This window comes from Anopheles funestus, chromosome 2RL (assembly GCF_943734845.2).
Source record: "Anopheles funestus chromosome 2RL, idAnoFuneDA-416_04, whole genome shotgun sequence".
Lineage (NCBI taxonomy): Eukaryota > Metazoa > Arthropoda > Insecta > Diptera > Culicidae > Anopheles > Anopheles funestus.
In genome coordinates, this window is record NC_064598.1 from 18682838 (window position 1) to 18961360 (window position 278523).

Consider the following 278523-nt stretch of genomic DNA (forward strand, 5'->3'; position numbering starts at 1 on the left):
CCACACTTATACCATCAAAAGCCTGGGCACATACTTTCGCGTGTGGAGCCACCACTCGACTCGGCGGGCCCTGTGGGGCAGGCTTCGGGGCACGAGCCTCCGAGGTGAAGGCAAGCCCAATCGGGATCGGCTCCGGATCGGGTTTGTTCTCACCGCTTTCCGTGGGGGTCGGAGTTTTAGAGGGGGTGGTTGGGGTGCACGAGTTGGCAGCAAGCACGACGGCATCCAGCCTAGACCGACGGACGCTGACGGTGTTGTCGGGAACCATCACTACGTCTACGGCTGCGAGGGTGACCATATCGTGCGCACAGATCATCATCATCATCGTGCTGAATCGACACGCTGGCCTACCCCCTATTAGCTGGCCTGTTCCGCATCCGCATCTAAATCGGAATTCGGTTTTGCTTTTTCCATTTTTTTTTTCTGAGAAATTCTTACAAATTCCACTGTTTTGCAGTGGCCAACGTTTCCGGTACTCCGGGGTTTTCAAGCGGGGTTTGTTACGCGTCTTGTTGGCCAAAAACGGTGGCTCGCGGTATTTCGCGGTGTTTCGCGTCAAAGTTCAACGGTCGGTTTGGTTCGCTCGTTTGGTCAGTAACGTCCGGTCCACAGACATCGCCGTACACACATCGTATGGAGGAAGTCCATCCATCGTCTGTGAAACGGTGTTCCAAGTGTACCGAGTGTCCAAATGTGGTAAAATAAACACCGAAAGTTAAGTAAGAGAAAAAAATAAGCGTGAGAATTGAAAAGCTCGACCTCCTAACTTAAGGCTCAAAGCACCATCGAGCAGAAATAGGTCATTCGGGGGGATTTTTTGTTTCGCAAGTGGCCATCCTCTCGTATGCCTAGGGAAGTTAAATGATCTTCAAAATCCATGGATTAGCATGTTTGAAAGTTTATACAGCTCGTTTGGAGATAAATAGGTAGCAAAAAAAAAAGGTTGCGTGTACTTTAGTGTTCCCGTGCTTGGTGTGAGGGGAAGTTTATATTGCGTGCAGTGAGGCTAGAATGCCCCGAACCAGCAGAACTTGACAGAATTGGGAGTGTAGCAGCAATAAGTGAACGTGTTAGGATATCAACTCGACTGGAAAAAGGGAAGACCCATCTCCCTCTGAATCTGAATCCGTGCAAAACAAGGATTGCAGTTCCAATTACCTTCGCCGTGTGAACCTTTGGGGCGTAGAAAAGAATTTAAATATTGGTGTGTTTTTCAGTTACTCAACTCATCGTGCTTTTGTATGTGTTGTATAGTGTCGGCTCTACGGTGGGTTAAAGATGAACGTCAATAGATCGGTTTCGGTGCGAAGTCCGTGGCTCGATCGTAGCGAGCCTCAGTGTTGCCGTGTAAAACCATTACCAGCTGGTCAGCTTGTTGTACCCCAGTAGCTAGCCAACAGGGTTAAGCGTTCTACACCCCCCCCAAGGGGGTTGTTACCCTCACCGATCTTCCGTTGATTCGGGTGCATTTTGGGATCGGTTTTTGCAGAAAGAGAAGCAAAAAAAAACGAACTCTCATTTTTGGTCCTCATCAGATGTAACCGTGCGTACTTTGTTGGTCGGTGGTCGGTGCATGAGAGATAAAGTGCCCTTGCTAATCGCCCCGATGGAGCTCGGTGGCGAAGTGTTTACGATGGGGCTGGCCCTCAAGCTGCAGAAGGTGCCGCCGGGATCGATGGTCGATTTCACCGAGTTCCGCCGGGAAAATTCCAACACTGCCACCTTCGCCAGCGACTGGGACAGTTTTCAGGTGAGTTGCACGATTTATTGGCACATCCTTAACTGTGTCGGGTGATAAAATAGAACAAAAAAAAACAAACAAACGTTGCCACAGCAAGAAATGTTTCTCTTTTGGGGCGAAGTGGTTCTGTGCACCTTTGCATCCGGTGCATTGTATGCACTTGTGGTTCATGCATTATTATCAGTTTATTGATTGAAAATCATTATCGACATCCGACATGTGCATACCAATGCACATACACGTACCTTGTCCCCGGGCACAGTACAATGCCGAGCGTTTGTGTTCGAAAGCCTCACCCTACCGTTGCGCATGTTTGTGTTTGGTGTCCGTGTTTGTGGCTGTGTATGTATGCGTCTGTGTATGTGTGTGTGTGTGTGTTTATGTGTACCGTTGCAAAAGGCTTGTTTGTTTGGTGGGTCCTTTTTGAAAATAACGCTGCTAGAAAATACCCATTCCCGACGGACGGCGTTTATCGTGCGGTGCTCATTAATGGTTGGTGCCTTGCCTTCGTGACTGCTTTCATCATTTCCTTCGGTAGATTTTTGGTGCTACATCAAATGCATTCGATTGGTACGTTGCATGGTATGGTGTACCAACCAGTGGAAATGTGAAAAAATATGAATATGAAGATGAAGATTGAAATCCTTGCTTAGTATCGATTATAAAAATTGTTGGCGGAGTGATTTAGTGGTGTATTGCTGGTTTGTAAAATTCCAAATTTATTCTCACTTAAAGAGAAACAAGGAAAATGGATAAAAAAGAAAATGAAAGCGTGTTGAAAAAATACCCAGATTCATTAGTTAAACTATCCTTTGATTAGTACGCTAATAAATTCATCAGCAAAGTGTACCATGTCGATGATCGCTTAGTTGTATATGCACCTCATATATGCATTTCGTGTTGCATTATTTTTTGTAATATGATTTTAAATACCTTCTTCCTGTTTGAATAGCTCTAAGGCAGTATTTTCCTATATTTTAACAATACAATTTCTATTGCTTAAAAATCTATTAAATACACATCTGCCGAATGAGTTGTTTTAGTGCACCGATAGTTCACCCTGCAAGCAAGACAGACATTGCAACCAAGTAGTAAATATGCAGCAAACCACAAAACAGGGTCACCAGTGATGGAAACATCAGAACGGTGGCCAAAGTTCGCGCTTAATCAAGTGAACACGAAACCGCAAGTATCTGTAAAACGGCGTAACAAACTTCCGTTTACCGTTTTTCCCATCCTGCGACCGAGGTAAAGTTGTTGCGAAAAGCGGGAAGAACCATCTTTACCCACCCCACCTCCACAAAAGGGATCGCCAACCATTCAGTGCCCACCTGAGTTCTTCGTACCATATCGTACCGCAACTGCCGCAAAAACCTTTGTCACCGGCCGAAAGGGGGGGGGAATTTATTCGAAATGTCTATTTGGAATTGGAGACAGAGCAGCAGGCAGCAGAATGGTGAAAAGGGACTCACCGTAGCCGTTACCGTTTTCCACCACGGCTCAGCAACCGGGGAGGGGAGGGGGGAAGGGGGACCACAACCGAAATTAGGTCACCGCTAATTGGAATGTAGTTTTCCGTCTTGAAGGACATTCGGCTGTGATTGCCGGTTCGGGGTTCTTCATCCCCGCCCTTTGGCCCCTTCCCGTTCGCCCATTTTGGGTTTGGTCGTTTCCTCTCGTGAAAAGTGAGCGCGCACTGTTATGTACCACGCGTGATTGTGAAGAAGGTAATGGGTGTGTGCTGTGTGTAGAATGGAAGTAAAAGGAACGAACAGAGAGAGAGAGAGAGAGAGAGAGAGAAAAAAACAACAACATAATAAAACAGGATACTAAGCCATACCATCACGAAAGGAATGACGGATAAAAACTACCCAGTTTGTAGGTTGTGTCAAGGCGAACAGGCAGGGTGAAAGGCAAGAATTGATGTTGTTTTTGTTGGGAAGCGATTATTATTTCCGCTCCGCTGGGAAGAGTCGTACGAGATTGCCCGGCCACGATAATACGGATGCGATGCACCAATCGACATCGGGGTGTTGAGTTTTGGGTGGTTGCTTGGTCGCTTAGAAGCTTTTGTGGCCAATTGGTTTATGGTTGCCGTGGCGGGTTTATCCCTTTTTGGGGGTGGTGGAGGGAACCCTTTTTTCTAATGGTTCATCGTGGTTCAACGGGGTGCACCCGATGCTTTGACTGTTTGAGATCGCGAGAAGCAATTAACGATTGAAGAAGGTGATGGATGTTTTGTTTCATTTGTGTGTTCATGGAGCTGTAGTGGCAATCAATTATCTTACCGCTGTTGTGAGGCAAACCCTTAATTTGTCCATCGTTTCAATTTCGAAGACCTTAAGAGCTTTAAGAGCTGTGTAAATTGGCTAGATGCCCATGACGATGATTAAAACTGCATGGGATTTTTTTTTTGAAAAATGAAGAAGCTGCTGCATAAAACTGGTTCAGTTTAACAAAATAAACATTCGTGCAGAAATGAAAATAAATCTACGATCGCTTATTATAGCAATCGATCGAATGCAAGGGCGATGTCTTCAACATGCAAAAAGCTCCATAACTACCACCGAATGCAAAGTGCAACAAGAACACTAAATTATGGTTCAAATAATTATCAAACTATCCATCGTTTTCCATTGCCATAGCGGCGGAGGGAAAACTTTGCTTTGCCATAGTGACACTCACACATGATGGAGCGCACGCACACATATCACTGGCGCGCGTCAAAAGGACCGACCATTACCATGCCATAAAATGGTGGGAAATGGTAACATTGTTGGCAGGTTACATAACGATCAACCGGGACGCGAACAAACCGATCCATTTTCCCGTGTCCCGTTTCCCATGTTACGTGTGCCCGTGTATAGGTGAGTGGCAAACGCCAAAGCGCGTTAACTAACCACCCGCCACCATTTATCCGTCATTTTGCTAGTGCCGTTCGATGGGGAGAACACTACGGGGGGACTACGGGGAGATGGCAACGCCCGCCAGGTGCAAAACCCGTGCCCGTGCATACATCAGTAACACGTACAGACACACGGCACAACCGGCATCGCTCTGTCAATTACCGGAAATGCAGACCGACGAGGCGAAACTAACGATTAAATAATGATTCTTTATGCAACTGCACTGTTCGCGTCGTTTACGGACAAGGCAGAAAAGGAGCTTTCGTCGTTTCGTGGAAATCACTGGCAGGTTCGTAGTTTTCGATAGAAATCTGGTCTGAGCCATGCCATAAGAGGGGGTGAAGAGTGGCAGGGGGTTCGTGGGGGCAACCCCTATCGCTTGGGAAAGTGAATGTTTGCCCTTTTGCTACGTATTCGCCGTATTAAGCGCTTTTGGGGCTAGATGGAGGAAAGATGTAGGGTGGTATGTATGTTATCTTTTCTCGCACTCGCTGAACTACGACGGACGACTGGACGCGTCCCTCCTGTACCAAGTTGGTATAAATATTAGGACGTGTCTATTTTTTTCTCACAATTTTCGTTTTTGGGTTGTAGATTGTAAATAATTGGAAAGCGTAATAGATGGACGTATGGAATTATTACCAGCTAGATGGTTTTGCGTGATGGCAACATCAAGCAAGAAGTGTAAATTGTTTTAAATTGTTTGCTCTGTTTGTAATGGTTTTTTTTGTTATTACTTGTTTAGTAAACAGCTTTAGTAAATGGATGAGATTAAGCTCATAAAGTAGGAAATAATTCCTTTTTTTCATATTTACTTTAACAAGCGGTCAGTTTCATCATTCGAACTAACAAGAGAGCATCGTACTAAGAATTAATATTAATTTCCGTTCGCCAGCTTACTACCCGGCTGGCAAAGTGAGTGCTTTTTACAGGCGAGGGCATGTAGAAGCGTGAAAAACGGGGGGAAACGCAGGGGAAACCTTTGTATAAATGAGAAACCTTTGATTGTATGTTCGAGTCACAAATTTGAAACCACCCTCCCGTCTGTGTAACAAATTGTAACGCTGGCAGTAACCACCCTTGCCTCCTTCCAGTGTTACGTAATAGTTGAATGATCCCTTATAATATAGATCAAACTCTCCTGGTTGAATTTAGTTTCAAATTGACAGTTACAGGATACACTTGCTTTGGAAAAATACTTTGCACTAATTTAGAGATGTGCAAAGTGAGTAAGTGTGTGAGAGTGAGTTGAAACGTTGTATTGAACGAGTTTCGTTCACTCACCACGAGGAGTTTTAGCGACTCTTTTTTCACTTACTCACTCATGAGTGTAAGCATGTATCCGTGGTGAGTCAAGTCGCAAAAAGGGTAAATACATGAGTTAAAACGAAAATGTGCGAGTGAGTTGAAACAAAAATGAGTTGAAACGAAACGTTTGAAACACATGAGTTGAAACGGAATACATGTGTACAATACCCAAACTAGACAAATGAATATACTGCTCGCTCTGTATAGAAAAAAATTCTATGAATTTGAAAATTTCCTAAGGCTATAGCCTTACTTTTTTTTGAGTAACTAAGCAAAAGTTTTAAAAATTGATTTATTTTAATGCGAATAGTTTGAAACAAGTTTATTTTCACTCAAATAATGCTTTAAAAGAAGAAAAGAATATAAAATAACAAAAAAATAAAAAAAAATATTTTCATCTCGAAAATTTCATAAGGCTTACCCCTAGCCATTTTTTTCAGCAATTTAACAAAATTTAAAAATTTGTTTTATTTTAATGCGAATAGTTTGAAACAAGTTTCTTTTCACTCAAACAATGCTTTAAATACAAAAAAGAATAAAAAATTAAAAAAAAAATCTAAAAATTTGAAAATTTTATAAGGCTATAGCATTACTTTTTTTGAGTAATTTTGCATAATTTTATAAATTGATTTATTTTAATGCCAATTGGTTGAAATAAGTTTCTTCTCACTCAACTCGCCCGCTTATCTTATGCGCTTTGGCCGGGGGTTTTTTAAGATTCCGAAATGAGTCGTTAAACGAGCTGACTCCTAATAACGACTCATTCACTCTGAATTGACTCACTAAAAGAGTTGTTATTCTCATCTCTACACTAATTTCGAAATTTTATTCTAGTCCCTCTTCCTCACCTAAAGCTCAACCTAAATAAACAATTTAAAACAACAAATAGCGTTTGCAGTCCAGTGCAAAGATCAGCTTAAAATTGTTTTGTTTGCGGAAGGCTACTTTACCTAAACAACAAAATCCAAACTTAAACAAAACAAAAGCAAATGCTGGTTCTCTTTTTATATCCATTTCTGAACCTCCTCGCATATAGAAGCAGAGCAGCAAAGCAGCAAAGCGTAATCTGGTGGTAAAGCTTTATTCACTCCAAGATCGATGTTTGTTATTGAATTTTAAAATTCAACACTCATCAGCAGATCTCGCTGCAGTCACACTGTTGATCGATTCGGGCTTCTCACATGCAGGCCCTTTTTCTTTCTGACCGAAAATTGCATATTGCTGAAGGACGAACCCCGTCCTCATATTCGGTGTGCGGAAACTATTCGTACCGGAATCGTATCGAGAATACCGGACACTCGAAAACGATTTCGATCCCTTTCCGCATGCTTTTCTTTTTTCATTTTCGAGGAAAAACTCGCAATGATGGAAAGGGGATGATGGAATTGATGGGAGAATTATGCAAAATTTATGCGGTATCATTCGCACTGCGGAGCGGAGCTATTACGGGATGTTCAGCTAACCCGCACGCGGCGTACTGGTGGATAGATCGGAATTTCCCGTACAAGTAGCAGTCCCGGAAGGTGTGTAGGAATCGGTCGAAGAAATCCTTTTGCGAAAATAGTGTACATGGACTAGAGTGTGTGTGTGTGTGCGGGGTTCTGCAATCACTATATAATGCGGATCGAACATGGCTCAAAGTAGTACTTTGCAACGTTTATCGATCCTCATTTTGAATGCGTAAAAGCGTGTAGGAAAATGCAACTCGTGAGGTCATTTGTTTGCTCCCACGAGAAAGGATGTTTGAAGTTTTGTTGCCTTCCTGTTTTGCGAAGTAAGTATCTCGAATCGATCTGTAATCGAGCCCGAAGTTGACGCCATTGCAATAGTAGACTGTGGGACTGCGGGGCTAGAGATAATTTGTACGCGATAAGTGCTACCCGTCGATGGCATAATGGACATACTTCCCGACCGGGGGGAATTGTGATTCATGAAGCGATAGAGCAAATGCAATGGATAGGAATTGGAACAGAGATGCTAGTGGCATAATTTTCCCCCTTTTTTTCCTTGTGTCCTATGTTCATGCTCGAGAGTTTGCACACACATCCACAATTACATCTTTGTCTCATTGGTAGGAGTGTTGCCTTGTGTTAAGTAATGTGACGGCTGGTAGATAGTATCTAATTGTTGTTCAGGTATAATTTATTGTAGTAAATGAAAAATGGTCGTTTTTCGATGTGGATCTGGTCCAAGACTGTAGGTGTCTTTATAGGCAACATATTCTTCCCAGCGTACGTAAACTTCTGCGAATTAGCTACGGCGATTTGTACTGAGCTTTAGGCAGTTTGTGTATTCTTAAAAGATGGGAAAAGATGAGAATAAGATGTGTTTATTCATCGTTTAAGATTATTAATCTTGAATAGTGAAAATTTTTTGGGAAAAATGCCCTAGAGTGTAGCAATCGATACGAAAGGAGGATTTAGACTTAAATGAGTCCTTTAAAAATCTTCCATCTTTACGTTCTCGATCGTTCGATCGATCGGTGAAAGACTCTCCGATCCTTGTGATGGTGATTATTGATGAAATAACGGCATTTTATCGTGTACAGTGCTCTTGTATTGATTGATGGTTATTGTATGTTGGTAAAAGGAGATCGTCCTGGGCCATCGCTTCACGCATTACTAGGAAGACGATCGTTGTTCTCTAGAAACGCCACTCACTACTTCGGGTCCAGGGGTTAGACAATCCCAACAATGAACTACTACCTTCAAATTATGTTAAAAGTTCAAGCCCGTGACATAAAGAAAGATGTACAGTCGAGAAGTTGTTCAAGAAAATAGGAGCCATTATGTTCTATTATTACTTCTATTTCCACTCCTTTTTTTGTACGCGTTTTGACGTTTACGAGCGACTTATCCGCCGCTAGCTTTCGTTATAAAACAGACAGGCCAAGTTAGTCTTTGTGTTTTAGAATAGATTTCTTTCCTAATATAAGAAGTTAAACAGAAATTACTCCGATATGATCGTTTAACATAACAGCAGAGCAACAGCATCGAGCTGATCTTTTTGCATGACATAACTTGCTATCAATTCTTTACTGCAATTTGCTCGATGGGTCGGATTAATACCTTGCTAAAATTTGAGGTTTCTTACTTAAAGTGCCATATACCTCAGTTCTGGTTTCTGTGCAAATAGTCGTAGAATGTGTGAATTTAGATACACATAATGCTTTGCAAATTCTAAATCTTGCCCGAAAGAGAGTCAACTATGTCCTCGGCACACTCTAGTACAACTAGATCGGATTCCAGAATTTGTTTCGACTGTCTCTTGAACTTGAAAACCCTGAAAAACCAAACATCTCTAACACGGTATTGCTTGGTGCTTTAATTAATATACAAATGTTCCAGAATTGAAACTTCGGACACTAATTTAAAGACAGTTCCAGACATAACAAATGAAACTAGCAAACCCAGTACCAGGTACCGCTGGTCTGACAATCTTTAAAAGTCATATTAATATTTAATTTCGTTTCTCAAAAGTAACCACTAAATGAGCGCATGGCAGTTTACGGAATCGAAACCCCCTCATGCCCAAAATGATTTGGAGAGAATGTATTACATTTCGTATGCATTTTCCAGAATTGATGCTCAAATTCCAACCAACAATCTGACCAGAGTCGTTCATTTAGCACGAAACCGATGGCTGGAAACGATGTAACGAGCGTTTGAGATGGAGCGAAAGTTTTCGATCCAATCTGTGGATGAGTTTTTTCCCGCTTCACTCGTTCCCGGGATCTGTTCTTCGCTGTCGTCTGCGCTTTCCATTTTTTTTCGGGGCAGCGGTGTGGCAAAAGATCTGTGTTTGGGACGAGCAAAACTGTAAACTTTTCATCCCGTTTTATGCACCGAGGCCGAGTGAATCAAAGAGTATTTTTTATTGCTTCAGGCACTTCTGGTTTTTTGCTTCTGGCCGCGTACTACTGCTCCCTCGCTGCCCACCGGAGAATCAGTTCGGTGTAAGCGAGTCTTGCATTTTAGTGTTGTTGTTGTTGTTGTTGGGAGCATCCATTTTGTACGTAGCAGAACTGTAACGAACTAAGAAGCTTCTCATCGTTTATTCCTAGTTCGGAACGACTTTTCCTCCATTCCGTCGTAAAGCTTCGCTTCCGGGTGCTTTTGCCCCTGCCTGCCCCTGCCTGCCTGCCTGCCTGATACGTTCGGGAGATCCAAATGGACTTTTATAATCTCTGAATTTGCCATCCAGTCGTTGGTTTGTGACCTTGGCTGTGAAATTGTAACTTGCACTTCCGCTGATTCTGTCTCTCTCTCTCGGTCGGTCTCTCACCCATAACAAAAACCCTTTCGGCCATCGTCCGTCATGTTGTCCGTCTGGTGCACACGATCGTCACACGATCATGGTACTGCACGGGTTTTTAATCCATCACCGTGCCGTCGTACGAAACGAACGAAACGTCTCTGTGCCCGTTCCGTTTCCGGAGTTTGTCCCATTTTTTTTCTGTGTGTGTGTGTGTGTCGATGCAATCGCGTACATTGCATCCTGTTGTCCTTTCCTTTTTTTGGAGGGTAGTAGCAATGGACTACCGTTTGGCTTAGAATGTGGCACAAAGTTTACTTTTCGTTGCCGATAGTGAAGGGCAGAAATGGTACGGCGATGGAGACGCCCAGCTTCCCGTAGTGTGGGCGGAAGGATTTCTTCTACTTGGCCACTGTACAAGTCGGTAAAGTGGAAAACTGTAAAACTGGAATCTGAGCACGTGTGTGAGCGTTAAAAACCAGATAACTTGCTCAAAGATGATGAAAAATACACTCGAAAAAACAAGCGCAAAGTGCTTACCAAGAAAAAAAAAACCCCTTCGAAGAACAGTAAATGATTTATGGGATTGTTCTAAAATCAGCCTTTCCGGCTCAGCTTCATTTCCCCCGTTTCCCGGATGGTTGGTTCGTGTGTGTGTGTGTTATTTGTCGAAGGATTCGCTCTGACACCGGCCTCTTCTGCCGGTGGAGTATTTTTGGGAAATCTAATTTTAGCAACGTTTGTCCACCTATCAGTTTTGGCCCGGTACGTGACGGATTTGTCGGCTAATCTCTGAAACCATGATTTTTTTTTACTTCCAGGGTCCGGATGTTGCGGGCAACAATACGGCCGGTCCGTTCGAGGAGTACGAACTGTTCTACCGGCACTCCTACACGATGACCGCGGTCTACTGTGTCGCGTACTTTATCGTTTTCATCGTTGGGCTGGTCGGCAATAGTTTCGTGATCGCGGTCGTGTTTCGGGCACCGCGTATGCGAACGGTAACAAACTTCTTCATCGTGAATCTGGCACTGGCGGACGTGCTGGTGATAGTGTTCTGTCTCCCCGCCACACTGATGAGCAACATTTTTGTGCGTGAGTATTACCTGACGTTTTAAAATAATAACTTTTACACCGGGTTAAAAATTAAAACTTTAACTTTTCAATAACTTTTCGGTTCCAGTTGGCAAAGAATCAATTGTACCCTGCCTAAATCCATCGTGGCAAAAGCTTCATAAAATAGCTTTGAAATCAATCTAGAAAACTGTTTATTTATTACTACTTTCTTCAGCAGTACGTGCTGTACTTGTGGATTTCACATTGTGATTTATTTAATTATCGATCATGTATCGACTGCAAAACGAGAACACTATTACGTGTTTTTTTCACTCGCCTATCGACAAGTACGGAACGTTCCCTTACATAGATGATTGTTTTCATTAAGTTTTTTTGTCCACCATTTTTTTTGTTTCTTATTATACTTTTAACCGGTGTATCTGTGAGGAAAAAAAACATGATACCAGCGGCACACTGTTTTATCATTAATCGTACCACTTTTCTAATTGGTTTTTACAAAGTATCTACCACCCTGTTATGGCTCTTGCGATGCCAGAAGTCAATATTGATGGGTATAATATTGATCGATCAATAAAATGCACCAGCTATTGTCCGTTGACCAGTTAGTGCATCGACACCCTTTGCTATTGTTACTTGTTTCGGGCAGCGTTGATTCTTTGACCAGCGATAGGACTTACGGACGGATATTGTAATGGTACAAAATGGGGCAAGACGGCCTAGGTGTGCTACCTGTTATTGTTTTATACTGATTAGCCAATATTTGGTTTTATGAAGGCTAGTTTAAACGCTTGTTGTATTACGAATTAGTTTATTTTTTGTGAACAGAATAATTTTTTTTTTATTAAAAACCTTAATAAAAAAAACAGAATGAAAAATTTTAGTTAAAAGAAAATAATTTCTTTAAAATTTTTAAAATATAATAAAATTATAAACATAATATAAGAGCGTTGAACAAATTGTAATTCATTCCAAAAAATCAAAACATTTTGTGTTTGTTTATAATAAATTACAAATATTCCCTCAAAAACAATGGAGACGCCCAGTGATTTACTGTTTTTGAAATTAAATATTCCTACTGGATTTGTTTTATTATTCCATGAAGCTTTTGATATTGATTTTCGTTCTCTTAATTACAATTTGGTTTTAAAAAATTAGAAGTCAGATTTATTTTTTATTGCTATTAAATAGAAGTTATACGCAACCTTCAAAAAATTATCATCTCTCATAAAAAAATATATCTCTATAGAAAAAAAATCACTCACACTCAATCGTTTTTCGTATGCACAAAATAGAAATTATACGCGACCACGAATCGTGACAATGGCAGACAGTTCGTCGAATTCAATCGAACGCAAGTAATTGTTTGACCTTTTATACGTATACGATGTGTAACGGATGCAGCGCAGCGTTACAAAAAAAACAACACTGAACACTGCACAAAATCCATTACAATTGTCCAGCTGAATATTCGGAAAATCGCAGCTATTTGATGGGTTGTGGCACAGAGAGAGAGATCCTCCCACCCTCTTATCCCACTTTGTGTTTCGGATCGTAGTTTTTATGTGTGAGCAATCTTCTTTTGGTACAGTGAGCTAAACTACTCGCCAGTCTGATTTACGTTTCCCGATGGTGCAAAAGTTTTAGAAGGTTGTTGTGAAACTTTTTCCCACATTCAAATGTTTTTTTTGCTGGGCACCAGTAGTGGTAGCAGTAACACACATAAAAGCATCAGACAGTTTCGTTTCGTTGTGTGGTTTTTGTCTATCGGTCCGTGTCGGGTGCTTTGTTGATGATTTTTGTGGACAACACATTGGCGTTGCAAAACAATTTCAATGCTGACATAGCAACCAATTAAAAAGACATTAAATTCACTGTGCAAGAGTGAATGAGAAACAAAGCATACGGGATAGAGAGAGAAAGAGAGAGGAAGGGGGTTTTATTTTTGAAAAAAAAGTTGACTCTCTAAAACCCTCTTTTTCTCAGCTCAGCGTGCAATGGGGCTAAACAAAAACTAATTAAATTCTATAAATCAGTGTCCTGTCTGGTGTTTGCCCTTCAGATGCAAGCAAATTCGTTGCCGGCCTTGATGTAGCCAAGGCTTTGTTTTCTCTCTCTCTCTCTATCACTATCTCAATGTTAGTTCTGTTTCGCTTGAGATTTTCGAGAGTTTAGTGGTTGTGGTTGTCTGTATCGGCACGACATTAGTGTCTGCCAGCCTGGAACCGAATCGAACCATACTGATGAGTTTTTCTGCACAGCCAATGCCATGCCATGGATAGGTGACCCGTACCCGGTGTAATGGTGGTAATGTGGTTTGTAACTATTAATTTCAAAATGTACCAATAAATAACCACCTTCATGTACAACGATCACGATGTACACGGTGTTGGCTATTGGGAATCTCTTTCCCTCTCATCCTCTCTTTTTCTCCATACGGTAATGATCATCCGTGTGTAGTATAATTTCGTGTTTCTTGAATGTTTCATGTCCAGTTGCTCAACATTGTCGGTTCAAATATAATATTCACTGTTGCAGATGAATTGTGCATCTTGGTAGAAACCCTCCCTCTTCTGCCCGATTTTGACGGATTCGCATCCTTGGCCGGTGCTACCATTCACATCAACGAGCAGAAAAGACAAGATGGGTAGTGAGATTGCAATTGGATCACTTTTGAAACCATCGTAGTGTAAATATTGAAACATCATGTTACACAGTGTAGCATGCTGCAACAAAAAAAGGAGAAACTACGCAAAGGTGAATGCAAAAACCAGGCGCTCGAATGACTTGATTGCACACCGGTGCGCGTCCGGTGCATCGATGTGCGATCCGTTTGTAATCTTTTGTTCCACCCCTGTACGATTTCAGGGCCAATCGTTTCGTTTTTTTTGTCGGTCGTATGTGTCATCCTATCGAAAGCATCCGATGAAAGTGATCGGTCGATCGTTGCCCAGGATATCGCTTTGTGAACGTATGTCAAATATTCATCTTTGCGCTCAAACGTATGACTAAAATCGCATATTTCCATCTCCAGTTGCACCGGTGACGGTTGGAATTGGGAGTCAGTTTGGGGTTTTCCCCCCTTTATCCACTGCCTTCCGGACACGAGCCGGTGCAAGTCGCCAGCAAATGCAGGAAGTGCATTGTAAGATACACTTGCTTGCACTGCCGTTTCCAGGTGTAAGGTGTCGGATGTGTCTGATTTTCTTTTCTATCGCTTTCCACCGCCCAAAAAAAAAAAACCATTTGCCAACATGTAAACGAACTTCCTGTAACTTTCGCTGCAACTTCTTGCTTTCCATGCGAATGGTGAAATGTGACCGAAAAAGAAAGAAAGAAAGTTTTGCATGCACATTGTACCCCGTGTGAGCGCATGGGTGATGAATAGTAAAATTCAATTATTTCACCTTTTTGCGTGGTGAGTGAGTTTAGTGCGAGCAGGATATGATTCGCGTGCGAGTGTAAATCCAGCCATGGCGGTAACGATGGAGGATTAACTTTTGTACAGTGTGCGACGATAACGACGGAATGCTGTACCGGAGATGCTGTGGTGTGAGATGAAAGATAAGCATAAAGGTACATAGAATGTAGGGGATATTGTATCACCTACCGGGATTGTATTGTTGGATGGTTTTATTGTATTGATTTTATCGGCAGGAAGCAAGTGCAGCTTACTTTACTGAGTTGCTATTTGTCATCGGGATTTGTTAGAAGAAATGTTTACACCATAAGAGTGTAGTTTGATAAACATTCAGTACCAATTAAAGAAGATTAAAAGAAGTGAAATAAAACAGAATATTAGTATGACTGTATCAGTGAAGGACGATTTCTCGCTAGCGCGAGGAGAGAATGATTCACAAGTCGAATGTTTCAAAAAAAAAGTTGCCTTTTTTATATAAGCTTGCACAATTTTAAGCTGTTTAAATAGTCGGAAAATTTGTGAAAAGGCAGTTTGTAAATAGAGCAAACAATTACTTCTACTAATATAGTAAATAATTACCGATGGAGACGCCTAGTACTTTTGGAAAATTTGGGGTACTTTTAGGGACACGGTTCAGATGGGATTTGATATCTGGTACGGTCGTGTAGAACTGGCGTCGTTTAACACAAACACCAGTGGGTCGCCCCGGTGCAAACAACTACTTATACTAAAATACAAAATAATTACCGATGGAGACGCCTAGTACTTTTGGAAAATGACTTGGGTTTAAAACAGAACTTGCGTTAACATAACGACAAATCAAAAGTTTCGAGCATAAGCATGGCAAAACCTGTTAAAAGTGTTTGTTTTTATTTTTGTGATACGACTAACGAAAGTAATAGAACGAGAGAGAATGCTTTAAGCGTTACGTTTTAATACCATAGGGTGGAAGGAAGGGGTCAAAAATTCACCATATTTGCGTTACGTAGTAGTTGAATCATCCCTTTGCCTTTCTTTTGCTTTGATGTATCCTTCTGTTTGCATGCTCCCGAATGGGGAATCAGCTTTCGTTGCAGCAGGCGAACGTAATTAGTTTGCTGCAATACGAGCTTTTAAAGCTGGTTCGTATTTCATCACCCAGCAACTAGCACCACCACTATCATCATCATCATCATCATCATCATCATGATCACGCTAGGGTGCTGTGTGTGTTTGTGTGTGTGGCAGACTGGGAATATTGGGGTTTTTGTTTTGTGTTTGTTCCGTAAATTCGATCAACGGAACCGGGGATTGCATTGAGGTCCGTTTCAATACAGCTCGCACCATTTCCGTACCATTCTCGACCGGGTGGAAAGACCATTTAACTATCAAATTAATTTGAAAACTTTCCACCACGAAGTGAGTGATTTTTCATCGCATTTCGTATCATTAATCTCAATAGCTGCACCTTGGGATATGTTTCCACGAGGTGGTGTGTTTGGATGTGTGAGATTTTCTTATTTCATTCACCATTTTTGGTGATTTTATTTTTAAACTAAAACGTGTGAAAAGTAGCTTTTTCCTTTTCGTTCCATTCGTAAACCTATACCGATCGGCAGAAAAAGGTTTTTGATGCACATTTTCCCATTACATCGGCTTGCTGGTATGGATAAGACCGGTCACAGGATCGTCAACAAAAAAACACAATGCTTTCATGTAGTTGGCCAACGGTAATTTGCTGCAGCTGTGAGTGAGGGCTCTCTTACACTCTGCCCTCGCTCGGTGTGTGTATGGATTTCCACAGCCCAAGCGAGCGACAAGACTGGCCGCGACCACATATGTTGAACCGGGACCGGCGAGTAAACTGCTATGCGGGATGCAATTAATGAACTCGTGAAGCACACTGATTGATATTGCCAGCGTCAGGGTTTGCTGATGCCGGTTGATGAGGTTTCTGCTGGAAAATTTGCACCAGATGTTCCGTGTTGCGCGACGCCCATAGACGAAGGGTACTTCGAAAGCAAAACCCAACCTCGGACGAGACATTCCACTCAGCGGCATTGGCCGAAGCTGGATCGGTGCACCGGGTTGCCAGTCAAGCGATTCCGGTATCGCAAAACGATGATCAGCCGGGAACCGCAAAACGTAAACATGGTATCGAAATATGCACTAATCATGTAAGCCGATTGGTTTGGTGAACCAGTGTCCTGTTTGGCCAAAGCATTTCCTTGCATCCGGGGGTTTTGTTTGTTAGACCGGGGAAGTGTGGTCCAACCGTTGCAGCAAAATTCGAAACGAGAACGGTGCGGTTTTAGCAAATAGAAGACCGAAACGGGACGTGCTGGCGTGAATAAGTTTGACGAGACAGGAAATAAATATGGAAATCATTTTTCGGTCAGCGCATCGTTGGCGCTGGCTGTTTGAAAACACAAACAAAAAACACACACAAAAAACCGTGACGGCGAGATGGATGGGAGCGACGAGGTAAAGGTCACGTTGCAAAATTTGTAATTTATTTTGATCGGATAATGCCCGAATAGGCTCCGTGGGATACGGTTTGCTGTTGCATAGCAAAACGATACCATCAGCAATAGATGGGCAGATGTGCTGGTTGTGTGTGTGTGTGCGCGTTGGATGGAATCAACATATGAATATTTATACCGGAGAAATGGATTGATGAGCGAACGATTGACAATGTCAGCTTGTGTGGTGAACTCGACTCGCATCGAGGCTTGTTTTTGCCACACTATTGTCCAGCTGTAATGGAATTAATTACAATGTCCGTTAATTGCGTGTAAGTGCTGAGTTATCAGATTTGATTTTTGTCATTCAACTGATCAGGATTAAATCAACTGTTGTTGCGTAGACAAATGAATAATATACAATATTTAATAGTCGAAATTGAAACATATCTTGCTGTGGTTTGTATCATTTAGGACAAAGGAATAATTACTTGAAACTTTATTGATTATTGCCCTACTTTTACCACACTTTTTGAGGCTTTTCTTGCGTTTGTTTTTATACACGAAATTTATTTTAGCTCACATTCTTCTTCTTCTTGGCGTAACGACCTCTGAGCTCATGCGGGTCATTTCTGGCTTAGTGGACTTTTTGTTTTAATAGGCAAAATAAATAAAGCAAATAATTACTTATACTGAAATACTAAATAATTACCGATGGAGACGCCTAGTACTTTTGAATTTTCTTTTATTGCTTGGTGAGAACGGCCAGGCGTAGCCGAATAGTCAGTCTTTGCTATGGAAGACGGTCCGGGTGGGATTTAATCCCCGGTTCTGTCGTGTGGAACTGGTGCCGTTCATCACATACACCACCGGGCCATCCCGGTGCAAACAATTACTTATACTAAAATACTAAATAATTACCGATGGAGACGCCCAGTACTTTTGAAAAATGGATTTTTTTGCTTGGTTAGAACGGCCACACTGTATTAAGACTTATTTTGCACGTAGCCGGATAATCAGTCCTCACTACGGGGGGACGGTCCGGATAGGATTTGATCTCCGGTTCTGCCGTGTGGAACCGGCGCCGTTTATCACATGTACAACCAACGGGGCAACCCTTTAGTTCATATGAAAGCTTTCAAATCACAATCAAATGTACTTTCCCGAAGGAAAAGTTAGAGCAAATATGGTTCTATTTATAATTCAATAGCCAAACCTTACTTCTGCTAATAATGTAACGAAGATTTCCATTACCGAATTTCTACCCTTGTCAGAAGAAAAAGATGGCCAAAAAAATAAAGATAAAAGCTACTTATCTTACACGAAGAATCAGACGGCAAATAAACAATACAATTCTATCCACAGCACTTCGTTTCGAACCTATCGTACAGTTCTTAGGTTGTTGGGTATAGATTCGGCTATAAAGCATCGTACAAGCAACATAAAGTAAGCATTAATGAAGTGCCGTCTGACAGTGAATGGTTCGATGGTGTGTGTCTCTCTCTCTCTCTATGTGTGTGTGTGTGTCTATAGCCTCTGTACGGCGGAAATGATTCCCGAAACAACGTTTTCATCCGGTTTGTGTTAGCTGTGCACTTCGCTGTTCGAGCATGGAGTGACATTTTTTCTCCCTTTTATTTCCGGACACACAGGCACGCACACACACACAGATTGCGTACAGTGTTCGATCGTTTGACAACTTTTCGGCAAGGAAATAGCCAAAAAGTCGTAGCACCGGAGCAAGTGTGCTACCACGGCACGGAACCCGTAGTGTTCGGAGCTAAAGACGGCTGTCAAAATGTCGCCGAATTGGGATGTCAAGTGCAGTTAAAGTGCACTTCCGTTTCGAGACCGTAAACTCGTGACGAATTAATCTGCTGCTGCTAGAACAGCAATGAGTTAGATAGCGTAGGTACGGGTTTTTAGTTATTACACTGGAACGTTTTTAATTTGTAACAATGATGTATGAAAAATTTAAGTAAGTATGAAAACGAGAATAGCATCGGGACGCGTGGAAATGAATAAATAATAAAATATTCATATATTTTTTGTACTAAAAAAAAAGAAACTGCGAAGTACTGAAGTTGTGTGCTATATAAGAAATTGGCACAAGCACATGAAAATAATTCCTAAACTAGACCCGAAACAGTGTCGTTTATCGTTTTTTCTGCATGAAGAAAAATGTGTCTCGAACGATAGTGAAAAATAGAAGTGAAGGAAAAAAAAACTCCCAACCCACCGAGGGTCATAAAGCGAATCACATGCTGCGAATATATGTGCCTACACTTTTCGATAAGAGAGATGCTCTAATGTAAGAGGACATTTTGTGAATTTGTTTTTTTTTTCGTATGGCCATTATATACGTGTGGCTGCATGTTGTTTTTTTTGCTTGTTTGTCGTCACATGCCCGTATTGGGCAGCAGGTCTAAGCTTTCTGCCAGGTTTAGCTTAGCGATGTCACTGGCAGGCTTATGGCTGCAAACTGCATCGTGGACGTATTACCGGTCTTTATCGGTTTACCGTACAAAAGCGAGTGGGCATGGAAACGGGAAAAGGTCCGCTCCATCGAACGGCGTACATGGGACACGTTACCAAGCCGGAACAATTCGTTCCATTGGCACTGAATTTAAGATTGTTGTTCATATTGTTCCTTGTGTGACCACACATTACACCCTACTTCGCACCAAACGGCGGAATGATTCTGGGAGGCCACTTTATGGCTGACCATCGTTTGGTCGCGATTCGATGTGGACAACAACAAAAAACATTTGCATCCATTTGACGATATCACGCGGGTGAGATGTTTTTTTAGGTTGTTTTTCGGAATTTTTTTGCCATAAACAACGTCACTACAGTGCGCTTTTTTATCATCGTCTTTTTCGGTTGCACTCGGATTTATAGGGTTTTATCCGGCCGAATTTGATCGGTCCGTGCTGGGATGTATTAGATTAAGCTAGAACAAAGTGTGATTTACGGATTGCATCAACGTGCAAGTAGAATCACATCTACCGGGTGCTAAACAATGTGTCACGAAAGGAAAGCGTAAGGCGTGTTGTCAAGGATACGAGCGGTTTTTTTTTGTAGTTGCGCTAAACACTAAACAGCTCCACTGCGAGGGTATTGCATATCAGCAGGCGTTTTGTTCGTATGCGATTGTTGTATGAATCAGAAAAGAAGAGATTTTAGAACAATGGAGTTGGTATGATATGTTTGGAATGAAGTGGTTCTACTTGTAGAAAAATAAACGTTTTAATTAGAGATAATTTCAAATAATGTAAACTCGTGGAAACATTACCTTTTTCATGTGTTTTTTTTAAATTATTTCAAGAGTAGCCTTAAAAGAGAATGAATAAAACATGCGATAGACTAAGTATTTCTACACTTATTTTATTATGAACTACTAGATGCAGGACGGCCATTTTGTATGTTTTTGTCCGTAACCATGGGGAACTCCACAATACTCTGAGCAGTCGATTACTAATTTGAAACATGTATTGCATACATCTAGGCTGAAGCTTGCCATTATTAATTATTATCACCGTCACTAAACGCTTAACAATTGTCGCGTTTGCGAACGCGATTCAGAACAATTTTGCGGAACTCCATTTAAAAATATTGCGAATAGTCGCTATACGTGTATTTTCAGCGAAAAATCGCTATTCGAAGCGCGACTTGACGCCATGACAGTTTTCTGATTTCTTGAATTTTTTGAAATAAGTTTCGTTTCATTCAAATAATGCTTTAAATAGAAAAAGAATAAAAAATAAAAAAATCTAAAAATTTGAAAATATCCTAAGGCTTTAGCCTTAGCTTTTTTTGAGTAAATTTACAAAATTTTATAAATTGAATTATTTTAATGCGAATGGGTTGAAATAAGTTTCTTTTCACTCAAATAATGCTTTAAATGAAAAAAAGAATGAAAAATCATACAAAAATAAAAAAAAATCTAAAAATTTGAAAATTTCCTAGGGCTATAGCCTTTGCTTTTTTGGGAATTTTAGTATAATTTATAAATTGATGTATTTTAATGCGAATTTATTGCAATTATTTTTCTTTTCACTCAAACAATGCTTTAAACGAAAAAAAATGAAAAATAAAAAAAAATTTGAAAAAGTTCAAAAAATTTGAAAATTTTTCAAGGCTATAGCCTTAGCTTTTTTTTGGGAAATTTTGCAAAATTTTATAAATGGATTTATTTTAATGCGAATTTGTCGAAATAAGTTTCTTTTCACTCAAAAAATGTTTAAGATGAAAAAGGAATAAAAAATAAAAAAAAAAATTCTAAAAATTTGAAAATTTCTTAACCTTAGCTTTTTTTTTGAGTAATTTAGCAAAAATTTATAAATTGATTTATTTTAATGCGAATTGGTTGCAATAAGTTTCTTTCCACTCAAACAATGCTATTAATAAAAAAATAGAAAATAATAAAAAAATAAAAAAAATCTATTAATTTGCCAATTTTCTAAGGCTTTATATCGCGTTCGTAAGCGTGATAATTGCTCAGCATGTAGTGACGGGGTATACCAATTGAAACATTACGATTGTTTTGAAAAACTATAAACGGTTCGGGACAAAACATAACACTAGACGAGATGTAAACACTTATTGCACAAAGTTTGTCAACAAACTGTCCCGATGGATACTGATCCTTATGCTGTTTTCTCCACAACCCTACGGCGATCCTTTTCACCCTTACACAGCTGTGAGGCTGAACCGTACTGCAGTTTAATTCTTCTGCTTTCGTAAATAATCAGTATACAAAGGATTCGGCCGCGCACCGACGCGTGTACGATGCAAATTAGAAACGGCACCGATGGCCACACGTTGCAGCGAACATGATGTTACACAATGTTGCCAACAACGTTATCCACCCTCACGTCCACTTCACCAGCGTCATCGAGAGGCCAGTGTAGGAACGTGCCGTTTGCTACATGATGGTGATGGTGCCTGTTCTGCCGGTGCCGCTTGTCATCACTATCGAACCGGACGCCGGCCGGGAAAACGGTTTACTACATGAAGCATTAAATCGCGCTGGACAAAGCTTGATGGTCAGCAGCGAATGGCTGCAACCCGTTAGAGGATGAATGCTTGAGTTTAGCTCTTCGGCGCCGAAGTACACTTGTGCCGCGAGTGAGTGCACCGACTGTGAGGCGGAACAGGTGAAGTACGAACCAAACGGTCAACGTGACCGACGTGATAAGGATGCAGGAATAGTTGTGGGAACCGACGGGGGAGAAAAAAAATAATCACAATATCATTCAAGGTAAGCGCCGACCACATTCACGGGGCGAGAGTTGAACTTCTTGATCGTTGAAGGGTGTCGGAACATCTGTGCGCTCGGAACAACGATCCTTTGCTTTGATTTGTGACACTCTGTAAATGACCACGTTCGTGATTCGAACGGATAGCGTCAGTGAGCTGTGTGTCCTGCACTGCCTGTACCCAACACGACTTATTGCACTTTGGGCGGTACGATGATTTCTGATCCAAATGAACAATCTCACAATCGGACCATCCACAGCACAGTCGTTTGGAGTGTGGAAGAATTTTTACATCAAGTACATCCACTCACTCTGATTGCACTCAACATGCAGATATATTTGCGAGTGAGCATTATCGTGCTGGTTGGAGTGGAAAATGGTTCAGCCGCTACGATATGGCCGCATCGGCAAGAAACCACTTGAGACTGATACGGTACGGACGGATGGGAATCGAACGGGGACAGGGTTTTCATCCTACTTGTCCACATGTTTGTTGTTTCGTGTTAAATGCCATGTTACACTGACTGGCCTTCGGTAAGGGGTTTTCAAATTGAAATAGAAACAAATGATTGTCAACATCAATCCGACAGCTACAACAGAACATGGAGCCGGGAGTTTTGTATTAATTGTACTAATGTGCCACGGACAATGTGCTTTTTTCACACGTGCTGTGTTGTGTTGTGTATTGTCGGGGTTTGTTGTTGATTGATGATGGAGTAATGATTGCACTCAGTTTTAGAACAATTTTGGGCATATCAAAACTAATCGTTCGGTATTGAGCAAATTATTTTCTCAAAATAAAACAACATTTTTTCACCACCACCCTTAGGAATTAACAGTTAGAGTAACAGAGTAATCAAAATAAGAAATGTTTCGGTGTTTACTAAATTACATAAAACTGTTTGAATTGAAAAGCTAATTCTAGATAAAATGAAAACACTCTTCACAAGAAAGTGTTAACATACAAATTGATTCAAATCTAAATATATCTTTGTAAGCAGGATATTAGGAATAAATTCTTCCTGTGTATATTTCCAGTGTCTTATAGTGATGGGTAGATCGACTCGAACCTACCACGATGGAACAATCCATAAGCGATTCGAACCGGTTCGGAACGACGGTAGCCGAAAGTTACCATAAGCGACTCCAACCCGTAGGTTCAACGAGTACGGGTTGAACTTGAGTCGAAATGGGTTCAGTAGGTCCAGCAGGTGCAACGATCCATATAGAATCAAACTACCATCAGCGACTTCATCTCGTGGGTGCAGGTTGGAACTACTGAACCTACTTATATTTACGGGTCGATCCAAACCCGCTGCATTCACGAGTCGGAGCCGATTCCAATCCTTTTGCACTCGACTCCGGATCGAGCCATGAAATAAATCGTATGACCCATCACATGTCTATCATTTCGTTACGATGTTAACGGGGAAATGCATTGTTGTTAAACATAATTGAACAATTATTTACCAATTTACTATAGTAACGTTAAGAAATCAATAGATCGAACGATGCGAGAGTGTAATTTCTAGTAATAAATTTAAAATGTTCTATTAGTATGGTTTTTTCGCGATAATTTTCTACCTATCAATCATAAATGCTTGCATATTTTATTGCATTTTTAATTTCCTTATCAATCTATATTAACAAGGGCTTCCCTCTAAATAATCAGAGGGAAAAAAACAACGGATTATCTCTCTCCAAATCAATTCGGTTGACTATCGTGTGCAACCGTCGAACGATCCTAAAACAATTCCACCTGGTTTCCACCTAAAACCCCGCAAAGCTAAAATTCGTCCTAAAACCAAAAACGGAATTACATAACTTCGCATCGCTTGTTGCAGTTGCAGTCGCGACGGTATACCAGTTCCCATGCATTGGTTGGGCCATCGGTACTGGCAGCTTTAGCCGTACCAAAGCCGAAGAAAATCCATTCCAATTAGGCGATCGATTGACGCTTTAATCGAATCGTTCCATTCGCACATTCGGGGGTTGTTCGGGTGAATGTTGGGTAAAACGAGCAGGAATATTTCGCGTTGCGATAGTGATATGGAATTTTTCTGTTTGTTTTTAGTTGATGCGTGGTCCTCCTCCTCACAGACACAGACACATTCCGATCAGTGATAGATGCCTCGGCCACTTTTCGGTCTAGCTACTAGATGGTAATGAAGAATCGCGAAAATTCTCCCTTCCCTAGTTCCACCCATCCGCGGGAATGGGCATTCGGAAGGGTTTTGCATGATTCCGATGGGGTGCAGCGTGTGTGCATCGTTTTCCAGTTGGAAGTTTTAACGTACCAGCTGTGTGCATCGTACCCGTATCGCTAACGGACTGGCCGAGAGACATGGCAGTGTGATCGTAAAGGTGCAAAACCCGGGCACTGGACTCACTTCTGTGCTGCGCTAGAGCAAGAGCAAACGGTCACGATGCGAGCTGCGACTGCACTGAGAGTTGGCAATAGTGTTGAGAACATGGCAGAAGAGTTTTTGCAAGAGCATACCCAACTGAGCTTTCCCTGTTGTGGGGCGGGAAAGCTTGCCAGTGAACAGAGCGCACACCAAACTTCCAAACTGGTGTGGTTGTAGCTGCAGTGCTACAGGAGCGCCAGCATTGTACGATGCTTTTGGAGAAAGTGTGAGAGAAAGGATGGAGAGCGAGCAGATAACTCGGTACCGAATCGTGTGTCCGAATGTGTTGGCGAACCGGAAGTAGTGAACGTATCCTTGCAGGAAGGTTCTTGCACCGAGCGACGACTTTAAACTAGGTCGAACGGTCAATAAACCATGTACCTACTACTACTACTACTACTACTACTACGACGACGACGACGACGACCACTGCTGCTGCTTCACCTGGTCATGGCCGTCGCTCGGGTGCAAAGCGCGTAGTGAACCGTCACAATCGTTGGGTTTTGGGAACCCCCGGAAGGCGATGCTCCTACGACCACGATGGTTAGCCGTTACGTTATGGCGTGGGTCGTTCCAGCATGGCAGGCACGATTCTGGCATACCACCGCACGCAGTATGTGTGTGTGTGTGTGTGTGTGGGTGGAAAGGTGTGTATATTTTTCACTTCCTTCCAGCCCCGATGCCATTTGGAGGTGAGGATCAATATTTTTATAGTATTTTGCACACCTATTCTGCCGTTTTACCTAAACGAACGTCGCTTGTCGCGATTCTGATGTCCGTCCGTGGTTTTGAGTTTTTTTGTTGTACGTGAGGCACCACCACCCTCATGGTGTGGTGTGAAGAAAACAAAAGCTCACTTTCGCACTGAAGGACGCTTAAAGAAACAGGACAGTGGTTGACGGCAAGAGAGCCGAGCATGATGGATCGCATGCCAATCGAAACGCTCATCGGCAAATGTGGGCGCAGACGAGCCAACGACCTGCAACGCGGTGCAATTCGCACACTCCCTTGACGTGGCAAACGGTGGAATGGTATTGGGTGCTGCTTTCCTGCGATCCAATCACGTACACGATGGATGATACAGTTCCACAACGACACTTACTTTAGTGATATAAAAGGGGTGGAAAAGGTGTTTGAAGCTGTTAAAGCATCACTTCAAACTTTACCGATACACTGTCACGTATCTGTACGGTGGAAAGATTTTCTATACGTGAAGGAGGTGAAGGATATTGCCCAAGATTTTTTTTTGTAGTTGTTATTAATCTTTCACTTGCAATTGAACACAAAACTAATTGCGATAATTGTGAAAACGATTAGAGAAAAGTGTATAGAAATAAATGTTGTCAATCAATTGAAGATCTTTCATCCTCATGGTACAACCTTTTGGATCATGATATTTGGCAAGTTGATAGAAGCTTTGGAAAGATTTTCTATAGAAGGCGATAGAAGGAGATATTTACTCTTGTGTAGATCATAAAAAGCAGCTTGAAAAAGTATACAAATTTTCCGGTGCAATGTAATTTTATATGTTTATGATCTCTGTTCACTATTGTTTAAAATATGATGATGAAATTAAGACAAATAACATATAAATACAAAGATACAAATGAATTGCCCAATAGAAACAGGCCCAACAAGTTCTTCAAGAAATGAAATCAAATTAATCTTTTTTTTCTCTTTTTTTTAATATGTTTTAAGATTAGAACTGCATCTTTGAAATGAAGATATGATTTCTTCATAGATATGATTTCTTCAATCATACCTCAGACTTAGCTGATTGAGAGCTGAGCTCTCAAGCTGAAAGTTTCATTTTATATCTTCTAGTTAATGCCACAGGGAAAACTCTATGTAGAACTGTGCAGAAGTCGAGAACCAAACTTCAACAGCACTGACGGACTGAAAAAGGGAGGAAACCTGAACCCAGGACCGCAGACTCAGCTCATCTTCTTTACAATAATTATTCTAAACATATGTTTTTAAGTCGTTCAAGAAATATTTTACAAGCAGATGGAAAATCCTAAAAAAAAGCAATCTCTACGTTTAGCCATCATCGAACATAACGTTCGTAAATTAATGTGTTAAAATTCTTTAAATCTTCTATAACAATGGCAAAACTTGTGTTCATGGTTTCTGCGAAGTGAAGTAAGTAAACCGTTTCACACTCAACACTGTTTATTAGGTGTATTAAAATTTGATTCACTGCAAAGTTAGGAACTTTTGCCTCATTCCTTGAATGACCCGTGCACCGCACCAGGTTTCCATTTCTGAGGAGAATGCTTTGATGAAAGAAAAGCCGGGTTGGTAGAGGAGCAAAAAAAACACACACACACACACATGAACACGGCGTACAAGGCTCAGAGGTCTATGGACATGGGGAGGAAGTAATAAGAATTTACCGCCACTGCCCGGAACAAAACTGGGTTTCCGTTTGGTAGCAGTCATTGGAGCATTAAACGGCTTGATTTTATTGCTCCAGCATTGCCCCATACGGTAACATGCGCTGCACTATTTGCAACCCACCCCCACCCCCACCCCACCTCACCTCCCACGAGTTCAAGTGCCAGCGCCTGCACTGTGGCGTGGGAAATGCTGTCCTGCAAACCCGAGCAGCAGAGCTTTGAAGTGCCATTTTTTATGCGCCCTCAAACTGCGTCCGCCTCGATGCCTTGGTCGGTCTTCCAGTCGGTTGCCCCTTTTTGTCAACCTTGACATAGTTGTGCTCGACTGTTAGCAATGGCGGCAGGTGAACATAGATACCTCAACTGTTCCCCAACTGCCGTTCCAGGCTCGGTACGGTTCTTCCATTTGGAGTACGGTACGGTACAGATAGGAACTGGGCCAATCGACACATCATCATCATCATTGCAAATGGGAAGTACATGAAAGGGTGAAGCCCTGTTCGGGAAGAAGTGGGACCCGATCGAGGCAAAACGGTCCAGCCACAGCACTCCGAGTCGGAAGCCCTTTTTGCGTTCCTCGACCGAGCAATGTGAAGCTTGAAATATTTGTCTATTTATCAAAATATTCACACCACCGGCATTTCGTGCTGAATAGCGTGGGGTGCGACCAGAAGTGACAGGAGTTGCAGGAGCGACAGGACGGCAAGGGTGCAATAAATTTTGCGAGTACCTTACGCAAACCTCAAACCACAAAAACCGGTGCGCCAAGTCTGGGGCATGCATTCGGCAGAACTTAACATGCGCTCGGGGATACTTTCTACGGTCGCATCCATCATCATCCTCCGTAGCCGTAAGGACGCGTGCTGGAGAGCTACCGGACGGAACTGGACTCGGTATTATTTCCGTGTTCCGTGCACTGGTGCCTGAGTCTTTGGCGCCTGTTTTGTGCTGGCAAAATGGAAGGTGATCTGCCTGACCTGACTGTATGAGGAAAAATCTTAACCAGATGTTAAGATGGAGCACCAAATCGTTGAGACATCATTAACACTAGGGTGAAAATTTGTGTACCTGTCTTAAAGGGGTTTAATAAAGAAATAAATCAGAGTAACTTAATGTAATTAGATAGGTTAAATTATAAAGAAAAAAATGGTTTCTTCCGAAGATAAGAGGAGCAGAATTTAGACAAAATTTTAGCTCCACTTTAACAAAACATTTGGAACGATAACATTAAGCCTGTTAACCGGCTAGTATCAGAGAACTCTCTTCATATGAAAATGTTGGTAACACTAGTGTTAAACAATCACACAACTGTTTCTTTGGTTGTTATGTTTTCGCTTTTGCTCAGTTAAAATGAGTGTCTGCCATCTTCACCATTCCTGAGACAAATGGAAGTTAAAGCTAGAAAAGCCGCAACATGAACGTATCGTGTACGATTCTGGTCTTTACCTTTTGCATTCCCAAATGGTCGAAGGTAAAGTTGTAGCGTTTGTTTTGGTCTTTTATCCTACTGGATGATTTCTCAGTATGGAGATTATTTTACTTGAAACTATATTATTCTTGATGTGAAATATTAAAAGTTTTAAAACTATAGTTGATCATGAAGTAGAAGAATAATTTTAAATCTGGAAAATGTTTGCGATAAAATGAATAAATTTATTTCTTTGAATTTGATTCCCTGTTTAAATAAAATGTATATTTAATAAACCTCACAACTGCCAGGCGTGCAGGATAACTGTGCCTTCAACAAATACATTGAAGCTACATACAATCGATACATATGTTTCAATCCTTGTCGATGCATTCTTATCACCAAAAAAGGACGTGTGCAACTTTTTTTTTGTATCGGATGCTTATGCTCGAAATTCATCGCATCGTACTACCCCGTGTTACGCCACCTGTCAGGACGCAAGTTGATTGCCAATAATCGATTTGACACGACAAATGCTGGTAGGTGAGTGCTTCCTTGTGCATATAGGATGAAGACAAACTGTGCCAAAAAAATAAGAAAAAGCAAAATGCAAGAGCAAAAGTGCCGTAGAAACAGTGGTAGGAAATATGTACATATATATGGAACAACGCTTATGGTGCTTGCACCTGCCGTCGTTATGGTAACGGTCGGACTCGTGGCGATAAATGCTCAACTCAATTCCGCTCCACTTGATTATGTTGATTTATGCTTCGGGTCGTATTGATTTTTTTTATCATGGGTGTTCCGTTTTTTTTTATTTGTTGTTACGATTGTGTGTTAACGAACAGTCAAATGCATTGCAAAACAAATTAAAGTAAAATAAAAAAATCCTTTTTTTATTCTTTTATCGCTGCAAAAAATGATAAAATCGTAATAATTGTTGCACGGTATCTGATGTAAGGCGATTCGGGGAAAGCCGAATTTAGACTAGAGGCAGTTCGTGTAAACTAATTGGATTAATTAATTAACGTAAATGGGTTAATAACGAAAAAATAACACCGAATAATAATTAGTTTCAATTTTTTACACTTGTTTTGCATACCTTTAGGCGATAGATGGTAAAAGTGAACAGGTAAAATTTATGTTTCGCCATGCAATTTTTTTTACAAAATAACTTTACTGCTATACTAACTACCCTCGTACGAATAAAAAATAGCAGAAAACACACTAATGAAGACATTGTAGCGTTCCTTTACCTCATAAAAAAACCTTTTCAACAGCCATCTTTCGAACCATCGATAAAGAGTTGACAATGGCAGCAAAAAAAAAAAGAAACACGAAAAATATAAAGCAAAAACTTCACTTCGCCACCATGAATCATGCCCGTCATCAAAGCGATGGCTCATCGTTGAGCGAACGCTTAGCGCAAGCAAAATAACATCACAAGAAACGCGCACAAAATAGTTCGCAAAGCGCAAAGCGTTCGGGTGCGTTGTGAGCGAGGGAGCAAAAACCTGAACAAAACAAAAGCAAAAAAAAGGGAAACTTTCATCCCATCACTAGCCTGGTTGGGATCGATCCTGCCACCAACGTTTCTGCTATTTTCTTTCGATAGGTCTATTAGTCAATCAAATGTGTCTAGCAACTTACGCGAACGCTCATACGCTAAGCGACCGGTTCGACCGTATTAGGTGTTTCCCTGCCGTGTGACACGTGCTGGGATGCTCTGGCATCGTGCTCGTACCAGATGGAACGTGATGTTTGGCGGTGGTCTGTAGAGGATTTCCCATCCCCTTCCTGTTGTTGTTATTTCTTTTATCGTATCGCTTGTGAGAAGATGATATGGTATGATATGGTCGTGTCTGCGTGCGATTTATTCAATCATCGGTTTCACGAAGGTTCCATCCATCGTACGCTTCGATACGTAGGGCTTTTGCAAATTCAGCATTTCGTACGCCACATGCTAAATAAGCTAACAAACAATGCATGCCGTTTATATGTTTGTACCGGTTTCCGAACAACATATGTTGATAGATATTGAGAAGAAACTTACACCGAAGTATTAAGTAACGGTTAATAGCAAGAAAAAGATCTTATTTCATGCTTTCCTTTCCGATTTCAGAGCGCCTGAAAGTATGCAATTCCCATGTCAAATATGGATGATTTAAGTGAAGGTTGATTCTTATACTGTAATGTATGTTTTACCATTAGTTCTATTGTACATTTATGCTATTATACAACATGTTTTAAATATCTTAAAATGCTGTTGTGCTTGATTGAAAGCTAGTTCGATAGAAATGTATCATCAAACATAAAACCACCCATTTGATCTTTTTTGCTCAATTAATTAAACCGCTTCACAACAGTCCCGCTTCGTTTCGGATTTGGTGAGAAAATCAAACTACTGTTTGCTTTTAGCTATTGTACACATTGTAACAGCTTCGGTGTAAGCCATAGCCACTGTTTATTTGTGATCTTGTACACCAACAGCTTCCGGATGCTCGTGCTTTCATGCCCCTTGGCGTAGCTTCCGATTGCAACAATCATCGCCGACTCGTGCCACCTACTCGGCACGTCCAGGATCATTTCACGTCGGAATGAAACGAAACGAAACGAAACGAACGAAGGATGCAATCGCTTGACAGTCAGAATAGGAAAAACGTGTTACGTGCAGTAAACACTGATTATCCTTGTTACGTTCGCGTTTCGCATGCCAGATTACGGCATTTCGCAAGAAGCTTCCAACCCATGTTTCTCTTGCCCCCCACCCCCTCGTCCCAGCCACAGACTCGTTGGCAATATTTGTAACATTTCATTTTGCAACGTTTTTTCTTCCTCATATTTTCCGCAAGTACACGCCAGCAGCAGCAGCAGCAGGTTCGTCTGTTGCCGCAACCTGTTAGAGATCAAAATTCTGTATCGAGCCAGCAGCTCGAACGGATAAACGAAAATGAAGAAATACACGAATGAAAGAGTTTACTTCCTTCCGGAACAAAACTCCGGAGGGGTTTCGATTTGCGTGTACGCTGTCCCATCGAGCATCTTCATCATCCTCATCAATGGATTCGATGGTTATTATCATCCGCTTATTGGGGGGCGTGTGTTCTTGTTGCGTTCATTGTTGCTCCATTGCCTCCATCGTATGGAATAGGAATATCATCCTCGACACTCAACAATCGCATTAGGAAACAATCTCAAAGAAACAGCGGTAGCGCTGCGGGAAACAAACTAGACGTACGAGCCCCATGCTGAGACAGCAAAAAAGTGGATTCCAGCTTTTTTCCTCCCTTCCGTTTGTAATGGTCCAACTGGTAGCATAAATAGATTGGCGTATGGGAGGATGAAACGGTACGGAAGCTCGATTCTTGAAATGACAAGTTCATTTTTTCCAGAGCTAGAGAAAAAAACGCTGGTGGACGCGTTTTATTTGATGTTTATAAATGAGGAAGACAAAAGCATTTTAGGCTATTGTGTCTTTGATTGGAATGAAATAAATTTCTCTTTATTGTAAAGAAATTAATTTCCAATAACGCCTAAATGCATGCAATTTGTGCACTAAATTATAATAATAAGAGAGATAAAAGCCTTCTATTATGTTCATAGAAGGATTTTTTTCGGATACGAGATTACAAATTTATTTTAAATAAATGTTCTATTATATTGCTGCTAATAGTGGACGAAGATTCGGATGATGGGGATGATGTGGGTCAATTTATTCCCATCTTTTTCAGATTCACATTCACTATTGATGGATCTTTTCCCTATTGCCATATCCTTATCCACATCTTCCAATCGCAGTTCCATCCAACTTATTTTGTCATACCGATTGTCGAAGGTTGATCGATGACCCTATTTTTTTTTTTAGTGAAAATATTCCTAACCCTAGCATTATCTTGTGTGCTAACTTTAGATATCTTTCAAAGATATATCTAAAGATATCTTTTCATCACTAGAACAAGGAGACAACTAGTTTAAGCCTGCTTGAAAGTTGACGTTCGTTTTAGTAAAGTTAATAATGTTTCTGTAGTAGTGTATATAATTTTAACCTTCATATAACTTTCTTACATGGATTGTAAAGCTATTATGTATCCTTTTTACTTTCACAACAGCATTTTAGGCTCAATTACTGTTAAGATATTCAAATTGGTAGTGAACGTCTTATTTTACTTAAAATTCATGGATTTACTACGCTCAAAGATATACAATTACAATTTTTTGTACATTTCAAGATTGTTTGAAGTGACAACTAGACGTTTTGACTACTTTGGAAAATACTAAGAGGTCCATGTTGTGTAATTGCATAACTTTAGGCGTCCAATACTCAAATCAAGAATCGGCGTAGACAAGAATGCAATTATCGTAAGAATTAGCATGTTCGGAAATAAATCGTAAACCAATCGGTACACATTCACATCACACTCAAACATTTTAACAAACAAAAATCCAATACGCTTGATATCATCAAATTCCCGCCATTCCTATCAAATATACCAATAGAAAAATCCGTATGACACCCAAAACTACCGTCAGAATATCAACTGAACGGTCAACCCAATCCGCCCGTTTGATGTTTCACCTGTCAGCTAGCTGGGCCCCTTTTTTTAGGCCATCCCCAAGGCGAAGGGCGTAAGGGCGTAGAGGAATTGGAAACGGGCTGCGGAAAGCAATCCACAAAGTAGACGCGGAATCTCTCGGCGAATCTTGTTGACTACTCAAGCGTATTAAGCAGCGTGGATTATATATCCCACCAGACCGACATTCGGCCTGTGTGGTGTACGAGGTCAATCGTAGTAACATAGCAAAGAAAAACAAACTCCCGCCCAACGGTGGAAGCTGTTCGCTTCTGTTTTCCCTTATTTTCCACACCGTTCCGTTTCGGTTCACCAAACTCACTAATCCGGAACATTCTTTTCGCCCAATTGTACTCATCGTTTGGTAGAGTGTATCGTTGTGAGTGGCTCTGTGTGTGTCTGTGTGAATGGATGGGCTTCTTCTGTATCTTACTCACTTCCCGGAATTGCGTATCATCCGCGAGCAGAAGATGTGAAAGTCATGCGTAGCGAGATGTTTGTACCAGCATTGTTTTGCCCTTTTCGTTCCCTCCTTCCCTTTATAGTCTCTTCCCTCCATTTCCGTCCAAACAAAAAATTCATTCCTGTTTCATATCTCTATATGGTGGCCAATTTTTCGGCACGGATGCGCATTCCTACCATACTGCCATGGCCTCTTTAAATGTCATTTTTGGGTTGGCCCTTTTTTTACTGATGCAGCTTTTTATTTCACGGTAGATCGTACAAGGGAACGAACTCGTCGATGGGGAATGGAGAATTTGAAGGGATAAAGTGGTAAAAAAAATACGCGAATACTAAACGCGGCTAGGGCCATGTTGGAACGTTTATCGCGAATCCTTCCCCCGACCGGTGGAAGGACCGGAAAGAAGGAAAATCAATTCGGATATGAGTGGGAATAAAATAAATAGGTCATCGCAAAGCCTCAGACGCGCTGTACATAAGCGAGCGAGTTTTTGGGACGTTTGGGAAAGGGGCCGAAGCGCCTGTCCGTGCCTGCTGCTACACACAGGCGCAAAAAAAAACCGGGACGCACACACCAACACTTGTGAAAAAACGTCCGCACTTTGAGCACACTGTGGTGGAAGAATGAACTTTCAGCATGTTTTGCAGCATTATGCTGGTGTTTTTCGCCGGGGTCACAGGATTCTATTAGATCAGTTGAATTAAGGTTGGAAGAAAACGGGTCGAATGGGAAACCATTAGCCAACGAGATAGCATGAGATGGCCACATTCGGTATGATGATTTGATGATCAAGTTTTATGTGTGTGTATCGTCTGCGTGCGTTTTCGTTCTCCCTCACAGTTCCGCACAAATCGTGTCGATAGGAATGGGCCAGCGTTCGGTTTTGTTACAATCCCCGACCGACCGTGCGCTGTTAACAGGTTGGTTGTAAAATGCAACCTAATGGTCTGTTTTCGTTTATCTATCGTTCGAGCAGGGAGCCATATGCTAGAGGAAGCAGAGCAAGCTAAACCTTTGGAAAATGGTGCAGAAAAGATGCTGGTATGCATCAATCAGGAAACTCATCTTCCATTACAAGGCAGGAAAAAGGGAGGGGATGGGGCGTTCCGTGCTTGCCGGGGCCAAGTTCATTGGAATTGCAATAATTACAGCGCTCGTGTGGTTTTGGGTGTCTGCTTTAGTGTCTACGGTGGTACAGTACTTGATGGAAAGATGGATGGATGGAGTACAGATGGAAAGGTTCAAGTTCAACTTCTGCATACCGCACCAGAGCTCGAGCGCAGCACTGAGGTATGATTTGGAGGGTTGAAAAGTCATTTGCAAACTGTAAACTAATAGCCTGGCGACTGTTACCATACGAAACCATTAAAAGTAGCATGTACAGTTTTAAAACCGGTTTAATTATCGCTTAGTTGTGCGCCCGTTAAAGGTGAACTGTTAAGTACTGTTACCGCTGTCCTGCTCGCCATTAAGTAACGTGCATTAATTCAAGAAATCTTTTATAAAGTTTACTGTTTAACAATGACCATTGAAAGACCCTCTAGGTAACATAAAAAAGGTTCAACTAGTTTAGTAGATTTAGATATAGTCGACACAACAGAAAATTCATGTTGCTATAATATCTACTGTTGCTATAATAAAAAAATATCTAAATTACCGTGAAGAAAAAAATAAACACGTACCATTAAATAAAACATTAAATTATTCGAAAAGAGCAACGTACTGATCCACTCTGATCCACTTCCCACAATATATAAGCAATGCTGGAAGTAGTAAAAAAGCATAAACCGAAAAGCCCGCTCTAAAGCCAAAGCTTTCGCTAGTTTAATTCTATTTCTTATCCACTATCCATCTAGTTGTCGTACCGCTGCTCCTGTTGACACATTCGTTCGTGGCTAGATAGAAGACTAGTGAAAGCTATTGTCATACTGGCCGGACAATGGGTGTGTGGTTTTTTTTTGTTTTCCTCCCGGATTTACGTGCGATGCGCGACCGTGTCTGGTGTTTTCCGCGACTGCACCATCCATAAACGGCTCACGTACGCCGTAGTCGATTTCTGTTCTGGTCTTTTGAGTTGGGGGTCTTCCGTTGAGGGTTTCCGCCAAACGTGACCAAACTTCAAACCTAGCAAAAGGGAAATGCTCCACTTCCTTGTAATGGCTGCACCAAGCCAACACGTACCAACACTACCATCGGCCAACTAGCAATTGAACGAAAAGGCTCCGACTGTCTGTTGGGTCATTATTTGGCACTGTTTCGGTATTGCTGCAAACCGAGGCACATCCTCCAAAAACCCCTTTCATGGAAAGATTCTCACCCTTGCAGAGTTTGGATTAGCAGTCTAAACACAAACATTTTACAGCAACGTGCCTCAGCAGGCAAACGGGTCTGCCAGGATGTACAGCAACACTCTTGCCCACTAGAGTGAGAGTAACCGTGTGGCACCTGACACTAGGGGCGAGCGTGTGAGCGTGAAAGATATAGAGCTTTCGTAGCGAAGTGAAAATGCATCCATTTCTACCACCCATCTACCAGCGGAACTTTCGCCGGAAAATCGGGCACTGGGTTCGTCTGCAACAGCTACACGTCGAGCAGTTGAACCCATAAATTTTCCTGCCCAGACAGCCGAGACGGGCACGAGCCAGAAACCAGGCCAAACGCACACCATCACACTGCGGCGTGTGTGTAGGTCAGTCGTACAAGTAGTGTGCAGCAAAACATCGGAACCCGACCGCCAACTGGTGAGTGCACTCGCGAAATGCACTTCCGAAATTTCTCCGAAAAAAGAAGAGAAAGACTCCGAAAGAGAGAGAGAGAGAGAGAGAGAAAGCTTTAATAGGGGAGGTAAAGCGAGAGGGAGAGAGAGAGAGAATACGGATGCATCCCAACCCGATTGCATTATTGCTATTTCAGCCTAATGTACTAACGGGAGAGAATTTCTGAACTTTCTCCAACTCGACTTGGGGAGGGAAAAGCACTGGCACCGAAATCATTCGAAACCCGACAAGGATCTTACCGTTCGGTTGTTCGAAAAGCCGAAGCTTACCGTCGCAGATGTGGAACCGTTTTCGAAACCGACCGGGTGAATTATTCCGATGTTGTCATGATGAGCGAATGGTTGTTCTTCCCTCTGTCTCTGGGCTATCACATACGGTTGCCCTGTTACTGATGCACATGGTCGTTGTTTCCGGGTCGTCTGGGACAGTGCATGCATCTTTCGTTGAAACCAATGCACTCAAATGCACCCACACGCAAAACAGAGAGAGAGAGGCAATGCCTAGTAGAACTAAAGAAAAAAAAACAACAAAAATATAAGGGTGTTTGACCTGGTTTTTTGTACATCCGAACAATTTCCTTGGCGCATTATGAGCTTTACATTAATTTTTTCCCGCAAAGTTCCTTTTCGGGGAAATATATTCTAAAACTATCTTTTCTTCTGTTGAATGTATATGTTCGTTATATAGTCATATTTTTCTACGTTTCTCATAATCATTCAGTTTCCCCCAAAAAACGCTTAACCTTGCTGAATGCTTAAAGCTTTGGTCGTTTTTTTTCTTTTGTGCACTCGCTTCTTACGTTTCGAGGGCTTACTCACCGAATTTTATTGCCTTCGCTTAGCCTCGCTTGGTTTCACCGTGACCTTCAGCACACTTTACTGCTCATGAAAGGACTTCCGCCTATAGCGAGCATTGCGCGTTGCTTTGATGGTATAGTTACACTTATATAATGCCACTTAAAACAAACAAAAAAACTGGTACACTTAAAAATTGTGAAGATTTTTGCCTGTTTGGCGCTGGATGGAGGAGAATCACGCACATTGTTTTACTTTTTTTTTGTTTCGAAAAAATGTAAACAAAACGATATCATTTGCTACTATGGCAGGTAATATACAATTATGTGGCTCCAGAGACTGGTGGCCATGTTTTGAAAGTTTCAATGTACTACTGTTTAGGTCCAGTCTACTATTGGGAGCTGGCGTGTCGTTTTGCGCCTGCATATATGTAATTTATATACTGCTTCTGCTTTATAACCTGCAAAAGTCTTGTCGAGGTGCTTATAAATCCCTCAACAAAAGTTTAGCAGATTAGTTTACTGAAACGAACCAAAAAGTGTCCCAACGCTTAGTAGACATTCATAAAAGGTTCGAAACACTAAATGCACGAGTATACTACATATTTTTTTTTAGTTTTTTCAGCGTTCTAATACCACTAATTCTAAATTAACTAATTGTGAAATTTCTACTGTTTGAATCATATTATAGGTGTCTTAACAGTATAATGATATTGAAGAGACCCGATTGATTCCCTCCATCAAAAGACAATTTTGTCAAAACATTGCATACTTTTTGGCGTTACATACGTTACATTGCATACTCGGTTGAGCATTATCTAAAGATTACAAAAAAGGAGTCAAATAATTAAAATTATCAACTAGATAGTTGGGATAAGCAGGGACTAAAGCAGCAATCGATTCATTACACAATATCGAAAGAATGTTTTAATGTACGAACATAATTTCTCTTCCCCAACTCATATGTAGCATTTGCTTCTCCTCGATCAATACTCAATTACAGCGAAAAGATATTAATATCCCAGTTTTCAGCACACTTCGTACACGTCGAACGTGACATTTTCATTCGGGTTCGACATCTTCCACATTCAATCGACCGCATACATCCATAGTTGTGTGGGAGTGTGCCGTTTTACTCATCCAAAACTTCAATATTAATGGTTCAATTCGTCGGAAGCATCCATAAACGATCGTTATCTCGATGTAATCTCTCGCAAATGAGTTTGCCCTCGGCCGGGGGTGAGGGAGGGAAGGTTAGCAGTGGCAGGAGCAGCTGCCGATTGAAACAAAAACCAAGGCAGAAAAAAAAAATGGCGACGGATGTATGAGGTTCACAAAAGATGTGAGTGCGAAAAACGACGAAACCATCCTTATTGTCCATCCGGCGGCTGATAGTAAAGTATGTCAAGATGCATAGCGTGCCGGTACCGTGTGTGTGGGCGATGCACTTGAACCTCAAGCGAAGGATGTATTCGTCCTTTTTTTGTGGGTAATTTAATTTCTACCATCTTTTCCTTCTTACCACCATTGTCAGTGCCAATGCTATCGCTCTTAAGGCGTCGAACCGTGATCATCTACTATGCCTTCTCGAAAGCCCTCTTGAGCGAGCGCGTGTGTGTGTGTGTGTGTAAGGGTAAGGGTAAAACCACAGAATGCTTCATATGACTGCAGTTGTACGCCCACCAAACATACGTTGATGAGGCGAAGGCGTTCATTTCAATGCTTGCCGCCGTTATTGTGATGATGCGAGAAAATTGAAAGAAAGATCGTCCCCATTCCGATGTTTCCCTTCCCCCTCGGTATCGCCTTAAGGTCTAGTCGATTTATGACTTTCAGGCGATATTCCATCGAACATTCTACATTGGATGTCGAATCGCGTGGGGTTTTGTCCGCTTCCGGTAGATTGAACCGGTTTGGTTCCCACGAACGATGAAGGATCGACCTAGCAAAGCACTTCGACGGTCGCCTCGGCACTATTTGGGAGCTGGAAGCTTATCGTCCTGTCCACCTTCCACCTCTGGTGTTCCTGGGATTGGAGTAGCAAAAAAAAAATTATCACCCTCCCCGACATTCGACAAATGTGTAGCTTGGGGCCATCCTTAATAGAGTGTCATCATTGGGAAAATGCACCAGAAAATCGGTATGAGACAAATAACATGGTGACGCAACGACGCAAAACCACTAGAGAGCAGAGCCGATCCCTTGGCCTTGAAATTGTTCCACGAGGACCAAGTGCTAACGAATTTGGTGGGGGGATGGATGGGATACCTCCACATTGCATAAGACGAGTCAAATATTTACACTTCAATGCAATCCATAAGCGGGACGGTAACTGTTGATGACACTAGTGGTTCGGTGGAGAGAATGCGATGTGATGCTGGATGCAAAACCGGGAAAGCATTAAACCTTAATCCCAACTAGGAAGCCCGGTTTTCCTCCGGCTAAACATCTTCCGTAACGGCTCACCGGCTAGTAGTCCGGTGGGGATTAGCAAACATGCATTAATAGTTGCAGCTTCAATCCAATGAAAAGCATAAACCAAGCGTAGCAACAGAGGGAAGAAAGGAAAAAATCGCTTCTAGCCCCCTTGGGGACATTTAGCGTGTTGGTTAATGATGTTAGATCTACGGATATGGTGTGCCAAATCCACTCAACGTCTGTTAGAGAATGGTCTTTAATAGCTGATGGTTTAAATAATTCAATCAGTACCAATAGCGCCCAAGACTCGGGAGACTAAACAAAAAACTCTTCCAATCGAACGAGATGTGTTTCGGAACCTCTCACTTCCCAATTCCTAATTGCTAATGCATTCCCAAGAAAATGATCCCGAATGTCGATTGTAGATACATGGCCAGAAAAAAGGCACGAACATTCACGAATCGCCTTTCCATGCCGTGTGCGCCAGTGGAACAATCTATTACGCAAAGAGAAGTGACCAGGAATTGTTCTAATTGGAATTGATTATCCTTGAGTGGGGTTCCCGCATCTCAGCCTTTTGTCAGGTGTATTTTTTTTTTCGTTTGTTCGCAGTGACTTTTCAAGTGCAAAAGGGCATTGCGGAATACGGAGTGAAAGTGGCATGTAAAACCGAAGGCATCATGTAATGAATATTCATGACCTACCCCAAAGATTCCCATCCCATTGCCGGAGATGATTTCAGTCAAGGTCTTTCTGGTGTTGGTATTTGTGGAGCAGTGTTCCAGGAATTTGCCACTAATGGTGAAGGCTTACTGTAGGTAATAAATGAATTCCTCTTCTATGGTTGTTGCACCTGGCATTGGTGCTTTTATTTCTTTCTGTTTTTTGTTGTTGTTGTTGTCCTGTGATTAAGCACTGTGAGTGTGTTAACTTCCAGGGATTATTTTGTGACCTTTTCCGTTCCAAAAAAACATCCCGAAATAGAATGGCCTTGGGGTACGCTTTCGGGAAGAATTTCTTTTTATATGCAGTATAAAATGAAATTACTATTGCATGTATACTAAAAGTGACCAGCTACTAATGGTCAGTGGATTTCATTGGACAGATTTCATTGAAATAAGTTTTTATGGTCTTCAATTTCAATTTTACAATATTTGACAATTCTTTTTGGCTTTAACTTAGATTTTTAGTAACAAAGTAGCATTGGATTTTAACTTCTTTAAGTACCATTGCATATTTTAAAAAGGATCTAACACATCTGTAAAATAAATATCCAATAACTTAATATTAACATCAACGTTTCCACTAGTTAAATGTCTCTTAGTAAGAAAACTCCAAACCAGTACTTTTATGTGATAAACTTTGAAACAAATGTTACTCCGTCACTACATGCTTAGCAATTGTCGCGTTTGCAAACTTACAGATTTTTTTAATTTTTTTATTATTTTTTACTCTTCTTTTCTTTAAAGCATTATTTGAGTGAAAAGAAACTTATTTCTACAAGTTCGCGTTGAAATAAATTATAAATATAAATTATAAATTATAAATTTATAAAATTTTGCTAAATTTCCCAAAAAAAGCTAAGGCTATAGCCTTAGGAAATTTTCAAATTTTAAGATTTTTTTAATTTTTTTATTGTTTTTTATTCTTTTTTTTATTTAAAGCATTATTTGAGTGAAGAGAAATTTATTTCAAACAATTCGCATGAAAATAAATCAAATTATAAAACTTTGCAAAATTTCCCAAAAAAAAAACCAAGGCTATAGCATTAGGAAATTTTCAAATTTATAAATCTTTTTTTTGGGAAATTGCTAGCATAATCGAGCTATCCTGGGCTCCATTACAGAAAACTGTCATGGCGTCAAGTCACACTTCGAATAGCGATTTTGCGCTGAAAATACATGTATAGCGACTTTTTGCAATTTTTTTTATATGGAGTTTTGCAAAAAAAAATCTGAATTGCGTTCGCAAACGCGACAATTGCTAAGCATTCAGTGACGGGGTTAGGTTCTTATGCGAAATGTCGCACATTTTATGCTACACGTAATGCATGCAAAATATAATTTCTTTGCAAAGAAGCACAGAATGGTCCAGAAAAGGCTAAATGTGTGTGTGTTTAAAGATCATATGCTGGGCTGGGATACGGGAACACGAACTTCATAATCAGCACTGCCGCGGAAATCTTTATGGTGATGACGGAAATAATTTTCTCTGTGCGTTCTTCTTTTTTCCCCCGGACTAGGCCCGTACGTACAGTTACACGTGGACGAGTTATGAATTGATAAGTCCAACTTGCACAATAATATTTACATAAAAAGAAAAAAACAAACACAAGGAGGAGACAGTAGTGAAGCGCATTTACGCATAGTAAAGTTGTTAACATGTTTGGTGATTGATATATTAACAGAAAAAACAACAATTTTCTCTCCATTACTGCTAACTTATCATTCGCTTGCATGCTGGTTGTTACAAGCGCCTAGAAGCGAATGAGCATTTGTACAGCAAGCATCCAACATCACCGGGCGGGTAGTTTGTGAAATCATCATCAACTCATCTCATAAACGTGAGCAGAACAATAGACTCGTGCCGGCAGTCCAAACATACATGGTTGTAGGATTTTACACAAACCCGCCAGAAACTGACCTGCCGCTATCAAACAACAGCCAACAGCGTGGTGCAACGGCGAGCAAACAATGCTCTGTTGTGAAAGAAAGACGACAACACCAGCAAAAAAAATACAAACGATCTTGACAAGAAGCCTCGCAACTACCAAGCGAAGATGGCATTGAAGTAAAACCGTGTCCATGGAGAATTAGAACCCATTGTGCATGTGCACCGAACCTATAAACGCCATTAATTTAATGCCTACATGTGTATGTGCGCCGTAGCAATGGCTGCATGGAGCGAACGTTTCTCGAGCAGGAAGCGAACCATTATGAGATGTTTGTGTGATCGGGCGTCGAGTTTGCTCGGTGTGTAGGAAGGATGGTGAGAATGCGGTGATGGCAGGGAAAAGAAAAGCTCAGGACAAGACATATCACACAAACACACCCATACCAGCATTTGCATGGGAAGCAGTTATGGACGGGAAGTGTTTGACGTGTGGTTAAATGGTGATAATTGTAATTGCTGCACTTTTGCACTTTGCAAATTTGATTTATCGCTCTCCGGCGGTGAGATTGATTAACCACTTCGTATCACTTTTGTCTCTTGGCTGGCTACGATGGGTGGGTAGTGGACAATTGTGATGAGAGCCAAGCCTACTTTTAGGAGCTGTTAGTATTAACTCAACGCGAGTTGTGAATTTCTTTAGCTTAAATTTTCCCTCTCCACAGAAGTATGTTAAGCAACATATGTATTTGCGATTAATAAAAAGAAGTTTTAACGTATACATTGTTTAGTTTTTAATTTTCCCCATATGTGTTTTTGGTGTTGACTAAACACAAGGTTTTATGCACGTGGAACAATAGACAGTAGATAAACAAAGCTCGTTGCAAAATATATACACGTGCAGCCTTTATTGTGGACCAGCAGCACACGTTTCATTATTGTGACTGGTTGAGTGTGGATTAATTTACCTAAAAGCACCATTATGTCCAGAATATAACTGGTAAGAATATACACGATTGGATAAACAGAAGGACTCTACTTTCTTGGTAGTGATATTGTTTATTGTAGTGATCAGGTGATCAGGACTAGTGTTGGGTCAAGAGCGAAAGAGGTACCTCAATCGCTCCGCTCATCTTATTGTGCGCGCTCCCACACAGCCCACGCGAAAAAGAGGAGCTACACACAGGAGCGATTGTGCGATGCGCTCCCATTTGAAAATTTCCTAAGGCATAGCCTTACGGTTTTTTGGGAAATTCTGCAAAAAAAAAATTAAATTAATTTCTTTTAAGGCGAATCGGTTTAAATAAGTTTCTCTTCACTCAAATAACGCTTTAAAAGCAGAAAAGAATAAAAAATTTAAAAAAAATTCAACTCGAAAATTTCATAAGGCTTACTTACATAAGCATATTTCATAAGGCATAAGGCCCTTGCTATTTTGTTTTGTTTTAATGCGAAATTGTTGGAATAAGTTTCTTTTCACTCAAATAATGCTTGCAATTAAAAAGGAGTGAAAAATATTCAAAAAATCAAAAAAATCAAAAAAATGAAAATTTACTAAGGCTCATTTTTGCACCAAGTTTTGCCTATAACTCGGTCGGTATCCAACGGATCGCCAATCTTTAACCTGTGGTCGATAGATGGCACCAATGGCTACATTTTCTTCTTGGACAGCCATGCCCTCAGATGTCTGTGCCAGAAGTTATTCGAGGAACCAAGTTCCATACCCTGTTTGAGAAAATGTAAAATTTTCCTCATTTTTGCACCAAGTTTTGCCTATAACTCGGTCGGTATCCAACGGATCGCCAATCTTTAACCTGTGGTCGATAGATGACACCAATGGCTACATTTTCTTCTTGTACAGCCATGCTCTCAGATGTCTGTGCCAGAAGTTATTCGGGGAACCAAGTTCCATACCCTGTTTGAGAAAATGTAAAATTTTCTTCATTTTTGAGCAATTTAGCAAAATTTATAAATGTGATATATTTTCATGCAAATTTGTTGCAATGTGTTTCTTTTCACTCAAATAATGCTTTAAGTTAAAAAAATAATAAAAAATCAGAAAAAAATTTTAAAAAAATTTTCAACTCGAAAATTTCATAAGGCTTACTACCCCTTACGTTTTTTTTGGGAAATTTTGCAAAAAAAATTAAATTGATTTATTTTAATGCCAATTGGTTGCAAAGTGTTTCTTTTCACTCAAGTAATGCTTTAAATAAAAAAAAAGAGTGAAAAATAATAAAAACATCAAAATATTAAAACAAAAGAAAATTTACTAAGGCTCATTTTTGCACCAAGTTTTGCCTATAACTCGGTCGGTATCCAACGGATCGCCAATCTTTAACCTGTGGTCGATAGATGGCACCAATGGCTACATTTTCTTCTTGGACGGTCATGCCCTCAGATGTCTGTGCCAGAAGTTATTCGAGGAACCAAGTTCCTTACCCTGTTTGAGAAAATGTAAAATTTTCCTCATTTTTGCACCAAGTTTTGCCTATAACTCGGTCGGTATCCAACGGATCGCCAATCTTTAACCTGTGGTCGATAGATGGCACCAATGGCTACATTTTCTTCTTGGACGGCCATGCTCTCAGGTGTCCGTGCCGGAAGTTATTCGAGGAACCAAGTTCCTTACCCTGTTTGAGAAAATGTAAAATTTTCCTCATTTTTGAGCAATTTAGCAAAATTTATAAATGTGATATATTTTCATGCAAATTTGTTGCAATGTGTTTCTTTTCACTCAAATAATGCTTTAAGTTAAAAAAATAATAAAAAATCAGAAAAAAATTTTAAAAAAATTTTCAACTCGAAAATTTCATAAGGCTTACCCCTTACGTTTTTTTTTGGGAAATTTTGCAAAAAAAATTAAATTGATTTATTTTAATGCCAATTGGTTGCAAAGTGTTTCTTTTCACTCAAGTAATGCTTTAAATAAAAAAAAGAGTGAAAAATAATAAAAAAATCAAAATATTAAAAAAATGAAAATTTACTAAGGCTCATTTTTGCACCAAGTTTTGCCTATAACTCGGTCGGTATCCAACGGATCGCCAATCTTTAACCTGTGGTCGATAGATGGCACCAATGGCTACATTTTCTTCTTGGACGGCCATGCCCTCAGATGTCTGTGCCAGAAGTTATTCGAGGAACCAAGTTCCTTACCCTGTTTGAGAAAATGTAAAATTTTCCTCATTTTTGCACTAAGTTTTGCCTATAACTCGGTCGGTATCTAACGGATTGCCAATCTTTAACCTGTGGTCAATAGATGGCACTAATGGCTACATTTTCTTCTTGGACGGCCATGCCCTCAGATGTCTGTGCCAGAAGTTATTCGAGGAACCAAGTTCCTTACCCTGTTTGAGAAAATGTAAAATTTTCCTAATTTTTGCACCAAGTTTTACGTATAACTCGGTCGGTATCTAACGGATCTCCAATCTTTGCCTATGGTCGATAGATGGCATCAATGGCTACATTTTCTTCTTGGACGGCCATGCCCTCAGATGTCTGTGCCAGAAGTTATGCGAGGAACCAAGTTCCTTACCCTGTTTGAGAAAATGTAAAATTTTCTTAATTTTTGCACCAAGTTTTGCCTATAACTCGGTTGGTATCCAACGGATCGCCAATCTTTAACCTGTGGTCGATAGGTGGCAAAAATGGCTACATTTTCTTCTTGGACAGTCATGCCCTCAGATGTCTGTGCCAGAAGTTATTCGAGGAACCAAGTTCCTTACCCTGTTTGAGAAAATGTAAAATTTTCCTCATTTTTGCACCAAGTTTTTCCTATAACTCGGTCGGTATCCAACGGATTGCCAATCTTTAACCTGTGGTCGATAGATGGCACCAATGGCTACATTTTCTTCTTGGACGGCCATGCTCTCAGGTGTCCGTGCCGGAAGTTATTTGAGGAACCAAGTTCCTTACCCTGTTTGAGAAAATGTAAAATTTTCCTCATTTTTGAGCAATTTAGCAAAATTTATAAATGTGATATATTTTCATGCAAATTTGTTGCAATGTGTTTCTTTTCACTCAAATAATGCTTTAAGTTAAAAAAATAATAAAAAATCAGAAAAAAATTTTAAAAAAAATTTCAACTCGAAAATTTCATAAGGCTTACCCCTTACGTTTTTTTTGGGAAATTTTGCAAAAAAAATTAAATTGATTTATTTTAATGCCAATTGGTTGCAAAGTGTTTCTTTTCACTCAAGTAATGCTTTAAATAAAAAAAAAGAGTGAAAAATAATAAAAACATCAAAATATTAAAACAAAAGAAAATTTACTAAGGCTCATTTTTGCACCAAGTTTTGCCTATAACTCGGTCGGTATCCAACGGATCGCCAATCTTTAACCTGTGGTCGATAGATGGCACCAATGGCTACATTTTCTTCTTGGACGGTCATGCCCTCAGATGTCTGTGCCAGAAGTTATTCGAGGAACCAAGTTCCTTACCCTGTTTGAGAAAATGTAAAATTTTCCTCATTTTTGCACCAAGTTTTGCCTATAACTCGGTCGGTATCCAACGGATCGCCAATCTTTAACCTGTGGTCGATAGATGGCACCAATGGCTATATTTTCTTCTTGGACGGCCATGCTCTCAGGTGTCCGTGCCGGAAGTTATTTGAGGAACCAAGTTCCTTACCCTGTTTGAGAAAATGTAAAATTTTCCTCATTTTTGAGCAATTTAGCAAAATTTATAAATGTGATATATTTTCATGCAAATTTGTTGCAATGTGTTTCTTTTCACTCAAATAATGCTTTAAGTTAAAAAAATAATAAAAAATCAGAAAAAAATTTTAAAAAAATTTTCAACTCGAAAATTTCATAAGGCTTACCCCTTACGTTTTTTTTGGGAAAGTTTGCAAAAAAAATTAAATTGATTTATTTTAATGCCAATTGGTTGCAAAGTGTTTCTTTTCACTCAAGTAATGCTTTAAATAAAAAAAAGAGTGAACAATAATAAAAAAATCAAAATATTAAAAAAATGAAAATTTACTAAGGCTCATTTTTGCACCAAGTTTTACCTATAACTCGGTCGGTATCCAACGGATCGCCAATGTTTAACCTGTGGTCGATAGATGGCACCAATGGCTACATTTTCTTCTTGGACGGCCATGCCCTCAGATGTCTGTGCCAGAAGTTATTCGAGGAACCAAGTTCCTTACCCTGTTTGAGAAAATGTAAAATTTTCCTCATTTTTGCACCAAGTTTTGCCTATAACTCGGTCGGTATCCAACGGATCGCCAATCTTTAACCTGTGGTCGATAGATGGCACCAATGGCTTCATTTTCTTCTTGGATGGCCATGCTCTCAGACGTCTGTGCCAGAAGTTATTCGGGGAACCAAGTTCCATACCCTGTTTGAGAAAATGTAAAATTTTCCTCATTTTTGAGCAATTTAGCAAAATTTATAAATGTGATATATTTTCATGCAAATTTGTTGCAATGTGTTTCTTTTCACTCAAATAATGCTTTAAGTTAAAAAAATAATAAAAAATCAGAAAAAAATTTTAAAAAAATTTTCAACTCGAAAATTTCATAAGGCCCCTTACGATTACCCCTTACGATTTTTTTGGGAAATTTTGCAAAAAAAATTAAATTGATTTATTTTAATGCCAATTGGTTGCAAAGTGTTTCTTTTCACTCAAGTAATGCTTTAAATAAAAAAAAAGAGTGAAAAATAATAAAAACATCAAAATATTAAAAAAATGAAAATTTACTAAGGCTCATTTTTGCACCAAGTTTTGCCTATAACTCGGTCGGTATCCAACGGATCGCCAATCTTTAACCTGTGGTCGATAGATGGCACCAATGGCTACATTTTCTTCTTGGACGGCCATGCCCTCAGATGTCTGTGCCAGAAGTTATTCGAGGAACCAAGTTCCTTACCCTGTTTGAGAAAATGTAAAATTTTCCTCATTTTTGCACCAAGTTTTGCCTATAACTCGGTCGGTATCTAACGGATTGCCAATCTTTGCCTATGGTCGATAGATGGCATCAATGGCTACATTTTCTTCTTGGACGGCCATGCCCTCAGATGTCTGTGCCAGAAGTTATGCGAGGAACCAAGTTCCTTACCCTGTTTGAGAAAATGTAAAATTTTCCTAATTTTTGCACCAAGTTTTGCCTATAACTCGGTTGGTATCCAACGGATTGCCAATCTTTAACCTGTGGTCGATAGGTGGCAAAAATGGCTACATTTTCTTCTTGGACAGTCATGCCCTCAGATGTCTGTGCCAGAAGTTATGCGAGGAACCAAGTTCCTTACCCTGTTTGAGAAAATGTAAAATTTTCCTCATTTTTGCACCAAGTTTTGCCTATAACTCGGTCGGTATCCAACGGATCGCCAATCTTTAACCTGTGGTCGATAGATGGCACCAATGGCTACATTTTCTTCTTGGACGGCCATGCCCTCAGATGTCTGTGCCAGAAGTTATTCGAGGAACCAAGTTCCTTACCCTGTTTGAGAAAATGTAAAATTTTCCTCATTTTTGCACCAAGTTTTGCCTATAACTCGGTCGGTATCTAACGGATTGCCAATCTTTGCCTATGGTCGATAGATGGCATCAATGGCTACATTTTCTTCTTGGACGGCCATGCCCTCAGATGTCTGTGCCAGAAGTTATGCGAGGAACCAAGTTCCTTACCCTGTTTGAGAAAATGTAAAATTTTCCTCATTTTTGCACCAAGTTTTGCCTATAACTCGGTTGGTATCCAACGGATCGCCAATCTTTAACCTGTGGTCGATAGGTGGCAAAAATGGCTACATTTTCTTCTTGGACAGTCATGCCCTCAGATGTCTGTGCCAGAAGTTATTCGAGGAACCAAGTTCCTTACCCTGTTTGAGAAAATGTAAAATTTTCCTCATTTTTGCACCAAGTTTTGCCTATAACTCGGTCGGTATCCAACGGATCGCCAATCTTTAACCTGTGGTCGATAGATGGCACCAATGGCTACATTTTCTTCTTGGACGGCCATGCTCTCAGGTGTCCGTGCCGGAAGTTATTTGAGGAACCAAGTTCCTTACCCTGTTTGAGAAAATGTAAAATTTTCCTCATTTTTGAGCAATTTAGCAAAATTTATAAATGTGATATATTTTCATGCAAATTTGTTGCAATGTGTTTCTTTTCACTCAAATAATGCTTTAAGTTAAAAAAATAATAAAAAATCAGAAAAAAATTTTAAAAAAATTTTCAACTCGAAAATTTCATAAGGCTTACCCCTTACGATTTTTTTGGGAAATTTTGCAAAAAAAATTAAATTGATTTATTTTAATGCCAATTGGTTGCAAAGTGTTTCTTTTCACTCAAATAATGCTTTAAATAAAAAAAAAGAGTGAAAAATAATTAAAACATCAAAATATTAAAAAAAATGAAAATTTACTAAGGCTCATTTTTGCACCAAGTTTTGCCTATAACTCGATCGGTATCCAACGGATCGCCAATCTTTAACCTGTGGTCGATAGATGGCACCAATGGCTACATTTTCTTCTTGGACGGCCATGCCCTCAGATGTCTGTGCCAGAAGTTATTCGAGGAACCAAGTTCCTTACCCTGTTTGAGAAAATGTAAAATTTTCCTCATTTTTGCACCAAGTTTTGCCTATAACTCGGTCGGTATCCAACGGATCGCCAATCTTTAACCTGTGGTCGATAGATGGCACCAATGGCTACATTTTCTTCTTGGACGGCCATGCTCTCAGGTGTCCGTGCCGGAAGTTATTTGAGGAACCAAGTTCCTTACCCTGTTTGAGAAAATGTAAAATTTTCCTCATTTTTGAGCAATTTAGCAAAATTTATAAATGTGATATATTTTCATGCAAATTTGTTGCAATGTGTTTCTTTTCACTCAAATAATGCTTTAAGTTAAAAAAATAATAAAAATTCAGAAAAAAATTTTAAAAAAATTTTCAACTCGAAAATTTCATAAGGCTTACCCCTTACGATTTTTTTGGGAAATTTTGCAAAAAAAATTAAATTGATTTATTTTAATGCCAATTGGTTGCAAAGTGTTTCTTTTCACTCAAGTAATGCTTTAAATAAAAAAAAAGAGTGAAAAATAATAAAAACATCAAAATATTAAAAAAATGAAAATTTACTAAGGCTCATTTTTGCACCAAGTTTTGCCTATAACTCGGTCGGTATCCAACGGATCGCCAATCTTTAACCTGTGGTCGATAGATGGCACCAATGGCTACATTTTCTTCTTGGACGGCCATGCTCTCAGGTGTCCATGCCGGAAGTTATTCGAGGAACCAAGTTCCTTACCCTGTTTGAGAAAAAGTAAAATTTTCCTCATTTTTGCACCAAGTTTTACGTATAACTCGGTCGGTATTTAACGGATTGCCAATCTTTGCCTATGGTCGATAGATGGCATCAATGGCTACATTTTCTTCTTGGACGGCCATGCCCTCAGATGTCTGTGCCAGAAGTTATTCGAGGAACCAAGTTCCTTACCCTGTTTGAGAAAATGTAAAATTTTCCTAATTTTTGCACCAAGTTTTGCCTATAACTCGGTTGGTATCCAACGGATCGCCAATCTTTAACCTGCGGTCGATAGGTGGCAAAAATTGCTACATTTTCTTCTTGGACAGTCATGCCCTCAGATGTCTGTGCCAGAAGTTATTCGAGGAACCAAGTTCCTTACCCTGTTTGAGAAAATGTAAAATTTTCCTCATTTTTGCACCAAGTTTTGCCTATAACTCGGTCGGTATCCAACGGATTGCCAATCTTTAACCTGTGGTCGATAGGTGGCAAAAATGGCTACATTTTCTTCTTGGACAGTCATGCCCTCAGATGTCTGTGCCAGAAGTTATTCGAGGAACCAAGTTCCTTACCCTGTTTGAGAAAATGTAAAATTTTCCTCATTTTTGCACCAAGTTTTGCCTATAACTCGGTCGGTATCCAACGGATCGCCAATCTTTAACCTGTGGTCGATAGATGGCACCAATGGCTACATTTTCTTCTTGGACGGCCATGCTCTCAGGTGTCCGTGCCGGAAGTTATTTGAGGAACCAAGTTCCTTACCCTGTTTGAGAAAATGTAAAATTTTCCTCATTTTTGAGCAATTTAGCAAAATTTATAAATGTGATATATTTTCATGCAAATTTGTTGCAATGTGTTTCTTTTCACTCAAATAATGCTTTAAGTTAAAAAAATAATAAAAAATCAGAAAAAAATTTTAAAAAAATTTTCAACTCGAAAATTTCATAAGGCTTACCCCTTACGATTTTTTTGGGAAATTTTGCAAAAAAAATTAAATTGATTTATTTTAATGCCAATTGGTTGCAAAGTGTTTCTTTTCACTCAAGTAATGCTTTAAATAAAAAAAAAGAGTGAAAAATAATAAAAACATCAAAATATTAAAAAAATGAAAATTTACTAAGGCTCATTTTTGCACCAAGTTTTGCCTATAACTCGATCGGTATCCAACGGATCGCCAATCTTTAACCTGTGGTCGATAGATGGCACCAATGGCTACATTTTCTTCTTGGACGGCCATGCCCTCAGATGTCTGTGCCAGAAGTTATTCGAGGAACCAAGTTCCTTACCCTGTTTGAGAAAATGTAAAATTTTCCTCATTTTTGCACCAAGTTTTGCCTATAACTCGGTCGGTATCCAACGGATCGCCAATCTTTAACCTGTGGTCGATAGATGGCACCAATGGCTACATTTTCTTCTTGGACGGCCATGCTCTCAGGTGTCCGTGCCGGAAGTTATTTGAGGAACCAAGTTCCTTACCCTGTTTGAGAAAATGTAAAATTTTCCTCATTTTTGAGCAATTTAGCAAAATTTATAAATGTGATATATTTTCATGCAAATTTGTTGCAATGTGTTTCTTTTCACTCAAATAATGCTTTAAGTTAAAAAAATAATAAAAAATCAGAAAAAAATTTTAAAAAAATTTTCAACTCGAAAATTTCATAAGGCTTACCCCTTACGTTTTTTTTTTGGGAAATTTTGCAAAAAAAATTAAATTTATTTATTTTAATGCCAATTGGTTGCAAAGTGTTTCTTTTCACTCAAGTAATGCTTTAAATAAAAAAAAAGAGTGAAAAATAATAAAAACATCAAAATATTAAAAAAAATAAAAATTTACTAAGGCTCATTTTCGCACCAAGTTTTGCCTATAGCTCGGTCGGTATCCAACGGATCGCCAATCTTTAACCTGTGGTCGATAGATGGCACCAATGGCTACACTTTCTTCTTGGACGGCCATGCCCTCAGATGTCTGTGCCAGAAGTTATTCGAGGAACCAAGTTCCTTACCCTGTTTGAGAAAATGTAAAATTTTCCTCATTTTTGCACCAAGTTTTGCCTATAACTCGGTCGGTATCCAACGGATCGCCAATCTTTAACCTGTGGTCGATAGATGGCACCAATGGCTACATTTTCTTCTTGGACGGCCATGCTCTCAGGTGTCCGTGCCGGAAGTTATTTGAGGAACCAAGTTCCTTACCCTGTTTGAGAAAATGTAAAATTTTCCTCATTTTTGAGCAATTTAGCAAAATTTATAAATGTGATATATTTTCATGCAAATTTGTTGCAATGTGTTTCTTTTCACTCAAATAATGCTTTAAGTTAAAAAAATAATAAAAAATCAGAAAAAAATTTTAAAAAAATTTTCAACTCGAAAATTTCATAAGGCTTACCCCTTACGATTTTTTTGGGAAATTTGGAAAAAAAATTAAATTGATTTATTTTAATGCCAATTGGTTGCAAAGTGTTTCTTTTCACTCAAATAATGCTTTAAATAAAAAAAAAGAGTGAAAAATAATAAAAACATCAAAATATTAAAAAAATGAAAATTTACTAAGGCTCATTTTTGCACCAAGTTTTGCCTATAACTCGATCGGTATCCAACGGATCGCCAATCTTTAACCTGTGGTCGATAGATGGCACCAATGGCTACACTTTCTTCTTGGACGGCCATGCCCTCAGATGTCTGTGCCAGAAGTTATTCGAGGAACCAAGTTCCTTACCCTGTTTGAGAAAATGTAAAATTTTCCTCATTTTTGCACCAAGTTTTGCCTATAACTCGGTCGGTATCCAACGGATCGCCAATCTTTAACCTGTGGTCGATAGATGGCACCAATGGCTACATTTTCTTCTTGGACGGCCATGCTCTCAGGTGTCCGTGCCGGAAGTTATTTGAGGAACCAAGTTCCTTACCCTGTTTGAGAAAATGTAAAATTTTCCTCATTTTTGAGCAATTTAGCAAAATTTATAAATGTGATATATTTTCATGCAAATTTGTTGCAATGTGTTTCTTTTCACTCAAATAATGCTTTAAGTTAAAAAAATAATAAAAAATCAGAAAAAAATTTTAAAAAAATTTTCAACTCGAAAATTTCATAAGGCTTACCCCTTACGATTTTTTTGGGAAATTTTGCAAAAAAAATTAAATTGATTTATTTTAATGCCAATTGGTTGCAAAGTGTTTCTTTTCACTCAAGTAATGCTTTAAATAAAAAAAAAGAGTGAAAAATAATAAAAACATCAAAATATTAAAAAAATGAAAATTTACTAAGGCTCATTTTTGCACCAAGTTTTGCCTATAACTCGATCGGTATCCAACGGATCGCCAATCTTTAACCTGTGGTCGATAGATGGCACCAATGGCTACATTTTCTTCTTGGACGGCCATGCTCTCAGGTGTCCGTGCCGGAAGTTATTTGAGGAACCAAGTTCCTTACCCTGTTTGAGAAAATGTAAAATTTTCCTCATTTTTGAGCAATTTAGCAACATTTATAAATGTGATATATTTTCTTGCAAATTTGTTGCAATGTGTTTCTTTTCACTCAAATAATGCTTTAAGTTAAAAAAATAATAAAAAATCAGAAAAAAATTTTAAAAAAATTTTCAACTCGAAAATTTCATAAGGCTTACCCCTTACGTTTTTTTTGGGAAATTTTGCAAAAAACATTAAATTGATTTATTTTAATGCCAATTGGTTGCAAAGTGTTTCTTTTCACTCAAGTAATGCTTTAAATAAAAAAAAAGAGTGAAAAATAATAAAAACATCAAAATATTAAAAAAAATGAAAATTTATTAAGGCTCATTTTTGCACCAAGTATTGCCTATAACTCGGTCGGTATCCAACGGATCGCCAATTTTTAACCTGTGGTCGATAGATGGCACCAATGGCTACATTTTCTTCTTGGACGGCCATGCCCTCAGATGTCTGTGCCAGAAGTTATTCGAGGAACCAAGTTCCTTACCCTGTTTGAGAAAATTTAAAATTTTCCTCATTTTTGAGCAATTTAGCAAAATTTATAAATGTGATATATTTTCATGCAAATTTGTTGCAATGTGTTTCTTTTCACTCAAATAATGCTTTAAGTTAAAAAAATAATAAAAAATCAGAAAAAAATTTTAAAAAAATTTTCAACTCGAAAATTTCATAAGGCTTACCCCTTACGTTTTTTTTTTGGGAAATTTTGCAAAAAAAATTAAATTTATTTATTTTAATGCCAATTGGTTGCAAAGTGTTTCTTTTCACTCAAGTAATGCTTTAAATAAAAAAAAAGAGTGAAAAATAATAAAAACATCAAAATATTAAAAAAAATAAAAATTTACTAAGGCTCATTTTCGCACCAAGTTTTGCCTATAGCTCGGTCGGTATCCAACGGATCGCCAATCTTTAACCTGTGGTCGATAGATGGCACCAATGGCTACATTTTCTTCTTGGACGGCCATGCTCTCAGGTGTCCGTGCCGGAAGTTATTTGAGGAACCAAGTTCCTTACCCTGTTTGAGAAAATTTAAAATTTTCTTCATTTTTGAGCAATTTAGCAAAATTTATAAATGTGATATATTTTCATGCAAATTTGTTGCAATGTGTTTCTTTTCACTCAAATAATGCTTTAAGTTAAAAAAATAATAAAAAATCAGAAAAAAAATTTAAAAAAATTTTCAACTCGAAAATTTCATAAGGCTTACCCCTTACGTTTTTTTTGGGAAATTTTGCAAAAAAAAATTAAATTGATTTATTTTAATGCCAATTGGTTGCAAAGTGTTTCTTTTCACTCAAGTAATGATTTAAATAAAAAAAAGAGTGAACAATAATAAAAAATCAAAATATTAAAAAAAATGAAAATTTACTAAGGCTCATTTTTGCACCAAGTTTTGCCTATAACTCGGTCGGTATCCAACGGATCGCCAATCTTTCAGAGAAAAATCAGAAAAAAATTTTAAAAAATTTTCAACTCGAAAATTTCATAAGGCTTACCCCTTACGTTTTTTTTGGGAAATTTTGCAAAAAAAAATTAAATTGATTTATTTTAATGCCAATTGGTTGCAAAGTGTTTCTTTTCACTCAAGTAATGCTTTAAATAAAAAAAGAGTGAAAAATAATAAAAATTATCAAAACATTCAAAAAAATGAAAATTTACTAAGGCTCATTTTTGCACCAGGTTTTGCCTATAGCTCGGTCGGTATCCAACGGATCGCCAATCTTTAACCTGTGGTCGATAGATGGCACCAATGGCTACATTTTCTTCTTGGACGGCCATGCTCTCAGGTGTCCGTGCCGGAAGTTATTTGAGGAACCAAGTTCCTTACCCTGTTTGAGAAAATTTAAAATTTTCTTCATTTTTGAGCAATTTAGCAAAATTTATAAATGTGATATATTTTCATGCAAATTTGTTGCAATGTGTTTCTTTTCACTCAAATAATGCTTTAAGTTAAAAAAAAAATAAAAAATCAGAAAAAAAATTTAAAAAAATTTTCAACTCGAAAATTTCATAAGGCTTACCCCTTACGTTTTTTTTGGGAAATTTTGCAAAAAAAAATTAAATTGATTTATTTTAATGCCAATTGGTTGCAAAGTGTTTCTTTTCACTCAAGTGATGATTTAAATAAAAAAAAGAGTGAACAATAATAAAAAATCAAAATATTAAAAAAAATGAAAATTTACTAAGGCTCATTTTTGCACCAAGTTTTGCCTATAACTCGGTCGGTATCCAACGGATCGCCAATCTTTCAGAAAAAAATCAGAAAAAAATTTTAAAAAATTTTCAACTCGAAAATTTCATAAGGCTTACCCCTTACGTTTTTTTTGGGAAATTTTGCAAAAAACATTAAATTGATTTATTTTAATGCCAATTGGTTGCAAAGTGTTTCTTTTCACTCAAGTAATGCTTTAAATAAAAAAAAAGAGTGAAAAATAATAAAAACATCAAAATATTAAAAAAAATGAAAATTTATTAAGGCTCATTTTTGCACCAAGTATTGCCTATAACTCGGTCGGTATCCAACGGATCGCCAATTTTTAACCTGTGGTCGATAGATGGCACCAATGGCTACATTTTCTTCTTGGACGGCCATGCCCTCAGATGTCTGTGCCAGAAGTTATTCGAGGAACCAAGTTCCTTACCCTGTTTGAGAAAATTTAAAATTTTCCTCATTTTTGAGCAATTTAGCAAAATTTATAAATGTGATATATTTTCATGCAAATTTGTTGCAATGTGTTTCTTTTCACTCAAATAATGCTTTAAGTTAAAAAAATAATAAAAAATCAGAAAAAAATTTTAAAAAAATTTTCAACTCGAAAATTTCATAAGGCTTACCCCTTACGTTTTTTTTGGGAAATTTTGCAAAAAAAATTAAATTTATTTATTTTAATGCCAATTGGTTGCAAAGTGTTTCTTTTCACTCAAGTAATGCTTTAAATAAAAAAAAAGAGTGAAAAATAATAAAAACATCAAAATATTAAAAAAAATAAAAATTTACTAAGGCTCATTTTCGCACCAAGTTTTGCCTATAGCTCGGTCGGTATCCAACGGATCGCCAATCTTTAACCTGTGGTCGATAGATGGCACCAATGGCTACATTTTCTTCTTGGACGGCCATGCCCTCAGATGTCTGTGCCAGAAGTTATTCGAGGAACCAAGTTCCTTACCCTGTTTGAGAAAATTTAAAATTTTCCTCATTTTTGAGCAATTTAGCAAAATTTATAAATGTGATATATTTTCATGCAAATTTGTTGCAATGTGTTTCTTTTCACTCAAATAATGCTTTAAGTTAAAAAAATAATAAAAAATCAGAAAAAAATTTTAAAAAAATTTTCAACTCGAAAATTTCATAAGGCTTACCCCTTACGTTTTTTTTGGGAAATTTTGCAAAAAAAAATTAAATTGATTTATTTTAATGCCAATTGGTTGCAAAGTGTTTCTTTTCACTCAAGTAATGGTTTAAATAAAAAAAAAGAGTGAAAAATAATAAAAACATCAAAATATTAAAAAAAATGAAAATTTATTAAGGCTCATTTTTGCACCAAGTTTTGCCTATAGCTCGGTCGGTATCCAACGGATCGCCAATCTTTAACCTGTGGTCGATAGATGGCACCAATGGCTACATTTTCTTCTTGGACGGCCATGCCCTCAGATGTCTGTGCCAGAAGTTATTCGAGGAACCAAGTTCCTTACCCTGTTTGAGAATGAGTTTCTTTTCACTCAAATAGTGTTTTAAATAAAAAAAGCGAAAAATAAATGTTAAAAATCAAAAAATTTGAAAATTTCCTAAGGCTATAGCTAGTGGGTCAAGTGCGAAAGAGGTATTTCAATCGCTCCGGTCATCTTATTGTGCGCGCTCCCGCACAGCTCACGGGAAAAAGAGGTAGCTGTATCGCAGGAATCGCTCCTGCGTGCAGCGCTCCTTGTGGTGCGAAACTTCGCTCCTAGGAGCGCATCGCACAATCGCTCCTGTGTGCAGCGCTCCGTGTGGAGCTACCTCAAGCGCACCTCACACTTTAGAGAGCGAGAGCGGTGCGCTCCGCTCTTGCAAAAGAGCTACTTGACCCAACACTAATCAGGAGGTTTGTGTGACGGTGACATAAAATACTTGCATGAAGTCTACGTAACTCATAGCTAACTCGTAATGTATTACAAACGTCTACTCAAGAGATGCCAGCTATTACAGGTCAAGACCATCTACGACAAAAATTCCAAAACAAGGCTATAAGCACTGTAAAAGAGATTATCTCAGGTGCAAGAGTAATGTACGTATATCTTAAGATAGTCATGTAGATTAGCTAATAAGATAAGCACATAAGGGTGAACTATACAACAGACTACAGCTGACAACTTACAGAGTCTCTCTAGCTCTATCTGTAGCTAGTGATGATTCGTAGCCATGATGCCTTACTATATTAACAGAGTATTCATAACGAGGGGTAGAGATGTTCTCTTCGGGCCTTAAAACATTTATACCTCGCATTTCTCAAGTAAAACCCTAGCTGGTAAACTGGAAGTGCTGGGAGCAGGACCATAGAGGTTTAGTCGATCAGTCTCCAGGGCATAGTGCTCGCCGAGTTCCTCATGGGATTCAGTTTGCTGATTTACTCTAAGAACCGACTTTTATGCCGACTTTTGAGTCGTAATGACTTTCAAAGCCATTTCAATATGGCGCTGAAAACCCTTAAAATACCTTGGGAAATTCATACCATGCACAATATGTCTTGATAAGCGGTGAAATTTAAGCATTATTATCATTCAATAAGAAAATTGCTTTATTACCAAACATAATTGCACTTAATATTATATTTTTATGTAAGAGATATTCTTCACTGTCAGTGCAGTGTTTGAAACTGGATAAAATTCAAGCTTATGTTTTTAGAACTCAAGATGAAACTTGTATGAAAGATCATTTATTAACCACTAACCATCGACGAACGTACAAATTCATGTAAGTTTCACTCTCTTTAAGCTCCAATTTAAGGTGCCATTATTTGTGTTTCCAACTACCCGAACTCAGGGGTTTTGGGCACCCTCGGAAAACCCGGAAGCACCAAACTTTGTACAAAACTTACCCGCTTTAGCCGCTTACGTTACGTATTGGGAAGTTTGTGGAAAGTTTACACCCCGGACGATAATTATTAGTAACGCGTTAGTTATGTGTGATGTAAAGACCAAATCTGCCGAACGAATATGCACAGCGAGTGAAACGATCCGGTTGAGAAATGGTGGACGGGAAAGACGCTTATCTCGTGCATGGTTAGCACTGCCAGCAGCAGACGATAAAGTTCCTACTGAAAGCCGGTTCTTTGGTTGACGATTTGTGATGTTTAAACTATATACCTTCGCTGCCATGCTGTGCCCGATTCATTTTACAGAAAGAGAGAAAGAGATAGAGAGAGAAATCTATGTGTTGGATTCAATTTTATTCACGAGATTTGGCAGATTTGTTTTAGTAACCTTTTTTTTACGAGTACCAATTTAAATAACTACCCCCATAGTAACATTTTTATCCATTACATCACCAACAAAATCAGCGGCTGCATTCGGCTTTGTTGGGGCAGAAACATGCAAATGACACTTTAATGCTACGGAACATTGCATCTCAATGCGGCAGAATGTGTTTTGCTGGCAGCTCCATTCGCTTCGTACGCATTAAATAGTGCCGTTACATTAGTGCATAACGCGAGTATGACATTAATGACGCAATGGCCTACCATGATATGCATTCCACGCCTCTCTCTCGCTCTCTGTTTCTCTCAAGCCCTTTCTCCGTTGTTTTGCAAACCTTCCCTGTTAATGAGATCGCTCACTCGCTCCCCGGGCACCCCCGGGAACGGAAAAGCGAGCAAACCTACCCAAAGGGGGGTTCGCGAAAGTATAACGAAAATCCCCCCCAAAACGAAAAGGGGGACCTCCGCTTGGGGACGTTCTTCACGAGTTGGCGGTTTTGCACTTGACGCGGCTGCTGGAGACGCCAGTCCGGAAAGCGTAAACGTAATCTACGAACCCCGAACCGCACAAGAAGCCGCAACTGCATTTCGATTTGAAAGCTTGCCGGTGCCGAGTGGTACTAAAGCTTCCGTCAAAACCCCCCCGCCGTGTGTAGTGTATAACCCCGTGACATTTGTGACCCTCGTCGACATTCAGGTCAACCGCCGGTATTGGTTGTGCGGTGGAACTGGAACGTTTCCTTGTTTTGTCTTGTTTCACTAGCTCCTTGCCCTACTCCCCCAAAACGTCGCATCTTACTGTGCGGACCCGTGCACAGGTATTACGTGGTTTGTGCAGAACGATGCAGGTACGATGGTTCTCCTCTATGGCGGAGCAAAAATTTATTCGAACTCGCTGTCGAACAGCGAATGCATTCGCAAGGTAAAGGTCAAAAGTCAGGTGACTTTGAGGTTTCATCTGGTTTCGGTACGATAGAACAGCTGTTCAGCTCGGGTTCTCCACGCGCCAAGCGGTATATCGCTGGTATCTATTTTTGGAGTACTGCATTTTGATGCAGAAAAATGGTGAAGTGGTAGATAAAGAGCAACAAAAAAGAAAACAGCAACCAACGAAAAAACACACACACACAAAATATGCTCGGATATCACAGATAAATAAACTGTGTGTTGGCGGGAGTATACGAACTACATTATACGTACCTTGATTGACATTTTGCAATTACTTTCAGTCGTACTACATATCAAAGGGAAGATTTATCTGAGTGTGTTTTTTTTGGTACTGAAAACATGAAATAATCATTAGCTTTTAATTAAATTATGATGAAATATCCTTTCTCTTTCCATGTTTAATGTATCTACAGAACACATACATCTTTACCAATATTCATTAAGAATCATTTAAAATTTCATTCCAAACTCAATCTTTCAAACAGCGCCACAATGGAATGATTTAATTCTAATCAAACTTTCTACGAAAAATGGTTTGTTTTTTCCCATTTTATTTATCGTGGTTTACCAAGACAACGAGCTTTACTGTACTGTGCCTAACGATGTGTTTTCCTTCACCTTTCTTTCATTGCAGCGTGGATGCTCGGCTGGTTGATGTGCAAAACCGTACCATACATACAGGGCGTATCCGTGGCAGCATCCGTCTACAGTTTGATAGCCGTTTCGCTCGACCGGTAAGTAGTGTGTTTGAGATTGAGCAAAACGAGAGAGCTACTAACAAACCGGGGGTAGAAACCAGTGGTCAGTCACAAAACATTATGCAACGGCTCGTGCAAACGCTTTGTACCAAGTACTGGGCTGCTCCATCCGCGGATGTGAAAATTTATTATCAACCAGTTTCGGTCACACATACATACCGAACACACACCCGCAGTTGAGCAGTGGCAGTGGCCAGTTGGTTTGTGTGTGTGTGTATGTGTGTTTTTTTTTGCTTGTCAAATAAGTTCGATGCAAAAGATGCGCGTAAAGGTAAAGTTCCCAGCCATTGATCCCAGCGTGAATGTAAATCCCGCACTGTTGTGGCAGCGGATATCCTTGGTTGCAGTCTCACGGGATTGGGGACGAGCCTCCGAGGTAAGCCGAAGAAGTACTGTCCCGGAATCTATCGGGCAAATTAACGCCGGTCGGGCGTGCTGAGATGAATGCTAATTTGGACGTATCTCATCGGTACGCTTCGTTGGCACGCTCGGTACCGAAGTGTGCTTTCCTGGAGAAGGTTTTGAAACCGACACGGACCGAAGTTATATGGCCCGGTGACTACTACAGCATGCGTGAACGGTACGGTCTTGGTCTTCTGACTGACAGATAAATAGTTCCCAGTGGAACAATCGCTTCCCATCGAGACCGGTAAACCGACGGACCGACGGTTGGTTCGGTACGATGAGCAGAAAAAGCAGCTGCACCAGTAATCTGTTGCATATGTCGGGTGGTGTGGACAGTAATGTGATGCTGTGGGGGGGGGTGGATCGGCCAAGGAAGTGCCCATCAATGCAATGGCATAATACCATTGTGCTACCAGCCAGGCGTACGCCAACAATCCCTCCCCCCACCCCGAACAGTGCCTTATACATATTCAATTCCATTTCGGGTCTCTGACCCCCTCCACCACCGGGGGGCTGGAGGAAGCACGCGTCATAGAATATGACTATCAACAATAGTAGACGCAGGTTCTATTGAATTTAGGCACATTACCATGTGCACTGTGCACTGGATGGATGATTACAATCGTACGCTCGCATCGCATGATTGAATGGGTCGGAACGGGAGACGTGAAGGTGTGAGCAATGTTTCGGAACATACAGTTAATCTACTTTTCTTGCCCATTCCACAGCATCCAGCTCAGCTTTCTGCGAAACAGACACGATATGAATTGTGTCCGTGCATATATTATTGTACACTTGTATTACTCTTTTTTTTTGCTTTTGGTTCTTTGACTTCCGGCTTTAGGATGGTACGTAAGTATTTGCTTGGAACGTTTAATGGCAAAGAATTGTCTTCATTCGTATTCGCTGTAGCTAGTGTTGATGTGAATTGTCTTTCTGTATGCAAACATGTCTTTCTGTATGCAATTGTTGTTTTCCATAAAGATTGATAAAGTTTCCTTTTATGCTTGGCATGCATTACAATAAGTGAAAGCTACTGTTAGAAGGGACAAATTAAGCTGAAGAGTTTCTTTAAGCTCAATTTGTAAATGATTTTTTTGGCTGATTGCTAAGCCGTGTTTTGGATGAGTGCGCCTGAAGATATGTAATTTACTTTAGTATTTATATTATCAAACTCTTCCCTTTACCAAGACTGGCAGGATTCAGGATCAGATAAGAGACTTGAGATTGCCGGACAAACAACGAACGAAAACAATCAAAAGTCTAGCAACAATTCGATTGAATCTTGTGAATTTTGGATTACTTTTTCCAAGGTAGGGCGCTGTTGAAATAGTTAGTACTTTCGTTTCAGAATACCCTATACTATAAATAGGAGAATTTTTATTATTTTCTTTCCTCCTTTTTAGTTTGAATACCTCTCGAGCTCAACCACTTAAACTTAAATTTAACGAAACTGATCAAGCGTCGGTTTATTACCACCAATTCATTACTTGTTACGTGCAACTTTTGATTGCATATTGTTAGGCGTTAAAACACCCGATATTTGTGAAATATTACACTATAGCACAAGATTTTAAAATGATAATTATGAATCACCGGGGATCAAATTCCATCCGGCACTTCCCCCTGACTATCCCGTTACGTGGTAAAGTATGGCTAGCAAGCGAAAAATGGCAGTCATGACCTTAGAGGTCGTTAGGCCAAGATGAGAGAAAATCCTTTTTTCTGTAATTCATGCTTAAACGTTGTTTGATATGTTTCTTTGTTTTCTTCCACGACATAATTTTTGCGACATTCAAAAAGCGTCGTTTTGATTAATGCACCGAAACAGCTTATTGCACGATCGTTTTCCCCCCCACCCGGTTCATGCATTTGTAAAGCACTAAATTATACTTTATTTGTGTAATTATGCCGCAATGGTGCTGAACGGGGGTCGCTTGTTGCACACCCACTCGTAGTCGCGTGTGAGTGACCAGCGCAGAGGGAACCATATTGTTCATACTTACAATCAACTTTAGTAATCGATTATACGGTTGATTAAATTTCCCATTAAACTGTGGTGGCATAGCTGATGGTAATGATGATGTGATTTGATATCGCTTACGGTTAGTGAAGCGTACTGACCCGAGAGTGGTCCGCTGCCGCTGTTGCAACGAAAGATTTAAAGTAAACGAACCGATTCTAAGGAAACCTGTCCCACCTGTGCGGTAGACATTTCATGCGATCTGCTATTTTGATTTTGATAGAATTATTTTAATAACTTTCCCGTATCCAGCAAGACCCGCTCATAGGGTATCGGCCCCCAACAGATTGCGTGTGTTTGCCATGTTGCAACATGAAACAAGTGAACGATTTCATTACTTTCCACTTAATCGTTTAATCGACACGCGCACGCTCCCGCTGCGTATAGCTACCGACCACGCAAATGCTATCAATTTATTATTTACAAGCTAATTAGTGTAATCCTTTGCGCAACTTCAAGCACCGAGTAACTCATGCCAATGTGGATCCCGCACAAAAAACCCCTTAACGTGCCTGGGCTTCGTGTGTCTCGTTCGCGCCCGGAATTCAATCAGCACCAATCAATTTCAGCGCTATATTGCAAAATGTCTCTAATTCCTTGCATCGTTGAACTTCGACAGGCGGCATATCCGGTTCGGCAGTGCCAAACCCATGATGGTCGTGTGCAACTGCGATGCAACGGTGCCTCTGCCACTGCGCGATATTAAGTCAATTACGGGATTTTAATCGATCGGCTCTAAATTGGCCATCGCTTGTTGGTTCGGTTTCGGTGTGCAGGCAAATTGTGTCCTCGGTGCACGTCTCGGCATCGTTTTTTGGTGGTGGAAAATTGATTTTTTTTGGCTGTTGTTGTTGCTACATCCGTTACGAATATTTTGTGCCCGTTGGTAATGAAAGGCATGAGTTTTGTATGTGGAAAGAAAAAAGCTGTTAACCTTTTTCGGATGCAATTAAATTTTGTTTTCTTAAAATTTTTAAAACTAGATAAGGCTTTCATGAAAGTTACTTTCAAAGCTTTCATTTACAAAAGCCGAAAAGTAATAAATTTTATCCATTTTCCACGAGAAGCAACATGGGATTGTGGTTTACAGATACTTAAATAAATTGTTTAGAGGATGTTGGTTTGAAAATAAAGTTTCATAAAAGATGAAATAATATTTTCAAGCAAAATTAGATGATAACGCTATGGAGTAGCTCGACCTTTTCTTTGACATAGTCCGGTCTTTCTATACCGAGGTCGTTCGAAAGGACGTATTGAAAATATTATGAAATTTTGGCTTCGCCATTTCTCGATCAGAGCAATAGTCTGTGGCCATTGTAAGACAAGACAAGACAAGAGCATCCAACTTAAGCAAGAATAATTTTATTATTCGGCTTTGGTTATCTCTAATCTGCTCTCTACTTTAACTCAACTCAACCTCAGCAAATACACTGTTTATTATTTACATTTCAGTTAACCATAAGACCCAGATTTATCCCGGACGGATAGAAATAATTTATTGAAATATTTGCATTACATTTCATTTCAAATTGTTTATGTCTGCCACACCAATTCAACAGACACGATAGGAACTGGGCTAGGGATTTTTTTTTTTGATAGCGGAATAAAACTTTTGCGATAGCATTTAATTACTTAGTGAGATGAACACAATCTGTAGTATAATTAAAATTTACATCAGGTATCCTTATCTCCAATCTTATCTCATTCCATGTTGGGAATCAATCCGATCCATCTCGATGTAACTGTGATTGATTGTTTGAATTCAATATTATGTTTAATACGCGCCAAGCCAATTGTTGAACCCATGGCAAACTTTATTGTTCCAACAACAAAAAACCATTCGATCGAAATAATATGCCAGTGTGGCGCAGCAAACAGTCGACGGGCACGGTTGTCAAATTGAGACCGTATACACACATCAATGAGCTGGATGGGATTGAATGCGAGTGAAAACAGCGGCCATGAGAGAAAAGTGTCTAGCTGTTTTTCCTATTTCCTATTGCATTCCCAAAAAAAACCCGATACATTTTCCATCTGCCAGCGCGGTACGAAACCTTCCCTCGGCCGATATGTGGAATGTTTATTCGTATTTATTTTTCACCAAATATCCAAACGGAGTCCCGCTGAACATGCATTGCAATATCTCGCCTGGAACTACTGCTGAGAGGGGAGATTTCTTTTCCCCCCTCTCCCCCCCCCCCCCATTTTCCTCGCCTAAAAACGGCTTCTTCAATCCTTCAGTCGAATGCCGGGATAGGTTGTTGATGGTATGTTTTACATTGCACCATGGAAAGTGTACACCACCTACACACGCCTGTCCCGAATACGGTAGACGAGTGAGGTGAGCAAGTTCTTCTTCCATGGATTGGAAAGAATTGGTATGCGACACACACACACCACCCCACTACAAGATGGAAGGAAGAGGAGAATGTGCTTGGTGGAGGACGGTTTGTATGCATGGTTGGCTTTTGTTTCGGTGTCCCGAGTTGATGCTGCCGACGCTACACGATCATCATCGCTATGTGTAAGAAGTGAAAAGATTCGTGGAAAACTACGATTATTCTTCCACTAGTCATCGTGTAAGGGTGGGTTTTTCCCATTTTCTTCCTGCCTTGGTAAGAACGCCAAAGGTGGCTGTTGTGTTGATTTGAATAAACTTTTTTAAATTATGTAGTGTGTGGCATTAAAGTTTGCGCAGTACATTTGTCTGAATAAAACAAAAAAAAAACAATTAAAGATTTACACAGCAAATATGAAATTTTTTGCTTAAAAATATTTGCTTTTAAAACTCATATTAAATAACAGCAAATTTTTGTTGAAAGGCTGTTCAGACAATTTCCTAACGTCTCTGAACACTGAAAGATCAGATAAATAAGGGAGACAACATTGCTTGGTAGCAAGGCGCTTGAATATACCCAGCTCGCCGTTCCCGTATTTGAAATGCACTTGAACAACCGATGAAAAGCTTCTCTCGGGTATCACAGCGGGATAAGGTTAATATTTTGAATAAACATCAACCGGTGAAGCTCATCTTACTGCGGGTCTGGACGGTTGTAAATGGGTTGCTCCACAACTATACCTTGGAAAAAGACATCCACCGTTGCCCACAGCAGCCAGTTTCTGTGTAAAAATATTGAAGAAAAAAATGATTTCTGCAGAATATTTCCAGCAATGCAGTAAGCTTTAAACAGAAGATCTTTTTAAAGCCATCCTTTTGCACTACGGATACGAAAGAGGTTCAGTTGGGCATCCCTTCGCATTCGCTAGCAAAAAGGCACAAAGGTCGTAAAGCTTTTACAATGGTTCGACATTCGCAAAAGGGTAAAGAGCGAAGAGTGGTGCCATGCTGCCAAAAAAAAAAACTTATTGACAAGCGAGCAACTTTCTGGCCCATACTAAACACGCTAAACCATTTTCAACTTGAAACCCGAACACACTATTTTTAGGGTTAACTTTCGTCATCTTACTGTACGACCCATGTATGGCAAAGTCCTCTGACACTCCACTGGCGGCACATGGTCGAAGGGCTCGTTCCCATTTTGTGTGGTGTGGGAAATATTAATCACAAACCCTTTGCAACCCCAGTGGCCTCGGAACCTTGAGCTTCGGCCGCTTGAGCCGTTAGTGAATTGAAGGGCCACGATTGATCAATGGTGCCCACACAAACACACACATAAGCTTCGGGTAAATATAGGTCGAACTGTTTCACGTGCAAAGAAACATTAAAGACCCTTGGTGTGGCGTTCGGGTTGATTTCTTGAAACAACATCCCAAAAAGTTCGATCTGTCACAGCAAGCAGAAAAAAAGCTTTAGTTTTTAGTTTTTAACTCAAGAATCGGTGAATGGTTCAGCTCATTCTTGCCCAACAGCGCGTGTTCGCGTGATGGGGTTTTTTACGTTTTGAGTTCCGCTTGAAGGTTAAACTACCGTTTTGAAACCCATTCACTCAAAACCCGCTTTTTGGGGTGGGTCTGGAGTGTTGAAGAGGCTCTTGCTAAGGTGCGGCAAAACGACAGCCGTCCATCAATCAAATGTGTTGAGATTATGACACAAATGAGAAGAAAGGAGGGAATAAAAATGCATCATAATATAATCGGGGTTTGTGCATTTTTTGTGTTGTTGCTTTTTTGGGGTAGGTTTTGGTTTGTTTTGTTTCTCGATCTCCCCGTACCGATATTAAGAACGGGTTTTCAATGGGTTAAAATCCATTTCGGAACGATGCGACTGTTCGACGCAGAAGAACGACCTTTGGTGGGGAAGATAAATCGACTATCGTTTTTGGAGGCTTGCCAACCGCCACGCAATGGTGGTGTTGCGCTTAGGGATGACCGTCCCACACACACACAGGAGTGTTGAGTCGTAACGAATAATTCTTATATAAACACGTTTTAAATCATATCTCGGGTTCGGCAGCTAATCGCAATCTTATGGATGTTACTAAAGCGTATTTTGGAGAATAGTGACTTTACATTTCAGGCGTGCATCCCGATCAGCAGGAATAATCGGTAATCCACTGTATTAACTAAATTTTGAATTTGATCTTCCATTTTTATGCTAGACAAATACTCATAAATTGCAGTTCAGGAAGGATGATTTAGATTATAAAGATGCCGGATCATTATATCTCTCTTTCTTTTCTTGGCTTAACGACCGTTAAGGTCATCCTGGCCATTTCTGGCTTACTATATTTTTATTTCACCACATAGTCTTGAAGAACCTCAAGAAGCACCTGAAGAGGCAGCGACCAAAAACAACTCAAATTTCTACCATTTCTGAATTCTTTTCAAGTTGAAGTGGAATGTGTTCAGGTAGATGTGAATTCCTTCCAGCTTTATGAATATTAAACAGAAATCAAATAGATTCTGCATAAAACTGTACTTAAATTAATTGATTATGTTGTCAAATGATATTGTCCTCATATTGGAAAGCTTTTTTGAAGAATCTTTGATCAAAATTGATTTAGCAAAACCTCAAGAGAGGAGCATACAGTTTTACATCTACTTGTACTTTTACAAGTGCAGATTTCACTTCAAACTTGAAAATAATTCAGTTATCATTTCACCTTTAGTCTTTATAAAGAAATAAGATGGACATACACGTACAGATGGACAGCAATTTAAACTTGTGGTCTACATCAATTGGAAATGAATAATTGATATACGAATGGAAATGAATAATTAAATCAAGCGGACATAGATATTTTCCCTCAAAAGCTAACTTTCCCTCCGTACTGGATTCTTGCAAAGCGAAGACACATTTCGGTTGCTTTCCTTTCCACAAAACATTTTATTATCCACTAGTAAACGTTTGTTAAGTAGATACTAGCTTTCCAAAATTAAGCGCTACTTATCTTTCTATAGTCCAACGAGCTCACTTCATTAGTAATCGTTTGAAACCATTAGAAAATTGTGATCAAATTAATTGCTACTTACAGTACATGAATTTTTACACACAAACACACACCAAGAGTCCTTCCAACGGCTGAAACATCAGTGCAGATAAAACATTTAGCAAACAGGAAAAAGCTATCCGAGATTCTCTGCTGGGGATGTAATTTTGGAAACTGGGAACTATAAAATGCAACACTTGTTTCCTTTTGCCTTGCCCAGGCCTCACAACCAACTGCAATACACAAAACCATAAAGGACAGTAGTGCTGCGACACTTTCGAGCTTAATTGGCACGTGGCCGTTTCAATTCGTTTCGTAGCAAAACAAAAACCCCCGGATGTTAATGGGGTGAGGCATTATTATTTAGCATTTTATTTCGATTTGGGCACGATGCCAACTGCTGCTTCTGGTCTTTTTTGTTCGTTGGCAAACGTGTGATACTATCGGGTTTTTTTGTGTTGTGCTGAAAATCCACCACACAAAGATTGTCCGGCTTCTCCAAATGTGGATGACCAGGTTGCAATAAAATGCATTTAAAAAAAAAAGAGCAAAACGCGAGAAGAAAGCGACAAGTAAGGTTAAGTCTCAGAATTGCACCACGGAATAAGCATAATTGAAAAGCTACGGCTGGTGCGCATAATGAACCGACCATGACTATGAATATGCATTACCCGTAGAGGACCGGGTGGACGGTAGTTGGTACATCTGCTTTCGAAACCAAGCTACAGCATCCGTGGACCATCCATCAGCAGCATCCGTAAGACTAAACGTAACACCACCCACCAAAGGGGTGAGACCCTTTTGCGTACCTTGGCCAGGGAGAGAGAGAGAGAGAGAGGGGGTGCGGGAGACGTTGAATATTGTTGGCCATTGTTTAGCGCCTTGCATGGATCCGCTTTGTTGCCTGCCAGCAAGGCGTCACTTTGAGTCCATCGAGTTGAAGATTGGTCCGATGGTGGATTGCAAAGACGTTGGGTTTTTGCTTCTTCCTTTTCCGCTTGTGTTTCCTCATTTTCCTTGCCAGTTTGAGCCCGAGCTTTGAGCGAATGTGCTTCAAAGTCGATGTGGCCTTGATTTAAGATGGTACCGTGAGAATGAGTCACTTCGAGGCGGTTGGATGCAGTTTGCTGGAACCTGCTGGAAGCTGCTACAAAGAGTCTCCCTGCCAGGGGTTTTCTGAAGGATGCCGGTTCTGGAAAGGATTGGCTTACTTGCGATTTTCCCAGTGGCTCTTGTTCCGAGGTGGGGGTTTTTTTTTTGCTTCTCCCACAGCCCCCGGCAGCAAGGATGAGAAGTGACATTTTCATCCACACGGTTCGACAGGCACCATTGGCTTGTGTTAACCTTGAGCACTTGAAACCATCATTCGTCACCCGGTTTTTGTGACGCGACAGGATGCGCGTCCGGTTGACGGTTGACATCACCGGTTTCCGAAATGAAATTATTTATCCCCCCCCCCCCCCCCCTCCCCCTTTTGCCCCCCCCCGGCTCTGCTTCTAAGGTTGGTGAGCGCTGATGAATAAACAAATTTAAAAGAACCCACACTGCCCAAGATCTTTGTCAAACTTTGTCCAACGCCGGCAAGATGCTGGATGGTCGAAGTAATTGGTGTGCAACTGTGCAACGCTGCCACTGGAGGCGGCTTGTGTGAAAGTTACGGGTAAAAGTTGAACCAATCTGTCGGTGACATATTAAGAGATCCATTGGTTGCAACTTTCCGTACTGATGGGTAACAATTTGCAAGCAAATTATGCTTTCTAATTCTTGCATTTCTTTCCCGATTCTTGGACGATAGTTTGAAATGAGACGGAAGTAAAGCATGTTACGTGAATTAAGGTAAACAGTAGCATGTAAGTAAATTAGATTTAAAATGAAACTGATCGACTTTTGGAAAATTATTGTTGGGGATTGCTCAAACCAATTCTCTTCTCTTGTTGCCTTGTGTGCGCTGCTCTACACTGCTCTAAAGTCCTTTAATTTTTCATCATAATGTTTAATTACTATTTAATATTGCATTTTCCTTTGCTATTTAAATTATGTAGTATTTTATGATTTATTTTAACTCTCTTTTAACACTTCCAATTTTTTAAAAATTATTTTATAAATTGTTCTTCGTTAATTGAAATCTTTAACAATTTCTCTGCATAAACATTACGATCGCAAAACATTGGAAATTGTTTAATGTTTTAAAAAGTTTAAAACATTTTTTTATTTTCTTTAGTTCCTTGCTAAAAAAAATGCTCCTCTAGCCCAATAACCATGCACCGTGAGTCCTCTAAATGAGTCTTTCGAACATTTTTCAAAGCTCAACGCCTGTTGGCACGTTCTTGATATCAATCATGTTCGTACCAGCAATATGTGTGACTAAACTGCAGCATCCTCTCAACTGTGTCGGTGGACCTGCCACCGTCTATTTACAATGGTTTACTAATTTTTCCCACGAACTAACAATCTATTTATTCCCCAGTGCAGTTAAGTAGCAAAAACAGGAAAAAAACTCATCTAAAAATTGTTGCACAAGAAGTTTTTCGTTTCGTTTTTTCGGAGTACAATAAATTTTTCGGTGACATCGTTGATCGTCAACTTCACCACGACCTTGACATTGAGCGCACTAAACGACACCAACCGATGCCACTCGTACTGCTGTGGAAATGTGTCACCAAGTTTTACCGCTTAACTTTCCATCATGAATTTGGTGTTACAGATGTAAACTTTCCAGCACTTTCTGCTACTACTACTACTACTATAACTGCCGTCAGTAGTGGTTTTTAGGAAATGGATGGACAATTTTGCGCGCGATAGGTATGAAGGTGGGTTGGAGGGGGGAAGAGAAAATATCAAATCTGTCATGAACAAAAGGAAAAAGAAAAAAAACAACACACAGGAAGATACTATGGGACACTATCTACCCTTTCGAGCAGGACAATCGTCTACTGCGTCATGGTGAATTTTACTCCAAATACCATCCCAAACGCGTCAAGGACAGTGTCTTACAGTTAAAAATAGTCTTAATTATAATTTGTTCCTCCTTCCTGCTCAACACAATGCAGCAGTGAAGTGGGATGAAGGAGAATTTACTACCCGATCGTTACACATCCAACCGGTGGAAGTGACACTGTAACGGTGTTGTCGGTGCATCTGTCACAAGCGGCGAACCTTGCCAGACGTACATATACCCGATCGGACGAGGTGCACTTGACACCGAACGACGGTTAGGTTGGGGTTTGGAGGAAATTGAAAAAGATTTATGATCCCCTTACACACTGTCATCTGTAGCGTAGTGAACACCGTCGGACAGGAATACGAGGAGAAGATCTTAAAATTTGTGCAAAAGAAAAGAAGGTCCACCTTTCGTTCGCAAAAACCTTTCCATAATATTGCTTGGCCATGGAAGAGTAATATCGGTAGTGTAATGTTTTATTTTTTTCTTCTCCGACCCGAAGTTACCTTGCAAAAGCGCAATGGAGTTTTTTAAATGTATTCTTATTAAACATTTTCTAGCCCTTCGTGCCAAGAAGTTAGTAAGGTGCGTAAAGGACAAACATAAAAATGTCTGCTGCAGCAGCTCAACTTTAAGTGTAGTTAAAAAATATTAATGATATTATTAATAATTGGTACTTATAAATGTTCAATTACAAACGCCGGAAAGAAGCGAAAAACATTTGCAAAAAACAGAAGAAAATCGAAATCGAAAACGTACAAAAAGACATTTTCCCCTCAAATCAACCTGAAAAACACTTCTTCAATAATGATAACCCAATCTAAAGCGAAACGAATCCAGTCGATGCGGCAAACGAGATCGTTCAGGAAGTAGTTTGGCATTCTGATGTTTGTTGCTACGTTTCTAAAGAAGCCGGGGAGGGGGGGGGGGAGGGGGGAATGGTTTTAAATTTCTTTTCCTTCACCCTCGACACAATATTGTCGCACGGTGAAAAGGGTAAGTTTCCCCTTAGGAAAACTCGTTCGTGGTTGAGGTTCGTGGTGAAAGGGAACCGTACCGAAGGTGGGAACCCGGTGCACCATGCTGATTAAATTTAGTTGCAATATTAAATTTGTAATATAGTTCCTCGTTTGCTGTCTGGTCGTAACTATCCAAGATTATTGTGCAGGTTGATGCAGGACGGATACATACACACAATCACACACTCCCGCACAGGGGGTTAGTACACGTGCAGTTGTCCTTGTTAAGAAACATCGCTTTCAGCTTCTATCTGTAGCTTGTAAACAGGTTGTAAGTACTAGAAACTAGATGACTAGGTGACTAGGGATGAAAAGGCGATTCAAAATGTTATTTGATTTGTTTGCTATACCTTAGTGAGTCATGAACACTGGAACATTCAAATATACAAAAATGTGTTTTTTTTAATTATCGCTCATAATTTGATAAATGAGTGATATAATTTAACGGGCAAGACATAACAGATGACAGATGTCAGAAGTTGCTGACTTGCCTAAAGTTTAAGCACCAAACAATAAACTTAATCAAAGTGGGGAGCTACCCAAACTGTTCTTGCCTATGAAAGACGATCAAAACGATTTTTTCTACTACTTTTCAGGTAACTTTTTTTGATTTAGAAATTAATTCTGATTTTGTTCTGACTGTGAAAAAAGTAGAAAAGAAGTTCTGTAATTTAAAGGTAATCGGACATTTAATTGTAAGAGTAATCGAATGGAACTGGCGCCGTTTAACACATACATCAATGAGCCGCACCCAAATCTCCCCGCAGCAAGGAATGACTATGTGGTAAAATAAGTTTAGTAAGCCAGAAATGGCCGGCGTGACCTTAGAAGTCGTTAGGCCAAGAAAGAAGAACTATATCCAAAGAGTTCTCCAAAGAGTAATCACATAGTTATGTATACACTTTTGAGATGCTGACTGTAAAGACAAACGATCACTTGGACTTTCGAGCAAAGATCATCAAATTCCTGAATTGTACTTTATTTACAAGAAAACAAAATAGTTGTTAAAGTTTACACAATGCTAATTTTCATTGATGATTGAAACTCTTTGGTATACTTAAGAAAAATTTGAGTTTCACGCAATTGAGCGTCAAACAAAATTATATAAATCAAAAGCCCAATTTATACCGCCGTACTGCAATCAAAAGCAGATACTTTTGCTATGGCATTCTTCCGTTTGTTTATTTAAGTTTTGAGTGCATTTTAACAAAGTGAAAATAACACCCCCAGTACAACACCAGCATAAAGATAATGCAATACATTTCCACTGAAAAATCTCTTCAAACAGATATGAAATATTTCAAACGCTTCGCTGTATTTCTTTTTTGCTCTCTCACCAGCAAACAGAACGAGTTTTCCATTTATAATGCGCGCTTCGTAAATTCTCCTTTCCGGCTCATCCTTTATCACTGCCGGAACCATGTACAATTAAGAAAATCGAATCAACACCGCTTACAAAATGTGGTTTTCCACTTTTCCGAGCACATAATCGAAGTGCAATCCCGGGATCCGATCCCGGTGGGATCCTGCTGGTGCAACTGCGTGCTGGTGACGATAGGACACGGGTACACGGGGGCCACAATCAGATAGTCTGGACCTTGAACTTGACCATCTTGCTGTGGATGCTTTGTCGTGCCGTGACAACCCTCCGTTTTTTCCGGCATTTCCTCCACCATTTTCCACCACGATTCAATGCACGGATTCCACCTGCACGGTACAGATCAGCTTAATAGGACGCAGTTGTTGGTTCACATTTTTCAAATCACGACTCCGACCATGTTCCGGGAAAATGCCGACGATGGCGTGCCGCGCGCATTTTGTGCAGGACAAAAAAAAAACGTGAAAGAAATTCAATATTCCATTTCCACCGTACGCAGCATTCCGATCCGATTTGCTCTTCGTCATTATTGTGTGTGTCTGGTTTTATTTTTCTATTTACCGTTTCTTTTTTTCTCCTATTGCAGCTTAACTTGAATAGAAATGTACGGGTAGGAATGGGTAGGACAGCAACAAATTGGTCCGGGGTCTGTGGTCAGGTCGACCACTTTTCCGAACTTTGGAAAGCTTTGGCTTTGGAAACGACAATTTTCCCACTTCCGTGGCCCGTGATGGCGTGAGCCGATAAGCACATTATTTATGTCCTCCGGGATCGCCGTGGCACGTACGTCACGCAGCATCCGTTCGGTCCGTTCGCGGTCGCGGTAACATTCCCAGCGCGCGCGGCAGATACTTTGCACTTTCTCGCCCTGCTTGGGGAGGGGTTTTTTCTCCGTTGCGATGCTCCATCTCCTTACACGCTTCCAAGCAAGCAAACACTACCCAAACGAGACGATGGTTTGCTCAATAATCTATTTTCTTCCTCCCGTCCCCCCGCACACACACACACACACCCACCCAACGAAGGGAAAATGGTGGCGTGCGAGAAGTTCACTTATTTGCAAGGTCAACCTGAAAGGCTTGCCGTGACAATCGGTGGCTTCGGGCAATTGCTTCTCATCTTCATCTACCGTTGCGGATCCACTCGCAGCTTACGGTCGCACGAGGGGTTTTATTTCCGCACGACTCACACCGGGCAGTGATTATTGAAAGCACTCTTATCTGTCTTGCTTTAATGCACGGACCACCAAGGACCACCGGACTCGTGCGCGGGCAAAACCCGGGAAAATGCACCGTACAAAACGGGCCCCGAGAATGCTGAGAAATGCATCGTTTTGTAGGGGAGAAATCACTTACTTTACGGTATAATTTAGTGGCCGCGCGATAAGCTTGTCTGCGTTCGAGGGTTTATTAATCGGCAGGGAATTTACAAAAAGATTGACCACATATTTTCTGCCAGCTCGGCGCTGGATGGCATCGAGGGAAATGTTGTGGAATGAGCGGAATTTTAACTTGTGCACTGCATGTGCATTCGTTGCATTCTGGCGTTTAGAGGCAACCAAGGAAATTTCTTTTGCTGTTGTATAAATTTCAAATATGTTGCATGATATGTTATCCAATTTTATAAACGTAATGATAGCGGTGGGAATAAAATTATTCAAAACATATTTATGATTTTTTAGCTTCTAATTAAAACGTTTACTCTAATTTAAATTTATAATATTTGCTACAAATACACGTCTAAGGCGAAAGAGGCGATTTTGGAATGTGTTTTTCTTTTAAATATTTTGCATAAAATTTCTTTTAAAGAGGTTGCTGTACAATAATTAAGTGATCGTGAATTGATATATTTTGTTCGCTTATTAATAATTGCATAACATTTGCAATTGCCAACATGTTCAACTTATTGAAAAGCAGCAACAAAAAGAGTTTTAAATAAATAATTCATTTAATGCTCTAATATTTGGTACATCATTCTAAAGCAGGAATTAGCGCGCGTTTCAGTGAAGTACTGGGCGCCTCCAGCATTGTACAGAGTTAAAATTTTTTTGAATAATTAATTACTAGATATTATTTATTGAAAATAATATTAAATATATTATTTCTGGTGAATTATAAGCACTGTTTTTAAAGAAAAAAAATCCTAACAGTCAATGTTTACCAAAAAAGACAATGTGTTTGAACGTACACAAAGAACCATTTTCTTTAATGAAAAATGTTGTAAACCACTATTTTATGATACCAAATTATTTGTTTTCCGCTCTTTAATTTTACACACTGTTCCACAATCAAACAGAATAAATAAATTATTTTAAAAACGTTTGACTTGCTGCAAGAAAATTCATAACATCAAGAAACAATAAGACTAACTATAGGCAATCAGTATTTTCGTTTTTTTATAACTTTTATATAACTTTTACCACCACACAACATACGACCGGATGGCTACAATCTGTCGCTGGGCAAAACTTTGTTCACGCCCCCGGGTTGCATTATCAACGGTACGTTTGATCAAAGCTTCACCAGATAAAAGCAGAGAAAATCAATCACCTGGGCGTGAGCAAGATTGATCGTGCTGTTGGCTGCATTCTTTGCATGCCTTTTATTTTTTTCCCTCCATCATCGTCATTGTCATTCCACTGCAAGATGCATCTTACATGCACCGTTTTGATAAGGTTTTTTCCCTTACCAAGTGTCGGATGCTTCACCACGCGCGTTGTGTATCGTGATACAAGCGTAAAGAACAAACAGAGTGGCACCGAAACGGGAATGGATGACAAACAAAAATTAAAACACAACGTTGCACCGTAAAATGTGGTTTCGGTCCGTGATTCTTTTTGGTGCATGGGCGGATGGGACAATGATGCAGGTAGCAGAATTCACTAACAGCTCAGCACACTCATTGCAAAAGATTGCAAAAGATTGGAAAACATTTATTGCCCGTTTTGATTTGTTCGCGTGCCCCCCCGTTGCGGTATGTGTCGCAGCTGGATGGGACTTAATATACAAGTGACAGATACAAGCTGGCGAACAAAAGAACCCGACCACACTGCGATACGGTACGCACCATCATCATCATCTTTGCATTTGCTTGCCTTTCTGTTAAGCTTTTTTTGTCTCTCCGCCGTCTCTCCTTTTTCTAATTGGATTGCAGATTTGCTGCAAATTGTTGCACGCACTTGTCGGCTCACCATCTTCTTGGAAAGCAGGAAAATGCACACAGCACTGCCAAAGACAGAAGCTGCAGAAGCTTGTTTCTTGAAATGGCGCCTTTTTGCCTTTTTTTGTGTTCCGAAGCTAGGAAAGATGCAGAAGCCGCAACAACAACTACTTTTACTCCTTGGCTACAATTCGGTTTTTCCCTTTTTTCTTCTTCCTGTAGCATAATGTTGCGGTATGTGGCACGCTGCATGGCTGAGCTTTTTGTGTGTGTTTTTTTTTTGGTGTTTGGTTTGTTGCTAATGTTGCTAGTTTTTCGTCCGGCGTCTTGTTATCGTTTCGCACCCGCTGTCCTAAACGAAAGCGTATCATGTTCCGGGTATACCCAAGGGAAATGTGCCACTAAAGCAGATAAGAAACGGTGGTGAAGCAAAAAGTATCAAAGAAAAACACGAACCACACCGTACGGCTAGAAATTCAAGAAGCAATGAGGCGCTCACGCAAGACGCAAACCATCAAGCGAAACTGAAAAAAAAAATCCGACCAAGAAGAGAAAAACAAGCGATCGCCGAACATAGTTCTTCAACCAAGCGCATCAGTGGAGGCGCCAGTGAACGCGTTCATAAAGCTGGTAAGGCTTTGAGCAAGCAAAGAACTTGATAACAGTTTTCTCAAGCACGAAAAGTCATTGTTTTTTTTTCTTTTGTTTGGTTGGTCGGTGTTCGTTTGTTTGGTTATTTTCTATTTGTTCCTTTCATCGGAATATATTTTTTTTCGCCACCCCTTTTTCACCGAACGGATAGAAGAATGGTTTGCAGAGGAACGCACTGTTGCAGTTTGCTGCTTCTCCAGCTTGATGCAGCTGGATGCAATCATGAAATCACTCTATCATCGCTGTCATATACCGGTGCGGCCAGGCAAAATGGTTGCAACGTTTGCTTCACGGTGCACTTGTCCGGTAAGATGGGTGGGTGACCAAATTTTTAAAGTTATGATCGCTCCATACTTTTCTCTTCCCAATCCCCCGGTGCAAACTGCTGGTGGCATTTGGTGCCGTTTTCTTACGTACTTTGTGTGTGGGTGTGTGTGTTTTCGTTTGTTTCAATATTTGTGTTGGCTGTGTCAAAAGTTTTCCAATACCGTAACCACAACACTCTAAGTGGACATTTTCAATTACATCGCTCGACAATGTTTGCCCGGCGTTTGGTGTTGACTCGCTGGTGCAGCATGATTGATATCTACAGTTTTATCTGCCTTCTACTATAATCCGTTGTTTTTTATTTGGTTTCTTCATGAAGTAATAGATGAAGGGTTGAAACAAATTCTTGATAATGTTTTACACCAAATCTATTTGATTATTTCTTTCACATTAGAGATCTTTCAAGTTTTACCTAATGCGAAAATATAGATTTTTTAACTCTTTTTTCTTTCTTTTTAAAACGAGGTTTTAAAAAAAACATTTAAACCCTTAAAAGCTGCTTAATTTGCTTAACAAAATATTGCTTAACCAAATCGCTTTTTCGGCCTCAGAACCTTCTCCAATCCATATAGACGAGTGATCCTCATTTAGAAATTCTACCAACTCTCTCTGATTCAATGTTAAATTTGAGTTTAACGAGAATTATTTTATTTTTATATAAGCCATCTTCATAAAAAATTAAAGAATTAAAGACATCCGAGGTCTAATGGTAACACTGAGGTTCTATTCTATTTCCATTCTTTTCAAGATGCTTTAAAGTTGTTTCAAGCCATAGTAATCTGAAGACATGTCAGTTTAGTCACTTGAGAACGCCCCTACTAGACGTCGGTATAGTTACATCATGTTGAAGTTACATAAACCCATGTTCCGTACAGTACCTCAAAGTAACAAACTGTCAATCGTACAACCTGATCCTACCCACATACAGTCACACACACACACAACGTTGGCCAGTGTATGGGTAAAGGTTACATCTTCATTAGTTGCCGTCAGCCGGCAATTCCGGACGTACGCCCGGGAAACCTTTCCTTACGAGCGTAGACGTTCGCCTTTCGGACCGGTAACAGTTGAGTTCTCGGGGGCGAAAGCCGAGCGATTGGCACCCGATGCACCCGGTGTGCAGTTGACATTCATTAAGGCAATCTCCAAAGGATGTACACGATGTATCGTCAAATGGCTTTCGCCGGTAAAATACGAGACACGAGCCCTCGGGGTGTGTGGTAAGAGGAAAGGTATCAAACCTGCGTTGGGAAGCACAACGTAAAGTATGGCATTATGGGTAAAACGACAACGTTTCTTTCTGGTTGCATCTTCATCGTTACTGCGCACTCGAATTTGGTTTGCAACGGGAAACCATCCACCAACCAGTGTTGCCAACATTATCGTAGTGCGAAAAGTTCAAGGACTTGCGGCGAGAAATGTCGCGACTGTATGTGTGTATACGCGCCCATGAGGGGAGGGTGATGTTTGTGGCAGCGAAGTGTTATGCCGTTTTAATTTGATCGTTTTGCAAATTAATAGCAACTGCTTACTCGCCACACATCCCGTTCCGCGCTCTTTCCAAACCTCCACTTTGAACAAACAACGGCCATCCTACCGTGCAAATCGTTCACTGCTATTTTATTCGCATAAAAATTAAAATAACGACACACGACAGCTAAACACCTTAAGCTTTGGAGCAACGATCTCCACTCACGTTACTGGCTGTAACGCTACTTCCTAATCTGATGAAACTGGCGCGCTGTGTTGCGTAGAGGATTGGGCCGTAAAAATCAACGGTGAACCGCTCTGTGCGCTCTAATGATTGATCCATACGTGGTTGGGAGGAGGATGAGGTGATGCTGGGAGGGATTTTAAAATTACACACCGGAAACGAGGACAATGATAGGCATCGGTGCACCATATGATGTGTCGCAAACATGTTGTCATTGGATCACCGATTGCCTTGCGAATGGAATGATCATTTGGCACGACAGGAAACCCTTACGAATGGACTTTTTAGCCACGGAAAACGTAGCTTTAGCGACTGTTACAAAGGGTTGCAGAGACAGAGAAAGAGAGACAGAGATAGGCAAAGTGTTGATTTAAACTAGTTGCGATCTAATATTGCAAAGCAAACACCTGCGTTCTAATGGTCGCGATAATGGTTGGACTATTGGAACGCGCGCGATGGATTGATTTGATTGACGGCATTGATGCCACAAGAAGCCACATGATAATTAGCGATGTTGTGTGATGAATGGGTAGCTAGTGAATAAAGTTTTTTTAAATGGTATCTAATGATGAAACAATTCGTTCTTGGAAAAATATTATTCACTAATTGAAAATGATCACAACAGGATAAAACATTATCCAAATTCAAATTTGAATTCTGGATTCATGTGGTTTAAAATATAATAAAAATCAATTTTAATGAGTACTTGTACTCTGAAAGATACTCTGTTGCAATGACTAACATCAAGTGATCGTACACATCGTATTTTATTTTATTCAACTTGAAGGAACTCTCCAGAAAACAATTAGAAAATCTGATATGAACGCCTAACATGGCATAAACTATTTCTACGATCAAACATATGGACGAGTGTTAGGGATGATGGCAAAGGGAACATTTAATATCACCATTGTGCGCTGTCGTGTTGCTGTCATTTTGAGTAGCATTATCCCGGAAAGCGGATAATTTACCCACAAAAGCCGTTACCACTCTTCTGTCTGTGCCGGAAGTTTTGTGGACAATCGAAATGGAATTTTACCCTTCAAAACTCGAACAGCTCGAACGGCCGCAGCAGGACAGTTGCGGTACAAATCTATCGTACGGGTCATTCAGAGAGGCAGAGACTCGCCAAATCTTTCCACACTCACTTACGCTCAACAGTTTCTGGTGGCATGAAGGACATTGGGACATGGGCCCGTGTGTACGCGGAAGTTTATGGACAAAAAACGCCATTTACCAGTACGGGAAGCCACAGCGTTTCCTAACAACGAAGTGTGGCCAACGAGCTTCGGGTGAAAATCCAACCTGCAAATGGTTCCCCATGGTGTGGTGAAGACTCCACTCCCTCCTTAGGCTGTCTTTGCCGTTGCGCATAAACCTTAGATTGCTACAGTCTGTGCCCTCTCTCACATACACACCCACACATCCTCGGATCTTCCTTGCACAACTTGGCTGCTTTTCAAGTTCAATATCATTTTCTGCGCCCACTTTACGGTACCCCATGGCCGCCCTGGCTTCCGAACAACGAGTTTCCATCGTTGCGTTCGGTGAGGCGTACTTTTGTGACAAGGAAAATTGCAATTCACCCTCGTCTTACCATGTTTGCAACTCTATTTCGCACTTTAAGCCACCGTTTTACCAGCTTGATGTGTTCAACCAGGAGCAAGCAAGCAAGCTGGCAAGAAAGAAAAAAATTGCCAGGGTGGTTCTTTTACCCATCCTGCAACACTGCATTTAGCATTTCTCTTCTTTGTAGTATGCACCATACATTTTTCCCATTTCACCCCGTACATCCTTCCGGTGTGGATAAGGTGGAAGTACCAAGAGAGGGAAAAAGAGAAAAAGAAGGAAACTTGCAAAGCTACATTCCGACAACCTCAACGACCGTAATGGTGGAAAGCATTCGAAGACGGTTGAAAACGTCGTCCCCAGGCGAATGTTGAACTTTTTTTTCCATTTCTTCCCCTTTCCATTTCCTCCCTCCCCCCGTAATCCCCCTCGGATCCCTTCCAGATCGCTCCGTCGTCTTCAAAGCAAACGACGAGATGACATCCCGTGGGAACACTCGTTATGCATTTGATTTGTCATCGGTTACGACGAGCAAATAAACAGTGTTTCGATCCGGAACACAGCAGCTATACAAGCAATATGTTTTTGGGGAAGAAACATGTGAAACGGTAGCGGTAAACCGATGTACCGGTAAACGGTGCAATCTCGTGTCGATTGCAACTCCATCTCCTGTCGAAGCAGTAGCCGTTTGTCGATGGGAGATCGGTCGGATGAAATGCCTGATACATATAAAAAAGTGGATAAACAATTCGTGCTTAAGCAGTTTGCCTATCTGCGCCGTGTTTTGGATGTTTCGGTGTGGCGGATTTTTCCTTCTGTTTGATGCTATATATTCTAGCCTACACCTTTCATTTTCATTAAAGTGGCTTTAATTTGGTGCATAGAGATAAATATATCACTTCTTATACATCTTTATACATCTAAATACATCAAGTATTTAGTAAACAATATAAAATTCAGACCTTCCTTAGTGAGAATGTCCTGGATCGTGAACGACTTCCGGATTATCCCTGAAAGCAATATTTACTCAATATTCTTTGTTACTATGATCCGTGTTAGATTTTCAGCATCTTTTTTCATTTCTTATCATAATAAAATACTCAATAAACAGAATCGATTTCCTTTTCCAAAACTTTTAACATAAGATCGTGCTTATAACAGGGCTTATAACAAGGAAATTCAGTAACTTCAGGAACTTATAACACGGCAATCGTGCCTAATATATATCGCACACTGACTCGTCGGGTACTCCTCTACTGCTACTAGTCCTGGACGGAGCACTATAGCACGAGCTACCTGAGCTGTTTCTCGGTGCAGATATCCTGACGGTTGACAAAGTAGGAAGGATACGTTGGCTGGGACATGTGATGAGGACGTCGGACTCATGTCCTACCAGAAAGGTTCTCGTTAGCGATCCGTTCGGCACGAGGCGGAGAGGAGCACCGCCTGTCGAACCTGTCGGAGATCCGATGCAGCCGTGGATGGAGTTTCCTTGGAGACTTGGCCATGTCTTCGTGACGTACTCGACCGTGAGCAGGCCAAGAAGAAGGAGAAGAACACATGATCGATAGTATAACCAAGATCACTAGTCATAACCGATCGTGCTTGTGTTTATTCACGCTAGATGGTGGTAATGTCGCTTAAGTAAACACGAATTTACGAGAAGCGATTATGGAACTAACGACTATGGAAGATGGGTTCAAGACTGACTTCTGGGTGTAAGGCTCTGGGAATTAATTGTCATAATTCTTCCACGTTGGTGATGAACTCAATGAAAACTTTTACTAAAACACTTGGTTGCGATTAACAAGGTTTTTAAGTTTCATCATCTCTCTCTCTCTCTCTTGTTAGCTTAACGTCATGCCGGCCATTTCTAGCTTACTAGACTTAGTTTACAACGTAGCAGGATAGTCAGTCCTTGCTAGGGATAGACGGTCCGGATGGGATTTAAAACCCGGTCCTGTCGGAAACCGAGCGCGCCAAAAAAGTACAATTGTTGTAGTCGGAAATGTCCAAATTACTAATAATAGGGCTATACGATACGTTGCCAAAGTTACAATTAACCCCAATAACATTCAAAAAGCAAAAGCACGAAGAATCCCCTTTTAAAATTGTATTAACAATATCAATGATAGTATGTACAATAAAATAGAATACTTTTTTTCTGGTCATATTCACCCATTATCGACTCCCTCGACTGTCTGATTGTTCTTGATCAGATTGAAACGACCTTCAACACCAGTTGAAATGAAATTGGCAATGAAATCGATACAAAAAGGTACGATTGTAACGGGAATCGGAACACTTTTAATTCCCTTCATGTTTCGCATCGTTTCACTCGATGTCGTATGACAGGTGCAGTTTACACCTTATCGCAACGACACATTGTGGCCCGGCCAGATTGTGGCCACAGTTAATTGGTTTCATTGTCCGTAGATAATGCTGTTCAATGAGTGTTTAAAGCTTCAAGCATTTTTTACAGACAATATCACACATAGAAGTACCAACACAGCACTAGAATTCAATTGCATTTCCTTAGTATCGTTTTTGATTCGGATGCTTGAATGAATCGGAATGCGCAAAAAAAACCCCATCATAAATACTTTTGCCAAGTTTGCTTCCTTTCGCCACACCCGGTAGAATGTGTGTCAAAGTCAAATAAAAACTTTTATAACCTTTTTGCTGCCGCTTCGTTCACCTTTTGCTTCTCTGTTCCTCGACCATCTTCCGCACCAAATCGGTGTTTGATCTATATCGTTTTGCCTCAGTCAGTACCACTGGCACATGGTGTGCAAAGTTCGCTGCCAACTATTTACAACTTTTTGACATAGAAAACATTTACAATTTCAAACGTACCACAGAGCGGGATTTCAATGCAAACAAGCGCTTGAACCTTGCTTGCTGCACCGTTTTCTAAAGAGGTCAAAAGTTGCATCGAAAACTTTCTGCATGCCTTTTTACAAGTGAAAACAATTTTCTCCATTCCTATGGTGAGTGTTTTTTTTTCGATGAAAACATATTTCTAATCTCGCAGCTAAAAAAAGAACATTCAATAAGTTTTAACAAATCAAAACACAGTTTTATGCCTCGTTGAGATTTTACACGGATCAAAAGATCAATAATGGCACACCCTTGCGAGGTGATTAATGGAACAAGTTTTGCTGAGGAAGGCACCAACAAAACAAACGGAACTTGATTCGAGCCCAAACACCTCCGCATAATAAGCTTCGGTGGTCGTAAAAAAAAACACGCACACAAAAAAGGCCCAAAATCCGATACTTTAACCGCGCGGTTGAACAATCTTTAATCATCGTATCAAATTGCCGATACACACAAAACAAAACACCCCATCGTCAGCATCAGTCAGCGAGCCCGTCAAGGTCACCTAGATCTTTGAGATTTCTGGGGATGAGCGGCACGCAGAAACATTCCCAACAAACCATAAATAAACCCATCATCATCATCATGACGAAAAAAAAAGGGGAGAAAAAATGTGACTTCCGCGACTTGTGACGATGGCAGCATGGCCAGTAAAGCTTGTTATATGTTGGCACCGGAGAAGACCTTCACGCCTTTTTGCGGAGACGTTCCTGTTTTAATTGCCGTTCGTCGGATCAAACGGATGGTTTCGGGTTGGTTGAACTTTACCACGGTCGGAGAATTAGAACCGCACTTAATCGAACTTTTTAATTACAAACTTAAACTTGTTTTGTACGTTCGATTGGAGATGTGTTTGTTTCGTATTTAAGATATAATTGTACTGTCCAATTTGTGGTTACGAATCGTTACAAAATACCCATTTACCTCCCTTGTAATTTGGTTGTTCAACCGATAACAGATGCTCCTGTCATTCACAAGCTATGCCGTTCAGTGGTCGAAATGCTCAACAGCAGCTTGGAACACGTTTTGCGAATGCACAACAAACATTACCGATGAATTTCTGCTTGATGACATCCAACTCTAACAGCTACACGAGAACAGCACCGGCACGAATCATTAGACAATTTGTACCGAATAGTTTTCGGACTGCAACAACTTACACGTGTTTTGGCTCTGTTGTGCCAGCACAATCGGCCGAAAGGCGATAAAGATGACAGAGAGTCTGTCTCTGTATCACAAGGCTTTCGTCAGGCTTGAAATCAGCTTGAAGGGAAGTGAACGAGGGAACAGACGCAAAGGGTCCAGTTGACAGAACAAATTTGTACAAGGACTGGTGCTGCTTCATATCCGTCTGATTGCTCACTAGTGTGCCACATTGGAGTATTGTTTTCTTCTCAAGAACCCTTCAAATATGTTTGGCAGCTCTTCACTCGAGAAGGCTTTTTGGTTTTTGGACTGTTTTTTGTTCGTATGACTACTCAATATTTGACAGGCAAAATACGGAAAACAATATGTCTAATTGCATAAAAAGTAAGGGAAAAAACAACCTTTCTGACACTTGAAATTTATGATAATCCATCGTAATTAATGTTCAATTAAGCAACATAATCTCACGCTGGTTAACCTCAACGATCCACCTCCGCAAAAGCTGACAGCTTTTTAGCTCGATGTGTGTCGTCAAGTCCGTGCTTTCCGTCACGTCTTATTTACCCGCTCATTAGATCTCGCACACGATGGTCAACATTTATCTTCGAGTGTAATTGAATTTAAAATTCTAATCCTTCTCCAACAAGTGAGGAATCCGATGCTCATGAACTTGCCACCACTTGCTGGACCGTGAGTTGTGAGGTTCGGACCAGTGCATGATCTTGAGCTTCGGCCAAGTCACGAACTTATTGGTGCTGCGCCGTCAACGAAAGCGAAAGCAGGTGGGCTGCGTTGCATAATCGGGTGACTGCAGCTTCGACTGCACTTGGCCGGATTGCATTCCACAATCCAGTCTTGAGGACGGAGCACCATCGTCGCTGTTCGGTTGCTTCCTTTCTCGCACCACGATCGGAGCAGTGATCGTCAACGATGACAACGGTGACATCAACGACGACAGAGCATGAATCGTGCGGGCTCATACTGTTTTACGATTATTGCCGTAATAATAATCTCGTTGAGCTGATTTGCTGCCAGCGCTTCCATTAAGGTGCAAGTGTACAGGACGCACGAATAGACGCAACTCCACTGTGTTTACGTTTTTTTCTTTCTTTCTTCCTCCCAACAACTTGTACCTTTTGCTGCGTTTGGGCCTTTAACCCTGGGACCAGATGCGATAAAATGTGATGCCCTCCGGCAAGTCGCCATAAATGTGGATCAAGAAAGATGCCAAAAACCGAGCTCCCGCGTGCGTAACTGCTTCCCAACTGATAAGTGACCGATTCGGGGGAGGCCACAGAGTGACCCCGAACGTCGCAAGGTCACAAGATGGGTACGCAACGGAAGCACTTGGCTACCAGTAGCCAGTTGCTCTCCACCAGTGAGGATCACTCGTGTGTCTCAAGGTTTTGGTGGCGAACGGACGCAACAACACGGGTCAGTGCTGATTAATGCTACCATTGCGCGCGTAATGAGATATCGCGTACGGCACGAGATCACTTCTTCGCATGACTTCGCCTGGCGGTACAGCAACTCGTAATACGATCCAATGCTGCGGTATCTGGCTGCAGATCCCAGACTGAATGGTAAATCTGGGCCAACTTTAATCTTGATGTGTTGGCCAATTCGGCTGCATTGTAAGGCCACAAAGTGTCACAAATCATCATCGCCCACCTTGGCCTGAAGGATCTGTTTGCCTACCGATCGATTACGCGGTGGCATTTGCGACAGCTTTTTTAGGTTTCTACACCACCCCGTACGGAGCGTCGAGAGTGCCAGAATAGTCTAAAAATTAAGTCAATGAAATTATTAAGTTGCTGATGGACAGATTTGGACTAAATACAAGATCCTTCAATGCTTCAACAATAACATCCACACATACAATCAGTCAGAAAATAGAAGAATTAATGTGTTTAGAACATGAAGAAGAAAAAAAAAGATATAAATAACTCATAACCAGATTAAACAAGCTAGTAAACATGTAGATCATTTAGCACTGCACGTCACTACTATCATGTACGGTGTCGTGCCACACGGTAAGGTCTAAAAAAGCATCCACCGAGGTACGAGGAACGAAAACAGGTAGAAAGGGAATAGGAGAATAAAATACAAGCATGAAACGAACGAACGAAAAAAAAAACCCGTCCCGGCACTGGATAACCCTCGGTGCGTACCGCGTTGGCCAGATTTGACAAGAGGAAAGCATTGAAACGTTGTGCGAGCGTTCGCTCGCATAACCATACACACAATCGCGCGTGGCCACGATCCTCGGCAACCTCCTGATCGGTGCAGTGTCAGCAGCAAAGCCAACGAATCTACACCAAATACGCACACCGCAAGGGGTCGCACAGGTCGCCCTCGTTTCCGCCTTCCGGCCCATCAGTTCATCGGAGGCTTCCGCTTATGCTGCGGCTCAATATCCAATTCCAATTATCCCCTCTCTCTCTCTCGCGGGGCTGGCGTCTTCTCTGCTTCCATCGTCACCGCGTGAAGCTGATGACTCCGTACAGCCATGACCTCAAACGCTCTGACCCACGTGATGACCCGCAACAAGAAGACGCAGCAACAAGTATCGTGACGGTGACGGTTCCCTAAAGGCGGGCCCTTATGTGTACCAGAACTCAGTCTGCCAGTTCCATCGCCATCGAACTATGGCCCTTGTAATGTTGACTGCATCAAGAAATTTCCATAGAACTTCGCTTGATCTTTGCTGCTACAATTAATTGCAGATCGGATGCGATCGATCCATCCAACCGAGCGCATAAATTAACATAGTTCAAGATCATTCGTCCAGCACCGATCTAGCCTTTTGAGGATCATAATTTTTACGATATCACCCCGAGAAGGATACCAGTTCTGAAAAGAGTCCCTTGACCCTATTTTTGATTTCTTAGTCTACTTGAAGCAATCGTACGATAGTATTTACTTTCAACATAATTTTTCTATTTACAAATAAGTTTCACAAACAGTACGGGTTTTATATGTATGATACCCGATTAAAGCTCCCAATCAATTAGCTACACCCGGTGTACCATTAAAAACACACAAAGCCCATGCTTACGCTGGCAAAAAACCATCGCAAAGGTGTGAGGAATTGTGTGAACAAAAAAATATAATTTTACCATTAAATTAATCGCTCAATTATATCGTACGCACGTGTAAAAATGTGGCAGGTTTGACCATTTTGAATCTCCCCATTCGTACCCACTTCGTGCTCAGTGTTAGCCCATTCCTGGTGAATTGTGGCCAATTTAAGTTGTTTATGTGATTTAATTATTTTGCACCGGAATTGTTTTTGCCGTTGAAATTAAGCACCTATATGTGTCCCGGTAACGTTTTCCATGTAGCGGCTAATGATGGTTAACAAATGATTGTGAATTATTGTATGTTTATTATAATGAGCGGTAGAATAAAACCGGATGTAATTCACAGTTGCAAAAAGTGATTTTTATTTTCGGAAATTTATTTGATACGGACAATAAGTTCTCACATTTTGTCACGAGATGTTGCTCGAGTTTGACGTGAAGCATTCCTCGAAAGGAACAAAAAGTGATTTACATCTTCATCCAATAATTATCTTCCAAAGATAATGCTGTGTCTCTGTGAAAGATAATCTGGCGGGAGTACCTCAATATCTTCTATTATGAGTTGTTGAAATCAAGCCTAATTTGCTAGCAATCAGGATTCCTTTAAGTTCTTCATTTTCTACTAGTTTTATCATTAAAAAAACGCTTGTTGTCTTAAAACACGACAACTGAGTTACATACCTAATATTATTATGAACCTAAACGTTTTGATTCTTGTCCGTTGATCGCAAAAAGTTCGTCATTGAACCCCCAACTCAAGGATGGAAGCTGCGGATCGTATTAATTGGATGAGATTTCCTGTTGAGATTTATTTTATTAAAAGACCCGATTCGCACGATGCAACACGATTCCAGAAACACCTTGAAAGATTTGGCAATATGATTTTACGATGATCACCGTAACCCGCACAATCATCATATGCTACTCTTCCGCGGTCCTTTCAGTTCCGGGCATGGGTTGAAGGTTTGCCAAAAATAAAACAAAACAAAACACAACAATCCAGCTAATATCTCACGGGACGTATCAATGGATGATATAAACATAGATCTCCACAGTCAAGGAAGGATAGCGTAACGCGTCAATGCCAACCGCCGTTTCGCGAGCATTGCTAATTTGGCCAACAGCGCTCTCGAGACTCAAACTCTAATTGGACGTCTCCTTTTTTTATGGATTCCGGTGCTTATGTGTTTGATCGTCTTTTTCTCTCTCTTTTTGGGGTTTGTGCTTCACACTTCATCTGGGGGTCAACTCGTCCGGAACGAGTTATTAATAAACATTACGCTTTGGTGCTTTGCATTTCCCGTGGTCTAATCTATTGGGTCACGAGGTGCCCAACGTAGGTGATGCCAAATAGTACACCGGTTTTGGAGGTTAGTTTTACGCCTGTTTGCTTATCGCTGGAACTCCAAGCCTACATTCAACAACCTGCCAATCATTGGGGCCCAAGCAAACGGTGTACCCGCGGAGCCCACACCAACCCAGGGGTGGTCGGTGACATTGAACCACTCGTTGTACCGGTAAGATCTCTTGAGCGAGCTCTTGCTTAGTGCGTCTAACATCGAAACAGGCTCAGACATAGACCGATACCACACGAAATGAGCAGTTATGGCGTCGAGAGCAATAAAAATTATAAGCCACACCGCCACGGTATGGAAACTTGTTTGTGCTTAAGGCCGGGGTTGCACATGGCATGGCGTGGAGGACCCTCCTGGCAGCGCTCAGCTGTAATCAATCAGCTGACTGAGTTGACGATTGATCGAACCGTGCACCACCACCAGCGGGGACAGGTTTGTGCTTTTTTTTTTGTTTCGTTGGTCCATCATCCTCCACCCTGAAGGAAGGGTCTCGGGCCACGATAATGAGCTATTGCGTTGATTATTATGATTGAATTGTTGGGCTGTACGCACGCGGGCACGCGAGTTACGGTGTAGCGTTACCCATCGAGTCGATCGAGGTCGATCATCAACGAAAATAATCGTACATTTGGCTTCTAAAAGGGTTTCTAAGCAAAGTGGCCCTTCGCTAGGGAATTTACTAATGTAATGTATTTTTGAAGAAAAAAAAACCCGATCGCAGCTTAATTGCGTGAAAATGAATCGGAAAAATGTACTAAGCAAGCTTGAAACGATCGTAGGGTTTTATGATTTTGTCGGATTCGTCACGGTGATGTGAAGGTCACACGAAGATAGAAGGCAATAAGTTTGGACTTGACCAACGGTCTTATTAAATTTTGAATCAATCTTTACACCACACATTATTATCACAACTTTATTTGGAATTTGTCTTAAACGGCTGATTATGTCTTATCATATTAAAAAGCTTTCAAAATACGAAATTAGTTTAGTCAAACAAATCAATCTTGTATCAACTTGTTATATATAAAGAATTTTAATTATACAACAAAGTTCCAAAGAGCTGATTTGAACGTTTAATAATCCCAATTTATGCAACCATTTAATAATTGGTGATGATTGGTGGTACGGCCATAAAAAGGTAAATCATACCACAGCTGCATTGAACCATGATACCACAACGCAATAGAACGTCTTTTATTCGTCACCCGGTGAACGTTTAAAACGCCATTTGGGCGACATTAGACTTAGCGTCACTTTTACGACTTCTAAATCAATTAATACCACGGAACCGGGTGCCCCCCTCCGCAGTGGACACCACCAGCATTACGGTTGGGTGATCTATTCCATTTTCCTTTGGATTCGTCCCGCCATCAGAATGAAAATCGAATTTCAAACACCTTGTTTTTGTGCTGCCAAAAAGAACGCGGAAACAACATGACCCGCAATGCTAGCAGCTAGCTGCTTAAAACTATGTTTTTTTTTGCGCTACATTTATTTCACGCACTATGTACGTTTACCCTTCGGCAAAATGATCGTTTAGACAGCGTGTGCGTGTGTTCATTGCAAACGAAAGGGAAACGCATGAAACATCGAACCACGGGTCATGTTAACCCCGTCGCAACCCTGCATGTCGTCGTGGCTGTCGTGACGTGTCGATCTGTTCTCGGGTGGCCGCTGTTCCTTGATTCCTTCCCTACTCTCAGGCTCACGCTCGTTGTACCCCAGGCAAGTGCATCTCGCGATACGATCACAACCCACACCACCATCGCTACTATGGACGGCGCACTGCCCATGAGAACAAACTTGCTCGTGAGGTGTGTGTATCTTCCAAACTCGATTGAGCAATGCGGACAACGCGGAGGCAAAGTTGAAGAGTTGAATGACGAAAGGGATGAAATAAAACAACAGCAAAAAAACACACTCAAAACTTCTGCTTAACGTCGCGAAAACAACAACTGGGAGCTGATATAATCCTCCTGTTGGTGTTACTCCTTGTGCGGTTCCATCCATTTAGACGAAGGTTTGAGAGCGACAGAACGAAAACATTAAGCAAGAGCATTGCCTTAACGCGGAGTCGGAGTCGGAAGCGAGTGGAGAAGGTTTATGATGTTGCGGATATGTCGCGCACAGGTAGAACCTTCCTTGCGTTGTCTAGATCGAGACGGCGAAGTTGACGTGAAGGTGTGCCAGGGGGAGTGCGAACTTGAGATGCTGTTTTGCCGCGGCCGTGGTGGTGGCAGTAGTGGCAATACCTTCGTAAAGTCAAAGGGTAGAAGGGGGCACGCGCTCGAGGCATTCGACAAGTCACTTGATTCGACCCGCAGACGGACGCAGAGTTCAAAACCGGCACGGCAAGGCTTCGGACCGCAGTGTGAAACGCAGGGAATTGGTGAAGTGTGGGGAGGAGAGACCTTAAGTGTGGCACTCGTGTTCTCGCGTGGTAGCATAAGAGCGGGCAGCCACGACGATCGTTGCTCGATCTTTGACTATAAAAGCTGCCGGCAGGCTGGGAAAGATCGTCAGTCAACTGTGTGTGCTACAGCTCCTAAGTGTTACAAACAAACTTCTTCCGTCGTTTTACCGTCGACAACAACCAACAACTCACCAAAATGTACAAGCTGGTGCGTAGTGTGAAGTCCACGGTGTCCATAGTTACATAGCTCGGTGCAGCTCATCGTCACCCGACCGGGCTCCCGGGCCAGAACTATTCGGAACTGTTGGGAATTTAGTGTGAGAGCTGCATTTACTATGTCGTTTTGTCGCTTTTGGTTACAGTTCGTTCTTGCTTCCATCCTGGCTGTTGCTGCCGCCGCCCCAGGACTCGTGGTCGCTCCGGCCGTCGTGCACTCTGCCCCGCTGGTCCACGCTGCCCCAGTTGCCGTGAGCCACTCCTCGTCGTAAGTGTCAAAGTTTCGCAACTTGTTGGGGAAATATTCTTCCCGGAACCAGAATCAGTGAAAAAGACAGGATAGGAATCTTCAAGATGCCATCATACTTACCCTCCCGAAATCGCTCTCGCTTTCTCGCCCTTTCTTCAACAGGCACGTTGTGCACCATGCCCCAGTTGTTAAGACTGTTGCCGTTCACTCCGCACCGGTTGTTGCCGTCCATCACGCCCCGGTCGTGAAGGCTCTCCCGGTTGTGCACCACGCTCCGGTCGTCCACCATGCCCCAGTTGTCCACCATGCTCCGCTCGTCAAGACCGTCGTCCACTCGTCCCCGGTGGTTCACTCCGTGCACCCGGTCCCAGTCGTCAAGAGCGTCGTTGCCAGCCCGGTCGTCCTCCACCATCACTAAACGGTCCACCAACAACTCTGTGTCCGTGTCCGCGTTAGTGTCTGTAACACTTAGAGACTTGGCACTTGGCACTCAGTAACTTTTTCTACACAAGCAGCAGAAAACCACCAACACCTCGAAAACTCTAACCGTCACCCGTTCTAGGCACCACTTCCCTGGCGAGCGGGTCATGTAAATATGTAGTGCAGCCGAAAACACACAGAAGACAAACAAACAAACAAAAAACTGCATCAAACACGCACACAAAACCCAAACTTCTTCAGTCGAACAAATTTGAGTCAATCGAAAGTGAGTGTGTGAGAGAGTAAAAAAGTTATGAACATATCAATACAACTTTGTTGAAAAAGTTAAATCTGCTTGGTGTTTTCTTGTTTTCTTTCCGATGTTTTGCAGAGATGCTTAGTTCTGCAGCAAAAAAAAACGCATCCAAAGGTAATACGAAATCGCACAAAAACGGTTGCACATTTTCCGCAGCAATCGCTTCTAACGATCGATCAATCTATTAAAGCTGATCTATCGTCTATTAACTGCCATCCGATTTGCTGATGCTATTCATTCATCTGGCGCCCGGGAAAGCGCTGTTAGTAAGCTGCCTTGTTTCAGGCTATCCGATGGGCTATAAAGTAAATTATATTGCTTAACAACGTGCTTCAAAGTGGGCAGTAAAAACAGGACGATTGCATTATCACACATACACCGTGCGTACTATCATACGCTTCCTCGCTTATCGCTTCGATTCTTCTCCTTTGCTGTTTACGGACATGTACGCGCTACTAAAGTGATGCATCTTTGTGCATTGCGATGCATCTTTTTCCACCATTTACAACATGCTGACTTTACGGTGAACAATTTTACGGTCATGTTATTGGTCAGCGCTCAGCGGGGAGTTTGTCTGTCTTTTTGAGGAGGGAGCAAAAGATTTCTTTACCAGAAAGCGATAAATTTGTTCGTCTTTCATCGACCGTGCACGATTGAAGAGAAGAGAGAGACAGAGAGCATGTAAGAAGGGATTCTTAAATCAAGTTCAATAAACATATTTTATGCATTGGCCTTGTAAGAGAAACACACACACAAAACCCGATACGACGGTTCCTCTAGAACATGGAACAGTGCATAATACTGCTCAGTTATAGAATGCAATCCGTTCCCAAGGAGACGAGAACTTGCCGCAAGAGTGTTCACATCTTTACCCGAATGCTGGTCGCTGACGTCCGGCACTATACTCATCGCTCACCGAAGATGGTAATAAGTGGTACGGAATTGGAATCGCATTTGTCACGTGAGAAGTTTTTACGACGCATGCAAAAGCTCGGAGTGCGATGAACGTTTACCGCGCATGTTTACCATCGATTCGATACGTGTCGGTACAATTTTATAAGCATATTTTATTGCTCTAAATCGCATCAACGAACGATGGGATGGAGAGTGTGAAGGATCACACTTTTCAAAGGTCACTATCCCACCCAAACCAAACGATCGATTGGTGGTGAGGATGAATGTATGCATTATATGTCTTCCCAGCTCACCAGGATGCGAGCTTTAGCTTAAATGAAGATGAACGTTTTGTGATGGTAATATAAGGGAAGGATGAAAACCATTACAGAGACATATATATACACTACCAATTGGATGGATTGCCTTAATTTAAATTTAATTATCTGCTTTTAATACACCTTGCAATGGTGAAAAAGACTTAAAAACTCTTCGGCTTTCGAGACAAGAAATTTAAAAGTTTTAAGCTGAGAATTGATAAGTTCAGCATTGATAACATTCTATTTCAAATATTAATTGATATTTCTCGCATTTGGAGTTCGTTGATGGCATTCATCTGCAATATTCTTCAAATTGATGAGAATAAACGATTTCGAGTTCTAGCTGATCGCACTGATCACACTAAAGCACTAAAGTAGTTGACACACTTGTTGATGCACTTGTTAACGTACATGTTGGCGTACATGTTGACACAGTTTTTGACGCACTCGTCGGCGTCCTTTCTACACCGAAAGTGGCATGAGAATATTTTAAACATTCTAATAAAACTTCAAATATTTTCTTCTTCTGTTCGACAAATTAAAAAAATAGCTTTACCTTATATGCCGTTATAGCACGTTTAGCGGTTGTTGAAATAATTATTCCTACAGGCATTTTTCGCGCGACCAACCCATTAGAAAAATTCCCGAAAAAGTGATTAAAATTCTAACTGCCCCGCTGCCCCGGTTACCTCACTGTATGGACACGTGTGTAAAGTGTGAAACAAAAAAAGTGAGAACAATTTTACAATGAGTTTCGAGTTCCAACCCTTCACACCATTCACCACCCTGAAACCCCGTTACCTTTACCATGCAGCTTCTTTATGTCCGTGCAGGAAATTTACGCCAGTAGGCCACATGAAACTAACCGCAAGCGTAACGAGTCTGTCTGCGCCAGAGACACACACAAACACACACACACACCCGAAGGCTTGACCGGAAAGACCCCGTCATACTATCCGAACTCCTCATCTCCTCCCTCTTTCCCCCCCAACTCCCCTTTTTAACGGACCAATGTTTCTATGTTCACAACGACCACTGTCTAAAAGTCCCGAAAACCGAACAATCAGACCACACGGTACGGTGTCACCCGGTTCCTGTTATGGTGCAAATTTTAGAAAAGTTGATAGTTAGTTTTGTTCCTCTCCTTCAGTCACATGCATCTCCGAAGCATCGATTGCGAATGGGCCACAAAACGGGAGAAGTATGTTGGTGAAGCAGCGACGGATGGCACCGAACCGGAACCATCGGTCCCAACACTGGCCACAATAGTACCGCATTGTTAGTGGTGGAAAAGCTTTACACATTTTCGTCTTCATGAGACGGTGGTGGCCACAACTCACCGTCGGAATTGTGTACGCAGTTTGGGGAAAGTTGTTCGGTTGCCACACAGTGGTAAGCCACAGTGGATCTTTGGATTGTTGCTTTTTTTTCCTTCCATCCACACTCGAACTATCGTATTGGAAATTATTTCAAACATTTGCAATGTAGGTGTTAAGAAGAACGAGATTTTTTTAAAAACGATTTCACAGATGATAACAACTGCTCGATTGTGTCATCTGTCAGTTAACTGTCACTCACAAAGGAAGTATTTTTTTTTGTCGACTATTAAGCACTAGCAAATACACTTACAGCTAATGCTGTTCAATGTTCGGCCGCAAATAGATAGAGCATTAACTGAAATGGATGGGAATCGGATGATAAAACATACATCGCTTCGATAGAGCAACACTTCACTCACACGGTTCTAAATGGCCATCGAGCACTCTCTAATGGATCCAGAAGTGGTATTTCAAGATAGCTCAACTTCAGCGTATATTTTTGCTATGACAAAACTAACATGCAATATCAAATTCACTTTCAATTTTACTTTCTTTTTCTTCAATCCCACAGATTCCTTGCCATCTGGTGGCCATTGAAGCTGCAGATCACAAAACGTCGGGCACGGTTTATGATCGTCTGTATTTGGATCATTGCGCTCAGTTCGACCGTACCGTGGGCCCTATTTTTCGAGCTCGTGCCCATCATACCGGAAGCGCCCGACATTAAACTGTGCGTCGAAGTGTGGCCTCCGGGGACGGATGGTGCGCTCTACTTTCTGTTAGCGAATCTTGTTGCCTGTTATCTGTTGCCGATGACGCTTATCACCATCTGTTACATACTGATCTGGATCAAGGTAGGAAGAAATTGCCGAACGGATGTTCCCTTTAACACCGGTGTATACTATTCTAGTGTACTACTGCTTGTGACAGCTGTCAAATGTTAAATTTGACATACGCCTACAGTGAAACTAACGGCTTTTCTGTTTGTTCCAGGTCTGGCGCCGTTCGATTCCGGGCGATTCGAAGGATGCCCAGATGGACCGGATGCAGCAAAAGTCCAAAATCAAAGTTGTTAAAATGCTTGTTGTAGTTGTTATACTGTTCGTTCTTTCCTGGTTACCTCTGTATGTTATCTTCGCCCGCATTAAGCTGGGCGGGGCGCTAGAAAGCAGCGAAGAAGAGTTGCTACAGATCGCTACACCGATTGCCCAGTGGCTTGGTGCATCCAACTCGTGCATCAATCCGATCCTGTACGCGTTCTTCAACAAAAAGTACCGGAAAGGTTTTGCGGCAATCATACGTTCGCGCAAGTGTTGCGGACGGCTACGGTAAGCGATAGATCCTCGCATACGCCCAAGCGTTCTGTTATACAGAACTTTGTTTCATTTTTCTCCCCCGTAGGTACTATGAGACGGTTGCGATTGCTTCCTCCTCGACCAGCACTCGTAAGTCCTCGCACTATCACAACAGTACGAAACGGGCCGGTGGTAGTCCATCGGTCAAGTCGGCTGATGTGGTTTCGTACATCTACGAGGAGAAAGGTGGCCGCAAACATCATGCCATCTCGAAGCAGAACAGTGATCTGTCGCGGCACATGCTTCTGAAACAGGACAGCAGCATTTCGCGACAGTCACTACTCCTGAAGCAGGATAGTGTTGCGTCACGATCGGGTAAGTAGTAGGAGCGGAAATGATCCACTAATGGTATGCTTGGTTCCGTTCGTTCCGGGAGCGTTCGTAACGCTTGTCAACGAGGATCATATGAGATGATAGCTCATGAACATCGGAGCGATCGAGTTCTCAATATCCTCAGGCAATTCGATCTCTCGGACGATCGTACTCGAAACGAAGCGCGAATTCAAATATACCGTCCAACAACTGCAATAACTTTAACATCTGCTTGTTTTCCCACCACAGCGATCCTGTACCGGCAGGATAGTGACAATTCGCGGCAGATGCTCCTGAAACAGGATAGCAACAGCTCACGGGACATGCTGTCCAAGCAGTGCTCCGCATCGGATTCAATATCGCGCCAAGACTCGCAAATCTCGTACATCGATCCACCGCGCAAGGGTATCCTGTGCAAGCAGGACACCCAGATCTCGTACATCGAGCATACCGGACCGGGTGGTATGTTGGCCAGCAATGGTGGTGGTGGTGGTACACCCGCCAGCAAGAAGTACTCGGCTTCGCTCTCCTCCCAGGACAGCGTACTGTCCATTATTGAGCACAAGCGCCACAAGCTGGTGAAGCAGGATTCGATCTTTTCCTTCAACGAGCCGAAATCAGGTAAGCCGCTTAGCGCCCTGCGCTTCCGTCTCCGGTATGCCGGTCGCCCATCGGCATGCGCTGCCCATCACCCATCACTACCTCCTGCACGTACCACGCCCTGCTCACCCTGCTCACCATCAGCTAGTGATGTAGGCATGCCCGCCGCCGAGCCAATCATTGCACGAACGCACCCATGCACGCACCCTTTCACGGCATTTCCTACCATGACCACCACTACCGCCCCACGTCTCTCTAGCGCGTTTGCGGGCGAACCGCATGGTGAGCAGCGCGCTTACCCACTGTCCGATGGCCAATGTCCGGCAGACGCACGGCTGCCCGACGTGAATGTAAAGATGAATGTAAATGTTAACGTTAATGTGAATGTCAATGTTGATGTGAATGCGAATGTCGATGTAAGTGTTTGTAGCGATATCCTTCCCGCATCACCGCCGCGATCGACGGTCACCAGCACCGGAAGCAGTGTTTCGGCTTCATCGCATGCCCCAGTAGCGCACCGGACGATGCCGGACCGGATGCACTGTACGCTCGGTACCATACCGGAAACGAGCACCGAACACATTCCCCGCCCCAGTAGCATAACCCATCACGATAGTGTATGTCAAGCATGTACGGCCAGCAACGGCACCAATGCACCCGCCGGTCGCTGGAACCACCGACGACGTCGCCGCTGGTTTCCGTTCGGCACGAGCGATCGTGGCAAAGTAGCGAGCGCCGGTCGCGAGCTTCTGCCGCCAAGCGCCACTAATACGCGACATCCCTTGTTGTTTTTGCTTATTGTAGTGTACGAAAGTGCCACACCGGCACCGTTCAAGCGGCACCAGCTCGTCAAGCAACACTCCGTCATATCGTTCGCGGATCAGAAGCGAGGCGGCAGCCTAACCAAGCAGGACTCCGTCACGACCATCCACCGGGCGGGCAATGGCGAAGGTCCGTACATTTCCTCCATCCTGAAGAAGACCGATTCGCAGTGCAGTTCTGCATCACCGGTACGCAAGAATATTGGATTTTTCGACGGCTAAAAGCAAACGTTTCGAACGCATCGAACGAAACGGAGCGAAAATGAAACTTTTTGTAGTGACGTTAAACGGAAGTTTCGGACAGTACGGAACTTCTGGATTTTTGATCGACTGTCAATAACAGTAATCCTCCTTTTCTTCACCTGTCCTTACCTTACACCTACCGTAGCCATTCCCTTCAACCCTTACCTTGTTAGAGGTGGTTTTTTGAAACTGACCGTGGACCATCGGCATATCGATTCTTCTGCCGCGTTTGACTTCAGCCAAATTTTCATACAAGCAATGGTACAAACCTTGCCAGCGTACTGTTGAAATGGGAGAAAAAGAGGGTATATCCAGGATGGTAGGAATTTATTCGCTAGAGACAACAGTCTCTTCAGCATCAGTTTTATCAATTTGATCAATTGATTTACAGATTTGATTTGATCAATGATCTACAGTCCAACAAGTTGGTTGATCTACAGTAAAATCCCTTAATGATCTACTTGAACATCGTCCAAAAACACCTTGGGAGGGTTGGTGGACTTCGGCAAAACGTTCACCCTTTGCCTGCTCTCTTCTTGGTTGTTGATTCTAATTACTTCTGAATGAGGACTCGTACTCTTAAGACTTCAATTTATAAAAGAGATCTTGATACCTTCTTAATTTCCTTATTTAGCCCTGAAGTTAGGAACATTTATTGCTGTAACATGGAGGACGTAAAGTATCAGGGGATTATATGATTTGTTGTCATCGCGAGTTAAGTAGATCTTCAAGATATCCTTCAAGATCATGACGCCATACTTCTATCTTTCAATTAAAACGCCCAATTTCTATCAACTCCTTTAGTAGCTCCTTTTGGTAGATTCCTTGCAGCTCTTATGTGGTCAGTCATGGACACTTGTTCAGGACACTTGCCTGGTAGCTTCGATCTTTCGAAGGATGAGAAGGTGGTCTCACTATCACGTGGCAAGGAACTTATATAAAAAGATTCAGTTTTCAGCTTGTTTTTTGCTCTTGTCTCAACCACCCACCCAACTTACACATTCGACGCTCCCCAATCAACGAAAGTAGGTCAACATTACTGGCAGGACACCATTTGCTCCTCAATCCATCATTCAAAGTGTCCTTAACGCATTTACCCATGTTCGATCGTCCTGAATCCTGACGAGGCTGCATATCACTAGCCTTCATACATTCAACTACGTTTAATTCCCACCTCCTCTACCCATTGAAACTTCCAACAAAACAACAAAAGAAAAAACACTATCTCCGCAACTACGAAAGCCAATCTGTTTGTCAAACCAACACGATGGCATAACAAAACAAAAGCTTATTCAAAATGTTACCTTTACCGTGAAGGGTCTCAATCTAATGGTGCTGTCTGTGGCCGAGAATAAGAAATTATGGCTGCATAGAGCTTGCAACAAAACAAACAAAACAAACACATAAACATGCAAACAAAACAAAACGTATCACTATTTTGCAAACTTATTTAGCAGCAAAGATGAGAACAAATTTTAATAAACCTTGACAAGAAGTGACCACTCACAGTGGCCATTTGCATAGAGAAAACAAAAAAAATGCAAACTAAACATAGTCATTATATACATATATCAGAATATATTATATACCTATCAAATTGTCAAAGTCAAACAAAAAAAACCTAAAACTAATGAAGAGGCAATAAAAAAAAGTGGACAAACGCATTAATAACGATTACGATGGCTGTTTTACTGACGAACAAGAAGAAGAAGAAGAAGAAGAAGCAGAAGAAGAAAAAACTTAAAACGTTATTTCCAGATTTAAAAACAAAAAACACTGAACTAATTTATGCAGTTATTAAGCAAAGGCATAATCGATACATAAACATATTGGAATGTATTTTATAAGAGTGCAAAATGGAATTAGACATCTGTACCATGTTGTGTCGGGTTCACGCTAATCGTCACACATTATTAACCATAAAATGGTGTTAAGCAAAAACAAAACAAGAAAAAAACAGAAGAACAAATAAAATCATCACGAGACACAACTCGAAACGATCCTGCTATATGTACGATAAAAGATAACAGTTTAAATTTAAAATAATCATTCATGCGTAAATACATACAAATACGTGACAAACATAAACAAAAAAAAGAATAACAGAAAACAAAACCAACTCCCAACCTAATGGACCAGTGTTAAAATGAACTAACCAAAACAAAACAAAACAAAACAAAAAAACAAGAAACAAAACTGTACCGAGCTGTGCTGTGGTGGCAGTGTTTTCTCATTTCAGGCCCATCGTGCATATTGAATTCTATCTGTAACAAAATCCCCACATTCAAAACCGCAGTTGGATAAAGTACTGCTAAAGTCTAACTTGCCCCAAAAGCTGGCAGGAAGTTTGAAATTTGAATGGTTGCCTAACGCAACTCCAACCCGTTAAAAGGTGAAAATGGTGAACGAAGAAGAATTGTCCACCAAGAAGGCACCAATAGAGCAGCGGATAAGGCTGGCAGGACAAAGTGGAACACACCCATACTATCACATATATTTTTGTATGCAATCTTAGCACTAAGCAGCGCAGAAATGCAAAAGTGCATGGTTTGAATTTGGTGATTGCTTCAAAGCAAAACAGTTGCTTTGAGGATAAAGCAAACTAATCAACAAAAGCAAAAAAAAACGGACAACATAAATAAATAGCATAACAGTATCAGTATAGAAGAACAAGCGAAGACGGTTCTATAAAATGTCTTGTAAACCTGAGTCAAAACTGGCAGCGCCTATCAAGTGAGGATCAGTAATAGGAACAGCATCATTACTAAGGCATGCATATAGTTTAATTAATCGCGGCACGGCATGCAGGATTGTAAGTCTTGCTGTTTAGCATAATTAACCAGTAAGAAACGTAAGGTTTGCAACGATTGTGTAGTTTAGTGGTATTGTTTTGTTTTTTCTGCTGAAAACTTTCGTTTCATTTCGTTTCCATTCTAACCGTTAGTGTGAGCAAAAATTGATACACAAATGTACGAGCAACTCATAATTGTGATAAGCGATAGACCATTAACGTTACTCAAAAAAGGAGAACAGAACAGAAAGGAGAATCGTTGTACTGAAGAAAAAATCAACAACCAAACGCGGGATAAACGCGGAAAACGTTGTAAAAGGGGTCAGAAAAAGGCATTTTAATTCATCCCATTCCCAAGCTAAGCTGAATGGAAAGCAAATGCTGCCATTTTGCAGTTTGGTGTTTGGAGAGTCTGTATGTATGTGTGTGAGTGTGTGTGTGTGTGAGAGAGCAATACGAGTAAACTACAAGTTTTATACGGAAAAAAATCATACTAAAGTAAGCTAATATATACCCTTGCATAAGGTAAATAGGAAATAAAAAAACGTAAAATAATCTACATTTACAGTAACAAACTAAACCGTCAACGACCGTACTTGTGGCCATGTGGCCACAAACGAACGGTTTTGTAAGTGCTATCGTACCAGAACGTGGTTTTGTGCCAGATCGCAAACCACATAACCAAAAACCAAATCGTATAAAAACCCTTTAAAAATTGTCCATTGTGTGTATGTGTGTGTCTGTACAGCGGTAAGATGGAAATAATACAGGTTTTTAGCATTTATACCGAACACATAAAAACATAAGAAACACTTTGCATTAATGTTAGTGCGCTTAACAAATGTTTATGTTTGATTTAAATGTCGCATACATTTGCAATGTTTAGTGGATATTAGCCCCCCTAATACATTATCGCAAGCACACACTTTAATTGTAGTTGAGATTAAAATGTGCAAAAGCAAATGTGTTGTTTTCTTCTGTTAATTCATGAGAATTGTACAGTTGTCCTCACATTTGAATGAATTTTAAATAAACAAATCCACTCATTCCCGGGTGGTGGGTGGTTGGTCCGAGGTTATGGGCATGTTTGTTAGAGAAAAACAGAACTCGACATGACACATAAACCACAAGTTGTCAATAAAAATGGCTGCCAAGTACGATGCAAATACATACAAAAATGCACTCACCCGTTGTTGCACTTTATCACTCGCACAATGCTCATCTTGTGCAATGCAATTGCATTCAGAAAGGAAAAATGTGAAACCAATTTCTAAACTTTCAAAATTCAAAATCGTTACTTCATCACTTAACTCATCATACAAAGGAAAACCAATTTAATGCTACTACTGGACTCTCTCTGTTTTTTCAAATGGCTCATGAACATAGTTTTGAACAACATCCGCCTATTGTTGCAATTTACGCAAAACGATTTAGGAATGCTTCCAATACACGTACATTGTGTGCTGTATTTAACAGCAAAACTAAAGCAAAAGCAAAGCAATATCAAACCGTTTATTAATGGGAACAGTAGAACTGCATCCCGAGCTTTGTGGTTTGTGATTGGGATGATAATTTTAAGCTTTCGAATAAGCAAAATAACGTTACGAAAACAAAATAAAAAAATACAATAAGTAAAATTTGTTCTTGTAAATGAAACATACTTGTGGAGAACGAAAGCGAATTTCCTGCTATTATGCGGACGTGCCCTTGGACACGGATTTTTTTGGGAGACCACACGATTTTTGACACTGCCCGTTGTCATGTTGTCATCATCAGAATTTAGCCAAAAAAAAAAACACACACAATAATGAAGAAAATCATGCATCGAAACCAGCACGACAGAATTGTTTTTCATTGTAACGCTTGTTCAAGACTAAGGCGTTATAAGGCGTTAGCCGTTTTTGGCGCAAAACGTTCAATGACGGGGTTCGTCGCTTGTGAAGTCTTTCGTTTTTAAATGAACGCTTTGTTTATTTTTGTTTTCCGCATCTTCTGGATGAATTTTTTTCATTATTCCACTGCGTAGAGTGTGTTGAATAGAAGCAAAACAAAAGTAAAACATTTTTTTTTAGAAAAAATAATAATAACAACCTTACGGTTGCAGTTTAAAAGGCGGTAAACGCGCGCTTACGATATAAATAATTCACAGCCACCAAAAATGGTTGTACCAAGTACTGATACAATTAAAAGCAATGAAGTTTAAACAATAGTCGTTTAAAAAGATATTGCTAATTGTTTATTCCATACAAATTCTTATCGCATCTTCTATGACGCTGCTAACGCAAATTTCGTGCAAAAAATTCCTCACAATGGATATAATGTAAGCGAGGAAAGAACAAACATTTTTCACATCCTCTAAGCTTTCTCTTTCTCTCTCTTTTTCTGATGCTCTTTGTTCTTGAGCAATAATGCTGACGACAGTATATTATAATAAAAGAAGAAAAAGCAATACACTGCTTGCCGTGGGCTTTTCGGTTAAAGCACTGAGAGTGAATCGTTCGGTATCGAACAATAAATGCGCTCGCTTTTACCATGATCCGACACCACGAGGCAGGTGCAAATACATTAATGGTTTTCTTGGTCCAACTTGTACCATGTAAAGTGTCTCATTTTACACGAGCCCAGCATCGACTGGATGGTGTTTGAAAGCAAATGCAAAAATTGAATTAAAGTTAAATAAAAAAAAAACAACGCACACAACACAACGCGAACGCAAAACCGTACGGAACCGCAATTTGAGTGAAAGTTAGTGTTAGCTTTAATTAGGAACCAAATTTCTGCACCACAGACCGTCGTCTGGTGTTAAATCGAATCATAATCGATCTATGTTGGTGCTGCCGAACTGAAAATGCACATAGAATAACTAATTAGGAAAAATGAGCTAAGGGTAGCGTATGGTAACGATCGCGAGTGTAAGAGAACAATGAATGGTGTATAATGAATTTTTCGCACAAACGATATCGTATGAAATTTGCAAATAGAAAACAAAACAAAGAAATAACGTTCAAATTGAACTAATATACTAAAATACTGGCGAAGAGATGTACCAATGTTCCGCGATCCGTGTTTATGATTGAATGTACCACATACGCTTAAAGTAACGGTGTAGAACATAAACCCACTGCTATCCATCACAGCTTACGAAACACGAAGCAAAGAAATACGAAAAATATGAAAAGTTCGCTAAATACAAACGCTACATACAACCCATCACCACTCCGCTCCACCCGTTGTTGATACACTCACTGTTTTAAACGTACAATGTGACAACACATGCAAATGAATGAAAATCATACTCTAAAGTGTAGCTACAACAACAAAACGAAAAAACATAAAAACAAAAACGAGAAAAAAAAAACAAAACTATAAACAACAAAATGGAAACACAAATAGGAACAGTACGGGAAATGGTAGGTAGGACTGCAATCGCGAACGGTTCGACACAACCCTGCTGCCGTTGTAGGATGGAACAAAAAAACTGAAGATAGAAAAAGAAGGCGTTGAATAGAGGAGCATACAGAGGGTATGATGTCAACCGATCTCGATCCGATTGCAGACACTACACGCTATAGTTGAGAGGGCAGCAATGTTCTGTTGCATCACCACTCAATTCTAGGGCACTGATGGGTGCAGAAATCATCCAAAGCCAAAAAACAGGAGTAGTCGCAGTAGTCCGTCAAGATATCAAAAAAACTATCCAAACCTCAGCAATCGGTGAACCAACAAATGGGTGTACACGTTGCTAGAATGCAAAGTAGCAGACTGCTTTGTTTAATTTTTTTTATTTTTTGTTGTCTATAAATCTTTATTCAATGTTAAAGTAGCATAATGTGAAACTGTTGCTGTTTGCTTTTATGTTCTTAACAACAACAAAAAAACAACTAGGTATTTCCGTTGCATAGAGTTCGATGTATGTGTGTTTGTGTGTATGTATGTATGTGTGAATGTATACAGCAGAGAGAGAGGGAACTAATTTCTATTTACATTACTATTTTAATGCAAAAAAAGGAAACAAAACACGCATCGGTACAGTTAAATGTGTAAGAAAATAATTAGCAAATACCCATACCCATACCGATCATCATCACCTACACCGCCCCAGTGCAATAGTTCGCTGCGGTGACATTACAATAAATGAGGCGCGGTAATAGAAAATGTGGAATGTGGGGAAAAGGGAAAACAAAAAGGGGAATACCGTTATATTATACAAATGATCACCACTGTACAAATAAGTTAGAAACAAAAAACTATCTGCCGATGGGAAAAGTGTACAAACGTGTGCACTTTTTTTCTGTAGCAGTTGAGAGGCCGAAAATACCGAAGCAAATAGTAGTAGTAATAGTCAAAGTAGTTGTGACTTCATAGTTGTAGTAGCTGTAGTTGTAGTCATACGGAACGGATAGTGTTGTGTCAGGCTTGTGTCACGATCACAACCAAAGCGGTGTACACAAAACGATAAGTATTGTATACTAATTAATCCATAATGCCGAAACCAAACCAACCCAAGTTAATGTATGTACGTTTGTGTGTGCGTGTGTTCATGTTCCCTTCTCCACTTCCTCGTTTCCCTTCCCCCTCCCCCGCTCCGGGTATAAGTATTGTGTCCGACGATGTGTAATGATGTTATATAATGTAATGCCCATTGTTACAAAACCCAATTCCCAGGTTCCTAAAACAAACAAAACAAATTTCTTTAAATGCCTTCTTAGCGTAATCCCACCGGCATAAGGGCAAAGATAATTTACTTAACAATATGCATGTCTGTCCTGTGTGAATGTGAGTGAGTGAGAAAGAGGATATCTATACGTATGTATGTGTGTGTATGTATGTGTGCAATCCATGTGTTGTGTGGTGGGTGTGTAATGTTTGTGTGGCTGAAGATTAAAAGCTGCAAACCACTGTTTTGTAGTGTAAACAATAAAATAAGTAAACATAATCAACATGAACGTAAAACTCTGAAGATGTGTGCGTGTGTTACATCATGTACTAAAATCAATCGTTAATTTTTAAAAGTAAAAAAAAGCATATTGTTGTTGGATGATACTTTTTTGTTTGTTTGTCAATTTCTTATTCAGTTTTGTATAAGAAGCTCACAGCGCACATGCTGAGCGTTGTTAAATGAATCACAAACATAAAAGAAAACATTTATCGTAGTGTTGCTTCTATGTATTTATTTTACATATTTATTTTATCCCATTTCCCTTCTTCTTCTTTACGCCACATTGTACTAATGTTTTGTGTTTGAAAGAGCTTGATAAATCAAACATTCAAATCAAGTACTTTTGTCATGCGAATTGCATACCTTGCGGAAAAGAGGGAATATGCATGATCGCTTGATACTTCACTGGCTGTAATGTCCCGTGTTTAGTCCCCCGACTTGTCATTGAGTGTGCACTATTGTGACCGTATGTAAGTAGCGCTTTTACCCACTGTATGTATACTATCTGTATAAACATTTTGTATTGGTTTGGAAAATGACGGCAACTACATAACAAAAACAAAAAACACAATCTCGAATGTACAACAAACGAAAAAAAAACAGTAGCAGAGCTTAGTGCCTGCAGCATTAAACCTGAATGAGTACTGGCTAAGGGGGCTAAGGGGTGAAGATTGGCCGATGAATTGAACGTTTTTAACCTGATCCTGATGTGTGAATTGACTACAAGTACTATCCTTCGGGCGTTGCGATGTATGATCATGATTACACCGTTGAGCGCGTTACTAAAAGGCAACTAAGACCGTAACGTGCTTCCCGAGTGTGCTGTGCTGACCAAAACAGGTTTGAAAAGATTATGAAAAGGATAGCTTGGTACGGGATACAAATGGCATTTACATGTTCATATTTTAATCGCATCAAATGCATAACTACGTACCAGATGCAAAACAACCCGGATTGGATTATCATATTCGAGCCAGTTATTTAAAGTAAACCAAAAAACAGAATACATAGATATATATATATATATACTATACATACAGACGCATAAATAAAGAAGAAAAAAACCTATATCGAATGCTGTTAGCTGATGAAGGGAACGACAAGCCGGATGGTTAGAAGCACAAGGAACAACGAAATCGAACACTATCATCAAACAAATAGTGTGTCCATAAATATAGACTTTAGACTGATCGCCGTCACGGAGATGAACCGAGCCGAGCCAGGCGCGCGCGCGTATGTGTCGATGTTCTCACACAAAAGAATATTCTACAAAAAAGGGGCTCCGTTTTCGTTAGATAATTGGGTGGTGGTGACGCAAGGCATGATTAACCATGGTATCATTTTGCAGCTAAACAAACATAAAGAATGTACTTCGTACAATAATAATAAAATAATAATAATATTAACAACTGCACAGCGGGATAGCTAAACAACGGTGCCAACCGTACACCGAAGCTGGCACGGAATGTGGGGTAATAACAGACAGCTTTACAGGCGCTAGTACTTGAAAAGTAGTGGAATATGGGATTTGAAGGAAGTGGACTGCAGCTAGAAATAACACTACACTAAGCATACGATGCACAAGAAACTTGTGACTATGTACGTGTGGGAGTGTGTGTGTGTGTGTGTGTGTTTAAACTAGAGAGAAAAAAACAGAATGCATTTGTAGCGACCAATGGCAAGTATGGCGCAAAGAAGTAGTGCTAAGGACACAAACATAGACACATGCTAGAAAAAAAACAGAAACCAGGCTGTTGGATCGCTTTTCACGCTGGGATGTGCCGGATGGGTAGATTAAAAAATAAAAAAAAACACACACACACGCAGAGGAAACACATTTAAAAAGTTGGTTTGAAACACGCTGGAAGTGGCAAAAGATGGAAAATTGATGAGGTTGAAGCAACCGTGAATTGGAATTGTTCGACAGCGAGGTGCAGAGTTGGAGAAAACATGTTTATAAATGTAATACAAAAAGTGAACAATAAAAAGAGAAAAAAAATCTCAAAATCTTTAAACAACCGTTGGAGTAAAGTGAATGTGTTATCTCGTAGGAAGGTTGAAACAGGGAAGTATAAATTGTACGCCTTCCATGGCAATTTTTGTTTGTCTGTTGAAATAAGTTTCTTTTATACATTTTATAAATTGATTTATTTTAATGCGAAATGGTTGAAATATGCTTTTTTTCACTCAAATAATGCTCTAGATGAAAAAAGAATAAAAAATTAAACAAAAATTAAAAAATTCTAAAAATTTGGAAATTTCCTAAGGCTATAGCCTTAACTTTTTTTTGAGTAATTTTGCAAAAAAAAAATTAAATTGATTTATTTTAATGCCAATTGGTTGAAATACGTTTCTTTTCACTCAAATAATGCTTTAAATACAAAAAAGACCAAAAAATAAGCAAAAAATAAAAAAATTCTAAAAATATTGAAAATTTCCCAAGGCTATAGCCTAAAAAGCCTTAGCTTTTTTTGAGAAATTTTGCAAATAAATTAAATTGATTTATTTTAATGCCAATTGGTTCAAATAAGTTTCTTTTCACTCAAGTAATGCTTTAAATTGAAAAAGATTGACGAATTGTAATAAAATATCAAAAAAATCTAAAAAATTGCTTACCACCTAGGCTCATTTTTGCACCAAGTTTTGCCTATAACTCGGTCGGTATCCAACGGATTGCCAATCTTTAACCTGTGGTCGATAGATGGCACCAATGGCTACATTTTCTTCTTGGACGGCCATGCTCTCAGGTGTCTGTGCCGGAAGTTATTCGAGGAACCAAGTTCCTTACCCTGTTTGAGAAAATGTAAAATTTTCCTCATTTTTGCACCAAGTTTTGCCTATAACTCGGTCGGTATCCAACGGATTGCCAATCTTTAACCTGTGGTCGATAGATGGCACCAATGGCTACATTTTCTTCTTGGACGGCCATGCTCTCAGGTGTCCGTGCCGGAAGTTATTCGAGGAACCAAGTTCCTTACCCTGTTTGAGAAAATGTAAAATTTTCCTCATTTTTGAGCAAGTTAGCAAAATTTATAAATGTGATATATTTTCATGCAAATTTGTTGCAATGTGTTTCTTTTCACTCAAATAATGCTTTAAATTAAAAAAAATATTAAAAAATCAGAAAAAATTTTTTAAAAATTTTCAACTCGAAAATTTCATAAGGCTTACCCCTTACGTTTTTTTGGGCAATTTTGCAAAAAAAAATTAAATTGATTTATTTTAATGCCAATTGGTTGCAAAGAGTTTCATTTCAATCAAATAATGCTTTAAATTAAAAAAAAATAAAAAGTCAGAAAAAAATAAAAAATATAAAAATTTGAAAATTTCAAAAGGTTCATTTTTGCACCAATTTTTGCCTATAACTCGGTCGGTATCTAACAAATTGCCAATCTTTAACCTGTGGTCGATAGATGGCACCAATGGCTACATTTTCTTCTTGGACGGTCATGCCCTCAGATGTCTGTGCCAGAAGTTATTCGAGGAACCAAGTTCCTTACCCTGTTTGAGAAAATGTAAAATTTTCCTCATTTTTGCACCAAGTTTTGCCTATAACTCGGTCGGTATCCAACGGATCGCCAATCTTTAACCTGTGGTCGATAGATGGCACCAATGGCTACATTTTCTTCTTGGACGGCCATGCTCTCAGGTGTCTGTGCCAGAAGTTATTCGAGGAACCAAGTTCCTTACCCTGTTTGAGAAAATGTAAAATTTTCCTCATTTTTGCACCAAGTTTTGCCTATAACTCGGTCGGTATCCAACGGATCACCAATCTTTAACCTGTGGTCGATAGATGGCACCAATGGCTACATTTTCTTCTTGGACGGCCATGCCCTCAGATGTCTGTGTCGGAAGTTATTCGAGGAACCAAGTTCCTTACCCTGTTTGAGAAAATGTAAAATTTTCCTCATTTTTGAGCAATTTAGCAAAATTTATAAATGTGATATATTTTAATGCGAATTTGTTGCAATGTGTTTCTTTTCACTCAAATAATGCTTTAAATTAAAAAAATATTAAAAAATCAAAAAAAAATTTTTAAAAATTTTCAACTCAAAAATGTCATAAGGCTTACTACCCCTTACGTTTTTTTTGGGAAATTTTGCAAAAAAAATTAAATTGATTTATTTTAATGCCAATTGGTTGCAAAGTGTTTCTTTTCACTCAAGTAATGCTTTAAATAAAAAAAAGAGTGAAAAATAATAAAAAAAATCAAAACATTCAAAAAAATGAAAATTTACTAAGGCTCATTTTTGCACCAAGTTTTGCCTATAACTCGGTCGGTATCCAACGGATTGTCAATCTTTAACCTGTGGTCGATAGATGGCACCAATGGCTACATTTTCTTCTTGGACGGCCATGCTCTCAAGTGTCCGTGCCGGAAGTTATTCGAGGAACCAAGTTCCTTACCCTGTTTGAGAAAATGTAAAATTTTCCTCATTTTTGCACCAAGTTTTACCTATAACTCGGTCGGTATCCAACGGATCGCCAATCTTTAACCTGTGGTCGATAGATGGCACCAATGGCTACATTTTCTTCTTGGACGGCCATGCTCTCAGGTGTCTGTGCCGGAAGTTATTCGAGGAACCAAGTTCCTAACCCTGTTTGAGAAAATGTAAAATTTTCCTCATTTTTGCACCAAGTTTTGCCTATAACTCGGTCGGTATCCAACGGATCGCCAATCTTTAACCTGTGGTCGATAGATGGCACCAATGGCTACATTTTCTTTTTGGACGGCCATGCTCTCAGGTGTCTGTGCCGGAAGTTATTCGAGGAACCAAGTTCCTTACCCTGTTTGAGAAAATGTAAAATTTTCCTCATTTTTGCACCAAGTTTTACCTATAACTCGGTCGGTATCCAACGGATCGCCAATCTTTAACCTGTGGTCGATAGATGGCACCAATGGCTACATTTTCTTCTTGGACGGCCATGCTCTCAGGTGTCTGTGCCGGAAGTTATTCGAGGAACCAAGTTCCTTACCCTGTTTGAGAAAATGTAAAATTTTCCTCATTTTTGCACCAAGTTTTACCTATAACTCGGTCGGTATCCAACGGATCGCCAATCTTTAACCTGTGATCGATAGATGGCACCAATGGCTACATTTTCTTCTTGGACGGCCATGCTCTCAGGTGTCTGTGCCAGAAGTTATTCGAGGAACCAAGTTCCTTACCCTGTTTGAGAAAATGTAAAATTTTCCTCATTTTTGAGCAAGTTAGTAAAATTTATAAATGTGATATATTTTCATGCAAATTTGTTGCAATGTGTTTCTTTTCACTCAAATAATGCTTTAAATTAAAAAAATATTAAAAAATCAAAAAAAAATTTTTAAAAATTTTCAACTCGAAAATTTCATAAGGCTTACCCCTTACGTTTTTTTTGGGAAATTTTGCAAAAAAAATTAAATTGATTTATTTTAATGCCAATTGGTTGCAAAGTGTTTCTTTTCACTCAAGTAATGCTTTAAATAAAAAAAAGAGTGAAAAATAATAAAAAAATCAAAACATTCAAAAAAATGAAAATTTACTAAGGCTCATTTTTGCACCAAGTTTTGCCTATAACTCGGTCGGTATCCAACGGATTGCCAATCTTTAACCTGTGGTCGATAGATGGCACCAATGGCTACATTTTCTTCTTGAACGGCCATGCTCTCAGATGTCCGTGCCGGAAGTTATTCGAGGAACCAAGTTCCTTACCCTGTTTGAGAAAATGTAAAATTTTCCTCATTTTTGCACCAAGTTTTACCTATAACTCGGTCGGTATCCAACGGATCGCCAATCTTTAACCTGTGGTCGATAGATGGCACCAATGGCTACATTTTCTTCTTGGACGGCCATGCTCTCAGGTGTCTGTGCCGGAAGTTATTCGAGGAACCAAGTTCCTAACCCTGTTTGAGAAAATGTAAAATTTTCCTCATTTTTGCACCAAGTTTTGCCTATAACTCGGTCGGTATCCAACGGATCGCCAATCTTTAACCTGTGGTCGATAGATGGCACCAATGGCTACATTTTCTTTTTGGACGGCCATGCTCTCAGGTGTCTGTGCCGGAAGTTATTCGAGGAACCAAGTTCCTTACCCTGTTTGAGAAAATGTAAAATTTTCCTCATTTTTGCACCAAGTTTTACCTATAACTCGGTCGGTATCCAACGGATCGCCAATCTTTAACCTGTGGTCGATAGATGGCACCAATGGCTACATTTTCTTCTTGGACGGCCATGCTCTCAGGTGTCTGTGCCGGAAGTTATTCGAGGAACCAAGTTCCTTACCCTGTTTGAGAAAATGTAAAATTTTCCTCATTTTTGCACCAAGTTTTACCTATAACTCGGTCGGTATCCAACGGATCGCCAATCTTTAACCTGTGGTCGATAGATGGCACCAATGGCTACATTTTCTTCTTGGACGGCCATGCTCTCAGGTGTCTGTGCCAGAAGTTATTCGAGGAACCAAGTTCCTTACCCTGTTTGAGAAAATGTAAAATTTTCCTCATTTTTGAGCAAGTTAGTAAAATTTATAAATGTGATATATTTTCATGCAAATTTGTTGCAATGTGTTTCTTTTCACTCAAATAATGCTTTAAATTAAAAAAATAATAAAAAATCAGAAAAAAATTTTAAAAAATTTTCAACTCGAAAATTTCATAAGGCTTACCCCTTACGTTTTTTTTGGGAAATTTTGCAAAAAAAATTAAATTGATTTATTTTAATGCCAATTGGTTGCAAAGTGTTTCTTTTCACTCAAGTAATGCTTTAAATAAAAAAAAGAGTGAAAAATAATAAAAAAATCAAAACATTCAAAAAAATGATAATTTACTAAGGCTCATTTTTGCACCAAGTTTTGTCTATAACTCGGTCGGTATCCAACGGATCGCCAATCTTTAACCTGTGGTCGATAGATGGCACCAATGGCTACATTTTCTTCCTTGGACGGCCATGCTCTCAAGTGTCCGTGCCGGAAGTTATTCGACGAACCAAGTTCCTTACCCTGTTTGAGAAAATGTAAAATTTTCCTCATTTTTGAGCAAGTTAGCAAAATTTATAAATGTGATATATTTTCATGCAAATTTGTTGCAATGTGTTTCTTTTCACTCAAATAATGCTTTAAATTAAAAAAAATATTAAAAAATCAGAAAAAAATTTTAAAAAATTTTCAACTCGAAAATTTCATAAGGCTTACCTCTTACGTTTTTTTTTGGGCAATTTTGCAAAAAAAATTAAATTGATTTATTTTAATGCCAATTGGTTGCAAAGTGTTTCTTTTCACTCAAGTAATGCTTTAAATAAAAAAAAGAGTGAAAAATAATAAAAAAATCAAAATATTCAAAAAAATGAAAATTTATTAAGGCTCATTTTTGCACCAAGTTTTGCCTATAACTCGGTCGGTATCCAACGGATCGCCAATCTTTAACCTGTGGTCGATAGATGGCACCAATGGCTACATTTTTTTCTTGGACAGCCATGCTCTCAGGTGTCTGTGCCAGAAGTTATTCGAGGAACCAAGTTCCTTACCCTGTTTGATAAAATGTAAAATTTTCCTCATTTTTGAGCAAGTTAGCAAAATTTATAAATGTGATATATTTTCATGCAAATTTGTTGCAATGTGTTTCTTTTCACTCAAATAATGCTTTAAATTAAAAAAAGAATAAAAAATCGGAAAAAAATTTACAAAAAAATTTCAACTCGAAAATTTCATAAGGCTTACCCCTTACGTTTTTTTTGGGAAATTTAGCAAAATTTTACAAATTGATTTATTTTAATGCGAATTTCGAACAGATTCACATACCGATGGTGAGGAAGGAAAAATGAATTGGAAAAATTTGTCAAATTGCAACGAATTTAATTCATTCGTTAAAAAGTGGGGAAAGAATTTTAAATAATCAACAAGATGATTAGAAATCCAATACTGCTTGTATTTACCTTGAGCAGAGATGTCAAACATTCTGACACGCTGTCGCGCGCGTCCAAGTAATCAAGCTTGTGCTATACACCGTTTGACAACCAAAGAGGATAGAACACACACAAACACACAGCTAAAAGAAAAAGATAAACATTCGGAACACTCCACAAAGGGAAAACTGTAAATACGAAACCGTAACCATTACGCGCATACGTTCCAGAAAACTCTGCAGTTTCAGAGCAAAATTTTCCTTACATATCACATTCGGTTCCTTCGTGTGTTAAATGGGTGACAAAGTACCAGCTCCGGACACATCCAAAAGCGATGACGAACAGTTCGAGGATGCACAAAGCAAGGAAGATTTCAACGAACGAACGATCGATGAAGTTATCGAAAAGGTGACCGGATTGTCCACACGGAAACCACCCGACACAGACGGGGACGAGTTTGTCGATTGTGTTAACCATTCCGGGGGCGATGATACGAAAGCTGATGTGAAACATATGCCACAAACGGATGACCCAGTGGCGCAACAGGAACGTGACAGTGTGGTGGAACCGTTCGAGGATGATGATCTAGTAGATGAAGATTCTCAGCGGGATTATGAATGTGGTTTGACCGAGGAGGAAAAGGAAGCGAACAAAACCAAAGCGGACGAGTTGAAACAACAAGGCAACGAGCTGTTTAAACAAGGCGAACATTTGCAATCGTTAGACCTGTACACGCAAGCACTACGGCTGTGTCCACTGGATTGTAAAGAAGCTCGAGCCATACTTTACGCTAATCGGGCCGCGGCCAAAACAAAGCTCGATCGCAAAAAGTCTGCACTGGATGACTGCACCAAAGCGCTAGAATACAACCCAAATTATGTAAAAGCGTTGCTTAGGTAAATGAAAAAGATAATTGTTTCGCATTCCCGTCTAAACAAATGCTTAAAAGAAAACTTCCCGTTCGTTCCCTTTTTCAGACGTGCGATTCTGTACGAAGAGACTGACAAGCTGGACGAAAGTTTAGAAGATTTTCGAAAGGTATTGGAGCTGGAACCGGGCAATAGTGAGGCACGGGCCGCCCAGACGCGATTACCTCCCAAGATATCGGAACGGAATGACCGATTGAAGGAGGAAATGATGGGCAAGCTGAAAGACCTGGGCAACATGATACTGCGACCGTTCGGTCTGTCAACGCAAAACTTTGAAATGAAACAAGATCCCCAAACGGGTTCGTACTCGATAAACTTTAACCAGGGCGCCAAACAGTGATACGCCACACACGGAATACGGCTTTGCGATGGTGATAAACGGTGTAAGTTGGTTGTTTAAGGCGCTTGCTGTGACGCTGTAAATAATCCGTTTTTTTTGTTTTCGTTATAAGAAGGAGGTAAAATTAAACACGTCTCTGCAAGTCTATTTTACATTAGGTAGCTTCATTTTATGAGGGCAAATAAATAAAGCTAATATAACGAAGCAAAGCAGACGAGTAAAATAAACCACGTGTAATGAAAAAAAATCATTTATTTTCGATGTTTGCTCGTATTATCCTTTCAATAATCAACATTAATATCGTACGTTGTCGTGTGTTTGTATATTTTGAGTAAGTAAATCAATTTGCTTCCCAAGTATTGCCCCTAAATATCTACGTAAAGAAATGAAAAAGTAAAAAGGACACTTTGCATGGAAAAACTGGGTTAATTCCCTGAGCCATGTTCTATCAAAAGTAATGATACTGTATGCGTTTTGGAGGTTTGATATCAAACAACGCGCCAACACATTTATCGCTGTTTATCTCAAGCCTCCTTCGGTATGTCGTACAGACCACACTCACGATTGGCCGGGACTGCTTTATCTGTGTTCAATGATAATCAATCCAAAAACCGTCAATTTCAGCGTCCGTATGTATTCAGATAGACAAAAACAAAAAACTTACCAATCATCTTGGGATAAGGCAGGTTTAGGTTGTTCATCAATTCCACAAACGCTTCCACATCCTTAGTAAGCCGTGGATTGTAACGCCTTTCCTCCGCTACTGTGGTTTCCATGTTACCTCTAGCGGAAAGAAGAGAAAAAATAAAAATGAAAAAATCGGTAACAATCTTCACCACCTATTCAGTCACTTTACTTGTAATCGTGTGCTGGGAAGAGACGGAAATTTTCCGGCAATGTAAAGATGCGCTCGTGCACCGAACGGTACAAGGTTCGTGAATCACCCTCCTGGAAATCCGTACGTCCGCAACCGCGTATGAGCAGCGTATCTCCGGTAAAGGCAATACCCTGTTCCTCTACCACGAACGTCATGCAACCGTTTGTGTGGCCGGGTGTAGACATAGCCTTCAGTACGTGCCGTCCGAACTTGACCGTTTCATTATCCACCAGATGTTTATCCGCCTTTGCGCCACTGTTTTGCGATATTACGCTTACCGTTCCGGGTACCAGTTGCTTCAGGTATCCTGTACCAGTTATATGATCCGCGTGCATATGAGTATTCACTACGAGCAATACATGAAAAGGAGACGGTTGATAACAAAACTAACTTCTTACCAGCTAATAAGCATTGCTTACTTACATGCATACTTCAGCGTAAAACCAAGCTCCTTGATCAACTGAGCATCTCGCTTCGCTTGCTCCAGAACGGGATCGATCAGAATGGCCTCTTTGCTCGTAATATCTGCCAGCAGGTACGAGTAGGTATGCGATTGTTCATCAAACAGCTGCAACGATGCATCGAAACAAATTGCGGTGTCAAGAAATAGTTATTATCGTGTATGAAGCGGCAAAGGAAATGATAAGCAAAGTTAATGCCGCTTTTGTTTAAAGAAATGTGCTTCTGAACGCATCCGGTTGCTTGGATGACAAGATTTTATCTATTGCATCAGCTTTATGAATGCTATGTTATGGGCAACTTCCAAGATCAGTTGCCATGGTTATTTGTATGCGTACAAAAAGCTCGTAACACCCCGCTAAAAAGCATCAAATACAATCTGACCCTGTTTCAAGCATGACACAGCAGATAATACACGATACAGACTTTACAACACGATAATTTAATCGTATCAATTCCACTTACCTAATAAAATTCTACTAGTTAACACTATTGACAGAATATATCTCCTCTTCAAAAGTAGGCAGAGCGTGCTTCCATCAAGATGATAATTATTAATGCCCAAAAGTTCACTCACCTGTCTGAAGAAGAAATCTTCCGTGAAGGTTTTCCGTGTGTCCAACATTTTTAAACCCTGCGCTAATGCTGGTGTCTGAGCGAAGGAACAGGTTGTTGACGACTTTAAGTATGCCGCTGCACTGCTAGCAATCGTGCGCGAAACAAGTCTTGCCTGCTGCTGGCAGGGTAGCACAAATACACCCGCCGCCCCTGTCGTTGCTGCGCGACGGAATCCAATGATGAGCTGTCTCATAGTTTACTCTGTATGCTTTTTTATTATGCAGCACACGTCGAGCACAAACACTGATCCAAAAACGAGAGTATAGGAAAAAAAAGGTCTATTTTAGTACGCATTGCATGCAGCCAAAAATTAAACCATTATCTACACGTCACGGTATCAGGTGTGATAGGCACTGATAAGGAAACACTATTGATTCCCGCACAAAATAATATTTTTAGGGACTAATCTAGCCGAAAACATTGATAAGCGGAACATGGAATTAGAGCAGCAAGCGTGTGTTTCTCTTCGTCATGGAAACACAAGCGAACGAAATTGGAAACCAAATTAAAAACAATTGTTTCATTTAGCTTGTTCTCGGCAAAATTGCCGGCATTTTACTACCAACCCAGATCGCGTACGAAAGCCAACTTTTCGATTGTTTCCAATATAAACTCGAAGCAACTGGATCATTCACAACTATATAACTGGATCCTAGGTGCACTTGTTCGATTGATTTTATATGATTAGCTCAACTGCGACTAGCTATATACTGATCTCGTAATCCGGTAAATGCATTTACCTGCATGATGATAACAGAACAAAAAAAAATGAACGCACCTCCACCCAGAAACAGCTGATTAAGATAAATACATTTCTATTTACAAATAACGGGCGGATCTGACATCATCAAATCAGGAAATCTTTGGCGCTGGTTCTTTAATGATCGCATGGCTTATTTTGTCATCCAAATTTATGACCGCTTTTATCAATTATTTTTTGTTTGAAATGTATGTCCCATATAATAATTGCATTGTTGTAATTAAACATCAAAATTTTTAAGAAGCAGTTTTCGTGTAATTTAATTTATTAATTCATTTATTTAATTCATAAAAGCTCGCAAATATCTCTGTTTGACATGTTTGACACAGCTGGATGAAACGAAACGTCAAACCTGCTGTTCTAGTCTGCAATAACAAAAAAATATCGTAGTGCTACCAAAACTACTCTTCGTTCGGTGTCTGTGTATAAATTGTTTGGCTATCCCAAACGTTTCATCTTTATCTGAGTTTATTATAATTTCTATTTCGCTGTTGTTAGCTAGTGGTTAAGCATTTGTTTTGTTATATTTCCGTTGTTCTTCTATTGCAACGCACACTCTCGTTCTATGAGTCTACAGTAAGGCGGTGTACAGCAGCTTAGGAAAACAAAGCCAGCACTATAGTGAAATAAAAGGTACCTCAGAGTGCCGGATCCACCGGATCCGGAAGAACTAAGTGATGTTAGCTTCCCGAAACAGAGCCAACCGCATCCATTTACGGGTGGGATTATAAAAAGTAACGATCGCATTGTTTTATGTAATGCAGCTATTATAAAGAAAGATATTGCGCGATTAGCATACACACACCGTTCGACAGATGTGTACCAGAAGACGGTGCCGTATAACGCATGTGCCATGGCATTCACTATCTGCTTTCTGGTTCTTTGCTATCCCCTATTCCTAGCGGCGAGAGATAACACAACACAATGCTCCGTATCTTCCGCAATGCCATACTGGACAAACGCATCACCCGCAAGACGTTCTCCTTCTCGGCTATTGCGGCCAAGCGCTACGTCATAAAAGATCACTACGAATTCGATCAGAAGGTAAACAACGGGTTGGGAAGCGCTACATATTTTTTTTGCGCTTGCGAAGGTCACAAACAAATCGCTCTCGCAACAGCTGATAGCCCAAGTCGTTGGCCGACCTTGAGCGGTTTGTTTACCTTTTGCGCTTAACCCTTCACTAAGGCCACACCGCTAACAACGTTTCATTTCCTCTGCTCTTCAGGTAATAAACAGTGACAACCCGGTGATCGTAAACTTTCACGCCGAATGGTGCGATCCGTGTAAAATACTTACCCCGAAAATGACCGAATTGCTGGAACCATCGGATGAGATCGATCTGGCAATCGTGGACGTAGACGATAATGCGGAGCTGGTGCAAACGTTCGAGGTGAAAGCGGTTCCTGCAATACTTGCCTTCCGAAACGGTGTGGTGGTAGATAAATTTATCGGTCTCGTAGATGCGAATATGATTGAAAATTTGATTGGTAAATTGGCCAAAAAAAAGACCACCTAAGGTCACAATTTTAAGAAGCTATCGGACAGGCGGCACGTGAGTGTGGTTCAGCACACGTGTTTGTGTTATGAATGGGGCCATTTTTAAAAAATTGCATTACAAAACCGGTAGCTCATTTTAAGGATGGCACAATAACGTTATATGTACGCGCGGATAGCTACTGCACACATAGGAAACTATAGCAACAAGAAAAAATGACCCTACAACGGTAAACGGAAGCGGGAAATGTGACAAAACAAAAGTGTGCATTTTCAAGGGTTCAAGTGGTGGTGGTTCAAGCCACTACTTCTTACCACTTCTTCTCTACGATAGGCATTGTGATGTACAGTGATCGATTTTATTGTTTTCTGTAAGTGTCCACCTGGTGAAACGATTTTATTTTTTAATTTACGATCGAAAATATACGGGAAAACGAAACGAGCACAGGTTTTTTGTGTAATTTCATTTGGCGATTGCGTTTGTCGCAATTTTTGCATGCTCCTGCACACTATTACCTACTAGATCACCTGCCATACAATCCACTGTACATACAAGCACGTTGCTACGCATGTCCATGTGAAACTTAGTAACCATACGCTACCAACCGTTACCACTAGCAACAATATTTATCGTTTAAAATGCTACCACATCTAGTTCGCTTCGGTTCGGTCGATAGAGAGGTCCACCTTTACTTGACTTCCCGACACCATTTTAGTTTAGTACGATGATGCTGCGGTGCTCCGGATTGCCATTTCTACCCGGTAACACATTCCAGGACGTGAGTTCTACTGAAACCCATTGTTCATACTTATAATTGTGTGCCATAACCAAATGCTGCAATCGATTTACTTTTCACACCACCTGTCCTAAAGATTGGTCGCTCTAAGTTCCACAAATCGCACCACTTCGACCAGCGCAACCAGGTGTGCATACTCGTCGATGCGAAGCGTCCCGGCATCGGTGGTACACCGCTGCTAGCGACCGACAGTCCCGAATATACGTTGCCCTCGCTCTACCCACCGAAGTATGGCCCGTCTCGTCCTGCCTGGTTGGAGTACGATCGGCAGGTGCTGTGTTTTTATGGATTCTTTCAGGAAACGCTTGGTAACGTAGACCGCATACCGTACCAAATCCGAAAGGTGCGCATTCTCTACTATCTCGAAGATGAAACGATGCAGGTAAGCGAACCGCGTACGCTCAACTCCGGCATACCGCAGGGTTGCCTGGTAACGCGTCAACGCATACCAAGACCTCCGCCGTACGATAGTGAGTTTACCTCGCTGCTAGATCTGAACATCAACCACACGGTACAACTGTTCGATCGGGTCTACACCATCACCGGATGTGACGAGTTTACGCGCCGATTCCTTAACCGGTTGGGTGTCGCCGTGCCGGGAGCCGTCGAACAACCGAGGTAAGTATTATGGATGGCTTTGAAGAAAATCGTGCTAACAGTTTCCCCTTTCGTAACGTTCCAGCGATCCAGCAACGGACCTTCGACGGCAGCAAGATTCGGCCAAAATGGCCAGACGGCCCGCGTACAAAATTGATACGTTGGGAAAATTTCTCCAGTACGATCGGAAGGTACTCCGGTTCAAGGGTGTTTGGGACGATCGTGGAAGCGTATTCGGGGACGTTCACGAGATGGACGTGCTGTATCATCTCAGCGACGATACGTTTGAAATTAAGGAGAAATTACCCGTCAACTCGGGTCGCGATTCGAACGGAATGTTTCTTCGCCGTGGCCGGTTGCCGAAAACGTTCGACCATCTACCCTCGATGGGCGAAAGCACACCGGTGATGGTGTTGAATGTGGTCGGCGGTGGTTTAAAGGGCGGTCGCTACTTAACCGATTGTGTTGGCATTGGCAAATCGGACGGGAATTACTACCGCGATATCGATTTGCGCATCGGTGCGAGAATTAATGTGTACGGCCGTATGGTTCTATTGACCGGATGCGATCGGTTCACCGAGAGTTACTATCGCGAGATGTATGGCTTGGAGGATTTCACACCCTTGTACGGGTACAGTGCACCTCGGGAGCAATTTGTGCATGGTCGGCGCACGGAACGAGAACTGCCACCGTTTAACGGTTGGGGTACGCATGAAGATTCGGAAGGTAATTGCCTAACGCTCGAACCGAAACCACCCAAAATTAATTTCCGCAAGTTCGTCGTATACGACCGGTGCAGTTTACGGTTTGGCGCCAGAATGATATCGAACATACGGGAGAATAATGATCGATTCTTCGTTATCAATTTCTACCTGAGTGATGATACGATTTCGGTGTACGAAATTCCCATTCGTAATTCGGGCTTCTTGGGTGGGGAATTTATCAAACGGCGCAAGCTGTTTCTTCCTGCACAGGATCCCTACTCCGCTGAGCGTCCCGCCTGTTACGGGGCACAACATTTTTATCTGGGCGCGAACGTACGCCTGCAGGATCACCAGTTTCACATTACGAATGCCGATATTTATGCGCTTCGCTTCATGGAACAACACTGCGAAGAGTTCCCACTGTCGAACTTGGGCAAGATTGTGCGTAAGTTGCGCGATGCAATGCAACCGCAGTACAAACAGTACGTGGCAAAGCATATGGCGAAGATCACGCAGATAAAACTTGACGGACGCACGGTCAGCACGATCCCGTACGAGGGTTTGCGGGAGATACTGATCGAACTGCTCGGTGATCGTATCGTCGATCAAGAGATAGTGACGCTGTGTCGGTTATTTTCTGCTGAATCGGAACAACCGGATCCGTGCGATCGAGAACTGGTCCGGTCGGCGGTCCATGCCGAACTGAACCGTGCCCTGTGGAGTGATCTGGAGCGTACGAAGGAACACATCTACCATCTGGAACCAATCGATGCCGAATGGTTGTCACCGCAGCGAATACGTACGATCGTGAAGGCCTGCAAGATACCGCTAGATAGTGTTTTGGTCGACAAGATGCTGCTAGTGTAAGAGTTTGGACAGACTTTTCCCCCTAAGATGTGTGATTCATATTGTTCCTTTCCTTTACAGTTTAAACAAAAATGACCAAGGCCACATATCGACCTCAGACTTCCTCACAATGCTGGATCCGTCCGCCATTCCTAGCAAACCGATACAACCGCTCAATATTAAGCATGATGTGTGTCACTTTACACCGTACCGCGTAACGGGTAAGTTGGTCAACTGGGATGAACTCTTGGCGCACATCGATCTCGAACGGACGCTGACGAACCAAACATCCTAAAAGCTTTCAACACTTTTGCTAAATTAATTGTGTGTGTTTTGTGTGGGTGTGCGATTTATTTATGCCGAAAAATACAGTTCCAAGATCATCATTCACATTTTCATTCACAAATGTACGCTTTATTCACACCGTGTAAAGTTGGAAACATTCCGAAATTCACCACTACAAACGCTGGTCGTACTACTGGGGTATAGTTATCTTACACAGTTTTCACCTTAAACCTGGTTAAAAGTAAGAAGAATACATTTCTTTCCTGCAGCAGTTTTTCGGCAGTGAGCATTATTACGGTTGGGTTTGCCGCAGTTCATTACTCTGATTTTGGCCCACATTCGGGCAGCATGATTAGCACGATAGCTGCTTTTCGGTTAGTTCGTCTTCATCTTCCTCGTCAATGGTTTGCTGGTCTGCCGGGTGAGTTGAACCGTTGAGTACAGGATCAGTTAACGATTGAACCAACGTTGGTGCCAACTCTTCCACCAACTCTTCCGGACCTGTGGACGAATTATCTCCCCCCTCTTTGTCGACCATCATCATCACTGGTCGATTAGTTTCAGCCTCATCAAGCACACCTTCATCGTCCAGCATTAGCTCGACTGCTGCTCCGTACGAGGAAAGCTCTTCGTCCGACAGCTGAGCGGCCAACTGATCGAACATAAGGACGGCCGATGTTGTGCCGGCGGGTGGCAGATCGCGACTACTTTGATGCTGTCCCGATGTTTGCAACCGGAATATATCACAGGTACGGTCGTACGACGTTAGGCTGATGTCGTTAGTTGAGGTTACGGATGTTCCGGTCAACGAATGCTTCGTTATGCTTCCACCATCCATGTCCGAAACTACAAGAAACGATTTATTTGATTAGCTAGGGAACTAATTCAAACTTTATGTCATGTCTACTTGCCTCTAAATGAAAACACTTGAAACATTAATTGTAATATAAATCGGAAATAACCGTTTCATGCTTGAAATAAAAGCAGCACACATGATAAGAGTAAATTGTGTTCAAATAATATAATATGATAAATGTTTCATCCAATTCATGCAATAATAAATACTACAAAAGAACTATACTATAAATTTGCTTCGATGAATTAACGTAAAATAACAAAAAATAAGTGCAGCTAAACGTTTGCTAATCAATACAAATGCCAAATACTTTATTTCCTTCCATCGTCTCGTAGCGGCGTTTTAGCATACTTTCCTCGCATCGAAACACAAGCATTCGGATATTGGTAGCGGTGGGAACGGATTTTTGGACGCCTCAGAAAACGACGGTACCGGTGGTTTCGGTTTCACGCAATCGCGCACCGGCAGTATGGCCTCACATTTCGGTGGAAACTTCACCTTGCCACAGCCGGGCACCTGTACACGCATGCAAAGGTCCTCCTTGATTTTTATGCACTCCGGTGCCTCGATGCTCGGTGCGGGTGTGGTACAGCTAGTTTTCTTCAACACCGCGTCTCGTTTTCGGCGCGGCATGTTTAGCAGTGCGACATCGTCACAGCTGAATTGGCGCGGTTTCGGTGGATCCGGACACGGACGCCACATCTGCGGACTCACCACCTGCAACCGTTCCGGTAGCGTTCCTTCGAATACGCCCAAATCACGCGCACGATCTTCGCAGATTTTTTGCTTACACTTGTCGCTTGTGCCGGGACGATTCTGTGTCACTTTCGACGACATTGGCCGTGCTTTAGGTAACACACCCAGATGACCGATGGTTTCTTTTACAATGCGATACATTTTTCGCACAACAATTTCGACAATTACTCTTCACAAAAAGGTGCCTTTAGTATGGAGAGGCTCACTACTAGAATTTGGATTCGGTAAAAACTTTAAATTTTGCTTCCGCCACGAACGACAGATTGAAATCGAATGAACGAATGACCGAACGAAGCTAGAATAGCTGCAAGTATCAATGGGTGCTGAGATAGAAACAAAACTAGTTTGCTTGATTTAACGGTGTGTAACGTATGCACTACGCAAAAGGTTTATTTTGAGTATTTGTAGCGAGTTTGTATCGCATCTGCTGCAATATCCCCTCAAAGTAGCAACGCTGCTAGAAGAATGGGACATAGCCGCTAATGTTATTATGATTAGTTCCTTACAAGCGAGTACTTTCTTCAATAATTCTATCGTTATCACAATAATCATCAAATGAATCAATGATGACGAGGGAATTTAAGCTGGTCGCCAACGAGGTACCTGTATCGAATGTGGTGAAACTCTGGATTGTGCGCAAGGAGCTGGTACTAACGCCTGAGCATATCCCGGGTAAGGATGGAGACGGTTCATCGGGTGGAAGTTTTTTTTCCCCCAACAAAACAGAAACGAAACAACGCAAGTTGTTAGACCCGAAACAGCGTTTTGTCAAAGACAAAGGGTGAAACATAAAAATAAATGAAAACAAAAAAAAAGGATACATTTGATGAGAATATTGTCCGACATAGACCACCGCATGTAGGTTAGTCTAGCATCATACGATTGTTAGACTGCGGGTACACTTAAACCATTACCTTTGACTATTCGCGAATTCTTTGGCAACCTTTGCAACCCTGTACAGTTAGCAGCAGAGCAATAGTTGTGATGTTAGAAGAAAAATACAAACATTAGTAGAAGCGTTTCTAATGGGGGTTGTTGGGCATTGGGCGGTTGCTTTTACTAGCTTTTACATAGTTACTTCCATTTAGAGTACTTCGCAACGACAATGGAACACAGATGAATCACACTGCACAGAAGCACTGTTTTCAATGTTGTCATTTTTGCAATATTCGGCATTAAAAGTCAGACATGTGATACGATGAAATTATGGCTACATGCAGTACCAGGTTTTGATAAGCAAATATGGAAAGCGCTGCGTAGAAACTACGAAACTTTGTCGACAGTGTTTAATCGCGAAAAAATATCATTAAACTGATAACAAAAAAACAAAGCTAACAAATATCTGTTTAACACTACCTTTGCATGCTAATCTAAAACATGAACCAACAAAAGCCAAAGCAAATAAGCAATTCGCACATGCCACCGATAAACATACAAAAAAAAATTGCACTCACCTGTATGCAGTTGGCTCACGGTGTCTTCCGTAATATCATCATAATCTTTCTCCGTCCGTTCATCATCATCCTCTTCCGTACCCGTAATAGCGGCACGATCCCTGACCACCTCCCCATTATTGTACTGTTCGTTCTCCTCTTCGTTTTTCGATTCGCTGCGATACAGCACTGTTTCTTTCAGTGCTATTTCGCGATCCGAAAACTGTTCATTACGGTGGCCGATCTAAAAAAAAAGAAAAAAAAACAAGCGTTTGTTTACAATTAATTTTACAAACAGCTACCTTGTTAGGGGAAAAAATAAAAACTTCTTAAAGCTTTCTATTTACCTTCGCCTTAGCAGATAGTTCCACCGTCTGTCCCCTTGGCAAAGTGGGAAGCTCGTTAGCGGAAGCAGGTGGCATATTAAGCAGCTTTAGCTTCTTCAGCTCGTCCATCGAATTCTGAAGAACCTTTATCACATAATCATCGTCATAGCCGAACTGTTTGTGTAACGATGTCTACAAGTAAATGCAAACGATACACATGATACGAATTCCATTTCGATAAAATTTCGTGTATCTACACCAACCTGCAAGAAATCCGTCACCTGGTCCATGTCTTTCATTCGAACAAGTTTCGTTTTATGAATTTTCAGTATAGTGTACGACATTGCCGTAAGTACACGTTCGCCAAACATCATGTAAATATCCCACACACGCAAACAGAGACTAAAAGGTATCTGAAAATAGTAAAAAAAAAACAATTACACTATAGCACAATACCCTGGGAGCTTATTAATACATACCCGTTCGATGAAGATAACAAAAAACCATTTCAATGAATACAGCACAGAGTGTACCTCGTGCTTGTCCAGGTGTTTCTTCAGCTTGGGCAAACACCTGGTGAGAATTTTATCATGATGCGCCAAAAAGCGCATCAACTTCGGGAACCCCACAATGTACAGACCGTGCATAGCGTAACGCGGGTTGGTCATCAGCACGTCCAACGCCCAGAATGTATCCTCCTCGTCGAAGTACATCAGCAATACCGCGGCCACAGTCGACATACCCTGACAGTAGCCAACTTCCGTATTGTACATACTGTACGCGGCCAGTACACGAAACAAACTTTGTTGCTTCATACTGTACCGATCGCGATAGAACAGATGGTTCCGGAACTGGCGGTTCACATCGAAATCGATCTGCCGTATGTCTGGGCTGTGCTGCCGCGCACATTGCAGCATCCGCTCGTACACGCCCAAGTTTTTCGCTATGTGTAGATCAAGATCAAGCAGCTTGCGCCAGATCGCCGACCGCATCCGATCCGGGATGCCCTTCATGACGCGCCGGCGAAGATTTTCCTTCGTAGCCGTGCTGGACCAATTTTTGTGCATCTTTACCCACTTCTTTACACGCTCCATCTCGATCTTGTGCTGTATCTGTTCCGTCTCCTTCGACTGTTTCGGTGCAACGGGATGCAGAAAGCCGTATCGGTCCGAGTGCGTGTAAATCTCGAACAGTGGATCCTCCCAGGCATCGATACTGTCACATTTGCGTCCCTGGTCGTAGCGCAGGAATATCTCATCCCGCTCGGCGTTGGCACGCTCAAGCAGCAACAATTCCTCGTCAGTCATTGCGGTGCATCCAACGGCGACTACGTCCCGGTTCTGACACTGCTCTGCTGCGGGTGGTGAATGTTCCCGCTGTTTCTGTTGCTGGTCCGACGACAAGCTGTACCGATCGTACCTGGTCATGGACGGAGGAACGGACCGTTGGCTGCTGTTGCTGAGGTACGGTAGTGCTGGCTGGAAGAATTATCTGTGGCACGATGCGTTCTGGCAACATCAGCATTGCTCGCTGGCACATTTTTCCATCCACTATCCGGATGCCACAGCAAGCAGCTGAACCACCCGGTGTCGCGGTTTAATCGACACACACGGGTGAATTTTAGTCCCAGCCTCCTGATCTAAAGCTAAAATGATACATACACAAAACAAAAACACACATTATTACGCTGAAGATCATGAACTAGCGAAACACTTATCCATCCACTTTTGTATTTCGTTGAATTCTGACAGCTTTTTTCGCAAATCTTTTGATGAATCATTCACCGGGAGTTGTGATGGATACGCAAGAATGGGAAAAAACGCCCCATGAACTATTCCTGATTCCATTTCAAATGTTAAATGGCAGATACCCCCCTTTCAGTAGCGGGGAAAAAAAATCATTCATAATTCATTAGCTAAAGGCTGCACTTATCACGTGCAAAGGGGCGTAAATAATGAGCCCAGTCCATTGGCCAAGCATGGTGAACAATCGATTGTGTTCTTGGTTACAGTTTAACGAACAGTTAAATAAGTTGCGCTTGAAAAACAAACGCGTTCTTTATCGTGAGCCTGAGCCCTTCTCTCGGTGCATTTCTTTTGAAATATTTTAACAATCTTCATGGTATTGTGAAAAACGGGAAGCATATCGTAAGAAGCTTTTCAACTGTCGATTCTCGTCGTGGGGATGTACGAACGACAAATCAAAAACATTCTACGACCAGTTGCATCGTCATTTTTTTTTTCTTGCTTTGTTTTTCCCATGATGCATCGTGCGACAGTGGTATGGCACCATGCCAACATTAATGTATGCTGCGTCTTTTTCACTGCTGTATCGCCGCCCGTAACACTTTCGCTTCCGTATCTTTAATCCAACCGCGTTACGTGTCGAGCGCATAGGACGGACAAACACTTACGGGCACAATTCGCACGTTTATTCCATTTCGTTTGCGCTTAATTTGTCTTGAATTCAAAAGCCGGCGAACCGTGAGAGATTTTGCCATGTGCCGACGTGACTGGCCGCTTGGTTGCTTGTTTCGATGCGCGGGGCGATATTTTTGTATTCGTACGTAGAAGAGACACGAATTTGTGCGAACTCCAAACGTTTCGATGTTGGTGAATTGTTCGTTAGCTGTTACATTATCATGCAGCAATAACCTTGACTGCCACGGTGCGGGAAAACATAAATTTTCCAGACCCAAACCATTGCGCGCGGTTGACATGATTCCATTATGCAATGTCTACTTTGTTCGTATCTATTTATGAACGATATGTAATGTTTGTTGGCTGTGAGAGCACGGGGTTTGTTGTACCTACAAGTTAAGCTATATTAATAACAACTTTTTGAAAATAAACGGTGGACAAGTAAAGTGTTATCGTACGATGCTCGCAGACATGCGACAGTCTTCAGCAAAAGTGAAGCAAACCATTGCACCATTGCTCATCAACAGCGCATATCCATCGTACACACATCGATCATCTTTTAAGGGTCATCTGCTCGTCTAAAAACCACGAGGGCACAATGTAGCAATATCGAGCCAAACAGCAAAACACAATAATATCAAGGTGGCACGTGAAAGTTTCTTCACCACGTTTTAGCTGTGATGTTGCACGCATCGGTTACTAGCAGGCCATAAATGCCGGTCAACGTAAAGCGAACCAACTGCTGCATTTTATCCTTGATTGGTGTGGCTGTATATAACGCGAATAGTTTATGCTGTGCCCGTTTGTCCGCTGCTATATTTGTCCGGCGGTTCAGTGCAAAGTGAAATATAGTAACGAAACGCCTTTTTCGTATGAAAGAGGCGCTGCTAAGGGCAGATGTTGTTGGGAGTTATTACGGAGTTTCGGGCATACGGTTTCCCTTCTGCGAGGGAAGTAATGCGTGCGCTTATGCCAGACACTCTTTTGCACCTTTTTCTTCATCGGCAGGTGCAAAATTCGCTAACTGAACGGGAGATATTCATCTGCTTCGTTTCAACCCTAGGTTGGCTGTGAGATGACCGGTGTTGGACGGTACTAACGCAAACAATAATCACACACACGCGCGCACACGGTTCATTGGTATACGGCACACACGCGTTACAATGCTTTGTCTGGCATCTTATTTGCGATATTTTCACAAACAGCAGCTGTTTATCTTATCTATCACTTCGCTGCATCCACATTGGCGTCCCAAATCGTGAGCTAACGAACTCAGCAAGAATGCGGAACTATAGCGAGCCAGAGCACAACATAGTCGTGAAAGGTTAAAACCATGCAGCATTTTGCTTCTGGGTGGAGGCAATGACGTACTCGTGGCAGCGTTTTCACAAACTATTGCTTACAGCATCGAAATTCCGGTTATGCAAAATATTAGCTAGGTATCGAAGTTGTTTCGATGCGGTAACTCGCACACAGACTTTTCTATCAAATACGGTTGATAGGATGCGTGCAAAACGCTGAAGAATTACACCATTTACGTACACATGACTGTTCCAGGCAAGATAATGGTCGTCCGTAGTCGCTAATTATTGCTACAAATATCAACATTGAAAGGGCGGCTTGCTGGCTCAGGATGTATGGCAGGCGTTGCCACTAGCAACGTGACGATTAATTTTACGATAAGGGCAGTACGAGGATGATGGTTTGTAAAAAATCTTTCCAATCCTTTGACCGTTCCGTTCCACACTGCTCAACACACCCGCAATGGATGTTGCATGGCGCGGTTTTCGTCGTGTAGGCGTTATCGGATTTTTTTTACGAAACTAAAACACATAAGCTACAGGATGTCAAAGATATCGGCCAAGTGCACGAAACACACGAAACACCAGCTAACATGCGGTTGTTGTTTTCCATTAGCAAGACATGCATTTTCTTTTACTCGCGCGTTTGTTTTGAGAAAAACAGTATCGAACCAACTTAACTCCGCTAGACATTTAAGTAACTTATACACACGTTCCTCCCATTCTGCGAAGGGGAATTTACACTCAACAGCAATCCTTGCTTACCGGACACGTCTTTTTCACAATTTCCACTCCACTGTCTGTGCAATCTGCAACCTGCTATTACGGCAGAAAAGATGCTGCAAAATTTGTACAAACAGCAACACAACAAAACGCGTCCGACGTCGGAAAAAGTTTACAACACACAAACGAACCTCGTTTATCCGTGCTATTTCATTGAACCCGGATATTCGCACATCAACGGTTGATTCGTACACTTGTGTCATCCGTAGGGAAGAAAGGTAAACACAATCGCAAGCAGACGCAATTTTTTGAATAAATTCATTTAAAACAGTTTGGCAGCACCCTAGTAGCAATAAACACACTCAAAAAATACCCAACGCAATAATGGCTTTCAAATATCGCTATATGAAGCATGATTTCTTTTAAAATGCTGAAAAGAAAAACAAATTAAGTCGTCTCACCTTTCTATAACGACCTTCGTTTTTATGGCATTTTCTAGAACACCGCCTAAGCACACCTTTTTGTGTACCTTGTCATGCACGCGGTTGTCATTATTAGGCGGGCTTTTGGCGCTTAGCACACATTGCGTAAATTTGTTTCGTTTCTGTTGTACTTTTTTGTTTGTTTGTGCAGTGTGACTGTTAATTACTTATAGTTACAGTTTTACATTAATTTTAACCATGAGCGATGAAGAAGACGTTTTAACCGGCAGTGAGGAAGATGCCGATTTTTCAGCAAGCGAAGACGAATGGTTGCCCACCAAGAAAAAAGCCGGCAAAAATGTCAAGGCCGGGAATAGCTCCAATGAGGATGATGACGACGGTTCCACTTCTCTGGAGGACAGCGATCTGGAGGATTTTGATCAAAAATCCGCGAAGAATAAAAGAAAAAGGTGTGTATGCATCTGCTTTATTCGGCCGGTATACACATGATTTGCTTTGTACCATTTTCTTGCACACACACACAGATCGGCCGGCAAGTCTACTGCGCCAAAACAGGCCCAGCTGGCGGATAACAAAAGGAAACGTTTGACTCCAGGTTTGCGTGATAGGCTGTATCAGCAGTACAAAAACGATTTGCTTAAAGAAATTGCTCCGGCAAAGCATCCACTTAACAGTAGCGTTAGCGATATTTTGCAGAAGTGCCAATACCAGCGGAAATCGAATAAATCGGTCGTATCGCAATCTGCAGCGGACGATTCCGACAGTAGCGGAGATGACCATTTGGTTGATCCGGAAAAGTTGGATCTAGGTGCTACGTTCTTTAACAAGGATGAACCGACCAAACCATCGGGTAGCAAGGACGTACCCCCGCAGTTCGACGTAAACGCCGGAATGCGACTGTCGGATAGCTCGGAAGGTGAGGAAAATCAAATAATCGGTGAAGAATCACTGCCAGCCTCGATCCCGAAGCGGGCCGCTGACAAACTGATCAGCCATATCAACCAACAATCGAGTGAATTCATGAATTTTACTAATCTCGACCAGTTCACGGCAAAGGTGGAGGAGGCAAAGAAGTTACTGAAAAGCTACCAGCAGCGGGAAAACGTCGGTAAAGAGTCGACGGTGGACATTAGCAACAACGAACAAACCACTGTACAGCAGGAGAACGTGTCCAACTTGTTGGCTATGGGTGAGAAAGATGCGGAAAGTACGGGAGCAAAGCAGAAAGTGTCCGGTCCAGCGTTGGCTGGCGATAGCACGGACTCGGAATGGGAAGAAGTACAGACGGGCGATAATGTGGTGGAGAAGAAGGAAGATACAAAACCGCCCACAGAATCCACAGGTGGGTGGCAAGTAACGATAGAGATGGAAACTGCACAAAGCAAAAGAAAGCGCCGAGAAGAGATAGAAATGGAACTGTACATAAAGCGAGAAATTAACCGAGCTAAACGGAAGAACCAGCTCAACTATCACAAGAGCAGTGTGTTGGGTGCTATCTGCATTGGGCAGCGCTTAAACAGCATCGTTAACGGGAGTCAATTGCGTGGCCTTCTGATGTCGATAATGCAAACTAAATGTACGGAGTCGAAAGTAAAATGGGACGATAAGAAGATGAAGAGTTTAGCCACATGGTACAAGGAACAGTTTGTGCTGCTTTCGAATGATTTTCTTGCACCTCGAAATGGGTGCAACTTAAGCTTTATTCTTTCGTTGGCTGTATACACGCGTAAAGTGGCCTGTCGTCAGGATTACATACTGCTATTCTTGGCATGTCTCCGCATGGCTGGCGTACAGGCACGTCTCGTTCTTTCCGCTAACGTACCACCGAAAAGACCGGCAATGAGTGACCTATGTCCAATGTCCGAGCGTCAGATAAAGGAAAAGTTTGAAAAGTGCCATTCGAATGGGAAAGCTGCTCCAACGCCCAAAGATACTCCCGAAAAAGCTCCTGCCGATACAGTAGAAAAGCAAAATTTGGTTTCAAGCGAAGCGAATGAACCGAAGTTAGAAATTCCTGCGATTTTAACTGAAAATGAAGAAAAAAATGAAAAATCTCCTCTATCGATAGCGACAAAAGAAAATCCAGCCCCGACTGGACGCTCCCGGCGACACGACAATACTCAGAAACAGACACAGAAACCCGTCGAACAGACAAGGATGTCCACAAGAAGGAAGGCGTTATCCACGCTAAACATTCCACAGTTGGATGGGGGTGACGATCGAATCGTAACTTCCGAAAACAAGCTTCCCGAGACTCGCTCTCTACGCTCCAGATCTGTTACAACAGGTCAATCACAATCGCCCGGATCAGCACCGTTCGCGAAACGTAAATCTAACACACAAAACACGATTGAATCAAAACCGCAAACTATTACCACGCGTAAGAGGAAACTTTTCGCTGTACAACCGGAAGTAACACCCGAACCGGTAACAACAACACGCACTTCGGCTAGAAAAGCCGGGAAGCAAGCTCCGATTCAGAAGGAAGAAAAAGAACCAAAGGTAAAGAGAAGAACGATTCGTTCTGATCCACCCTCAGAAGATGATGATGATTTTGAAATGAAGAACAAATCAAAAGCCAAGAAAACGGTTAAAGAACCCAAAAAGATTGCTCCGGAGAAGGATGATAAATTGAAAGTAAACACAATGAATAATCCACAGCTTGTGCTGAGCGACATTGCAAAATCTCCCGAAGGCAAACAACTTCTTGCTCGCTCATCTCCCAAAGCAGAAAATCCACAGATTGTGCTGAGCGATATTGCAAAATCTCCCGAAGGCAAACAACTGCTTGCTGGCTCATCTCCCAAAGCAGAAAGCACCGGTTCGGGCATAAAAGCAAAAAAGACCGTCACGAAACAACCGCGGCGTGCAGCAGCAAAGAAGAAGAATAATTCCTACGTTTCGGATGATTCGGCCGAAGATAGTGACTTTGAGATGGCCAAAGAATCCTCGAAGGTGCGCAAGAAAAGGAGCACAAGTTCGGCCACCACTAAGACGGCGAAGAAATCTCCACGTGCCAGTCACCAAACGTCAGCGAGTGAGCCAAACAATCAACGAAAAACGGATCTTTGGATTGAATTCTACTGTGAAAAATTGAAACGATGGATCACGTTTGATCTTGCGACCGAACAGATCGATTGTTTGGATTTGATTATGGTAAGTTGTAAAGATGCTAGAGAGTATAGAAATATATCGTTTTTTATCGATCCTCCTTGTCTTTGTAACCCTGCAGCGAAACGCAACCAGTCCAATATCTTACGTGTTTGCCTGGGACAATGAAGGACACCTGAAGGATGTGACCGCTCGTTATGTGAAAAACTGGAACACGGCTTGCAGGATGCTGCGCGTCGAGCAAGCCTGGCTAGACGACGTCCTACGTCCGTTCGCATACGAAAAATCCGAGTCGGATCTGCTAGAGGAAAAGGAACTAAACAAGCTGGACGCCGACAAGCCACTGCCGAAGACGATCAGCGAACTTAAGAACCATCCACTGTACGCGTTGCGTCGCCATCTGCTTAAATTCGAGGCACTCTACCCGGCGGAACCGCCAACGCTTGGATTCATCCGCGGCGAGGCAATATATCCTCGCGAGTGTGTGCATACGCTGCAGACACGCGAGAAATGGTACAAACAGGGCCGTGTTGTGCGTGCATTCGAAACAGCGTACAAAGTGGTCAAGTGCTGGAGATACGACCGACCGACCAACACCTGGCTGGGGAACCAACCGTGTGACATATTCGGGTTCTGGCAGACGGACGAGTTCGATCCACCAACGGCCGAAAATGGGCTGGTACCGCGGAACGAGTACGGCAATGTGGAACTATTCACCGAAAAGATGCTTCCGAAGGGAACAGTTCACCTAAAGCGTACGTATTTCCTTTTATTCACCTTGTTGTGTTTTGTCTGTTCTTTTGCTTATCTTTCATTCCTTCTCTATTCCGATAACAGTGCCAGGGTTGAACAAAGTTTGCAAACGGCTCCAAATCGATTGTGCCCCAGCGCTGACTGGGTTCGATATGGCGAAGATGCGTATGGTTCCGGTTTACGATGGATTTGTCGTGTGCAAGGAGTACGCGGAACAGGCAGTTGAAGAGTGGTACAAAGAGATGGAGAAGGAAGAAATTCGCGAGCAGGAAAAGTTTGAAAAACGCGTGTACGGTAATTGGAAGCGATTAATTAAGGGATTGTTGGTGCGTCGAAAGCTTCAGAACAAGTACAATTTCGATAGTTTAGCGCTGTAACAGCATTTACTACGTTTCAAATATTCATGTACAATTTTATAAAACGTTTATCGATGTACCTTTTTAATAGTATTGCCGAACCTTGATGTATTTTTTTTATTATTATTATTTTGTTATGAGCTTAAATATACATTTTTTTATTTTTAATCTGTGTTAAGCGTAATGAATATTGTTGAGAATGTAACTACGTGGTATTTAAATCTTATCACTACATAAAGAGATAAACATCTTAAGTGATTGAGTTCAAACAACCGTCTAGTAGTGGGTTTACGCAATTAAGTTCATAATTGCAATATTATAAACCGTTAAACAAAGCGTAACACGAGTCACTGTCTGATACTATAGATTTCTGATTCTTAAATTTCATTTCAGTATTTAAAATAAGATTGCATCACTTGTAGAAATTTAAGGAAACTCTTTTTCATCATTTCATGCAACAGATTAGTCATGGAACTTACAATTCAAGTCGCGTAAGGAAAGGTTTGTTGCTGCTTGAACACAACTGTTTACTCGATTTTTTCCGTTGTTGCTGATAGCCATATTTTGTTTCTGTCCCGAGCTCACTGATAACTGGACAAAATCAAGGTACGATAAAAAAAATCCATCGAGATAGTCAAATTGATTGGTTAAAACCAAGGTATGATTGTGTGCTAGCCCGAAGCGACATTTTTCGCCCTCTGTTTGGCGACTGTCTACATTGTGCGTTTATTTTAAGCAGTTCAGACCCCCCTCCAATTCGCATCACTTCAGAACAAACCCACAAGTAAAGTTATCTCCATTAACCGTTCACCAGCAGTTACACTAACACCCGGAGAACACCGCGAATCGATTATGGCATCCCGCACATACAGATGGACGAGAATGTTGGTGTGCACATTTAAAGGAACGACCTGTGCGGTCAAACTCACCGTAACGCAGCTCTAACTCATTATTTCCTTCCGGACTACGGTGCGTACAAGTAGTGTTAGACGGTGCGATTCCTTCAACCGCGTGTTTAGGTCTGCAGTGTGTTACACTCTGATCGTTCGTTAAGATGTTGCTCACCGTCACATTGCTGGTGACGGCCCTCACGTTCGTGTACGTATATTTGGCATGGTATAGCAACTACTGGACAAAGCGGAACGTTCCGGGCCCTACCCCCCGACTACTGTTGGGTAACTTCCCCAGCTTCATTCTACGCAATCGACCGTTCGTGGAAGACTTTCAAGATATATACGAGTAAGCATATCTTTGGATACCAAAAATGTTTGATACTTCTAATAATGTATTACCTACTCAGCAAATTCCGTTCGAAGGCCAATGTGGTCGGAGTCTTCAACAATCGGCAACCGGCGCTGCTGGTATTGAAACCGGAGCTCATGAAAGATGTGTTGATAAAGAACTTTAAACATTTCCAAGACAACGAGTTTGCCGATTCGATCAGCAAGGAGAGTGATCCCATCTTTGGACGTAATCCCTTCATGCTCAAGGGCGAAGAATGGAAGGAGAAGCGTGCCGAAGTGACACCGGCATTCACGACGTTACGGGTACGTTGTATCTGAAAAAGGGCGAAACCATTGCGTGGCACGGTGTGTTGTTAACGGGTTATTCTCCCCAATTTCATAGATGAAATCCCTGTTTCCGTTCGTGGAAGATGTGGCGCACCGGATGAAACAGTACATTTCACAGCAAAAATCCCAGGAACCGATCGAGACACGTGAACTGTGCGCCAAGTACACAACCGACGTCGTGTCTAGTTGCATATTCGCAGCAGATGCACAGTCATTCTCCAAAGAGAAGGCAGAAATACGTGAAATGGGTCGGAAACTGTTGGAACCGAACTTCCAAATTCTCTTAATGTTCATACTGATCGGTGTAGCGCCTGTGCTCAAAAAGATCATAAAGATCAAGTTCGTGTCGAAAGAGATCGAACAGTTCTTTACGAACCTGATGGAGAATGCCGTTACCTACCGGGAGCAGAACAATGTAAAGCGTGTCGACTACCTTGAGCATCTGATAAGTTTGCGATCGAAGAAGCAACTCACCTCCCTCGATATGGCTGCACACGGTGTGACTTTCTTCATCGACGGCTTTGAAACGTCCAGTCTAGCGATGGCCTTCACCCTGTACGAATTGGCCAAGAGTCCGGATTGTCAAACAACGCTACGCAACGAACTGCTGGCCGCTTCCAACGAGGATGGTACGATCGGTTACGATTCCTTGCTCGAACTGCCCTATCTCGATCAGGTGTTGCACGGTAAGTTTTAACCGGGAGTGGCGCGTACGAGTGTTAGGAACATTTTGAACACGGTTCGATTTATCCCACAGAGGCACTGCGTATTTGGCCACCTGCTGCCTTCCTGTCGAAGGTTTGTACCGTTCCCACGGAGGTTCAAGTAACCGAGAGCAAAACGGTGCTGATCGAGCGTGGCATTCCGGTAATGTTGCCCGTTTGGGCCGTCCATCGCGATGGGGAATATTTTGAGGAGCCGGAACGCTTCAATCCGGATCGTTTCTCACCGGCCAACGGTGGCACCAAGGCGTACCGTGAAAAGGGTTGCTTTTTACCTTTCGGCGACGGACCGAGACAGTGTCTTGGTATGCGTTTCGCCCTGATGCAGGTTAAGCGTGGTTTGTTCGAAGTGATCACCAAGTATGAAATTTCAATCAACTCCAAGACGAAGCAACCGCTACAGTTGGACCCGAAAACGTTCATCATCTGTCCGCTAGGCGGTATCTGGTTGGATTATAAACCGATCCAGGCGTAAGATAAGACCTATGCATGGGCAAGTCAGTTCGTTCGCTAAGGTAAGGTTTCACAAATAGTGTAGATTTGGCAGAGCCGCTGTTGATATGATTTCCAGATATTAATTATATACGATGTCAATGAGACGAAATTGTACCCAAAACACCAGCAGTAATCTAACATGCTATATTTTACCTTCCCATTCAAAATGAATAAACAAACTAAACTAAACAAATATGACAAGAGCAAATATTGAACCAACAATGGAATGGTCTTTGATGGTAAGAACTTTCTTCCGAAAAACCACCGATGAAAAGTGCCGCCAGATACAGCTGAACATTACCTGAAGAATATTAAACACAGTAGAAACTGTATGTAAAGTACTCCAAATGTTTGATGCCAAAGTGGCCCACAATCTGCCAATACTACACAACGGTTCACAGTTTAATTATTACATAAATAACATTCAAATTCGCACATTGAACCAATGCACCAGTTTGCCGGTAAATGTTTACTTGTTCATCTCAATTGCTTGTCTAATACAACGGCCACGATACGAATGATCTGGGATGGTGTCGCATCAATTGAACTCAATTGCTTTTGCCTGGTGATGAGATTGCAGTTTCCCTACCGAACGAACTATCTTACAGGCGTATTACAGCAGTGTATGTAGCTGATTTGTTTTTCATTTTATTTTACTATCGCTCCAGGAACTGAAGGACTTTTTAAGAAATCGGTTATCTTGCGTTTGTCGACTAGCTAGACGGAGCTCGGCATAATATTATCCAGCGCCGTTTCAGTAAAGTGCGCGCTTCGATGTTCGATTTGGTTTCGATCGTGTTAGTGATTTAATTTATGCTACGCCAAAAATAGTCCCTCGCATTGCCATGCTCAGTCCCCAGATGCTCATCTGCTGGGAACATGTGATTTCGATCCATGTTTTGAACACATTTACTAATACATTTGCGCAAAATTCAGTTGAGACTCCAGATGAGAAAACACACAAAAGAGAGAACTAAATTAAAAACAACATCGGAACACAAACATACGGTCGGTATGATCATTATGTCATATGCTTTTAAAAGAATTCTCTGGATCAGTTTTGTTTTCATTTTGAATTCACTGGTACTGAGGCGATAGGGTGGCGTCATAGGTGGGAGCAAATTCAAACCACGTATTAATATGACCTTGATTCGAGAGCATATCGCAGAACGTACGTATGTGTACGGGGTGGAGATGAAGGGTCGAAAAAAGAAGAGTACAATCTACAAACAGAATAATTTATCACCTCTTTTACAAATGATCGTTTATGATGGAAGGATTTTTAATTAGACATTTCTTTTAGAAATGTTTTGCTTGTGTCGAAGCTGTAACAATGATAGGTTTCATTATGGTGCAATATTAGTACTTTTTTTTTCATTATTTGGTGCCATATGTTCGCATAATTTCATCAAGGAGATAGCTCGTGACTAGAAAGTAATATATTATTATTTTACCGATCGTGTCTAATTCGCAATAGAGGAGTATATGCACAGATTGCGCAGAAGCTACATTGCACAGATTGAAGGTTCCGGAAATTCTCGGTACATGACTACATCTGCCAGGCTCCGTTACAGTACACTCCCTCCATTCGTGGATTGGCAAAATGCATCGTTTGAAATTAATTTAAACTCACACTTTCCAGTCCACGACGCAGTGTTTGTCCACCAACACATATGGGGCGGGCACCGACCGAATGTAAGCATTCAAACAATGTTATCGCCTTCGCAAGTATTGGGAAAACGCACAGGCTGTACCAAATCATATAAATGTCTATGGACAAATGGACGAGAAATTCAAATAGGGTAGCGAGATTTTGCGAAACCTTTCGCCAACACTGCTGCAAATCGGACCAGTTCTGATCGGTCGATTGTGTCGATCGGAAGCATTCGATAGTAAGTGCGTGACCGGACTAGTTCATTAACTCTGTGGCATTAGGAAGCGTTTTGGGCTGGTTTCATTCGCGATGTTACTCATTCTGCTCGGCACCGGTGTGGCCTTCGTCGCACTGGTGTATTTGTTTCTGGCGTGGGAGTTCGGGTTTTGGCAAAAGTATGGTATTAAGGGACCGAAACCGAGACTGCTCTTCGGTAACATACCGAATCTGCTAACGAAGAAGCGACATATCGTGTATAACTATGATGCAATATACAAGTGAGTATTTCCTTAAGATCAACTCTTCGCAAGTGCAATAAATGTTCTATTTTCTAAGAGGCGTTAAGTTATGTGACAAGATAAGATGTATTATTAATTGTGTGGTTTTGTGCGACGTATGTATTTCACGGCTAGCAAATGACTCTACAATCTACAGAAAATTGTGAATCCGGAAATGTTTGTTTGATAATTAATTGCTCCAAAACTCGTAATTCAATGATATTCTCATTTGTGCTTTTCAAAAATATTCTGCTAAAGACTTTCGTCATACCGTAATTTCAGAGGAATCTGGCTCCACGAGCATAGATTGATTTGGCGATTCTCACTCCGGTTATTGGCGCAGAATAGTATATAATAAAAGTAGTTCTTTCTAAAACGAAAACACTCACCAACATGTTCGCGTAGTACAACACAGCAATGAAGGAACGCCTTTAAGACGTGTTTTATTTAATCGGTTTCATCTGCCAGAGTCCGTCGTTGAGATAATGACAATTTTCCACCCCGACGCCCTTGTTTACTTTGGCACTGTTGGAAGAGAGAAGAAGCAGCAGAATTAATGCACAAGATACGATGGAAAATGGATTATTCCAGAAACAATACATACATATCCTCTGTCGACAGTGCGGTCAGTCCAATAGCTAATGCATGCTGCTTGCCTTCGGCCATGATCGCCACTACCGTTCCCTTGTCAACCTTCGTCATACATGCGCCCGGTGACGTCAGGCCCGGACACATAATGTTAGCCCCACTTAGCACAAAACGGATGGCACCTTTGTCCACCTGCTCCATTGGCAGAAAGAACGGAAATCGATGGAACAGCTTCAGCGTCGGCATCCATGGTCCATCTCTGTGCCGGAAGAACACTTGTTCGCCCGCGCCATTGATTAAAAGTTCAATATGATCGTGACTGCAATCGTCAATGTAAAACAGTTCTAGTTAAGTTTCGATGGCAGGACATGTAGCGGCCATTCTGAATGCACTTACCATTTCACTATCCGGAAAGCATCTTTCTTCGGCAACACTAGATCGATGTGATTTTCGATGGTGGGAAACTGCTCAATCAGCTTCGCCCGAATACCTTTCTGGACCGAGGACTTCAATTGTTGAACTCCTGAGACGCTTTCCTTTTCATCGAATCTGTGGAAAAACAAATTGATGTCCAATTAAAAGGGCAAAAACCGATCGGACTTACTTTTTGAACATCGTGCTGCAAAAATTCAGCGTCGTGTGTCGTTGTTTTGGAACAGTTCGGCTTTTTGACGTCCGGGCAGAGCTAGATGTTGTCAGAAGTGACAGCTACAGTGCTGCCAAACGTTTCCTTCATGCCTGGAATTTGAATTTTTTAATATGCCGGTACCAATACTCCTCCCAATGCCCTTTTTTCCTGCATAGATATTTTATTTTTAAGCTTAATTTCTGCGTGAATCCTGCGGCTCTCATACATAATTTTACTTCTCATTATGTTCTTCCATTTTTAGTGACTACAAAAACGAACCAGCTGTCGGGTACTTCAGCATTAGAACACCACAACTGATGGTGAGAGATCCAGAGCTAATTAAAGAGGTGTTGAGCAAGAGTTTCCACAATTTTTCCGCCAACGATTTCTCCGACACTGTCGACGAAAAGTCCGATCCACTGTTGGCTCGCAATCCGTTCAGTTTGAGTGGTGAAAAATGGAAAACTCGTCGGGCAGAGATTACGCCTGGCTTCACCAACAATCGGGTATATTTCGAATCTATCTCCAATATACAGGGTTTGGCGTATTTTAAGATAAAAAGCTAATTGAATCGAGTAAATTCTATTTGCCTCTTTATCCAGATTAAAGCGATGGCGCATTTGATGGATGAAGTTTGTGAACGTATGGCTAAGTATGTGAAGAACCAGGCCAATTCAAACGCTGGAACAGCTACCTTGGACGCCAAAGAAGTAAGAGCTTCCACATGTGGAGCGCAAATCAAAAAATTATCATTTCCTTCCTTCAATTTTGCAGCTCATGGCGAAGTACACCACTGACGTAGTTGCCAGCTGCATCTTCGCCATTGACGCACAATCATTTGAGAGAGAAAATCCGGAAATTCGCCTTATGGGCAAGCGTATTATGAACTTTAACTTTGTCGTTCAACTCGCACTGCTTGTAACGACCTTCTGCCCGTCGGTGAAGAATTTCTACAAGTTCTCCTTCATCCCCAAGGATACGGAAGAGTTTTTCATTCGCATCATGCAGGACGCAATCCGCTATCGTAAGGAGAACAAAATTAATCGAACCGACTTTCTGGATCACCTGTTGCAACTGCAGGAGCGCAAGCAGATCACGGATGTTGATATCGCTGGCCATGGTGTATCGTTCTTTGCTGACGGATTTGAAACGTCGAGCATTGTGCTCACGTACACTCTGTACGATCTTGCCAAACATTCGGCCATCCAGCAGGAACTACGTGATAACATTCAGAAGGCAAAGGAGATCGGTGGCGGAAGCATGTCGTACGAGCAGTTGGTGGAGATGCCCCTATTGGAACAAATACTTTGCGAAACTATGCGCATTCATCCGCTCATCGCCGTTATGTCCAAACGGTGCACCGCCGATACCACGCTGGTTGGCCCGAAGGATCGCAAAATATTCGTCAAAAAGGGTACCACGGTTGTGCTGCCGTATTACTCGATTAGTTTCGATCCGGAACATTTCCCTGACCCTCAGAAGTACGATCCGAGCCGTTTTTCGGCCGACAACGGGGGCAGTAAGCTATATCGCGAGCGTGGCGTATACTTTCCCTTCGGCGATGGTCCGCGTATGTGCTTGGGTATGCGATTTGCTCTGACACAGGTAAAAAGGGCGATAGTTGAGATCTTGGAGCGTTTTTCGATTTCAGTCAACAGCAAAACGATTGAACCGTTTGAAATGGATCCGGAACAGTTTATGCTGATGCCGAAAGGTAGTATATGGTTGGATTTTAAACCTGTTGCATAAATCGGGACGCTTTTTTGGACAACGAAAAAAATATTTCTGAGCAAAAAAAAGCATTACTCGTCACAAAACAAAATTTGGAATGGAAATTGTATCTTCAATATAAACACAAATAAGTACAGAAAAAATAATACGCACTAAACATTAGTAAACAATCAATTAACAAGAAATTTATCCACACGAACAAAACTTTTCTGAAGGTAATTTTTAAAAGCAACAAAAGGTTTAACCATTTATGCCACACTAAGAACAAATCAAGACAAAAAGCAAACTGTAATATCATTAACACGAACGAACAATAAACGAGTAAACATCAGATACATGAGATGCGTATGAGAATGCCCTAAGAGAAACAACCTGAACCTGTTCCTGTTGCTACTGGTTGAGATTATCGAAATTGTACTTGTGCTGAAGCTTCCGGCGTATCAGTAATCCCTTGATTAACTTTTTCCAGTTACCATACACACGCTTTTCATACTTTTCCCGCGCCCTCTGTTCTTCCGCTTCTTGTTCCTGGTGCCAAGCGTCAACAACTACGTCACGAAACTCTTCACAAACGACGAACCCATCGTACACTGGGTGGCTACTGCCTCCGTGGAAATCAAACCCAGTTACGGCTTGAGCGCAATCGATGCGCAGTTTTTTACAAATGCGATTCAAACACGGTACTGAAACATATGCATAAAAAGGTAGGTTGAGAAAGATTGTTGAGGTGAAGGTACACTGTTTACTTACATCGCAGATGAACCGTTTTCTTCGGTAACATGCATGGTTTAAAAAGCTCCACGTTGCCGTATGCATTCCGCGGCACAATACCATCCTCCGCCGTCGGTGGTTCATAATCCTCGGTCTGCCAGTGGCCAAATAATTCCAACGGTTGCGAAGGTAACATTTGACCGGATGCCTAAAATCGTAAAATATTGTTTCACATTATAATTCCCAAGTTGAACGCTTCACGTTCTCCACTCACTCGGTCGTATTTGGGTCGGCCAGAAACAATTTTGTACGGTGTCTCGAACATTTTTACAGTACGTGCCTGCTTCAGCCATACTTCACGGGCGTGCAGGGTTTGAACACATTCCCGAGCGTAAACGGGTTCCTTACCAGAGGTAAAACCAAGCGTTGGCGCATCCGGTGGATAGATTGCTTCGAACTTAAGCAGATGTCGCTTCAGCGCAAAGTATGGATGGTTTTTATACTCCGACACCGTTCTAGGTAATGGACGTTCCTCTAGTATGCGATCCAGCTCACGATCCTCTGCAATGTCTCGAGCGGTACGGCGATCACCACTATACGGAAACAATATGTTGTCCATCCACTGCTGCATGATCCGATGTTTAATCGCTACCGTTAGATAATCGGCACAGTAGCGGGCGGAAACGTCCTTGATCGAACCATCGTTATTCCAGGCAAGTACATAAAGCATCGGACTGGAAGCTTGCTGAACAATTTCGGGGACGCATTCGATTAGCCCACGTGTAACGTCTAATGGTACCCAGCGTTCCTCCTCCTCGGCAAATGCTTCAATCCATAGATTCAATTTTTTGCACGAACCGTTAGAATTGCTTTCATCATCGGTTGACAGAACCTGATTATTAAGCAGTTTTCGAGTTTTAGGATTGAATCGTTCAATCTTGACGATCTTTCTACCAGATGACGGGATACTTGAGGTGGGTTTTGCTGGAGAACATTTGGCCAAAGGTTGTGTAATATCATCCTTCTTCTTTTGCTCATAGTCTCGTCGTATCATTTTGGACGATCCTTCATTTTTGTCCTTAGAACCACTACCTACTTTCGCCACGGATTTTTGGGTTTTCGTTACTTCGCTACTCACTCTAGATCGTTTACTGTTTTCTCTTATAGCCTAAAAAGAAAAAAAAAATTTACTAGACATCCTTTCATCCTTGGTTATCTTAATAGGTTACCTTTTCTGAGCTATTTTCTTCAGACTTTGTTTCTTCTAATCGCTGCTTTCGCGTTTTTCTGGGAGAAATACTGACCGGTTTGGAGGTTTCTTTAGCATGCGTGCGATTGTTATCGGATGCTGTCGATGTTCGCATTTGTTTGGAACGCTTGGAACTAGGCTTTGCCATGTCCTCTGCTCCATCCAATTGAGGGATTTCAACTTGAGCGACTTTTCGTTTCTTCTGTACGGTTGATTTTTTCTTTTTTTCTTCTCCGTAGTCATGATCACTCGCTGCGTTCTTTTTCGTATTCTCTGATACTTTCACATTCTCTTTAGACGGAATCACCTTCAACAGGTCGGAATTTGGCAAAACCTTGGGCACCACCTGAAGGGATGTCACCATCCGACACTGAACGCCAATGGAGCGGAGCAGTATGATAAACAGTAAAATGTAATCTCGTTTACAGTTAGCCATCTGAGAGAGCAGCTGCAGACGGAGAGATTTCTCCAGTGTAAGCTTTTTCCAACTATTCACAAACATCCGCCTATCCTTGAGATCAACAATCTCGCGATAGAATTGCATTATCTGCTGAAAGTACTGAATATTTGTGCAACCCTTTGGATAGCAGCGTTCCGACGGAATGAGTGCATTTCCAATGGCTAACAATGAAGGAGAATTCAGTATGGAGTTCGTAAAATTACCATGCGCAATACCCATAATGACTGTCATCTTATGCAGCACCAGCTGTGCATCACGTTTCTCCCGATTGATCATACGTTTGATGCAAGCTTCTACATCGATTACGGTGCATTTTTTCTTTTTCTGTGTGGCAGCTTCTGGTTTCAGGGTGATTTGTACCGTTTGTGCACGGGATGTACTGGGCTGTGTTGCCTCTTCAACTTCCTCCCAATCAGAGTCAGATTCTGGCTGCTTGTTCGCAGCTTTCCGTGCTTTCGTTCGCTTGACGGGAGCGTTCTTTGCTGCAACATTTGAGCCCTGCTCGCCCAAAGCAAGCAGCTGCGACACGTCGGACAGGTTGCTCTGCTGTTGCTTTTTCGAAACGTTCTCCAACTGGTTTCTAGCTGTTTCAAGAGTTTTACTATAATCTTGAAAATTCATATACGCTTGAGACGTTTCGTTAATTTTCGTAATCAACTTCCTTGCATCCTTCTCGTTGCTATGTACCGCATCATGCTCCTCTTCAGAGCTATCGGAAAGCTTTCCCATGCCAGCATTGCAGTCAAATGTGGGAGCTTCATGATTGCGAGCCAGCGGATTCGATGATATAGCATCAAAAAATTTGGATTTCAGATCAAGTTTAGTCGGATCGACAAGATGTTCGTCGCCGCTGCTGTCGGACTCTTGCTTTGGTCGTTTTGATGATCCTTTTCCAGTCGCACCAGTAGTTTTACTTGATCTGTTTGAGGGTCGTTTATTTTTTGTATTGCTGAAAAAAAGATAAACAAATGTGATTAGCGAAGCTGAGCCTTTATATTCGCACAACACTGTGTTAGGTACAGGTTTGTTTCAATATCGACGGAAATTAGACCCTTTTTGGCAGCAGGTAAAATCCCCAACATTTTCGAATCATATGTTCAAGGTCATAATTGAAATACCCGAGCACATGGGTGCTGGGTTGCTTTTTACACTCACCTATTGCTGGGTCCATACTTGGCGTTAAGGGCTAGTTTTCTTCCTTTGCCTTTGCCAATGAAAGTACCGGAATGCGTACCATCCTCCGAGGCCACATCAGATTCCTCGGAGTTATCAGTATCGGCTTCTGAAGAATCTCTCGTTCTGCGGTTGTGTTTACCGTCCGATTTTTCCGGCAACCATTCGTCTTCGCTAGCTGAAAAATCACCTCCATCTTCTTCACTGTCCGTCATAAATGTGTCACTCATCTTCACCAATACTGAATACCAACGAATACCATTCGTTTTCGTCGTATGTTTTATAATATATTAGTTCAACATACTTCCCGAACTTTAAGACGATTGCGAAATACACGCCGCCTGATTCGCTCCGCCAGAATGCGTGCGAAGATGTAAACAATTTCAGCTGTCAACAACCAAACAATACCAACAACAAGGTCTCGAAACATAACTTCGCAGCATAATGAATATGTTGCAATGCTTCATACCAATTCGAGAACTTATCAGCTTTTTGTGCTTTTATTTGAAAACATGCTTGTCCATTATACCTTATTGTTTAAGAAACAATAAATTGCTAGCTTCGTAGCTGATATAAACACGATTATTTCAAAATTTAGTAAAACAGGGTTCGTCAAGCTTCGGACAATCAACCAAATGGTGTAGTTCGCGCGGGAAAATTATAGAATTTGATTTCGATTTGCTCGTTCACGATCATGGCCACGCGGATCATCCACTACGCAAACTAAGCGGCCTCGGGGCACCTCGAGGCTACAGGGGCCCGGGGCTATAGGGTCCCGAAATTTTTGATGCTCTTCAAAAGCTTGATCCGCTTCTGATAACTAAGATTGTAATACATTTCTGACTGAACGTAATCTATAAAGAGAGTTGAACATATCTGTCAATAAGTAAAAGTTTAAATAGAAAGAAAAATTAAATCAAAAGGGTCCCCCATCAAATGAAATCAAAAGTTTCCAAAAATCCCAAATAAATTGTTCCTGAAATATCGCTTTCAATTAGCCAACGAAGTAATTATTGATCTGAAACTTTTTACCAAGTACTTACCAAGTACTTGTACCAGTGGAACTTATGTGGACACGATGAACAATATTGTATGCGTAATCATTCTAGCGGACAAATGTGCACTTACCACTTATTATTTCTGTCTTCGACTAGATTCTGCAAATTTCTCAAGAGAAAACTGAATAAAGCATATTTTTTTTCGGCCTGTACCGATAAAAAATTCTATACGAATAATAATTCCGTGCAGAGTAGAGCTTATCAATCTACATATTTCCTTCAGTTTTGTTTGTATGTGTAATTTAATAGTTTAATATTTAAAGATGAGTGAAACTTAACACCTTCATTAGCAAACACACCATTAAGGTTTCCTGTTTTTCTTATTCAAGAACGTCTCGCTTTTAATAACATCTCCTGCCTTGGCTTGCATGTAATGGATGATGTTTTCACACAAATTCACTGTCATTTTCCGGACATATAAAATGGACCTTCGCTACTCCCTGCACCCTAAACGGTGATGACCGTATGCCTAAATGTTGTGTAGTATAATTATACAAGTAGTTTAGAATAACCCTGTGCTGGCGCGTTTTTGGGGCGCTTTCAAGAGTACTGCAGTTCGATGAATTTTCATAAACACACCAGGAATGCGCGCATGTAGGGCTGTGCGGAGCGCTCTTATATGTATATTCAAAGTGCTTCTAATGAGTTTGACCACGAGAGTTTTACCTATCGACATATACGAAATGAGCGCACGATAATTTTCTTCACAGTGTGGTCAATATTGGCGCTTGTCTATTGAAAGTTCTAACTCACTCATAGCAAAAAAACTGTTCCGAACTGAGAATGTACCGCGTAATTCATAGCAAAACACCTACTGTTTAAGATCTTGTTTAAGAAATTTCTAAAAGCGTAGCATATGTCCTAAAGAGTCCTGCATTACTTACAAAACGAGATGGGTGTGAAGGCAAGGTAGGCAAACTTAATCACCTTTAGATTATTACCATTAAGATGCTTTTTCATCATACTTCTTCTAATCTTCTTCCTTCTTAAATGTAGAGAAATTGCAGATCTATTCATCCCGCAGAACAAACAGAATTGCATTATTGGAAAGAAGAAAAAAAAACAACTATACTCAGTTACCACTTATTAACTAGAACAGTTTACATATACTTTGCAATAACTCTCATCTCACCTTTTACCTAGCTCAGCTCTTTGCAACGTTTTAAAATGTAGCGCTGTTTGCTTACTTGGCGCACACGTTTGTACCGGATCTACATTAAACGGACCTCCTCAGTGTAATAGATTTCGAAAGAGTTTCTGTTCGGGTTTCGTAAAAAAACATCTGCTCATCCGCATTTAGTAAATATAGCCAGTAAGAAAGACGGTTATAGTTTGCAAAAAAATAGGCTGGAATTCTGTATAGACAGCTACACAAGATTAATCTACCTCATCACTATTGTTACAGTCAACAGCGCGAAAGTTAGCTTCACTTGTGTCAATCGAAACCGCACTCAAACCGGTGGCTGCCAGCGTCGGTTAGCTGGAATGATTGCCGGCGGTCGCTATCTCCGTACACTTGTTGGCCGCCAGTTGCTGCAGCAGACTAATACTGTTCTCCTGTGCTGTCTTGGTCGCGGTATTGCTCTTGCTCAGGTCCCCGTTGTCATGGTCGTCCTGCTCATCTTCTAGCAGAGCCGATTTGGCGATGTTCTGCACCGATGGGAACAGAATATCTTGCTTTGGGCCAGCCGTTGCCTTCGGCGAATGCTGCTGCCGGTTGTACTCGTTATTTAGCGCCGTGTGTATCGGTTTGAAGGTGCTCTCATTAGCACCACCGTTTCCGCTCAGATGATCCGGAGATGAAGAGGTCGATGATGAGGATCTCACATTCTGCAGAGCTGCCCGTAGCGAGTTCTCGAGCAACGAATCAATGTTGGCGCTCGTTTGTGGTACGAAGGTGGTCCACTCGTTTGTAGCTGCGTCCAGGTATTCAACCGTGCTAAGGAACGTCTTACCAGAGAACCCACCGATCGCGTAGAGCCGATTCTGAACCACCGCAACCGATACGTTTGAGCGTGGCGAAGTGAGATTGGGTCCGGCAATCCAACATTTGCTTTCCTCGTCGTAGCATTCGGTCGTGTTGAGTGAATGTGATCCATCACTACCTCCAACAGCATACAGCTTGCCATTGTACTCGGCCAGCCCACAACCACGTCTAAATGTTGATAGAAACAAGAGACGAGGAAAAATAGAGATATCTTCATCAGCATATGATACGGATCATACAAACGTTCCCACTTTATCATACCTAGCCGTTGAAAGAGAAGGTCCCAGCGTCCACTGATTTGCTTCCACATCGTACACCTCTACCGATCCAATGCAATTCCACGCATCACTTCCACCGACGACCCACAGCTTGCCACCGTATGCCGTAACACCAGCCTGATAGCGTCCCGTATGCAATGGAGCAATTGAGAACCAGCGGTTCTCGTCCGGTTTTAGCACGTCGCACTGCTTGATGCCGCTCTGCCCGTTCCAGCCTCCGATGCAATAAATTTTACCATTCAACGCACACACGCCTGCGTTACTCCGAGCGAGAGGTAGTTTGCACATCTTCTTCCACTTTCGTTCCGCCTTTGCAAGATACTCGACCGAATCGAGCTCCGTCGTTCCGTTACAGCCACCGACCGCGTACACTGTTCCGTCGATAACTGCTATCTGGACGCGTCCGCGTGCCTCGCCCATGTTTGACTGTTGCGTCCAGCTGTTTGTTTCCGGACAGTACGATTCTACCGAGCGCAGACACTCAGCTCGATCGTATCCACCGCAAACGAGCAGCTTACCTTCAAGTTCGGCTACACCGAGACCACATTTCGGGCCAGACATGGTTGCTACCTCGCAGAACAGTTCCGGCTGTTGGCACTCGTCCAGGTCTTCATCCCGGCTCACACTGGTACTCATGACATCTGGCGTATTGATTGGTGACGGTGTTGTGGGAATATTCAACCGTAGCTGAATAGATAACCGGGCAAGATTGCCATTCAGCGTAACCAGCGCAACGTATGAGTGATCTGGGAAAGAATAAAATGTTATAAAAATTATGTTTGCGCTGGGTTGGATTTTCTCATCAACACTGGATTGCAGCGGAAGGTTAGTTGAAACTTACCAGAAAGCTTACTGCATCCAACCAAACTCCAATCCATTTCTGTCGCGGCAGCATCCGTTGCATCGCTACGATCACCAATGTCACGGCTATACAATATCATTCGCGGCCGGCCTGGAGTTTTCAGCGCTTTACGGTGTTTCTTATTGCTTGGACACTTTAGCACTAGCCGCTTGTAATCCTGCACCAAATCGCTCTCCGACTCCTGGCCCGGTGGCAAATCGGCACAGTCCTGCAGTGAATTGTCCAGTGCCAAATACAGCATGTGTGAGCGTTCCAGTAGAGCAGATACCTGCGTAATCGAAGTTTGTATTAAATCATACACCAAACATGTAGAAAGCTTTCCTTGCTTTTCCGCTTTCTACTCACCGACACATCCCCTTCCGTCATTTGCCGGCGAATCCAATCGATAACGAGCCGACCGAGGGAACATTCCGCCACCAGCGACATCTCCTGGCGCGTTTGGTACAGCACCTCAATCAGGACGCAGGGCAGCTGCAGGAAGCCGGCCGTCTCCGACACGAGATGAAAGTTTTTCGCGATGTACGCATCGACCTCCTGCACGAAGCGACGGTTTCGCTCGATGCCGGGCAGCGAACGGGTCTCGATGCAGATGTCCGGTTCCAGCTCGCTCACAAGATGACGGGCGCACTCCTTCACCACACTATCGATCTTCAGCTGCCAGGCAGCGAGATAGACATCGCGGATCTAGAAAATGTTTTGTCGTAACAGTGCCTGTGTCTTTCTCGAGTTCTCCTTCTCCTCTAGCGGTATCGTGCCACACGCGGCGCGTCAGTAGTGTGCGTGTATGTATTCTGAAGGGCCGCCGGGAGGAGGCGGTAAAATGGGGAAGATGGGAAGAGTGTGCCGTTGTTTCCGTTTGCCGTGCCACCAGAAGCCCGGCCGGTGAAGCCGCGGGCAAGTGGAACAATGGCGTGTCCGTATGCGTAGTGACACAGTTGGCAAATGACTATCCGTTGTCACTGTTCCATGTTCCATGGCGGAACATTAGCAAACAGCCACAGCGAACGATATCTGCCGACTGCGATCACTAGTGCGATCGGGCTACCATTAAAACGACAAACTTCTGTAGGCTATGTGATGCATAGCCACACAAAACACATGCGTGTGTTTGGTTGTGTGCTCTTCTCGTACACCCGTGTACGGATGCTTTTCTAAATCAAACACTAGCCGGTCGCGAACGGAAACAATTTGCGGGCTTGTCTTAGATGCGAACGCATACTAGCACTCACCATCTCATCGGGCACTTCCAATGATCCGGTGTAGGCATACTCGACCAGATACATCAGACCGTGCTTCGTGATTTGCCCGTTCAGCCGATAGCACGGCAGCTTGGCGTCACTGGCAGCGGTTGGTCCACCGTTCAGTGTACCCTGTAATGAGTTGGATGGGAAAGAAAAACCTCTTAAGCCCTAGTGGTTCTTTTGGCTAGCTTAATGATCTTTACCGCATCCGTGCTGAACAGCTCCATCAGCTGTGGCGACACACAAGCTAGCACATTGCGATGCGCATGGATTTCTGTGTTTTCCACCTGAAAAAAGGACAAACACAATAATATTGTTATCGTTTGTTTTTTTTTTTAAATTCGTTTGTGCAATTGCATCAACCTTACCAGCAAAACCACGTCGCAGAAAAGCCGATTTTTGCGCATCGTGCTAAGGCTCTGCAGAAAGTTCGATTTCATGTTATCGTCGGTGAACTTCAGATAACCGCAGCTTTCCATGGCATCGTCTGTAAGGAAATTGATTTTTGAAAAAAGAATTGTAATAACTGCATGTTTTGATACACATTAATAATATTTATTTTAAATTAATGTTATCTTACGTCTACATCATTCATACCGCTTACGAAACACTTCCTAATACGTATAACAATTGTTTATCTTTGCATGATAAAGTTGGATTTTTTTTGCATTTGTCTTGTCTTTCAGGGTCTTAGGTCTATGTAAATCTACACATCAAACAAAGACGCCATTCAGCAGGAAGACGACATGGCCGCTGCTCACTCATGTGCTCTTATCGTTTTAAGATTGTTTTAGCTATCATTGCGGATAATTTAGCACAGCGGTGGGACGTTATCACACACAAAAGGCGAGACAAAACATCCATAAAGCAACCTACGCAGACGGAAAGATAAACGTTTATCTCCTGTGAGTAATGGAGCGATCCCACACATACACGCACCATACGCACGCGGCGAGCAGGTCGTTGATTTATGCGAATCACGCGATCCACGATAAAGGGTAGCCGTTTTATTCGTGTCTTCGCGGAAATCCGTTGCATCCGCGGGTATATTTGTGTGCATCTGTAGGGGCTCGTGTAAATGCACGATTTTGCCGATCATGACGCACCGTCACTGCCGCCTATTTGTCACATTCGTTGCATGGGCAAAGGTGATCACGGGAGGCACTTAAAGCAACATGTCTGTTTCTCCAACGTGGCGAACACGTGCCTAAGCTTAGTAGAAGCACGTGGACTTTCAATTCCTAGAGTTGTGTATGCTTTGTTTCTCCCAAGTAAAATGATCATAATTTTAAGACATTTGCAGTAAATAAATGCAAAACAAAAACTACCACGATGGGGGAGAGGAGAGATGGAGAGAAGTATCGGTTCACGTCGCAAAAGCAATACGCAATAATGGAAGGAAAAATTGTCGCAAACAATATTTGGCGAGTTGGGGCGGTTGTCACGCGCGGTGTTGACAGTTGACCTCGAAATTCAACGGGTTTTATGAACATCGACTATTTCGCGTGGAGCCCCAAATTCTGGATCGTCCAAACAACGTGAGAAGCTACGAGCACGGGTTAGCGAACGTCAGCAAAACATTATACACGCGCACCATACAAATTTTGAGCGCGTAAACAACGGAAAAACCGGTAAGGGAAAACAATGGCATGTAGTGAGGTGGAAAGGTGAGAAGACTCCAAGGTAAAACACACCTCGGCGGGATGGTTCAGTTCGGTATAGTCCGACAATGTTTGTTTACAACATAACCAACCGGGGGGAAGATGTCTAAAGAACTGGAAACATAAACAGCGGTAACTAAGGGACAGGTTAGTTGTTGTTGTCGAAGCTGTTGATGCATAAACCGACTACGAACAATATATTGAATTAAACAAATTTGATACCTTATAGTTGGGCAAGAAATAGCTTGGGAATGTCCAAAAGCTAAAAGATCGTTTGACCGACATTTAACTTAAGCTTTAAGTTCATTATTTGTCCCTTACTAAGCCCCTCTGCAGCGCGTTGCAATGACCATGAACGGAAGTTTATTTTGGTCGAAAAACCTTGATTAGATAACTTCTACGCTCTTTCGCTGGTTGCTCAGGCGATTTATATTGGAAGGAAGTCACTTTGCCGAAGATCAAGATACACCCTCCCCAACGCGGTTTTGTGCGGTTTGAGGTTGGTGGCATGTATTGATAAAAACCGACAACTCTTGCTTATTTTGCTGCACGGTTGCAGCTACATCGCGAAGGAATGCCTATCGATTAAACAGTGTAAAACAAAAAACTGGATGAAACGGGGAGGAAGAAGTTTGCGAATCTTCGAGGCGTACTTTTTGCGCGTCAAACAATTTCCGCAAACCGGAGTATTCCAGATTTTTACATTCAAACAACGTTTATACCGATTGTAGCTTAATGCTTTACCAACGATCGCGTGATAACTGTGCATTTTATTTTCAAATTGAGTTTTAACTTACTCTGGATGTAGTTCCATTTAAACGAGCATAAAGGAACGAACAACTCTTTTATTGGTGAAGATTTGCAAAGAATGTGTTTGAATAATTAATCTTCAAACAGCAGTAATTGAATGGTACACAACTGTACAACAGAAACTAGAGCAATTAGGATGCTCCACAAAAATAATGTCCAATCAGATAAGGACAATTACACTATCATTACCATTGCTGATCATTATTGATTGATGATCATGATTGAAAAGAAAGCAAAAACCGCCATACTCAAAGCTATCCACTCGAAAATCTATTGAAGCAATGAGTAATCGTGAGGCTGGGTAGTGATTTCAGCTTCCGACTATCCTTATCATAGGTATTTCCAATTTCAAGACAATAATCGGTACTTTACAATCAGATGTTTTAGTGACAAAACGACTATCATCGTTGCGAATAAAAAAACGTCTTATTAATTGAAACCAACATGCAGGGTCTGTCCGTCGTTGATAATGGAAAAAAAGATAGTGAACAATCAGGAAGCTATTCACAACAGTCACAGTAATTGAGGACTTCTCCCACACGAAACCGAACGTCCCGATACTAGTAAGCAAGATAGCGCATTTATTGCCACCCTTTAGGCGCGGTTATTACCATCACGCAAAAAAAATAAAACAGATTCCCCGAGTCACTTGCAACTGAAAGTGTCACAAGAAAGTCACGTTCCCGGGAGTCCGTTTGCTGACTCCCATGATCATTCCATGCATGGTGGAGGAGGTAGTAAATAGGAGCGCCGTAGAAGAAGCACACTAAGTGGAGCGCAATTTGACAGTGAATCGTCTAATTAGCGCGTGACCATCGGCTAGCTGCGTGTCGATTGTGTGGGGCAATAAATTAACGTGATACTACACCTCACCTCATTAAACGCTTATCAATATTGTAAAATAAAAGTGAACCAGAAGATACCTTCAAGCGATATCAGTCATATTTCACATGATTGCAATTTAGAATATTAGCCACGAGCACTCCAAATGCTGCAGTGTTTTATATGGGTCATCAAACAGTCAATCTCATTAGTAGACGACGAGGGCGTCCGAACAACTTCCGCATTTGCACGCATTGGACGACTATTACTTTCACCTTCGTACGAATGTGCAAATGCATTATAAATGCTAAAATTAACTCTCAACCAGCAGGATACACATCGCGTGTTACTATTTGCCGAGAACCTGATGCAGACCCGTCGAGCTAATTCTACTCTTGTGGCGTTAATTACGACACATTTCTTTCCATTGCACACTACTGGGAGCGTGAAACCGTCGAATGCAATTTGGGGTGCTTTTTTTTGTGTTGTAGTTTTTGCTTTTTCGCCTGTGTATTTTAGGTTGGCACACGTGTTGACGCACGGTCGTTGACCTGCGCTAGTCGGATGCAATGGACTGGTGGCGCTCTAAGTTGACCGAAAGAATATGCATTGCACTCGCAGGATGGTAGGAATAGTGGCAAACTCTGCATCAATTGAGCCGGGAAAAAACATTTGTTTTCAAGCGTGCACTTTTCTGTCACTGAACGTGACGGGGTTTTACTTGTTGGTGCAAAGTCTGCCGGGTGTTTCCCAGACGATGATGAGTGCGAGATGTTGCAGATTTTATTCATTCTTTTTTTTTTGTGCAAACGGAATCATGTCACAAACATTGGTACGTGTCTGCTGTGCATCATATACTTTGGAGGATTGCCAACATTTATAAAATGTGCCGACTGGCCGTCGTTTGTGCTTGGTTTCTATATAAAGATCTATATCGCTGTACATCACATCATTAAATTACTACGAAGAATTATAAAAACACGAATAACCTAATTACGACCGAACAAAATTAAACGGACCTTCAAAATGAAAAAAAAATTGAGTACCGATTTGAGTTTACTTTTTGGATTGTAATTTCTTTATCTGTCGATATATTGGTTTGCAGCGGCCAACATGCTGATCATGGGTTCTCGCCAGATCCGTGTCAAAATAACAATTAACAACATTTTCAAGCTGTTAATCAATCATGATACGTTAATTATGTAGTAGTCCACATAACAGGCGAAAAGAGATAAAGTAGTTTCAATAAACCGTGAAGTATTTTATTTCTTAAACAAACAAAATCACTCCAAAATCATAAAAATAATTCCTTCCGAAACAGAAAAGCGAGATGTTTGTTTTATAAAGTGTTCATATGTAAATATTGTGCGAAAATTCATTCACTCCTAATTGTATACTTCTTCCCCACCATACGGTGGGGGAAGAAGAAATCGATGCTGTGTGCGATTGTTTGCAAGCCAGTGGCAAGACGTTCATAATAAACTAAAAATAAAAGCCAAAACGTTAATTATAAACAATCGCCTCGTTGGCACGTGGCTGGTGTTAGGTTCAACAAGATTTCGTGTATTGCCCGCTGTACGCGTGACGCTATTTCGACAGTTTAACCCGAGGCGAAAAATGGTGATCTGGGTGATCAGTCAACATGTGAAATTCCAAGCAGGTGGTGCCAATGATGTGATGGATATTGTTTAACAAATTTTACATACCCATTTTCCAATCACTTTCTTAGCAATCATCTTTCACTACTATTAACCATAATGCGGCTTCCTTGCCAGTGAGTGGCTATTATAGCTCGTAAAAAAAAGACACGCACAAATCCATTATAATGCCACCCCACACGGTGACAGTGGCACGACGTAATCCGACCGCAAGGTAATCATAAATATCCACAATTATCAGTCACCTTCCCGGCAGACACTTGCCGGGTAGTAGTAGATCCAATAAGGAAAGGAAAAGGCGTTCCGGTGAGAATGTGTCTCACAAACAGTGGCCAAAGGGCGATAGGGGATAATGAAATAATAATACCTAGAGACTGCAACCAACCAAGAATTGGAGCGTATACGCGTGGCGGTAAATTGCAACGTGCGATAATTCGATATGCGTTCCTTTCATTTTTGATCCGTAACATGACGATGTTTGGCTTTCATACTCTAAACGGTAATGGAATAAATGTATTAACAGATAGCAAATTTGTCTGTGCTGCAATCATTACATTAATGGATATAGATAAATAATTTGTTGAAGTCATTACATCCGCCATATTTTACACATCAAAACACCCAAATTAACATCAGTTTCATGAGTCCATTAATGAGCTACCATTAGACACCAGAATATACTCATATTAACCCGTAATGATCTTTGTGTTTGTGGTATAGTACCGTCCGCACTCATTACATGCCCAGGACTTACTGTGATACGTCGCTTCAGATAGCGTTGCGAATATTTCCATATTTGTTTACAAATAAAATCTCACCACCAAAAGAAAGTCTAGCGAGAGTTTTGCACTGACCGTAAGGGCAAAATTGTGCATCTTACCATCGGGCACACCAACACTGTATGTGAGATCATTTTGGTATGTTTGGCTTTCATTTTGCTGCACGCGTTCAAAGCATTCCAGTAAAATAAGAGCATCCGACATTCATTCGTAAAAAGAGTTGTGAATCCTGACGTCAATAGATAATCGTAATAAATGCTGAGTTCCAGTAAGGGGGGAAAAAATGTATATCATCCCGTAATGCAATTAGGACTAATTGTTTGTCCTTCGTCTTAAAAGTAGCAGCCTCTTCAGGGTCGCCCTTCAAATCTTTTAATATCACACCTTACACACGTCATTCTAAAACCAAAAACCAAGATCTCTCTAATTGGCAACACTTGTACTAATTTAAAGCTATTAAAAATGTTTCTTTTCAATTTCAATTTACATTCTTTAAGTAGTTCGACAACACCTACAGAAGAAGCTCGAATTACTCAATCAATAATTCAATTACTTACCACTATCGTACGAAAATTTGATGGTATTTTTTCTGGTCATTTTGAACCGCCCAAATCGGTAATTCTTCAAATTGCAAAGCATATGAAAGGCGAAACGGCCAGTTGAAATCGCTATTTTTAATTGCTCCCTTTTAGGTCACGTTTCGTGCACACTTCGAGTCGGCGCTTTACTGGGAAGCGATTGTCGCGTGGACGGAAGGACGGAAGTTAACACACGGATATCATACAAACACCCACTAGAGGACATCCAAAAGGTTATGGGCTAGCGGTTTTAACTAGCTTTTACCTATCACAGATCACAGATAAGGCACGGCCTTTTTTCCGCATATGTGCACCGTACACATTTTGCAGTTCTTGCATTTGCCGTTCGTGAATTCTTCGTACGCGAACTGAATCCCGGGTTCAGGTTAATGTTATCGACTGTGTGACAAGTAGCTTTCAAACCAATTGCAAACACACAACCAAATTTGTCACCACCTTCCGGGTCGTCGGTTTCGACGGTACTGCTTTCCACGTGCTTCGTTACACCGACGGCCAAATATACCGCTTAGAGTCACGGTTGTATTAGCGAATTTCACCAAAATGGTACATCCTTCCCAGCACTGGTCCACTTGCTCCATGTGCACGGCAATTGCGTAAAACTGACAGGTTGATGCTTTTCCCTCGGTTTGTCTTCGAGTGATCACACTTTTAGTTTGCCTATTTTTGACACAGTTTCGTGACACATTCGTCTGAGCGCACAACGTTGCTAGGACTGCTGGAAGAACCGCATAGTGGCGGCAAAATGTTGTATCCTCGCGACAGTAACTACACTTTGTAAATTTCCCGAAGGACCTCCAGAAGCCTGTGAAGGTGAAGCAAATAGATTTGCCTTACTGCGGGGACTTGCTACTAGTCTCACACAAGACCGGCGGATCTACGTGCGGCAAGTGTTGTCCCGGCGAGTACTACCAATCGACTGACAACACGGTGCTGTTTCAGGTTTCGATCGGGGGAGTTGGTCTCTTTCTACTGACGCAGCGGGAAACCTGTCCATCGACCGTACAGCAGCAGCAGCAGCAGCAAGGGATGGAGCACCGGGAGACGTAATGCCGGCTATCTTGCAAAACAGAGGAGAACAAAAAAAAGATACCCACACACAACCGTCTTATGTCTGTTGCATGTATTTACTACACAATTTGGAAGGCACGCTTCCCGATTCCATCGATAGCGTGCACCGGGTGCGGTTTGGTGGTGGTGGTTCACTCGCCGCTATCCGTGTGTGTTTATCATCCTTTCGGAATATCGACACCCATACACAGGCTGTTGCACGTGAACGGTACCGATTTGCCGATTGCAAATGGCGTTGTAGAGCTGGACAGACGACTACGTACTACTACTGTTTCGGGGATAGTAGAGCACGCTTCTCATCCGATCGATTATAGAGAGCGAGGTGGACCGATTACCGACTACTACTGATAATGCACACTAATCAAACAACCATCATCAGTGGCATTGCTCACGCCGAGTATACAAAAGCATTGCCTTGAGCACTTGAGACCGAGGTCAAGAACATGCGAACGTCAACTAGATCCACAAATAGAATCAACAACGCACTGGTTCTATGGGTTCTGGGAACCCATCCAAACTTCAAGGAGAAACCCTGTCAACTTCTCGACCTCCGAAGTTTGATCCGAAGTGTTTCTGCTGCTGTGCCTTCCGTTCGAATGAAAAGTGTTCCGATCGAGTGGTTTACTAAACGGTGATGAAAAACGATTCTAAATTGCAACCATACCAGTGAAAAAGAAATTACGTTGGAAAAAGGTAAGCCATCCATCATCCCCATTGAACTATAATCGATATCCTGCAGCAAGGCGTGAATCAATCAAACTTTCCTTTCCGATTGCATGCCACCAGTATGGACTCTATTATACTTCAAACATTTACTAACTAAGCATTTACTAACTTTCTATTACCCTTAGTTGGACATAAAAAATTGCACATTGTAAAAGTGTTCCGTAAACGGCCACATGGAGGTCAAGTTCTTTGTGGCTAACTTAATTAAAGTGAACGATAATGTAGCGTAGCTTGGGTTTTTCGCTTCACGTGCACCACCACACAAACCAGCTTATATGAGTCAGCACGTTAGTATATCCTGTATATACAATAAAGTTGTATGTTACACGAATGTTTTGCATCACTTCCAGGTTTTATCACGGTTAGGTAAACATTTGATATGCGTTACAAGTTGGCACGATACTTAGCGCAAATAAATCAATCACGCATTGCGAATGCAAATTTACACTACAATCCGAAAAATAAAGCGATTTTATCCAGAGTGATACCTTTGGGCAGATAAAGTGGTTAGCATATCTCTATCAAAAAGCATCACGTGCAGATTCGTGAAGTAGATGCGAATTTTGAAGCCCCAAAAATTCGCTCCACTTATCATGGAGGTGAGTAAAAAACAAAATGATACAAATTCTTTAAAACTGCTTTTAGCAGGCTCTTTCCAGGAAAAAAAATAGAATGTAGTAAATTTTATCAAACAGGTGGGGGAAAAAATCCTAAAACCGCATTAATTTTGACAAAACTTCTTCGGCAAATAGTACAGAGTTCAAATGGGAAGCTTATATGACAGTATGCGCAGTTACGTACCTCGTAACAGGACGGAAATAAACCTGAAACTATCTTCACAAATCTCGCACTGCTAGAATAACTTTACAGACGAGAGATATGGCCTCCATTTTGAGGAAAGAAATACGCACTAAACTCTTCATTTGTCGTAAGTCGCACTACGTTGAGTGTGCTGATATTGCTACATAGGTCATGCATTCAACACTTATGTTTCCCGCATGCCATTTTCCCTTCACACTTTCAACGATCAATGCGTATCAGCCCTCTTATCCATCAACAACGCGAGACGTTTCCTTGTTGCCGTTGGCATACACTTCATGACGCAAGTCACCAAACCCCTCTACGAAAGGGTATGGTTTGTGGGTGGATAAAGGTGGATTAGGATCAGTGTAAGCCGGAAGTGACGCTAGTTCCTTCGCACACAACGCTATGTAAGCTGTTCATACAAACTTCAAAGCTTACGTCCGATGGGCTTTATTAGCTTGACATTAATAATCTTTACCCATATTACGTCTGAAAGGATTCGTCAGTACAATCACAACTATTGCTACGTAATGAGCTCGGTTATTAGAAACTGTGCATGTGCATGCGAGTGAAAAAGTTCGATTTGGTATGATGAGCTTGAAAGGCCTATGTTGACATAGGAATAGACATAGTGAGGAATAAATAGGTCACACAGAATTAAAGTTTGCGCTATGAAAGGTTATTGTGAACTAACTCTACATTAACTTACGTTATGTTACCAAGCTCCAGCAAATTATTCAAAGAAAAAAAATCAATTTTACATTTACCAAAACCGCGTCTAGCTATGGTCTAATAATCGTTTTGAAACTTAAGCTTCTGATGATGAGTAAACGGTAAATCTGGTACATTTGCACCTGGCGTTACGATCCGTCCTACCTATAATTGGATTGCAATCAATCGGAATCTCTTCCCCGTTTCATAATGAGCAAACCCGACGGTGCAAAACGGTCAGAAGCCCCACATATCCCGCTGGGCATGGAAACACGCGTTCCGTTCGTCGAAATATCACGTTGTCACTAACGCGGCTGTCATGGAGATTGAGTGAGAAATTGAACGGTTCATCACTTTTTGGCAAACACGGCGAAGCTTCAAATATGTCTACGGGTTTTTGAGTAAGAGAGTGGTTTCCCTCGTAAGGCCGGGGGTGGCGACGACACTGACGCCAAGATGGACCAAAATTTTGAAGCAAAGGATTTACTTGCGATAGCACGTGTGTGGATTCTGCGGTTTTTTTTTTCTCTAACTCTCATTATATATCTCTTCACGTAAGAGTGTTAAATCGTGCGCGTAATAGCCATGGGTTGTCAACCAATTGTTGACCGCCGTCTACGTTAATTCTGTCCTCGATAGACGCTCACGGCAGCGCTTAATTTGTTTAAATTTGATTTCTTTTCCTCCCGTGGTGAGTTGCTTCTTTTCTCAGAACTTCTTTACGATATGTGAGGGGTGAAAAAATGAATGATGAATGGACGCACAATTGGTAAAATGTTTCAGTACGAGACAACGACCGTTCGTCTTAGCAACTAAACGCGCGCACAGATCGTGTAAATTGTGCTGAAATAGCAGACTTACAATCTGCGCTTGGTAACTGTGTCATATTGATAAAACTGATGACGTTTGCAGGTTCTGGCCGGTGGGATGTATTGTGAATGCTCGGTTAATGTTCATTGAGGCGTTGTGCAAAATAAAAAAAGAGTCTCAATTACACAACCTCCACGAATGACCCGACGATCACGCCCTTGGCGGTAATGGGAATTCTAAGCAACAGAAATAGTTTAAATCACTTGTGCATATATCCGATCAAATGGCTATATTGGATGCAAATTGGATCATCAGATAGTAGAATATGATCAGAAGGTGAGCTTACTTAGACAATGTCTATGCAACAAGCTAAATACATCAAACGAGGTCACTTTTTGTGATTGAAATTTTATATTTTTTGCGTAGAAGCAAGAAGCATCAGTACCACAAAAAAAAACCACTCGAGAAAAACTGAAACAGAATGCAAGCCACCGCAAGACAATTCGTACTGTAAATAAACATCTCCAAATTGCTTGATTGACCGACCAAGGACAGTGTGTCTTTCCCCAATATCGCTGCTTCACACCCATTTTACCAATGTTTCTTCCTGACTCGGCGAAATTGCTGACGGGATTTTCGTATGTCATTCTTTTGTCACCCTCTGGCCATACGGAAGGTGACTACCCCGTTTTCACCATTTATCGGGATCACAAAAATACATTAACAAACGTTTGTTGCTGCTGCCGCTACTACGGGCGGAAGAAGGACTACAACTACAGTGTGCCTAAAAATACCGCACAATAGAGAACCGTAAAGTCACGTTCGACGCGTGGTTCGAAGACAATAGCCTTGCTAAATTTACTATTTTACTCCGCATTGTAATTTGTTCGACAACCAAATAACAAAAAACCAACCAACGAACGATCAAGCGATTAACTGATGTTTGGGGCATTTTCTGGCGCACGGTCGGGACGGAAATAGAATGGGACGAACAGGCGTTTAGGTCCTAGCTTTACGTTCTGGCCGAAATAGTATGATCTAACATACTGCCGAAACTGATCGTTACAAATTGCAACAAACGCTGCTTACGAACGGACACTGAGCATTACGAAAGATGGGAGCAATTTTGACACACCTCCAAATGAAGCTGTTCTGCTCATCTGTCGCCAATTTCATTGAAGAGGAGATGTGTAATCAGAAGCTCGAAAAACGATCTTTTAAGAAAATGACACTAGTGTTTCATCAAATACAATCGAAATAAAAAATATTTTAAAAAAGATACTTCAACAACCACCTGTAGAGCCCTACTTAAAAACTCAATTACTAAGCGAATACTCAATTACTAATAAGCGAATATTTCCAACAGTAGAAAAAAAGAACAAACTTACCGCCAATGGAATTTTCAATACGTGGCCTCATCCTTCGGGAGATTGGCGAGATGCCGTTTAGGGACGATGTTTTGCTCGAGTGTGGCCCGCCGGACGATTGTACTGACGGTGTCAGCAGACTGTAGTGCTCGCAGGCGCTAAAATGTTGACCCCTGGAGGAACGAAGACAACAAAAAAAACCATGAGCAAAAAGGTAACAAATAAATCTAGGGAAATCCATGCCACCCACCCAGTGTAGAAGGTGTGAAAAAGGAAACATATTATGTTTATGGAACTAATTTACCGGGCGTCGTTAATGAAATGTCTCCCTCCATTCGTACAAGGTACGGCGTAATTTCAATACAAAAAAAACAACTCCAATATCTAGCCTTGAATCATATAAACATGGAGTTATGATGTATTTCTTTTTTTCCAAAGGAGTATTAGTGGGTAAGCTCTTTTTTAGTTCTCTTTATTATTGTCACTTATTCTAAATTTGTAATAAAGTACAAATAGCACATTTCGGTTTAAAGAGCTTGTAACAAGCGCTCGAAATATACCATATTGTACAAAAGTACACAAACTAAAACAAAGCGAAGCCATTTCCTTTCATTTGCAGTGGTAATGTAAGCAAAACAAGGGTACACCGCAGAAGAAAATGGCTTCCGTTGTGCTAATTTGAAACGAAGGACAAAAATATGGGTCGCCTCCGGTGGAAGTCGAGTCTGGGACGGATCCATTTACAAGAAAAGTGACGATACAAAACAGGGAATGCTGCAGTTAAGACTGTAAAACTGAATCTTTCGAACGGAGGTTATGCAAACACAATAAAACGTCGATGCGCTATTGATTTATGGTTCGGAAATTTGATGAATTATTGTACTGAGCCGTGGAAGGAAAGACACGAAAAATAGAGCAAAATGGTTGTGTTCACAGTTCACAAAGGGATAGAACCAAAACCGGAGGAAACCAGCAGATCGACACGCCATTGTTTGACTCGGAATCGATGAATGTGCGGAGCATTTGAAGGCTCGGTACAATCCTTTGTACAACACCCACAGGACAGGACGCTCACAACACAAACACGAGAACTGAGAGTAAGTAAGCAGTGCTTGCCTTGAATCCATTCGGGACGATTTCAAGCTGCCGGACACACGTTGAACCTACTGAAAAGGATTGTTTCTGCACTTTGCAATACATTCAGGTGTGAATTGCTTTCAGCACGAACACTAATGTATGCGCCAGGGGCCGGAAACAATCTATTCCCCGTTGGGTTGTGTCGCTAAGAAACGAAACTTCCTACCGCAAACGCTCACAAACTTCGTATGAAAAGTCTCACACAGCACAGCAACTTCCACCTTATCAGCAACAGTAGCTGAGCACTGAGTGTGTTTATTTTTTGCATTAGTTTTTCACTTCTTTTTCGACGGAAATAAGAGCGGATGTTCTATAGTGCAATAAGTATAATTTTTATGACAATTCTGACTTGGTTCACTAGCGTGTTCGTTTTTTCTCTCTTTTGCTTCATATGTTTATTCCCTGATGTTTAACTCGCTCCTTTTGCTGGCGTGTTCATTCATCCGCCATCACTGTTTGCGAGTTTGACGAAAACCACCAGGCGACTCCACCGCTCCACAGCGCACTTAAACTTCACCGCACACTGGTTACACCCCCTCTTTCCAAGCGACTCTTTGACTTCTTTTCGTGTCAATCAATAGCAGAGACGCATCTGGCAGCGAAATGAGGTTGCACCGAGCGTTCACGGATTGAAAACAATCGACACAATCGCGAAAAGCTTTCCAACAACTGAGGGTAAAAGTGTACCGAGCGCACGAATTCAATTCGACCTCTTCGCCCAAAACAGGAGAGCCAAAAACTAATCGCACGGTACGGGAGGTTGTTAACGGGGCGGAAAAACTATGACTCAAGGAAGGAAATATACTCCCGATGTGCTCCCGATGGGGAGGTGGTTTCATGCGCTTGCTGCCAGGGGGTTGTTGAAAGCGAGATGGAGAGAGTTTTTCTTTGCCACTGCTTGGTAACTTCTATCGTAATGTTTATCATTTGCTTTCATTTTCTCTGCTTTTCTCGTTATCTAACATTCTCTTTCTAATCCATAAAAGCGCTCTCTATTATTGGATCGGGGGTGAATCCGAACGAGAGAGAAGAAACAAACTCAATGGAGCGTAGATCGATGCCAGTGTTTAATATGTTAAACAGCGTTACAAATATTTATGTTATATGTGAAAATGGTATTTTAAAAAAAAGTTAAAAGAAGAAATAAACTTTACAAACGACAACTCAAACTGTTGTAAAAAAATGTCGAACGATATAAAATTGCCATAAATTTATCAACTCGAAGTTTATAATCATTACCATCACTGCAGCCGACTTGTGCATGAACAGTAAAAAGAAAAATATCACTGCACGTAAAATCGATTCGTAGCACGGACCCCACAACCGTCGTGTTTCGGTACAACCCGTACCAAACAAAGAGTCTGCAGCAAGAAATGAATGAAAGAAGCCCAAACAGTCAAATGGGAGCAGAGTTGTGAGAAAATATAGCTCTGAATTCTCTGCGGTCATCTCACAATGATGTTTTTTTTTCAAACCATTTTATGTCTATGAATCCGGAAAAAAGTGGAAAATCTGTATGGTAGCATCACTTTCACCGTTCGTGTGTTTTTTGGGAATGCGTTGGCGGACAAAACGGAGACGGAGATCGATCGTATATCTCTGTTTCAGTGGCTCATGTTTTTTTTTTGCTTCTTGCTTTAATATAATGTGATGTTGTTTTTTGACACCTCGTGAATAACATCCGCTGCTCCGTTGAGCGTATTTTGATGATGCTCTTTGAACCTTTCAACAGGTGATTAAAATGTTATTTTATTGTAGTTTAGCGTAATTTTAGCATTAATAAATAAACTCATGAAGTTTGTAGATAAAACAAAAAAAACTCCAATGCTACCACCCAGTCACACAGAAAAGCCGATGCAATAGGCAAAAAATTATCGTATTTTTTGCGCAAAAAGGTATAACTAGCTTCATTAGCCAAAAAGTGACCGCGACTATCTGTCTGCACATCTCTGTTTTAGGTCATTGAACGTCGAACCTAGTCTGGACCACTTTTGAGTTATGACTCTCACAGCCGACAGACCGACCAGACCCGGTTGACAGAAAGGTCAGCCGCTGACATACTTCCCGACGCTTCTCTGGCAACCAACGAACAAACGTGCTGGTGCTGGGCCTCGAAATTTTGTGCAAAAGTCCCGTTTGCCGACTGACACATGCTGACAGATTGCTTCAAACGTACACAAACTAAGCAGGCTGATTTAATCAATTTGACCATGTGCAGCATTTAAGGGAAGGAACATTTGAACAACTTTTTCCTTTTGGAAGGCCAATAGTTTGAGATCAAATTCGTTCTGCAAGAGATTTGAATGCGACCATATATATCTTTACATACAGAGAATGTACAGAACATTCATTCCCATTATCCCATTGAAATTCCCATATCAATTTATACAGTAAACTTATTTAATTTCAACAAAAAATTTGGGAGTAAAGTTTACACATGGATGGATGGTTCATGTAATGAAGTGAAAGCTGTGAGAGTGTATCCATGGCAACGAACAATATTTACAACAAGTCGCTTTCTTTAGCGTTGTGTATTTCTTCAAGAATAAAATGCGCGCTAATGTAAGGACAATATGAAGTTACAATTAAACTCATGTAAAACGTTTTAGTTGGAAGTGTACTTGGAAAGATTTTCATTGTTGCGTGTGTGTTCCAACTTCAGCTTTCTCAACGAGCATATTTGAGTTTTTGATATGTTCCTTTTTAATACAGCCGGTTCCAACTGACTCTTTTAGCTCTTGGCACAATTGATTGAAAGTATTACTCATCGAGAGAGAAATATATCTGTTACATGGAAGATAACGCCAATGGTTCGTTGGCTGGTGCTAAAAGGCGGACATGACGATTAATTCATTATTTTGCAAAATGATGCGTATTTTTTCCGCGGATGCATGCATTGGCTCTGGCTGAAATATCTAAGCACGCACACAACGTAATAGAGCAGCATATTCCAGCACCAACACACATACATGGTATCGACGGAAACGGTAAATTTACATGCTCAAGCAAACACGTTCTCGTCGCACGAACGGCCTCCAACGACCTCGAGCGCCATCCAGAAAGATGTGGAAGAAATGGCTGATGTGGAATAATGAAAAGACTGGGAGCACGCGTTAGGTGGCACGTCATCCATCTTGTGGTTGCTTCTAGATGTTCGCCGGGAAGCATACGCACTATCGGACCATTTCCTACGATGTACCGTTCAGCTGTAAATGTTCCCAACATTGAAAGCCGGCATTAAAACCTACCTGTTGGCCGCTAAAGATGATAAGATATGCACGCACCGGAACCGCTACGACAACACTTCCGAATTCGAAACCGAGGGTGGCCTTTGGCGACGTCACAAAACGAGCATCATTTTGGAGCAAAGCTGAACCAATTTGCATTGAATTTCCGTCACCGAATAGGAAGAACAACCGCGTGTGCCGGGGTTTTTTTGTTTTCTCTCTATCCCCAATGCACCTTGGTGTTAAGCTGCAAACAGACACTGCATCCACACGAGCCACAAGATGATTCACTTTACAATCTTTCGCTACACACAATCACTTAAAAACCGGAAGCAATTAGCAACACCTTGCGAGTTAGCCTCGGTTATGCGCGTGGTGGAAACATGCAATTGCAACCAGCACCGAACAACTACCACGGAAAATGCGTACGAGACGAGACCGTGTCGCTGCTAAGCAAAACACCTCCGACTACGACGGACGACAACTTCAGTGTGTGAGGCGCTGGTCTAGTGAGGTTGTTGCGGAAACGCTAGCTGTCAAATCGTATGGAGCGAATGTCAAACCACGTTTGTGTTGGGGGAATATTTTGCATTTTTTGCTTTAAAATTTCGGTAACTATTTTTGCAATATATTTAAATGTTAATAATAAAAGCAGCAGACGGGCTATTGCTTTCCATATTACTCTTTTTTTCTATCAATCAATTCCCAAAAAAATCCGAAATATGTACAAGCGTGACTACGTGACTGTAGCCATGCATTTAAACTGGTGATCCATGCTTCTATTGTTTGCTTGAATGTAGGGCATCCTGATACACGTGAAAGTAAAAAAAGAACTTTCCGGTATCGACGAAACGTATGAAAGGTGTGCTTAGCACTATTTTACAATAATCACTTCAAAACCATTTTAAATTCATTCAAAAATGACATTCTTAGCTGATATTACTGATGTGATGAAAAATACAGCGAAAAAACCTGCATTAAATGTACATTACCGAGTGGCAGATTTGTTCGCTGATTTTATTGTCAGTGATTTTAACCTTCAAAAGTCTGTTATAAAGCACATAACTGTCCTTTACCAGATTCCAACAAGTGCCATTAATGAACAAATTGAAGTGCACATGTGAACCAATGTAATCAAAACGCCTATCAAGAAGTATCCACGTATTGTCAAGCCTTGAACTGATGAATAAAGCTCTTTTACAGGGTCCCGCGGTGTAATTGTCTGATTGTATTCTATACCTGTTACCACCACGCATGAAAGATGCTTTGGAAAAATCGGAAAAATAAGGATCAAACGCACTGGTTTTAAGTTTTCTTTGGAATTGGTAAACTTTGTAGTTTGTAGCTGTTTTATTCATATCAATAAGTGCATGCGATTCGAACCCAAAACGCTAACAGCATTAACACGGCTCTCAGCCGGCAGCAAATTGCCTCTAACCCATTTAATCTTACCGCGAATTTGCTGCACTAACCACGTACCGGTTCGACCATTGGAACGCGTGCTTCGCTTAATCTATGCGCACTAAACGTTAACCTCAACCATAGTTTACAGAAATACCATCCCAGAAATGCGTATCACTTCCTAGACCTTAATCACCCGAATAAGAACATACAAACGTGCTCTTGGCGTGCCGCCAAATGTTGAAGTAGAACATTCGAATCGCTTTTGTTTTCTTCACAAAAAAAGAACATTTTTTAATCACAAAGTTTAAACTAATACAACATCTAAACGTTTATGCTCTTCTGCCCAGTCATTTTGGCATTGAATTTTCGCTCTTATCCACCCATGCAGCATACGCTGGATGTGTTTTTTGTCGATTCTCTACAACCTATCAAGCACCGGAATCGAAACGGTTTTGAAGGGGCTTTTCCAGAAATTCCCTTAGCCAAAGACAGCCGGCAGTGGACTGTGCCTCAAAAAGAAAGGACTGAGTTACGCTATTTGTTTAAATATAACCTTTGCTTTTTGTTTCATCTGCACATCATCTCACCAAATTACGGTGAGGTGCTGCGCGACCAGGTGTATTACTGTTAATATGTGCATCACTAATTGCTTTTGAATATTTTTTCTTTTTGTTGCAGTTGATGTGTTTCATCCTTTGTTTTTTGGTTTCAATTTTTTGTTCCACACAAGAAATGGTCTTTGCACACGGTTTGCTAGTCCGCGATGGAATTCTTCTAACCGTTAACATTATTCCTTTGGACCACAAAACACAACAAGCGAAACGGACCATAGAGATAGTAAGAAACAATTGGGTAATACAAAATAGCTTACAACCAAAACAGAAACGGCGCAAAATTACTACGATACTAATGCGCATACACACGGTATGCTATCTAACTTTGAAGGTATTCTTGTTAAACATATAATCCCTTGTCTCTAAATCGTCCGAGAACATAAATGGTTGTTGAAATAAATATGGATATCCAAACAATTCCTTTCTGCTTACTTATCGTTTAAGCACCTTCATAGCTAAGCCCACCCGAAAAATTTAAGAGTAAAACGATTAATCTAACATTCGTAAACAGAGCGGGCAGTATACGATGAATGAATAAAATGGAATCATTTCACGATAAGCAAACACCAGGGACATTCTTCTTCCACCAAAAACCGAAAAGCAAAAACCTAACCAGAAAACTACAAATGAATCCAAAATAAAAACGTAACACTGCTACTGCTAACAAGAAATGCAAATTCACTGTTTCAAACCCTCAGCAGTTCCGCCCTTCCACGCTTCATCGTAGCGAGGGAAAGCGGAAACGACGCAACCGTTCTCATTTCACACCTTCGCCATCGCCCGCGACATGCTCACCGACGCCATTAATGGTTAGCGGTATCACCGAAGAACCACCATCGTCGATCTCACCATCCCCGTCAACCATCGTTCCATTGCGTCCACGTCCGCCACTACTACCCGTCTTGCGACCGGCCAACTTTTTCATGTACTTCATCTTTAGCTTCCGCCGGCCGAAAGATACACCGCCGGCAATTGTCTCCGTCACGGATGTGGACGTCAGTGCGTCGGAAACAGTCTGGGCATTCGGCACGTGACGATGATGTCCCTTCTGGCGGGACGACATTTTGGCACTGGAAGTTGTCGAGGGTAACGAACTGCTGCCAGTTTTACTGTCATTGTCGTCCTGCAGTAATTCGTTCGATTCGTGTACGTTTGTACTGTTGGTTCCCGTGTGATCTGTAGCGTACGGTTGTGACGTGTTCTCGTCCACAGTAGATTTGCTCCAATCGGCAGGCATCGTGATCATATCGGTCGACTGTCCGGCGAACGATGGGACAGAGGATGAGCTGGCAATGGAGTGCCCTCCATTCATACCCGTAGAGGAACCCGACGTCGTATGAAAGGATAATGATTCTGTCCGTGTAATTGTCGGATTAACGTCACCGATGCTATCCCCGCCATTCGAGTAATCATTTGATGAGCTTTGATATTTCCCTAAAAAAAAAATAAGGTACAAACAAATTAGAATTGCCACGGGTAAATAAGCTGTGAGCGCCACAGATCGAAGACGATTAGATGAGTTTAATTGCGTTTCACTTCGTACTGTTCATTCTCCTTTTCTTACCTTCGGGGCCAAAGAAGCCGTTCGCCTTCATTAGGCTGCCCCTGTGTCGTCGATCCTTTTTGGTGCCTATTTCCAGATGCTCTACACCGTGTACAGCGGCCGAAACTGCAACCGTGGCCGGGTTTCCACTACAATCGCCATTCATCATCGACGTTGGTACGGGATCCGTATGGTTCCTTCCACTGCTTACTGCATGCTGTTTACGCTTGAAACCCGTTGACGGTGGTTCCGTTCCGCCGGTCGATTTTACACCAGACTCATGACGGCGCAACAAGCCCATGCCGGACTTGGATTGTGATTTTCTCTTGGACGCGTGTGCACTTCCGGCTGCCGCGGATGAGAAAACGAATGTTTGCTGCTTTGTGGAGCTATGCCCATTCTCTTCAACCATCTCGCCATCGCTGCTATCCTCATCGTGGTACGCATCAGTATCCTCAAACGAGACGCTTTTCTGGGGCCGTGTACTTGTGCTGGCCGCGTTCACTGCGTTCGACAACACCGAATGTTGCTGTTGTGATGGCTGTGGTGGTGGTTCAGTTATGGTCACTTCAATGGCTGAATCTTGATCCGTTTGCTTAGGTACGGTGCTCGATCGCGAATCCGTTGCTGAGTATCCTTGTTCCGATACATCCATGGATTCAGAGACCTGTTCCTGGAGAAGAAAAAAGACAACAACGTAACACAATTAATCTCCGTTGCCATTGTGCTTTTGTCCATGCAGCATATCGATCAGTTAGTGTACCTTTGGTAGCGGTTGTTGCTGCTTTGTCTGTTCTTCCTGCTGTGGAGGCATTTGATGCGATACCGGAGGTGGAACCGGATTGCCCTGCAAAACAATCTCCGGACCACCGCCATATATGCCGTGGAAAAAGTGCCACAGGTTCGCATTTATCTGTGCATAATCTGAGAATGGTCGGACATTTCGAAGCGGCACACTGGTATCGCCCTGTATGGCGATTGACTTGTTCTGGATCGGTCCCGGATCGTCCGTCGTAAGCCCACGGGCAAACAGCTGCCATTGTCGGAACCAGCCCATCGAGATCGCGTAGATCGTAGTCGGTGTATCGTTGAACTGGAATGGGGGGAAAGGAAAATTAAACGATTTTTTTCGCTTTTCACACCATTTGGTCCTCACACCACCTACCTGAAAATCGTCATTGTAAGCCGTAAACGTTTCCAGCTCGTAATGTTGCCTTCGGGACAGCGTTTCGGCAGCCTTCTTGCAAATGTGACATGGAAAGATGTGATTGCACACAGGTCCACCGCCAAATTTTTTGTACAAAAAGTCCCACAGGGCCTGCGGGAATGGCACGACCAGCTTGGAGAAGTGGGACGCCTTGTTCGGTGGAAATGCACCGTGCGGGCACAGCAACGTCCAGTTGTCAATCGGGCCCGGTTCAGCAAACGTGTTGAAGCTACAAAACGAAAAAAAAAAGACAAAATGCATGAGAGTAAGCGCAAGATGTTGATCATTTGTACCGGAGAAAGCATACCGATGCAGCCAGTTGCGCGATACGTAAAATCGAATATCAGATGCTTGCTCCTGCATCGTTAGTAGATTGCTCGCCTGTGCCCGCACCGTGGCCATTTTGGCGTTGTTTTTCCGATAGAACAGTACGTACGCTTCGCAGCTCTGCACGTGTTCCGGCGTTACCTGCGTGACGAGTTGATCGTCAAACTCAAACCACTTGCCGGTTGGGTCGTGTTTCGCGAAACTGGTGTAGTGTCCTCCGCCCACCGTACCATGGTGACAGATGACGGCACACAGATCGTACGTGGTCACCTCCGAACGGCAGTCTTTGTGCAGGTACGGTCTCATATCGAGACCGTACAGCGGAAACAGAACTGGGCTAGAAATTTTCGAACTGTACGAAAGATCGTGCCGGAAACGCTTCAGATGCACGCAAAGCATCTCCGGCAACGCAAGCACGCGCGAATACTTTACACCATTGCGCAGCTTGTTGCATCGTTCGCAGCTGTACATGTTGTCGCCCTTAAGTTCGTCCGCACTGAAGAAGGCCGCCATACAGTCGTGCAACGTAACGGCCGGTCCCCAGAACCACGAACGTACCCAGCTCCAGAAGGGTGAATTCCAGAACCACCACAGCCAACTGTCACCGTTCACCGGGTAGACGGCATCCGAGCACGTTATGCCACTGCTCGTGCTAGCACTCGATGCACCACTCGATCCTGCCCCTAAACCGCTGCCGCTCGATCCACTGCCGGCACTGCCAACCGACACGGATGAAACACCCGAACCCGTACCCGACGATCCCATGCCTGGGTGTGTTTGGTGCAGCACCGCCAGGTGGTCCTTGCCGGGAATCGGTAACGAAAGATCTTGGAATGTTTCCTCGCGCGTCGACACACGATCGCACGTTAGACACTGCACAGACGACAGCAGCTTGCCATCGAAAATATCACTGATGATCGACCGTTGGGGTAACTTTTCCTTTGTAGTACCACCGTCCGAAGGATCACCGCTACCACCTCCACCGCCGGTCCCATTTCCCGCATTGCCCGACGTGCCAACGGTGATACTGGCAGCAGAAACGCTACTCACATTCGAACGATTGCTTCCCACGGGTGACTGTTGCCGGATGGAAGAGGTTCGAGTTCGTGCGACCGCCATAAGCCTTTGGTTTACCTGACCGTCGCCGGTCGATCCGGGTGGGCTTGGCGAGCGGGATGACAACTTACGGAAACGTTTGCTGGCGGACAGCTTGGTCGGAGACAGTTGATCGTCGGACAGGCTTGACCGTTCCGATACGCCACTGTCACACGTTTCGTACTCTCCCTCGGACTGTGAAGGGGACGGTGACGAACAGGGCGAAGGACGTCCATCGGAATGTTCCTCCACCTCATCGACTATCCCTCGCGAAAGCACGTCCGGTGGCGGAGGAGCAGTTACCTCCTTCAGTTCCTCGTGCAACTGATCCATAAAGCAGCGCAAAAATTCCTGCGTATCGTGCTGCTGATACCCCCGGAACATTGGATGTACGATCCGGATCCCACACAGTATGCCACTCGGTATGACGTACCGACGGTTCTTGCACCACATCTCACGGATCAGTTTGTGATAATGTTTCGCCAAACCGGGCTTCGTGATGGCCGGATTCGTACCGCCGAGCAGATCCGTCTCGAGAATAGCGCCACAGTCGAGAAAGTACCCGGTCAGTGGTGGACTGTTGCTTAGTGCTTGCAGGGCCGCATTCATGTAGCACGTGTTGGCCAGATTTTGCAACCCGACCAAACCATTCCACTTGCCGTGCCGTTCGAAGTCATCCTCTTCGCCGCTGCTATCACAGGAATCACCCGTCGTTGTGCCACCGTAACCGGACGTTGCTGTAGCACCCGATACTAGCTTGTCCGCGTGCACGATCAACTTATCATTGTTAATGGATGAGTAGCGGCTCGTATCGCTCGAATCATTGCTCACCACTGACGTTCGCCGATGATGGTAATGGTGATGGTGTTGCTGCTGCTGTTGCTGCTGTTGGTGCGGGTGGGGTTGCTTGGTAAGGAACAGTTCGGATTCACACAGGTAACACCAGACACGCTGGGAGGAAAGGTTCATATGGATGCAGTGCGTGCGGTTCGACTGGAAATGGATGGTGCTGTGGTCCTTGTACTGTTCCGAACATCCTATATGTAGACAGTTCTTCTGCAGACATATCCAAAGGTTTGGTCCATTGGTTTCACAATCCGTACACGATTCATCCTACAATGGAAACAAGAGATCCCGGTTAGTAAAAGATTTGATGATTTTGTATGATTTTTTTATTGCATTCATTCGCAATAGTTTTCATACAGAAGCGATTAACCTAATTGCAGACTAAATACCTAGAAATCGTTTAGAAAAAAACAAATTAAACGAAAGACAACCAAGCACAACAACAACCAAGACAACATGAACAACGACCATCGCCGTACAAAAGACAGTGAATCGTCAAATTAGTAATGCACAAAGAAACACAAGAATCAATCCTGTTTTGCATATTTTTTGTGCTAATCGAAGAATGAAGCGCCTCAACATGACCCTTCAAAGGCGACGGAACACAGGATAGACATCGCTTCGCGACACTTATTTCCTGGATAAAATGCAAGAAAAACGAACTTATAATTTTGTTTCATTGATTTTATGATGGATTTGTTTCTTTTTAATAAAGGTTTTTTTTGGTATGAAATCGACGCGAGATAGGTTCAGGCATGCATCATTCATCCAAGTAGGACTCCTTTGTTTATATCGAAACGACAACAACAACAAAAAACGATCACTGACACAAGTCGTTGCGAATATGTATGTGCATTGGAGTGGGGCATAACATACCTTTTTCAGCTTGCACAACTCCACCAGCGAGAGCTGCACGATGTTGTGCAGGTGAGCGCATTTCATCGCTGCAGTGTCGGGGCCACGCTGGTGAGCCCTTGCAATGCTGTTGCAGTTGTCGAAGAGTACCGTCCGTCACTAACGTCTCGGCACACGGTACAGCATACAGACGGTCGCAGACGAAGACAGATGAATAATTCTTCCCGCCTACCGACCAGATCGCTTAATGCACACACCGTTGCTTGAGATGTACGCGCTGTCGCTGATTATTAGCACCGCTTCATCCGGGCGCGTTGGTTTAGTGCCTTGCGGACGCAAGTGTCAGGTGTGCCCGGAGCTGGTCCGCGGTACTCCGATCGACTCGGTTCAACGAATGGCTTATGTAATGCAGCTGGTGGTCCTACTACTTTCTTCTGCACCGTACGACCCATACGGATGCACGAGTCACGAGTCTGTACGATATGTGCGGTCCTGCAGAGGAGGTGGGCTTACGAAACATAACACAACACGGTGCTGCAATGATAGAACATTATTCACGACGCATGATGAAGTGCGGGGGCACTTGATGGATTTCTTTGCTGCTGATTTGCCTTCTTTCGGCTGATAATCTCACTTCACGTGTAACGCAATTAGGACGGGTTTAACGCGTCCCACTGTGTACGGATGGTGTTGTCTGTTTTATCGGATCTAGTTGGTCGACTATTTTTTTTTTCTAATGCTCATTCGCACAGAAACCACATATGTAGCCACGATATGATTATCACACTCGTATCTCTTCAGGATTTAGGATACAACCTTGATGATAGCAGCCTCTTGACAAAAGTATGTCTTCGGGAACAATGTTGATACATTCAATTTTAGTACGCACTGAATATTCTGTAACCCGTATAACTGCTCTATGGGGGTTTTTGCGGTAGTATTTACTTGTCTCTTCGTTTGCGAAGCTGCGTTTAGCTGCGGAATGTGACGTTTGCAGCCAACCTAGCTGGCGGCGATGTTTACGTTGTCGAACGATCGTGTTTGCCGTATCCGAGCGACGATCGATGGATGCTCAGCAAGAAGTTTAAAGTACAAACAAAGCTCAAATCATCCGCATGGACACTGTCTTTAGGCACCAATCGATATGTGCCATCATCGATCGGTTGTCGATGGGGAGCTGCATGCACTTTTTGCTACGAAATGCTTGAAATTTATTGCGCAAACAGACTGCTACTACTACCGTTGCTGTTGCTGCTGCTGCTGTTCTTCAAGTTCGAGCTGTCGTTGAAGCACTTGGGAACTATGTTAACAAACTCATTTCAGCTCGGATGCGTTCGGTTACAAAAAGGACACGAGAACACTCACATAGACCATAGGAATATGGTCGACTCGCAAGCTGACCGTGCAAAATTGGCTAAATTATGATGAGATACGATTTTACACCATCCCCTTCTGCACCATTTTTTCGTTGACAATCCGCTCACTGACAGCAAGCAACAAGATCCCCAATGCGCATCAATGACAGTTGTTTCGTTGTTTCGGGATCAGCGCGATTTGCAGCCGATTGGAAGCAAAGAAAACAATAGTAATGCCGTGCATAGACAAGAAATAATTGTTACACTCGCTTTTATTGCAACGTTTTCCATTGGATTGAGACAAAAGCATAACATTTCTAAACATTTTTTCTATCTAAATCAATCAATGTTATGGTCAAACGATTCTGTTTGATAAACAATTTGGATTCATTTTTGTATCTTTATTGGGGTGCGTTGAATAAGATCTGCAAACGCTCAAGTCCTCCCATACATCGTAAAATAAATGCATGCAAAAAATGATATTTTTCCTCCCCGTAATCATTTCTTAAGTAGCTATATACACCTTGGTCGACCATAAAACGGCGATTCACAACCCAAACGTCAGATGGCGATGCCTTCATTGCTTGTCTAGTTGCTCCAGGTTGATGCGGACTGCAACAAGACCTTGTTTGAGTGTGTAGCATTAAAAACAAAGAAAACTGCGTAAAAGAGTTACGAAGTGTGAAAAAATCCGTTTTGCTGTGTTTTCTTCGTGCCAGTCGTGAAAAGAATAGTGTTTTCTTCATCTATATATTCGCTGTTTGCATCAACTAACATCCCACACAATACGATGCTCGATCTCGAAGTTACTCCAGAGCGTTCGCTCGGTTCGACCACCGAGAATTGGGAATTTGTTCTCGGTAAGCTCCCCCAAAAAGCAACAGAACTCCCTGCGCCTAGCGAATGATGAAACACAAATTATGTGTGTGTATGGGCGCGCGATGCAAACTCAGTTCGTTTTACTGCGATGATGATGGCGATTGCGAATGTTGTTTGCGTTGTTTGGTCAGCCGTTTTTAAAATGATGATTAATTGAGTTTTCCCTCCGTCTCTGATAAGTGCGAATGATCCAACGGAAAGTGCGGGGGGGAACGAAACAAAAATGTCCTCCAAAAAGCCAAACGCATATAGGAAAGTACAACTTACGCAGCTTTTGTTGACACCAAAAGCGTAGTAACAGTCATTTTGCAATCCACTCTCACGCCCAGGGAGAGTGACCTTGGAAAGGGAAGGCAACAGCAAATTCAACTGCGTCCCCAAATTGACCCATTCGATCATTCGCGAAAGCAAACATTTGCTTCGCAGTTCGCATTTTCCCTTTTTCCATCCGTATGCGTACCAGCGATTCGAATTCGATTCCTTTTGTTGTGTGTTGTTTCTTCTACTTGGTAGCAGCAAACCTACAAGCAAGCTACTATGTAGGGTTGGGGCAAGTCGTACATGTGTGTGTGTGTGTGAGTGTATGCGCATGGGGTGTGGTGGGGTTGAAGGGGGGATGGGAGGTTTGTAAGAATTGTGTGATCGCGTGTGTATGCTGAAAAAAAGCTCCCTCCTACACTGTGTAGCAGCGCGTCATACGCATCCATCAGATGGAAATGTTTCGGTGTAGTGGTGGAACGTGCTCACTGACTGTGTTGCTTCGCACCAACACTATGACATAGAATCAGCTGACAGTATGTTTGAGATTGCGTGATGCATACAAGAAGCAAAATAAACAACACAGCTGCGCGATATATCGCGCTAGCTGCTTTGTGTGTGTGTGCGCGCATTTTTTTTTTATGTTGTTTTTCGTCTTGTTTTCTGTTTGTTTCTATGTGAAACGGAAGCGGATGTTCATTGTGAGATCTTTTCAAACTTTGTACTAGTAGTATTTTTTTATTTTTATTCCCTTTTTTCTTCTTTTTTTAATGTGATAATACATTAATACATTTCACACGTACGGGTTTGCTTTCAGGAATGCATTTTTCTCAAGCAGTTGCCATCATACAGTCTCAAGTAGGAATTATAAAGGGAGTACAGGTGCTTTATTCTGATACGGTAAGTGTAGCCTCCTCCATGTGCAACGTTTATCGCTCGATCCTAATTGATGTTCCCGTTTTTCCCTCCCTCTCTTCTCTCTCGTCCAGAATCCGCTCAACGTAGATATAATCATAAACATGCCGCAGGATGGTATCCGTCTAATATTCGACCCGGTACAGCAGCGGTTGAAGACGATCGAGGTGTTTAACATGAAGCTGGTCAAGCTAAAGTACTGCTCAATGACGTTCAACTCGCCCGAGGTAGTGCCATCGATCGAAGAGATCGAACATTCGTTCGGTGCCACGCACCCGGGCGTGTACGATGCCGCCAAGCAGCTGTTTGCGTTACACTTCCGAGGGTTAAGCTTCTACTTCCCGGTCGACAGCAAGCTGCAGCCCGGCTACGCACACGGGCTCGGTTCGCTGCACTTTCCCAGCGGTGCCTCCCCGGTCGTTTCCAAAATGGCCATCTACTCGGGTGTGAACGTCATCGACAGTCGTCCACCGCCACTGCCGCTCTCCTGCTACCATCAGCAGCTGTACCTGGAGGCGGCCGCCGTACTGCGGAGTGCGCACGGTACGCGCGGCCTACGGTTGCAGCTGTACACCGAAGGATCGATCCGATCGCTCGAACCAAGGAAGCAGTGCCTAACGCGAGAAATATTATTCGGCGATAGCTGCCAGGATGTGGCTAGCAATCTTGGTGCACCGTCAAGGTAAGAATGGTAGAAGCTGCGGTAAAAACAAACGCCCCCTGTTTACATGTCGTTCGATTTTTAGGGTATTTTTCAAAAGTGAAGATAAGATGAAAATCCATTCCCCGAGCGCCCACCGACGTGTTCAGTCCAAGCGGAGTGACTTCTTCTTCAACTACTTTACCCTCGGCATCGACGTGCTGTTCGATGCGCGCACGCACAAAACGAAGAAGATCATCATGCACACAAACTTCCCGGGCCATTACAACTTTAACATGTACCACCGGTGCGAGTTTCAGCTGGAGCTGGCAGCGGACAAGTAAGTGGTAACACACTACATTTCACCAGCAAACGGGTCGTTTTTGATTGAGCATCGTTTTTCTTTTTTTTTTTTTTTGGGCACTTTTTTAGAGTCACTGAAGATGCCCCACTGGATGCACCTGTTACGATAACGGCCTACACGAAGTGGGATGCAATAGCGTCCCGTTTAGCACCGGCCGAACGTCCCGTCGTACTGCATCGCGTTGGTTCGACCAATACGGCGAACGTGTTCGGTTCGACGTTCAGCTACGGGTACCAGGATATCATTTTCGAGGTCATGCCGAACAATTACATTGCCTCGGTAACGCTCTACCAACCGGCGACACCGTTCCATGTGGCCGATTGGAACACCACCACCATCACCGGTCACATCGGTAGCAGCAGTAGCAGCACCGGCAGCAGTACGGCACCGAGCAGTACCAGCGGCCGAAATGTGTTGCTGCACGATGCCAAGCCAAATCAGGCCAACATTCGCATCACCGCATGACCGATGGCGGGTCGAAGCGGTGAAAAGAAACCCGCTGGTGGTTTCGAGCACCGACAGGCGGGTGGCCTGTAAGTTTTGTTCTCATCGTCACCCACGGGCCCGGCTTCAGGAATGTTAATCATCACCGCCATTCATCTTCTCACTCCATTGCTCATCCCGCTGTAGCATAACGCTCTACAGGAGCGACGACAAAATGGTACGAAAACGGAAACTTAAAAAGGCGAATTCAATCGAAAGCACCAGATTATGGGCATAATATTAATAACGTGTATTTAAATCCCTTCATTGCATCGCATATTCCTTTCACTCTCATCCCTGCTGTACGCCAAGTAATGCTCCTTCTCTTCCTGTTTTTTTTTTGGGGGTTTGTTGTTGTTTTTCGTTTCCCCTCGGGTGAAAGGAAAGTGGTACCGCCCAACAGTACCGATTGTTTTCATTTTGTCCCCTCCCATTCTTCCATCTTTTTTTTTTGTTTTTGGTTAATTCTTTTTTCTAATCATATATACACATATATAAAGGTTAGGATTACAGAACGAAATGTTATAATAGGAAGTTTCAAACGGTTTTTCATTTGGTTACGCGTCTGCCTGCTGCAACTGTGTCATGTTCCGTTTTGCTCCGTATTCATTGGTAGGGTCTCTTTTTGTAGACCGTGAACGAGTCTTACACACCTACATAGGTAGAATGTACGAGCGGATCTAGTTGATTACTAATTCCAATTTATCGAATAGCTTTAAGACTGTTGCTGCTTAAACAACCACAACCACAAAAAAAGAGAAGATAAAAATTGGAAAAACGCATAAGCTAAGGGTGATAAAGCACGCAAAAATAATGACAGAACAGGAAAAGAAACACAAACACACACAGAAAAAAAGGCAGGAAATCAACTATGCTACCAAAAATGTACGTAAACAGTGTAAAAATGTTTCTAGTGCAAGCGCGCAAGGGAGAAGCAAAAGGAAGTATGATGATATACTGTGGAGACATTGGACGCGTTTAGCAATGGATCCACAAAGGTGTCCCAGGTGTTTGGGGTGCTGTGAATTGCTTCTCATCATCAAACCCATCGGCAGTGGTAGTGCGGTTCTCCCGTCCCGTGTAAGCTATGGGTGAAGCGAAACATTAGAAACGAAAGCAAAAAAGAAGAAAAAAAAAACACCGAACCGCCGGAAAGCGATAATTGTGATTTAAAATATCTTTTTATGGATGTGTAAAAAGATACCCATAAAAATATAAAAAAGAAAGAAAATAAAAAATAGATTTATTACAAGTAAGGACTCTTAAATATGGTGTTTGTTTTTTGTTTAGCTGTGATATGTGAACAATGGACAAGAGTTAATGTGATCATCTACACTGGTAATGGATACTATCTTTATTATGTACAGAAACTCGTGCATGCGCTTTCCATTTTTGGTTTCAGGACATACAACTAGCCCTATTTGTCAGTCACCTCAAACGATCTGCTAATCGATATCTGTTTCCGCATCAAATCGTCCTCGTTCACACGCATCGTCATGGGCGGAATGAGCGCGGCGGCAACGACACGATTTTCCGCGTTTAAGAAATTAAACGTCGAACAGGCCTGCTCCGTACCGAGCACTTCCACGTTGATCTTGTAGCGCTTCATAAAATCGATAATCTTCCTAGAGAACGCCGGTGTGATCGTGTGATCACCGATTCCCACCACGAGCACATCAATTTTCGGCTCAATCGCACAGAACAAACTTAACGTCTGGTCGTTAATGTCCTCGTGGCTTTCGACATTCCACGATAGTACCGTGCGCGAGAAGATGGCCATCGGACCGATCACGACCATATCATTGTTCAGCCGAAACCCAAACTGGCTGTACGAGTTGATCATAAGCCCTGCGTCGGCCTCCTTGTTTAGAATCGTCACCGATGTTTTGCCATCACTTTCGTATGTTGACCGGCGTGCCAGGGATGTGCTGTTTGGAACGGAAAATACAAAGTACGAATCATTACATAAACAATTCTGGTACGATGTCTCTCTAACCACTTACCAGATATTTCTACGCAACGTTTGTTGAGCAATTCTGCCCACTCCCTGAAGGACGTTCATGATTTGCCGTACTTTTGTAGAACGTTCCCGGGGGCACGATTGCGTTGATTTGGGCAATGTTTACAAATTGTGACGAACTGTCAATGCACAAGACCACTGCTGAGGTCATGTTCTATTCTATTATTATGAAAATGTTTTGCGGCAACATTTTTTGTTCAAAGGGCAACAAACTGAGATGGTCAAAACGAATGCCGTAAATGAAACACGGAACATGGAATATTTTTATGTGAAATTAACAAAATATTTTTTGATAGAACTCTACACAAATTTAACTGATGCGCCCTAAACTGGTCTGCCTGATTGGATCAAAATTTATACGAAGGAAGATAAGCACGAACAATATTTGCACATTGTTAAACAACAAAATTTAAATTTAATTTGCTTTTAAAATGTTCCCGCTCATCATGAATCAGACATTTCATCCATACGGTTTACAAACAAATGTTTCCGCAACAAATTCATAGACTCGGGCCTGAGTGGTTTCACTCCAAATTCATTACAAAGAAAAACCGGAGTCCTCATTCATCCGTTGACACCGAATGAACGCTTGAAGCGCTTAAGGCTATTATGCACGACACACATATGGATTCATTTAAAATATCCATATATCCGTTAACGGGTTTTATACGTCGACTTACTGGAGGAGTCGCAAGTGAGACTAATAGAAAACGAATTAAATATTTTGAGGCGTTGAAATTGCCTCAGATTGTTTTAAAATAATTCTCTTATTCACGACACATTTCGGTACCAATGCATGTTTCTGCGGTCAAAGCATACAGCCTCTGTTACTTGCTCAGTTTGCTCCGCATCTACTAGTTTGCCCTAAACACCCACACACGTTTCTACGAAACGCAAGTGTTTGTTAAAGCGTCGCGCGTTGCTTACTTCTCTAAGTTTAAGATGGTCTAGACTCATTACATAGGGAAAATGTAATAGTAGAGGTGATATAAGGAAAGAAGGGTAAAGACTATAAATCAGGATAGGATTCAAAGGAAAAAATCGTTGTCTATGACGAAGTCTGATGTACTCCTGCGTCACAACTGCAATTATCAATTAGTGCATCGTGCATCGTGGGATCCAATACCGCAGCCGCATACTTTCGGCTGACTAATACGCTGTAGATGTGCATCCAGCGCGAAATGATGACTGAAGACATCAACCGGATGTATTGAGAACCCACCGAACCAAGGCCACAGGGACACTTGAGGAGAGACCGAGAAAAGGCACGCTTCATCGGCGCATACATTGTTGAGTTTCAATATTTTTCTCAATAATCATTATCAAATCAGCATGAACATGATAAATGTGTTGGAACGTTGTGTTCTCTAGGCTGTGTTGTTTTATTTATCCATGAGTTTTATTTATCATTCCAAGAGTTCTCGGAGAGTTATAGAAAATATTGTTACAAATTTTAGCAAACCGGTACTATGTATGTATACATCATGTACAATAAAATATACGGATCACTCGGATGTGCGTGAGGGATCGCTATTAATAAGAAAATGTTTCGACACGTCATACGGAGCGTGATACGGTGACATTTATATTCAATTGATCTTTAACTTATCTCGCCACTGTTTTCCGGTGTTCTTGCGCTCTGACATGTGGAATATCACCTTCATCAGAGAGCAAAAGTATACGATTTGTGGGCCGACAATACGGATTAAGCATGAGACTCACATTTGCCGGTCAACACCTCACTTCAAATGTTGGCCAAATGGGAATTCCGAAGTGCGGTTATTGCTTGAGCAATATCTAACACTACGATCGACCGGAGATCAATAACGACTTGCGATCCATCAAATAGAGCCTCTGCTACGTAGATTTGCATTTGCGAGCTATGAAGAAACCGGCGTACATTTGCATTTCCGAGCTATCGGGCGAGTATCGAGTATCGAGCAAATCGAGTATCGTCTTCTTAGTACCGCTAATGGATTGCAGCGATCAAATGCAATTAACAAGGACAACAGCTCGTGAACGAGTGTGGTCTGTAATGCCAAAAATCGTTATCTTTATACACTTAACTTCGCTAGGCGGTTCAGTTGGTTCAACGAAGAAAATCTAAAACGGTACGTACGCACAATCATCCATTAATTCTCATGGTTATTCCCATGGAATGGCAAAACTGTTTTCCGAAGGCTGTTTTTTGTCACCATTTTTATCATTACCAGCACTTATTTTTATCACCATTGGCCGATACACATTACTTTGAATGCTTTACGGTTTTTATTAGCGGCTGGAGTTATCGAAGCCTTTGCCTTGGGTAGCAGTTCTCTCGGTGATCTTGAAATGAAAGTCAGCCATGCACTTGATCTTCACTGGGGCAATGGACGCTGAGAGTTACAAACAACTCTCTATTTACATTAGAAGTTTACTATTTAAATTGTTTGGTTTAAGGTATGTTTATTTAAATTTTATTTGTAAATATATTTGTTTTGCTTCACTTTCTGCTTTCGTAGTTGATGGTTTTTTTTATGGTTGTTTTGCTATAAGAAGACTTTGCGCTCGCTGCCTAATGGTGTGATTCGAAAAATTGTAATGTTTAAAGTTTTATACTTAAAATGTGCAGCACATATGTGACACGGTGTTGATGAGCGAGGAGAAATCGAACATGGATGGACCGAATCTTTTCGGATTCTCAAAATGACGATCGAAAACCGTTAGGACTAGAGATGAGAAAAACAACTCTTTTTAGTGAATCAATTCAGAGTGAATGAGTCGATATTAGGAGTCAGCTAGTTTGTCGACTCATTTCGGAGTCATAAAAAACCGCGGCATAAGCGCATAAGATAAGCGGGCGAGTTGAGTGAGAAGAAACTTATTTCAACCAATTGGCATTAAAATAAATCAATTTGTAAAATTATGCAAAATTACTCAAACAAAGGTAATTCTATAGCCTTATAAAATTTTAAAATTTTTAGATTTTTTTCAAAATTTTTTATTCTTTTTTGTATTTAAAGCATTATTTGAGTGAAAAGAAACTTTTTGCAACAATTTCGCATTAAAATAAATCAATTTATAAAATTATGCAAAATTATTCAAAAAAAGGTAATTCTATAGCCTTATAAAATTTTCAAATTTTTAGATTTTTTTTTAATTTTTTATTCTTTTTTGACTTGACTCACCACGGATACATGTTTACACTCATGAGTGAGTAAGTGAAAAAAGAGTCGCTAAAACTCCTCGTGGTGAGTGAACGAAACTCGTTCAATACAACGTTCCAACTCACTATCTCACTCTTACTCACTTAGCACATCTCTAGTTAGGACGGCCACAACGGCCGTATGACTAGGGGAGATGAAATGAAATCCTTAAAGTGAAAATAATAAACTGGCAACTGTAAGATGTTGTTTAGCTAGAATTGTTTGTTATTCAACACAATTGTGTATCGTTTGCCTAGTAGTGTGTAATTGTTATTCGCAAGAATGAGCTTTATGCTCATAACACAATCATGATAAGATCTCCCGCAGCATGAATTTGTTCATGATTCTTGGCGATATTTCATGACTGATCTTACCTCCCTCTTCATGGATGCTGGCAAGCAGTCGGCAAGCAATTACTGGGAAGAACTTAATTTTTTTTTTAATTTCATCCATTACCCTTGATTGTTTTTACTGTATTTAAAGAGCATTGGAGAGCAATCGAAATATTTTGATGACCAGCACGAATCACCACGAACCGAGTTATTCTCTCGAATGAATCAGGTGCATTCTGGTTATCAATCCTATGTGGTATTTTGTACAGGCATAAATACGGATTCCAGCTTTTAAAAGTGTCGCGCGTGTTAATAAATCTAATCAACGAAAAATTATTATGAACTATAAATGCGTCAAAGTTTTCCCAAACACCCTGCAATGGACATAGTTTTGTCGCAATAGAACCCGCCTTTCAACATCCGGTCATCTTCTTCCTTGTGTTTTTTGCTGTGCAAAACTTTAGAACTACCCCCACCAATGAACGTCCAACGAACCATTAATAATATGCGTAACTCAATGGTTCGCATGCCGCATGTGCGTAGTGTCTCACTATCTCACAAGGAAAATCCCTGACGGCGCTATTGGATTCAACGATTCTTAAATAGTAGCTCGACGACATTAAAATTCTCATTTGATCTTAACCTTCGCTACCGTGCAGTGGTGCGCAAAATAATATTGAAATGGTTTCGGTGTATCTGTTCCCAGTGATCGTCGCTGGTATCGTCAGTGGTAAGTTCTGTTCACAGTGCTCCCAGTTCCAGTGTGTAAAATTCGTGTAAATTTCGTGTTCTCACAGGAGGTTTCGAGGTGGGTGCGGTACAACTCGGATGTGGCAAACCAGATGTACCATGCATCCCAATTCGTTACTGTCTACCGGTATACAAGCGTTACAAAAATGGTGAATATACCACAAATATCACCTTTAAGAAGGAGGTAAATAGTAATCGCTGTGAACCGGTAATGCGGATGGTAGCTTCAACTCACATTTGCTGCCCCAACCGTGACATTGGATGCGGTACTAATGAAAAACCTGGAGTGTGCGTAACGCGTGAACAATCGACCACCAAGCAAAGCAACAATGAAAATGATCTCTGCTACGTACATAATGGAAAGGTATGCACACGATGGTAGAGAGTTTCGTTTGATGCGGTTCAATACTTTTGATTGCTTTTTTTTTTGGCAGAAATACTTCTGTTGTACAGATACGCTCTGTATGTTGTTAAAAGAACCGACGAATGAGGAAGTGGCAACTGATCAACGTTCATCGGCATTTCAAAGCTGTACGAGTGACTACGGTGCTGCGGGCTTCTTAGTACCGGCAAGGATTTGTAGCAATCCAGCACCACCAGCAGGAGGAAACACACAAGATAGAGCCGTGTGCTGTGTACCGCCGAAAAAAGATTATTTGATAGCGAACCCGAAAGCAGCCAAACTGGCCGTATCGTCGTGCGGTATGGTTCCTTTACGTACAAAAATTCAAGGAGGTAATTTCGCACAGCGTGGTGAATTACCGTGGATGGTGAAGTTGGTTTACAAGGACAAGCCAGCGACGAGTAGTGGAACGTTGATTCATACAAAGTACGTACTGACCGCCAAGCACTGTATCACGGCGCAACTCCAGAGTGTTGAGCTTGGGGTACACGATGTGTATGATAAAAGTGAAGTACAGACGATTTCTATCTCGAGACCTTTTGTACACAAAATATATGATGTCGGACTGTTGGTACTGGCCAAACCGGCAACGCTGGGAACCTACGTACAGGTGATCTGTTTGCCGATTTATGCATCTCTTCGCATGAATTTGCCCACGACGGTCATCATTAGTGGGTGGGGAAATACGGAAAGCAACAAGGTGTCACCAGTGCTGATCAAAGCGGACACAAAGGTGGTGATGAGTGAGAAAGGATGCAACACTACCTATATCTGTGTTGGTGGTTTGCCTAATCCCAATCACTGTCCCGGAGATTCTGGCGGACCACACCAAGCGGTTTCTAAGTTCGGAGAACTTACCGTTGGACGGTATGTGCAGTATGGCATCATTGCAGATGGACCGTACTACTGCTCCAAACCGGACAGAGTGAGCCGAGGCGTTTCGGTGGGTTATGTGATTGATTGGATCCTTGCAAAAATGCAAATATAATCCTCTGTAAGTATGTAGGCTCTCAAAACGTCGACGAACGGATACTCCAGATTACTACAGTGGCGGATATTAGCTCTTTAAATTACATCTACTCATAGTGTTATGCACATGCGGTCAATAACATGTACGTGCTACTACGGCTGTACCACACACGAACTGCAAATGAACTAATCAATATAATAAAGTAATATTATCTTAACCAACAAACATAACTCATGCCTACCTCAAATCAATGTAGTATGCGGTTGTAACCCAAAATGCACTTGGACATGTTTCCAACGAAAAGAAATATTAACACCTTAAAGTGGAAATAACAAACTGGCAACTGTTCCTTATTATATATAGCCAGCGATCGTTTCGCTTCACTTCAAATCATTAAGAGGGTAAGTAGATTAATACGTTGCTTCCTTAACAGCGATATTATTTCTAACATGTTCCGCACGATATTAGGTCTCAACACGGTCTCGACAGTACCTCTGCAGTAGGCGCATAAAATAAGCCGTGTCACGCGTGCCTGACAACTGCATGCGTTAATATGTTTTGATAGCTTACATCGAGAGAGAGAGAGAGAGAGTGAGAGAGAGACGTGACTGGCGACGCATCGCCAACGGTTTGTTTCTGTCTCATGTAGGCGAACGAGCTAAAGAATCTGTGCTAAGCCCAAGGAAACCGGCTTTCGTATAGGAGTGGTAGAAGTAGTATTGGCAAAAGCTATTGATGAAGTCGTAATTTTAGGTAATTCTAGGGTAACCTCTGGCTTACGAATCGAATCGTGCTGTGTGTAGATCGCCCGAGTGAACACACAAACAAAAATATTCAACAGCTTGGAACAGGCTTAAGTTATTTACACAGCACAACTTCTGTTGTGGTTGGATAAAGATTTTTTTCCACGCTTCCCCCTTGTTGCTAACTTTCTGACCGGTACCGTTGCTGCTGCACTTGGGTAAGTTCATGGCTTTCCTGCATGAATGGAACTATGGTTGTTTCTCAGTGTTATCGCTAAACTCACTCCCACCGCTTCGGAATGCCAGTGCGGAGAAAATGATTCGTCCACATTCGGTACCACAGTCAGCACAAGCGGAGCACTTGGTTGATCTTGTACAGTGTTACAATGCGATACAGAAGAACGCTAGCGATCGGTAGCTGGTTGTTTTGCTTGGTGCTAGGACATCGGATGACCTAGTCCTCTAAGTCGTCCACATGGGCAGAGAAGGGCGGGTTAATGGAGTTAGCAGTTTAGAGGACTCCTGCAGCAGACCATGCCACAAGGTTGTAGCGCCTGATAACGAACGAACTAGAACTGTTACGAGCAAGGCTTGGTAAGGAACTATACTCGTTTTATCGGTGCTGCTTCGAGTTCATTGCGAAGAAATCCAACAACGATTAGACTGGAGAAATTCGGTTCAAGCCAGAGCATTAACAAAAATGAGTTGATTGGAGTGGATGTGCGCTGCCGGGTGTTATGCGCTGCCCAAAAAAACCAAGGCTGTAGTGTTAGGAAATTTTCAAATTTTTAGATTTTTTTATTTTTTTTTATTTTTTATTCTGTTTCTGTTTAAAGCAGGCATGAGCAACCTGCGGCTCGCGGGCCGCATGCGGCCCTCAAGGTGGTTTTATGCGGCCCGCGAATCTAGTTTGAAAGTTTTAAACCAATAGCTCCATTATATAAAATGTTAATAAGAACTAAAAGTGTAAAATACCCGGTTAATACAACGCTCAAAAAAAATTAAAAAAATCCTTATAAATGCTAATTCAGTTTTCAAGAATCCAGCAATGCGTCATTCATTATTAATTCAATGTGGCCCGCCAACCAGTTTTTGATGTTGAATGTGGCCCGCAGCTCTAAAAAGTTGCTCATCTCTGCTTTAAATTAAAAAAAGAATAAAAAATCAGAAAAAAATTTAAAACAATTTTCAGCTCGAAAATTTCATAAGGCTTACCCCTTACGTTTTTTTTTTGGGAAATTTTGCAAAAGAAATAAATTGATTTATTTTAATGCCAATTGGTTGCAATGTGTTTCTTTTCACTCAAGTAATGCTTTAAATAAAGAAAAAGAGTGAAAAATAATAAAAAAATCAAAACATTCAAAAAAATGAAAATTTACTAAGGCTCATTTTTACACCAAGTTTTGCCTATAACTCGGTCGCTATCCAACGGATCGCCAATCCTTAACCTGTGGTCGATAGATGGCACCAATGGCTACATTTTCTTCTTGGACGGCCATGCCCTCAGATGTCTGTGCCAGAAGTTATGCGAGGAACCAAGTTCCTTACCCTGTTTGAGAAAATGTAAAATTTTCCTCATTTTTGCACCAAATTTTGCCTATAACTCGGTCGGTATCTAACGGATCTCCAATCTTTGCCTATGGTCGATAGATGGCATCAATGGCTACATTTTCTTCTTGGACGGCCATGCCCTCAGATGTCTGTGCCAGAAGTTATGCGAGGAACCAAGTTCCTTACCCTGTTTGAGAAAATGTAAAATGTTCCTCATTTTTCTGCAATTCAGCAAAATTTTTACATTTGATATATTTCGTTGCGAATTTGTTGCAATAAGTTTCTTTCCACTCAAATAATGCTTTAAATTAAAAAAAGAATAAAAAATCAGAAAAAAATTTCAAAAAAATTTTCCACTCGAAAATTTCATAAGGGGTACCCCTTGCCATTTTTTTGAGAAATTTAGCAAAATTTAAAAATTTGTTTTATTTTAATGCGAAATTGTTGCAATTAGTTCCTTTTTACTCAAACAATGCTTTTAATTAAAAAAAGGTAAAAAATAATGAAAATATTGAACAAATCTATAAATTTGTCAATCCACTAAGGCTCATTTTCCCACCAAGTTTTGCCTATAACTCGGTCGGTATCCAACGGATCGCCAATCCTTAACCTGTGGTCGATAGATGGCACCAATGGCTACCTTTTCTTCGTAGACGGCCATGCCCTCAGATGTCTGTGCCAGAAGTTATGCGAGGAACCAAGTTCCTTACCCTGTTTGAGAAAATGTAAAATGTTCCTCATTTTTGCACCAAATTTTGCCTATAACTCGGTCGGTATCTAACGGATCTCCAATCTTTGCCTATGGTCGATAGATGGCATCAATGGCTACATTTTCTTCTTGGACGGCCATGCCCTCAGATGTCTGTGCCAGAAGTTATGCGAGGAACCAAGTTCCTTACCCTGTTTGAGAAAATGTAAAATGTTCCTCATTTTTCTGCAATTCAGCAAAATTTTTACATTTGATATATTTCGTTGCGAATTTGTTGCAATAAGTTTCTTTCCACTCAAATAATGCTTTAAATTAAAAAAAGAATAAAAAATCAGAAAAAAATTTCAAAAAAATTTCCACTCGAAAATTTCATAAGGGGTACCCCTTGCCATTTTTTTGAGAAATTTAGCAAAATTTAAAAATTTGTTTTATTTTAATGAGAAGTTGTTGCAATTAGTTCCTTTTTACTCAAACAATGCTTTAAATTAAAAAAAGGTAAAAAATAATGAAAAAAATTGAAAAAATCTATAACTTTGTCAATCCACTAAGGCTCATTTTCCCACCAAGTTTTGCCTATAACTCGGTCGGTATCCAACGGATCGCCAATCCTTAACCTGTGGTCGATAGATGGCACCAATGGCTACCTTTTCTTCGTAGACGGCCATGCCCTCAGATGTCTGTGCCAGAAGTTATGCGAGGAACCAAGTTCCTTACCCTGTTTGAGAAAATGTAAAATTTTCCTCATTTTTGCACCAAATTTTGCCTATAACTCGGTCGGTATCTAACGGATCTCCAATCTTTGCCTATGGTCGATAGATGGCATCAATGGCTACATTTTCTTCTTGGACGGCCATGCCCTCAGATGTCTGTGCCAGAAGTTATGCGAGGAACCAAGTTCCTTACCCTGTTTGAGAAAATGTAAAATGTTCCTCATTTTTCTGCAATTCAGCAAAATTTTTACATTTGATATATTTCGTTGCGAATTTGTTGCAATAAGTTTCTTTCCACTCAAATAATGCTTTAAATTAAAAAAAGAATAAAAAATCAGAAAGAAATTTCAAAAAAATTTTCCACTCGAAAATTTCATAAGGGGTACCCCTTGCCATTTTTTTGAGAAATTTAGCAAAATTTAAAAATTTGTTTTATTTTAATGCGAAATTGTTGCAATTAGTTCCTTTTTACTCAAACAATGCTTTAAATTAAAAAAAGGTAAAAAATAATGAAAATATTGAACAAATCTATAAATTTGTCAATCCACTAAGGCTCATTTTCCCACCAAGTTTTGCCTATAACTCGGTCGGTATCCAACGGATCGCCAATCCTTAACCTGTGGTCGATAGATGGCACCAATGGCTACCTTTTCTTCGTAGACGGCCATGCCCTCAGATGTCTGTGCCAGAAGTTATGCGAGGAACCAAGTTCCTTACCCTGTTTGAGAAAATGTAAAATTTTCCTCATTTTTGCACCAAATTTTGCCTATAACTCGGTCGGTATCTAACGGATCTCCAATGTTTGCCTATGGTCGATAGATGGCATCAATGGCTACATTTTCTTCTTGGACGGCCATGCCCTCAGATGTCTGTGCCAGAAGTTATGCGAGGAACCAAGTTCCTTACCCTGTTTGAGAAAATGTAAAATGTTCCTCATTTTTCTGCAATTCAGCAAAATTTTTACATTTGATATATTTCGTTGCGAATTTGTTGCAATAAGTTTCTTTCCACTCAAATAATGCTTTAAATTAAAAAAAGAATAAAAAATCAGAAAAAAATTTCAAAAAAATTTTCCACTCGAAAATTTCATAAGGGGTACCCCTTGCCATTTTTTTGAGAAATTTAGCAAAATTTAAAAATTTGTTTTATTTTAATGAGAAGTTGTTGCAATTAGTTCCTTTTCACTCAAACAATGCTTTAAATTAAAAAAAGGTAAAAAATAATGAAAAAAATTGAAAAAATCTATAACTTTGTCAATCCACTAAGGCTCATTTTCCCACCAAGTTTTGCCTATAACTCGGTCGGTATCCAACGGATCGCCAATCCTTAACCTGTGGTCGATAGATGGCACCAATGGCTACCTTTTCTTCGTAGACGGCCATGCCCTCAGATGTCTGTGCCAGAAGTTATGCGAGGAACCAAGTTCCTTACCCTGTTTGAGAAAATGTAAAATTTTCCTCATTTTTGCACCAAATTTTGCCTATAACTCGGTCGGTATCTAACGGATCTCCAATCTTTGCCTATGGTCGATAGATGGCATCAATGGCTACATTTTCTTCTTGGACGGCCATGCCCTCAGATGTCTGTGCCAGAAGTTATGCGAGGAACCAAGTTCCTTACCCTGTTTGAGAAAATGTAAAATGTTCCTCATTTTTCTGCAATTCAGCAAAATTTTTACATTTGATATATTTCGTTGCGAATTTGTTGCAATAAGTTTCTTTCCACTCAAATAATGCTTTAAATTAAAAAAAGAATAAAAAATCAGAAAAAAATTTCAAAAAAATTTTCCACTCGAAAATTTCATAAGGGGTACCCCTTGCCATTTTTTTGAGAAATTTAGCAAAATTTAAAAATTTGTTTTATTTTAATGAGAAGTTGTTGCAATTAGTTCCTTTTTACTCAAACAATGCTTTAAATTAAAAAAAGGTAAAAAATAATGAAAATATTGAACAAATCTATAAATTTGTCAATCCACTAAGGCTCATTTTCCCACCAAGTTTTGCCTATAACTCGGTCGGTATCCAACGGATCGCCAATCCTTAACCTGTGGTCGATAGATGGCACCAATGGCTACCTTTTCTTCGTAGACGGCCATGCCCTCAGATGTCTGTGCCAGAAGTTATGCGAGGAACCAAGTTCCTTACCCTGTTTGAGAAAATGTAAAATTTTCCTCATTTTTGCACCAAATTTTGCCTATAACTCGGTCGGTATCTAACGGATCTCCAATCTTTGCCTATGGTCGATAGATGGCATCAATGGCTACATTTTCTTCTTGGACGGCCATGCCCTCAGATGTCTGTGCCAGAAGTTATGCGAGGAACCAAGTTCCTTACCCTGTTTGAGAAAATGTAAAATGTTCCTCATTTTTCTGCAATTCAGCAAAATTTTTACATTTGATATATTTCGTTGCGAATTTGTTGCAATAAGTTTCTTTCCACTCAAATAATGCTTTAAATTAAAAAAAGAATAAAAAATCAGAAAAAAATTTCAAAAAAATTTTCCACTCGAAAATTTCATAAGGGGTACCCCTTGCCATTTTTTTGAGAAATTTAGCAAAATTTAAACATTTGTTTTATTTTAATGCGAAATTGTTGCAATTAGTTCCTTTTTACTCAAACAATGCTTTAAATTAAAAAAAGGTAAAAAATAATGAAAATATTGAACAAATCTATAAATTTGTCAATCCACTAAGGCTCATTTTCCCACCAAGTTTTGCCTATAACTCGGTCGGTATCCAACGGATCGCCAATCCTTAACCTGTGGTCGATAGATGGCACCAATGGCTACCTTTTCTTCGTAGACGGCCATGCCCTCAGATGTCTGTGCCAGAAGTTATGCGAGGAACCAAGTTCCTTACCCTGTTTGAGAAAATGTAAAATTTTCCTCATTTTTGCACCAAATTTTGCCTATAACTCGGTCGGTATCTAACGGATCTCCAATCTTTGCCTATGGTCGATAGATGGCATCAATGGCTACATTTTCTTCTTGGACGGCCATGCCCTCAGATGTCTGTGCCAGAAGTTATGCGAGGAACCAAGTTCCTTACCCTGTTTGAGAAAATGTAAAATGTTCCTCATTTTTCTGCAATTCAGCAAAATTTTTACATTTGATATATTTCGTTGCGAATTTGTTGCAATAAGTTTCTTTCCACTCAAATAATGCTTTAAATTAAAAAAAGAATAAAAAATCAGAAAGAAATTTCAAAAAAATTTTCCACTCGAAAATTTCATAAGGGGTACCCCTTGCCATTTTTTTGAGAAATTTAGCAAAATTTAAAAATTTGTTTTATTTTAATGCGAAATTGTTGCAATTAGTTCCTTTTTACTCAAACAGTGCTTTAAATTAAAAAAAGGTAAAAAATAATGAAAATATTGAACAAATCTATAAATTTGTCAATCCACTAAGGCTCATTTTCCCACCAAGTTTTGCCTATAACTCGGTCGGTATCCAACGGATCGCCAATCCTTAACCTGTGGTCGATAGATGGCACCAATGGCTACCTTTTCTTCGTAGACGGCCATGCCCTCAGATGTCTGTGCCAGAAGTTATGCGAGGAACCAAGTTCCTTACCCTGTTTGAGAAAATGTAAAATTTTCCTCATTTTTGCACCAAATTTTGCCTATAACTCGGTCGGTATCTAACGGATCTCCAATCTTTGCCTATGGTCGATAGATGGCATCAATGGCTACATTTTCTTCTTGGACGGCCATGCCCTCAGATGTCTGTGCCAGAAGTTATGCGAGGAACCAAGTTCCTTACCCTGTTTGAGAAAATGTAAAATGTTCCTCATTTTTCTGCAATTCAGCAAAATTTTTACATTTGATATATTTCGTTGCGAATTTGTTGCAATAAGTTTCTTTCCACTCAAATAATGCTTTAAATTAAAAAAAGAATAAAAAATCAGAAAAAAATTTCAAAAAAATTTTCCACTCGAAAATTTCATAAGGGGTACCCCTTGCCATTTTTTTGAGAAATTTAGCAAAATTTAAAAATTTGTTTTATTTTAATGCGAAATTGTTGCAATTAGTTCCTTTTTACTCAAACAATGCTTTAAATTAAAAAAAGGTAAAAAATAATGAAAATATTGAACAAATCTATAAATTTGTCAATCCACTAAGGCTCATTTTCCCACCAAGTTTTGCCTATAACTCGGTCGGCATCCAACGGATCGCCAATCCTTAACCTGTGGTCGATAGATGGCACCAATGGCTACCTTTTCTTCGTAGACGGCCATGCCCTCAGATGTCTGTGCCAGAAGTTATGCGAGGAACCAAGTTCCTTACCCTGTTTGAGAAAATGTAAAATTTTCCTCATTTTTGCACCAAATTTTGCCTATAACTCGGTCGGTATCTAACGGATCTCCAATCTTTGCCTATGGTCGATAGATGGCGTCAATGGCTACATTTTCTTCTTGGACGGCCATGCCCTCAGATGTCTGTGCCAGAAGTTATGCGAGGAACCAAGTTCCTTACCCTGTTTGAGAAAATGTAAAATGTTCCTCATTTTTCTGCAATTCAGCAAAATTTTTACATTTGATATATTTCGTTGCGAATTTGTTGCAATAAGTTTCTTTCCACTCAAATAATGCTTTAAATTAAAAAAAGAATAAAAAATCAGAAAAAATTTCAAAAAAATTTTCCACTCGAAAATTTCATAAGGGGTACCCCTTGCCATTTTTTTTGAGAAATTTAGCAAAATTTAAAAATTTGTTTTATTTTAATGCGAAATTGTTGCAATTAGTTCCTTTTTACTCAAACAATGCTTTAAATTAAAAAAAGGTAAAAAATAATGAAAATATTGAATAAATCTATAAATTTGTCAATCCACTAAGGCTCATTTTCCCACCAAGTTTTGCCTATAACTCGGTCGGTATCCAACGGATCGCCAATCCTTAACCTGTGGTCGATAGATGGCACCAATGGCTACCTTTTCTTCGTAGACGGCCATGCCCTCAGATGTCTGTGCCAGAAGTTATGCGAGGAACCAAGTTCCTTACCCTGTTTGAGAAAATGTAAAATTTTCCTCATTTTTGCACCAAATTTTGCCTATAACTCGGTCGGTATCTAACGGATCTCCAATCTTTGCCTATGGTCGATAGATGGCATCAATGGCTACATTTTCTTCTTGGACGGCCATGCCCTCAGATGTCTGTGCCAGAAGTTATGCGAGGAACCAAGTTCCTTACCCTGTTTGAGAAAATGTAAAATGTTCCTCATTTTTCTGCAATTCAGCAAAATTTTTACATTTGATATATTTCGTTGCGAATTTGTTGCAATAAGTTTCTTTCCACTCAAATAATGCTTTAAATTAAAAAAAGAATAAAAAATCAGAAAAAAATTTCAAAAAAATTTTCCACTCGAAAATTTCATAAGGGGTACCCCTTGCCATTTTTTTGAGAAATTTAGCAAAATTTAAAAATTTGTTTTATTTTAATGAGAAGTTGTTGCAATTAGTTCCTTTTTACTCAAACAATGCTTTAAATTAAAAAAAGGTAAAAAATAATGAAAATATTGAACAAATCTATAAATTTGTCAATCCACTAAGGCTCATTTTCCCACCAAGTTTTGCCTATAACTCGGTCGGTATCCAACGGATCGCCAATCCTTAACCTGTGGTCGATAGATGGCACCAATGGCTACCTTTTCTTCGTAGACGGCCATGCCCTCAGATGTCTGTGCCAGAAGTTATGCGAGGAACCAAGTTCCTTACCCTGTTTGAGAAAATGTAAAATTTTCCTCATTTTTGCACCAAATTTTGCCTATAACTCGGTCGGTATCTAACGGATCTCCAATCTTTGCCTATGGTCGATAGATGGCATCAATGGCTACATTTTCTTCTTGGACGGCCATGCCCTCAGATGTCTGTGCCAGAAGTTATGCGAGGAACCAAGTTCCTTACCCTGTTTGAGAAAATGTAAAATGTTCCTCATTTTTCTGCAATTCAGCAAAATTTTTACATTTGATATATTTCGTTGCGAATTTGTTGCAATAAGTTTCTTTCCGCTCAAATAATGCTTTAAATTAAAAAAAGAATAAAAAATCAGAAAAAAATTTCAAAAAAATTTTCCACTCGAAAATTTCATAAGGGGTACCCCTTGCCATTTTTTTGAGAAATTTAGCAAAATTTAAAAATTTGTTTTATTTTAATGAGAAGTTGTTGCAATTAGTTCCTTTTCACTCAAACAATGCTTTAAATTAAAAAAAGGTAAAAAATAATGAAAAAAATTGAAAAAATCTATAACTTTGTCAATCCACTAAGGCTCATTTTCCCACCAAGTTTTGCCTATAACTCGGTCGGTATCCAACGGATCGCCAATCCTTAACCTGTGGTCGATAGATGGCACCAATGGCTACCTTTTCTTCGTAGACGGCCATGCCCTCAGATGTCTGTGCCAGAAGTTATGCGAGGAACCAAGTTCCTTACCCTGTTTGAGAAAATGTAAAATTTTCCTCATTTTTGCACCAAATTTTGCCTATAACTCGGTCGGTATCTAACGGATCTCCAATCTTTGCCTATGGTCGATAGATGGCGTCAATGGCTACATTTTCTTCTTGGACGGCCATGCCCTCAGATGTCTGTGCCAGAAGTTATGCGAGGAACCAAGTTCCTTACCCTGTTTGAGCAAATGTAAAATGTTCCTCATTTTTCTGCAATTCAGCAAAATTTTTACATTTGATATATTTCGTTGCGAATTTGTTGCAATAAGTTTCTTTCCACTCAAATAATGCTTTAAATTAAAAAAAGAATAAAAAATCAGAAAAAAATTTCAAAAAAATTTTCCACTCGAAAATTTCATAAGGGGTACCCCTTGCCATTTTTTTGAGAAATTTAGCAAAATTTAAAAATTTGTTTTATTTTAATGAGAAGTTGTTGCAATTAGTTCCTTTTCACTCAAACAATGCTTTAAATTAAAAAAAGGTAAAAAATAATGAAAAAAATTGAAGAAATCTATAACTTTGTCAATCCACTAAGGCTCATTTTCCCACCAAGTTTTGCCTATAACTCGGTCGGTATCCAACGGATCGCCAATCCTTAACCTGTGGTCGATAGATGGCACCAATGGCTACCTTTTCTTCGTAGACGGCCATGCCCTCAGATGTCTGTGCCAGAAGTTATGCGAGGAACCAAGTTCCTTACCCTGTTTGAGAAAATGTAAAATTTTCCTCATTTTTGCACCAAATTTTGCCTATAACTCGGTCGGTATCTAACGGATCTCCAATCTTTGCCTATGGTCGATAGATGGCATCAATGGCTACATTTTCTTCTTGGACGGCCATGCCCTCAGATGTCTGTGCCAGAAGTTATGCGAGGAACCAAGTTCCTTACCCTGTTTGAGAAAATGTAAAATGTTCCTCATTTTTCTGCAATTCAGCAAAATTTTTACATTTGATATATTTCGTTGCGAATTTGTTGCAATAAGTTTCTTTCCACTCAAATAATGCTTTAAATTAAAAAAAGAATAAAAAATCAGAAAAAAATTTCAAAAAAATTTTCCACTCGAAAATTTCATAAGGGGTACCCCTTGCCATTTTTTTGAGAAATTTAGCAAAATTTAAAAATTTGTTTTATTTTAATGCGAAATTGTTGCAATTAGTTCCTTTTTACTCAAACAATGCTTTAAATTAAAAAAAGGTAAAAAATAATGAAAATATTGAACAAATCTATAAATTTGTCAATCCACTAAGGCTCATTTTCGCACCAAGTTTTGCCTATAACTCGGTCGGTATCCAACGGATCGCCAATCCTTAACCTGTGGTCGATAGATGGCACCAATGGCTACCTTTTCTTCGTAGACGGCCATGCCCTCAGATGTCTGTGCCAGAAGTTATGCGAGGAACCAAGTTCCTTACCCTGTTTGAGAAAATGTAAAATGTTCCTCATTTTTGCACCAAATTTTGCCTATAACTCGGTCGGTATCTAACGGATCTCCAATCTTTGCCTATGGTCGATAGATGGCATCAATGGCTACATTTTCTTCTTGGACGGCCATGCCCTCAGATGTCTGTGCCAGAAGTTATGCGAGGAACCAAGTTCCTTACCCTGTTTGAGAAAATGTAAAATGTTCCTCATTTTTCTGCAATTCAGCAAAATTTTTAAATGTGATATATTTCATTGCGAATTTGTTGCAATAAGTTTCTTTCCACTCAAATATTGCTTTAAATTAAAAAAAGAATAAAAAATCAGAAAAAAATTTCAAAAAAATTTTCCACTCGAAAATTTCATAAGGGGTACCCCTTGCCATTTTTTGAGAAATTTAGCAAAATTTAAAAATTTGTTTTATTTTAATGCGAAATTGTTGCAATTAGTTCCTTTTCACTCAAACAATGCTTTAAATTAAAAAAAGGTAAAACATAATGAAAATATTGAACAAATCTATAAATTTGTCAATCCACTAAGGCTCATTTTCCCACCAAGTTTTGCCTATAACTCGGTCGGTATCCAACGGATCGCCAATCCTTAACCTGTGGTCGATAGATGGCACCAATGTCTACCTTTTCTTCGTAGACGGCCATGCCCTCAGATGTCTGTGCCAGAAGTTATGCGAAGAACCAAGTTCCTTACCCTGTTTGAGAAAATGTAAAATTTTCCTCATTTTTGAACCAAGTTTTGCCTATAACTCGGTCGGTATCTAACGGATCTCCAATCTTTGCCTATGGTCGATAGATGGCATCAATGGCTACATTTTCTTCTTGGACGGCCATGCCCTCAGATGTCTGTGCCAGAAGTTATGCGAGGAACTAAGTTCCTTACCCTGTTTGAGAAAATGTAAAATGTTCCTCATTTTTCTGCAATTCAGCAAAATTTTTAAATGTGATATATTTCGTTGCAAATTTGTTGCAATAAGTTTCTTTCCACTCAAATAATGCTTTAAATTAAAAAAAGAATAAAAAATCAGAAAAAAATTTCAAAAAAATTTTCCACTCGAAAATTTCATAAGGGGTACCCCTTGCCATTTTTTTGAGAAATTTAGCAAAATTTAAAAATTTGTTTTATTGTAATGCGAAATTGTTGCAATTAGTTCCTTTTCACTCAAACAATGCTTTAAATTAAAAAAAGGTAAAAAATAATGAAAAAAATTGAAAAAATCTATAAATTTGTCAATCCACTAAGGCTCATTTTCGCACCAAGTTTTGCCTATAGCTCGGTCGGTATCCAACGGATCGCCTATCTTTGCCTATGGTCGATAGATGGCACCAATGGCTACATTTTCTTCGTGGACGGCCATGCCCTCAGATGTTTGTGCCAGAAGGTATGCGAGGAACGAAGTTCCTTACCCTGTTTGAGAAAATGTAAAATTTTCCTCATTTTTGCACCAAATTTTGCCTATAACTCGGTCGGTATCTAACGGATCTCCAATCTTTGCCTATGGTCGATAGATGGCACCAATGGCTACATTTTCTTCTTGGACGGCCATGCCCTCAGATGTCTGTGCCAGAAGTTATGCAAGGAACCAAGTTCCTTACCCTGTTTGAGAAAATGTAAAATGTTCCTCATTTTTCTGCAATTCAGCAAAATTTTTAAATGTGATATATTTCATTGCGAATTTGTTGTAATAAGTTTCTTTTCACTCAAATAATGCTTCAAATTAAAAAAAGAATAAAAAATCAGAAAAAAATTTCAAAAAAATTTTCCACTCGAAAATTTCATAAGGGGTACCCCTTGCCATTTTTTTGAGAAATTTAGCAAAATTTAAAAATTTGTTTTATTTTAATGCGGAATTGTTGCAATTAGTTCCTTTTCACTCAAACAATGCTTTAAATTAAGAAAAGGTAAAAAATAATGAAAAAAATTGAAAAAATCTATAAATTTGTCAATCCACTAAGGCTCATTTTCGCACCAAGTTTTGCCTATAGCTCGGTCGGTATCCAACGGATCGCCAATCTTTAACCTGTGGTCAATAAATGGCACCAATGGCTACAATTTCTTCTTGGACGGCCATGCCCTCAGATGTCTGTGCCAGAAGTTATGCGAGGAACCAAGTTCCTTACCCTGTTTGAGAAAATGTAAAATGTTCCTCATTTTTGCACCAAGTTTTGCCTATAACTCGGTCGGTATCTAACGGATCTCCAATCTTTGCCTGTGGTCGATAGATGGCACCAATGGCTACATTTTCTTCTTGGACGGCCATGCCCTCAGATGTCTGTGCCAGAAGTTATGCGAGGAACCAAGTTCCTTACCCTGTTTGAGAAAATGTAAAATGTTCCTCATTTTTCTGCAATTCAGCAAAATTTTTAAATGTGATATATTTCATTGCGAGTTTGTTGCAATAAGTTTCTTTCCACTCAAATAATGCTTCAAATTAAAAAAAGAATAAAAAATCAGAAAAAAATTTCAAAAAAATTTTCCACTCGAAAATTTCATAAGGGGTACCCCTTGCCATTTTTTTGAGAAATTTAGCAAAATTTAAAAATTTGTTTTATTTTAATGCGAAATTGTTGCAATTAGTTCCTTTTCACTCAAACAATGCTTTAAATTAAAAAAAGGTAAAAAATAATGAAAAAAATTGAAAAAATCTATAAATTTGTCAATCCACTAAGGCTCATTTACGCACCAAGTTTTGCCTATAACTCGGTCGGTATCTAACGGATCTCCAATCTTTGCCTGTGGTCGATAGATGGCATCAATGGCTACTTCTTCTTCTTGGATGGCCATGCCCTCAGATGTCTGTGCCAGAAGTTATGCGAGGAACCAAGTTCCTTACCCTGTTTGAGAAAATGTAAAATGTTCCTCATTTTTGCACCAAATTTTGCCTATAACTCGGTCGGTATCTAACGGATCTCCAATCTTTGCCTATGGTCGATAGATGGCACCAATGGCTACATTTTCTTCTTGGACGGCCATGCCCTCAGATGTCTGTGCCAGAAGTTATGCGAGGAACCAAGTTCCTTACCCTGTTTGAGAAAATGTAAAATGTTCCTCATTTTTCTGCAATTCAGCAAAATTTTTAAATGTGATATATTTCATTGCGAATTTGTTGCAATAAGTTTCTTTTCACTCAAATAATGCTTCAAATTAAAAAAAGAATAAAAAATCAGAAAAAAATTTCAAAAAAATTTTCCACTCGAAAATTTCATAAGGGGTACCCCTTGCCATTTTTTTGAGAAATTTAGCAAAATTTAAAAATTTGTTTTATTTTAATGCGAAATTGTTGCAATTAGTTCCTTTTCACTCAAACAATGCTTTAAATTAAAAAAAGGTAAAAAATAATGAAAAAAATTGAAAAAATCTATAAATTTGTCAATCCACTAAGGCTCATTTACGCACCAAGTTTTGCCTATAACTCGGTCGGTATCTAACGGATCGCCAATCTTTGCCTGTGGTCGATAGATGGCATCAATGGCTACTTTTTCTTCTTGGACGGCCATGCCCTCAGATGTCTGTGCCAGAAGTTATGCGAGGAACCAAGTTCCTTACCCTGTTTGAGAAAATGTAAAATGTTCCTCATTTTTGCACCAAATTTTGCCTATAACTCGGTCGGTATCTAACGGATCTCCAATCTTTGCCTATGGTCGATAGATGGCACCAATGGCTACATTTTCTTCTTGGACGGCCATGCCCTCAGATGTCTGTGCCAGAAGTTATGCGAGGAACCAAGTTCCTTACCCTGTTTGAGAAAATGTAAAATGTTCCTCATTTTTCTGCAATTCAGCAAAATTTTTAAATGTGATATATTTCATTGCGAGTTTGTTGCAATAAGTTTCTTTCCACTCAAATAATGCTTCAAATTAAAAAAAGAATAAAAAATCAGAAAAAAATTTCAAAAAAATTTTCCACTCGAAAATTTCATAAGGGGTACCCCTTGTCATTTCTTTGAGAAATTTAGCAAAATTTAAAAATTTGTTTTATTTTAATGCGAAATTATTGCAATTAGTTCCTTTTCACTCAAACAATGCTTTAAATTAAAAAAAGGTAAAAAATAATGAAAAAAATTGAAAAAATCTATAAATTTGTCAATCCACTAAGGCCCATTTTCGCACCAAGTTTTGCCTATAACTCGGTCGGTATCTAACGGATCTCCAATCTTTAACCTGTGGTCGATAGATGGCACCAATGGCTACCTTTTCTTCGTAGACGGCCATGCCCTCAGATGTCTGTGCCAGAAGTTATGCGAGGAACCAAGTTCCTTATCCTGTTTGAGAAAATGTAAAATGTTCCTCATTTTTGCACCAAATTTTGCCTATAACTCGGTCGGTATCTAACGGATCTCCAATCTTTGCCTATGGTCGATAGATGGCACCAATGGCTACATTTTCTTCTTGGACGGCCATGCCCTCAGATGTCTGTGCCAGAAGTTATGCGAGGAACCAAGTTCCTTACCCTGTTTGAGAAAATGTAAAATGTTCCTCATTTTTCTGCAATTCAGCAAAATTTTTAAATGTGATATATTTCATTGCGAATTTGTTGCAATAAGTTTCTTTTCACTCAAATAATGCTTCAAATTAAAAAAAAGAATAAAAAATCAGAAAAAAATTTCAAAAAAATTTTCCACTCGAAAATTTCATAAGGGGTACCCCTTGCCATTTTTTTGAGAAATTTAGCAAAATTTAAAAATTTGTTTTATTTTAATGCGAAATTGTTGCAATTAGTTCCTTTTCACTCAAACAATGCTTTAAATTAAAAAAAGGTAAAAAATAATGAAAAAAATTGAAAAAATCTATAAATTTGTCAATCCACTAAGGCTCATTTTGGCACCAAGTTTTGCCTATAGCTCGGTCGGTATCTAACGGATCGTCAATCTTTAACCTGTGGTCGATAAATGGCACCAATGGCTACAATTTCTTCTTGGACGGCCATGCCCTCAGATGTCTGTGCCAGAAGTTATGCGAGGAACCAAGTTCCTTACCCTGTTTGAGAAAATGTAAAATTTTCCTCATTTTTGCACCAAATTTTGCCTATAACTCGGTCGGTATAAAACGGACCTCCAATCTTTGCCTATGGTCGATAGATGGCACCAATGGCTACATTTTCTTCTTGGACGGCCATGGCTTCAGATGTCTGTGCCAGAAGTTATGCGAGGAACCAAGTTCCTTACCCTGTTTGAGAAAATGTAAAATGTTCCTCATTTTTGCACCAAATTTTGCCTATAACTCGGTCGGTATATAACGGACCTCCAATCTTTGCCTATGGTCGATAGATGGCACCAATGGCTACATTTTCTTCTTGGACGGCCATGCCCTCAGATGTCTGTGCCAGAAGTTATGCGAGGAACCAAGTTCCTTACCCTGTTTGAGAAAATGTAAAATGTTCCTCATTTTTCTGCAATTCAGCAAAATTTTTAAATGTGATATATTTCATTGCGAATTTGTTGCAATAAGTTTCTTTTCACTCAAATAATGCTTCAAATTAAAAAAAGAATAAAAAATCAGAAAAAAATTTCAAAAAAATTTTCCACTCGAAAATTTCATAAGGGGTACCCCTTGCCATTTTTTTGAGAAATTTAGCAAAATTTATAAATTTATTTTATTTTAATGCGAAATTGTTGCAATTAGTTCCTTTTCACTCAAACAATGCTTTAAATTAAAAAAAGGTAAAAAATAATGAAAAAAATTGAAAAAATCTATAAATTTGTCAATCCACTAAGGCTCATTTTCACACCAAGTTTTGCCTATAACTCGGTCGGTATCCAACGGATCTCCAATCTTTGCCTGTGGTCGATAGATGGCATCAATGGCTACATTTTCTTCGTAGACGGCCATGCCCTCAGATGTCTGTGCCAGAAGTTATGCGAGGAACCAAGTTCCTTACCCTGTTTGAGAAAATGTAAAATGTTCCTCATTTTTGCACCAAGTTTTGCCTATAACTCGGTCGGTATCTAACGGATCTCCAATCTTTGCCTGTGGTCGATAGATGGCACCAATGGCTACATTTTCTTCTTGGACGGCCATGCCCTCAGATGTCTGTGCCAGAAGTTATGCGAGGAACCAAGTTCCTTACCCTGTTTGAGAAAATGTAAAATGTTCCTCATTTTTGCACCAAATTTTGCCTATAACTCGGTCGGTATATAACGGACCTCCAATCTTTGCCTATGGTCGATAGATGGCACCAATGGCTACATTTTCTTCTTGGACGGCCATGCCCTCAGATGTCTGTGCCAGAAGTTATGCGAGGAACCAAGTTCCATACCCTGTTTGAGAAAATGTAAAATGTTCCTCATTTTTCTGCAATTCAGCAAAATTTTTAAATGTGATATATTTCATTGCGAATTTGTTGCAATAAGTTTCTTTTCACTCAAATAATGCTTCAAATTAAAAAAAGAATAAAAAATCAGAAAAAAATTTCAAAAAAATTTTCCACTCGAAAATTTCATAAGGGGTACCCCTTGCCATTTTTTTGAGAAATTTAGCAAAATTTAAAAATTTGTTTTATTTTAATGCGAAATTGTTGCAATTAGTTCCTTTTCACTCAAACAATGCTTTAAATTAAAAAAAGGTAAAAAATAATGAAAAAAATTGAAAAAATCTATAAATTTGTCAATCCACTAAGGCTCATTTTCACACCAAGTTTTGCCTATAACTCGGTCGGTATCCAACGGATCTCCAATTTTTGCCTGTGGTCGATAGATGGCACCAATGGCTACATTTTCTTCGTAGACGGCCATGCCCTCAGATGTCTGTGCCAGAAGTTATGCGAGGAACCAAGTTCCTTACCCTGTTTGAGAAAATGTAAAATGTTCCTCATTTTTGCACCAAGTTTTGACTATAACTCGGTCGGTATCTAACGGATCTCCAATCTTTGCCTGTGGTCGATAGATGGCACCAATGGCTACATTTTCTTCTTGGACGGCCATGCCCTCAGATGTCTGTGCCAGAAGTTATGCGAGGAACCAAGTTCCTTACCCTGTTTGAGAAAATGTAAAATGTTCCTCATTTTTGCACCAAATTTTGCCTATAACTCGGTCGGTATATAACGGACCTCCAATCTTTGCCTATGGTCGATAGATGGCACCAATGGCTACATTTTCTTCTTGGACGGCCATGCCCTCAGATGTCTGTGCCAGAAGTTATGCGAGGAACCAAGTTCCTTACCCTGTTTGAGAAAATGTAAAATGTTCCTCATTTTTCTGCAATTCAGCAAAATTTTTAAATGTGATATATTTCGTTGCGAATTTGTTGCAATAAGTTTCTTTTCACTCAAATAATGCTTCAAATTAAAAAAGAATAAAAAATCAGAAAAAAATTTCAAAAAAATTTTCCACTCGAAAATTTCATAAGGGGTACCCCTTGCCATTTTTTTGAGAAATTTAGCAAAATTTATAAATTTATTTTATTTTAATGCGAAATTGTTGCAATTAGTTCCTTTTCACTCAAACAATGCTTTAAATTAAAAAAAGGTAAAAAATAATGAAAAAAATTGAAAAAATCTATAAATTTGTCAATCCACTAAGGCTCATTTTCACACCAAGTTTTGCCTATAACTCGGTCGGTATCCAACGGATCTCCAATCTTTGCCTGTGGTCGATAGATGGCATCAATGGCTACATTTTCTTCGTAGACGGCCATGCCCTCAGATGTCTGTGCCAGAAGTTATGCGAGGAACCAAGTTCCTTACCCTGTTTGAGAAAATGTAAAATGTTCCTCATTTTTGCACCAAGTTTTGCCTATAACTCGGTCGGTATCTAACGGATCTCCAATCTTTGCCTGTGGTCGATAGATGGCACCAATGGCTACATTTTCTTCTTGGACGGCCATGCCCTCAGATGTCTGTGCCAGAAGTTATGCGAGGAACCAAGTTCCTTACCCTGTTTGAGAAAATGTAAAATGTTCCTCATTTTTGCACCAAATTTTGCCTATAACTCGGTCGGTATATAACGGACCTCCAATCTTTGCCTATGGTCGATAGATGGCACCAATGGCTACATTTTCTTCTTGGACGGCCATGCCCTCAGATGTCTGTGCCAGAAGTTATGCGAGGAACCAAGTTCCTTACCCTGTTTGAGAAAATGTAAAATGTTCCTCATTTTTCTGCAATTCAGCAAAATTTTTAAATGTGATATATTTCATTGCGAATTTGTTGCAATAAGTTTCTTTTCACTCAAATAATGCTTCAAATTAAAAAAAGAATAAAAAATCAGAAAAAAATTTCAAAAAAATTTTCCACTCGAAAATTTCATAAGGGGTACCCCTTGCCATTTTTTTGAGAAATTTAGCAAAATTTAAAAATTTGTTTTATTTTAATGCGAAATTGTTGCAATTAGTTCCTTTTCACTCAAACAATGCTTTAAATTAAAAAAAGGTAAAAAATAATGAAAAAAATTGAAAAAATCTATAAATTTGTCAATCCACTAAGGCTCATTTTCACACCAAGTTTTGCCTATAACTCGGTCGGTATCCAACGGATCTCCAATTTTTGCCTGTGGTCGATAGATGGCACCAATGGCTACATTTTCTTCGTAGACGGCCATGCCCTCAGATGTCTGTGCCAGAAGTTATGCGAGGAACCAAGTTCCTTACCCTGTTTGAGAAAATGTAAAATGTTCCTCATTTTTGCACCAAGTTTTGACTATAACTCGGTCGGTATCTAACGGATCTCCAATCTTTGCCTGTGGTCGATAGATGGCACCAATGGCTACATTTTCTTCTTGGACGGCCATGCCCTCAGATGTCTGTGCCAGAAGTTATGCGAGGAACCAAGTTCCTTACCCTGTTTGAGAAAATGTAAAATGTTCCTCATTTTTGCACCAAATTTTGCCTATAACTCGGTCGGTATATAACGGACCTCCAATCTTTGCCTATGGTCGATAGATGGCACCAATGGCTACATTTTCTTCTTGGACGGCCATGCCCTCAGATGTCTGTGCCAGAAGTTATGCGAGGAACCAAGTTCCTTACCCTGTTTGAGAAAATGTAAAATGTTCCTCATTTTTCTGCAATTCAGCAAAATTTTTAAATGTGATATATTTCATTGCGAATTTGTTGCAATAAGTTTCTTTTCACTCAAATAATGCTTCAAATTAAAAAAAGAATAAAAAATCAGAAAAAAATTTCAAAAAAATTTTCCACTCGAAAATTTCATAAGGGGTACCCCTTGCCATTTTTTTGAGAAATTTAGCAAAATTTATAAATTTATTTTATTTTAATGCGAAATTGTTGCAATTAGTTCCTTTTCACTCAAACAATGCTTTAAATTAAAAAAAGGTAAAAAATAATGAAAAAAATTGAAAAAATCTATAAATTTGTCAATCCACTAAGGCTCATTTTCCCACCAAGTTTTGCATATAACTCGGTCGGTATCTAACGGATCGCCAATCTTTAACCTGTGGTCGATAGATGGCACCAATGGCTACATTTTCTTCGTGGACGGCCATGCCCTCAGATGTTTGTGCCAGAAGTTATGCGAGGAACCAAGCTCCTTACCCTGTTTGAGAAAATGTAAAATGTTCCTCATTTTTGCACCAAGTTTTGCCTATAACTCGGTCGGTATCTAACGGATCTCCAATCTTTGCCTGTGGTCGATAGATGGCATCAATGGCTACATTTTTTTCTTGGACGACCATGCCCTCAGATGTCTGTGCCAGAAGTTGTGCGAGAAACCAAGTTCCTTACCCTGTTTGAGAAAATGTAAAATGTTCCTCATTTTTCTGCAATTCAGCAAAATTTTTAAATGTGATATATTTCATTGCGAGTTTGTTGCAATAAGTTTCTTTTCACTCAAATATTGCTTTAAATTAAAAAAAGAATAAAAAATCAGAAAAAAATTTCAAAAAAATTTTCCACTCGAAAATTTCATAAGGGGTACACCTTGTCATTTCTTTGAGAAATTTAGCAAAATTTAAAAATTTGTTTTATTTTAATGCGAAATTGTTGCAATTAGTTCCTTTTCACTCAAACAATGCTTTAAATTAAAAAAAGGTAAAAAATAATGAAAAAAATTGAAAAAATCTATAAATTTGTCAATCCACTAAGGCTCATTTACGCACCAAGTTTTGCCTATAACTCGGTCGGTATCTAACGGATCTCCAATCTTTAACCTGTGGTCGATAGATGGCACCAATGGCTACATTTTCTTCTTGGACGGCCATGCCCTCAGATGTCTGTGCCAGAAGTTATGCGAGGAACCAAGTTCCTTATCCTGTTTGAGAAAATGTAAAATGTTCCTCATTTTTGCACCAAATTTTGCCTATAACTCGGTCGGTATCTAACGGATCTCCAATCTTTGCCTATGGTCGATAGATGGCACCAATGGCTACATTTTCTTCTTGGACGGCCATGCCCTCAGATGTCTGTGCCAGAAGTTATGCGAGGAACCAAGTTCCTTACCCTGTTTGAGAAAATGTAAAATGTTCCTCATTTTTCTGCAATTCAGCAAAATTTTTAAATGTGATATATTTCATTGCGAATTTGTTGCAATAAGTTTCTTTTCACTCAAATAATGCTTCAAATTAAAAAAAGAATAAAAAATCAGAAAAAAATTTCAAAAAAATTTTCCACTCGAAAATTTCATAAGGGGTACCCCTTGCCATTTTTTTGAGAAATTTAGCAAAATTTAAAAATTTGTTTTATTTTAATGCGAAATTGTTGCAATTAGTTCCTTTTCACTCAAACAATGCTTTAAATTAAAAAAAGGTAAAAAATAATGAAAAAAATTGAAAAAATCTATAAATTTGTCAATCCACTAAGGCTCATTTTCCCACCAAGTTTTGCCTATAACTCGGTCGGTATCTAACGGATCGCCAATCTTTAACCTGTGGTCAATAAATGGCACCAATGGCTACAATTTCTTCTTGGACGGCCATGCCCTCAGATGTCTGTGCCAGAAGTTATGCGAGGAACCAAGTTCCTTACCCTGTTTGAGAAAATGTAAAATGTTCCTCATTTTTGCACCAAGTTTTGCCTATAACTCGGTCGGTATCTAACGGATCTCCAATCTTTGCCTGTGGTCGATAGATGGCACCAATGGCTACATTTTCTTCTTGGACGGCCATGCCCTCAGATGTCTGTGCCAGAAGTTATGCGAGGAACCAAGTTCCTTACCCTGTTTGAGAAAATGTAAAATGTTCCTCATTTTTCTGCAATTCAGCAAAATTTTTAAATGTGATATATTTCATTGCGAGTTTGTTGCAATAAGTTTCTTTCCACTCAAATAATGCTTCAAATTAAAAAAAGAATAAAAAATCAGAAAAAAATTTCAAAAAAATTTTCCACTCGAAAATTTCATAAGGGGTACCCCTTGCCATTTTTTTGAGAAATTTAGCAAAATTTAAAAATTTGTTTTATTTTAATGCGAAATTGTTGCAATTAGTTCCTTTTCACTCAAACAATGCTTTAAATTAAAAAAAGGTAAAAAATAATGAAAAAAATTGAAAAAATCTATAAATTTGTCAATCCACTAAGGCTCATTTACGCACCAAGTTTTGCCTATAACTCGGTCGGTATCTAACGGATCTCCAATCTTTGCCTGTGGTCGATAGATGGCATCAATGGCTACTTTTTCTTCTTGGACGGCCATGCCCTCAGATGTCTGTGCCAGAAGTTATGCGAGGAACCAAGTTCCTTACCCTGTTTGAGAAAATGTAAAATGTTCCTCATTTTTGCACCAAATTTTGCCTATAACTCGGTCGGTATCTAACGGATCTCTAATCTTTGCCTATGGTCGATAGATGGCACCAATGGCTACATTTTCTTCTTGGACGGCCATGCCCTCAGATGTCTGTGCCAGAAGTTATGCGAGGAACCAAGTTCCTTACCCTGTTTGAGAAAATGTAAAATGTTCCTCATTTTTCTGCAATTCAGCAAAATTTTTAAATGTGATATATTTCATTGCGAATTTGTTGCAATAAGTTTCTTTTCACTCAAATAATGCTTCAAATTAAAAAAAGAATAAAAAATCAGAAAAAAATTTCAAAAAAATTTTCCACTCGAAAATTTCATAAGGGGTACCCCTTGCCATTTTTTTGAGAAATTTAGCAAAATTTAAAAATTTGTTTTATTTTAATGCGAAATTGTTGCAATTAGTTCCTTTTCACTCAAACAATGCTTTAAATTAAAAAAAGGTAAAAAATAATGAAAAAAATTGAAAAAATCTATAAATTTGTCAATCCACTAAGGCTCATTTTCGCACCAAGTTTTGCCTATAGCTCGGTCGGTATCTAACGGATCGCCAATCTTTGCCTGTGGTCGATAGATGGCATCAATGGCTACTTTTTCTTCTTGGACGGCCATGCCCTCAGATGTCTGTGCCAGAAGTTATGCGAGGAACCAAGTTCCTTACCCTGTTTGAGAAAATGTAAAATGTTCCTCATTTTTGCACCAAATTTTGCCTATAACTCGGTCGGTATCTAACGGATCTCCAATCTTTGCCTATGGTCGATAGATGGCACCAATGGCTACATTTTCTTCTTGGACGGCCATGCCCTCAGATGTCTGTGCCAGAAGTTATGCGAGGAACCAAGTTCCTTACCCTGTTTGAGAAAATGTAAAATGTTCCTCATTTTCTGCAATTCAGCAAAATTTTTAAATGTGATATATTTCATTGCGAGTTTGTTGCAATAAGTTTCTTTCCACTCAAATAATGCTTCAAATTAAAAAAAGAATAAAAAATCAGAAAAAAATTTCAAAAAAATTTTCCACTCGAAAATTTCATAAGGGGTACCCCTTGTCATTTCTTTGAGAAATTTAGCAAAATTTAAAAATTTGTTTTATTTTAATGCGAAATTATTGCAATTAGTTCCTTTTCACTCAAACAATGCTTTAAATTAAAAAAAGGTAAAAAATAATGAAAAAAATTGAAAAAATCTATAAATTTGTCAATCCACTAAGGCCCATTTTCGCACCAAGTTTTGCCTATAACTCGGTCGGTATCTAACGGATCTCCAATCTTTAACCTGTGGTCGATAGATGGCACCAATGGCTACATTTTCTTCGTAGACGGCCATGCCCTCAGATGTCTGTGCCAGAAGTTATGCGAGGAACCAAGTTCCTTATCCTGTTTGAGAAAATGTAAAATGTTCCTCATTTTTGCACCAAATTTTGCCTATAACTCGGTCGGTATCTAACGGATCTCCAATCTTTGCCTATGGTCGATAGATGGCACCAATGGCTACATTTTCTTCTTGGACGGCCATGCCCTCAGATGTCTGTGCCAGAAGTTATGCGAGGAACCAAGTTCCTTACCCTGTTTGAGAAAATGTAAAATGTTCCTCATTTTTCTGCAATTCAGCAAAATTTTTAAATGTGATATATTTCATTGCGAATTTGTTGCAATAAGTTTCTTTTCACTCAAATAATGCTTCAAATTAAAAAAAGAATAAAAAATCAGAAAAAAATTTCAAAAAAATTTTCCACTCGAAAATTTCATAAGGGGTACCCCTTGCCATTTTTTTGAGAAATTTAGCAAAATTTAAAAATTTGTTTTATTTTAATGCGAAATTGTTGCAATTAGTTCCTTTTCACTCAAACAATGCTTTAAATTAAAAAAAGGTAAAAAATAATGAAAAAAATTGAAAAAATCTATAAATTTGTCAATCCACTAAGGCTCATTTTCGCACCAAGTTTTGCCTATAGCTCGGTCGGTATCCAACGGATCGCCAATCTTTAACCTGTGGTCAATAAATGGCACCAATGGCTACAATTTCTTCTTGGACGGCCATGCCCTCAGATGTCTGTGCCAGAAGTTATGCGAGGAACCAAGTTCCTTACCCTGTTTGAGAAAATGTAAAATGTTCCTCATTTTTGCACCAAGTTTTGCCTATAACTCGGTCGGTATCTAACGGATCTCCAATCTTTGCCTGTGGTCGATAGATGGCACCAATGGCTACATTTTCTTCTTGGACGGCCATGCCCTCAGATGTCTGTGCCAGAAGTTATGCGAGGAACCAAGTTCCTTATCCTGTTTGAGAAAATGTAAAATGTTCCTCATTTTTGCACCAAATTTTGCCTATAACTCGGTCGGTATATAACGGTCCTCCAATCTTTGCCTATGGTCGATAGATGGCACCAATGGCTACATTTTCTTCTTGGACGGCCATGCCCTCAGATGTCTGTGCCAGAAGTTATGCGAGGAACCAAGTTCCTTACCCTGTTTGAGAAAATGTAAAATGTTCCTCATTTTTCTGCAATTCAGCAAAATTTTTAAATGTGATATATTTCATTGCGAATTTGTTGCAATAAGTTTCTTTTCACTCAAATAATGCTTCAAATTAAAAAAAGAATAAAAAATCAGAAAAAAATTTCAAAAAAATTTTCCACTCGAAAATTTCATAAGGGGTACCCCTTGCCATTTTTTTGAGAAATTTAGCAAAATTTATAAATTTATTTTATTTTAATGCGAAATTGTTGCAATTAGTTCCTTTTCACTCAAACAATGCTTTAAATTAAAAAAAGGTAAAAAATAATGAAAAAAATTGAAAAAATCTATAAATTTGTCAATCCACTAAGGCTCATTTTCCCACCAAGTTTTGCATATAACTCGGTCGGTATCCAACGGATCGCCAATCTTTAACCTGTGGTCGATAGATGGCACCAATGGCTACATTTTCTTCGTGGACGGCCATGCCGTCAGATGTTTGTGCCAGAAGTTATGCGAGGAACCAAGTTCCTTACCCTGTTTGAGAAAATGTAAAATGTTCCTCATTTTTCTGCAATTCAGCAAAATTTTTAAATGTGATATATTTCATTGCGAATTTGTTGCAATAAGTTTCTTTTCACTCAAATAATGCTTCAAATTAAAAAAAGAATAAAAAATCAGAAAAAAATTTCAAAAAAATTTTCCACTCGAAAATTTCATAAGGGGTACCCCTTGCCATTTTTTTGAGAAATTTAGCAAAATTTAAAAATTTGTTTTATTTTAATGCGAAATTGTTGCAATTAGTTCCTTTTCACTCAAACAATGCTTTAAATTAAAAAAAGGTAAAAAATAATGAAAAAAATTGAAAAAATCTATAAATTTGTCAATCCACTAAGGCTCATTTTCGCACCAAGTTTTGCCTATAGCTCGGTCGGTATCCAACGGATCGCCAATCTTTAACCTGTGGTCAATAAATGGCACCAATGGCTACAATTTCTTCTTGGACGGCCATGCCCTCAGATGTCTGTGCCAGAAGTTATGCGAGGAACCAAGTTCCTTACCCTGTTTGAGAAAATGTAAAATGTTCCTCATTTTTGCACCAAGTTTTGCCTATAACTCGGTCGGTATCTAACGGATCTCCAATCTTTGCCTGTGGTCGATAGATGGCACCAATGGCTACATTTTCTTCGTAGACGGCCATGCCCTCAGATGTCTGTGCCAGAAGTTATGCGAGGAACCAAGTTCCTTATCCTGTTTGAGAAAATGTAAAATGTTCCTCATTTTTGCACCAAATTTTGCCTATAACTCGGTCGGTATATAACGGACCTCCAATCTTTGCCTATGGTCGATAGATGGCACCAATGGCTACATTTTCTTCTTGGACGGCCATGCCCTCAGATGTCTGTGCCAGAAGTTATGCGAGGAACCAAGTTCCTTACCCTGTTTGAGAAAATGTAAAATGTTCCTCATTTTTCTGCAATTCAGCAAAATTTTTAAATGTGATATATTTCATTGCGAATTTGTTGCAATAAGTTTCTTTTCACTCAAATAATGCTTCAAATTAAAAAAAGAATAAAAAATCAGAAAAAAATTTCAAAAAAATTTTCCACTCGAAAATTTCATAAGGGGGCCATTTTTTTGAGAAATTTAGCAAAATTTATAAATTTATTTTATTTTAATGCGAAATTGTTGCAATTAGTTCCTTTTCACTCAAACAATGCTTTAAATTAAAAAAAGGTAAAAAATAATGAAAATATTGAACAAATCTATAAATTTGTCAATCCACTAAGGCTCATTTTCCCACCAAGTTTTGCCTATAACTCGGTCGGCATCCAACGGATCGCCAATCCTTAACCTGTGGTCGATAGATGGCACCAATGGCTACATTTTCTTCGTAGACGGCCATGCCCTCAGATGTCTGTGCCAGAAGTTATGCGAGGAACCAAGTTCCTTATCCTGTTTGAGAAAATGTAAAATGTTCCTCATTTTTGCACCAAATTTTGCCTATAACTCGGTTGGTATCCAACGGATCTAAAATCTTTGCCTATGGTCGATAGATGGCACCAATGGCTACATTTTCTTCTTGGACGGCCATGCCCTCAGATGTCTGTGCCAGAAGTTATGCGAGGAACCAAGTTCCTTACCCTGTTTGAGAAAATGTAAAATGTTCCTCATTTTTCTGCAATTCAGCAAAATTTTTAAATGTGATATATTTCATTGCGAGTTTGTTGCAATAAGTTTCTTTCCACTCAAATAATGCTTCAAATTAAAAAAAGAATAAAAAATCAGAAAAAAATTTCAAAAAAATTTTCCACTCGAAAATTTCATAAGGGGTACCCCTTGCCATTTTTTTGAGAAATTTAGCAAAATTTAAAAATTTGTTTTATTTTAATGCGAAATTATTGCAATTAGGTCCTTTTCACTCAAACAATGCTTTAAATTAAAAAAAGGTAAAAAATAATGAAAAAAATTGAAAAAATCTATAAATTTGTCAATCCACTAAGGCTCATTTTCGCACCAAGTTTTGCCTATAACTCGGTCGGTATCTAACGGATCTCCAATCTTTAACCTGTGGTCGATAGATGGCACCAATGGCTACATTTTCTTCTTGGACGGCCATGCCCTCAGATGTCTGTGCCAGAAGTTATGCGAGGAACCAAGTTCCTTATCCTGTTTGAGAAAATGTAAAATGTTCCTCATTTTTGCACCAAATTTTGCCTATAACTCGGTCGGTATCCAACGGATCTCCAATCTTTGCCTGTGGTCGATAGATGGCATCAATGGCTACATTTTCTTCTTGGACGGCCATGCCCTCAGATGTCTGTGCCAGAAGTTATTCGAGGAACCAAGTTCACTACCCTGTTTGAGAAAATGTAAAATGTTCATCATTTTTCTGCAATTCAGCAAAATTTTTAAATGTGGTATATTTTCATGCAAATTTGTTGCAATGTGTTTCTTTTCACTCTAATAATGCTTTAAATCAGGCATGAGCAACCTGCGGCTCGTGGGCCGCATGCGACCCTTAAGGTGGTTTTATGCGGCCCGCGCATCTAGTTTCAAAGTTTCAAACCAATAGCTCCATTATATAAAATATTAATAAGAACTTAAAGTGTATAAGTCAATAAGTCAAATAAGTCAAAAGTGCTGACCGGTGGAGGGAGTTTGGGGGCCCGGGTTTCTTATGATTTCGAAATGAGTTGTTAAACGAGCTGATTCCTAGTAACGACTCATTCACTCTGAGTTGACTCACTAAAATGAGGTGTTATTATCATCCCTAATTTCAACTGATACTGAACCACTGAATTGTGTGATCGGGTTCCTTATCGTACACGTTTTGAGCCATGGCTGTTCCGGCGCTAAAATACTCACCCGTCAGTGATGTGAAGCGGTACAGAAATGACGATCTGCAACACCTATGGAGGTATTGCTCTTGATGCAGAACTTTCAGCGGGGCGATCGGTTGCATCGATTGGAATCTGGTGCTGGACGAACGCGTTGGACCAAACTAAGCCAACAACAGCCGTTGATAGTGCCATCATTGTGAACACTACATCACAGGAGGAACCTTACAACATATGTCCGGTTCGATGCGGCTGGATGTACGATCGTCAAGCTCAGACGTGATAGTTGTTGCTTTGAAACGGATAGACAAGAAAACTGTGTTCGTGTGCTATTATATAATGAAATTCTCGCACTCAGAACAAGGAGAAGCAAAAATTTCCTAAATGAGAAGAACAATAAATCTGACGGAAGAGACAAACTTTCTCGGAGCAGGGAATAAAGTCATCATGGCTTCTAGACTTTCACCATCGGGCAGACACGTGCGTACCACATATGAAGGGTTATGATTTATTCGTTGCCTAATTTAATTTCGCTTTACGGCTCCTACCTAACCTAGGATACTTAAGAATTGTTACACTAATAATACCTCTTTCATTTATAACGTAACATACCGATACACCGAACGTGCGATCATCTCGCAGGTTTTGCGATGGCGTTGCCACCAACCTTGGCAAACCATTGTTACGGTGTGCCCGACTCGCAAGTATGTACAACTAATTAAAGATTTTTGCATCGCCGTACCAGCAAAACCCCCCGCCCCTCGCTAGGGGAGTGAAACGGATGTTGTCGGTGGTGCAACGGTTCGGTTGCTTCCCATGGTCCCGTGCTGATGATGTTGCGATCCGGCCAACGCGGGTGACATGGGCGAGGAGGAAACCGAAGAAACGGACGACGACGACGAAGATGATGAGGATGATGAGGATGACGAGGACGATGATGCTGGAGAGGGTGAACAGAACGTACTGCTGTACAGTAGCGCATGGTGCGGATGTTGGTGTAACTGTGTTCCATTGCTGCCGGAAGAGGTGCCACCGTTCAGGATGGTACTGTTCGCTGGTGGTGTGTGAGCGGCCTGGGCGGATGTTTGTGGCAGCAGTTGGGATGATGGTGGTGCATTGCTGATACTCTGCACAATCAGATTCAGGCAATCCAAGCTGGACCCGCTGATGGATGCGGTGGTGGATGTTTGATTGTACCCTGGGGAAGGAAGAAACGTTTTGGGTGTTAATGTGCGTTACATCCGCGTCCTTTTACAGAAGCGCCATTGGAACTCCCGAATTGAAGGACTAAAAAAACCCCGTACAGAGCCCTGCTTAAATATAGAATCACGTTCCATCTTCTTCTGTACGTGTACGGTTATTTGTGATGCCGCACTTTGGTCAAGAGATGATAAATCAACGTACCGAACGGTTGAATGCATAATTTTCTAATTTGCCGACGTGGTTAACCACCACGGCACTCTTAACCGTCACCGGTCTATTTCCTTCTGCCAGAGACCGTGTGGCAATAGTGCATGGCTGTAGCTTTTCCGCCGCATTTCTACGCAAAGAGCGTGTGGCACACGGATCGTTACACTACCCCATCCCTTCCCGCGCCGGATTTCCCCGCATAATCTTACCTGTTAGGGGTGAGTACCGGTCGTTGTCCTTTCCCAGTTGTCCTAAGCGTTCGCGCAGATAACTGTTGGGGCAGCAGTTCTGTAAAAGGGATAAAATGAAAGGAACATCTTTAATGGCGATCCCAAAAAACCACATTCGGCGAATGATTCGGCCCACAACACGAAGATGCCGGCTAAATGAGCTTGTAGACATGACGATAATTTGTTCGCGCACACGTTTTGCCATCATGCAGCTAAAACCCGGTCCGTGTGCCAAAGCGGTTCAACTCCCAACCTAGCCCGCTGTGGAATTTTGATTCACGGATCCATCCAGATCCCGACACGACGGGTCCAACCGATGGTGAGGTGGACCCGTCTTCATCAACCGGTAAGATCCTGTGTGTGTGGGGCTTCCGTAAATGTGTGAACCCGAAAATAGATTCCACCGTTACCGTCGCTACTCACACGCGATCTCTCGCGGTAAGACAAACCTTTTTTTCCGACGGGGTTTCCAAAAAGCAAACGACACCCGGCACCGGCCGAACAAACTGACATTTGTGATGCCTAATTTAGTGTAAGTTATACTGGTGATAGCTTTTTATACGTCTTTCAAAAGGGAATCGCTCTAGGTTCGTATGAGGTGGTACAAGGGCATACCAACAACCCAACACACAATCCAACATTGAGCACACACAAGCGTTTACGACGATTCTATAACGTCAATTAAAAAAGATGACATTCGGCAATAAAATAAAATGAAGTCGTCGCCATATCTTTTAACCGTCGGGAACCGGCGGGACGATCGCGATCACTCCTCGCCTAGTAGTGGATGTGACACAAAAGGTATATATTACGACTCTCTTTCTCTCTCTCTCTCTCACTCTCTCTCTCTCTCTCCTCGCACAGGATGGACGGACGGTGATGCCCTAAAGGTGGAGGGATGGAAAGGAAATTTCTTATGTTTTGGGTGTGTGCCATTTAACTCTACAAAAACATCAAACGATATAGTGTGGGCCCTGCGTGTTCGATGATGTTCGGGCTGGGGGAATAAAATCCAAGGAGCCGAAAGATTGAGCTATGGGTGCGATACGCGACAATTTACAAACTACTGTCCGGAGGGAGAACGCACGTTCTATTCTTGGATCATCTGCGAGGCCATTCCTCACGGCGATCACCCGCCCGCCGGTGGTATCAACAATGATCATGATCTCGTCATTGCGGCACACTCAAGGGCTACCCCTTACGCAGATCGGCCAATTGATAGGCTAGCTGGTTGATGGTTTTGCAAAACGGAATTTTGAAAAAGATTTACTATTCAGATTACGTTCCTGCCCGAATGCGCACACCAATTGCAGTGATTGCCGACGATTGTTGGATGGGTGTCGTACAATAGAGCAAGCCACTACAGCAAGCCTCTCGTCACGTTTTATTGCACTTCTTGAACGGTTTCCCTATATTCTCACCGGACCGATGGTCACATTCTATGCGCGCATAACCCGGTGGCATTTACGATGCAATTACTTTGCAGTGGACGGAGCACCCGAGGGAGTACCTCGGTTCGTTCCTTTTGTGTGTGAGTACCAAAAATTGTCAGCATAAAATGAACGATTTATGTGCGAGTTTCATCATTTTGGGAAGCGTCTGGGAAGGTGCGGGATCCAAGGAATCAGGAAACGATACGGTTGACATCCTAGTGTCCTAAGGTGACATGTGGACGCGAGCAAATATATTGCTAAATGAGTGTGAATTGATCGTCGGGTCGTCTGGGTTTCTACATGTTTGTAAGATGGGTGATACCATGAAGTAGTTGTCGCAATTGATTTGCCAGTGTTCTGCTTAGTGGAGACATTTTTAAGGGGAATTTAGCCTCTAGAACCGGGGTCTCCAAACTACGGCCCTCCCGAGAGATACCGAAATTGGCCCTCAGCTGTAGTTATTCTACTCAAAGCGGCTCGCCATCTAAAAAGTTTGGAGGCCCCTGCTCTAGAGCGATCGATCTTCGATCGTAATCAATTTTTTATTTTAACGAAGAATTTTAACGCCAGAATTCCTTGGACATAGTCTGTACCTATTTTTGCCGGTAGTTCTTCAAAACATACAAGATAGCGTTCTTACTTTAAAAGACAACTTTAGATTTCAGAGCACTGCAGTATAGCGAACTCTCAATATATAACGCCACTTAACAGTAAAAGCATACAAAGTTCTTCCAGCCAAGCAGTTGTACACAGATTACACATATCCTTGTTTATTTTGATGTACGAGTACCAATTGTACCGAACCGTACACAGCCCGCATCCGTTTTGGGAATTGCCTAAAGGTCCCAACTTTTCCAACGCACTCACGTCCGGTCGACCGGTAGCTAACGCTAGTTTGACGCGTTATCGTAATGTGACCTAGCAACACGGATCGTTCCTTTTCGCTACTTTCAAGGGCACCACCGGTGGTAAACTAATTCCTTCGGCGGGCATAAACAACATCCCTCCGGCCGTGTGGTTGCTGCTACCCTTGTTCTTCTGCCGATCGTGTAGGACGCTTCTTGACGAATCGATGCCGTAGATGACACAGTTTACACCGTGGAATAGGCGGCAATATGTAATCTGTGCGTGTTTGAAACCGATACGGTTCGATGGCGTCACGTCGAGTTTTTCTCTTTTCAGTGACGATCACCCGCGTGATGTGCGTGGAAGCAAAGCCAGCTGGGAAGCGTGCGCAAAAGCGGGACGAAAGACGCACAAGAAAGAAAGAAAAAAACGATGTAAAAGGAAAGGGAATAAGAACACCCGAAAAACGAAGTGTCGACTATAATACGGACCACTTAGCGTAAGATTTAGGATGGCATTTAGAGTCACATATTACAAAATCATGTATCCGTTAGACAGTCAGCTATTTGTATCGGGTGCACGCAGTCAGACACTTTTTTTCGGTCTCGTTTGCCGTCCCTTCCATGTGCTCTCTTGCACACGGGATTGAACGGGGCAAGGGTGCTACGGTGCCAACAAATTCAAAACCCGGAGCGCCATCAAGGTTTTGTGCGCAACGAGTACGTAAGTGCACCCGGGGCGGCTTATCCGCGGGAGGATATTGCCGCTCATCGCCCTCAAGGTGACAACTATCAATCGAACTAGCGTGAAGCAGTTAACCATGTCTCGTTCTCCGGGTAAGTGGGTTGCCCGTGTTCCAGTGTTGCTCAGGAGGGACTGCAAACATACAATACCAAACAGGGGCTGCCGTCCTGGAACATGGTTGGCAGGATGCTCCCTGTTAGAAGCACGATCGAATGTCACTTTACAGCAGAAGACTTACGATGATCGTACGATCGCACAACGAGGTATCATTTTTCATACTCTTTTTTTTTCTTCTTCATGCCGTTCGCTTCACGAGACCCCGGGGATTTCCTACTATCATGATGGCGTGGCGGAATTCATAAACTTTCACTCTCCGTGACAGATTCAAAACATTCTTCCTTTTTTTTCTTGGGATTATACCAGGGCCGGCAGACGAAACCGGTAGCGTTAGAGCACACTCTTTCTGTTTAATCCAGGAGGAAATATTAAAAAATAATTTATCGAGAAATTATGGTTATGGTGTTTTGCCCAGAAATGAGGGGATGAACGCTTCCAACGGTAAGAATGTACGGCATTAGTTCGGTGTTTGGTGAGCGAAGCCAGCATCATCGGCACACACACACAGAGAGATGGAGACATTTAAAAATAAGCAGTCTTAACGTCTTAATACTTTATTTACTCGAGATTGAGCCGTGTGTGTCGTGGGTCCCGCGTGCGTGCCAGTATTGAAAAATGTCATCTTCGAAGTGTGCTCTGCTCCAACGGCACAATCCAAACATGCTGCCCACCCTCCCCCAAAGTAAAAATGTCTTTTGTTTTGCTTCACACACCCCGTAAAGAAACAAATGGTGACCCACACGACAAGAATCTATTTGTTTGCTTCTAGCCTATATGTTTGTCTAACCGATCACGTGCTCTGAAAGGGGAGGGGAGATAGTTTGCCTTTTTTTATAATTCTTCTAAATGTCGTTTGAGAATAAAAAAAACACTTTTCCAGAGTTACAAAAAAAAATGATGGCCACAAATATGAAGCGCGACAAACGACTAACTTGCGCTAGTCCTAAACACAGTACGCACAACGCAATCAAACGCTGCGCGTAGTGTCTCGCGATCAGCATTTCGTTTTGGGAGGGAGGCCTTTGGGTTTTGCTGGCGAAGGTTGCAAAAGGAGGGTGGTGATCTAAAATTTATTGCGCTGAAAATTATTTGCCCACACCGTGTTTTTGCCGAAGCTGACAGATCGGTCATAAAGTAGCGTCCACTGCTTCCACATTTTACACGATCAAATGAATGAAAGAAGAGAAAAAAGAAAAGGATACGGACCGCAATATAAAACATCAACTCTCGCACACACGACGAGCATTAGACAGCAGAGTGAAAAGTGAAGAATTGAAAAAAAAAAGACAGTTATACGATTGTTGCCCATAAACTTTATCCAACTGCCGTGGCAGACGGTGGGTGAGTTGGTTTTTCCTCTCGCGGGTAGATTAAACACAATGACTCACTGAAAGATATGATCCCCATCCACCCTAACCCCATGGTCACGCGGATACATCCTCTGTCCTTCGGTTTTTTTCGAGACATGTTCCAAACTCGCTTATTGCAAAAGTAAGATTCGGCGTATGATATATGTACACACTGAGCCGGTAGTGACAGATCCTCACAGTGACGAAAGAAGATCAAAGAACCTTTCCATTGCCCAAATGTATGATTAATCTCACTTAATTAGCTCATAATTTGTTAATCATGCTCTTCTCCCCTGTGGTTGTGCGGATAGCGCACAGGTTAGAAAGATGGATGTTTTTCATTTCGCCTTAAGATGTCCATGCTAAAACAGAAGTCATTTCATTGCACACAGCGCGTGAGTGCTTTTTTACTGCCGAGGATCTTCCGTTGTTTTATGATCAACAGAGTTACTGCTTAATGCAGGCGCAAACTTGCTACCGGTACTTGCGAGTTTACGAAATGTTATACATAGGTACACATTTGTGGTCGTCAATCGTAGAATAAGTAATCTGTCCGGTATACTACCAACAAAAAAAGATCCTTGCATATCATCATTTTTGACATCTGAATGTCACCAAACAGTTTGGGCGCCCAATAAATTTTTGGGAAAAGAATTTTAATTTGCTAGACTTCTTGTATGACATTTCTATCTCCAAGTCACCTGGAGTATTCACTCCAGATATAACATTCTAAAGAAACATTAAATTAGACGATTAGTTCGTCATCAAGAAAATGTCCAATGTACCAAGGTTTTGGAATGCTATAATGAAATCATTAACATTGCATGTTGCTGCAATTAAACCCCTTTCAGCTTTTCCATTTTCCGCAGCATCCATTTTGTGTGACCGCCTTAGATTGAGTCCCTTGATTAGTAGCGCTCGTATGGATTAGGGACCCCTTTAGGGGTGTACCAAAAATTCCAACCTACTACACCATTGCATCTTTACGCCCAGTGCTCGATACATTCGTCCCAAAAACTGGGCAAAAGGTAATTGCGGCCAGTAGTGGTAAACATCTTAATTTACATTCCAACTATCCAACCATCGAACGATGTTTTCCTCTCCAACACGGCCAACTCTTTCGGGTGGTGGGAGGATTTTAGACGATTGACCAAAATGTTAACCCTGCAAACGGTAACATCTTGCTATACTATATCCTGTTACAAAATCAAACGCCACTCACTTGCCACGGTACACTCCAGCGTTTTGGGCGGGCGTGTTCTAACAGAACATCAAGCGAGCTGTCAGATAAGAAGCACCCGGTGCCGCTTTCGTTGGTCGCGTTTTGCATCAGTTGCATTGCGCCCTTTGATAACTCGACCCGATGTGCGGGCACGGGAGCTAATTAATCGCACTTAGTGTAGGGCTAATTCACTAATTAATCAAAGCCCGACGCAAAGGCAAACCGAACCATCGGAACTGTCGGGGCCCATGTGGGTGACGTTGGGATGGGGAGCGAAAAATGCTTCCCGTGCTCCCGAGCGGCCAAAAACATTCATTCAGTAGAGTTGGGCTTCCCCGGCTCGGTTGGCTGAAGAAGATGAACGTCCGTGTTTTTTTTTGTCACGGATTCAACCTTAATGAACTTTAACACCTCAAACACTGTTTATCCACTCGCACAAGTCAACGCGCCCGTGCGGCCGTGCGAGTGTTTTTGGGGTGACATTCGCAACAGACGAAGAAAAAGAAAATCTGTGCGCTGTTACGTGGTGTGCACAATTAGCACATACTCATTAGCTTGGGCAGGGTCCCGATGTGGTGGAGTTTTAATTAATCCCAGCTGAGTCAAGCGGCTTAACAGCAGTCATCGGTTGTTTGGTACCGTCCCGAACGCCTAGACACGCTCGTTGCTTCCGATGGTGTAGACGAAGGTGTGATTAAATGAGAAATTACTATCATTCCTAATGCTAAAAATAGTGTAAAACCCGTAATTGTAATGGGCAAAAGGATTACGCCGTTGGATCAACACAATTGTGGGGCGTAACAAATACGGCTGCCGTGCGGCTATAAATGTGAAGGGTGTATAATTTTCCAACAAAAAGCAAAACCGAAAACTTGATCTCAGCCTCTCTTTCAAAAAAAAAAAATAGAAAGAAAACACACACACTAAAACACGCTCTCATGTGATAAGAAATGTGTTCATACTTATTGTCTCAGTGAAGAAGCGAAAACAAAAAAAAACAACTCAGTAATCTTCTTAAATGATCGTATTAGCTCAGTACGCCTGCAGTAGCCACCACACGAGCATATCGACTTGAATTAATGCTCACGAAAGCTAACCCGATTAAACGGTCCCGATTGTCGTGTCCCGCCACCGTCACTTGTTTTTCGGGAGCTCAAGATTAATTTGTCTCATCATGGAAAAGCCAAACAACCGATTTAAAATACCGAAACGTCCACCAGTCACGGTGGCGTACCCCGCCCGCGATAGAATTGTTCGGAAAATGAAAGATGACAGTACCCCGTAGCCGGGATCTGTCCGAGGTCGCCGGATCTTTTGGGCGATTTGTTTCCCGTCAGTTCCTTCGCGTCGGGCCCAGATGACGCAAGCCGCGTGTGAATGTACCCCAACAAAACACGGAAGGCGAGACAGCCAGGCAGCGGTTAATGAATGAACGAATGAACGTTGGGAATGTCGGTGGAAAACATGCAATGCAAAACACTTCCCCACCCAATGGTTAAAGTTAAAGAATTGGCCGAAAAACCCGTACCATTTTCTTTGATGATTTTGAGGGCGAGGACAGACACTTGTAAAGAGTCGGCTACGATCGCTGCCTGGTTTGTGACAGTTGTAACAAACGCTTGACCACTTTTCATCCATCGTGCGTGACCATCAGGTACAACATGGGCATCAGCATGGGGGAAATGCTTTTGGGGGGGGGGGAAGCAACATGGCTGACCTTGGGTGGAATTTGTCAACATGCGGTACCTATACGGACCCACCGATCGACAGCTACTGATCGGCGGGATGTGTTTGCTGTGCGCTGTAGGGTTTCCACACCGTCTGTGGCGTTGTTGTGTTCGATAACCGTACGCAAAGAATGCGCAGATTCACATTCCACCGGTGACAGGGCGGTCGGAAAGAATTACGATAGTTGGGTTTTTATCAACCATCCCCACCCTGTACCGGCGCCATTAGGTTGTGGAGGTGTGTAGAGAAACACCAAACAGGACCAGCCAGTGTCAAAAAGATCATGCAAACCATTACATGATCGTTTGTGAAGTGCAGATATGCAAGGGAATGTAAGCTGTTTGTAATTAACACGTTAACATCAACGGAAGCTGAGCTATTAACTTCAAACACAATTATAGAATAATAATGTACGGTGCAAGATGAGAGTGCCGACATAAAAAGTTGAGTATCGCTTTCAATTATGATGATGGCAGCAAAAAATGGTCTGTTTTACTGATGCATCTACATCAGAAAGTATCAATAGATACACAAATACGGAGTTCATTTAGAATAGGTGACGAGATCTAATAGTCAAGCTCTTGACGTGACTTCGATGCTCTTAATCTAATGAATTGCCTTTGATGGATCGAACTGCATTCAAGACTGAGCGACTTCTTGTTCGGCATAAGTCTTCTTAGCCACTAGTTAGCAGTCATGACCTATTAGTTCTCAATAATCACCCTCAACCATTTGGACAGTTTGGTGTCTGAGGTGTTGGGCATATGCAAGAAACAGTGTCAGACAGGAAGCCGATGTTCCTGTATCGATCACTGGTGCTTGGCACAGAGGCAGATCATCCACTACGCAAAGTAAGCGGCCGCGGGGGGCCACGAGGCAAAAAGGACCTCGAAATGTTTGGCGCTTTTAGAGTTCAATATGCATGTCTTACAATATTGTAACACTTTACTTATTTTCTTTCGTCGGTTGTGGGGACCCCAAACCCTCCAAACCCGTCATCGCAACCAGAGTTTTAGGGGCCCCGTGAATTTGCAGTTAGGGCCTTCAAAAATGGCTCCCCGGTCAGCACTTTTGAAATCAGTTCACCCCCGGTAAGTATTTTCATAATTTGACTTTCTCCGTTCGGTTATTCCGCTTAGATCCGTTACTATTCCGCTTAGGGTCTCCGAGAAGCTTAATCCACCACTGACTTAGCATACCAATAAATGGACTTTAAGTGACTAGGATATACGGAGTTGAATATCTTAAAGATAGTTCCATTCTTCTTAAACCTGAGCTGCGATACGAGAAAGGAATTCATGTTAATACAATCGGAATACTCCTGATGCGCGAATGAGAGATCCTTCAACATTTTTGGTGCTTAAGCACCTTGTTATTCCCATATATTAGGTTCTGTATCATACCTTCGTAGAGACATAAAATTTGACAATGGATAGAACATTGTTCTGATTGGAAGACTGATATCTGAATTCGTTCAATTTAATCTTCATTCACAATCAAAAGCTTAAATCCAAATCCCAGAACTCCAGATCTCAATGAAACAGAATGTTACTTCTTTGAGAAACATTTCCTTTTCCACCAAGAAAAATAAACATAACTAACAAACGAGTAAAGTTTTGTTTGCTTATTGCACAATTACAGTATGTATAACATCCTTGCAAGCACTTACAAATCATGTAGATTTGCTATCCTCCGACTGATCTTTGTAAGATATCGTATGCAACTTGTACTCGTCAGCAGATACACCTTGTTGTGCATTGCTATTTGGCATGCCACAGAAGACTCACACGCAAACATCCATACAGAGGCCCAAGGGAAGATGAAAAGCATAACAGAAGATCAAGACAGTATGTAGTGTAGTCTGGAAGGCGGATTTCCTTAACGTGTTCGGAGAAAATCTGCGACTAACGATGCCGTATGTTAAATTACGTGCGGGCACCCGTATTTCATACCCGCGCAAAACATGCAAAGCGGTGAAGCATCCGACTGTCCCGGTGGTAATAAACAAAAACGAAAACTTTTGGATGGAAAAATAAAAACCGAGACCGAGAGATTGTAAGGGAGCGTTTTTCCACACACCATTTTCGCGTCCCCTTTTTTCCCTATGTGACAATTTTCATCATTTCACCGTAACTTTACGACCGTTCGGACTAAGAGTGGAAGATTAAACGAACGATAGCAAAAAATAAAAAAGGAGCTAAAGCTGGTTTTATCTACCACGGTTGGGTAGAAGGGCGCAAACAGATGCGCGTATCGTTCAGCATCGCCAGCACAAACGCAAGCGCGAGCGCGCACACACGTTGATCGAGAGACGATCGTACCAGGGAGCAAAAAACGGTTCGTGTCTCACAGCATCAAACGCGGCACACGGCTGGAAGCACGCCACGGCACGCGGTTTCGCTGGGTGTCACAGGGGCGCACAGTGAAGACAAATTTATCGAAACATGCAATTAAATCTCATTAAAAACGATGTACTGGCTGAAAAGTTGCGCCACTGCGTCATTTCACCAGCATCCCAGCGGTGGAGTGGTTTCGCCGGATTTGTTGCGGGTTTGTTTTTTTTTTGTTTTGTTGGTTTCATGTTCCAAATTTAACCCAACCATTTGCAGCCTTCATGCATGCTCACCAGGATCCAAAAGTATTCATGCGAATCTTAACCACCATTTACACCCTCGACGCCATCGTTCCCCGTTTTTATGACTGCTCAGTATTTTTATTCTCCACCTACAGACTCAAATCAATTCTGTAAAAGTTGTGCTCAGGAATATTCTTCCTAAACGATGTCCTCGATCATAGACTCCGGTATGTGCGATAGATTGCTTCTTAATTGTGATCGATCGTTTCCGTTTTCGAACGATCAATGTACATCTCCCGGGGGCAGCGGATACACGATGTAATGTAAGAATAAAGCTATCCAGCCGTGTAACGATCCGATACGAAAGATACATGTTCCTCGTCGAGGAACTGTCAAAGCGTCCGTGGAAGGGCGTCCGACGAACCCACGGAACTCAGCATACCGGCGCATAACGCAACATAGAAGATCGTGTGCGTGCGTGTGTGTGTGATGAAGACGGTCCATGTCACGGATCGTGACTGCGACGTGTGCGGTTTGTTTGCTCAAGTTGCTCCCACAGACGTGTAAGAGATCGCTACAGTACAGGGGTCTAGATTCCGCGGGCGTTCGTCAACCGATCGTGACAAAAGTCTCGTGGTGCATGAATGCGCTTGTGTGGAGTCAGACAGGAACAGTGACAGTGACACAGTGTAGCAATAGTATCGAACCCGGTAGCTGGCGCACCGTTTGGATACACGGTTAGCCACACCACAGTGGTATCCAACAGCGACCCTTCCTCTTTTTTTTTTTGAGGTTGGAGGTGATCGCCATACTGTCACGTTCGTGCGTTTCCTGACGCGCTGCACCTCGGTCGGAGTCCGATAATAATATCTTCTTTAACGGGCTAGCAACTAATTGTACTGCTACCGTTCCTGACATTTGTCGTGACAGTTTGACATATTATGACTAGAGAGTGAGAAATAAATGAATGGACATTTTTCATTCGAGCCGATCTACCAAGGGGTCGATCACTGGAATCGGTACGTACCGAGATTTGCTCACCAATATTTCGTATCCCAATATTCCGTGATCAGTAATAACGCCTGTGTAGTGCCGCGAATTGTACTCCAATTGCATTAAAATTCCTTTCTGCCCTCCCGCTCCAGTTTGCCAGGATAATTCTGTCCTGATCTTCTTCTGCATCGTCTCATTCTTCTCGCTTTCAACTTGGTTGATCGTTGCCGATGGTACTAATTATGTTTTCAACGCCGGATCTTCGCACCGTAACTGACAGTGTCATGAACTGCGGGTTGCACCAAAGGTGATCACACCATTCCACAACCGTAACGGCATGTCGGTTCCACGTCTGTGGTTAGTACGGCACATGGTTATTTGCAACAAAACAACAACAAAAATCGCTCAAGAATTTCACACATCCCACTACTACCGGATGGATTCCGCGTCTGCCAAGCGAAGAGAAACATTAATCTTCCAGCCACTGCAACATGGTGCGGGGATTGGTTCTTTTCCTATTCCGGCACCATTCGACCGGCTGAACCGTTTGGGCACTCGGCTTCGTGTATCGCGCATCCGTGCGCTCACTGATACAAAGTGAACCGTACAGGCCACACACGGCAACACCCAGAAACGATTAATGAAATCGGTACTCCGTTCGGCAGTGTCATAAATCTTTTGCCGGTTCACTTGTCACCGAACCAGTGTGGAGGAGAAAGAAATCTGCAAATGGTCGCAGCAAATGGCAAAAAAAAGGTACAAAACATTTCTTCGCCCAACACACACACACACACACAATTGCGCTTCACAATGATCACCATCGAAAATGGTCGTTCGTAATGCTAACCGTTCACTTTGTACGATCAACTGTGCGCTGCGAGAAAATCGCACGACACCGTGCACCCAGATGGCAATCAGTATGTTTATCAACAAACAATTAAATCACGATAAATTCTCAAACCATACCCCACCACCTTTCCGGTGACTTCGTCCCTTCGAGTGTACGCCTGGAAAAAGCGCAACAAGTGCCAACCGAACAAGGTGCGAGCTGATTGGAAATGAGCTGCCAGCTGTGAAGCGATACGCGACATGCGGCTTTACGGGCGTTAATTAGTCAAAACCCAGTGGCAGTGGGTTTTTGCTAGCCACCGTGAATCCAAACTTACCATGTAGTCCTGGGGTGTTGAAAGAACTGTGCTGCTCCCGTTGGTTAGGATGTCCGTGCTTTGGTGCAACGGTGGTGTTTCCTGGATGGTGGGAAAAAGCGGAAAAACGGTTTAAGTGTATTAAAACTGAAACTAATTTTGCACACTGAAACTGAAACCAACTTACATCCAGTAGCGCCTGAAGACTATCGATGTACTCGATGGCATTTCGCAAAATTTCCACCTTCGGAAGCCGCTGGTTTGGGTTCGTGCTGGTTCGTCGCTTTAATACTTCAAATGCTTCGTTTACCTGTGGTTGGAATTTTTTGATGTGTGAGTAAATAAGTTTCTTTTTTATTATTTTAAACATTTGTTTTAGCACAACTTTAAGAAGTCTTGTAGTCTGACCAGTTTTGGCTTTAGTTACATTTAGCAAGATAATCAGTCCTGCCTACGGGGGTACAACCCCGATAGGATTTTACACATCGGCCCTACGATGTCATCCTATCGAGTGGTCCAATTACAATCCAATTAGGAATTAAGAATTTGATAAAGATCGTTAATTATGATTTTTTGTTTAAAAATCGATACATTCTCTAATAGGATTCTTTTTATATCCTAATAAACATACTTTTAGGGCTTATACTAGAATATAGGGTGGCCCTGAATATACTACGGATTGGCCTGGTGCTGCATGTGATAAACGGTCCACACGGCAGGACCGGGTTCAAATCCGCCGTAGCAAGGGCTGACTATCCGGCTACGTGGTAAAAATAAATCTAATAAGCCAGAAATGGCCGTCGTAAACTGTAAGGTCATTGAAGCCAAGAAGAGAGAGAGAGACTAGAATATACAAATTGAACCAAGTTTAAAAGTCCTTACTTTTGCAAATGCAAGATATTAACATACATTAAACAGCAACTTCTATACATGATTTTTTTTTTAAATTGTGAAAGCTAACAAAAGATATAAAAACTAGTTTGGGAAGAATGGAAATCAAAGTAGGAACAACTGATGTATTTTATGTATTTATGTCTAAATTGCTGTTCTGTAGGCTTATCATAGTTTTAAGCATATTATCGTTAGTATAATAAAAAGAAACAGTTCTTTATTCATAATTTCTTTATTAATAATTAATAATTTAAAATATGCCTCGTTCATTGAGTTGTAAGCAACAGTAATTTCGTATCAGTTAGAAAATAAGGTCTCTTAATTAAAGGGTCAATAATGATCCGTTTTTGCATGCTTTTAATGATAAATGAAATGTTACTGATGTTATACATCACAATTAAAGGATGTTCTAAAAAGTTCTTTTAAAAAGAATCAAGTTATTAGATGAAAATTCGGTATGGTTTACGGATACATTTCCACGAGGAGTTATATTGATATAAACCGTTAACGATCATCAAAACGATCAATTGTTCCAAAAGTTTATCAGGTATCATATTGAATTTTTGTAATGCAAACCAACAAGATTGATAAGAAATTTATTTTAAACTTTTTTAAGTAACAAATGTTTGAACAAAATATGCAAAATAATGGTTGAAAAGGAAAGTGAACCATTTTTCAAAACCAAAAAATAATGCTATTTGAAGATAAATTCTTAATTTAAATTAAATTTTTGTGTAAGTGTAAAACATGCCTTTGTTGAAAGCAAGAAGAATGTCACTTTTTGTGGTACAAAAAATGCACATTGCCACATGACACTAACCTTCCGCAACCGACGCCGTTCGCGCAGGGTTGCCGCTTTTCGGCGATCAACCGCAACGCTTTTCTTTTTGCACGCCTTGCAGGCCCACGTTAGGCACGGCCGGTTCGGGCTGGCCATGCAACCGGCAGCCGGTGCCAGGACATGCTCCTCCGAGCTGAGACTGTTGTCATCGTAGTCGGTAAGCTGCAGCTGTTTCTGTCGGATATGAAGTTGCTGGATGTTGAGTTTCAGCTTCTGCTCTGCACTAAGCTCATGTAAGTAACTACCACCACCACCACCACCACCACCAACACCATTATTAACATTACAACTACCACCACCACCACCACTACCATTGCCCGTTACCACCATCCCACCCTGTAACGGGTGGACACCCTTTTGCACACCATGTATTGCACCATTCACAGCACAGGTTCCCGTACCGCCACCATTTGCTTTGCCATGCATCACCGATGTCATCGCTGGTCCGGCACCGGGCGGCATGAGTTCGCCGAAAGACCGATGGTCCACTTCGTACCCTTGCTTGTAACCGGCCAGCTCGCTCTTAACCGCCGACTTCCGGCCAACGGTGCGATTAAACTTTGTCATCACAGAACGAACGCCCTGTAGCACTGTGGCCGTCAGCCGTAGCTTGCTAATCAAGGTATGATTCCTTTTGCCGGTCGGTTCACAACTTCAACTAACCATCACGCGTCTCACCCACTCGAATGTCGTGGACAGAATTTTGTCAAAGAAGGTTAAATTCTTGGAAAACGAATATAAAACAGGTAAGCAACCCTAACGTACGCGAACTACTTCAGATATACCCGGCTAGTGTACACACCTGACGATCACGTACGCACCAGATGGGAGGGCCCGATACCTTCGCCGCGGAAAAGCACGATCGTACTGATCACCATGGGCACCGGAAAAGCGTGACAACAGTGACAGGCGCTACCGTACGCGTCGAGTTGCGTGTGCGCAGATGGATCTGCTTACGTGCGTGCGAACGAGACCTCAAGTAAGCGACACTGTGGAAACGTGAGCAAAGTAGTGAAAATTTTCACGACACGTCACGATCGTGTGCGGAACATTGTGCTAAAGCGAGACAACTGCTTGTTTGTTGGTTCTGTCGGTACATCGGTGATCTTAGCTCGTAAGGATTCTAATGCTCCGAACATGTTACATCGATCCTTACTCACCCACACGCGATCATGTTGCTATGGTAACGTCTTCCAAAGTCAAGCAGCTGTTACCTACTGCCTTCCATGCCCGAAAGGCAAGGAGTCGTTTTACACGTTTGCTTGGATGATTGCATTTCGTCCCGCACGTTCGTTGTTTGCTGCGTATCTTGAGATGAAACACTTGAAAGGAATTTGTTTGTTTTGCATCAAACTGTCATTGATGATGATTGTACATGTAAAACATTTCCCGTTCCCGTTCGTCGCTTAAGGTATGCAAGGAAAATTGAACGATTTGGCTCCTCCCACCCGGAAAACCCGGTGAGTTTTCTCACTCTTACACGGAAAAGCTTTTTCTGCGTTATGTGTGCGTGTGTGCAGGGAAAACTACTTGCAGGCGTTTTGTCTGTGAAGCAGTGGCGGATCAATCTTCTCGGAGGCCCTAAGCGGAATGGTAATTGGGGCCCCAAATCTAAAGAAAGTCGCACTTTCGATGAACTGAGAATCCTCGGGGCCCTTTAAATCTCTGGTTGCGATGGCGGGGGAAGGGGGGTTTGTTTGAGGGCTCCACAATTTTTTATTCTTTTTTTATTTAAAGCATTATTTGAGTGAAAAGAAACTTATTTCAACCAATTGGCATTAAAATAAATCAATTTAATTTTTTTTTGCAAAATTACATAAAAAAAGTTAAGCCTATAGCCTTGGAAAATTTTCAAATTTTGAGATTTTTTTTATTTTTTTCTTATTTTTTGGTCTTTTTTGTATTTAAAGCATTATTTGAGTGAAAAGAAACTTATTTCAACCAATTAGCAATAAAATAAATCAATTTATTTTTTTTGCAAAATTACTCAAAAAAAAGTTAGGCCTATAGCCTTAGGAAATTTTCAAATTTTTAGATTTTTTTTATTTTGATTTTTTTTTTTAAAGCATTATTTGAGTGAAAAGAAACTTGTTTCAACAAATTCACATCATCATATATCGGATACATCAATTGGGGTGGGGGAGGCCCCACAACCGGCGAAAGAAAGTTAGTAAAGTGTTACAATATTGTAAGACATGCATATTGAACTCTTCAAGCGCCAAAAAATTTAGCCCTTTAGCCCCGGGCCCGCCAGCGGCCGCTTAGTTTGCGTGGTGGATGATCCGCCTCTGCTGTGAAGTCTTCGTAAGTTTTTCACCTGATTTAATAAAAACTGAGATAAATTTTACTGACAATCTGTAAAATGGTTGGCATTCGTAATATTTTTAAAATTTCACATGGAATTTTTAGCTTGAAAACCGTTTTCTACTTCATAATTGTTAAATATCACTTTTTACATTTTAAGAATTTTAGTTAGTTATATTGTTATTAACAGAAATCGGGATGTGCGCGGACGCACTTCCCGGCTACCAAAAATTGCGCACACGAGTTATCCACATGAGGGATAATCGCAGGGGTCAACCCAACCCAAGTGTGCAATGGCCAGGCCTCGCCCTGGGGGAACCGCCTTCGTGATCACGGTAACCCCTGTGCCAGGTAAGTATGCTTTCTGCCGGTCACACGCACCCACCCCATTCCCGATGCGTATGCTCCGCTAGCGATGGTTAACATTTCGGTTCGCATCTTTTCCCTCATCTATGCTTCGTACATACGCATGCTGCTTCCATGATGCTGCGAGACGCTCAGAGCATGTGTGAAACAGCGCAACCATCACAGTAGGCAGTACAAAAGAGAGGAAACAGACAAAAAACATATACAAACACACAATACAGAGCAGAAACTCGATAAGGGCTTGCTGTAGAGAGCAATTGTGTATTATGTTTTATGATGCGAACCTTATTGCTGAAGCATAATTTTGTTCCGTGCAAATACAAGGAATGAAGGGCACAACGATGTAAAAGAGATGGTTATAGAAAATGATTTTTTTTTGCAAACAATTGGCACGCATTTATTATGCGTGACGTTTATGAGAAAAGTGATGACGTTATTGCATCAGCCGGTTGAGGGGAAAACGCACTCGTGTCGGACACGCAGCATAAACGATAAAGCACAATTTACACAACGCAACATGTAATGGTAACATGTGGAAGACTTGTATTGACTTCCAAGAAATTTAGTTCGAAAACTGATTTTATAATGATTAAAGGTAATAAAAAGACATTAAAAATAATTGTCAAAAAAGTTTCAAAAACGTGGCGTCGGAATTAATGTAAAATTGCAAATTAAACATATCCCCATGACAACCGTACCACTTCGGTTGGCTGTGTAAACCGTGCTTAACATCACGGCAATGCGAGCGCGTGTGCGTCAGGCGCTCTCAATGGGGGGAGAAGCAAAATAGAAAACAGCATACACCGCGACGGAACAGATCGTTCGGGCTAGCAGCGTTTCGGTTGATTCCATTTTTCTACCCCATCTGTCGTTGACCGCCGTGCGAAAAACTTTCCACCCAACCCGTCGGTGATTTTCCGAACCTTTTCACGGTGACCCAACAAGTTGTGCTTCACTTCTGGACGTGAAAATTGTGAAAAGTTTCTTCCCAAAAGCACAATTCCACGCCCGTATCGGTGTGCTACTTTTAATTATTTACTGTTTTGCTGATCCCATTTGGTTTCCCTGTTCGGTAATCATGTCTCCGTACGGTTGCTGTGGTTGTTTTTCGTGTTAAAAACGGTGGCAAAAAGCGATTTTCTTACGGCATGGCACCAACAATGCAGATGCGTGGCGTACGCTCTAGTCAGCAGTGGTATGGGGTAAGTTAGCACCGGTGAATCCCCTTTCATCTGACCTTAAGGGAAAGGACATTTTCGTACAAGGATGTGTTATGCAGCTGCAGCGCCACATCGACGGGGGCAGCAATATGTACTACAGTGTGAACCAATCCTTTTTTTTTTTGGCCACTAATGTCAAGTTCAAGGTGCCTTCGAAGTTCAACGTTTTTTTTGTGTGTGTGAGTGCATGTTGCTCTCCTTATTGTTGCATCCAAATAGCTGCGAAGCAAAACATTGAACCACACGCGGAAAAATGCAATATTAGCGAAGGTCGTCCACGTCGCCAATGAAGCGCGCCGTGAACGCGATGAATCTTCTGTGTATGGTTTTTGTTGTTGTTGCTGCTAACATTATGTGTCATCCGCGTTCATTCGCGCGATTTCGCGGTGCAGCACGCGCGTGTTTCATCGTTAGCGGGGTTTTGCTGTTTAAATTTGGCTAACCGTTTTTTTCTTCTTTGGTTTGCAATCAGCGGTGGGTTACAAATGGGATAAAAGGGATACGTTACTACGATCGAAAACAATAAAAAATCCCCTTACTTACTGCGATGTTGAATAGTTTGACAGCTGGATGCTGTAGTATAATAAGCCCCGAAGTCTCGTGCCAATTTTTTATTAGATAAACCACTCTCACACACCGATAAACCCTGTTCAGCTCATCTCGCGATCGGGTTCTATTTTGTTGGCAATCTTTGTTGATCCGTCCGAGGATCCGTGTGGCTTCCTTTGGCGTGGGAATTATGTTATAAAGTTGTTTCTGTGTGTATTTTTTAAAAAAAGTTTCAACCGCGTACCTTCACACAACGAACTGTGGGCGAAATAACATAAAAACTTCCGTACCGGAGTGGGGCACAAATTTGTTCGTGCCGTGTGCACGGGCACGCGCACACCCGTTTGGTGTGTGCCTGTGTGTCCGTGCGCTCGCAACGCGCACACTAGCGCACAGCCCCACCGACGGGCACGCATACGTTGCTCATACGGTGGCAAACGCGTGTGAAGGTACAAAACGAATCCGTGTGATATGATGGCGCTTTGTCTAACCGGACTATGTTCCCGTTTCTGTTTTGCTGCTGATGCTGTGTGTTTGTGTGTGCTGGTTCTGTTTTACTTAAGCGAACTTTTTCTTTTCCCTCTTCTTCCTTGTTGCTCTGTCACTCTCTTCCCCGCAGAATATGAAGCCTTCCGCTAGCGGACCGGACAGACTAATCGCACCAATATCCATCAGCTTCCGAAGAACGGCGGCGTCAGTAGTGGCTACAGAGCGAGCAGTGCCGGCCACAGCCGTACTACCAGCGCACGGTACGCAACATCCGGTCCGGCTGGAACTGAACCGACCGCGGCGACATTATCTACCTCATCCGGACCGACATCGGCGGCGTCATTTGCCGTTTCGTTTAGCAAAGTTAAAACTCTAGCCCGGTAGGGTGCGTTTCTTCGCAAACGGAAGTGAACCGTGCCGAATTGGACGACGAGATTCAAGTGTGTGTGGGTGCGTGTGTGTGTTTGTGAGTGCAGCAGTAGTAACTAGAAAATGCAGTATAGTAACTAGAAAGTGACGTTTCCTGTCTAAAACAACAAATCCCACACCTTTCCCCGCTAGGTCACACCCAAAGCGACACGTATTTTGTTTGGTTCGGTACGATTAGAAATCAAAAATGAATTAATTGTGCATAGTGTGCCCCTGCACGACATCACCAAACGGCAACGGTTACTACAGTACATACGATCACGCGCGCACTTAGTGGACGGCGCGTCACAACATCAGCGCCTGAGTACGGTTGACACACAACAGAGCGAAGAAAAAAAAACGTGTGTCGCAAAAATTGCGCTTTCTTTAACCTTCAACTTTGCCATCAGTGCCGGGTCCCACCCTCGGTGTACCATCGATCGTGTTTACAAAACAAAACAGCAACAACAACAACAACATAAAAGTGGAACAGCAACCGGGTCGGGTTTGGTGTGATTAATTCGCAACTGCTAAGGTAACGGATCAAGGATTCTAAACGATGGAGGTAGTAAATGGGGCGCCTACTACGATGCCGAGCGTGTGGGTGTTTGGATACGGTTCCCTCTGCTGGTATCCGGGGTTTGATTACTCCGAATGCATTACCGGCTACATACGCGGATACGTGCGCCGGTTCTGGCAGGGCAATGTAACACACCGTGGGACGAAGGAGAAGGTAAGCATTAAGCCGCCATTCTTGCCACTATTAACCGGCCGGCAAGAAAAAACCCTTTTTTTATCTGTCATCGCGTTCTTTTTAACAGCGTTCCTAGACCTAGCCCTTGAAACGTTTTTAAAACCGAAACCTACTTACAAACGAGGGAAAATCGAGAGAGAGAGAGCGAGAGAGAACACAATTCGCTGCGTATTTTTGTTACATTCCTTTACTTAATTTTATTCGTGCGTCCCCTGCGCACAGGAACTACTTTGTCGCGGACGTGGGTGTGGGTTCTATTTTTATCAGTGCCGTACAATACGAAGTCGCACAATACGAAGCGAACGAAATTTGCAACAAAAAAAACCAAGCCAACACCGATACGAGACGCGGCCATCGATTTGAGTATGCGTTTCGAGCTCGTGTGTGTCGAGTCTTATTGTAGTAGTTGTTCATCGCACGCGCTCTCCAAACATCGCTATTAAAAAAAGGGATTATTGCACGAGTCGTTTAGTTAGCTTCCCCCATCCCCATATGGAAGTGGGGAAGGGCACGAGGGAAGGGAGGTGTCACCATTTAGGGGCCAAAGGGATGGGAAGTGTTTTGTAAACATCGGGCACACACGAAGCAAAGCACATTTGGCACGTCAGTCTGCTTAATCAGCTTAATAAACACATCACCAATATGGGTGTATGAGAGAGGTTTGATAAAAAAAAAAACAATTCCGCTACTGCTACCTACTTGGATGGCGCGCGTCGTTCGATGTTAATGTCGTTGGGGCCTACTTCGATGGCGAAAATGTACCAACGTGTTCGAAGCACCGCCAATAGCGGGGCATACAAGAACAGAAATAATACCGAGACACCTGTATGTGTATCGGTGGAAACGTGTGGTTGAGTGTTTTTTGCCTTTTTTGTTGTTGTTGTCTGATAGTAGAATTTTACACACGTGCGGAATGTGGCCGATACCAGTTCAGCAAGAATGTTAAACATTACTTAACCAGGAATCGCTTCCACTGTGGGTGTCATTCGCATGACATAATCGTCACTATATAGTGACCAATGAAAATGTGTTGTTTCTATAGGCGCATTGTGTTATCAACAAGTTTGCAAATGTTATTAATTACCCTGATAAGCGCTCGGCTGTTGTATGGTTTATTGTTTTTGCTAGCGAAAAAGCGTGCTGCCCTCACTAGCTTCTTGTAGCAGGTAGAAAGCATCCTGTTGCTTGATCCGTACGCCCTTGCAGCATCCTTGTTTGGTGAAATGTTAACCATCGCTAGCGGAGCATACGCATCGGGAATGGGGTGGGTGCGTGTGACCGGCAGAAAGCATACTTACCTGGCACAGGGGTTACCGTGATCACGAAGGCGGTTCCCCCAGGGCGAGGCCTGGCCATTGCACACTTGGGTTGGGTTGACCCCTGCGATTATCCCTCATGTGGATAACTCGTGTGCGCAATTTTTGGTAGCCGGGAAGTGCGTCCGCGCACATCCCGATTTCTGTTAATAACTTAATATTAGATTCATCACTCTGTTAGTATTCAGTTAAGAATTCTACTCTTGGTATGTGATCCTGGTGAATCATTAAGTCATGACATCCTTCAGATGCAACTCCGATTACTCACTCATTGGTATCCGCATGTTTTCTATCAAACGAAACATGTGAATATTTGCATGCACATTCACGCATCAGCAAGCATAATATTACGTGGCTAGGAGGAATCTAATGCACGGTTTCTGTTTGTTTCTTTTTTTTTCCTTTATCTGTTTCCACTCTACGTAGCCGGGTCGCGTGGCCACTCTAATCGAGGACAAAGAGGTAAGTAATGATATGGGTATTTCTAGCATTCAGCTCCCACACAGACGATAGACGATAGGGCTTCCGATCACAGTAGGTGCTAAATGTGAATGCGATTAAATTACGATGTACACAACGAGGCGGGACCGAACTTGATAATGTTGTGTCGATATCAAATGACTTCAGACATGGCGCGAAGTTAGAAAGCAATTGAAAGTAAATGTCTCATCTCAATAGTAGTATAGAATACATTAATTTTCTTAACAAAAAATATAGTTTTTAAGCAATGTCACACCAAAAAGGGCATAAATGAAGAGAGATGTAAACAAAGCATGACAAAGGGATGTTGCAAAAAATAGGAGAGAGAAGGGAGCAGTTCTTTCTGAGTAAGCCCCATTGTGTGAGATGGGAAGGGACAGGAGCAAGTGAGAGGAGAGAGTTCTCCCTTCACCAGTCCTAATCCCTTAACCAGAAATCTCAACATTACTTTAGATAGGTCTGGCATTTTTGCACCATGTCTAAGCCGAAGGAGAAGTTCTCCTCCTCCAACTTCTGACTGCGTGATATACAAGAGGGACGCGTTACATCCTGACAATTTCTGTCTCGGGCCCGGGGACTTTTCCCATGGCATGCTCCACGAGGGAAGCAACTGAAGAGTTATCGAGCTAACTCGTATGGAACCACGAGAGTTGAGCTAGACAGAACCGCACACGCACATCATCTCCATGGAGACGTGAGAGCGAACGCGCGTGCATATATACTCTCGGTGAAAAATCCATGTTCTAGCGATGCGTACGGTAGAACCTTACAACAGCAAACACATGCACGCTTAAAATAGACCCTTCGCACGCAATTCAAACTTTTAATTTTCGTTTTTGCTTCCTTCCCACAGGGTATTACGTGGGGCTGTGCATTTAAGGTGACCGGAAACCACGCACTGGACTATCTGCGGCAGCGTGAATGTACACTCGGCGGATACATGACGGAGTACATCAAGTTCTATCCCCGGCTAGCAAGCGAACAGTCCGGCATCAGCGGAGAAGCATTTCCGGCGCTCGTGTACATCGCAACGCCCAAGAACGAACACTGGATAGGCGAGGAACCGTTGCTGGTAACGGCACGCCAAATCGTCCAGTGCCGTGGCCCGAGCGGCCATAATGTCGAGTACCTGGTGCGGTTGGCCATGTTCATGCGAGATGAATTGCCGGGCGCGTGCGATGAGCATTTGTTCGAGCTCGAGGGGCTCGTGCGTCGGTTCGTGGCGGAAGCGAATGTGAACCTCGAGCTGCTGCTGATCGGTAGCGTTACACCTCATCGGATACGGCGTGATACGCATGAGGAAGTGCGGCGCCACGTCACATTCGAGTTTGCCTCTCGTGTTCCCGATACCAAGCTTCGCTGTTTGCACATTTAAGTGTCCCCAGCGGGAAAGAGTACCCACACTTATGAACGCCATTTAACATTTCGCTTTCTATGTTGTTTTTTTCTTCTTCGCTACAAATCCCTACGCACAAAGAGAAGCACGACACGTGCCTGATTCCCCTTCTAAAGATATGCTAGCTTTAAGACTACTGAACGCTGCTATAGTTGACTATAAAATTGTTTACGGTATAATGAAATATAGAGTCTTATTCAATTTATTAAAGTGTAAACTTCAGCATGAACAAAAGCACACGTGTTGTGGTGCCCGTTTTCCACTCAGTTGGTAAGGATTTCACTCGCCCGGCTTTCGATCAGCTGCTCCATGGACGTGATGGAGGACATCCAGGTGTCCAGGGTGGAAGCCATACCGGCCACCTGCTTACGATCGAGCACACGTGGCTGTACCCAGGTCATATTCACGACGCCCGCCACCTCGTCTATCGCACCCTTTACCAGTCCCTGGGCCAGTGCCTTCATGATCAAAATTTCCACCTCCTTGATCGGTAGCTTGGCCTCCTTCGCAATCTCATCGAACGTGATGGTGCGCTTGTTGGCAGGCCGCTTGAACGTCATTTCCATCAGGCAGAGGAGCGATATTTTCTGTCGCAACTTTACCTCCTGGGCGGCTAGATCGGCAATTGAGCTCCATTTCGGTTTCATCTGTTCGAACTTTACAATGTCGCCCGAGTTGAATGCACGCAGCAGCTCCACCAGCCATTCGTTTTCTGTACCATTGAGCGACTCGAGGATTGGATGCGCTAGCTGGATTGAAGATATTGAATTTTGTTGAGTTGCGGGTGTAAATTACGTAGAGTTCAGTTAAACTTACCAGTTCACCGATATTGTAAATGCCTTCGCCAAGCAGTGCTGCTAAACCTAAACAGAAAGCTTGTTGAGCCCACTGATCCTTCGGGTAGGTATCGATAGAGCATCCCAGAAATTGAAGACCACACCGATAGTAATCACTGTGCTGTCCGACCAAACTGTACCGAAAGAATAGAACAGATTAAATGAATTGCTTCTCACCGCAGTCAACCGCGTCGGTCTAGTCGATTTTCAATTCACAAAACACACATACCGGTAGTAGTTAGCTGCTAGCATGTAGTATTTACCATGCACCGGAGTTACATTGCCCGCTTCCTCGAGAATGTCTTTCAGATCTTCGATGATCTTTTTCGTCTCATCCAACTGGTTTAGATGTTCAAGATGGATCTGCCCCTGTAGCACTTTGCACATCCAGACCGCTTGGTCGCAGATTTTTACCTTATCCTTTAGCTTCTCAAGAAACGCGATGGCTTCCTTCTTATCCGTTAGGAACGAAATTACGACCGTAAGAATTTCCACCAAACCGTAAGGGTTGATTCTGAAGAAACAATAAAGATTTTTCATTAATACAGCACAACACCGATCCGTACGACAACGTACTTTGTTTCGAAGGAGGCGATGAAATTGTGGTACAGGGCAAGCAATGCTTCCTCGTTCTGTAGGGCAGGATGCTTGACGAAGGCGTCCAACTTTATGGTTAACTCATTCCAAAGCCTGGCGGGGGAAGGAAAGAAGATTTAGTTGAAATATACACCGTTACAACATGGTTTAATGCAAGAAGCGAGCGATAACTAAAGTTGAATTTGTTTTGCTTCACTTTGCGTGGCTGTATGCTACTTACTTCTCATTGTACAACTCTTCCAGTACCGTCCATTCGGCCGCTAGATCTTTATCGGTGGTTTTCTTCTGTTCCGCCAGGTAGCTTGCAACGTTAGCGTTGGACATGGTTTTAATTATGCGCTCTAAACGAACTCTTTCTATAACAAAAATACGTGCAGTTGTTTCAGTGCAACTTTGCGTGGATTTTTTTTAATATTTTTTGGTGTCATGCGATTTGACAGTTGAGAATGATTTGCAATAACTTTTCGACCCGGTACCGGGGCTATAGTAGCTGGTTGAACGCTTCCACCAAGCCCTTGGGAGCAAATGGTGCAGCTGAAGTATTCAACCTTACATTCTACGATGTTTGACACGTGTTGGGGAACACTGTTATTCAAGGTAAATACACTATTGGGGCAAACCGAGCACTATTTGAATCACACGTTATTTCTCAATCAATTACGTGCGCATATTGAAGGGGAAAATATAGAATAAAAAGCGGTTAATTATCGATGCTCCATTTTTATTTATACATACAACACTAAACTCATTGAAGTCTTAACAGTTAGGATTTTCAACATGAAAATGCAGTCATAGTTTTTGTTGCTCGCTTGAATTTCCTTGGACAGAATTCATTCGCCGTTCCTCTGTAGCATGATATGGCTTAGCTGACGGTGTTACTTGTATCTTTGCATCAGCATAAGAAGCTGCTTGTAGACTACCTCCGGCGCATCGTTTCCCCACAGAAAGTCCACGTGATTAAAGTTATCGTTCGGTATCTTGAACATTCCGATCGAGGTGCGGTGCAGCTGGTTGAACAGATTGGCCACATCCATTGGTCCGGCCAACCAATCGTTGTTGGCGTAGAACAGTGCTATCGGTGTCGATATATTTTCCAGATTGTAGCCCGGTGGCGTAGCCCGTCCATAGCGTCGTTGATTTTCGCTTTCGCCGTAATCGAACAGCTGGAAGTTGCCCTCGTTGTGAATTTCCTGCGCGTAGTGAACGACCGTTTTTGTCGACGTACCGGCAGGTGTGTGACCGAAGATGACCGGCATCAGTGTGGCATTGTACTGCTCCTTGTCGAAACCACACAGGACGAACACGGTGTTCTCACAGATATACTTCTCCGCTTCGGTCAGTTCGCATCCATATTTGGCAAGATAGCGAATGATTTTGTTCTGCGGCATAAACTCATTACCGCCGAAAAATTTTAGTATCATCTGTGAGTAATGAGAAAAAGGTTCGCGATAGAAGAACGGGGAATGCTGTTTCATTTTATAGCTTATAAAATGTACCCATGAAAGCCACTAAAATGAGAATGTACAATGTTCATAACGCTCCCTAGTCCAAGATAAAGTCCATGAGAGTTATGAAAATGGGTGAATGCATTAATGGAAATCCATTTTCAATGTTTTAATTATTTACAAAAGATCCTATAGTTCTTTTAATAAAGAAACTGAGGATATAAATACCAAATAACGTTGCTTAACGAAATATTTAATTTACAAGAATAAATCAAAGCAGCAAAATTATACATTGCATGTTCTCTTACTAAAGTCAATATGAAGGGAAAGGATATACAACAAAACAACCAAAGGTGCGTGACCTGCCCTGAAAAAGCTGGACAATCCCAGTGGGGAACGGATAAAACATAACGCACAATACCCGCCAGACAATAGGACGATGCGATAGAAAATAGGACGACGACCGGATGGACATACGTTACACCACCATTGCAACCCACATCCCAAGGGAGGGGGGAGGGAGTGAAAGAGAGAGAGAGAGAGAGAGAAAGAAAGAAACACCGGACCACCGGAGGAAAGGAATCTTAAAAATGGATGTTCGCGTACACGCGTTCTGTGCGCCTGCGAACACGAAAACTCACCAGCAATCGTAACGAGAGTCGTTTGAGAATGTCATTCGCTAGACCATCTACCCAATTGGGAACACGAAGGTTATCGAAATAGTTTAACGGTATCTACTGATACGGATGACCGGGATATATTGGGGTCGAGAAGACATATGTATGGACGAGCGGCAGGAATAGTATGACACGAAATGAAATGAAACAAAACACGAACGAAGAATGCGGATGAAATTTAGTGTGGCATTGGGAATCGGTTCCGTGCGAAACAAAATGCACTTTGCTGCTCGCGCTCCTATGGTCAGGATGCAATGGATTCCGTATGTCCTTCTTACCTCGATATCGTGCGAAAATGGTGCTAGCAGACGGATGGGACTTTTCACGTGCCCCATGAAGGCAACTGGGGCCAGCGCAAATACGGCCTCCAACCGTTCATTGTACTCCGGGCGGCTTGCTAACAGTGCGAAGATCATTGTCGTACCCATGGAATGTCCAACGTACAGCAGATTGCGCGTCGTATCATTGCGTTCCAGAGCTGTGTGTGGATGAACAAAAAAAAATGGACCATTTGCTACAATTAACACACCGTCACATTCGAACGCACTGCCTGCCTACCTACCCCGAATGTTGTACAGATAATCAATCTCAGCCGGTATATCATACATCGCCATTTCGTGCCAGCTAAAGTCCCAGAAGGCGGTCTCATCGCTGCTGAAGCTAACGTGCTTGCGGGAGTATGTATTGCCACGTGCATTTCCCAACCAAACGTCATAGCCGGCGTCCGCTAGTATGAAGGCAAGTGCCTTTTCCGGCCCACTCAGCAACCAGTCCGCCGAGCTGGACAGTAGACCGTGCTGCAGGAATACGGGTTGGCCCGTACCTTTGCCACCTTGGGCCGGACATCCGATGCGACCGCAGGGCAATCGATGTAGCGTTAGGAGATAACCATCGGCCGTTTTGAGAGTGTGTGATTCCGCCTGGTATCCGTGCCGAACCGCTATTTCTGGCTGCAAGTACAAAGGCAAAAGGATAGCAACATTATCGTCAATAGATGTTATGGCCCGCATCACTGTGATTGATGTACCACAGTGACACATTTGGTTGTGTTGCTAATGAACGAAATGTTGACCATACATAATTGTGTAAAGTCCTGTGCCTACAAAAAGAGGCACTTAACGATAAGGTAACATTAATAAAATATCAATGATTTGAAGAGGTTTTAAAAGAACTTTATCAAGATCGACCTTAATATTATTCCTGCTTTAGTTCCCTATCATCCAAAGTTAGCTACAGACTTGTATAATGCCCAATTTAAAGCCCATAAAACGGCACGATTCTTTAGACTTTTAAAAATTATAGACCTACACAGAAAATTTGCCGTTTGTCCTTGACTACTGTTAGCTAGAACCTTCGCACCGTAACAGTCAGGAGGAACAGCCTTAAACCGAAAGGACTGAATGCATGCAAACGGTCAATTACTTTGCTACGACCCCTCCCAACATGACATCCGTGCACGCCATTCTTCTTGAAAAGCAAAAGCGGCAAACACACACACAAAAAAATGCGTCCTTCCATTAGCCGTTCAGTGTACGACCAGCGACGATGATTCCGCGGTGTTGTTTTGCCGCCAGAAGTTCTTTGTGGCGATGTCAAACCGGGGAGCCAGTTTTCTTTGCATTCAATACGTTGCAGGATGTTCCGTCGATTGTACTTTTTTCCTTATTTTTCTGTTGGAGCTATTATCACTGGCAAAGGTATACAGAAAGATACGGACTGCCCTTACGAAGAATTTATGCATATATTACCTACAGCCAAGCCTTTCTGCTTTTCAGCGTCTGTACAGTAACGACGGAAAATCCTTGAAGTTGCCGTAATGACCTAAGCCCAAACACCCATATAGCGCGATAAATAGCTATATTCCTTCAAGAAGAGATGCCTCCAAAATTGTATACCTTTCCATACTTCACTAGAAACAATTTCATATTTAAATGTCCTCGTTTTTGTTTGAGTACAACTCCTGCTCGTATGCCCGTGCAGCGGTTAGAGCGACTGGTAAAGAACCATAATTTATCGGTCCAATTTCCGGACCATGATGATTGGCCTTGTTTCTGGTGGCCAAGCCCACCCGTCACCCGATAGCTGTTCCAAAACACGCAAATACAAAATTTGTAGCACAAGACAGTGACAGTGGGGGAAAAGGACTGGTCTGTACCGAAAGCGCTCGTTGTGTCGAGTTAGCGACTAGAATACATGCTTCGTTATCCTTAAGGACTACACAAACAATCGATCGGCTGATTAAAAAGCAAGATTTTAAAATGTTCATACAAACAAAGAACGTTCGTTTGGATAATATTTGCTAACAACACATCCACGTATCGTGCTATCAGCAGCATTGTCGTGCATCCGATGTGTTTGTGGACGATATACATTTTTTGCAGGAAACCGGATTGTCCCATGCCACGGACATCCTTCGTATGTCGCTTTTTAGCTTCAATAGACGACCGTTGCACTATATTGCTGTTGTGTATTTGCTTCCATTTGGAACCGTTTCCCTTTAATGCAACGTCCTTCACTGTTTCGGTTCGAAAAGTCCGACGTTCCTCGAGAGAATGCATTCGTTTTCCCCGCCTGTCCTCAATGGTGGATAGTTGGGTGGTATTTCAGTTTTATGGTAACGTCAAACAATCCCACCTACGTGATCCGTTCGTTTTGATGGGAATGGTTCATTTCCGGCTAAAATAACCAACTTCTGGTAGGACGGTACCCGCCGTTGCACAGTGTTTAGTGGTGTTTTTATGTTACAAACCACATCAGTGAACACCACACAGCACAGACGCTTTTCAAATCCTTCAATGGATACTATTTTTATAGGTCGACAGAACGGAGCCTTTACCTTTCCGATCGGGGCAATTATGTCTGGTCGGCGGGCGTTATTTGTTAGCAATGATGTCCATTAATTTTGTTCCTAGCTTACGGTATACGGGGGCGAGGCCCAAACCTGCCCTCCATCGGGCCCGGCACGAACCTGTCGTCAAGATTGTACATGGAAGTTACACGATACATTATTCAAACATTCGAAATAAGGTTACGAAACAGTTGGCTAACTGTATGGCGTGTTATCATACCCACAGGGACCCGAGCTCATCGTTCAATCGCAGCTGTTCATATGATATGCATCTTTCGCTTTCGATTAGTGTTTGTGGTCTTTTGCGGAGATCATCCAGTATGGGAAATCTGCGTTAGAATAACGTTCATCCGATTGCTTATCTATTGCTGCCATACTTGCCCGCCATAGCAAGTAGCCTCCAGTAACGATCTAATTTGCGCTTCGATTCTCTCCTCGTTTTGATGTTTCGTTGAGTTTTCCTTCCCCCTTTCACTTGGCCGGCTAGGTGGTGAGAAGGGTGTGATAATTATTAGAGCAATTAAATTAGCCTCATCGTATCGAGAACATTCGGAGCAGTGAGCCGTGTCGTGGGTGGGTATCGGTACACCGGTGCAAAAGCCCGTGCACGAGCCGCTTACACCCAAGGCCAAATTGGATTAAGATTTGCGGCACAAAACCCGTAGCGCGGATTACGCGTACTGAAGCTAGTACGGAAAATGTTGCCATTTTCAGTTACTGGCGTGTTTTATGCTTCGCACTACGTAGGACCGAATCATGCAACCGATGCTCCTAGGCTGCCTGTAGTGGATGCTTTATTTTTGCTTCTGTTAATCTAATTTCGCTGGAGCTAAATGAATCACATGGTAGTGATGAATCATTATGGGTACAAATATAGTGCTCCTGTTGTGGTTTGTTTTGCAGCACATCAATGCTAATGGTGAACTATAAACATGCGATAAGTTCTACTCCGGTGATACGTTTTAAGTACAATCTAGAATATTTTTGTTGCGTTCTTTATGAAGCTCTAACTTTAAATGTATGATGACGTATTGACTTAAAGTGTTAGTTTGAGAGACCCTATTTGAATTTGAAGGGTCCTTTGAGGATGTTTGAGGTTCTTGTTTGAATGCTTTCAAATGTCTACAGTTAACCTAGAATTAACTAACACATCCTTTAACGGATTTGTCTTATATTATTAAAAATATCTCTTCAACTCACATTCATCAACTAAAAACTAGAGGAAAATTGTGTAAAAAAAAATGTAATTAAAGATAAAACCCACTGTACTGAGATCGGTGTCCGGATTGTATGGTATGGCGGCCTCCTTCGGGCGCAACCAAACAAACGGATTCCAAAACGGAAGCGGTGCACGCGTTCCATGTGTAGCTGTTGTTGTTGTCGTCGTCGTCGTCGTCGTTGTAGTGCCAGCTGCAAATGTGGTCGTAGTTGGCGGTGTTGTTGGTTGATCGGCTAGATCAATACTCCCAACCGGAATGAGTACGGGCGAAAGTGAATCTGATGACGGTGGGAGTAATGGTGGTTCCGTGCCACGGCCCTGCCTCTGATCGTATGCGTCTTCGAGGAAGTTTTGTGCCGTTGCTGCCGTCGTCATGAGCTGTGAGATGAAGTTGTCAAACAGGCTACCGTCGGCACTAGCCGGTCGGTGTTGGATGAGCAGCAGCAGCAAGATGATGAGCATCCGCGAGCCCGGCGACTGGAGCAATTTCCCACCAACGGAAACCATGGTTGGAAAAGTGTTTCACTACGAATTGTTAGAATACCCGACTAACTTTGCTTTGGTTCGCACGGTTCCTCAACTACCCAACCGTGGTGGAAAAACCTTTCTCTTCTTTACGTTTCCGGCGTATTCCAGGAAACGCCACGAATCGTTTGATCTTAGTTTTGCACGAAAAAAAAAAAAAAAACTGCACAGATAAACACGGTAAAGCACAAAAGAGAATCTTCACTGGTCGTCGTCGTTGGCGGACTGACTCACCACCGTTTGTCTTGCCGGTGGATACCAAAGACCTTTTGTTGGCAACCGCGGCAAAAGTGTGTCAGTGAGTCGCGAGACGCGATGCGGTTCGGGTTTTTGTTCGAACTTTTCACTAAAAGCAGAAGCAAACTCTTTCACGCGATAACACTTGAATTGTTGTCCGCCGCGTACTGTAATCCCATGTCTAGCTGTGGTGCGTATTTATTCGATTCGGTTCCGGCACACAATCCATGCCCGAAGCTATTCCCTGGCTCTTATCGATCAACGTACGGTACAAAGTTCTGTTGTACGTTCTTCCTCCACACACGATGATCGGGTGATGGGGTGCATTATACACAATTCTGTAGGGTTGCTATGATTCAATCACTACACCATCATTTTCCGATTATGCGTCCCCGATTAAGGAAGCTCGGGTTGATCCGCGTGCTGCGGGAACGCAATCAAATGTACGAGCTCGATACACGCAGCCTGCAATACGGGCCTGGGTGCGTATGCAACGGAACCGTATGGAAACTTTCTTTTCACATGTTTTTTTTTCGGTGTCGATTTTGCGGACTCCAACGAACAACGGTTCCACGCCTACATCACACACGTTTTAGTTTTACTCTTTTCGCGGGCGAATCTTGCGAAATGCAACGCATCACCGCTTTTGAACGATGCACTTTTTCGGCGCGCGTTTCGACTGTTTCCGTTTGTATCACTTGCGGTGGCCACTTCAACCATACAGCGCGAATGTTTAGTTAGAATGAGTTCAACAAGAATAATGATAGATCGTCACGTTTTCCTTTAAACTTAGGCAATTATTTCACCAGTGTATTTTCTTCATTTTACGAGAAGTTTTTAAGCGCGCGCACAAAACACATCCTACTCGTACGAATAGCAACAGCGTTTTGCGTTTTGTGTTGCTGTTTTTGTGCGATGCATTTGCTGTGCGGTCCAAGGTTGCTACAAAAAGGTAAGGGGAAGCGGTTTCATCGCCAGAAACGAATTTTTTAGGGCCTACGAAATAAGAACTTACGAAAAAATGTATCGGAAATGGTATTTATATTTAGATATAAAAAAATTGTTAAATTTTTTCACGACATGTGAATGCGTGAATTTTAATTTCTTTTTTATATAAAGAAAAAATAATTTACAGGATATTCTTCCATACGAGAACACCACCTTTGCTAGCCACTTTGGCAGCTGTTGACAGCTGCCTGTCTTTCGTTTGTTTTCCAAATTGAAAACGTCAAGGATCTGGACATTTTTTGTTCTGCGATCGAAATACTTGAAAACGAAAAAGACAATTTTTGCCGTATTCTTATCTATCCTCGAGTGCTAGACCGCCGCATTGCTAGCAGATAGCCCCAGTAAGTGCAAGCACGATCGTTTTCGTTTCATTTTGCATCACCGTAGTGTACGTTTGTTTACGCCATCTCGCGAAAATTCATGTGAATTATGTAATTTTTCTACGGCTTTCGGCTAGCTTCGATCAGGTGTTTTCCCCCGTATCTAACGTTTTCGCTATTTCCAGAACAATGCTGCGAGTTCCAGTTAGTCGGGCCCTTACCTTCGGGGCCCGGTTCCCAGTGCAGACGATAGTGCGCACGTCGGCCACTACACCGGCCAAGGCGCCAGAAAAGATTGAAGTTTTTGTGGACGATCAATCCGTGATGGTGGAACCGGGTACCACCGTACTACAGGTAAACTGGTACCGGGTTGGAAAGCATCCAGCATGTTGGTATTTGTTGGTATAGTAATTTTTATATTTCTTTTTTCTCTTTTGTTTACACAAGGCTGCGGCACAAGTTGGTGTGGAGATACCGCGCTTCTGCTATCACGAGCGTCTGGCGGTAGCCGGCAACTGTCGTATGTGTTTGGTGGAGGTGGAAAAATCACCGAAACCAGTCGCTGCCTGCGCTATGCCGGTGATGAAAGGGTGGCGTATAAAGACGAACTCCGAAATGACGCGCAAAGCTCGCGAGGGTGTAATGGAGTTCCTGCTAATGAACCATCCGCTCGACTGTCCCATCTGTGACCAGGGCGGTGAATGTGATCTGCAGGACCAGGCGATGGCATTTGGTTCGGATCGATCGCGCTTTACAGATATCCACCACACCGGCAAACGGGCGGTCGAGGACAAGGACATTGGTCCGCTGATTAAAACCATCATGACACGGTGCATCCACTGTACGCGCTGTATCCGCTTCGCATCGGAAGTGGCCGGTGTCGATGATCTCGGCACGACAGGCCGCGGTAATGATATGCAGATTGGCACGTACGTGGAAAAGTTTTTCCTGTCCGAGTTGTCGGGTAACGTGATTGATCTGTGCCCGGTCGGTGCGCTGACCAATAAACCGTACAGCTTCGTCGCACGTCCGTGGGAAATTCGTAAGATCGAGTCGATCGACGTGTTGGATGCGGTCGGCAGCAATATTGTTGTGAGCACGCGTACGGGCGAAGTGCTGCGCATTTTGCCGCGTGAAAACGACGAAATCAATGAGGAATGGTTGTCGGATAAGTCGCGTTTCGCTTGCGATGGTTTGAAGCGACAGCGGCTGATCGCACCGATGCTGCGCAATCCGAACGGTGAGCTGGAACCAGTCGAGTGGGAATCCGCGCTGATTACGATCGCACAAGCGTTACGTGGAGCACCAAAGGGAAAGGTGGCGGCCGTTGCTGGTGGGCTGGTTGATGCCGAATCGTTGGTTGCGTTGAAGGATCTGCTGAACCGGTTGGGATCGGAAACGCTCTGCACTGAGCAAAAGTTCCCCACTGACGGATCGGGTACGGACTTCCGTTCAAGCTATCTGCTCAACTCATCGATCGCTGCTTGCGAGGAAGCGGATCTCGTACTGCTTGTCGGTACGAATCCCCGCTATGAAGCACCACTTCTGAACACCCGTTTGAGGAAGGGATATATCCATAACGATCAAAACATTGCACTGATTGGACCGAAGGTCAATCTTTCTTACGAGTACGAGGTAAGTACCGTTTGGTGTATGAATTGTTTCTTCATGGGATAAGGTTTTAACATAACTCTTCTTCTAAATATGTGTTTAGCATCTCGGAAGCGATACCTCGCTGATCCGCGACATCGCAAACGGACACCATCCATTCGCCAAGAAGCTGAAGGAGGCTAAGAAACCCCTGATCATCGTCGGTGCCGATCAACTTGCCCGAAAGGATGGTTTGTCTTTCCTTACTGCACTCCACGTATTCGCTAACTCGTTGTCACCGGCAGACGTAAGTGGCTCTCTAGAACCTTACGGTTAAATGAAATAGAGAAACTCAAAATGGCTCAATTGTTTTGTACAGAAAAACTGGAAGGTATGGAACGTACTGCAGACAAACGCAGCGCAAACGGCCGCCCTGGACGTTGGCTATACGGCGGGCGTCGATGCCGCTGTTGAGATGCAACCGAAGGTCCTGTTCCTGTTGGGCGCTGATGCCGGCATGGTCGATAAGGAAAAGTTACCGAAAGATTGTTTCATCGTGTACCAAGGGCATCATGGTGATGCGGGTGCACAAATGGCCCATGCCATTCTGCCTGGTGCTGCGTACACGGAGAAGCAGGGCACGTACGTGAACACGGAAGGCCGAGCTCAGCAGACGCTGGTTGCTGTTACGCCACCGGGGCTTGCACGCGAAGACTGGAAGATTTTGCGCGCCCTATCGGAGGTAGCTGGTGCTCCGCTGCCGTACGATAATCTGGACGATCTGCGTTCCCGCATGGAAGACATTGCGCCGCATCTCGTGCGTTACGGACGGCTGGAGGCGTCCAATTTCTTCGCCATCGCGGACGCATTACTAAAGAACGCTTCGGTGCAATTCGATAATAGCAAGGTGGATGTGGTGCAGAAAAAGCTAGCAGACTTTTTCATGACCGATCCGATTACGCGAGCTTCGCCCACCATGGCTAAATGTGTGACGGCAGCGAAGAAACAGTTGCAAACTAATTAAAGTTTAACAATGCAAGCTTAAAACTGAGACGAAGTCTGCGTTTCCTTGTTGCAGTTCCCCAGGTGTTTCTACACAATTTGTTTTGTGTTTGTTCAACGTGGAATGGTGAGTGGTTAGTTAGTGGAATTTTGAGTCCCATTTGTAAGACGTTAAATGAGAAGTTTTGTTTGTAGTAAAGCAGCGATCTATCAGTCATCGTCCAATGCTATAAATGCAGATGCTTGTCCGGGTCTACTTATTTCCGTAATTTAACCTTGATTAAAATGATCGTTTTTTTTTGTAAATTATCCTTCATTTTCCTGTTCAAAATGCCTCAATAAATGGCAAATATGTAGGGTAACTACTCCAGTTTTCGGCGGCTTAGTGCAGCCGTAAAGCAAAAAACGAAAAAACAACTATATTTGCAATCTTTGTATTTGAAAGTGATGTTATTCCGATTAATAAACTTTCGTAGTATTTCTGCATACTTATTTTCGTGATTTTAATGCGTTTTATGTGCAATATTCATGAAAATGTCAACATTGGTTTTGTTCCTGTTTTCCGCAGGCTGTGTACCTATTTTCGGCAGCGTAAATAAGGGACGGTAAACGTTGTAAACGACTGAAATGATTATCAAATTAAATTTTAAACACTTCCACAATTATTTTGGTAATGACGCGTAGAAATAGAATGAAGTTGGAGAAAGAAAATGACCTGTTGTTTAATAACAAGGTAAAACAATTTAAAATTCAAGAAATTGAAAATGTTAAGGTTACAGAGAGATAGCGAAATTAGACTCAATTAAAGCAGAGTTTATAAAAAAATGTTTTTATTGCATCATATAATAACGAAACTGATTGAAGCTGCTCTTGTAATAAAATTGACTTAAACAACAATTGTACAATGTCATCGATAAAACTGGGTAATACAAAGTTAACGAACCTGAACGATTTGCTCTTGATAATCGCACTAAAATCAGCTCATGTGTGATTTACATTTTATTGACGCTATCCCGTAACGCAGGAAACTTTCACGATACGCATTTCGTTAAACCGAAAGGGGTCAAGTTTCACGGGAACACGGGACAGGAAGTACCACACAATCGGAACATTGTATCGATTGAGTAAAAGCGTTAAAAAAAATTATTAGTAATATATAAAACGGCACAATACGACAAACGTTGATTTTGTTTCTGTAAACGATCAGCTTGTCCCCTTATCGCGGCGACTGATGTGAGCAGGAAGCCACAACTTCGGTGATGCACCGCTGTGACGGAGACCCATAACGATGGATCCCAACCCGTTACTACCGTACACTACCTTCAGGTGGCTTCTGCGCTGGCATTATTTTTCTGGTCCAGCTTGTTCGAGTTCGATTTCACCATGTAGATGAAGTAGGTGAGAATTTCTTTCTCCTTAATCGGAATCGTCTTGAAGTGCTTCATGATTGTCTGCATTAAAAATGGGAAGGAAAGCACACGCGTTAGGAAGCGTCTGGTGTTTTTTGTAATGCGCACGCACGCCACATCGCACAGAAACATACCTCCGATAGCTGCGCTTTGTTGCTGCTCGGTCGCGTAGACACTTTATAGAACCGTTTGTACCTTCGCAGCGTATTCACCTGCAGCTGATAGAGATCCACCTCCGGCAGGTCGGTATCGGTCTCGTTGCTATCGTCCTCCGAGTCACGGCGGCGTCTTTTCGTACGTGCGCACTGTATTCGCGCTTTGTGAAAGTCACAGATGTAGATATGTCGTGCCTGTTAATAATGAAACGCATGCCAAACAAAGCATTACCGAATGACCTTGGGGGGAGCGGTGGGTTTTGTGAACCACAATTCGTAGATGCGGCAGATAACCTTACATGGCTGTCGATGCTAAGCTTCAGCCTTCGTTGCGTGACCGTCTTCTGAATTCGCTTGCTGTAGGAAGCGTTACCAGCTTGCTTCCGGCAACGCTCTCCGTCGTCCAGCAAGCAGCAGATTTGATCCGCCGGCCCACGGGAATCTTCTTCCCCGGTACTAAATCCATTGTTATTCATCATTGAACTACAATTTTCAATGCGTAACTGGGACGCACACACAACACACGCGAATTGTATTCACAATTTAAAAGTTTTATTATTCACCCACTGCACTTTCTGTACACTCAAAATACACACTTTACACTTTAGCGGTTGTTTTCAAAAGAGCAACCATTGAATACCAACTTAATGTTCTATTAAATTAAGGGATTAAGCACCGAAAACTACCGCATAACTTTTCACATCACGTCGCGTCACCTAAATTTGGTTTTGGTTTGTTGTATGTTTGTGTTTGTTGTGAAAATATGTGAGAGAGAAAGAAAAAGCTAGCGCGCAAGAGAGAGAGAGGGAAACTTTGACAATTTCCGAGCGGCGAATCGTGACAGTTGTTGACAGTGCGATGTTTACACTTTACTGCAGAACAACAAAAATACGCAGCTTGGCACGGGAATTTGTACATTTAATTTAGAAATTAATCTTTGTGCATAATAATCGTGCAATAGCGAGGCAAGGGAAATGACGAACCAAGAGCGCAATATGCTGCGGAAGTCGGAGTTTCCTGATATGGCCAGGGATGCTCTACCAATCATAGGTGAGTACGCGCGAGTACAAGAAAGAATGGAGAAAATTAATGCCTAGATTACCTTTGTAGAAAATCTCATCATTAACCGAAACAAACATGATATGGCCATGGACTTGATTGCGGAATTCGTATTTCGCGAGCGTCGCGATGAGCCACGCGGTGCTCAATTTTCAAAACAAACCACCCAGCAACCGCGCCTTTCATCAATCGAAGAATTTCAGCTAGTGCTGGTGTTGTGCGAATTCTTCTCCCGTCCCGGTCCGGATGCTACTCGTAATGCGGTGTTCTTGTCACTGTTTGGTGGGTCGAACGTGCGAACAAGTGTTCTGAATAAGCTGATTAGTACGGCAGTGTCGGGTTCGATTGCACCTCTACTATGTGCGGCAGGAACTTGGATGCAGCAGCTGGGATGCACTTCACCAGCTAGCCTAGAGTTGGCGCAGTGTATCGTGCGGGATTTTGTTATCTTTTCGAAAAACTCTTCCGAACAGCTGAAATCATTACCGCTGGTAGCACCACGCTTTGCCGCCAACCTTATGACGGCCGTGACAGATTTGTATCTAAATGGGACGACAAAATCGCAACTCATCCCACCTCCTGATCTTTTGCTGGACGTGATTACGGACTGGGTGTCGGAGAATCCTTCCCTTTGTCTTGCTTCCCAGCAGCAGCTGGCTCTTCCTAGTGGGGCCATCGCGATGCCGGTGATAACTCCGCTTGCTGGTCTCATCCGTTGGTGTGTGCTTTCGCTGCTGGTTACGAGTAAACAGGAGCTATACAGTAAACTTCATCTTGCCGTACTGCAAAGCTTGTTGGAAGCGACACCACCCGTAACGATACCACCAACCTTACAGCCGATCAACGCTCAACATTTAATGGTTATAGTGAACACAATCCAGGCAGAAACGGAGAGTCTAACCAAGCAGGGTCAATCACTGGATGATGAGAATCTTCAGAACTGCTTGGAACGGTTTGCTCAAGCCGTCCAGGTAGGACTCACGTCGCGTTGCATCTTTGGTAACATCACGCAGCTAATGTTTCGGCTGGAAGCACTGCCAGGCAAGAACAAGCTGCTGCAAATTGTCATTAATGCAAATAAAAACAATTAAGGTAATCAAGTGGAATGAATCAAACGAAAAGAGGTGTTTTATTTTCCGTTTAAAACACCATTCAAAGCCCTGCTCAATAAGGTTTGAATCGTTTCGCTTTCTTGATCTGTTCCATCTTCTTCAAATCCCGGTCGTACTTTTTCCGTAAGCTGATAATGTCATCCCGTTTCGATTCCCGTATCTGGAAGGTGTAGAAATTCTTCAACTCCTTTGTCGTCCGGTCATTGTCGAGCTTTTTCTCCAGCTTCTGAACGACCATTTGTTTCTGCGCAAATACGCCCGCGTTTTTCTTCGATACCGTCACCCAACCATCCTCATCGGCTGTGTTACTGCTTTCTTTTGCCTTCGCCTCCTCTACTTTCTTATCGTACGATTCCATGTACTCATCAATTTCCCGCTGCAATACGACCGGGTCTGGAGTGCGTTTTTGATGCGCTGTAGTCCACTTTTGTAAACCGGTAAGCAACGGCTTTTCTTCGGTGTGCAGCGGGTTGATTTCTCTCTTTCGAAGAAGTTTTTTCAAAGAACTTGGCTTGGCAAACACCACATAAGCCACTTTGAAGCAGAATGCATCTTTGTCCATGATTTCAATCGGTGCGGACTCTTTGTTGGAGGGTTTTTCCTGCAGCACGACACGTTCTATTTCTCCTGCAGATGAGAATGCCTGCTGTAGCGCTTCTTCCGTTGCGTACGGTGGCACGTTGAGGACGTACAATGTGCGACCTGCAGGTTTCTGTTTACATGTGGCGTTGGATGCATTTTCCTTCACGAATATCTGATGACTGTGGGTGTCGGATTGCTCATATTTAAGAACAAGCGCTGGTAGAATGAATGATTTCGTTTAAATAATGGTATTTAGGACACTTTAAACGGAACTTTACCTATAAAGTCGGCTGCATCAGACATGGTATGGGAAGGTTTTGTTTTGGATTTTTAACAACAAGCACTTTCAATTTTGCCCATGTGCGTTTGGCAGATGTAAACAAACCGGCGTTGTAAGTTGTCAAGGGAAATTTCAACTGTGGTAATATTTAGACCATTATACTGTGGCCGTTATGAATCGAACGGTATTTTAGCACAGAATGTTGGGTAATTAGAATAGTATTTGCATTTATTTGCATTATTAAAAAAAAACACTTTTAAGTAAATTTGAAAAATGTTTTTAAAAGGGATAACCCTATTCAGTCCTCGATAGCAGTAAAATTATATTAATTGGAATTTAATGCATTTATCGCTTTTTAGCCAATTAACTGAACAGTTAGTCATGGGAAAAATTTGTGGTCTAAAGTCGTACTGAGGTTTGAACCCAGTGCGTGTTTGAGCGTTCCTCTCACAATTTTATAAAGTATTCATTTTTAAAATAAATATTTTAAATATTAAATATTCACTCCGCATATTTAAAAATGAAAATGAAAAAAAAAAACATATTCTAAATTAATTCTCATCATGCTACTTCAGCAGAAATCTGATATTTTACAGTTTTTTAAAAGTACCTCCCGTTCTAACCCTCATGCTCCCATTACTTGTTTGCTATTTCGTTATGTTTACTACACCGTTGTCTGTTTTCGCGATATTTCACTCAGTGTTTCTACTCTTTGCGCACAATTATACACTTGATCGTTCTCTGTAGCACCCCAAAAACGGCTTCGAAGGGTAAAGTTTTTCGTTCACCATGGAGTTAAACTTCGCTATCTACCGGTAAAACCTTTTTGCCCATAGAACGAGGAAGTTCGGGCCGTTCGGCGAACCCGCTTCCTAAGACACGGTCGGAAGCGTGATAGAAGAAAATGAAAATCTAAAATCATTGCACTATTTCTCATCACCTCTTTCAACGGGGGGCCTTGTTACCCGATGGGATCAAGTTCTAGTAGCTTTTGCTAACCGTTCGCTTTCTTGTTGCCGTCAAGGATGGTTTTAGTTTTTTGTTTCCACTCTACTTGCCCTGTCCATTTTGTATCCATTTTCGTAGTCTTTCGTTGCATAGAGTTTTATAGTGCGCTTGCCGAAAGCAATCATGCAGGCAATTTCGCGTTTCGCTATTAAAGTAATTTCGAAAAGTATTAAACTACTGTAAACAAGTTAGCCCGGCGATGATGATGCAAGGGCGCATGTTGCCAAAGGAATCGTATCGCACATGTGTATAAATATCCAATTAAACTGCACTGGAACGAACGTACAGTACACACGTATGTTCTAGCAGCGATAAGAAAAACGGAAAGTAGCTGAAAGTTTGTTGTGTGTTTCGTAATTTTTGTGTACCCTTGCTCAGCGCGATGTGGTTTGGGTTTGATGCACTGGTTTCGGGCATCCTTAGACATGGATTAAATTGCACATTTCAATCCGATTGCATTCGCCAGTTGGCAGCGCCATTCAATTTCATCCCAACTCCACACACACACACACGTGCCTTTCATGGGTGTGGAGTTGGAAATATTTTACGGCGAAACGTCGCAATACCGGGGACTTCTGGGCCAACGAATGTCGAACCACTGTCGCATACGTTTTGGTCAAATGTCAGCAAACGGGCAGAGTTCGATGACAACTCGCACATGAGTCCATAGTTGGTAGCAAACGGGAAAGGAACGTTTTCTGGCGCGGTAACGAACCTTAAGACAATCCTCGCGACGATGCAATCGGTACGGGAAGCGCATCCGTATGAGTGTTCGGGTTCGACAGTGTCGAAAGTAAAACATGTTGATTTATGAACACGAGGCAAAGATTTATATTCGTAAGGCGATGGCAAGCAGCGTCATTTCGGTGGTGTCACGCTCAAGTAGTCAGCTGAATATGCACCAACCGATCGACGAATGGGTACGAAGTTCGTTAGGCGAATAGGGCCGGATCGCAAGCGGTGCAACCGAGGAAGATATATTTTACTACGTTCTTGAGGAATGTCCAACTTCGAAACTTTGCCTGTCAGATGAAATCTTAATCTTTTGTAGAATTTGTGCAATTGTTTTTCAAGCAACTTTTATGAACCGTATCAATTGAATATGATTATGGTGCTGACGTTACTTTTGCGCTTGTGATCATTTACAGATGGAAGGGGGATCATATTTAAGCTTTAATTGTTTCAATTTTTTTATTGTGAAGTTTAAGCTTATATACCACTAATCTATTACAGATAATTTTCTCTAAAGAGATAATTAAATGCTACATAAAAAAATACAAAATTATTTGTCACTGTTTTTAAGAAGTACTAGGCGCCTCCATCAAAAACGTGGAGCGATTTTTTAGTACAATGTATCAATTGTTTGTTCGAATTGATTTACCCTGGCGACTTCAATATGATCTAACTCCCTCCGTGCCAACCATGATGCCACTGGCTTTTGTAATCATAATTTACTATTTTGCATTGAATAAAACAAAAAAAAAACCAATCCCTTTCGGGAAAATGGATAATATTTTTTTTTGCTGTAAAATTGCCCCAACACAATCGATACTCGATACATGTTGTCCGGATCATAAATTACGAACGGTGAAAAATGATGTTTTGCTCAACATACCGTATACGGCGTTCTTGCGTATTTATACGCGTTACCCCGGGAACCTGCTAACATGGTAGTAAACATTTTTTTGTTTTTGCATCCCAGTACCGTCATTATGAAAATTGAAGGAAAAAAAAAACAAAAGCAAAAGATGCATTCTTCGGGGCCACCGGTCGAAAAACGGGCCAAAACACCAGTTCGAACACAATTCGCCACAAAAGTGGTTTTAGGTTATTGAAGACAAAGCAAAGTATGGTAAGAACGGTACAAGATGGTTGCCAAACCTCAACAAAAAAAAGGATAAGACATTTAAGGAAAAGAGAACGAAAAAAAAACACAGCGTATCAGATTGAAAGATATAAATTCGGAAAGCAAAACAAAAAAATTAATATACACTCACTCTGCTGGCCGAATGTTGCCACTTGCCAGGAAATAAAAAGAAACCCAAAATGCGATTGATTTTGTAGCGTTTTGTTTTCCATTTTGTGGATAGAGTTGCCCAGTGTTTGTTTGTTTTTTGCTTTGGCACCCTGTATCCAATAGATTGCAGCAAAAGCGCCACACTAGCCTTCCGATTATCCTTATTGCTTCCTTCCTATATCGGCCTTGTTTCTGTCTCCCTCCAAACCCTGCCCAACTCCACTGCATCGGTCATGCATTTTGGTAAACCTTTGTCAAGTCGTAAGAAATCGAAAATAATGGGAGGACACTGTAGGGATGCCACGTTTAAGACATGATGTAGTACTCTTAGTATTGTCTTTAGCGATTGGTATCGAGTTTTTTATTATTGTAGTTTTGTTTTCCCCATCAGTTGTTTATCGATAGTGGAAAAGGGTTGCGAATATTGTTGTTTTTTCTTCTCTCCTCTTTCTCTTTTATTTTTGATTCGGTTCTGTATGGCTTTGATACAGACAAAGCGTTACATTTTGTTTAGTTAAAGTGTTTTTACAACTCACTTCTGTTTAATAACACTAGTGGTTCGAAGTTGTTTTTCCGTTTTTCTTTCTCTCCAAATTTTCCATCCACACTTTTGTTCTGAAAGGATGGTGTTGTTTTATGAAGCATTTAGATTCCTTTTTTATACCATCGCACACCCAAAACGAACGATCTGTTCCGTTGCAAATGGTGGTTTTGTGTTGAATTGTTTCAAGTAAAATGATAAAATTTAAGCACCACAAGAAAAACGGGGAAAAAACAAAAGAGCATATTAGTACGGGGTGCTGTTCGACACCCTGGAAAGGAAAGAATTGCGATTGATAAAGAATGGTTTTGCTGTTTTACCTTGTGTTTTTTTTTTGGTATCATTTGTACGTTTTTCTTTGCTAGCTTTAGATCTACTGTTTGAGATTTTGTGCTATCGAAATTAGTTGCTCTATCGTTTGGTTTGAAACGTGGTGGTGTATTGTTTTCTTTTGTTGTCTTTCGATATGATTCTCCTTTCGAGTTATATTTGTTTATAACTTAAACTGCAAACAGATACCGATGACAGTTACACAAACTGCCGAACGGTGTGCCAACGGGTGTGTGGAGGAAGCGATAAAAAAAGGGAAAGGAAATGACACTGGCCCGCCTGCTCCATTCTATCGACCAAATTAATACTGTTTGCTGGAAGGGGGTTTTGGGCCAGAAGTCGTCGGAAGAAGCAGCAAGTCCACCATTTCGCATTCATAAAGCGACGAGTTTATTGTCCTGAACGATAAGTCGTCCGGTATAATCCTTTTTCGGGCGTACCGAAAGGGTTTTTGGGGAAAATGGTACCGTGGACTAAAAACCCCGTGGTCCGAATCCGAAAACTGTCAGCTGGTATACAATTGGTGAAACGCAATGTGCGCCAACCGAACCAGATGGGTGGGGAGTGTGTGTGTGGCTCTTTTTAAATGAGTCATGAACTGTGCCTTCTTCTTACCGAAGATAGTAGTGTCCTTTCCCAGTGCGTTTAAGTAAAGTAGAAAGAACCTTGTGGGTGGTAATAGAGAGTGGAAAACAAAAGCGAAAGGTTAACGGTTCTATATTTATTGCAGTCCAGCGTGAGTTTCGTCGTCCGTAGGGAAAATGGACGGAATCATAGTGATAGTAAAAGGGGGTTTTCATCTACGACTCGAAGGTTTTAATAATTCGCGGCAAAGATAATTTTAATAGTACGGTAAAATTCACTTGAGTGGGGGAATAGAAATTATTATCTATTTTAAGTGTATCCTTTTGAACCTTGTCTACAATGCAAGGTAGTGATGACAACTGTTCAATTTTAAAATTAATTTTGGCTGGCAAAGAAATATGTATTTTTTTATAATTTAAAACACACACTACGAACATTAAAACAAAAAATCAATAACACTCATCGACGCTTGTAGCTCATATCATTGATCTTATTCAGCCTGAAAGTATGCAATGGCTAAGCATCATAGTACTAAAAACATTGTAAATTAAGGCATTCCTAGAATGACTTTTCCTAGAATATCCTCTTTAAACATTGTGATAATCTGGTCCCAGGAATAGTAATTTGTAAGATTAATTTGTAAAGGAAAATAGCTAAAATAGACAAGCTGTTTTACTCATGAAAAATAGTTATGATGAATACGCGATAGTTTAAATAGTATATAAAGCTCTCTTAATTAATCAGTTCAATCCCGTCGTGTCCCATCCTGGGTCGGAGCAGATCCATCGACTAGAGTTTTATCATGCTTTTATCGCCAGTTCACTCTCACCAACCATAGCAGGGCAAGTTTGGTTTTGCGTTTCGATGCAATATTTCTTCAATTAAAAGAAAGCCGCAAGGCACTAGTAAAATATTTTATCGATATCGCTTCGAACTTACGTCCTTCTTTTTTTTGTCCTCCCTCTTTATTGCTTTACCACTTTCATGGCCACTTTCATGCTCACCGCTACTCCGGACTGTTTCTTACACAATTTCCTTACACAGCAGCTGCAGTAGCTGTATAGTAACGGGTTGATCGCTAGACACCGCTGACAGACTTTTTTTCCACTGACCATGATTAAGATGGGATGTGCATTCTTGAACCGTACATTCCACAAAGTAATCATCCCGTCCCGATCGTGTTGGTTGATTTGCTTTTTGTTTTTTTTTTGTGTTTTACGTTTGACCTGCTGGTGCCTTGGTCCGTTGCCATTTGCCAAGCGTGATAATAGGAAAAGTTATTTTTTAATATATTATTAGCTTGGAATCTAGGACGAATCGATAATCCACTATGATATAGCTAGCTTTTCTCTATCAAACGCCGTTGCCGGCCGTGAGTGTGGAATCAATTGATACGTTATTTTTAATTTGAATAACATTTCTTAAGAAAGCTTCCTATGCATAATTCATTCACAGAACGGGTTATTAATAACACGATGACTTTGCTCACAAGCAAAACCCCAATGTTGATTTCGAGCTTTCGAGTAGTAATCGCATGAGAGTACAAAAAAAAAGAGCAATAAAGACACAGGAAACTATAAATACCTTATCGATCGCAAAACAACCCCAGCCCTAAACACTGGATGATGGTATTTGTCGCCGACAGGGTCACTCCGTTAGAAGCGCACGCCGCGTGTGAGACATAAGAGCTGCATCGGCAGTCTGGGTGCAGTGATTGATCAAGTTTCGCGCCCAAGCCGGTGCCGCGGTTTTCGCGGCGTCAACAATTTGGGTGCTACGATCAATCGCAGCCCAAAATGCTGGTGCATCGTTGATCGCACGCACCACGAACCTTGCCACGGCTTTGCATCGTCGGCAATTTGAGTGCCGTGCAACGATAAAATAAGCCAGCAACAGGTGGTGCGCGTATGGTAAACATTATTGTTAAGTAAGCAAAAATTTAGTATTTAAGAACGTTAATTTTAACCAATAAAGGCAGTATGTCTAAAAGTACCCCGGTGTGGAGGCTTCAGATATTAGTGCTTGAGTCGGCGTGAACTGCGCCTGTCTCGAGAAGGTTTATCCGAAAACTCGCATAAACTACATGGTGGCTCCAGAGAGGAAAACTTCCTCACGCCTGAAACTCTCCCGCGGTGGTACCTTAAAAAAAGACAAACTCCCTCGGGACGCATCGATTCGCGCGCGTCAAACCGTGGTAACGGCCGTCATAGGCAACATAACGCCGACGAGCCACGAAAGGTCTATCTCTTGTGCGATTAGTGCAACACCGGTTACAAGTGAACAGTGAAGTTCGTCAAGTGATATTGACGCTTAAAAGTCACATAGGTTCGTGACACGCAAGAAACTGTTCACTGAGAGGTGCCAGGAGCAAGAAGTGCCGAATAAACTAAGTTGGGGTATCAACCCAACGACATCATAGTGAGAAGAATAGGTCAGCGGTGAGCGGACGGCTCAACCTGCAGCGACCTCATAGTGAGAAGTGTGAGTCAGCGGTGAGCGGACGGCTCAACCCACGACGACCTCAAAAGTGCAAGACAGCGGTGAGCGGACGGCTCAATCAGTGACGATCTTGTGAAAAGTGCCAGGCAACCCTGAGCGGACGGCTCGACCCGCAACGTTCCAGAAGTGCGCAGTATTAACGACGGTGAGCGGACGGCTCACGTTGAGGTGCTTTGAAGCGGAGGACGCCAATCCTGAGCGGACGGCTCAACCCGCAGCGTTCCAGAAGTGAGCAGTGTTAATGACGGTGAGCGAACGGCTCACGGTGAGGTGCTTTGAAGCGGAGGACGCCAATCCTGAGCGGACGGCCAACCCGCAGCGTTCCAGAAGTGCGCAGTGTTTACGACGGTGAGCGGACGGCTCACGGTGAGGTGCTTTGAAGCGGGGGACGCCAATCCTGAGCGGACGGCTCAACCCGCAGCGTTCCAGAAGTGCGCAGTGTTTACGACGGTGAGCGGACGGCTCGCGGTGAGGTGCCTTGAAGCGGAGGACGCCAGCCAATTGAGCGGACGGCTCAATCTACTCCCTGTAACGACGCACCGTTTGGACCTCACAGAACAAGCTATCCAGAGTAAGTAAAATGGATTACAAATATAAGAAAAACCCAAACGGGCACTGCAAGCTGTGTGTCAAAGAAGATGAACATGGAAAAATGGCAGAATGCAAGGAGTGTGACAGATGGTTCCACTCAGCATGTCTTAATTTAAAAACGGTTCCTAGCAAGTTCACATGTCCAAAATGTGAACAAATGAAGCTAGAAAAGGAACAAGCTAGGCAAACTATAATGCAAACTGAACGCCTATTATCAGAGAAGATAGCAGCAGAAGAAAAAGAAAAGAAAGAAAAAGCAAAATACGAAAAGGAAATTGAACGGCTAGAAGAAATCATTAGGGCAGAGGAAATCTTAAATCAATCAGGGACAAGCCAACACGACGTTCACGAGCTGACTAAGAATGTCGATAAATTGGTAGATGCTTGGAGCCTCGGCCCAAGCTGTCGCAAGAATGCGTTACTGGAACTCCCAGAGTTCTACGGAAGCAGTAAGACCTGGCCAAGATTCAAACTGCTTTTTAAGGAAACCTCGAAGACGGGAAAATTGACAAATTTGCACAATCTAAGCCGACTTCAAAAACATTTAAAGGGAGACGCCCTACGAGCAGTCAGCGGTCTATTGCTTAATCCAGAAAACGTTGACGCGATTCTCGACCGATTGGATAAACTCTATGGCAGTCCAGCTAGCGTATATTCGGCGCTATTGAAGGACCTAATGGCAATTAAAGGAGCGACCTTAGACAATCCAGTAACCATAATAGACTTTTCAAATGCATTAAGCAACATGGTTGAAAACATGGCAATGCTAGGCCATGAGGAATATCTAATGGACCAAAGGCTCCTCCAAGATTTGGTAGCGAAGTTATCACCGGAACTGAGGAATGAATGGCTGAAAGAAGCATTGAAATCCGAATCGAAGGAGGCAAAAACGCTTACTCAATTTTCCAAATGGTTGAAACCAACCGAAGAACTAGCGATCGCCCTCCTTGCTACGGAAGGAAATCAAAGATCGAAACCGGTGAAACTGAACTACCATCAAGCAAGGTCACGCGGGGAAAACAAAAAGGCATGTGCCGTTTGCGGTAGTCATCATAAAACTGTCGAGTGTCGCAAACTTCTAAGTATGCCTAGTCAGGAAAGATGGAAGGTGTTTAAGGACAAGAAAATATGTAGCAATTGCTGCGCATCAAATCATTCAGCGTACGATTGCCGCTCTGCCCCACAGTGCACAATTGCCGGCTGTGGTAAAAGGCATAACACCGTCCTACATCGGCATGACTCTTTCGGACAAACACGTTTAAACTGTCACCAAAACGCAGCGGAATATCTATTCCAAATTATCCCGGTAACAGCGTACAACGGAGATAAATCTGTGAACACCTATGCGTTCATAGATCCTGGTTCTTCTTCCAGCTTAATGACCGAAGAGTTAAGATCTAAGCTAGGAGTACAAGGACCTCGGAAGCCACTAACACTTGCATGGACGAACGGAACCTTCCAAGTAGAAGATCAAAGTACCTCGGTCGGAATTCAAATCCGTGGACCAAACAAGAGGCTACTGGACATAAAAAACGTTCGCACAGTAAAGGAGTTAGATCTACCTAGACAAAGTATCGATTCAAAAGAAATGAAGAAAAGATTCGCTTATCTTAACGGGATCAGCATGAGCAGTTATTCTAACGCTCGTCCCACAATTTTATTAGGTCTACCTCACGCCTATTACACCCAAGCCTTAGGGCACCGAGCGGGGGGACCTGACGAACCCGTAGCACACAAAACCCGACTAGGATGGGTTCTATTTGGCAAAGACACAGCCGTTAGTGAAACGGATAATTATCATATCTTCACAATGGTAGAAAAAGTAAAGGAGGAAGAAAAAACTTTAAACGACCTAATGAAAGGTTTCTTTTCGACGGAAGAGTTCGGAGTGCGGGGAAACAATGAAATAATAACCTCAAAGGCTGACGCGAGGGCACTCGACACCATGAAAAAGACCTGCAAACAAATTGACCAGGGATACGAAATAGGACTACTTTGGAAATATGACAAGCCTACGCTACCTAATAGCTACGCTCAAGCCCTTAGCCGTTTGAAAAGCCAAGAGAGAAAAATGGAAAATGATCCGAAGCTCAAAGAATGGTATTTCAATGAAATCTCCTCATACGTCGACAAAGGGTATGCACGAAAGGCCGACCCCAAAGAACTGCTCCAAACGACAGGCAACATAAACTATATCCCTCATTTTTCGGTGGTTAATTTAAACAAACAGAACCCGAAGCCAAGACTTGTGTTCGATGCAGCGGCGAAGAATGAAGGTATATCATTGAATTCGCAACTCTACTCCGGACCTGATAACACAACCCCTATATTCGGGGTGCTATCGCGCTTTAGAGAACATAAAATTGCATGCTCAGGTGACATAAAGGAGATGTTTCACCAGGTTAAGATCAGAAAGGAAGATCAATGCGCGCAGAGATTTCTTTTTCGAAAGTCTCCCTTGGAAGACCCTCAGGTATATGTCATGCAAGTCATGACCTTCGGCGCCACATGTTCGCCAGCTTGCGCTCAATACGTAAAAAATAGTAACGCGCTACAATTCTCTGCATCGAACCCACGAGCAGTGAAAGCCATCACGGAAAACCACTATGTCGACGACTATCTCGACAGTTTTCCAGACGTAGAATCGGCGGCGCAAACAATTGAAGAGGTTTGTGAAATCCACAACAAAGCCAATTTTTTTATACGGAATTTCATATCGAATTCTAAGGAGTTGGTAGCAAAAATTCCAAAGGACAGGGCTTCGGGACAAAAAACCTACGACCTTCATGATAAGACCCAAGATTTTGAAAAGGTCTTAGGGATGTACTGGGACACGAGGAACGATGTATTTCGTTACAAACTTAAAAACCTTTACGAACAACCATTAAGTAAACGAGAAATGTTAGCGTATATCATGAGGATTTACGACCCCCTTGGGTTATTAGCAAATATTATAATTCAAGGGAAAATCTTAATGCAGGACTTATGGAAAGCCGGCATTAATTGGGACGATTCAATCCCCGAACATGTACTTGTTGGGTGGAACGGATGGCTCGAAAGAATAAAGAAAGTCGAAGAAATTGTAATACCAAGATGCCTTTCGCAGGCATCATCGATTAAGATAAGGGAGATGCATGTTTTTGTCGATGCATCCGAAAAGGCTTTCAGTGCGGTAGCATATATGAGAACGATCCACGATCAAGGAGTGGATGTTAACATAATCGCTGCCAAAACGAGGGTTGCCCCGACTAAACCTTTGTCAATTCCGAGGCTTGAGTTACAAGCCGCCGTGCTCGGGGTCCGACTAGCCGAAATGATAAAGAAGGAAGTCAGAGTAAAGATAGACAATGAATATTTTTGGACAGACTCCAAAACAGTTCTGGCTTGGATAAACTCAGAAGCGAGAAATTACAAACAATTTGTCGCGCTACGAATTGGGGAAATTTTAAACGATACCAGAGCATCGCAATGGCAGTGGGTAGCTTCCAAAAGCAACCCCGCCGATGAAGCCACAAAGGTGATCCTAGAAAACTCAAAATGGTTAAAGGGGCCAGAATTTTTACAGGACGTGGTAATAAACATGACACAACCGAAACTATTCGTAACGTTCGAAGAAGTGCGCCCAGTCCATACCATAAAGACGATAACGAAGATCGACTGGAACGTTATCGCAGTTGAGTGGTGTTCAAATTGGCACAGGCTAAAAAGATCGTTAGCGATCGGCTTAAAATATATCGATTGGCTAAAGGCCAAACATAACGGCACCGAATTTTCCAGCACCATCACCAAGGCGGACTTAGACAAGGCCGAACGATACCTTCTAAGGAAGGTACAATGGGAAAGCTTCTCGGAAGAGATGACGCATTTATCACTCAAGATCCCGACGGCTAATAACAGCAACATTCGAGGTCTATGCCCAATGCTAGACGAAGAAAATCTGCTGAGATCACGGGGTCGCTTGGAACACGCAAAATACATGACATTTGAAGCAAAATGTCCCATCATTCTTCCCAAGGGACATCATGTCACGAACCTTATAATTGCCCATTATCACGAAAGGTACTTCCACCAAAAGGCAGAATCAGTCATGGCGGCTATCCGCCAGAAATTTTGGATACCTGACATAAGAACTGCATTGAAAGGCATAATCAACAAATGTCAATATTGTAAAAATCAAAGGGCCAAACCGATACCTCCTATAATGGCGCCGCTGCCAGAATGTAGAATGGCCGCTTTCCAAATGCCTTTCAGCCACACCGGCGTGGACTACTTTGGTCCTCTGAATGTAACTATTGGAAGACGACTGGAAAAGAGGTGGGGTGCGTTATTTACGTGCCTGACGACAAGAGCAGTATATTTGGAAGTTGCTCACGATCTAAGCGCAAACACATTCATAATGTGTTTACGCAACGTTCAACATCGAAGAGGTAAAATTGAACACTTATATAGTGACAATGGCACGAACTTCATCGGAGCAAATAACCAAATAAAGTCATTAGTGGAACGATGCGCTTCCGAAGGGATCACATGGCATTTCAATCCACCAGGAGCTCCTCACTTTGGAGGATCGTGGGAACGCTTGGTCAAGGAAGTAAAAAGCCTTCTCCCCACAGATAAGAACTTCCAGGAGGCCACTCTTAGGGCCGTATTAACCGAAATAGAATTTATTATGAATAATAGACCCCTCACCCACATTCCGCTTGAACAAGAAGATGACGAACCGTTGACACCGTTCCATTTTCTAATAGGTCATTCCGGTGAAGCAGTACCCAGTACTGCTGGTAAAGAGCTGTCACATACGACCCGAACCAACTGGAAGGCTGCGCAAGCGATAGCGGAGCAGTATTGGAAACGTTGGATTAAGGAATACCTACCAACAATCTCGAAACGAGAAAAGTGGCTAAAACTATCCAAGCCGGTGCAAGTAGACGACATCGTCACATTCCCCGACGAAAATAGGATAGGAAAGTGGATTAAAGGGCGAGTCACAGAAACCTTTGCTGGTCAAGACGGGATCGTAAGATCGGTCAGACTCAAGGTAGGGCAAAACGAGTATCGTAAGGCGGTGGTGAATCTAGCAGTTTTGGACGTAAAACCAAGCGACCAAAACCAAGACAACTCCCCACCAACTTGGGGAAGGAAACGAAGCTTAGACCTAAAGCTAATTAAAGAGAAGGCAAGCGCACTAAATCAAAGTATATCAAAAAAACGTCCCAGAGTGACAATCAATCCCGTGACATGGCAATTGTCATAAAATTCGTACTTGTGGTGTGCTGTGCCGTATCCGCTCTTAAAATAGAGCCCGTTTTGGAGGCCGGGTTGTTCTTCGATCACGCGGGCACGTTACTTTTAGAAAGGGGCAAGTGGGATACACTATATTTTACTCGTATACGTCCTGAGAACGATACGAAATTAATATCTACAATCGAACTAGAGCTGAAGAACGCCGTGTTGGCAACCAATGAAACAGATATAAGGGTATTAAACCTAAAGACGTCGCTAGATAATGAATGTAGATACGCAAGGAAACTAATCCAAGACAACATCAAGTTCAGAGAAAAAAGAAGTCGAGGAATATTCGGAATCTTAAAGGACTTTTTATTTGGAGGCAGTGATATCGACGAGCAGCTCGCTCTGTTTCGAACTTCAGAAGATCAGAGGCTGGCAGTTATTACAAATAAACTAGAAAGAGATAACGATAACCACAGCAAGGTTGAAAGTCACTTGAGCACAAGAATACATCGATTACAAGACGGAATAACCGCATTAAACAAAGCCGTAAATGAAAATAAAAAACTCCAAATGTCCAAATATATCGAAGAAACACTAATTCTAGCAAATGTAGTAATTCAGGGAATTATAACCAAGTATAAGGCACTAACCGACAACCCATTAACAAACGAAGATCAGAATGCCATGATTAAGGAGATAAAGACAAAACTTCCGAACAACGAAGTTCTGAAAAACCCCTTTGTAAAGAACAAGGCTCTCATAAACGGAGAGATTATTCTTCACGTAGAATATACAATACTTAGCAATGAGCATTTCGAAATACTAAACGTCATTCCGATTCCATGCATGCAGAACTACTCAATACTGAACATCAAAAATGAACGGATAGCTATAAGCGACAAAGGTAACTACTTATACCCAGAAAGCTTTACGATCATAAATGACACGCACGCCTTATCGCACGATACGACGATTCGCAGGAACTTAGATTGTATTGTAGCGGCGATATTGCATAAGGAATCTAATATTACGTGCATGGTATCAAAATTAAATGTCCCGTTTACAAAATTTGTTACTCTGCACTCGCCGAACAAAATTTTGTACTATACGACACAACCAAACAAAATTTATTTAAACTGCAATCGAACAATAACCAACCCTGCTCACAATATAGGGGTAATCACGCTATCTGAAACATGTAGCGTAGAAACAGATGAAATAACCATCCAACCAGTGATAGCAAGGCAAAATATACTCCACAAAACATATTTTAAATCACTTAAACAAATGTCGTCGGTTTCGCCAATAAACGAAAAGAAGAGCGAAGATCCAATAATAGCGATAACAATAGGAATAGTCATAGGCATGATATCCGTTGCGATGATAATAGCATTCGCTATTGTAAAGTGGCATCCCCGAAATCAAAAGAAACCATTCCCCCTACCGTCAAATGATATAGAATTGTAACCCCTCTGAAAGGAATTACGGGGGTGGGGATGTCGCCGACAGGGTCACTCCGTTAGAAGCGCACGCCGCGTGTGAGACATAAGAGCTGCATCGGCAGTCTGGGTGCAGTGATTGATCAAGTTTCGCGCCCAAGCCGGTGCCGCGGTTTTCGCGGCGTCAACAATTTGGGTGCTACGATCAATCGCAGCCCAAAATGCTGGTGCATCGTTGATCGCACGCACCACGAACCTTGCCACGGCTTTGCATCGTCGGCAATTTGAGTGCCGTGCAACGATAAAATAAGCCAGCAACAGGTGGTGCGCGTATGGTAAACATTATTGTTAAGTAAGCAAAAATTTAGTATTTAAGAACGTTAATTTTAACCAATAAAGGCAGTATGTCTAAAAGTACCCCGGTGTGGAGGCTTCAGATATTAGTGCTTGAGTCGGCGTGAACTGCGCCTGTCTCGAGAAGGTTTATCCGAAAACTCGCATAAACTACAGTATTTGATGGAAATTTTGCCTCATCCCAAAAAGGTACTGAAGCCACGTTCCGTGAAAACGCGGCTTTGGCCTCGCTGCATTGGGCTGTGCTGGTTGTGCTGCATCGTAAGGTTTGGCGCAATTCATGCGGGTTCGTTTCGTCGAAAGTTTCGTCGGAAAGTACACAGAGCCGGAAGAGGCACTTGCATTGGAAAACTATGTGGTGTTTCGTTACTTTTTAATCTTACGAAAATGGTTCTAACTTCTTGCAATTTACATCATCGTCATCGTCGTCGTCGTTCGGCTTGATCGCGGGTTCTTCGAATTATCCCGGACCAGCATCACCAGCACCTAAAGAAAACACAAAAACAAAAATCCATTTTAAGTAGTTTCTATCCCCCCCCCCACCCCCCCAACCAACCCCTGGCCCGCGTCTGCTCTCAAAGGTCGTACCACGATCGTTACAAGTGATTCGATACGAAATCATGCTGTTGGTTGGATACTTTGTTTTTCACTCTCTTTCTCTCTACTTCCTTTTGAGCTATTTTTTCATTTCCAATCGTTCCAAAATTACGTGAGTTCCGAAAAACTTTCCTGTACATGCAGGATTGCCAAATATGCACATTGCGCCCGTGTGCCCGTGTGCGCTGTGTAAACATTTCTGCACCAATCACGTGTACTTTTTTTGGGGGGAAAAAACCATCCCACCATGGTTACATGGAAACCTGTTAAAAGCAAATTAACGTTAAAATTTAAGTGCTTTAAATTACATTCCCCAGACCCGTTCGAATGGGAATAATTAGATGGTGGAAAAATTGCTTCGAAAACATTTGGCCAATTTTGTGCCTGGAATGTTCACGGATGGAGGAGGGATGTGTGCATGTGAACAAGGCACTGATGTTGGTTGATTAGCTGATTGGTTGAATATTTTATTGGTAGCAGACAACAGTGGCTAATGCTACAACGGTTGTAGCGTTGCTACAATGTTCGAAATTACATTGATGCGCATTGAAAGCTACGCCTTCCGGAAAACGCGAGGGGCCAAAGGGGGTTGAATTTGCCGTTGGAATCGCATTAACAGATATGGATGGATATTATGTTGCAAAAGCAAACGAATATAAACAGGCGCGTTGAATGTTCTGGTGTACTCGGAAATGGAAGCCGGAAGCAAATAAACAGTACTTCCGTGTAGTCGTACCACAGAACGGATTAGAGAAAGAGAGAGAGGAAAAAAAGGGATCAACTCGAATTGGTTCTGTTCCTGCTTTGGAAGCGGTTTGGGACAGTTTGACTTAATTTTTGCACAAAACAACACAACAATCGTATTTTGTCCAAGTGTCCAATATTTTCCATTTCTGTCTTCCTTATTTATGTATCATTTGTCTGTAGCTGGAAACTTTCTAGCTCACCAAATGGAAAGAAAACCAGGAATGTAGTCGCTTTGGTCAATTTCAAGTGACCTCCCCAACTCTCCCCCTGTCTAAAATTCACATTCCACTTCTTATCGTGCTCCAGATGCGATGGAAAAGCCACGACGACTTTCCTCTATATCCATTTTGGATTGTGAAGCTAAAGAATGAATATCATTACTTACCGGGCTAGTCTTCTTATCGTTTTATTAGATCGAAACCGAAAGACGGTAAAGACCGCTCCCGGGAGGCCGGGGTTGGCGTGACAGATTGCAATGGTATAAATATGCTGTTGTATCCCTTTCTTTTCATTCTTCCTCGGATCGAAGTTCATTGAAAAGCGTGGAACGATTTCTCGTACCCCTTTTTTGGATTTTCTTATCGAATTTTATGAAGGGGTTTTTCTGTTGTATTTTTTTTTTGCTGAGCGATATATAAAAGACACACTTGTTTATCGCTTTTAATCACTATCATCAGTAACAAATTGGTTTGAAATGAAGATGTGTAGATGTGTGTGTGGGGGTTTTGGGTTTTAATAATTAATATTGTAATCTATCAAGTAGGGGGTTTCCAGTGCCGTTGGTTGCTAGTTGACAAATTCACAAAACAGGAATTTGTGCGAAATAAATGTGTATTTTACAAAGGTCGTCTAAAAGTCTATCGGACGACTACAGGTGTGTTATCATTCAAGGCTTTTTAGAACCAAGATACTGAGAAATCCGTCAATGTGACGTTGTCTCTGTAGACCTTTACCTTCCTGGTACCTAGAGCAGGCTTTTGCTTTCATACGAGCTTGAAATGCAGAAAATTTGCTAGAAATGTCTACAAATATTACCCGTTTATCCTTGTTCGTGAGAATTGATCATTCAATGAGTGATTGTTTTAATGACGATTTCTCGTTATTGCGATATCCGTCTCTTCAATAGCTGTCTTTTTATCCGGAATACCATTACTAAGCCGCAATTTTCCAGTAGCTTCGACAGAGCATTGGAATACTGTTGGAGTTTGATTGCAATTATGCTCGTTTTAATGAGTTCTTCCTTTTTTCCGTATTGTTCAAGCATCGTGCTGTTGTTTTCGCAGGATATCGTTAATTTCCGGTTTGAGTGTGTGTCCAAGAATTTCCGGCACACGATTTACGAAGAGTTCTTTTTTGGCACTACAATCTCGAGAGGTCTTGGCCTGCCGTTACATGCTTCTTTTGTTTTGTTTTAGCTGTAGCAGAATAGTCAGTGTTGCATGCGGTGCTATGGTCAGGATGAGATTTGATTCCTGGATCTGTCGTCTAGAGAACGGCGCAGTTACTACAGTTACTATCCTCGCTCTAACTAAAGCTTAACATCCTTCGTCTATTCAGCAATAATCTGATCCAGTTGTTTAAAACATATCCACAAACTTGATGAAGTCTTGGGATTTACATTTTGAGTGCTTTATATCCGAGACGAGAGGAAGTTGTCTGATAAGTAGATAATAAAAGTTCTCTCACACCAATGGAATAGTTTGTGCAGATTGTTTGGTGTAATTGGCCAACACGACCTAACACGTCGATGACATCTTAACCGATTGCATACGTTGCCTTTCGCACTGGAAGTGTCTTCAGACGCTGTTCTGTTCTTCCCCGGTTATTAAGTTTTTAAATTAATACAAA

The 278523-nt window shown here is 41.6% G+C and overlaps 26 protein-coding genes, 2 long non-coding RNA genes and 2 other non-coding genes across 37 annotated transcripts; 15 read left to right on the forward strand and 15 right to left on the reverse strand.

Moving 5' to 3' along the window:
- Positions 1 to 211: 211 nt before the first annotated feature.
- LOC125763063 (neuropeptide SIFamide receptor-like) lies at positions 212 to 109008 on the forward strand. The gene is made up of 8 exons (XM_049425840.1): positions 212 to 1750; positions 11031 to 11304; positions 61007 to 61106; positions 96890 to 97172; positions 97312 to 97646; positions 97720 to 97988; positions 98235 to 98606; positions 99390 to 109008. Exons 1-8 carry the CDS (start codon positions 1574 to 1576, stop codon positions 99626 to 99628), a joined length of 2049 nt encoding a protein of 682 aa, XP_049281797.1. The 5' UTR covers positions 212 to 1573; the 3' UTR covers positions 99629 to 109008.
- On the forward strand, positions 92632 to 93819 carry LOC125763136 (larval/pupal cuticle protein H1C-like). The gene is made up of 3 exons (XM_049425976.1): positions 92632 to 92791; positions 92946 to 93067; positions 93212 to 93819. Exons 1-3 carry the CDS (start codon positions 92780 to 92782, stop codon positions 93465 to 93467), a joined length of 390 nt encoding a protein of 129 aa, XP_049281933.1. The 5' UTR covers positions 92632 to 92779; the 3' UTR covers positions 93468 to 93819.
- A 6396-nt stretch (positions 109009 to 115404) lies between the features above and the next one.
- LOC125763109 (tetratricopeptide repeat protein 1) lies at positions 115405 to 116730 on the forward strand. Its single transcript, XM_049425942.1, has 2 exons — positions 115405 to 116152; positions 116234 to 116730. Exons 1-2 carry the CDS (start codon positions 115551 to 115553, stop codon positions 116523 to 116525), a joined length of 894 nt encoding a protein of 297 aa, XP_049281899.1. The 5' UTR covers positions 115405 to 115550; the 3' UTR covers positions 116526 to 116730.
- Positions 116731 to 116759: 29 nt separating this feature from the next.
- Positions 116760 to 119309, reverse strand: LOC125763106 (persulfide dioxygenase ETHE1, mitochondrial). Of its 3 annotated transcripts, none has more exons than XM_049425936.1 (6): positions 119046 to 119309; positions 118439 to 118722; positions 117826 to 117970; positions 117382 to 117748; positions 117190 to 117308; positions 116760 to 117108 (listed from the first exon to the last, which is right to left on the reverse strand). In XM_049425936.1, the coding sequence occupies exons 2-6, from the start codon at positions 118670 to 118672 to the stop codon at positions 117050 to 117052; spliced, it is 924 nt and encodes a 307-aa protein (XP_049281893.1). In that variant the 5' UTR covers positions 118673 to 118722; positions 119046 to 119309; the 3' UTR covers positions 116760 to 117049. The 3 variants fall into 3 exon arrangements, with proteins under 3 accessions (XP_049281893.1, XP_049281894.1, XP_049281896.1); XM_049425937.1 differs by having other exon boundaries at positions 119220 to 119305; XM_049425939.1 differs by having other exon boundaries at positions 119258 to 119296.
- Positions 119310 to 119586: 277 nt separating this feature from the next.
- On the forward strand, positions 119587 to 121179 carry LOC125763135 (thioredoxin, mitochondrial). Its single transcript, XM_049425975.1, has 3 exons — positions 119587 to 119872; positions 120142 to 120283; positions 120468 to 121179. Exons 2-3 carry the CDS (start codon positions 120164 to 120166, stop codon positions 120756 to 120758), a joined length of 411 nt encoding a protein of 136 aa, XP_049281932.1. The 5' UTR covers positions 119587 to 119872; positions 120142 to 120163; the 3' UTR covers positions 120759 to 121179.
- Positions 121180 to 121291: 112 nt separating this feature from the next.
- LOC125763055 (EF-hand domain-containing family member C2-like) lies at positions 121292 to 124078 on the forward strand. Its single transcript, XM_049425826.1, has 4 exons — positions 121292 to 121515; positions 121610 to 122151; positions 122216 to 123697; positions 123762 to 124078. The coding sequence occupies exons 1-4, from the start codon at positions 121462 to 121464 to the stop codon at positions 123973 to 123975; spliced, it is 2292 nt and encodes a 763-aa protein (XP_049281783.1). The 5' UTR covers positions 121292 to 121461; the 3' UTR covers positions 123976 to 124078.
- On the reverse strand, positions 124067 to 132004 carry LOC125763064 (USP6 N-terminal-like protein). 3 transcript variants are annotated; one of them, XM_049425842.1, is made up of 7 exons: positions 131823 to 131947; positions 127816 to 128981; positions 127600 to 127749; positions 127358 to 127528; positions 127032 to 127254; positions 126492 to 126530; positions 125931 to 126234 (listed from the first exon to the last, which is right to left on the reverse strand). In XM_049425842.1, the coding sequence occupies exons 2-7, from the start codon at positions 128761 to 128763 to the stop codon at positions 126080 to 126082; spliced, it is 1686 nt and encodes a 561-aa protein (XP_049281799.1). In that variant the 5' UTR covers positions 128764 to 128981; positions 131823 to 131947; the 3' UTR covers positions 125931 to 126079. The 3 variants fall into 3 exon arrangements, with proteins under 3 accessions (XP_049281798.1, XP_049281799.1, XP_049281801.1); XM_049425841.1 differs by lacking the exons at positions 125931 to 126234; positions 126492 to 126530 and adding an exon at positions 124067 to 124811 and having other exon boundaries at positions 131823 to 132004; XM_049425844.1 differs by lacking the exon at positions 126492 to 126530 and having other exon boundaries at positions 131823 to 131945.
- Positions 125104 to 125857, reverse strand: LOC125763127 (uncharacterized). The gene has a single exon (XM_049425966.1). The coding sequence runs from the start codon at positions 125716 to 125718 to the stop codon at positions 125164 to 125166; it is 555 nt and encodes a 184-aa protein (XP_049281923.1). The 5' UTR covers positions 125719 to 125857; the 3' UTR covers positions 125104 to 125163.
- A 291-nt stretch (positions 132005 to 132295) lies between the features above and the next one.
- Positions 132296 to 136611, forward strand: LOC125763039 (DNA repair protein complementing XP-C cells homolog). The gene is made up of 4 exons (XM_049425783.1): positions 132296 to 132672; positions 132748 to 135379; positions 135456 to 136089; positions 136172 to 136611. Exons 1-4 carry the CDS (start codon positions 132461 to 132463, stop codon positions 136462 to 136464), a joined length of 3771 nt encoding a protein of 1256 aa, XP_049281740.1. The 5' UTR covers positions 132296 to 132460; the 3' UTR covers positions 136465 to 136611.
- Positions 136612 to 137376: 765 nt separating this feature from the next.
- Positions 137377 to 144664, forward strand: LOC125763145 (probable cytochrome P450 28a5). The gene is made up of 8 exons (XM_049425986.1): positions 137377 to 137682; positions 137744 to 137990; positions 138070 to 138700; positions 138772 to 139176; positions 141211 to 141382; positions 142861 to 143104; positions 143201 to 143308; positions 143373 to 144664. The coding sequence occupies exons 1-8, from the start codon at positions 137498 to 137500 to the stop codon at positions 144345 to 144347; spliced, it is 2967 nt and encodes a 988-aa protein (XP_049281943.1). The 5' UTR covers positions 137377 to 137497; the 3' UTR covers positions 144348 to 144664.
- On the reverse strand, positions 141779 to 142692 carry LOC125763129 (malignant T-cell-amplified sequence 1 homolog). The gene is made up of 4 exons (XM_049425967.1): positions 142575 to 142692; positions 142367 to 142519; positions 141987 to 142289; positions 141779 to 141907 (listed from the first exon to the last, which is right to left on the reverse strand). Exons 1-4 carry the CDS (start codon positions 142583 to 142585, stop codon positions 141826 to 141828), a joined length of 549 nt encoding a protein of 182 aa, XP_049281924.1. The 5' UTR covers positions 142586 to 142692; the 3' UTR covers positions 141779 to 141825.
- Positions 144391 to 148338, reverse strand: LOC125763043 (DNA repair protein complementing XP-C cells homolog). The gene is made up of 5 exons (XM_049425789.1): positions 147905 to 148338; positions 146270 to 147698; positions 145315 to 146208; positions 145080 to 145248; positions 144391 to 145012 (listed from the first exon to the last, which is right to left on the reverse strand). The coding sequence occupies exons 1-5, from the start codon at positions 148150 to 148152 to the stop codon at positions 144720 to 144722; spliced, it is 3033 nt and encodes a 1010-aa protein (XP_049281746.1). The 5' UTR covers positions 148153 to 148338; the 3' UTR covers positions 144391 to 144719.
- An 822-nt stretch (positions 148339 to 149160) lies between these two features.
- LOC125763051 (influenza virus NS1A-binding protein-like) lies at positions 149161 to 167023 on the reverse strand. Of its 2 annotated transcripts, XM_049425819.1 has the most exons (9): positions 166280 to 167023; positions 165185 to 165336; positions 153717 to 153835; positions 153552 to 153635; positions 153337 to 153477; positions 152453 to 152791; positions 152087 to 152375; positions 151229 to 151991; positions 149161 to 151135 (listed from the first exon to the last, which is right to left on the reverse strand). In XM_049425819.1, the coding sequence occupies exons 1-9, from the start codon at positions 166288 to 166290 to the stop codon at positions 150457 to 150459; spliced, it is 2577 nt and encodes an 858-aa protein (XP_049281776.1). In that variant the 5' UTR covers positions 166291 to 167023; the 3' UTR covers positions 149161 to 150456. The 2 variants fall into 2 exon arrangements, with proteins under 2 accessions (XP_049281776.1, XP_049281777.1); XM_049425820.1 differs by lacking the exons at positions 165185 to 165336; positions 166280 to 167023 and adding an exon at positions 159636 to 159980.
- A 3807-nt stretch (positions 167024 to 170830) lies between these two features.
- LOC125763034 (ubiquitin carboxyl-terminal hydrolase 20) lies at positions 170831 to 178997 on the reverse strand. Of its 2 annotated transcripts, none has more exons than XM_049425759.1 (6): positions 177440 to 178997; positions 174603 to 176830; positions 174254 to 174524; positions 173852 to 174181; positions 173110 to 173755; positions 170831 to 172979 (listed from the first exon to the last, which is right to left on the reverse strand). In XM_049425759.1, exons 1-6 carry the CDS (start codon positions 177503 to 177505, stop codon positions 172303 to 172305), a joined length of 4218 nt encoding a protein of 1405 aa, XP_049281716.1. In that variant the 5' UTR covers positions 177506 to 178997; the 3' UTR covers positions 170831 to 172302. The 2 variants fall into 2 exon arrangements, with proteins under 2 accessions (XP_049281716.1, XP_049281715.1); XM_049425758.1 differs by having other exon boundaries at positions 173110 to 173761; positions 177440 to 178936.
- A 218-nt stretch (positions 178998 to 179215) lies between these two features.
- LOC125763084 (PHAF1 protein CG7083) lies at positions 179216 to 183453 on the forward strand. The gene is made up of 5 exons (XM_049425885.1): positions 179216 to 179633; positions 180728 to 180810; positions 180900 to 181507; positions 181572 to 181805; positions 181898 to 183453. The coding sequence occupies exons 1-5, from the start codon at positions 179564 to 179566 to the stop codon at positions 182292 to 182294; spliced, it is 1392 nt and encodes a 463-aa protein (XP_049281842.1). The 5' UTR covers positions 179216 to 179563; the 3' UTR covers positions 182295 to 183453.
- A 180-nt stretch (positions 183454 to 183633) lies between these two features.
- On the reverse strand, positions 183634 to 184458 carry LOC125763126 (NADH dehydrogenase [ubiquinone] 1 alpha subcomplex assembly factor 3). The gene is made up of 2 exons (XM_049425965.1): positions 184316 to 184458; positions 183634 to 184240 (listed from the first exon to the last, which is right to left on the reverse strand). The coding sequence occupies exons 1-2, from the start codon at positions 184372 to 184374 to the stop codon at positions 183730 to 183732; spliced, it is 570 nt and encodes a 189-aa protein (XP_049281922.1). The 5' UTR covers positions 184375 to 184458; the 3' UTR covers positions 183634 to 183729.
- Positions 184459 to 188464: 4006 nt separating this feature from the next.
- On the forward strand, positions 188465 to 190202 carry LOC125763085 (chymotrypsin-like elastase family member 2A). Its single transcript, XM_049425886.1, has 3 exons — positions 188465 to 188579; positions 188647 to 188963; positions 189034 to 190202. The coding sequence occupies exons 1-3, from the start codon at positions 188531 to 188533 to the stop codon at positions 189988 to 189990; spliced, it is 1323 nt and encodes a 440-aa protein (XP_049281843.1). The 5' UTR covers positions 188465 to 188530; the 3' UTR covers positions 189991 to 190202.
- An 8044-nt stretch (positions 190203 to 198246) lies between these two features.
- Positions 198247 to 214456, forward strand: LOC125763148 (uncharacterized). Its single transcript, XR_007418303.1, has 5 exons — positions 198247 to 198463; positions 199177 to 199889; positions 201318 to 202029; positions 203456 to 210820; positions 214388 to 214456. It is a non-coding gene; the product is annotated as an uncharacterized LOC125763148 (long non-coding RNA).
- On the reverse strand, positions 202154 to 216174 carry LOC125763149 (uncharacterized). Its single transcript, XR_007418304.1, has 4 exons — positions 216124 to 216174; positions 211599 to 215220; positions 204947 to 207844; positions 202154 to 203184 (listed from the first exon to the last, which is right to left on the reverse strand). It is a non-coding gene; the product is annotated as an uncharacterized LOC125763149 (long non-coding RNA).
- A 3339-nt stretch (positions 216175 to 219513) lies between these two features.
- On the reverse strand, positions 219514 to 235433 carry LOC125763087 (myogenic-determination protein). Its single transcript, XM_049425902.1, has 5 exons — positions 234532 to 235433; positions 233008 to 233130; positions 232842 to 232922; positions 220648 to 220726; positions 219514 to 220226 (listed from the first exon to the last, which is right to left on the reverse strand). Exons 1-5 carry the CDS (start codon positions 235117 to 235119, stop codon positions 219793 to 219795), a joined length of 1305 nt encoding a protein of 434 aa, XP_049281859.1. The 5' UTR covers positions 235120 to 235433; the 3' UTR covers positions 219514 to 219792.
- A 1616-nt stretch (positions 235434 to 237049) lies between these two features.
- Positions 237050 to 237215, reverse strand: LOC125766686 (U1 spliceosomal RNA). The gene has a single exon (XR_007418695.1). It is a non-coding gene; the product is annotated as a U1 spliceosomal RNA (small nuclear RNA).
- Positions 237216 to 238004: 789 nt separating this feature from the next.
- On the forward strand, positions 238005 to 244018 carry LOC125763118 (glutathione-specific gamma-glutamylcyclotransferase 1). The gene is made up of 4 exons (XM_049425955.1): positions 238005 to 238424; positions 239611 to 240621; positions 242385 to 242420; positions 243292 to 244018. The coding sequence occupies exons 2-4, from the start codon at positions 240448 to 240450 to the stop codon at positions 243811 to 243813; spliced, it is 732 nt and encodes a 243-aa protein (XP_049281912.1). The 5' UTR covers positions 238005 to 238424; positions 239611 to 240447; the 3' UTR covers positions 243814 to 244018.
- LOC125766688 (U1 spliceosomal RNA) lies at positions 241933 to 242098 on the forward strand. The gene has a single exon (XR_007418697.1). It is a non-coding gene; the product is annotated as a U1 spliceosomal RNA (small nuclear RNA).
- Positions 243999 to 245766, reverse strand: LOC125763094 (26S proteasome non-ATPase regulatory subunit 13). Its single transcript, XM_049425910.1, has 5 exons — positions 245488 to 245766; positions 245247 to 245360; positions 244900 to 245184; positions 244651 to 244804; positions 243999 to 244583 (listed from the first exon to the last, which is right to left on the reverse strand). Exons 1-5 carry the CDS (start codon positions 245589 to 245591, stop codon positions 244098 to 244100), a joined length of 1143 nt encoding a protein of 380 aa, XP_049281867.1. The 5' UTR covers positions 245592 to 245766; the 3' UTR covers positions 243999 to 244097.
- Positions 245767 to 245967: 201 nt separating this feature from the next.
- LOC125763076 (lipase 3-like) lies at positions 245968 to 253124 on the reverse strand. Its single transcript, XM_049425874.1, has 4 exons — positions 251502 to 253124; positions 247952 to 248339; positions 247668 to 247867; positions 245968 to 246688 (listed from the first exon to the last, which is right to left on the reverse strand). The coding sequence occupies exons 1-4, from the start codon at positions 251961 to 251963 to the stop codon at positions 246143 to 246145; spliced, it is 1596 nt and encodes a 531-aa protein (XP_049281831.1). The 5' UTR covers positions 251964 to 253124; the 3' UTR covers positions 245968 to 246142.
- A 297-nt stretch (positions 253125 to 253421) lies between these two features.
- Positions 253422 to 256628, forward strand: LOC125763057 (NADH-ubiquinone oxidoreductase 75 kDa subunit, mitochondrial). 2 transcript variants are annotated; one of them, XM_049425831.1, is made up of 5 exons: positions 253422 to 253657; positions 253732 to 253900; positions 253994 to 255181; positions 255261 to 255443; positions 255516 to 256628. In XM_049425831.1, the coding sequence occupies exons 2-5, from the start codon at positions 253736 to 253738 to the stop codon at positions 256158 to 256160; spliced, it is 2181 nt and encodes a 726-aa protein (XP_049281788.1). In that variant the 5' UTR covers positions 253422 to 253657; positions 253732 to 253735; the 3' UTR covers positions 256161 to 256628. The 2 variants fall into 2 exon arrangements, with proteins under 2 accessions (XP_049281788.1, XP_049281786.1); XM_049425829.1 differs by having other exon boundaries at positions 253422 to 253567.
- A 329-nt stretch (positions 256629 to 256957) lies between these two features.
- LOC125763132 (histone deacetylase complex subunit SAP30 homolog) lies at positions 256958 to 258437 on the reverse strand. The gene is made up of 3 exons (XM_049425971.1): positions 258002 to 258437; positions 257682 to 257897; positions 256958 to 257589 (listed from the first exon to the last, which is right to left on the reverse strand). Exons 1-3 carry the CDS (start codon positions 258179 to 258181, stop codon positions 257461 to 257463), a joined length of 525 nt encoding a protein of 174 aa, XP_049281928.1. The 5' UTR covers positions 258182 to 258437; the 3' UTR covers positions 256958 to 257460.
- A 67-nt stretch (positions 258438 to 258504) lies between these two features.
- Positions 258505 to 259852, forward strand: LOC125763097 (integrator complex subunit 15). The gene is made up of 2 exons (XM_049425922.1): positions 258505 to 258752; positions 258813 to 259852. The coding sequence occupies exons 1-2, from the start codon at positions 258677 to 258679 to the stop codon at positions 259850 to 259852; spliced, it is 1116 nt and encodes a 371-aa protein (XP_049281879.1). The 5' UTR covers positions 258505 to 258676.
- A 10-nt stretch (positions 259853 to 259862) lies between these two features.
- Positions 259863 to 260867, reverse strand: LOC125763113 (ribosomal RNA-processing protein 7 homolog A). Its single transcript, XM_049425949.1, has 2 exons — positions 260734 to 260867; positions 259863 to 260671 (listed from the first exon to the last, which is right to left on the reverse strand). The coding sequence occupies exons 1-2, from the start codon at positions 260756 to 260758 to the stop codon at positions 259926 to 259928; spliced, it is 771 nt and encodes a 256-aa protein (XP_049281906.1). The 5' UTR covers positions 260759 to 260867; the 3' UTR covers positions 259863 to 259925.
- Positions 260868 to 262588: 1721 nt separating this feature from the next.
- On the forward strand, positions 262589 to 275394 carry LOC125765216 (uncharacterized). Its single transcript, XM_049430125.1, has 3 exons — positions 262589 to 262670; positions 268017 to 268286; positions 273055 to 275394. The coding sequence occupies exons 1-3, from the start codon at positions 262589 to 262591 to the stop codon at positions 273558 to 273560; spliced, it is 858 nt and encodes a 285-aa protein (XP_049286082.1). The 3' UTR covers positions 273561 to 275394.
- The last annotated feature ends 3129 nt before the right edge of the window (positions 275395 to 278523 follow it).

Coding starts and splice junctions, on each gene's coding strand:
- LOC125763063 (XM_049425840.1), top strand. CDS start 1,574: ATGAGAGATAAAGTGCCCTTGCTAATCGCCCCGATGGAGCTCGGTGGC. Junction 61,107..96,889: donor ATAGCCGTTTCGCTCGACCG/GTAAGTAGTGTG, acceptor TCAATCCCACAG/ATTCCTTGCCATCTGGTGGC. Junction 97,989..98,234: donor TAGTGTTGCGTCACGATCGG/GTAAGTAGTAGG, acceptor TTCCCACCACAG/CGATCCTGTACCGGCAGGAT.
- LOC125763136 (XM_049425976.1), top strand. Junction 93,068..93,211: donor GCCGTGAGCCACTCCTCGTC/GTAAGTGTCAAA, acceptor TTTCTTCAACAG/GCACGTTGTGCACCATGCCC.
- LOC125763109 (XM_049425942.1), top strand. CDS start 115,551: ATGGGTGACAAAGTACCAGCTCCGGACACATCCAAAAGCGATGACGAA. Junction 116,153..116,233: donor TATGTAAAAGCGTTGCTTAG/GTAAATGAAAAA, acceptor TCCCTTTTTCAG/ACGTGCGATTCTGTACGAAG.
- LOC125763106 (XM_049425936.1), bottom strand. CDS start 118,672: ATGAGACAGCTCATCATTGGATTCCGTCGCGCAGCAACGACAGGGGCG. Junction 117,749..117,825: donor TTTTACGCTGAAGTATGCAT/GTAAGTAAGCAA, acceptor TATTGCTCGTAG/TGAATACTCATATGCACGCG. Junction 117,109..117,189: donor GCCTTATCCCAAGATGATTG/GTAAGTTTTTTG, acceptor CATTGAACACAG/ATAAAGCAGTCCCGGCCAAT.
- LOC125763135 (XM_049425975.1), top strand. CDS start 120,164: ATGCTCCGTATCTTCCGCAATGCCATACTGGACAAACGCATCACCCGC. Junction 120,284..120,467: donor ACTACGAATTCGATCAGAAG/GTAAACAACGGG, acceptor TCTGCTCTTCAG/GTAATAAACAGTGACAACCC.
- LOC125763055 (XM_049425826.1), top strand. CDS start 121,462: ATGATGCTGCGGTGCTCCGGATTGCCATTTCTACCCGGTAACACATTC. Junction 121,516..121,609: donor CCGGTAACACATTCCAGGAC/GTGAGTTCTACT, acceptor CCTGTCCTAAAG/ATTGGTCGCTCTAAGTTCCA. Junction 122,152..122,215: donor GGAGCCGTCGAACAACCGAG/GTAAGTATTATG, acceptor GTAACGTTCCAG/CGATCCAGCAACGGACCTTC.
- LOC125763127 (XM_049425966.1), bottom strand. CDS start 125,718: ATGTATCGCATTGTAAAAGAAACCATCGGTCATCTGGGTGTGTTACCT.
- LOC125763064 (XM_049425841.1), bottom strand. CDS start 128,763: ATGACCAGGTACGATCGGTACAGCTTGTCGTCGGACCAGCAACAGAAA. Junction 127,529..127,599: donor AGGTGACGGATTTCTTGCAG/GTTGGTGTAGAT, acceptor ATTTACTTGTAG/ACATCGTTACACAAACAGTT. Junction 124,812..127,031: donor CGTGAGCCAACTGCATACAG/GTGAGTGCAATT, acceptor CGTTTCTTGTAG/TTTCGGACATGGATGGTGGA.
- LOC125763039 (XM_049425783.1), top strand. CDS start 132,461: ATGAGCGATGAAGAAGACGTTTTAACCGGCAGTGAGGAAGATGCCGAT. Junction 132,673..132,747: donor GCGAAGAATAAAAGAAAAAG/GTGTGTATGCAT, acceptor ACACACACACAG/ATCGGCCGGCAAGTCTACTG. Junction 135,380..135,455: donor ATTGTTTGGATTTGATTATG/GTAAGTTGTAAA, acceptor GTAACCCTGCAG/CGAAACGCAACCAGTCCAAT.
- LOC125763145 (XM_049425986.1), top strand. CDS start 137,498: ATGTTGCTCACCGTCACATTGCTGGTGACGGCCCTCACGTTCGTGTAC. Junction 137,991..138,069: donor CGGCATTCACGACGTTACGG/GTACGTTGTATC, acceptor CCAATTTCATAG/ATGAAATCCCTGTTTCCGTT. Junction 141,383..142,860: donor AACTATGATGCAATATACAA/GTGAGTATTTCC, acceptor TTCCATTTTTAG/TGACTACAAAAACGAACCAG.
- LOC125763129 (XM_049425967.1), bottom strand. Junction 142,290..142,366: donor GCTTTCCGGATAGTGAAATG/GTAAGTGCATTC, acceptor TGACGATTGCAG/TCACGATCATATTGAACTTT. Junction 141,908..141,986: donor GCACTGTCGACAGAGGATAT/GTATGTATTGTT, acceptor CTCTTCCAACAG/TGCCAAAGTAAACAAGGGCG.
- LOC125763043 (XM_049425789.1), bottom strand. CDS start 148,152: ATGAGTGACACATTTATGACGGACAGTGAAGAAGATGGAGGTGATTTT. Junction 146,209..146,269: donor AAGAAAATAGCTCAGAAAAG/GTAACCTATTAA, acceptor TTTTCTTTTTAG/GCTATAAGAGAAAACAGTAA. Junction 145,249..145,314: donor GCCGACCCAAATACGACCGA/GTGAGTGGAGAA, acceptor TTACGATTTTAG/GCATCCGGTCAAATGTTACC.
- LOC125763051 (XM_049425819.1), bottom strand. Junction 153,836..165,184: donor TATTGAAAATTCCATTGGCG/GTAAGTTTGTTC, acceptor ATTTCCTTACAG/ACGATGCCATGGAAAGCTGC. Junction 152,376..152,452: donor TGACGGAAGGGGATGTGTCG/GTGAGTAGAAAG, acceptor TCGATTACGCAG/GTATCTGCTCTACTGGAACG.
- LOC125763034 (XM_049425758.1), bottom strand. CDS start 177,505: ATGAAATGCGCTCACCTGCACAACATCGTGCAGCTCTCGCTGGTGGAG. Junction 174,525..174,602: donor TCGCGCAACTGGCTGCATCG/GTATGCTTTCTC, acceptor TTCGTTTTGTAG/CTTCAACACGTTTGCTGAAC. Junction 172,980..173,109: donor CGGCTTCTTTGGCCCCGAAG/GTAAGAAAAGGA, acceptor TTTTTTTTTTAG/GGAAATATCAAAGCTCATCA.
- LOC125763084 (XM_049425885.1), top strand. CDS start 179,564: ATGCTCGATCTCGAAGTTACTCCAGAGCGTTCGCTCGGTTCGACCACC. Junction 179,634..180,727: donor GAATTGGGAATTTGTTCTCG/GTAAGCTCCCCC, acceptor GTTTGCTTTCAG/GAATGCATTTTTCTCAAGCA. Junction 180,811..180,899: donor AGGTGCTTTATTCTGATACG/GTAAGTGTAGCC, acceptor TCTCTCGTCCAG/AATCCGCTCAACGTAGATAT.
- LOC125763126 (XM_049425965.1), bottom strand. CDS start 184,374: ATGAACGTCCTTCAGGGAGTGGGCAGAATTGCTCAACAAACGTTGCGT. Junction 184,241..184,315: donor ACGTTGCGTAGAAATATCTG/GTAAGTGGTTAG, acceptor CGTTCCAAACAG/CACATCCCTGGCACGCCGGT.
- LOC125763085 (XM_049425886.1), top strand. CDS start 188,531: ATGGTTTCGGTGTATCTGTTCCCAGTGATCGTCGCTGGTATCGTCAGT. Junction 188,580..188,646: donor CGTCGCTGGTATCGTCAGTG/GTAAGTTCTGTT, acceptor GTGTTCTCACAG/GAGGTTTCGAGGTGGGTGCG. Junction 188,964..189,033: donor GCTACGTACATAATGGAAAG/GTATGCACACGA, acceptor TTTTTTTGGCAG/AAATACTTCTGTTGTACAGA.
- LOC125763087 (XM_049425902.1), bottom strand. CDS start 235,119: ATGACAAAGTTTAATCGCACCGTTGGCCGGAAGTCGGCGGTTAAGAGC. Junction 220,727..232,841: donor CAACACCCCAGGACTACATG/GTAAGTTTGGAT, acceptor TCCCTTTTACAG/AACTGCTGCCCCAACAGTTA. Junction 220,227..220,647: donor CCGGTACTCACCCCTAACAG/GTAAGATTATGC, acceptor TTCCTTCCCCAG/GGTACAATCAAACATCCACC.
- LOC125763118 (XM_049425955.1), top strand. CDS start 240,448: ATGGAGGTAGTAAATGGGGCGCCTACTACGATGCCGAGCGTGTGGGTG. Junction 240,622..242,384: donor ACCGTGGGACGAAGGAGAAG/GTAAGCATTAAG, acceptor CACTCTACGTAG/CCGGGTCGCGTGGCCACTCT. Junction 242,421..243,291: donor CTCTAATCGAGGACAAAGAG/GTAAGTAATGAT, acceptor TCCTTCCCACAG/GGTATTACGTGGGGCTGTGC.
- LOC125763094 (XM_049425910.1), bottom strand. CDS start 245,591: ATGTCCAACGCTAACGTTGCAAGCTACCTGGCGGAACAGAAGAAAACC. Junction 245,361..245,487: donor GAAGAGTTGTACAATGAGAA/GTAAGTAGCATA, acceptor TTCCCCCGCCAG/GCTTTGGAATGAGTTAACCA. Junction 244,584..244,650: donor TTTACAATATCGGTGAACTG/GTAAGTTTAACT, acceptor TCTTCAATCCAG/CTAGCGCATCCAATCCTCGA.
- LOC125763076 (XM_049425874.1), bottom strand. CDS start 251,963: ATGGTTTCCGTTGGTGGGAAATTGCTCCAGTCGCCGGGCTCGCGGATG. Junction 247,868..247,951: donor TTATCTGTACAACATTCGGG/GTAGGTAGGCAG, acceptor ATCCACACACAG/CTCTGGAACGCAATGATACG. Junction 246,689..247,667: donor CATTTTCGCACGATATCGAG/GTAAGAAGGACA, acceptor CATTACTCACAG/ATGATACTAAAATTTTTCGG.
- LOC125763057 (XM_049425831.1), top strand. CDS start 253,736: ATGCTGCGAGTTCCAGTTAGTCGGGCCCTTACCTTCGGGGCCCGGTTC. Junction 253,901..253,993: donor CGGGTACCACCGTACTACAG/GTAAACTGGTAC, acceptor TGTTTACACAAG/GCTGCGGCACAAGTTGGTGT. Junction 255,182..255,260: donor ATCTTTCTTACGAGTACGAG/GTAAGTACCGTT, acceptor ATATGTGTTTAG/CATCTCGGAAGCGATACCTC.
- LOC125763132 (XM_049425971.1), bottom strand. CDS start 258,181: ATGATGAATAACAATGGATTTAGTACCGGGGAAGAAGATTCCCGTGGG. Junction 257,898..258,001: donor AGCTTAGCATCGACAGCCAT/GTAAGGTTATCT, acceptor CATTATTAACAG/GCACGACATATCTACATCTG. Junction 257,590..257,681: donor ACAAAGCGCAGCTATCGGAG/GTATGTTTCTGT, acceptor TTTTTAATGCAG/ACAATCATGAAGCACTTCAA.
- LOC125763097 (XM_049425922.1), top strand. CDS start 258,677: ATGACGAACCAAGAGCGCAATATGCTGCGGAAGTCGGAGTTTCCTGAT. Junction 258,753..258,812: donor GGATGCTCTACCAATCATAG/GTGAGTACGCGC, acceptor TTACCTTTGTAG/AAAATCTCATCATTAACCGA.
- LOC125763113 (XM_049425949.1), bottom strand. CDS start 260,758: ATGTCTGATGCAGCCGACTTTATAG. Junction 260,672..260,733: donor TGATGCAGCCGACTTTATAG/GTAAAGTTCCGT, acceptor TCATTCTACCAG/CGCTTGTTCTTAAATATGAG.
- LOC125765216 (XM_049430125.1), top strand. CDS start 262,589: ATGGCAAGCAGCGTCATTTCGGTGGTGTCACGCTCAAGTAGTCAGCTG. Junction 262,671..268,016: donor GATCGACGAATGGGTACGAA/GTTCGTTAGGCG, acceptor GCCAATCCTGAG/CGGACGGCCAACCCGCAGCG. Junction 268,287..273,054: donor CACAGAACAAGCTATCCAGA/GTAAGTAAAATG, acceptor ATTTTCTAATAG/GTCATTCCGGTGAAGCAGTA.